Source organism: Myotis myotis, unplaced genomic scaffold (assembly GCF_014108235.1).
Source record: "Myotis myotis isolate mMyoMyo1 unplaced genomic scaffold, mMyoMyo1.p scaffold_m19_p_12, whole genome shotgun sequence".
Lineage (NCBI taxonomy): Eukaryota > Metazoa > Chordata > Mammalia > Chiroptera > Vespertilionidae > Myotis > Myotis myotis.
In genome coordinates this window covers 71,012,380-71,300,737 of record NW_023416316.1, presented here as the reverse complement: position 1 = coordinate 71,300,737, position 288,358 = coordinate 71,012,380, and the positions used below count along the sequence as shown (strand labels likewise).

Below are 288,358 nucleotides of genomic sequence, written 5' to 3'. Positions count from 1 at the left end.
CAAAATTCCAATGATATTTTTCACAAAAATAGAGGGGGGGAAATCTTAACATTTGTGTGACACAATAAAAATCTCAGAATAGCCAAAGCAATCCAGAAAAAGAACAAAGTTTGAGGCATCACAATCTCTGATTTTAAACTTTAGTACAAAACTATAGTAATCAAAACAGTATGCAACTGGCATAAATAGACATATTTATCAATGGAACAGAATTGAAGGCTCCAAAATAAACCCATACATATACACTCAACTCATATCTGACAGCAGAGCCAAGAAGACTCAACGGGGAAAGGAGTGTCTCCTCCGTAAGTGGTGATGGGTAAAGTGGGTACCACTGGCACAAGAATGAAATTGGAACCCTGTCTTGCACCACTCGCCAAAATTAACTTGAAATGGATAAAAGACCACATGTAAGATTCAAAATTATAAAACAACTAGAAAAATATACAGGGAAAATGCTCCTTGACATTGGTCTTTGCAAATATTTTTTTTTTTTTACATAACACTAAAAGTGGAAGCAACAAAAGCAAAAATAAACAAGTAGTGCTACATCAAGCTAAAAATCTTCTGCACCACAAACAATCATCCAAACCAAAAAGCAACCTACAGAATTGGAGGAAATATCTGAAAACCATCCATCTGGTAAGGGGTTAATATTCAAAATATATAAGAAACTCATATAACTTAATAGCAAAAAAACAACAACACCAATCTAATTTTTAAAAATGGACAAAGACATGTTCCTAAAGAAGACATAAAAATGACCAACCTGGTACATGAAAAGGTGTTCAACATCACTAATAATCAGGAAAATGCAAATGAAAACCACAATGAGAAATCACCTCACACTTGTTAGAAAGGCAAGACAAGAGAAAAGTGTTTATAAAAAAGACAAGAGAAAAGTGTTGGTGAGGTTATGGAGAAAATTAATGTTGATGGGAATGTAAACTGGTACAGCCACCATGGAAAACAGTATGGAGTTTCCTCAAAATTTTTAAAAATAGAACTACCATATGATCTAGGGTAGTGGTTCTCAACCTTCCTAATGCTGCGACCCTTTAATACAGTTCCTCATGCTGTAGTGACCCCCAATTTCATTGTTACAAATTGAACATAATTAAAGTATAGTGATTAATCACAAAAACAATATGTAATTATATATGTGTTTTCCGATGGTCTTAGGCGACCCCTGTGAAAGGGTCATTCGACCCCCAAAGGGGTCTCAGCCCACAGGTTGAGAACCACTGATCTAGGGAAAAAATCAGAAAGTTTTTGGTTTTGATTTTTCTCTATTGTTTCCCTTTTTTCAATGTTATTGGCTTCTGCACTAATATTTATTATTCTTTTCTTCTGATGACTTTGGATTTAGTTTGCTCTTCTTTTTCTAGTTTCTGAATGGTTGTAATTGAGCATTTTATATAATTCCATTTTTTCCCCATTTTTAGTATTTAATTATACTTCTTTTGAAATAAATTTGGCAGTTTCCCTAGAGTTTGCAATATACATTTTCAATTAAATTAAGTTCACTTTCAAATAACACTATACTCTTTCATGGGTAGTGCAGGTACCTTATAAAATTGCTGTCATTCATTTCATTTTTTCATAGGGTATACTCAGTTGTTGCTATTATATTTTAAACAAACTGTCATGTGTTACATCAATTAAGAATAAGGAAAAAAAGATTTCATTTTAACTTCATTTGTTTCTTTTCTAACAGTGTTCCTTTCTTTATGGAGATCCAGGTTTCTGAACTACATCAGTTTTCTTCTCCCTGAAGAACTTTATAAATATTTCTTGTAAAGCAGAACTACTGACAACTAATTTCCTCAATTTTTGTTTGTCTGAGAAAGTTTTTATTTTTTACTTTTGAATAATATTAGTTTGGTGTTTTTTCTTTTAATACTTTATATAGTTCACTTCACCCTCTTCTTGCTTGTACGGCTTTTGGAAAAAAAAACAACCCAGTCTAATTCTTATCCTTGTTCCTCTACAGATAATTTGTGTTCCTCCCTTTCTCCATGACTTCCTTCAGTATTTTCTTTTTGTCTTTGATTTTTTGAAGTTTGAATATAATATGCCCAGCTGTAGATTTTTTGGTATTCGCCCTCTTTGGTTTTCTCTAGCTTTCTGAATCTGTATCATGGCGTCTGTCATTAATTTTGGAGTAGTCTCAGTTAACTATTGCTTTAAATATCTCTTCTGTTCCTTTTCCTTTCTTCCCCTTCTGGTATTCTTATTAGGCATATGTTACAGTTTTTGTAATTGTTCCACAGTTTGTGGATAATCTGTTCTATTTCTTTCATTCTTCTTTCTCATTGATTTTCAGTCTTGGATACTTTTATTTACATACTAGAGGCCCAGTGCGTGAATGCATGCACCAGTGTGGTCCAGCCGGCCCACCCCCCATTGGGGTGGGGGGGGGGCAATTGGGGGCGGGGCCGGCTGGGAGGAGTTATTAGTGTCAAAGATCTTTGTAGGGTGTATACACTTTTGCTGTTGGCTTTTGGATGAGTTGAAGCTTCAAAGGCGCTTCAGTGTCAGGGACACTTACAGCCTCCGTTTCTGAGCCTCTCCCTAGACAGGTGATTCGGGTTAGTTCCCTGCTGACAAGCCCTCTAAAGAGAGGCCGTGGTGTGATGTGCTGCCCTCTTTGGTAGGAAGCAGTGGAGAGAGAACGCAGGAAGATGGTGGTTGTGCTGGGCACCTCTCCTGGACACCAGACTGACGGTCCGGGCTGTGAGCAGTTTTCCTCCTGATCACTCATCATTCAGGTTCCTGGTCTATGCAGGCTGGAGCGTGTTTACTTACTTAGAATCACTGAAAGTCACACTTCAGTGATGGAGGTGAGGGGTCTGCACGCTGGAGGGGCTGCGGGCAGTTAGCTGTTTGGCCCCACCCCCAATCTGGCCAGTTGGCTGCCGCATTGTGCATCATAGCCACCGGTCATTCTGGTCATTCTGGTCAGTCTGCCATTCCATCGCTTGGCTTTTATATATCTATATATACTGGAGGCCCAGTGCACAAAATTCGTGCACGGGTAGGGGCCCTAGGCCTGGCTGGCTATCAGGGCTGATCTGTGGGACAATCAGGGGGCCCCCACTGGCACCCACCTATGGCTGGGGGCAGTTCCTGCATTGAATGTCTGCCTCCTGGTGGTCAGTGCACATCATAGCGACTGGTTGATTTGCATATTAGGTTTTTGTTATGTAGGATCTAGATTTTTCACACTCAGTAATATTTTTAGTCAGCCATGTTCAGTCTAATGAATCCATCAAAGGCATTCTTCATTTTTGTTACAGAGTATTTGACTTCTAGATTTTTCTTTTGATTTTTTCTTCAAGTTTTTTAATCTCTCTGCTTATATGACACATCTGTTCTTACATGTTATTCACTTTTTCCATTAAATCCCTTAACCCAGTGGTAGGCAAACTGCAGCTCGTGAGCCACATGCGGCTCTTTGGTCCCTTGAGTGTGGCTCTTCCACAAAATACCATGTGCAGGCGCGCACGGACAATGAGATTGAAACTTCGTGGCCCATGCGCAGAAGTCGGTTTTTGGCCTGGGCGAGTCTATTTTGAAGAAGTGGCGTTAGAAGAAGTGGGGGGTGTCAGTCAGTCGGTCAGTCTGGGGTGTCAGGAGACACGGTGCAGGCGGGCCATGGGATATGCAGTGCGGGGGGAGGCACGCACAATTCATCCACGAGTTGAGTGAGCCAGTCAGTCAGCAGTCTCATTGTGCAGTGATTAGTGCTAGACGCGTCTGCAAATCTCGCGCGGGTGACAAAAGTACCCACTCGAAGCATAAAGTTACCTGTATTTTTCCAACCAGCTGCAAATCCTACAGGTATTTTTGTCATCAATTTAAGCATTGTAATCCTTTTGTGTTGGTGGTTTTATTATTATAAAATGAAACATTTTTTAGGTGCCCTGTTTGAGATGGCTACAAAGAAGAAGCAGAGAAAAACAAGACGAAAACCGTGAATTTAAAGTTGAATATACCTACCTATATAGTTTAAGTTTAAAAAATTTGGTTCTCAAAAGAAATTTCAATCGTTGTACTGTTGATATTTGGCTCTGTTGACTAATGAGTTTGCCGACCACTGCCTTAACCAATTAATCATATTTACTTAAAATTCCTAATCTATAATTCCAAAATCTCTGCCATATCAAAGCCTGGTTATTATGCGTCTTCCTTTCTCTTCAGACTGTATTTTTTTGTTTTTAGTATGCTTTGTAGTTTATTATTGAAAATTGAATATTATGTTCAGGGGAAAGGAACTGAGATAAGTAAGTCCTTAGTGTGAGGTTTTAGATTTATCTGTCTAACTCTTGGGCTGTGTTTACTGTTTATTCTGGCCATACGTGTCAGAGGCTCAAATTTTCACTAATGTCCTTGTTTTTGACTCCCCCATTGTTGTTGTTCTTTGTAGTTTTCTTAGAGACTTACTTCTTAAGTAGATCTGAGTCTTGCAGTTTTTTCAGCTGTAATCCCATGTTACTATACAGGAACCCTATTGATTAGTGATAAGGTGTGTGGGTAGGGGAAGCATCCTTTAGTCCTTTGATAGATATCAGTTGTTTAGCAAGTCCATGACCCCAGGCTGTGACCTTCACCAGGGCTTCTCGGCTTCACCTCATTACATGAAACAGGAAGCCTAAAATGGGCTGCAATTGGGTATTTCCATTCCCTCAAGTTTGTGAGTCTTGAAGAAAAATCAAGTTGGCTAAACTCTGGTAAGTAGTTAGTTTCCTTTGAGGGAAATCCTTTGTTAAGGAAGAAAAAGAATGCCCTGGGTTGCATTTACCCTTTCCCTGCTAAAATTATGAGGGTATTTTCATCCTAAGAACCTGGTAGGGCTCCTACAGACAGAATTCATGAAAGAGAGGCTCCCCCTACATCTGGATCTCCAGGATTTTTTGTTGCTGTTGTTGTTTGTTTTGTTTTGTTTGTTTGTTTGTTTGTTTAATATATGTTTATAGATTTCAGAGAGGAAGGGAGTAGGAGAGAGAGACAGAAACATCAATGATGAGAGAGAACCACCGATTGGCTGTCTCCCGCATGCCCCACACTGGGGATTGAGTCCACAACCTGGGCACATGCCCCGACCCGGAATCGAACCATAACCTCCTGGTTCCGAGGTTGACGCTCAACCACTGAACCACACTGGCTGGGCACCTCCAGGAGTTTTTAATCTCTCAAGCTAGTGCATGCCCAGTCTCTACTAATTAACCACTTAGCCCAAGTGTTCCTACCAGCTGCTGACTCCAGCTCACAGTAAGCTGTGAGTTGTATATCTGCCTCACTTTCCAGTTCTCAGGGCTTCTTTCTCTTAGAGCAGTGGTTCTCAACCTGTGGGTCACGACCCCTTTGAGGGTCGAATGACCCTTTCACAGGGGTCGCCTAAGACCATCAGAAAACACATATATAATTACATATTGTTTTTGTGATTAATCACTATGCTTTAATTATGTTCAATTTGTAACAATGAAAATACATCCTGCATATCAGCTATTTACATTACTATTCATAACAGTAGCAAAATTACAGTTATGAGGTAGCAACAAAAATAATTTTATGGTTGGGGGTCACCACAACATGAGGAACTGTATTAAAGGGTTGAGGCATTAGGAAGGTTGAGAACCACTGTCTTAGAGTTTGCATTTAAGTTTCCTCAATGTCTTTTTTGGGCTTGATGGATCATTTTTTTTCCTCTTTAGAACTGATTCATATCCATTTTGTGAATGTACCACAGTTTGTTTATCCGTTTACTTATTGAATGGCATCTTGGTTGCTTCTAGTTTGGGGCAGTTATAAATAAAACTGCTATACACATTGGTGTGCAGGATTTGGTGTAAACATAAGTTTTACATTTGAGTAAGTACCTAGGGAAGTAATTGCTAGACCATATGATAAGAGTATGTTTAATTTTGTAATAAACTGACATCAAAAGTGGCTGTAACATTTTGCATCCCCACCAGCAGAGAGTTCTTATTGCTTCCTATCCTTGCCCTCATTTGATGTTGTCTTTACCTTTATTTTCAACAATATTTCCTGGGTATAGAATTCTAGGTTAAGAATTTTTTCTTTCAGTTCTTTAAGATGCTTCTCCATTACTTTCTGGCTTGCATAGACTCTGACAAGAAATCTGCTGTTTTTCTTAGCTAGATTCTGCATGCAATGTTTCTTTTACTCTTATGGTTTTCCTTTTACAGTCATTTTTTAAAAATAAGGTTATGATATGTGAAGACATGTTTTGAAGTTAGAGCTATCAGGTTATTGGTGATGGATTAGATATGGGGAGTCAGGAGAGAAAGCATCAAAGATGTTGCCAAGAGTTGATCAACTGGAAGGATGACAATTGTTGAGAAGGGGAAGATAGCTGGTGCAGGACATAAAAAAATCACAGTTTGGCTGACTCAGAGATAAAGAAACCATTCCCGTTTGGCTGTCTCAGAAGTAGAGCCATGAACAAGGAACGGTGCAAGTAACTTATTTGAGAGGTGATCCTAGACAGCACCAAAAGGGGAGAGGGACATGAGACAGGGAAGGAAGCAAGACAAACAGAGGGCATGATTTCAAGAAAGTTACCAGTATAGGCACCTGACTCTTACTCCCACTGGAAAATTCTGGGAGCCAGTGTACAACAGTTCCTTCCTCAGAGGTAGCCAACCCAAGGGAGAGAGGAGATGGTGTGTTGATTCCCTAGCTCCCATCATTCATTGGTTGAGGGCTGGTCCTGACGGTTAGTAGTCCTCAGACACTTCTGGCATGCCTCACACAGATGGAGCAAGGCTCTCAGGGCAGACAGCTTCAGGTGAACACTCAGATGCAGGCAGTGGGTGCGAGCTGTGGAGGTCTAAGAGGGTAGGGCCAAAGATGAGTGGTTAACCAGAGGACAGTCCCCTATCAGCCACTCATGAGCCAGGTTTTCCTAAATTTGGCAGTGAAAGAGATTACACATGATACCTTCTGATGGTGTGGCTGTTTGCCTCAAAGCTCCTCTGCCATCTCACTTAACCCTTAGTAGGTACTGCGACTCTTTGCAGAGAACAACAGCAGCCAGCATGGCAAGGCTCTCAGCCCCCAGCCCCACTGCATCTGAGAGATATGCATGCAGAGAGCTCTGCACTCACCATGACGTTTCATCTTCACCATCCGCTTGGGAGTTGGTGGCATGCCCATCTACATTTCGTAAACTGTTTTCTGAGGATCAGAGTGGTACAGTGACTTATGCAAGACCATATAGCAAGGACGCTAGAATCAGTACTGACATTGACTTGCCTTTCCCCTACCTGGGTCACTACTCCTCAGGAACCCAACCCCGGCTTACACTGTCCAGAAATGAGTGTTAGACACAGCGGTGGCTCCTATTCATCACCACATCTTATGAATTAAAAACAATGTTCATGAGGTCATTTCCATGGGCTTTGGGGTTGGCTTTGTAAATATTTGGCCTTTAGGGCTCTTCACAGCCAAGCTCCTCAAGGTGCTGATGTTAAACACACTCCTTCAGGAAAAATGCAATTGGTCTCAGGAAGCCCCTGGGGTCCGGCTCTCAGAGGGTGTCTGCTCAGGCTAATGTTTGACAACACAAAGCCCATTTTTCCTATGACTTTTTCTCATTTAAGACAAGAAAGATTGCCCTCTGCTCGCCAACACACGTACTCACCAGTCATTAATACGCAGGCATTTAAAAACATTTGTGATCAGAAGGGTCTGTGTTTTCTCATTTCTTTACAGAGTCGGGGGGGTTGAAAACGAGAGTGGGGAGGGGTGGGGGAGACAGAAAAAAAGAGAGAGAAAGAGACAGAGAGACAGAGACACAGAGAGAAAGGGGGAGGGAGAGAGAGAAAGAGAGAGGAAGAGACAGAGTCACAGAGAGACAAAGATGCACAGAAAGACAAGGGGTGGGGGGAGAAAGAAAGAGGGAGGACAGAGAGAAGTAGAGAAAGCAATCCTAGCATCGACCAACAGGAGTTTTGTTAAGTGTGTTCTATCAATGCCTGGGATGCTAAAGACATTTAAGATGATGCTGTAGGCCCATGTTTTAATGTCCACATTCTGTCCTCGAGTGTCAAAGCCGGTCTCCAAGGAGTCTAGGAAGCCGTACATCAGTGCCCAACAGTGTGCACGGAAACTGCTAGAAGAGGTAGTCATCAGAAGCTTGGCTGCAATTTCTTCTGGCTTTCAGGTGGATTTACCTTTATTCTGTGATGATACCCCATGTGTTTATTTCCTACAGCTGCAATACCCAGGCACCAAGACAACAGGCCAGAAGTCCAAGGTCAATGTGTCAGGAGGCTGTGTCCCCTCTGGAAGCAAGTGGAGGGACTTGTCCTTGCCTCCCCAGCTTCCATGGCACCATCAATCCTGGTGTTTCTGGGCTAGCAGCTGCAGCACTCCAATCTCTGCCTCCATCGTCACTTGCCCTCTCCCTCTGCCTTTGCGGCTGTGTCTCCTCTTTGTATAGAAACACCCATCATGTCGGATTAGGGCCACCCTACTCCAGTATGACCTCATCTTTACTAACTGCATCTCTAATGACTCTATCTCTAAACATGTCACATTCTGAGCTCCTGCGGGTCAGGACTTAAACATAAATTGGGGGAGGGCACAGTGATGAGGAATGGCCATCAGAAGATTGTGACCCATCACTGGGGACAGACCCTCCATGATTCTGGGGAGTCACAGCTTCCCCCAGTGCTGCGAGAAGCTCCCTAGATAGACTGTCCCAACTGCAGAGCTACCCCACAGGGAAGATTAGGCCTGGACCCTGGGAAGAGAAGTTGTCTGTGTCCTGGGATAAAGGCTGGGCCCCTGGCAAGACACCCAAGGACACCAGGGCGGGATCTGAAGGCTACAGCAGCTTGGCCTCCTCGTTAACCTTGAGCCCCTGGGAGTTTTCTTAACAGATGCACTGTGGTGTATGGGGAGGGTTCCAGGTGCATGCCAAAGGGAAAGGTGCAGGGAGGGTTGGGACATCCATGATGAAGGATTTGGCAGGGGTGACACACTGGAAATAAGAAACCAGACATTTTATCATGAACCCTTCGTTTCCTCTGAGAATAGATCTAGGATATCCAATCATAGTCTTGCTGTGATGGCATGGGGAAGACTCAGCTAGTGAAAGGACAGCAGAGAAGGAGAGAGACTGGGAAGTGGGTGCCTGGTGTGCATGTGGCTCTGGGTGGAAGCAGGAGGGAGTAGAATCCCTGAAGTGTGGAGAGCTTTCCATATATATCTTCAAAAACTCCTTTTTAATAACACTGAGTTCATAGAAGTGATTATTTATAACTCATGTGTGAGGCAGAGGCAGACCCAGAAATGAGTACTGTATTTCCTGTAGGGCCTCCCAGTCCCACCTCCTGTCCTCTTGCCCAGACATGACCATCCCACACCCCAAATTCTGTGAGACCTTCCCCTTGTTTGTTCATACATAATTGTGCAGCCTTTATATAAATACAACCATGCGATCTATATTCTTTTGTGACTCACCTCTTTGCATTAAGTATGTAGCTACAGTTAATTCTTCTTCTATGCTTCATTGTTTTTATTGTACAAATTAGAGGCCCAGTGCACGAATTTGTGCACCAGTGGGGTCCCTCAGCCTGGCCTGCAGGGATCGGGCCGAAACCAGCTCTCCAACATCCCCCGAGGAGCCCTGGATTGCAAGAGGGTGCAGGCCAGGCCAAGGAACCCACCGACGCACAAATACGTGCACAGGGCCTCTAGTCTATATATATATAAAGGCCTAAGTGACCGGCTGCTTGGCTGACCAGCCAGTAACTATGAAACACACTGACCACCAGGGGGCAGACACTCAATGCATGAGCGGAAACCACAGGCATGGAAACATGGAACAGACTGATGAATCTCAGAGGGAAGGGGTAGGGGGAAGGGTGAGAAGAGATTAATCAAAGTTCTTATATGCATACTAGAGGCCCAGTACATGGATTCATGCACCAGTGAAGACCCTTGGCCTGGCCTACGGGGATCGGGCCAAAACCGGCAGTCTGACATACCCCGAGGGGTCCCAGAGTGCAAGAGGTCACTCTGCAAAGTGGCTGTCACTTGGCAGCTCCTGCATTGAACATCTGCCCCCTGGTGGTCAGTGTGCATCATTGCTATCAGTCGGCTAGTCGCTTAGGCTTTTATATCTATAGATATGCATCATTGGGCCACTCTCTTGCCAGGGGACAACTTTGCTGCTATGAGGAGTTTTCTGGGGATACTCCTGTGCCTATCTCCTGGTGCCTGTGAGTGGGCACTTGCCCAAGAATGAATTTGCAGGATCTCAGGGTGGGCATCTGTCGGCCTGGCCAGCTGATGCCAAATTGGTTTTCCAAGCACTGAGTAGCTCCACATGCCTGGTTTCGGGACGGGGAACAATGCTGTCCACACCCTTGCCCACCCTGTCAGACTCCGTTCTATTTCTCATACTTTTCAGAATTGTTAGAATGTTGTTTACAAATGCTACAAAAAAAAAAAGACACAGGAAAAAAGACAATAACGCAATTTATAATTCAAGACAAATTAAAACAGGTTGAAAAACAGGAGAAGTATTTGTTTCAAGGCAAGAAAACTGAGACACACCCCCCTCTTCCCCCCATGCCTAAAGCAGCAGATGTTCTAGATCAGTGGTTCTCAACCTTCCTAATGCTGCGACCCCTTAATACAGTTCCTCATGTTGTGGTGACCCCCAACCATAAAATTATTTTCGTTGCTACTTCCTAACTGTAATTTTGCTACTGTTATGAATTGTAATGTAAATATCTGATATGCAGGATGTATTTTCATTGTTACAAATTGAACATAATTAAAGCATAGTGATTAATCACAAAAACAATATGTAATTATATATGTATTTTCAGATGGTCAAAGGGGTCGCCACCCACAGGTTGAAAACCGCTGTTCTAGATGGACCGCCTCAGGGATGGCCCTGCTGGCTAATCCAGTCAAGGGCTCCAAGGTGAGGAAACCAGATTATATTTTTGATGCTTGTTCTTTCCATAACATCCGTGGCCACGGCCTTTCTCTGGTACCACAACTTCATTCTCAGACTCTGGGAGTGGACTCCCACCGGGGGCCAGCTCCTGGCCTGGCTGCCCATTGTCACTGGTGCCAACGCTGCGAGGAGCTCAGCCCTCCCTAAAGGCTCATCTTGCAGGTGAGGAAGCTGCGGACCAGGGGCTACAGGCTGGAACCTGAGCAACCCGCTGCCTCATGCAGGGCTGGGGATCCCGGCTGGCCGGCTGGATTGGGGGTTCTCTCTTTGTCCCTTGGAAGAGGCAGTGACTGTGTTGCTCTCAGATTTGGGGGAGCACTGGTACAGAATAGGGGCTCAGTCAATATGGAGGAATGAGTTCAGCAGATCCCCATAGTTCTTGCTTGGCAACAAGGAGCTGAAATTGTCATTGTCTGCGTCTGTCTGTGGGGAGCCCTTTGCTCTCTGTGCCCTCAGATGCTCCTCTGTGAGCCTAAGGGTCACGCTGAGCCGGGAGGCGAAGTCCATGGGCCTCCAGGCATGAGCACAGGCACTAAGAGTGGGACTTGACCCCACAGCTTGGCTCAGCCTGGCTGGCTGGCCTCAGCACCCTCATCTGCTGGTAGAAGCTCAGTGACCCCATAGGACACAGGTCCCTCCGAAGCACACAGGCCTGATCCACACATAGACTGAAAGCAAGAAATCAATCTGTGAATCAAGGGAAGAGGCCCAGGAGGTGGACACAGGAATGGAAGTCAACCCTGGGCCTGGGCAGCAGAGGCTGCAGAGGGGCCTGGAGGCTGGAGAGAGGGGATGAGTAGGGCAGCTGGAAGGCCACATGGGCATGGGGGGGGGGGGCATGAAGGAGAACTTAGGGCCACACCTGTGAAAGCTAAGGGGAGGGAGCAGAGGCCCCACAGGTCTGTCAAGGTAGCAACCAAATGGTCAGGGCACTCTGGGTCTGCACCCTGCCCAGGCCAGGAGAGCCCAGGATGGGCGAGGAGGAGAGGCCCCTGACAAGAGTGGGCAGCTGTCCGCACTCTGCCAGGAGGCCCCGGGACCAGGGTCACTAATATCCCGGGGATGGAAGCCTGCGGCCTCTGGAGCTGCGTCTCCTCAGAGCAGAAAGCCGGAGTTTACCCAACCTCAGAGCAGTGCCCGGGACTCCAGCTGCTGCTGAATCAGCCTGTGTGCCCAGGGACAATGGAGCACCAGGTAGTCAGGTGGCACAAAGGAAAAGGCTGAGAAGAAAGCAAAGGAGAGGAGGTAGTCTGGCGGGCAGGTTCCCTGCACTCGGAGGCAGCAAAGGGGATGCTGACACCGATGGCTGATATGCCCACAGGCTCTAGAGACTTCTAGAGACTTCTGCCTGCTCAGCACCATGGCCTGACGAGGCCGGGGCAGCCGGGCTCAGAGAGTTCTTGAGGCTGGGAGGGAGCCTGAGCAAAGGTGCCTGCAGACTCCAGGTGAGCCCAGCCGCCTTACTCCTGTGTGGCCTTTGCTGTCACCACCTGCTGTCAGCCTTGGTTCTCTCGGGGGAGACAGGCTACAGAGCTCACCTACCTGGTGCCGGTGGCGATGCCTGCCAGTCCCTCCACGGCCCTGTGGGGCATCCAGGAGATTTCCGTGGGCTGCCCGGCCCCTCGGCCCTAACCTGCCTCTAACCCCGGCCTCTCGCTGTTTCTCCTCAAGGGCGTGAAGAAGTCATAAACTGTGGAGCCTGCCCAGGTATTTATTTTAGTTAGTAAAAATGCCTTGGACTTTGCCAAGAGCCATTTGACTTTAATTGGAAACTTTTGAGGCATTAAGAATGTGCCGAGGTTTAAGACGGCCGGTCGGAAGGCTCTGCAATCATCGATCATGTGAGCGCTGCTTTGGACCAGGTGGAAAGAAGACAGCCTTTTAGCAAATTCACCTCCTTAATGGACTCATTTGTAACTTTCGGCAACACTGGGCAGCGTCTCTCCCCAGCACTCCATGAACACGGGCCAGTGCGTTTAAAAGCAGCGAACATCTGGTGACTGTAAATGAGGAACCCAGAGAAAACAAAACGCGACATAAACAAAAGGCAGCTGGGGGAGAGCCAACAGGACACCCCATTCTGTGGTCAGAGCAGCCGTCCCGTCCCCCGTGGTGTGCAGGACGCCCGGAGAGGCAGCGTCTGCAGTTCCTGGAGAAATGTTACCGCAGCAGCTTTGTTTACAGAGCATTTACTGGGAGCCAGGCCTGGTCCGGAGGCCACGACCCAGGGCCCAGGCCCCGCTCAGGCCCTCCTCCCCCTGGCCTGTCTCTGCCCCACCCTCCCCAACGCAAGACCTTTGCGCAAGCTTTACCGTGTGCTGGAGCACTGCCCTCCCTCTCCTCGTCTGCCTAGCTAGCTATGGCTGTGTAACAAGTTACCCCCAAACGTAACCACTTAGAACCACAAACACTTACTCCTGCACAGTGTCTGAGAGTGAGGAAAACGAGGAGCACCTTAGCTGGGTGGCTCTGATTTAGGGTCACTTGTGAGGGTGCAGTCAGGCTGACTCAGTCTCATATGAAGGCTGAACTGAGGAACTGCAGGATCCATTTCTAAGCTCAACCGTGGCTGTGGGCAGAGGCTCAGCTCCCCACCACACGACCTGCCCCAGGGCTGCGTGAGTGTCTTCAGAATGTGGTGACCGGGTCTCCCAGAGCAAGTGACTCAGGAGAGAGTCAGTACCCAAGGCCCAGTCTTTTAGGACCTGATTTTGGAAGCAATCGGATATCACCTCTGCCACATTCTGTTGTACACTGGATAGAATTATGTCCTCAAAATTCATGTGTACCCAGAACCTCAGAATGTGAATTTATTTAGAAACTGGGTCTTTGCAGATGTAATTAGTTAAGATAAAGTCATTCTGAGTATGGTGGGCCCTCGATCCAACGACATGTCCTTATAAGGCCATGAAAAGGCCATGAGCAGACACTGAGACACAGAGGAGACACAGGGAGGAAAGCCATGTGACAACTCAGGCAGAGATTAGAGTGATGTGTCTATACACCAGGGGGCGAGCCATGGCACCGATTCTCCTGCAGGCCCTGCCAACAACTTGATTCCAGACTCCCAGCCTCCAGAACTGTTGCTTTAAACCCCCTGGTTTGTGGCACTTTGTTACTGTAGCCCTAGGAGACAAATACATGTTGGTCACACATATTCCTGGTCCATGTAGGAGGAACCATGAGGCCGTGAGTAATAAGAGGTGGGGACTCAAGGGCTGCCTAACACATTGCCTAAGCTACTCCATTTATTCTTCGGGCCTCAGCAACCATGGCTTTTCTAGGACACGTGCCCTAACCCCATGTGCCCAGGGCAGGTTCCTGGAGAATCCGGATAGCCTTGGTAACGCATTCCCACTTGGATTATTTCCAGTCTTTCTCTCCTACTGGATTGTAAGGTCCAAGTTGAGGGCGGTTCTATCTTGATTGCTCCTGCTCACTCCTATCCCTGGTTATAGGCCATGTCCAGCATGCAGTAAGTAGTAAGTGTTCAATGAGTACTTGAGTGACTGTTAGATGTGCTGTATATCTGTTACTTCTATGACACCCCCCCCCCATCATCAGTGACCCTCCCCTGAGGCTCAAAATGATAGAACTCACCCAGACCACTCAGCACATCAGTGCAGAGCTGGGATTCAAACTAGGTCTGCCTGTCCAAGTCCTGGCTTTTTCCCACTGAACTGACACCACCTCACACCACTGCCAGTGATGGGTGGGGCTTCAGAATTGAGTAGAGCCCTGAGGAAAGGTGCCTGTCTCAGGGCAACGCTGGAGAAACACTCGCCTACCATAGGGTGGCCAGCTGTGGCCTTTCCCTGGGCATCACTCACTGACCATCACTGCCAGCAGCCGCTGACCACAAGGGCCTGCTCCCACTGACAGGCATTCAGACTCTGCTAGGCTCAGTAGCAGGCCCAGAGCTGTTTCTGAAAAGGAGAGTAGTTGTCAGGGTAGGATGGCAGGGCCTTGTTCCAGAATCCCAAGGGCCCGCACTGCAGGGCACCTACAGGGACTGCCAAAGGCTCTAAACAACACCTTTAACTGCCATGGCCGCTCCGAGCACATTGATCTGTGGGTCCTACGGGCCAGCAGCAGGGCAGCTCGCTCAGCAGTCTGGGCCTGTTGCAGAGCTCTCTCCTACTCTGGAACCCACTCAAAACTAGCAACTTTTGGGGTCACCCAATAAATGGGACAGAGGAATGCACCCACGTGAGGAATATTCTGTCTCCAAGAGCCATGGAAGCCCACTAGGCTTCGTACCTTTTTTGAGTTGTAGGAGAGGTCAGATGCGATGACTTATGTTTTGCCTTAGAAGGGATATCTCCACATGCCTCCGCCCAACGGGACCCCTAGAAATATCACTGAGGTAGAAGATCCCTAAATCTTTGTCGATTTATTTCCCATCCTCTGACACACAAATATCTTACCAATAATTCTAGAGTGGCTGCTATTTTTTTTTTTTTTTTTTTACATTTTATTGATTTTTTACAGAGAGGAAGGGAGAGAGATAGAGAGTTAGAAACATCGATGAGAGAGAAACATTGATCAGCTGCCTCCTGCACATCTCCTACTGGGGATGTGCCCGCAACCAAGGTACATGCCCTTGACCGGAATCGAACCTGGGACCTGTCAGTCCACAGGCCGACGCTCTATCCACTGAGCCAAACCGGTTTCGGCGGCTGCTACTTCTTGCTCACTAGATCCAATCTGCATAATCTCACTAATGCAATGGGCCAATGCGCTATTTGTGGAAGGCAAAAGTGATCCAGATTCCTGAAAACTATTGTGCCTGGGGCTGGAGAGTGGATGTGCCCTGAGACAGGGTAGTGCAGCTGTATCACTGGCCTTCCCAGCCAAAAGCAAACTGCTCTGGTCTTGTCGAAAGGAATAAAAAAAGAGGCATTTGCCACACCAATAGCTACGTACCGGGCAGCAGGCGAAGTGCCCATTTGCTCAAGCAGTGAAACTACACCGGGCCCAGCAATTGCAATTAGAATTAAGCTCATGAAAGTCCACTGTTATTCTCCAAGACCCACCTGCCTTCTCCCAGGCCAAATAGGAGATTTGAATGGGGATGTTGCGAGAGCCACCACCCGTGCACCTTTCAAGATCGTGATGGTGGCATTACTCTCGGCAATGTCTCAAAGAATTGCTTTTGCTTTACTGTTTTATGGGTAAGGACAGTTTTAGTGGCTTCCACTTGGCCTTTTCCACCATAATGGCCCCTACTTTATAGGTCATGGAACTAATACGGGGATTCTGTCAGCTGCTAAGTATATCTATTCCAAGTAAGCACTCGACATGGAGAAGCAGGCACAGGAGAAGCTAGCCCCACTGTTAGACGGAACTAAGCTAAAGCTCCACTGACTGCCTGACCTCCATAGTAAGTCCCTATGTGACTGATATTTGGGGACTCATGGAATTAGTGTCAGTCCAGAACTAGTGTCCAGAATTCCCCAAAAAGTCTGATTATTCCCTTTTCCCCAATGCATAGTCACCCAGGTGAATGGCCATAGGTTTCTTTCAAGGAGGCTGATTAAAAGATTAACAGTATAAGCGTTCGCGCTGTGTGCTGGGTCCTTCCTGAAAGGGACTGTCTGGACAGAGAGAATTTTTATAGGAGTTTATTTGAGCCAAACTGACAATAATTGCTGGGAAGCAAGATCTGAAATGCTTCGGGAGAATAACAGTTTTGCCATTTCTCTTCTGCATTTGAAATTAAGGCAGGAATGGAAGGAAGATTACATGAGGGTGTGAGACAGCAAGGCAGGGGTTGCATTACAGCATAGCTAACAAATTATGTGCTTTCCTCTGGCTGGTTACACTTGCTGCAAAGGTGTATGAGCCTATGCACAAAAAAATACATGGTGACGGAAGATTTGCCTTTGGGTGGTGGGCACACAATGCAGCCCACAGATGATGTACCATAGAATTGTACACTTGAAACCTATATGACCTTATTAACCAATGTCACCCCAATAAACATAATTAAAAATAAAATTATAAAAGATGAAAAGAAACAATGAAGAGGGCTTGCTTAAGGCAAAGATAAACTTTTACTAAAGAGTTATGTATATACCCGGGACATGACTATCCACCATGACCTGCCCAGTTAGGGAGCTAGGATCAGATTGCCCTGTGAGGTTACCTTCTGTAGAACCCTTTTTTGTCCACAGGACCTGAGCCAGCACAAGTGAAATAGGGAAACAGTGACAGTTAAATGGCCAAGCAGTTTACAGTCTCTAGTAAATGGCAAATTCCTATCTTCCCTAACCAACGACACTTAAGAGTAAATGGTTTGCACTTCTCCCCTACCAGAGGGTAAATAGCTTAAATCACCCTACACAGGCAGACAGAGAGCAGAAATCCAGTTAGTGCCATTTGCCAGCCACACCCAAGGACAGGTGAAGTAAAGGGAATAAATCTCATTTTGACACATCGGCATAAAACTGATGAATATTCTACGGAGGTCCTCCTCTAAGACCTTCCTAAACTCCCAGCCTTTAAAACCCCTCAAGCCCTGGCAGGTGTTGCACATTGCTTAGAGCATCAGCCCATGGGCCGAAGGGTCACGGGTTCGATTCAATTCCCGGTCAAGGGCATGTACCTCGGTTGGAGTTTGATTCCGTCCCCGCACCCCCCCCCCCACCCGGCACCCCCCCCCCCCCACGGTCTCGGTGCATGCAGGAGGCAACCAGTTGGTGTGTCTCTCTCACATCAATGTTTCTCTCTCTCCACTCCCTCCCTCTTTTCCACTCTCTCTAAAATTCAATGGAAAAAAATATCCTCAGAGGAAGGTTAATTTTTAAAAAAACAAAATACCAGCCTCAAAACAAAGGACTCAACGTGCACTGTCCCTCCCAGGACCATGCCTGTGCCTTTCCCTTTCCCTCCTTCTCCCCCACAGTGTGTGTCTCCTAAACTCTTAGGGACCCCATGAGACTTGCCACCGGGGAGCAAGGGGGCAGTGGCAGCTCCTCCCAGGCTAACTCCCTGACCCTACCCCCAAAGCACCCTTTTCTCTGACTACTTAGTGAGCCAAAGCAGCCCAGCCTGGGCTCATTTCCCAGCCGAGTCCCTCTCCTGTTGCTTTTCTTCTATCCTAGGCCCTTCCTGTTTCCCTGGCCTCAGCTTTAATAAATGTCCTCTAAATATCACCTGGACTTGTCCTCACGAAGTCAAGAACCCACACACTACCGGTCAGCCCTAGGCAGACCCGCTCAAGGCCAGGTCCGTTTCCCGGTAACTGACCCAACCTCTCTTTATTCAAGGGGTCTCAGTCTACAAACTGAGTCAAATCTGGGAATTGAAGGGTGTAACTCTCTGCTGTTTTGATCCAGGTCAGACTTTCATTCACTTCACTTAGAACTTTTTGGCTCATACAGATCAAGTATTTAGTAAACTACTCATCTGCTTCACTTCTTGGAACACCATGATCAATTAGTCAACAGGCAGGTCTCTGCAAGTCAGACTATTCTGCTCACTGCTTTGACTCTGAGGTCTTTTATGGTAACAACACCCACCTTGCCTTTGGCAATTAAGAGCTGTCACTTGGCCTTTGTCACCCCAGGACTCATTATCCCCATTGCATTTAGGTTCACCAATTTAGTTACAGCAATTTCCACTGTAATTTCTGACCTACAGAGAAGTGAGATCATAGAACTCTTTAAGGATGTTGCAACTCCCTTCACAAATTTATTTCTCTCAGTCATGATAAAAGGAATATCCTTCCAGGGTGGTGAGATCTTAAATGACACATCCACTCTAACACGCTAATCTCCCTAAGCCTCTGGATTCCTTCCTTTACAGTAAACCAAGGCAGTTCTGGCACCGATACCTCATTTACTGTGGGCCACCTATGGTCCACGTTATAGCTAAGCAGCAAAAAGTACTGTCAGAGCCCCCTTTCCCCAGCCAACCCCCCAACTTGCAACATTAAATCCAGAATCTCTGCTTAGTGGGCCCATACGCTCCTGATTCAACTTGATGTTCCTTCCACCATTAATCACCTTTATATCCATTCCCACACATGTTCCTTGGATTTCTGTTTGTATAAATTAGGAAAAAAATATGTAATTATGGGAGGTACATTGGACCTTCTCATGGGTCACAGTTTGTACCTCACCTCTTGGGGCCTTTGGGACTTGAGTCTAGTCAACAATCTGGAAGTAAAGAGGGGTGGTGTCATCACAGGTTCTTCAGGTAACGGAGAGCTAACGTCTCAGGCAGGGATAGGAGGGCTCTTCTGGCAAAGTTGGCCGAGCAGAACAGAGGTTCCATGTTCCCAGTTTCATTGGGATATTCCCATGCGTGCTCCTTCCAACGTTCAGGCTCCCATTCCTTCCCAATCAGTTCTTCACTTAATAGTGAGCACCATACAAGGTTGAGATTTCAGTTTGCTTTGTTATTCAGCCACTCACAGGATGAGATTCTGTGTTTGGTTTACAAAAATCTCAATCTGGAAATACACAGCAGGTAACTGCTCACTAGTGTTTAAGCCACTGAGAGGTAAGTGAAGCAGGAGGACTTCTTGAAACTGCTTTTGCAATGAGGCTACACCATCTCTTTCCTATGGTTCAAAATTCAACTGGCACAGAAGGTTCTGCAAGAATATCCTGCCTTCCCACTCTGGGCCATTTCCTGCATGTCCCTTTAGAATGTCTTTATGCACAGACAACATTTTATTTGTATATTATTTCATTTTTACCAAATACTGTCTATTGTGCCTTTGTTTTTCCCTTTACTGGTACCTTGTAAAGAGAAATCTCATGAACATGAGGTATGCCCTTGTTCTTAGAAAACTTGCCCTCACCTTCTCCCTTTGCCCCTCCCCATTCTTGGCTCAGAGTTCTTGGAAGACAGGGCCAAGGGCAAAGCCCCAGCAGTTCTATCACCCACCTGAGACCCTGAAAGCTCTTGGGGAGCCCAGAGTCCTCCTAAGATGCTGGCCTCCTTCCCCTTCCAGAATGGAACTAGACACAGCAGGGGGAGATGAGGGAAGGAAATGGGTCCAGCCTGGCTCCGGGCAGGAATGACGACTTCCGTCTTGCCCATAGCAGCCCCACAGTGATGCTGAGTCCATCCAAAGGTGCCTGGGCAAGATTTCCTGTGACCTCCCCCAGGAGGAAGGGAAGCTCCTGCACCTAGCAGATAAAGGGACAGGTGCAGGGAGGGACAAAACCTGGCCTCCATGCTCAAGCTGGCAAGTGGCCCGATCCCCCACAAGAATGATGGAAAACACTTCTCTGCTTTCATTGCTTTTGGAAGGACATAAGCTTCCAATGCCCCTGCCGGCCCCCGGCTTTGGGATTTGACAGCTCTCACCTGTGTCCTAACCCCTTGCCCTCCCTGGGCTGCAGTGTGCCACCTGGGACATGATTGTGCAGGCTGGGGATTTGAAGGCTCCTGGACAGTGCCCGGCAGGCCCTGCACTAAGAAGAGGTTGCTAGTCCAGGTGTGACTCTGCAGCACCATGTTGGTATTTCATGCTGCCCTGTTGGCGGACTTGTCTCTTTGCTGTTTGCTTTGACTGTGTCGTTTCCCTTTTGCCTCACTGACTTTCGATCAATATTTAGAGCTTTATAACCACCCCAGAGGTGTATTACTGGGCCCTCTTCTCTGTTTGAGCCCTGGCTGATACAGATGGCCGCACTGTGAATGGTTCCAGAGAAACAGGCTTTTAAGGATGACTTCTCTGCATTGGCTCTGTCCCTGAAGTTGCTAGATTCGAAGGCACTAATGACCCTGCTTTTAGTGGTGAAGAAAATAAGGGAAGTCCATGTCAAGATGTGGCAACGACGTAGATGATTGCTATTGGACATTGGTAACCAAATACCTACAGATGGCAAGTGTCTCAGTAGCCACATATTTGCTGCTTTAGAACATTTTAGTCAAAATAAAGAGTATAATGTCATTGAGTGGTTGCTCCTATATAAGCTGAAGAAAGTGGAGAAATTAGAGGATGTTCTCAGGGCTTCAAACCCCAGCTCAAACTCTGCATTAATGACCTGAAATCTTCTGCATACGCCTTGTAACACAGCAGAGCTCCACAGCCGGGGTCACTTGGTTCAAACTGTGGCTCCACCACCTACCAGCAGAATGGCCTCCAGCAAATCACTTGGCCTCCCTGAGCTTCAGCTGTTGCCTGTGCAAATGAGAATACTTGTAATGTCTGCCTCAAATGGTCACCAATGAGTACAAAATGCATGTTCCACATAAGTAACAAAAGAAAAATATAGGTAAACTGGATCACAAGTATAAACTCTTTTGTACCAAAAGACACCATCAAGAAAGTGAAGAGAAAACCCATAAAATGGGAGAAAACATTTGCAAATCATATCTCTGATAAGGGTCTACCGTAATATCTTTTATAACTCAACAACAAAAAAGCAAACAACCCCATTTAAAAATGGACAAAAAATGAATAGATGTGTCTCTGAGGAAGATATTCAAATAGCCAACAAGCACATGAGAAGATGATCAGCATCATTACTCACAAGGGATAAATGCAAATCAAAACCACAATGAAACACTACTGCACACCCACAAGTCTGGTTAGAATTTGAAACAACAACAACAACAGAAAATATAAGTGTTGGCAAGGAAGTAGGTAAATTACAACCCTTGTACATTGCTGGTGGAATATAAAATTATGTAGTCAATGTGGAAAACAGTTTGGTGTTTCCTCAATAAATTAAACATATGACCCAACAATTCCACTCCTGGATATGTACCCAAAAGGATTGGGAAAAGGTGTTAACTAAAACTTGTAGACAAATATTTATAGCATCATTTTTCTTGAAAGCCAAAAAATGGGAACAGCCCTAACCGGTTTGGCTCAGTGGATAGAGCGTCAGCCTGCGGACTGAAGGGTCCCATGTTCGATTCCGGTCAAGGGCATGTACCTTGGTTGCAAGCACATCCCCAGTAGGGGGTGTGCAGGAGGCAGCTGATCGATGTTTCTTTCTCATTGATGTTTCTAACTCTCTATCCCTCTCCCTTCCTCTCTGTAAAAAATCAATAAAATATATTTTTTAAAAAATGAGAACAATCCAAATGTACATCAGAGATGAATGGCTCAGCTAAGTTGGTCTCTCCATACATGGCAATACTATTCAGTCACGGAAAAGGACTGACGCACGGAAATACGCTACAATGTAGATGAGCCTCAAAAACACTATGCTGGGTAAAAGAAGCCAGACAGAATGCCACATACTGTAGGATCCCGTTCATGTAAAATGTCCAGAAAAGGCATAGCCATAGAGACAGAAGGCTGACTAGTAGTTGCCAGAACTGAGGCGAGGGGGATTGTGGGGGCCACAATTTAATGGGTACTGGGTTTCCTTTGGGGATGATGAAAATGTTCTAGAACTTGGTAGTTGTGATAGTTGCACAACATTGTGAATGTACTCAATGTCACCAATGGTAAACTTTATGTTATGTGTACTTTACCACAATGAAAAAATAAAATATAAAAATTTAAAGCTTTTCCTCAGCCACCCTCTCACCCAAAATACTGCAGCCAAAGATGAAGGAAAGTGAACCCCCCACTCTGCAATTTCAGTTGGGCTGATCAATAAGTTGATCTTTTGATCTTCCATTGCCCATATAAGTGGAAGCAGGAAGCGGTGATTCCATCCTCCTACCAGGCTGGTTTGGGCAGGATTGAGTGGGTTGCTTATCTCCCATCCCTTGCCCAGCAGAAGCAGGTGGTACTCCGATTCTCCTTCCAGGGTAGTGTTACTGAGGTCCAGCAGCAAGCTGAGCCTCTGTCACCCCCAAGAGACTGAGCAAAGTGATACAAGTCAGAACTAATAAACACTTCACTTCATGCTCCCTGGAATCAGAGGGCCCAGCAGGGAGTTGATGAAGTAGCCAAAAACATGCACACCCACCTGGCCCTTGTGCTACACATGAATAGGGAGGCTCCCTTATTAGGAGAAGAAGAGAGAAAAAGAGGAGGAGCAAGAGGATAAAAAGAAAAAATAAAATCCAGAGTTTTAGAATATAATATCAAAATGTCCACAATACAATAAAAACTAACTTGTCACATGAATGAGAATAGGCAATCAACATACATCAACATTGAGATAAATCAGATGTTGAAATGACCTGACAAGGTGAATAGTGAGGCTGCATCACCCAGATAATAAAACCAGACAAAGACACCAAAAAAAAAGAAAAGAAATTACAAACCAATATCTCTCATAAATTCAGGTGCAAAAATCCCCAACAAAATATGAGCAAAATGAATCCAATAGTATAAAAAACCAAGTAGGATTTATTCCAGAAATGCAAGGCTACTTCAATGTTTTGAGATTAATCAATGTAATCTATCATACCAACAAGTTAAAGGAGAAAAAAAATCATATAGTCATATCAATCGATGCAACAAAACATTTGACAAAGATGCAAAACCCATTCAAGATGAAAACTTCAGCAAACTAAGTCAGATCAGAGAAACCCCCTCCCCTTTATAGTGTCTACTACATTCCTGCAGCTAACAGCACAATTGCTGGGAAAGGACTTGATGCTGTCCCTCTGGGTGTCCACTCTCACCATTCTTATTCCACGTAGGAATGATGTTCTAGCCACTGCAACAAGGCCCGCGGGGAGAGCACATTTTAAAGGAAGAAATTAAACTGCTGCTATTTACAGATGAAATGATTGTCTACGTAGAAAATCCAAAGGAATCTACAAAAGAAAAGAACTCCTAGAGTTCGCAAGGTTGCAAACATACAATTGATCACATGTCTATATATTAATAATGAACATATTTAGGATCTGAAATGCTGACAACTACAAACCCATTGTATGAAAAAAATCAACAAAAACCTAAATAAATACCATGTTCACGAATTGCACAACTCAACAACATGGTAAAGAAGTCAGTTCTCCCCAAATTGATCTATAGGTTCAATGCAAGGCCTTCCCCCATCCAAGAGGGGTTTTGTTACACTTAGATAAGCTCATTCTAAAAATCTATGTGGGAAAGCACAGGCCAGGGTAGCTAAAGAACTCTGACAAAAAATAGATAAAGAGGGAGGAGTGACTCTCCTGATATTAAGGCTTCCTCTGTAGCCACAGCAAAAAAGAAGTGTGGTGCTGGTGGGAAAGAGACACTGAGATCAATGGGACAGGCCAGAGGACCCAGAACAGCTACCAAGTACAGCCATTGGTTGTACAAAGGTGCAGAAGCATTTCAAGGGAGAACAGATAGCCTTTTAACAAATGGTGGTGGAGCGATTGGACATCCATAGACAAAATGATGGACCTCGATCTAAACCTCACAACTTACACAAAAGTTAATTCCAGTGGATCACTGACTTAAATATAAAATGTAAAAGACACAAAAACACTTTTAAAAGATAGGAGTAAATCATTAGGATCTAGTACTAGGCAAAGAATACTTAGATTGACACCAGAAATGACCCAGGAAAGCTACATTGATAAATTGGATCCATCATATTAAAATCTTTTGCTTTGTGTAAGACTCATTTAAGAGAATGAAAAGACGAAAGAAAGACTGGAAGAAAATATTTACAAACTACATATCCAAAAAAGGACTACTATCTAGAATACATAAAGAGCTCTCAAAACTCAATAAAAAATTCCCAACAAACCAATTATAAAATGGGCAAAATATATGAACAGACGTTTCGCTGAAGATACTAGTTAGCAAATGAGCACATGCAAAGCTGTTTGACATTCTTAGCTATTAGAATAATGCAAACTAAATAACAATTGGCCATATCAGCACCAAATGCCCTGAGGCTGTGGAGAAACTGGATCCCTTATACATTCCTGGTGGGTATGTGAAATGGTACAGCCATTCTGCAAAATTCTAAGCTAAAAATGGAATTACCAGAAGATTCAGCCATTGCATTCTTATGCATTTATCTCAGAGAAATGAAGATGACATCCACACAAAACCTGGCACATGGAATGTTCACATTGGCTTTATTTGTAAGAGCTAAAAACTGGAAATGGCCCAGATATTCTTAGATGAGTGTATGGATAAACTGTGGCACACTCCTACCATTGAATATTACTCATTAGCAAAAAGAAATGAACTACTGATGTGCACAAAACCATGATGAATCTCCAGGGAATTATGCTGAGTGGGGAGAACAACTGATCACAAAAGGTTCCATTTAAAAGACATGAAATGAGAGACATATTGAAAAGGAGACCAGTTGCTGCAAGGCTCGGGGTGAAGGAGGTGGGTGAGGCTGTTTAACATCCTGTGATGATGGATGTTCTGTGGACCATATTCACATCGTTATCCTGGCTGTGAAACTGTGCTACAGTTTTGCAAGCTATAAGCACTGGGGGAAACTGGGTAAAGGACACACAGGCTCTCTCTGTGTTGTCTCTCACAATTGCTTGTGAACCTACAATTATCTCAAAATAAAAATGTATGCTGGTCTGCACTGCTCCAGTGTTTTAGCTCCAGTGGAATGAGCCGCAGGGCTTCCAGAGCCGAGGGGAGCTGACTTATATAACAGCAGTCCTCGCCCCTGGTCCCTGATTGGTCCATCCTCATCCAAATGAGGACTCCAAGTCCTCACAGTTTGATTGGTCCAAAAAGCACTGACTAATAGGTCAGCAAAGAGCCACTCTGATAGGTTGATGAAAAAGATGATGGGGGATATAGTTGTGCAGCTTGATTGGATGGGGAAAGCCTCAGTCCTATTGGTTGAAATAGGATCCCAGGAACTTCTCCATAAGGTCTGGCTCAGTTGGCAGTTAGTTCAGTGCAGGCTTTTTCCTGAAGTGCAATTTGCATGAAAGGCCCCTGTGTAGAAATGGCTGCTACATTCTGTTTTTCTGGTTTTGTTTTTTAAATTTTAGCCCTGTCAGTGCAGGAGCCCTTCTTAGTAGGTGTCTTCTTTCTTAGAATCCACAGACAGACAGCTAGATAACTGTGCACCATGAGGAGAGGGAGCAGGGGAGATCATAAACAGTGACACCATATACCACAATGCACAAAGCAAGCCCCTGACAAGTCCAGCTCCCTGTCCCAGAGCAGGGTTTCCACCTTTGCTGGCAGCCTCCTCCTTGTTCCCCATCCTGTGCCCTGGGGCCCAGAGACAACAGCAGGCACAGACACTTCTGGGCCTGTCCTGTTGGAGCCTAAGCCATCTTCCTGGATGCCGCTTGATTTTCCATTGAAAAGAGCATGTGAGGCTGTGGCTGAGAGTTGGGCCTGGGCCGGGGTGAGAGTGACAATCAGGCGGTGTTCTGGCCTCTGTCCGGTTCCGGTCTGTTGGGTGCAGTCAGGAGGTTCCTGGCTATGATTGTATCCAGTTTCAGGGCTGCTGCCACTACAGCCTGGCTGGATTCTATCCTTAGACTTCCCAGTAAGCCTTGTAGGGAGGGACACAGAGAGAAACTCCAACGTGACCACCCAGCACTGTCCCAGAAGCTGGCAGAGGCACTGGGGGCGGCAGGGGTGGAGGGAATAGGGGCAGTCTCTGGTTTATGACTGGAAGGCACATGGAAACCACCCATTTCCAGGTTCACAGAGCAGAGGCAGGATTGACACCCCTCCCAGCAGTCCCCCAGGATCCAGAGGCAACTTGGCCATAGGCAGCCGGAGTTGGCCGGGCCACTTGACGACCAACAGCAAGGAAACTGAGGACCCAGAGAGGAGCCAGAGAAAGCCGGAGCTGGTCATCGCAGCAGCTGGCCCATTGGTCCCTGAGAGTTGATGCAGTGGCCTTAATGTGGTCATAAGCAGTGGTGTGGTGAGAACATGGCCCTCCCCCAAACTTCTGGGGCCACAACCTTTGTTTTCTGTCTTTAAACGACATTTACAGGGAAAAGCAATTCACAAAGTCTTCCTTGGGAAACATGAAAAAAGAATGGTAATACCACTAATAATGAGCACTTATGTATCCCAGACTCTGTCCTGCTCCTGTTATATGTCCCATGATGCCCCGCTCCCCAGAATTGCTATAATGTGTTTGGTACAAAGTAGGTGCTTAATAACTAAGAGTTCCAGCTCCTTCTTTCCTTATGATTTCTCAGAAGAACTTCAGAACCCCTGGCTCAGAGTCACCAGTTCTCTCAGGAGGGTGTTGCCAGCACAGGGCAGGCAGAACAGTGTCCCTGAGGGGGGCCACTGCACACTTTCCTGTCTTGCAGCTGGGTAGCCCCATCCGGAAGCTGGAACCAGTGCAAAGAATGCCACTCCTGTTTTAAAATATGGCTGCATCCGCTCTGGCACTCCTACATCAAGAGGTGGATCTGTGTCCCCTCTGAATCTGGGCGGTCTGTGGCTGCTTTGGCCAAGGAGAGGGGGAAGTGACACTGTGTGACTTCTGAGGTTGAGCCACAGGAAGCAGTGCCGTTTCCTCTTAATTGTTGGAACACTCATCCTTGGAGCCCTAGCCTGACATGTGGGAAGTCTCATTGCTTTGAGGCCACCATGCTGGGAGGAAGCCCAAGCCATGCAAATAGCCATGAATGAGCGCCCCAGTTGACAGTCGCCACTGGGCCTGTCCGCCAGGCACCCTAGCACTTCTGACAGAGCGGAAATGCCCTGTCCTTATTAGTGACCCTCAGGCCCCAGCTATTATAGCTCTTAGCCGTTTGATTCACATAAAACCCTTTGAGTCTTCACAGCTGAAGCACTAGACACTTGATGCATTGGTTGATTAGTAGTGTTTATTTTTCACATATTTGTGAATTTTCTAGGTTTTTTTTGTTATTGATTTCTAGTTTCATTTCTTGTGTCAGAAAAGAAACTTTGTATGATGCCCGTCAAACCTCAGAGGGAAGGCAGGGGAGGGTGTGGGGGAGGGGGAGAGATCAACCAAAGGACGTGTATGTGTGCATATAAGCATAACCAATGGACACAGAACTAGGGGGTGGTGAAGGCATGAGCAGGGGCGAGGGGAGAAATAGGGGAATAAGGACACATATGTAATGCCTTAATCAATAAAGAAAATAATTTCTTTTATTGCTTAAAGTATTACAAAGGGTATTACATATGTCTCCTTTTTCCCCCGCCCTTGACAATCCCCTGGCCTCCCCTACACCCCAGTGTCTTATGTCCCATTGGTTATGCTTATATGCATGCATATAAGTCCTTCGGTTGATCTCTTACCACCCCCCCCCCTTGTGCCCCCCTACCCTCCCTGGCCTTCCTGCTGTAGTTTGACAGTCTGTTTGAGGCAGCTCTGCCTCTGTATCTATTTTTGTTCATAAGTTTATAATAGTCTTTATTATCCACGAGTGAGTGAGATCATGTGGTGTTTTTCCTTCATTGACTGGCTTATTTCACTTAGCATAATGCTCTCCAGTTCCATCCATGATGTTGCAAATGGTAAGAGTTCCTTCCTTTTTAGAGCAGCATAGTATTCCATCGTGTAGATGTACCACTGTTTTCTAATCCATTCATCTACTGATGGGCACTTAGGCTGTTTCCAGATCTTAGCTATGGTGAATTGTGCTGCTATGAACATACGGGTGCATATATCCTTTCTGATTGGTGTTTCTGGTTTCTTGGGATATAGTCCTAGAAATGGGATCACTGGGTCAAATGGGAGTTCCATTTTTAAGTTTTTTGAGGAAGCTCCATACTGTCTTCCATAGTGGCTGCACCAGTCTGCATTCCCCCCAGCAGTGCAGGAGTGTTCCTTTTTCTCCACATCCTCTCCAGCACTTGTTGTTTGTTGATTTGTTGATGATAGCCAGTCTGACAGGTGTGAGATGGTACCTCATTGTTGTTTTGATTTGCATCTCTCGGATGATTAGTGACTTTGAGCATGTTTTCATGTCTCTTGGCTTTCTGAATGTCGTCTTTTGAAAGGTGTCTATTTAGGTCCTTTGCCCATTTTTTGATTGGATTGTTTATCTTCCTTTTGTTAAGTTGTATGAGTTCTCTATAAATGTTGGAGATTAGGCCCTTATCAGATATGACATTGGCAAATATGTTTTCCCACGCAGTGGGCTTTCTTGTTGTTTTGTTGATGGTTTCTTTTGCTGTGCAGAAGCTTTTTATTTTGATGTAGTCCCATTTGTTCATTTACTCTTTAGTTTCAAGTGCCTTAGGAGCTGTATCAGTGAAGAAATTGCTTCGGCATATGTCTGAGATTTTGTTGCCTTTGGATTCTTCTAGAATTTTTATGGTTTCTCATCGTACATTTAAGTCCTTTAACCATTTTGAGTTTATTTTTGTGTATGATGTAAGTTGTGGTCTAGTTTCATTTTCTTGCATGTATCTGTCCAATAAGAAAATAAATTTTTAAAAAGGAAAAAAAAATAACTAGGAAATTGAGCAAACATCTTGAGATAAACAAAAACAATAATACAGCATACCAAAACTTATAGGACACCGAGAAAGCAGTCCTAAAGGAAATTGTATAGCAATACATACATTTAAAAAATCTCAAATTAGTAACCTAAGTGTATATATTAGGAACTAGAAAATAAGCACAAATTAAACCCAAATGAGAACAATAGCTATAGAAAAACAATAGAGAAATTTAACTCAAAATATATAAAAAATTAAGCATAAGAGCTTAAAACTATAAAACTCTCATAGAGGATAATCTTCATGACATAGAGGATAATCTTCATGACATTGGATTTAGCAATGATTTGGGGGGCAGGGGTATGACACCAAAAGCACAGCTAATAAATTGTACTCATCAAATTAAGTCAGCTCTCAGAGCTTCTTCTAGCCTTGCAACTTCCCTTTGGTCTGATTCTCGGACTTTCCTCACAGCATGGCCCCCAAACACCAGTCTTCACTCCCACTTCAAACGGAGAAACCAAAACTGCCTCCTGCCCCCAAGCAGGAGAAGAAGTCAGCCCCTCAGGACTTGCCAAAGGAAGAAAAAGAACAACAAAAAGCAGTTGAACATATTGATAAAGTACAAAACGAAATAGACCGACTTAATGAACAAGCCGGTGAGATTTTGAAGGCAGAACAGAAATATAACACATTCCACCAATCACCTTTTCAGAAGATGTCAGAATTGATCCCCCAAATCCAAAATTTTGGGGTAACAACATTTGTCAACCATCTACAGGTATCTGCACTGCTTGGGGAAGAGACACTGCCTTATTTAACAAGAGTTGAAGTGACAGAATTTGAAGATATTAAATCAGGTCATAGAAGAGATTTTTATTTTGATGAAAATCCTTACTTCAAAAATAAAGTTCTAAAGAATTTTATCTGGATTGGAGTGCTGATGCATCTTCAAAGTCCACTGAAATCAAATGGAAATCTGAAAAGGATTTGGCGGAAACATTCAAGTCAAACACAGAATAAAGCCAGCAGGAAGGGACAGCACGAGAAACCAGAGAGCCTTTTTACATGGTTACTGACCATTCTTAGGCAGGTGCAGATGAGTTGGGAGGAGTCATCAAAGAAGATATTTGGTCAAATCCATTACAGTAGTACTTGCTTCCTGGCATGGATGATGAAGAAGGGGAAGGAGAAGGAGATGGTGATGATGATGAAGAGGAAGGGTTGGAAGATATTGATGAAGAAGGGGATGAGGATGAAGATGATGACGAGGGGGAGGAAGGAGAGGAAGATGAAGGAGAAGATGACTAGTGGAACACTGATGGGTCCTTTTCAAATTTTCTCTAGTCCCTAAGAACAAGTTGCAGTCTCTATTTTTTCCTCTTGTGCTCAGTTGCCCTGTATCTGAAGTCTCTTTTCTCTCCTTTACACCATGGTTCTCACCTTTGGGAGCAGGTGGGGGTGGAGGGTGGAGGGAGGGATGTATGTTGGGCAGAATACAATGGGGAAAGAACACCTGCCCCTTTCTGTTCCAAATTCATTGTTACCCCTCCCTGTCTCAACCAAAGCTTTATGGAGTCAACACCACTGTGCTCTGCAGGGAAAAGAAAGAAAAAAGAAAACCCTTCTGCTCCCTTAGGTTGCTGGGAGCTGGAGGGTGCTGGCCCCTGGGTAGGAGCGCACAGAATTCTAGCTTTTTCCTCCTTCCTCTGTGTACTGGGCTCAGAGGTTATACTGTGTCTCTGTGAATATGGACAGTTAGCATTTACTAACATGTATCTGTCTACTTTCTCTTGTTGAAAAAAAAGAAAAAAACACTTTTATAAAGATGGGTATAGAAGGTCCACAAAGGGCGGGGTTGAGAAGTTTGGGTGGGTTAAGTGGGCATTTTGGCAACAAGGCTTCTCCTTTGGCATGTGTAATTGTGATGCTTAATGGGCATTCTTGCAGTTTAAGATGACACTTCTAAAATAAAATTCTCTCCTAATGATGAAAAAAATTAAAAACTTTTACGCATCAGAGGATACACTCAGGAGAGTGAAAATACAACCCACAGAATGGGAGAAAATATTTGCAAATAATATATTTGGTTAGGAATTAATTAATAACAAAATAAATAAATAACTCCTACCACTCCATAGTGAAAATCTTCAATAAAAAAATGACAAAGAATTTAATGACTTTTTTTCAAAGAAGATATTCAAATGGCCAACAAGCACATAGAAAGATGCTCGATATTATCAGTCATTAGATAGAAAAATTCAAGTCAAAACCACAACCAGATACCACCTCACACCTACTAGGATGGCTGTTTTGTTTTTGTTTTTTAATGAAAAAATAACAAGTGTTGCCCTAACTCAGTGGTCGGCAAACCATGGCTTGCGAGCCACATGCGGCTCTTTGGCCCCTTGAGTGTGGCTTTTCCACAAAATACCACGTGCGGGCGCACACGTACAGTGCGATTGAAACTTCGTGGCCCATGCGCAGAAGTCGGTTTTTGGCCTGGGCGAGTCTATTTTGAAGAAGTGGCGTTAGAAGAAGTGGGCGGGGCGGGGGGGGGGTGTCGGTAGGGCGATGGGAGACGCAGTGCAGGCGGGCCGCGGGATATGCAGCGCGAGGGGAGGTACATTGTTTTGAGGTATGTTCGCTGAGGTCGACCCCTCCCAACTCTCCCATCCACACTCATATATCTGAAACAAGTATACAAGACGAGTGTGGAAGGGAGAGTTGGAAGGGGTCGACCTCAGCGATTGTACCTCAATCAGAGTGAGGACGTTTTTATCAAAGGCCAGCTTAGGAAGAGCCACACTCAAGGGGCCAAAGAGCTGCCTGTGGCTCGAGAGCCGCAGTTTGCCAACCATGGCCCTAGCTGGTTTGGCTCAATGGATAGAATGTTGGCCTATGGACTGAAGTGTCCTGGGTTCGATTCCAGTTAAGGGCACATGCCCAGATTGCGGATTTGGTCCCTGGTAGGAGGTGTGCAGGAGGTAGTTAGTCAATGATTCTCTCTCATCATTGATGTTCATATCTCTATCTCCCTCTCCCTTCCTCTCTGAAATCAATAAAAATATATATTTTTAAAAGTGCTGTTGAGGATGTGGAGAAATTGGAACTATCACACATTGCTGATGGGAAAGTAAAATGATTCTGTTACTATAAAAAAAGATTATAATTGCTCCTGAAAACGTTAAACATAGAATTACCATGTGACTCAGTAATCCCACTCCTAAGTATATACCTCAAAGAACTGAAAGCAGGGATTCAAACAGATGCTTGTCCACTGTGCATAGCAGCATTATTTATAATCAAAAGGTAGAAACAACCTAAGTATCCATCAACATATACTAGTAAATGGATAAACAAAGCATGATATATACATACAATAGAATATTATTCATCCATAAAAAAGAAGTGAAATTCTGACACATGCTACCACATGGCTGAAACTTGAAGACATGATACGTAAAATAAGCCAGACACAAAAGGACACACATATTGCATGATTCTACTTAGATGAAGTTCCTAGAATAGGAAAATTCAGAGAGTAGAACAATGGTTACCACGGGCTGATGGAGGGGGGATGGAGAGTTATTGCTTAAAGGTTATGAAGTTTCTTTTTGGGATGATAAAAAAATCCATTCTTGAGATACCTCATGGTGACAGTTATACAATATTGCGAATATACTTAATGCCATCACTCACTTGTACACTTAAAATGATTAAATGGTAAATTTTATGGTATGTATATTTTGCCACAATAAAAAAATCAGAAAAAGGAAGGGAGGGAAGAAGGAAGAAAAGAAGAGAGGAAAGGGGGGGAGGGAGGGAGAGAGGGAGGCAGGGAGGGAGGGAGGGAGGGAGGAAGAGAGGGAGAGAGGGAGGGAGGGAGGGAGGAAAGGAAGGAAGCTCAGCACCCTGGCCAACCTGGCTGCTTACGGGCCTGACTTGACTTTCACCTTTCCCAATGCATCCTCCATACAAATATTTCTCTTTCGCTGGGGTATGCTCACTTCCAAAATAAACAGGTGGATATTTTAATCCCCCAAAGAAGGAAGTTGAAGGAAGAAAAAGTTTCCCCAATTTTTGCCATCTTAATTCTTCAGATGAAGGAAAAAGGCTCATTCTAGTTCCAGAGGGGAACCCTAGCATTTCACAACTGGACTCGACCTCCTGAGTCCAGCAGCTCTAGAAATAACCTGGGTGTGAGTTAGTCGTCATAACTAACCATCGCCTGAGCCTCATCCCTTCATAACTAATCCCCCCACATATGGAATGGGGTGTGCTTGCCCCATGTTACACACGAAGAACCCTTGGCTCAGGGAGGCGCTGGGCTTGGCTCCAGGTCTCATGGAAGAGGCTGTAATGGAAGCCAGGTCTGCGTGAATATCCCTCCCAATTTCTAGGAGTAGAAAGGAGGCTTCCTCAGGCCGGAGGCAGAGGACATGCTGCCATTGGAAGTAGGTTTAGTTCCAGTGTTTGCCCCCGGATGACTGTCTATCCGGGTGCAGTCATCCCACCTCTTGGAGCCTTGTTTTCCTCACCAGGAACATGAGGGTGAGCATCCCTGCCTCCAGGGCTTGAGATCTGCCCGAGCAGTGCTTGAGTTGCTGTGATGGAGAGCCTAGGTGACCATCCGGGGAGAGTTTAGGTGGCTGGCCCGATTTCTTCTGTGTGTTTGAGGTCGATACCCTGAAAAAGGTGTGTTCTCTTGGCCTGATTCTTTTTCAGAAATGTTAGGATGGAAGTGTAATGAAGGAGGCTCCCCGAAGCGGAGTGAGCACCCATGAAAGAGTGGGGCATGTGCCACCGGTATAGTGTACGAAGGCGATGCTCTTCTGGACAGGAGCAAGACTCACTACCTTTGAAGACCCTAGGGAGCCTGGTGGCCTTGGAGGAACATAGTCGAGAAGCAAGAGAGCTTGATTTCTCTCTGAGAAGCCACAGGAGAAAATCCTGTGAGCTAATGTGGGTACTGGCTTTGGGCCAGCACATCCTCCCTTCACGAGCTGTGTGACTTTGATTAGGTTACCTCCCCTCTCTGAGCTTCACTAGCTTCTTTCTCCAGGCCCCTACCACCGTCTTCTGAGCCCTTAGATTACAGTGGTCGGCAAACTGTGGCTCGCGAGCCACATGTGGCTCTTTGGCCCCTTGAGTGTGGCTCTTCCTAAGCCTTAGGAGTACCCTAATTAAGTTAATAACAATGTACCTACCTATATAGTTTAAGTTTAAAAAATTTGGCTCTCAAAAGAAATTTCAATCGTTGTACTGTTGATATTTGGCTCTGTTGACTAATGAGTTTGCCAACCACTGCCTTAGAATAAAAATCTTTCCAGCCTGGCAGACAGAAATGGAGTAGAGTAGGTGGCCCTGAGAGTGGGCAGACTTCCATGTGGGGGCAGCTCCCACCCGCTGACAATGTCATTCCTGAGTGTAGGGGTTTGTTAGTCAGCAAATGCATTCTGAACACCTACCACTCCTAAGCTTCGTGCCCCGTATTAGATACAAAGGTCCCTGGCGGGCAGCAGTGTCTCACACACCAGGTGGCCGAGTCTCAGAAACTCTCCTTGGGGTAGGAGTTCATGGCAGTGGTGAGACTCAGAGACAGAGGCCCTAGACGCCCCTGGGGGCGGCAAATACCAATGCCAGAGTGGCCGCATGAGTGAGTGAACGCAAAGGGCAAATGGGCAAAGTGGAGAGGCCCTGCCCCAAATAAAGCCGCTCAGCCCATCCACTAGCTGCCATGTGGAAGCTTGAGCCTCATGTGGCCAGAGCCCCTGATTTTTTCTAGAAAACCAGAGGCCCAGATTCTCATGTGCAATGTCTCTAGCCATCAGGACCGTTTGGTTCTGCTACAGCAAAAGCAGACCCAGACCACGGTGGCTGAGAACAGCAAAGATCACTTCTCGCTCATTCATGCTCTGAGCCCCACGTCATCTGCAGGGGCCCCTCATCACCGGCGTCATTCACTGTGATTTATGTCCGATGTGACACATGGGGAGGACTCATAGGGGCCGGCCTGATTCAACACCAGCTGGAGGACTGCCCAATCCCAGAGGCCTCCATGCCAAGGAAAGAGATCTGGACGGCCTCCCCGTCGCAGTGGAATGCTCAGGACTAAAGGGACATGGCGCCTCTGTTCATCCCAGTGGTCAGCGCTGTCCACAGGCCCAGGCGGCCCCTTGCAGTCCTAGGTGTGAGCTAGCCATGGCCTTGGGAAGGAAGACGCCCACGTGGCCAGCCGCCCCATCTCCTGATTAGTCAGTGTTGGGAACTGACGTTAAGCCATTGTAATCAGTGTGCAGGCCACACAAAACCTTTCTGCAGGACGGATGCAGCCCAGGTGCCAGGGTGGTGTCCTAGGACTGTGAGCCAGATAATGAGATGTGACGGGGACCACATGGGACAGAAACAAGCTGGCTCTGCTTGCGGGCAGGGACTGGCAACGCCGCCACCCACACTGCCCACCCTGTCCTGGAGGCGGTGCCTCTGCGGAAGCCTCTGCCCCCTGGTCGGCCCCTGTGTGCTCTCTGCCACCTCATTTCTGCCCCTTGACCTCTCTGTCTGCCATGTCTCAGTGCCACTGCTCCCCCAGCCAGCCTGCAACCCCCAGGAAAGTCTGGTCCCATCCCAGGTCTGGGCCTACAAGACAGGTACTCAGTAGATTATTTTATTTTATTTTATTTTATTTTATTTTATTTTATTTTATTTTATTTTATTTTAGCTATCTTTATTGTTGAAAGTATTACAGATGTCCTCTTTGTTTGTTTGTGGATCTTTTCCCCTTGACCCCCTCCACCCAGTACCTGCCCCTCCCAGGCCTTCACCACTCTATCGTCTGTGTCCCTGGGTTATGCATATAAGTTCCCCGGTTAACCAATTCCCTCCCAACTTCCCCTCTGCCCCCCTCGCCTTCCCTCTGAAATTTGTCAGTCTGCTCCATGCTTCCATTTCTCTGGTTTGATTTTATTCATCAGTTTATTTTGTTCATTAGATTCCACAAATGAGTGAGAACGTGTGATACTTGTCTTTCTATGACTGGCTTATTTCACTTTTCATAATACTCTCCAGGTCCCTCCATGCTTGTTGCAAATGGTGAAAGTTCGTTCTTTTTTACAGCTACATAGTATTCCATTGTGTAGATGTACCACAGCTTTTTTATCCACTTGTCTGATGATGGGCACTTGGGCTGTTTCCAGATCTTAGCTATTGTAAATTGCACTGCTGTGAACATAGGGATGCATATATTCTTCCTTGGTTTTTGTTTTTAACTCTTTATTTTATTTTATTTCATTTTATTTTATTTTATTTTATTTTACAATATACAAAATAAATCTATAACCAGATTGTAGATAAAAAATAATTAGCCATTTACATGCTAATTAAAAATTAACATCAAACATTAACATTCCAAAAAAAGAATTTAAATATGTATAATGTTACATGCAATAAACAATATTTCAAGAAAAAATGATTTTAAATATAATAATATTCTTTCTGACTGCTGTTTTGGGTTCTAAGGATATACTCCTAGAAGTGGGACTACTGGGTCAAATGGGAGTTCCATTTTAATTTTTGTGAGGAAACTCCATACTGTTTTCCACAGTGGCTGCACCAGTCTGCATTCCCACCAGCAGTGTAGGAGGGTTCCCTTTTTTCCACATCTTCTCCAGCACTTGTTGTTTGTTGATTTGTTTATGATAGCCAGTCTGACAGGTGTGAGGTGATATCTCATTATGGTTTTGATTAGCATCTCTTGGATGATTAGTGACTTTGAGCATTTTTTTATATGTCTCTGGGCCTTCTGCATGTCCTCTTTGGAGAAGTGTTTATTTAGGTCTTTTGCCCATTTTTTAATTGGATTGTTTGTCTTCCTTTTGTTGAGTTTATGAGTTCCCTGTATATTTTGGAAATTAACCCCTTATCGGATTCAGTTGATTATTCTAGAAGAAGCAAACAAATAAAGACACGGGACCCCGTTTTTCAGGTAAGAATGACCCCAGCCCTCACGGCTGCCCAGTGACTGTGTCAGGCGCCGCAGCAAGTACCGGCCTAATGAACAGCGGCCAGGTGCCAGCAGCTTCCTGTGCGGTGGCGACTGCTTGCACTCTGTTCTCACGGCACCTCTGATGTTGCACTTACGTATCGTTGCCCTGTCTATGGATGGGGAAACTGAGGCATGGAAGAGTTTGAAGCTTGCCCTTTACTGTGTCCACCCCAGGGGGCTGTGTCCCTTCCACCTCCAGGCTCAGAGTTCCACCTGGGGTCAGACTCCTTCATCCCCACGGAAGCTCCCAGGCCCTGGGTGCCTACAGGGAGGACCTGGCTCCTGGAAGCCAGACAGGTCCAGAGAGGGCGTCGACCCCGCTCGGCCCCTCACTGTCCCTGTCAATGTCCCCAGTGGCCACCATGCCCTGGATATCAGTTGGGGGGCACATTTGCCTCATCCTGGGAGAGCCATGTCCCCTTCTGGAGATGAGAAAACCAAGGCCCCTGGACGGAAAGGCGAGCCACACTGCAGCCAGGTCTGTCTGGGTCCCAGCCCCAGGGGAGACCTTTGCATAGGGCCAGTGCCCCAAAGAAGACAATTGGTTTGACAAGACGGGGCACGTAGCTCAGATTTTTAAAATTGTGATAAAATATACAAAACATAAAATTCATCATTATAACTATTTTTTTAAAGGGGAGAATGATGATTTTAATTTTTTTAATATATTTTATTGATTTTTTACAGAGAGGAAGGGAGAGGGATAGAGAGTTAGAAAGAGAGAAGCATCGATCAGCTGCCTCCTGCACACCCCCCACTGGGGATGTGCCTGCAACCAAGGTACATGCCCTTGACCGGAATTGAACCTGGGACCCTTGAGTCCACAGGCTGACGCTCTATCCACTGAGCCAAACCGGTTAGGGCTATTATAACTATTTTTAAGTGGCATTAAGTACATTCACATTATTAACCCCTCTCCCCCCCGCCCCCCCGCCAATCCATCTCCAGAACTCTTTTCATCTCACAAAACTGAAACTGCACCCATTAGACGCTAACTCCCCAGCCCCTCCCCAGCCCCTGGTTTCCACCGTTCCCCCCTCCGTCTCTCAGTGTGACCACTTCAGGGATCTCAGGTCAGTGGAACCACACGTCTGTCCTCTGGTGGCTGGCTTATTTCTCTCAGCATAGTGTCCTCAAGGCTCACCGTGTGCTCGCCTGGGTCAGAATCCCCTCTGTAAAGGCTGAGTAACAGTCCACGGTATGAATATGCCGCATTTTGCTTCCTCATTCATCCGTCGGTGGACACCTGGGCTGCGCTCCTGTGTTAGCTGTTGTGGATGCTGCTGCTGTGAACATGGTGCGCAAGTATCTCTTCAAGTTCCCGCCTCCAATTCTTCGGGGTGTGTACCCAGAAACGGAATTTTAGATCACGTGGTAATTCTACTTTGAATTTTTTGAGGAAGAGAGAAAGATACACATTTTAAAATGGCCTTTTCAGTCACTTATATTGATTATAGGAAAGTGGAGAAAGGACAGTGAAGAAAAAAGAAAACCAAAATGACTCTCCCCACTGCAGGAGAACCCTGCATGGGTTCCATCCCCAGGTGAGACCACCTCACCCACTCAGCTTCCCGTCCCCGTCCACGCCCTGTTCCCGAGCTCTGCACCAGACTCAGCTGGACCCTGGGATGGATCTGCGCCCTGGTTGGGCATTGGGAAGAGCTCTCTCCGGCTGCAGGAGCCAAAACAGGCCTCCCCTAGGCAGAGACCAGAGCCCCACAGGCATGCCCAAGGCCCAGTGCCCACACCAGCTTCCTCCGCCCCTTCACCACCCCCACACCCCGCTCGGGGAGGCGCCAGGCCCGGTGCCTCACAGGTGCTGGGGCCCAGCCCCTCGGCCTCCCCGTGGCTCCAGAGTCATCTAGAGAATGTATTTGAGCTTCGTGTGGAGTTGAGTTTCTTTTGGCAAACGCTGGAGACTGACAAAAATACTCACGTCAAAACATTTCTGGGGCAAAATTTATGAAAGCATTTGAATTCGGCCTGGGCATTTTTTTTCCCTTTTTCCCTCTCCCCCTCCCCCTTGTCCCGAGTGGGAGGCAGGGGGAAGAGATAGAGTCCAGATGTTGGTGGGAATTACTTTCTCGCTCCCTCCCCCAAGCCCCTCTGGCCAGAGGGATGTCGGAATCAATGGCCGCTGTGTGTCCACCGAGCACAGAGGCCGTTCGCCCGGCCCAGGGCTCTCCCGTGTGAGCACCGAGGAAGTACCCCGGCCTGGAGTTTGCCCCCTAACCCCAGGGTCTGGGGTAATTGTCTGCAGAGGCAGCCTGGGGCTGGGCGGGCCATAATGATTTAGGCAGGATCTATTTCACTTCAAGCCTTTTCTACTCCGAAGAGGCCTAATCGAAAGTAATCTGAAAATTAGAGAAAATAAAAACCATGCCCACCGTTACATAAATACCCATTTCCTTGCATCGGCTGCTCGAAATCACCTCATTCCAGAGCAATGTGATGTTTCCCTGATGGGGCCGAGCCCTGGGGGCCTTTTGATCCACACCGCGGGCCGCTGCTCCCTGGCAGCAGCACCAGAAGGTGGGGGACAGAGCAAAGAGCGGGAGCAGGAGGGGGAGCCCTGCCGCGGGCCTGGCCTCGCACTAACTGGCCAGGCCTTGCACACCTTGAATGTGGCCTGGGGGTCGGGAGGGACAGTTGGGTTGGAGGTGGCCTTATGGGACTTTCGTTCACCCCTCGGTTCCATTTCCTACTCCTGACTCAAAAGGCCATCGCGGCCAAACCGGTTTGGCTCAGTGGATAGAGCGTCTGCCTGCGGACTGAAAGGTCCCAGGTTCGATTCCGGTCAAGGGCACGTACCTCGGTTGCGGGCACATCCCCAGTAGGAGGTGTGCAGGAGGCGACTGGTCGATGTTTCTCTCTCATCGATGTTTCTAACTCTCTATCTCTCTCCCTTCCTCTCTGTAAAAAATCAATAAAATATATTTAAAAAAAAAAAAAGAAGGCCATCGCGACAACTCCAGGTGGCCTCTCCCTCACCCTTTCCCTCTGCTCCCCAGGCCCTCCTTCCGGCGCCCAGACACCAGCTCAGTCCCAGCCCTGGCTGCACAGCTGCTCCGGCTGCCAACGTGCAGGCTGCACTCATCGTGGGTCTTCTTAGCCCTGCCATGCAGAGAGGCCTTCGCGGTCTCCCAGTCACAGGACCCCTCCTGGCTGCCCCTTCACTTCACTCACCCGGTTGGGCAGGCCCTTACTAAGGTCTTGTCTCCCTGGAAACAGGGTTACATCCAGCTTGGTCACCATGACTCAATAAGCATTTGTTGACAGATGAGGTTTTTCATGCAACAAGGAAGTTGCATGGTTTACAGAAGAGGAGGGAGCCGTGGAGCCAGGGAGAAAACCTGCACCCCTTCCCGGCTGCCTCCACATGAGCCAGGGCGGCAGCGTCTGAGAAGGCAGGGGGGGGCAAGTAATGGGAGGAGGCGGCCGAGTAATCTGCAGGCCGCTGTGTGGCGCAGTAAGGGGGGTGCTCAGCATGGCTGCAAACCCTCAGAAGCGCCATCAGAAGGTGGGAGTCCACCTGGGTGCTGGCCTGTGAGGAACAAAGCTTCTGGATGCCTCTGGAAGTCCCCAGCCATTTAAGCCTCCAAGTCAGGCTCCACTTAGGACGTATGCACACCCTCTCCAGCCACGCCAAATGCCAGGAGTAGACACGTGCCAGGTTTGTGTGCCCTTGAAAGACAGACTCTCCCTGTGTCCCCCTGGCCTGGGACCCTTTGTTGAGCATCTGCCTTTATCTGGAAAGTGGGCCTTGCCAGGCTGAAGTGCCCTTGGCAGAGTCCTTACCCAACTGCTGGCAGGAGTGGTGGGTAGAGGCCTCGGCTCACACAGACAGGGAAGCCGAGGTTTAAGTCCTACATGGGAGCTCCCATGGGTGACTGGCAGGTAACACTCACCTTGCTTAGCTCCTTCCTCCTGTGCTTCATTTCCTGCCCCCACCCCCCAGCAAGTCCCAGGGCTCCTCCCCAACACACCGCTGCACTTGAGCTCTTGTGTTGGGTCTGCTTATGGGGGAGCCAGTCTCTCTGGGCCCCTCATTGGAGCAGGGACAGCTGTGATGGCAACAGACAAGGAGACCTTCACTGGCCAAGGTGAAGAACAGGGATGCCACAGCACCCTCCTCCGTGTGGCCGGGCGGCCAGCTGTTTGCCTCCAGCACAGCAGTCTAGCTGGCTTGCATGTTCTCTCAGCAACGCTTATAAAAGAGTGGGGTGATTGAGACTCCCCGTGGTGGAGTCATGGCTGCTCCCCTTAACCTATCACCCCAGGCTGTAGAGGCCCCAGGACACTAGAGGGCCAGGGCCTCCAATCACCCATGGGCTCCAGGCAGGCCAGTCTCAGTGCAGAGTGGGGTGAGGTCACAAACCTCAGACTGGGTGCCACCCGGAACAATGCCCACAGCTGTGGGTCCATGGCTTTCCAGCTGTGCCCACGGCTGACCTGGGGGCAGGGCCCTGTCTAACAAGTACAGAGGGTGTTCTCGACCTACAACTGTCAGTCACTCACTCCCAACAGAGGAATTCCGAGTTGCCCAGACATCCCTATACTTGACATCAGGTCTAGACCAGCCCCCATCTCTACAGACGAGGAGACTGAAGCTTAAAGAGGTCGAGTGGCTGTCCAGAGCCCACACCTGGCCGAGTGTGGGAGCACCATGCTCAGTGCTGGCAACTCCTTTTCTGCCCCTTGAGGACTGGTCTCTGCATCGCCGTCCCCTGCTGCCTGCCCCATCCAAACCCCTGGGCACATGGTGAGAGGCCTGTCCTCACGGTGGGTGCTCAGCCAGATGGAAGGATATGTGGGGAGGAGGGAGGCCCCATCGCAGGCATGTGCGCCAGGGGAGGCAGAAGCTTCCAGTCTTGGGTGGAGGCTAGACCTGGGGAGGATGGAACTGGTCAGAGGCCCCCGCCTGGGCCACTCACCCTAATCACTGTCATACCTAGGCTTTTGTGCCGGACCCACCCGGAGTACATTGTCACCCATCCTACTGCCTCCCCCTGGCCTTGCCAGGCTGGGCCAAGGCCTCCTCTCCTGACAGCCTGTGTGGTCCCATGGGCCTCCCTGTTAGTCTCCCCACCAGCCTGAGGCCTCACCATTGGGTCAGAGTGATGCTCGGCATTGGGCCTGGCACCAGAAGAGGCTGGGAGAGTGACAAGTGAATGAATGAATGAGTGATGTGAAGACGTACATGACACAGGCTGAACACCCCCTTCTCTGGGTCTTGGCCTCCAACTCTTCACGTCACATATGGGGGTGTGAGCACACGGCTCCGGGGAGGCCACTCAACCAGCACACGCTTGCCCCTCTCTGCCATGTTCATGTGCTCAGCGGTCCCTGTGCCTGCGGTGATGGGCACGGCTCCTCCATGCTCCCCACATCCATCCTAGTCACTCCTGCCTTTTCTCGGGAAACTGATCTGCACTCAGCTCCACATGCGGCTCAGCGGCAGGCGGCATGGGCTCCGGGAAGCTGAGTGGGGACCTGTGCCAGTAAATGTCCTGGGCCTGGAGGTGAATGAGGCTCTGTCCAGAGGTCCCTGCTGATGGCCCCTCTGCTCCTCCAGGCAGGGGCATCCCAGCAGCAGAAACTAGCCCCTGGGGGTACTATAGAAGCCCCAACCCCTTTTCCTGGGCCTCACCGGGCTGGTTTGCATGAGTTCAGAATCCATCTTCGGAGCGTCCTGTCTACTGCACCTGAGGGTGTGGGCTGAAGTGTCCATGTCAACGTCCTGCCTCAAGCCAGGGCTTTCCAGGCTGGCGCAGACTCCAGCCCGGAGCCCAGACACAGTCCGGTCTGCTGAGGGCAAGGGGTGTCCACACCCACCTCTGAGGACCCAGAAGGTTGTGCAGCCAGAGAACGTGGTCCTGCTGGGAGCTTTGGGGAGGCTGCTGTGAGGTGTCCAGGGGCACCCAATAGGAATGCAAATGGAAGGCCCAGGTAATGGCCCCCCAGGAGAGGGGACAGGTGTGCCGAGCAGGCTGAGGGGGGGTGGTTTGTAGGAAAGGTTGGCCCATGTGGCAGGATCCATCCAACTGGGTGGATCAGCGAGAGTGGGGCTGGAGGGTGGACACCACGGGGGAGCCAGGAGGGACTGGAGCTGCTCAGACCTGAGCAGAGTCAGGGAAGGCTCCCAGAACAAGGCTCAGGGATCAGAGCTACCAGGATTGACATGACCCCAAAGGCCAGAAGCCCCAGGAAGCTGGGAGCTCCCTTTCCCCATAGAGAAAACCCTGCCAGAAGCCCCACCTCTCTCCCTGGAATGAGGGCCCACCTAGCATGTCTTAGACCCTGAGGCTTTGGGGAGTGGGTGCTGTGGGCGGACAGGGCTCCCAGGGCAATGTGTGTTTACCTGCAGTAGTCGGGGAGGGAAGGCCACGTGAGGGCTCGCCGAGCAGGGCTGGCGTTCTGTTGCAATTACTCCTAAGCCTGGTGTTTACACGGGGGTTTTACAGAGAATTCAAAGCATATCTTCCTGTTGCTTTGGCAGTGAAGGCATATCAAGTGAGTGTTCAAAAGGGCCGAGCCACGTTTGCAAAAATAAAAACCAAATGGCTGAGTAATTTCCACCAGAGAAGAACTTACTCTTGCAATTGCACGGTCTATTTAGCATGTTTTCATAAAACCTTTAACGAATCAGCCCTGAACCCTGAGCCAGGCCCACCCCACCTGTCAGGTTTGCATTTCCTGATGTGCCAGGTACGGCTGCTGGGGAGATTGGACGCAGTGTTCTGTCCCACCCTGAGCAGAAGTCCCCAGCGCCCACCTGGACAGCCCTGGGGAGGGGAGAGGCCCCTGTGCACAGCAGCCATGATGCTGTGCTACCCTCCGAAGGAGGTCTCCCCAGAAGAAATCCCAGGGGAGCAAGGAACAAAGCAACATTTCAGCTCTGGGACACTCTGGCAATAGCAACGGACCCACAGGAGACCTAACTCAGTCTGGGAATCAGGGAACGCTTCCTGGAGAAGAAAGTGCCTAGACCAAAAACGGGAAGGAAAAGGTAGGAGTGAAGGACCAGGGTGAAGGAAGTCGTGCGGGGAGCGTGCCCTGCGAGAAGCCTACGTAGTCCCAGGAGGCTGCATGTAGTTGCCCAAAGGAGACTAGAGGAACAAGTCTTTCACATGGAGGATTCCAGTCCGGAAGCAAACGGTGAGCCATTCAGCCAAGCAGGGCTGTTTTGGGGTGGGGTTGGGGGGAGGCAGGGGTATTAAAGGGGCAGGTCTTCTGCCTCAGATGATGGAAAGACATGGAAGATGTTTTAATGTCAACCTTATTGATTTCCATACTGTAACACTCACCCGTTGTTCCTGTAGAGCTGGATGCATGGCGACCCGCACCTGGGCAGAGCACTTCCATCACCCTGTAAAGTTCCCTTCGGCCCCTTGGTCCCTGCCCCGCCCGCCCCACACTGGCCTCGGGCAGCCAAGCCTCTGGTCACTGCTAGGCTAGCTTTGCCTGCTGGAGAACCTCACACCCCACATACTGTATGTGCTGGGTTTCCATTCAGCAGAATGGCTTTGAGATCCGTGCCTGGGATTGCGTGTGTCTGGGCTTCAGTCCACTTGCTGCTGGAGAGGGATTCCATGTCGTGGGTGCACTAGAGTTCGTGGGCTCATTTGCCTGTTTTGAGGTATTTGAGCTGTTTCCAGTTTAAGAAAATCATACCTAAAGCTACTGTGGCCAGGTATGTCTGTGGCCATAAGCTTTCATTTCTTCTGGGTAAGTGCTAAGAACTAGGAACCTTGGTTGGGTCTTATGGTAACTGTGTTGATCACAGTAGAAGCAACCCAAGTGTCCATCAGTAGCTGAGTGGATGAAAAAGTGGTGGTACATATATATGATGGAATATTACTCAGCCACAGAAAGGAATGAACATGTAAGTACCAAAATGTGTAACCCTGTGGGGTCCAGTTTATTTTATTTTTTATTTTCCAATTACAGTTTACATTCAATATTATTTTGTATTAGTTTCAGTTGTACAGCACAGTGGGTACATAATCATATGCTTTGCAAAGTGGTCCCCTGATATTTCAAGTACCCACCTGGCACCATACATAGTTATTACAATACTAGAGGCCTGGTGCAAGAAATTTGTGCACTCGAGGCGGGGGGTGGGTGGGTACCTCAGCCCGGCCTGCACCCTCTCGCAGTCCGGGAGCCCTTGGAGGATGTCTGACTATTTCGGAGGAGGGAGAAGCTCCCACCACCACAACTGCACTTGCCAGCCGTGAGCCCGGCTTCTGGCTGAGCAGCACTCCCCCTGTGGGAGCGCACTTACCACCAGGGGGCAGCTCCTGTGTTGAGCGTCTGCCCCCTGGTGGTCAGTGTGCATTATAGTGACCAGTCATTCTACTGTTTGGTTTATTTGCATATTAGCCTTTTATTATATAGGATTATTGACTATATTACCTATGTTGTATCTATGTCCCCTATGGCTATTTTGTAACTATCAATTCGTACTTCTTAATCCCTTCACCTTTTCCACCCGGCCCCCCAACTCCCTTCCCCTGTGGCAACTATCAATCTGATCTATGTATTGATGAGTCTTTTCCTGTTTTGTTTGCTCATTTATTTTGTTCTTTAGATTCCACATATAAGTGAAATCATATGGTATTTCTCTTTCTCTGACATATTTTGCTTAGCATAATATCCTCTAGCTGCATCCATGCTCTTGTAAATGATATGTGTTTATTCCTTTTTATGGCTGAGAAATATTCCATCATATGTATGTACCACCACTTTTCATCCACTCATCTACTGATGGACACGTGGGTTGCTTCCACCTTTTGGTGATTGTAAATAATGCTGTAATGAACATAGGAGTGCATATACTCTTTCAAATTACTGTTTCGGGTTTCGTTGGATATACACCCAGAAGTAGAATTGCTGGGTCATAAGGCAGTTTAATTTTTAATTTTTTAAGGAACCTCCATACTGTTTTTCATAGTGGCTACACCAATCTGCATTCCCACTAACAGTGCATAAGGGTTCCCTTTTTCCACATCCTGACCAACACTTCCTGTTGCTGATTTATTGATGATAGCCATTCTGACAGGTGTGACTGATATCTCGTTGTGGTTTTAATTTACATTTCTCTGATGAGTAATGATGTTGAGCATCTTTTCATATGTCGATTAGCCATCTGTATGCCCTCTTTGGAGAAGTGTCTATCCAGGAACTCTGCCTATTTTTTTTTTAATTGAATTGTTTGTTTGTTTTTTGGTGTTGAGTATGATGAATTCTTTACAAATTTTGGATATTAACCCCATATCGGATGTATCATTGGCAAATATGTTCTTCTATCTATTGTGTTGTCTTTTCGTTTTTTAATAGTTTCCTTTACTATGCAAAAAACTTTTTAGTTTGATGTAGTCCCATTTGTTTGTTTGTTTTTTCCTTGCCTAAGGAGATAAGTCAGAAAAAAAATATTGCTAAGAGAAATGTCTGAGATTGTACTGCCTATATTTTCTTCTAGGAATTTTATGGTTTCAAGTCTTACATTAAAGTATTGAATACAATACATTTTGAGTTTACTTTTGTATGTGGTGTAAGAAGGTGATCTAGTTTCTTTTTTTTCATATATCTGTCCAGTTTTTCCAACTACATTTATTGAATAGACTGTCTTTACCTTTTTGTACATTCTTGCCTCCTTTATCATATATTAATTGACCATATTGTGGGTTTATTTCTGGACTCTCCATTGTGTTCTATTGATCTATGTGTCTGTTTTTATGCTAGTACAATGCTGTTTTCATTACTTTGACCTTGTAGCATAGTTTATTAGGTAGCATAATACCCCCGATTTGTTCTTCTTTCACAAGATTGCTATGGTTCTCAGGGTTTTTATTGTGATTCAATATAAATTTTAGGATTATTTGTTCTAGTTTTGTGAAATACGCTATTGGTATTTTGATAGGAATTGCATTGAATCTATAGATTGCTATGGCTAGTATGGACATGTTAATGATGTTAATTATTACCATCCCTGAGCATGGCATATGTGTCCCTTTATTTGTGTCTTCTTCCATTTATTTCTTCAGTGTTTTGTAATTTTTCAAATATAGATCTTATACCTTCTTGGTTAAATTTACTTCTAGATATTTTTTGATATAATTATAAATGAGATCAAATCACTAAGTCAATCCTCTGCATCATCAAGCCTGCTTTTAATTCCTTCCAGTGTATTCCTGATGTCAGCTATAGTACTCGTCATTTCTGACTGGTTCTTAGTCATGGTTTCTATGTTCTTTTTGTTGCTGATACAGTTCCCACTAAGATTCTTATAGCTCCCATTAATTCCTTGGAATTCTCACTAAGTTCCTAGAGCATCCTTATAACCATTACTCTGAACTCTGTCTAATAAATTGCTTCCTCTATCTCATTTAGGTCTTTTCTGGAGCTTCTTCCTTTTCTTTCATTTGGGGGTTATTTCTTTGTCTCCCCATTTTAGTTGTCTCTTTGTGTTTGGTTCTATGACTTCCAGGCTTCATGGAGTGGCCTTTTGTAGCAAATGTCTATGGGACCCAATGGTGCAGTCTCCTTGAACTCCTGAACTGGATGCTCTAGGAGTGACTTTTGTGGTTTACTTCGTCTCTCCTGTTGTAAATGGGATTTGATTGTTGTTGTCCCATTAATGGGTGTGATTTCCACTCAGGCTGGCTAACTGTGAGGCTTTACTCCCACAACTGTGAGCTGTTGTACAGGTACAAGTGAAATTCATCTCAGCAGATTTTAGTGTCTGCTAGAATTTCCCTTTGGATCCTGTTCTTATGATGTCTGAGGCTGTTTCGTATGCTGATTTTGAGCCTCCTAGGAAGTACTTTTGTGCTAGTCAGTGTTGGAAGCTGTCCATGTTTGGCTCTCGGTGCCCTGTTCAAAGCTTCAGGTGATCCACAGTTTGTGGCTGCCTCCACTAGGCTTGGCTGCCTGTAGGAGCTCCTGGGCTGATTTATTTATTTGTTTGTTTGTTTGTTTGTTTATTTATTTATTTATTTATTTATTTATTTATTTATTTATTTTTAGCAGCACCAAGACCTAAGACAGATCAGCAAACATTCACACTTCAGGGGAGATGGGGGCTGTCTTCCTGGATTACTTCCCTGTCCTTTGCCGGGTGGCATCCTCTTAGGCAGGCTGGTGGGGGTCTCCCGGAAGCCAGGAGTTTCTATCAGCTCTCCCCTGACAAGGAAGCACCAGCCAGGATTTGGGAATGCGGGGGGAGTATCCCCACCCCAAAGCTAGCCACTGATGCTGCCTGAGGCTGATGCCCCCTTAGACTGCTGCCTCCTCCTTATTACATTGTAAATGGCAGTAGAATCTCTTATGATACCTCCTGTTTCATTCTTGATATTGGTAATTTGGTTTTTCCCTATTTACCTCAGTCTTAATAGAAGATTATCAACTTTGCTGATTTGTTCATTTTCTCTATTATTTTCCTCCTTTCAATGTCATAGATTTCTGCTCTTTATTATTTTCTTTCTTCAGATTATTTTGGTTTTTATTTTGTTCCTTTTCATAATTTCTTGAAATATGGATGTAAATTATTATTTTGAGGCTTTTTTCATTTCTAATATAATCATTTAATGCTAGAAATTTCCCTCTCAGAATGGCTTTTGCTGTATCCCACACATTTTGATATGCCATGTTTTTTGTTTGTTTTTTGTTTCCTGGTGGGTTTTTTGTTGTTGTTGTTGTTATTAATACTCACCCAAGAATTTTTTTTTCTATTGATTTTTGGAGAGAGTAGAAAAGAGGAAGGGTGGAGAGAGAAAGAGAGAAACATAAATGTGAATGAGACACATCAATTGGTTGCCTCCTAAACAATATACCCCAATCAGGGCCAGAAATCGAACCTGCAACCCAGGTATGTGCCTTTGACCAAGAATCGAACCTTCCACCATTTGGTGCATGGGCTGATGATGCTCTAACCATTGAGCACACCAGCCAGGGCTTGATATGGCATGTTTTGATATTTACCTAGTTCTATTTTTTTCTTTCATTTTTAAAATATTTTTAATGATTTCAGCAAGGAGGAGAGAGCGGGAAAGAGAAACATCTATGATGAGAGAATCATTGACCAGCTACCTCCTGCAAAGCCCCCACTGGGGATCAAGCCCACAACCCAGGCATGTGCCCTGACCAGGAATCAAACTGTAACCTCCTGGTTCATAAGTCGATACTCAACCACTGAACCACACTGGCTAGGCCCTCATTCTATTTATTATTGTATTTTCTTGAAGACATCTTTTCTATCTCATGGATTATTTAGAAATGTGTTAATTATTTACCAAGTGTTTGAAGATGTTTCTTTTGTCTTTACCTTATTGATTTCTAAGGTAAATCAATTATGGTCAGACACATTCTATGTATGATTTCAATTCTTTTAAGTTTGTTAAGGTTTGTTTTATGGCCCAGAATATAGCCTATCTTAGTAAATGCCCCATGAAAAGGATATTTATTCTGCTGTTATCTAGTGAAGCTTTCTGTGTTCTTCAGTTGCTAAAAGTGAGGTATTGAAGTCCCACGCATAATGGCGTCTTTGTCTGTTTCTCCTTTCAGCTCTATCAGTTTTTGCTTCATGGACTTGGACGAGTTGTTGTTTAGTACATAAACATTTGGGATTAGAATTGCTATATCTTCATAGTGAACTGATGCTTCTATCATTATGTAATCTCCCTCTTTTTCTCGAGTAATTTTCTTTGCACTAAAGTCTACTTTGTGTGATATTAACATAAGCACTTCTTTTAAATATTAATGCTTGAAATGTATATAACTTTTTCCATTCTTTCACTTTCAAGCTGATGATGTCATTATGTTTGCAGTGGGTTTTAAAATATTCCAATTTTTATTGGATGACAGCCTTTATTTGTCATCCAATAAAAATTGGAATATTTTTAAACCCACTCCACCAATCTCTGTCTTTTTATTGATGTATTGATATCATTTACATTTAAAACAATTATTGAGATTTTAGGGCTTAAGTCTGCTATTTTACTATTATTTTCTGTTTGTTCCTTTGGTGTCTATTCCTTCATCTCTTTTTTCTTGCTTTTCTGTATCACTTGAACACTTTTAAGGTCCCATTTAAATGTATTTGTTATAATTTTATAGATAGATATAATAATTTTAAAATAAATAAAGTCTATCACTTGGAGTGGTTGCTCTATGTGTTACCATATATTGACATTACTTTTTACAGCCTAGTGTATAGTTGTTTTCCCAGTTTGTGTGATGGGTAGTGTCAGCTGATGGTCGATGGCACCAATTCAACACCAACAGGAATCCCCAACTTAGGGTGCGGTCAAAAATAAATTTTATTCAGTGCAAAACAGCTCAATTGTGACATAGCACAGCTGTGAAGACAGTATAGCTGTGGAAGAGTCCAATTTGGATACAGCACAGCTGTGAAAACAGCACAGCCATGTGGCAGCCAGGGCCAGATAGCTCTGCTCTGCTTAATGGTTTACTCTCCTCTAGGCCAGTCTGCTTTGTACTGCACTGGTCTGCTCTGCTCTGGCGAGACAACTTCAGTGTTTCAGCTCAGCCAGGCAGGGACTGTGCTCCCCAAGCCAGAGGGGAGCTGGCTTATATGGACAGGAGTCTCCGCCCCCTGGTCCCTGATTGGTCTATCCTCATGCAAATGAAGACTCCAAATCCTTGCAGTTTGATTGGTCCAAAAGGCACTGCCTTGATAGGTCAGCATGGAGCCACTCTGATTGGTCAATGAAGAAGATGATGGAGGGCTTTGCAGATGCTGCCACCACGGAGCTACCCGTGACCACCACAGTGAACCCCACCATGTTGTTAGACATTGCTGTTGATGCTGAGCCCTTGGGCCACATCTCCTTCAAACAGTTTGCAGACAAAGTTCCAAATGTAGCAGAAACATTGCCTGCTCTGAGCACTGGGGAGAGAGGACTTGGTTATGAAGGTTTCTGCTTTCACAGGGTTATGTGCCAGGGGGTGACTTCACACACCATAATGGCACAGACGACAAATCCATCAATGGAGAAATATTTGAGGATGAAAATTTCATCCTGAAGCATACAGGTCCTGGCATCTTGTCCATGGCAAATGCTGGACCTAACACAAATGGTTCCCAGTTTCTCATCTTCACTGCCAAGGCTGAGTGGTTGGATGGCAAGCATGTGGCCGTAGGTCAGGTGACAGAAAGCACGGATATTGTGACAGCCATGGAGCACTTTGGGTCTAGGAACGGCAAGACCAGCAAGAAGATCACCATTGCTGACTATGGTCAGCTCTAATAAATGTAACGTGTTTATCTTAACTACCAGACCATTCCTTCTGTAGCTCAGGGGAGTGCCCTTCACCCCAATCTGTTTGGAATGTTCTATAATCTTTGTGCTCTCGCAGCAGTTCATTGGATTCCATATTTTCCCTTCCAAGTCTAGCTAGATTGCAGAGTTAAGTTTATGATTATGAAATAAAAACTAAGCAACAACAAAAAAGAACATGATGGAGATGTAGTTGAACAGCTTGATTGGATAGGGAAAGCCTCTGTCCAATTGATTGATTGATTGGACCGATTCCAGGAACTCCTTCATAAGGGTTGGCTCAGATGGCAGAGCTCAGTGCCAGCAGGTAGTCCAGTGCTTTTAAAAATTTGAGCCCAGTTAACCACCAGGAGCCTTTCTGGTTGTTGTCTTTTTATTCCCCTCAGGGTTCACAATAGAAACCTTACTGCCCTCTACATATATTGTTTTACTCTCCCAAATTTTAAAGTACAATTTTCCTAATTATTTCATCTACATATGTTGAGCACCAAATCCAAGGGTACTACTACTTTTGTTTCAACCACAAAATAGAATTAGCCCAGCCAGAGTGGCTCAGTGGTTGTGCATCAACCTATGAACCAGGGGGTCACAGTTCAATTCCCAGTCAGGGCACATGCCCGGAATGCGTGTTCATTCCCCAGTGTGGGGCATGTAGGAGGCAGCCTATCAATGATTCTCTCTCATCATTGGTGTTTCTATCTCTCTCCCTTTCCTTTCATGTTTGAAATCTATAAAAATATATTTTTAAAATATGATTAAAGAAACTCTTGAGATAAATAGATTACTTCTAAATGTATCTATCTCATTTACTTTTATTTTAATCTATTCTTTTTTGTGTGTGTGCCTATTCTGCTGTTCTTGCCTTTTTGAAGATCCCAGTATTCTACTATTATCATTTTACTTATGTTGGAGAGCTTCTTTTAGCTATTTTAAGAATAGATGTGCTAGCAACAAATTCTTTTAGTGCTCAATTGTCTGAAAGTATGGTTATTTCCCCTTTAGTCATGAATGATAGTTTTGCTAAATATAGGCTGTGAGATTGACAGTTTTTGTCTTTCCTCACTTGAAAGTCATTCTGCTACTTCCTTCTACATGCCATGGTTTGAGATGAAGAATCTGCTGTCACTTCAATTGGTGCTTTATTTGTAGATGATGTGCCATTTCTCTTTGAATTTTTAAAATGATTTTTTTCTTTGTCTTTATTTTTTCAAGTTTTACTTTGGTGTGTCACGGTTGGTGTGGATTTCTTTGGGTTTATCTTACTTGGAAGTTGCTTAGCTTCTTGAATGGGTAGGTTTATGTATTTCATGTATCAGAAACTCACAAAAAACAAGGCATTTTTATTTGATGAATTTCAATATGTCAATTTTTAATTTTGTTTTGTTCTTTTTTGCCAATCTGTGTAGTCTTACCACTTTTTTCTCCTTCTCCTCTTCGCTAGTCACTACACATAAAACTCATATATGCTCTGGATCTTTGCTCAAATCAGTTCCAGTATTCTGCTGTAAAATCCTTAGAAAGTGCTATGTGCACAATAATGCCATTTGTGAATGTCTATCTAATTTATAGGCCTTTTGTTTCTCTTTCTTTCCTTATTGCACTGGCTAAGTATACTATTGAATAGAAGTGATAAGAGTTCTGTTCTTGGGGTAAAGTACCCAGTTTTATCACTATAAATAGGTACTTTTTATGAGATATCAGATTGAAAATATTCCCTTTGATATCCAGTTTCTTGAAAGTTTTTGTTTTGAATATGTGCTCAATTTTATCAAGTGGTTGGTTTTATATTAATTTTTTAGACTATTAAAATTATCATATGGCTTTCTTCTTTACTTAATATGGTGCGTTACATTGATTGATTGATTTGAGAATGTTAAACTAACCTTGCCTTTCTGAGCTAACCTCCACTTAAACATGATCTTTCCTTATATTGCTGGATTTGATTGTCAATATTTTATACAGAATCTTACGTTTTTATGCATAAGAGATATTCATAGTTTTACCTGTAATTCCTTTGTAATATCTCTAGTTTTTATATCAGGGTAATGCTGGTGTCATAAAATAAGAAGCATTGTCTTGTCCTGTATTTTCTGAAAGAGCTTATATATTATTTCTTTATAAAATGCTGGCTAGAATTCACCAGTAAAGCCATCTGGTCCTGGAATTTTCTTGTGTGTGGAAAGGCTTTTCCATTATGAATTTTTCTTTAAAAGTGTTTTTTTATACATGCAGAAAGTTAATCAGATTTTCTATTTTTTCTTGCATCAGTTTGGTTATTTGTGTCTTTCAAAGAATTTGTCCATGTTATCAAAGTGGCAATACCTAGCTGCTTAAAATTGATTGTAATATTTTTTGTTATTCTTTTAATGTCAACAGGATCTGTAGTAATGACCACTCTTCCATTTGTGATATTGGGAATTTGTATCTTCTCCATTTTTTCTTAGTTTGTCTAGCCAGAGATTTGTCAATGTTATTTATCTTTTCAAAGGACCACATTTTGTTTTCATTGATTTTCCTCTATTGTTTTTCTACTTCATTGATTTTTATATGACTTTTAAAAATTTAAATTTAAATTATATATAATCAATAATTCAGAACTCAGTCACATTAGCCACATTATAAATGTTAATTTCACTGTGTAAACATTTCCATCTTAGCAAGCAGTTTCATTCGATGTTTTTGTTCTTGGGATGGAGATCTTTTCTCAATTGGCCCCTTCTCTCGTAGGTAGGCATTTTCTCTAAGCTTCATAGAAGGGCCAAGGGGCCTCAAATCCATCCTGTCCTCTTGAAGACCCTGACCTTGGACCCAGCTCAGAAATTATGGCTGCCTCCTTCTTCTGGTCCCTCTGCTTCCTCCCAGTCTGGACTGCTCGTTCTCCATCTCTGCTTCCAGAGGGGGGATTCCACCACAACTGTCTGCCCCTGCACCACCTGCTCAAAGAGCAATGCTCCCGTTACCTGGAGTTCCATGGGACGTCCCAGCAGGGCATGACTTATCTCCCCCACAGGCCTGAGCCATGGTTTTAGTTATTGTTTTCCTTTTTTTGTTGAATTTATTGAGGTTACATTGCTCAATAAAATTATATAGATTTCAAGAGTACAATTCTGCAGTGCATCATCTGCATATTGCATTGTGTGCTCACCATCCAAAGTCGAGTCTCCTTCCATCAACCATTTATCCCGATTACTCTTTTCTACCTGCCCCCCTCCTTCCCTCTGATAATCACCATGCTATTGTCTGTGCCCATGAAGATGTTTTTTTCCTTAATCCCTTCAACTGTTTCACCCAGCCCTCCAAGCCCCCATTCCCTCTGACAGCTGTTAGGCTGTTCTCTGTATCCATGAATCTGCTTCCATTTCATTTGTTTATTTTGTACATTAGATTCCACATATAAATGAAATCATATGGTATTTGTATTTCTCTGACTGGCTTATTTCACTTAGCATAACATCATCTAGGTCCATCCATGCTGTCGCAAATGCTAAGATTTTCTGCTTTTTTTACAGATGGGTAATCTTCCATTGTATAAATGGACCACGGCTTTTCTATCCATTCATCTACTGATGGGCACCTCTACTTACAAATCTTGGCTTTTGTAAATAGCACGGCAACAAACATGGGGGTGAATATATTCTTTCAAGTCAGTGTTTCAGGTTTCCTGGGATATATTCCCAAAAGTGCAATGCTGGGTCATAAGGCAGTTCCATTCTTAATCTTTGAGGAAACGACATACTGTTTTCCATAGTGGCTGCCTCGATCTGCATTCCTGCAAGGGTGCACAGGGCTTCCTTTACTCCACATCCTCGCCAACACTCGTCATTTGTGGATTTATTAATGACAGCCATTCTGACAGGTATGCGGTGACGTCTCATTGTGGTTTTAATTTGCATTTCTTTGATGATTAGTAATGTTGTTCATGTCTAATAGCCATCTATATGTCCTATTTGAAGAAGTGTCTATTCAGGTCCCTTGCTCATTTTTTAATTGGAGTGTGTGTGTGTGTGTGTGTGTGTGTGTGTGTGTGTGTGTGTGTGTTTGGTTGTATAAGTTCTTTTTAGATTTTGGATATTAACCCCTTATCAGATGTATCATTGGTGAATATCTTCTATTCAGTGGGTTGTCTTTTTTTTTTTTTTTTGATAGTTTGCTTTGCTGTGAAAAAACTTTTAGTTTGATATAGTCCCATTTATTTATTATTTCATTTGTTTCCCTTGCCTGAGGAGATATATCAAAAAAAAAAAAAAAAGATTTATCTGAGAAATCCCTGAGATTTTATGGCCTATGATTTCTCCTAGGGTTTTTATGGTTTCAAGTTTTACATTTAAGTCTTTAATCCATTTTGAGTTTATTCTTGTTAATAGTCTAAGGATGTGGTCTAGTTTTATATTTTTGCTTGTATCTGTCCAATTTTCCCAACACCATTTTTAAAAAATATGTTTTTATTGATTTTAGAGAGAGAAAGGGAGAGGGAGAGAGATAGAAACATTGATGAGAGAGAAACATCGATGGGCTGCCTCCTACATGCCCCCCACTGGGGATCAAGCCTGCAGCCTGGCCATGTGCTGTGCCCGGGAATCAAACTAGTGACCTCTTCTTGGTTCATGGGATGACACTTAGTCCAGTGAGCCACACTGGCCAGGCCCAACACCATTTATTAGACTGCCTTTACTCCATTGTATGTTCTTGCCTCCTTTGTCAAATATTATTGCCCATAAAATCGTGGATTTATTTCTGAGTTCTCTTCTGTTTCATTGATCTATGTGTCTGTTTTTATGCCAATACCATGCTGTTTTGATTACTATGGCATTGTAATATGGTTTGATATCAGGTACCATGATATTCCTCCAGCTTTATTTTGCTTTCTCAAGATTGTTTTTGCTATTCGAGGCCTTTTGACGTTCCATATAAATTTTTGGCATATTTGTTATACAGTTCTGTGAAATATGCCATTGGTATTTTATAGGAATTGTGTTGAATCTATAGATTGCTTTGGGTACTATGGACATTTAATGATGTTAATTTTTCTAATTCATGAACACAGTATATGCCTATACTTTTTTGTATCTTCCTCAATTTCTTCTTCAGTAGCCTATAATTTTCCCAGTACAGGTCTTTTACCTCCTTGGTTAAATTTAGTACTAAGTGCCTTATTTATTTTTTTATACAATTGTGAATGGGATTGTTTCATTGGTTTCTCTTTCTAAGAGCTCATTATTGGCACATAAAAATGCCACCAGTTTCTGGTTGTTGTGGCTCAGTTGGTTGAGTGTAGTGCCATGCACCGAAAGGTAGCTGGCTCACTTCTGAGTCAGGGCACAGGCCCAGTTTATAGGTTAATCACTAGTCAGGGTGCATATGGGAGGGAACCCACTGATATTTCTCTCTCACATCATTGCTTCTCTCTCTCTCTCTCTCTCTCTCTCTCTCTCTCTCTCTCTCTCTCCCCTCTTTTCTCTCTAAAATCAACAGAAACATATTTTTAAATGCCACTGATTTCTAAATATTAATTTTGTATCCTGCTACTTCACTGAATTTATTATCAGTTTTAGTAGTTTTACGGTGGAATCCTTAACATTTCTGATATAGAGTATCATGTCATCTGAAAATAATGAGTTTTACTTCTTCCTTTCCAATTTGGATGCCTTTTATTTCTTTTTTTTGTCTTATTGCTGTGGCTAGAATTTCCAGTGCTATATTGAATAAGAGTGGTGAAAGCAAACATCCCTGTCTTGTTCCTGATCTTAAGGGAAACACTTTCAGTTTTTTCCCATTGAGTATGATGTTGGCTGTGAGTTTGTCATATATGGCCTTTATTATATTGAGGTATGATCTCTCTATTCCCACTTTGCTGAGAATTTCATTAATGGGTCCTGGATTTTATCAGATGTCTTTTCTGCATCTATTGATATGGTCATGTGATTTTTATCCTTCATTTTGTTTATGTGGTGCATTATGTTTATTGATTTGTGAATATTGTACCTGCCTTGGCATCCCTGGAATAAATCCCACTTGATCATGATATATGATATTCTCAATGTATTGTTGGATCTGGTATTGCTAATATTTTGTGGAGGATTTTTGCATCTATATTCATCAAGGATATTGGCTTATAATTTTCTTTCTATGTAATGTCTTTATCTGGTTTTGGAATTAGGATAATGCTGACCTTGTAAAATGAGCTTGGGAGTCTTCCATTCTCTTGAATTTTTTGGAGTAGTTTGAGAAGGATAGGTGTTCATTCTTCTTTGAATGTTTGGTAAAATTCACCAGTGAAGTCATTCGGTCCAGGACTTTTGTTTGCTGGGAGTTTCTTTTCTTTTTTCTTTCTTTAGATATATTTTTATTGATTTCAGAGAGGAAGGGAGAGGGAGAGAGAGCATCAATGATGAGAGAGAATCATCAATTGGCTGCCTCTTGCACACCCCTACTGGGGATCGAGCCCACAATCCAGGCATGTGCCCTTGACCGGAATCGAACCTGGTGTCAGTTGTGACTTCTCCTCTTTCATTTCTGATTTTATTTCTTTAAGTCCTCTCTCTCTTTTTCTTGAGAGTCTGGTTAAATATTTGTCAATCTTGTTTATCTTTTCAAAGAACCAGTTTTTTATTTCATTGATATTTTGTATTGTTTGATGTGTTTTTAGTCTCTCTGGCATTTATTTCCACTCTAATCTTTACTATTTCCTTCCTTCTAGGTACTTTGGACTTTGTTTGTTCTTCTTCTAGTTCTTTTAGGTGTGAGGTTAGATTGTTTATTTGAGATATTACTTGTTTCTTGAGGCAGGCCTGTATTGCCATGCGTTTCCCTTTTAGAACTGCTTTGACTGTGTCCCCTAGACATTTGGTTGTTGAGTGTTCTTTTTCACTTGTCTGAAGGTAACTCTTTGTTTTTTCCTTGGTCTCATTGTAACCCATTCATTGTTTGGTAGCATATTATTTAACCTTTATGTGTTTGTGCTTCTTTCAGTTTTTTTGTTTTCTTGTAATTGATTTTGTTTCATACCATTGTGGTCAGAGAAAATGCTTGATATAATTTAAATCTTGAATTTAAGACTTGTTTCCTAATATGTAGTCTATCCTAGAGAATGTTCCATGTGCACTTGAAAAGAATGTATATTCTGCTGCTTTGGGTGAAATGCTCTGTAAATATCAATTAAATCCATCTGATCTAATGTTAAGGCTGCTGTTTCCTTTTTGATTTTTTGTCTGGAAGATTATTCCATTGATATCAATGTGGGGGGCATTAAAATCTCCTACTATGGGAGAAACTAAGATGGCGGCATAGATAAACACCGGGAAATTGCCGCTCCCATAACAATTGAAAAATACCGCAAAGGAGAGAGTGGACATCACCCAGAACAACAGGAAAGCTGGCTGAGTGTAAATTCTACAACTAGAAGGAAAGAAAAGCACGCTGAGAGGAGCTGCGGAGGTGAAGTGCAGAGGGGGTGGCACCTGAGGACGCGGCTGTTTTTTTTGAATCACCACCTCCCGACTGCTCTGAACTCCGGTTCCGGGAAGTCTCTGGGGACCCAGGACTCATACGGGGACTGTCGGGCAGCGAGTGAACTTGAGTGCGGCTTTCCCTCAGAGGTGCTTGCAGCCGTTACCGGGACACTGAGACGCGCGACTCCGGGCGGAGAATCGGCCATAGCTGCTTTCTCCGCCCTTTGACTCCCTGAGACCCCGCCCCACCCAGGCTGCGGCAGAGGCTTTTGCATGTGAATGTACTTAACTGCAGCCGAACCAGGCAAACCCGGAACTTCCAAGAGAAGGCCCAAGGCCCCGCAGCAGCTTGCATTGCTTCACAGCTGAGCCTCTTTGTGGCTCCTGCTGTGTGGCCTCAGGCAGAGGCTGAATTAGCACCTCCTTAGATCCAGGAGCCGCTGTACCCAGTGGTCAGAGGGGGACCATCCAGATTGCAATTCCTCAGATCCATAAGGGACACACTCAGGCAGCAGACTCAGTGAGCACCAAAGCCCCACTGAAGCAAGTCTTGCCCCAGAAGGGTGTCTTCAGCACAGAAGCTCTCCCACTTCAGACACAGCTGATTCTCACAGCCAATTGGCCTGGAGGTCAATTCCTCCCAGTGATCCTACAACAACCAAGGCACCAAGAGTGCACCAAGAGTGTCCACCCCAGGTAACTGGGGAGGCTGAGCCACTGGGCCCTACAGGACACCTGGCGCGCAGGGCCACTCTATCAACACAGGGAAGCAGCCAAAATGCGGAGACAAAGAAACAGGTCACAAATGGCAGAAATGGAGGAAAGCAAACGACTGGATATAGAGTTCAAGGCCACGTTTATAAGGTTTTTCAAGAATTTTATGGAAACCGCCGATAAATTTAATGAATCCCTCAATAAGTATAGTGAGACCATGGAGGACATGAAAAAGGACCAACTAGAAATTAAGCATACACTGACTGAAATAAAGAATCATTTACAGAGATCCAACAGCAGACAAGAGGATCCCAAGAATCAAGTCAAAGATTTGAAATACAAAGAAACAAAAAATACCCAACCGAAAAAGAAAAAAGAAAAGAGATTCCAAAAATATGAAGATAGTGTAAGGAACCTCTGGGACAACTTCAAGCGTACCAACATCAGAATTATAGGGGTACCAGAAGGAGAGAGAGGGCAAGATATTGAAAACCTTTTTGAAGAAATAATGACAGAAAACTTCCCCTACCTGGTGAAAGAAATGGACTTACAAGTCCAGGAAGCGCAGAGAACCCCAAACAAAAGGAATCCAAAGAGGACCACACCAAGACACATCATAATTAAAATGCCAAGAGCAAAAGATAAAGAGAGAATCTTAAAAGCAGCAAGAGAAAGACAGTCAGTTACCTACAAGGGAGTACCCATACGACTGTCAGCTGATTTCTCAACAGAAACCATGCAGGCCAGAGGGAGTGGCAAGAAATATTCAAAGTGATGAATAGCAAGAACCTGCAACCAAGATTACTTTATCCAGCAAAGCTATCATTCAGAATAGAAGGTCAGATAAAGAGCTTCACGGATAAGAAAAAGCTAAAGGAGTTCATCACCACCAAACCAGCATTATATGAAATGCTGAAAGGTATTCTTTAAGAAGAGGAAGAAGAAAAAGGAACTCTTACCATTTGCCACAGCATGAATGGAACTGGAGAGCGGATAAATACCACAGGATCTCACTCATTTGTGGAATATAATGAACAACATAAACTGATGAACAAGGACTGATCCAGAGACGGAGAGGCATTGATTGGACTGTCGGGCCTTGGAGGGAAGGTAGGGGAGGGTAGGGGTAAGGGGGAAAGATCAACCAAAGGACTTATATGCAAGCATATAGGCCTAACCAATGGACACGGACAACGGGGGGGGGGGGGTGAGGGCATGAGCGGGGGGGGGGGGGGGAGAGGGTAACGTGGGGACAAGGACACATATGTAATATCTTAATCAATAAAAAATATATTATAAAAAAAAATCTCCTACTATGACTATATCACTGTCAATCTCTCCCTTTAGGTCCACTAAGATTTTCTTTATATATTTAAATGTTTCTATACATGTTGGGTGTTGGGTGCATGTATGTTTGCAAGGGTTATATGCTCTTGTTGGAATGATTCCATTAATATTATGTAGGGTTTTTCTCTGTCTCTTGTTATAGCCCTTGTTTTGAAATCTATTTTATCTGATATAAGTATTGCTACTCCAGCTTTATTTTTGTGTCCATTTGCATGGAATATCTTCTTCCATCCTATTACTTTCAGTCTGAGTATATATTTTGCCCTGAGGTGGGTGTCTTGTAGACAGTATATATATATGGGTTTTGTTTCCTTATTCATTCATCAACCCTACGTCTTTTTTAAAATAACTCTTTATGGTTGGAAGTATTACATATGACCCTCTTTTTCCCCCATTGACCCTCTCCAGCCTACACCACCCCCGCCCCAGGCCCTCACAGTCCCATTGTCTGTGTCCATGGGGCATGTATACATGCATACAAGGTCCTTGGTTGATTACCTCCCACCCACCTACCCTCCCACGCCTTCCCTCCCAGATTCTGTACTCTGTCTCATGCTTCCATGTCTCTGGATCCACTCCATTCATCAGTTTATTTTGTTATTTAGATTCCACATCTGAGTGAGATGATGTGATTCTTGTATTTCTCTGACTGACTTATTTCACTTAGAATGATACTCTCCAGGTCCCCCCATGCTGTCTCAAAGGTTAAGAGATTCTTCTTTTTTTACTGCTGCCTAGTATTCCATGGTGTAAATGTACCACAGCTTTTTTATCCACTCATCTCCTGATGGGCACTTGAGCTGTTTCCAGATCTTGGTTATTATAAATTGTGCTGCTATGAACATAGGGGTGCATACATTCTTTCTGATTGGTGTTTCGAGTTTCTTGGGATATATTTCTAGAAGAGGGATCACTGGATCAAATGGCAGCTCCATATTTAATTTTTTGAGGAAAATCCATACTGTTCTCCACAGTGGCTGCACCAGTCTGCATTCCCACCAGCAGTGTGCTAGGGATTCCTTTTCTCCACATCCTCGCCAGCACTTGCTACCCTATGTCATGTTTTTGTTAGTTTTCAGAGAGGAAGGGAGAGGGAGAGAGAGATAGAAACATCAATGATGAGAGAATCCTTGATTGGCTGCCTCCTGCACACCCCCTACTGGGGATTAAGCCCACAACCCAGGCATGTGCCCTTGACCAGGATCAAACCCAGGATCCTTCATCCCACAGGCCGAAGCTCTCTCCACTGAGCCAAATCAGCTAGGGCTACCCTATGCCTTTTGACTGTTGCATTTAATCTGTTTACATGTTAAGTAATTATTAAGTAATTATTAATAGGTACTTGTTTGTTGCCATTTTACTCTTTATACCTATATTCCTCTTTCTCTCTTTTCTTTCTTTTTGTTAAATAATACCCTCTAACATTTATTGTAATACTGGTTTGGTGGTAATTAACTCCTTTAACTAATTCTTTTGGTATGGGAAGCTCTTTAATTTTAAATAATAGCCTTGCTGATAGAATAGTGTTGGTTGCAGGTCCTTGCTTTTCATCACTTAGAATATTTCATGCCAATCCCTTCTGGCCTGAAGTGTTTCTGGTGAGAAATCATCTGACAGCCTATGGGAGCTCCCTTGTCGGTAATTGTCTTTCTCTTGCTGCTCTTAATCTTTAACCTTTGCCATTTTAATTATGATGTGTATTGGTGTGGGCCTCTTTGGGTTCATCTTGTTTGGGATTCTCTGTGTTTCCTAGACTTGTATGTCTTTTTTGTTCACCAGATTAGGAAATTTTCAGCCATTATTTCTTTAACAAGTCTTCCCCTTCTGATACCCCTATGATATAGATGTTGTTATACTTTATGTTGACCCAGAGGCCCCTTAGACGTTCCTTATTTTTAAAAATTTGTTTTTCTTTCTGCTGCTCTGCTTGGGTGTTTTCTGTTATCTCATCTTCTAAACCACTGATTGATCCTCTGCTTCATCTAACCTGGTGTTGATTCCTTCTAGTGTATTATTTTTGTGGTTGTTAATCCTCATCTGAGAATATTTTTTGATTGATTTTTAGAAAGAGTAGAGGGAGGGGAAAAGGGAAAAAAGATAGAGAAACATCAATGTGAGAACAATATATTGGTTGGTTGCCTCCCGCACACACCCCAACCGGGGCTGGGATTTGAACCAGCAGCCCAGGTATGTGCCCTTGACTGGAAATAGAACCTGCAACCCTCTGGTGCATGGGCCGATGTTCTGACCACTTGGCCATGCAGGCCAGGGCATTCCTTCTAATGTATTCTTCATTTCAGATATTGTGTTCTTCATTTCTGACTGGCTCTTTCTCGTGGTTCTTATGTCCCCTTTATGCTTACCATTTCTTTATTTAAGTTCTCCCTGAGATCATCCATCCTTCCAACTGTTGGTTTGAACTTTGCATCTGATATCTTGGTTACTTCCATTTCATTTAGCTCTTTTTCTGGGGAATTCTCTTGTTCTCTCATTTGGGGCATGTTTCTTTGTCTCCCCATTTTGTCTATAGTTTTGCATTTGTCTTTGTATATTAGGAAAATCTGCTATGACTCCTGAACTTGTTATGTGGTTTTATGTGGTAAGAGTCTTGTGCGGCTCAGTGGCACTGTCTTCCAGGTGCTTAAGCTAGGTGCTCCAGGAATGTCTCTGGTGTGGGTTATGTGTATCTTCCTGTTGTAATTGGGGCTCGAATGCTCTTGGCCTGTTCATGAGTGGGTTTACCCTCAGGCTAGCTGACTGTAAGGATAGACCTTGATCACAGAGCATTTGCCTCCTGAGGCATCTCCCTTTGGGTATAGCACCTGTGTGGTTAGTTGGGTCAAGTTTGGTGTAGTTTGAAGTCTTCCACTGGTTGCTGGTTCTGGGTCCACTTGGGCAGGATTCTGGTGCAGGTTGTTGTCAGATGCTGCCTGTAACCAGCCCTGGGTTACCTGTCTGGAGCTACCATGCAATTTTCTGTTTGTGGTTGCCTATCCTGGGCCTGGTGTGCATGGGAGGGGCCATGCTGTGTACAAGGGTGGCTTCCTCCAGCTCTGAGTTGGGGGCAGATTAGTAAAAGCTCCAAGGCACCCTGAAGTCTACCTCCTCCTGTTGCTCTGCCATACTCTGAGGTTGCCTGGTCTTTCTCCAAACCCTTCTATAGAAAAACTGTGGAGTGGGCTCAGGCAGGCCGCAACCCAGACCCTTCCACATGGCTCGAGCTCAATAGGGTGGGGTGACTGGTGTCAGGAGGACGGGACTAGTGGGTCTCCGTTTGGGGGCAGCATGACAGGCACTCAATGCAGGAGAAGTGTCCCCAGCTCCAGAGCTATACCATTCAGTCTCTGTCTGAATTTCTAACCCTCGCTCCCCCAGAAGGAGCGCACCACAAGTTCAGTTGGGGTGCAGCCAGCCGGCCCCTCTGCAGGAGAGCAGGGCAGGGCCTCCGGGCATTGGAGGAACACCTCAAACAAGTGTCCTATTGGGGCGTGGTGCGACTGAGCTCACAGCAGGGATAAGAATGCTGAACCGTGGTTTTAGATGGGCCACTGAGGACACCCCATCACTCGTGTCTCTTGGTCTCAGTCACCCACTGGTCTGCATACCCATTTCTCTTGGGCCTGGTTTATGGCCTAAGCCCCAGAGCCAAGGTGCAGAGAAACCACCTCCTCGTCAGACCCCACAGAGCTTAGTAGGTTCCAGCTCTCTGAGGCCAGCTGAGGCCTGGGAGGGCATGAGCTCCCTTTCAGGGGGTTTATGGGATTGAGGTCTGACAGCACTTACCTGGAATGGCTTAGGGCTATGTCAAGAGTCTTATACCCTTTCATCTGGGCTTCCAGATGCCCCAGGCCTGCAGGCATGGGTCAGCCCAGCCCACCACAGCGGGAGTGGCCAGCCCCCATCCCTGCTGGCCTAGCCATGCCCCTGACCCCTTGCCCATCAGCCCTCGCCATGAATCATCAGCAGCCTCAGGAGAGGAAGCAGAGATAACCTCAGGCCCCAGAAGGACCCCTCAGATGCTAGTCTATCCTAATCCACCCTGCAGGGCCAGGGTCACCACAGCCTCCCCCACTCCTTACCCCACCTGCGCAGCCCAGGGCGTCCAGGCCCTGCCCCCCACATGCCATGTATCCTCTGCGTGGAGCCCCTTCCCCTCCCTGCTTTGGCGGCACCACCTCTTCTCAAGGTCCCACTTGTACTTTTCCTCTCCTTTACGTTTCCTCCCCCATCATGGGTCCCTCGTCCTTGCTCTCCCACCATCCACCATCCACTTGTGCCCTTGCCTGCCCAGAGCTGGGGGCTCCCCATGGCCCCAGCGCCCAGTGTCGGGTCGTGCAGAAACTATCCTGAGGAGTGAGATGGGCCGGGATGGGCCCGTTTGACCCCTCCTGCTGGGGTTGCAGGAGTTGAAGCACAAGAGATTGTATGGTCTGGAATATGGGGATCTCAGAGGCAGTTAGAGGGGAGTCACAAAAGATGGCCGAGCTTCAGAATGACCGGAGGAGGTCGTGTTTGGGCTAAATTGAGGGCCACGAGGAAGAAAATCAGAGTGACAGAGAGAGGGCAGGGCTGGTATAGGGGGTCCCCGGGAGGAGCGGCTGGGGTCCAGGGTTCCAGGGAGGGAGGGCTGGGCAGTGCCGGCAGCTCCCTGAGATCTGACAAAGCCAGACCAACCCGGTCTAGGGTTGTGGGAGCAAGAGCAGGAGAGAAGGATCCCCAAGGCTCAAATAACCGAGGAGTGAAGGTTTGGAGCAGTAGAGTGGATGTGGCGAGGTGGGGGGGACCCCAGGGGAGGATCTAGAGTTCTGGGGGTCCCGGAAACTGTGTGGTAAGGATGAGGGAGAGCTAAGCCCATGGAATGTCTGCATCTGTGGAGGGAGGCGAGCAGGTGAGGAGGAAGCCCTCCTCTCTGAGCAGAGATGGAGCACAAGGCCCATCGCCTGCCGGTGGAATTCTTCACAGGGTGCGGCCCCTCGGCTCCTGGAGGGTTTCATAGATGGTAGCCACATCCTAAAGCCACAACGTGCAGGATAGGACTGAGTCTACAGCAGAAAGAAAAGGTTCCTCAGAAAGTGTCCTTATTCCCACCTGCCACGAGCCCAAGATGCCTCCTTCTCAAGGAGCGCCCCCCCTTGGCCCCCTCACCCCACCCCCCACCAGGCAGCTCCTGGAAACCCAGAGGAGCAGAGAGAAGCTGCTGACAAGCTTTCCCAGAGCCGACATCACCGCCACCAGGAGGAACGCACCACCCACTGTCGGTACGACACAGGCCACAGACACCTGGAGGGAGGAAAACCCGGGTCCCAGCTCTCAGCTATGAATGACAACACATTGTGGGGAGTTAGAGTTAGGGTGTTTTAAAAAGTAAAGAACAAGGTAACAGGACTGTTTTACCCCAGATTTCCAGGTGAAATAAGTGACTTTTTGAGCAAAGATACTGATCCCAATGCACAATGTGGGACCCATCCGTGAGCAGGCACTGGCTTGGCCCTGTGGCCCTGTGGGCACCCTGAGGTAAGAGACTGCCCCGTGTTCCAGAGCACAGGGGCGGCTTCCCCACCAGCCGGGGTGCAGAGCAGCGAGACCCCTGATGGCCACCAAAGGCAAGGTCCTGCAGTTTCCTTAATTCTATAAAAGCAGGAACCCCAAGAAGAAGGAAGGAAATATAAATGTGGGGGGTAGCAGACTAAAACGTACTGTACGAAATACGTGGGGAATTGTTGCCCGTTGATAAAAGATTCTCTTTGACAAGAGGAAGAGGTATTATTGGTATACATGCACACACAAGGTACCACTGATTCTAGACAACATTTTAGAACAGGCTTCTAGAACAAATCCTCCCTCTTCAGGGTAAAAAGACACATGTAACTATGTCGAGGCAGCCTTACACCCTTATTAAATCCACCAAACTGCACTGACCCACCCCCTGGACAGCGAGGCTGCACGCCAGCAGGTGGGTGCTCAGGCTTGTGGGCCTTATTCTCGAGGCCACCGGGAGGCCAGGGTGATGACTCCATTTTACCAGGAAAAAAGTTGACGCCCACGGAGTCAGGAACCCTCTCCGTCCTTCCTACAAGCGCCGGCACATCCGCTGTTTGGTAAGTGCTGTTTGTGGGAGGCAAGGAGAAATTGCAATCTTGAAATAACACTGGCTGGAGTGTGGGCCCCGGCTGCTGGGCCAGCAGGCGGACAATTAATTACGAGGATCCCTCTTTGAGCCAGCGAGGGCCTGGCCAGGCCCGGTGTTTACATACACACTCGTCTGTTTAGGGCCTGCAAATCCGTGTCAGATGTTAATGGAACAGCATCATTTTTCTGCCGAGGTGGCATCCCCAGGGATGTTTGGATGAGGCGGTCGGCAGGACTCAGCCTGGGAAAGGCAGGCCGGCGGCTAAGGAGGAGGCCATTTGTCAGGCCGCCCGACAGCCTGGCCTGGACTCCCCCCTGCCATTACTCCTCTTCGGACTGGCTGTCCCACCCAGCGCCCCTCTGTCCACTGGGTTCTGGGGACACAAAACTGAGTTGCGAAAAGTAAGCCTCAATGCAACCAAACACGTCAAGAGGAGCAGCCTCACACCCCAGCCCTCGGGTACAGCACACCATGGAAGACCCTCAGGCCGGCCCGGCTGCCTGAGGCCCAGCTGTGCCCTGCTGGACCCACCTCTGCCGGCCATGGTGGGGAGGCTGTGGGCCCGGTTGCATGGGACAAGCTGCCTCTTTCAGCTCCAGTTGCCCCCCCACCCCACCCCATCCCTACCCTTATCACCAAGAAGGCAGACAGGAGAAGAGGCCCAGAGAGGAGAAGTGACCTGCCAGAGATCACACAGTGCATAGGCCCAAGGGTGGGCTGGGGAAGCGGGGCGGGGGGGGGGGGGGGGCGGGGTGCCCCAGCGGAGGACCAGATGGCGTGCAGGGAAGAGTCAGCCCAACAGCACCTCTGTGTAGGGTTGCGGCCACCACCCACCAGCTCTGCAGATGAGGAAGCAGGTCACACAGCCAACCTGGGCAGGAGCCAGCCAAGAAGTCTTTGGGCCAACAATGCAGCCACTCACCGCAGGGGTGGCAGCCTAAGCACCCTGCCCAGCACACAGTATGCACTCAGGAAATGTGGCCACACCGGCAGCACGGTCACCAGACAAACCTGTGGAATTCAGCACTGCTGCCTAATGCCTTTGACATGACTCGCAGGCACCATTATCACTGGGAGTTACTGTGGAGGAGACTTGCTCATAGGGCTGGGAACACAGCCTAGATTTTTACATGAGCAGCATCTTTTTTAAACTCTTGATGGGGAGCCCTCTTGACTCTCCAACACCCTGTCCAGACCCTCAGTGCTGTGGACAGAGAGGGCAGGCCCCCTGCAGCTATGTCCACATCTGCTCCTTGCTGTGCACCGAGGTGGGGGCGCAGGGCCTGGAGGGGGACGGGTGGTGAGAGATGGCAGGCTCAGGGGTCTCTGTGCAGCCTGGAAAGAGGGCAAGCTCTGTGATGGAGGGGAGAGCCTGGTGAAGGGATGCTGCCCTTTAGAAAACCTCCAAGCACCACAGCGTGGCCTGGCCTGCTGCCCTGCTGCACCTCACTACCCCTGCCCTGCGCGCAGCTCCTCACTCCAGCTATCGCCTCAGGCAGGCACTTCACCTGGTCCCTGCCTCAGGGCCTTTGCACAGCAGCTCCCTTTTCTCTGCGCTGGCACAGCTCCTCCTCTTGGGGGCTTGGGGAACTGCCCATCAGGCCACTTTCCACAGGAAGATCTCCCTGGGTGTCCGTCTCATCAGCCCACAGGCCCTGGAGCTGGCCTACCTGGACTTGAACCCCAGCTCCACCAGCTATGAGGCTCTGTGCCTCGGTTTCCCTATTGGTAAGATAAAGACTGTCGTAGGCCTTCCCTCAGAAGGTGCTGAGATGTGCTACCACAGATCCTGGCACATCTAACACATAAACCTTTCAGGACAAAGCTGATCTGATTGTTACCGTCTCCTTGCCAGCACTCGCAGCCGCCGACACTTCACTTCTCAGCTCCCTCCAGCCTGCCCAGCACCAGGCACTGACGGAGCTCCTGCTGCTGCCTTCCTAGGACTGTTTGTTTCTGGCCCTCCCCTGCCCTCTACTGGTCACTCTCAGAATTGCCCCAGGGGCCCAGCAGGATCCTTTCCTGCAGATTCTGGGACTGGCTCCCTCCAAACAGCAGGGCCATGCAAAACAGGCAGAGCTTCCTGCAGTGCTGAGCGCTCCACCCATGCAGCGACCCTGGGAATGTGCTGATGGGCAAAGGGCAAGGGAAGAGGGGACCCCTGGGGGCCTTGTTCTCAACCCTTCCCCAATAGGCTGCTCCCCAAGAGAAGCACTGCACCTGCTCACTAGCCTGCAGGGCCTTCCCAGGGCCTGCCAGGTCCCCATGTGGATGCCCGTGGTCCTCACTGAACCGGCACCGCCTCAACTCGCACCGTCTTAGCACCCTGAGCCTGCCTCAGGGCCTTTGCTCACATTGGCTGAGGACACTTTCCTCTCCCATGGATGGCTCCTAGGACATCTCAGACTGCCCTTCTACCCGGGGTTGTAGAGGACACCATGTGTCCCACTGTTCCAGGGAGCAGGCGATGGTTAGGGTCCCAGAGCTGGCAAGGCGCGGGGCAGCGGGCCCTTTGCTTCGCTTGGTGTCCTTGGCAAAGTGGGCTCGTCGGCTTTGATGAAGGCTCTGGGAGATTCTCAACAGCCCAGCACACAGTAGGTGCTCAGAAAATGACTCTGGAGTTCAACTGAACTTTGGGAATCTGAGTTACAGGCTGTTTATTTCAGCGCTGTTCCGTGCACAGGCTGCGGCTGCACTGCATCCCGGGAGGACAGAGCCTGCGTCTCCGAGGCCTCGCATGCAAGTTCCCGTTTTCTCTGCAAAGTCCTCTGCTGGCCAGGTGGCTCTTCTCGCAGTGGGAGCTCCAGGACCCCAACCACTGGCATCCTGCAGCCCCTGGGGCAGCAACAGGATGGTGGTGCTCCCCTCTCTCGCCAGCCACCCGCCGCCAAGGGCTGCAAAATGGCGATGGGCACAGGGCCTTGCAGCACCCCTGCGGCACTGGCATTGTGTCAGGACACCTGTGAGCCAGGCTGGTGAGGAGAGCCTGGGAGGGAGGAGGTCTTGGTTCTGAGTCCTCAGGGCCTGTGGCCCTGTGTCTCCGTGTGCCACGGACCTGCCTCACCGGGGACACAGCTCTGGGTTTGGTCCTGAGACCCTGAGAGGGGACTGCACACAGGGTGGGCCCAAGGTGCCCCAAAAGGCTTCTCCTGGCAGCTCACGAAAGCCGTGGTGAAGGCCCAGATGCCGAAATGGCCTGGGGGGCTTAGTGGAGGAGCTTGCCAGGCCGAGTCTTCCCTTCCAGTGGGACCACTATCAGGGAGGAAGAGGTTGGAGCTGGGCCCGTGGGCCACGCTGGGAGCACATTCAGCCCCTCCTCCCAGTTCATTGTCATGGGGCTCTCGGCCCTGAATAGAGAGAAGACCTGGGCCCCTTGCTGCCCCTGCCACAAGCTCACCCAGACACCAGTCTCAGGTGCTTGCAGACACACCCAAACACGCTGCACAGGGGCCACAGTGAGGTCCCATGGCAGGGCTGGGCCACATGGCACCAGGATTGCGTGGGTGCAGACCAGGATGGGGCCTGGAACTGGGGGGCTCTGGGGGGCCTTTGGGAGCCCTGCCTGACAGCCCTCTGGAGGTCCAGTACCAACACCAAGGGACCCATGGAGCACAGCTTAGCCTCCAGGGCCCGGGCTCGGGGCCAGCAAGCCTGGGAAGGTGGGGAGGAGGCAGAACTGGGCCTGGAGGGGCTGCAGAGGGCAGCCGAGGGCCAGGCATGGTCTCCTGGTTCTATGAGGTGAGGGTGTGGGGAGCCACAAGGCCAAGTCTGGATGGATCTGGGTAGAACACTGTCCAGCAGGTGCAGTGCCGAGCCTGGGATGTGGAGGGGCCATGACTCCTGGGGGCCCAGCGGAATGGACTCAAGCTGTGGGTGCCTGGGGAGAGGGTCCCGTCCCAGGGCCCAGTGATGCCCGAGATGCCCGGCAGCCAGGCAGCCCCACGCTCCTCCACAGCGGCCCCTCCAGCAGCTGGTCTTTCTTTTCCCTCCAATCCTTGACCTTCACTGTGCCCACACTTGTCTGGTAGGGGTGGGGGGTGGGAGGTGAGTTCTGCTTTTGCCCATTTGCTGTGAATAATGTCCGATGGAGACAAAACCCTGTGTTTCTTCCTGACTGTCTTGTGGTTGGCCCTGTGCTCACTGGACTCAGCCAAATTGCCCATCTGTGAACCATAAGGTTTTAGAGGGTGCTTGGGGCTGGGGCTAGGAAGGTTAGGGTCTCGAAGGCTGCCTGCCCCACAGGTGTCTTCTGCCCATTCCTGCAGGCTGCTTGGGGTGCAGGCAGTGTATGTGCCCATAGACCATCGGGAGTTTCTGAGGGGAACACTGGTGGCTCTGATGTGGGCAGGGGGCCTGGTCTGACTGCCCACCCTCACACCCAACCCTCAGGGTGCACAAGACCTCCCCTTCTCCCTCCCCAACCACAGTGCCTCCCGCCCAGTTGAGGACCCCTGCCACCCTCACTGCAGGATGGACGGCGGTGAATGAGGCAGAAATGACACAGACATGGTTCTGTACAAAACCTGAAATATCTTTACTCTTTTAAAACTTTGATTTAAGTTGCCTTAGACCTCATGGACTCAATACAAGAGTAATATGAATTGGGAAATAAAACACTTTAATAGCCACGATAAACTTTGTTAGAAATGTACATGTTGCCAAAATAATAATAAAATTAAAAAAAAAGAGAGTGAGAGAGAACAGTTTGATGGCCGGGTTAGATTATATAAATGTTCAACAGTAACAGGCAAGGAAACCTTCAAAACGCTGGGCTGGAGTCGTCGGGTCCATGAGCGTGGCCTTGCCCATCCCCAGGCTCGGCGGCCAGGTCTCCGACAGGCGAGCCAGGGGCCAAGGCCGGCACGAAGCTGCCTCTCCGTGCGGACAGAACACCCAGGGATGGGCATATAAACAAAGCTCATAAGAAATATACAAATATAAAAAGCTACAAACATTAATAAATTACAGCATCACAAAACACAGAACACTTCACAAGGTGCTAGTAAAATAACTGTCCCCCACCCCTTCATCAACAAGAAGGAAAGAAAGCTGGTATTCGAGTTGAAGACTCATCTTCAAACATATCTGAAACAGATCTTTTGTGTACTGTTCGCTTCTGTAAAGACAGATATAAGGCTGCACAGACATCACTTGTTTTTCAGGCAATACCTTAGTCCCTAAAATAAAATAAAAAAATAACCATAGCAATAAAAAAAAAAAAAAGGAAGGAAAAGAAAAAGCATCGGAAACCCAACTGTTCGTCAGACTCAGCAAAAAACTCGTATAAATGTTAATGAAGGACTCTACAAAGAAATTCCTAAAGATACTTTTACTCTTATAAAAAAGAAGTTATTTAAAAAGCTATTTACATGCTACATTCTATGAAAAATATGCTTCAGGAAATACATCTAAAATTAAAATACAGGATTGCCTGAGAAACAAATCCAGCCCCTCCATGTCCATGGGTGGGCTCGCGGTCCAGGAGCCACCCATGCACTCGACACCAAGTGACAGGTGACAAGACAGAAGTGCCAGGCCCCCGGCAACCTTGGGCCGCTCGGCCGGCCGCCATCCGCCCTGCCAGGCCCGGGGCAGGGTGCCTTGGCTGGCAAGTGCTTTTGGGAGTGTGGACAGTGGGACTGGACAGGACCCACCATGTGGCTTTGCCTGGGCCCCCTGGGCCTGCATCAGGGCTGGGGATCCCACGGTGGCTCCCTACCTATGAACACACTGACCCTGCTGCCGGCCCGTCATTCCTGGAAATGCCCTGGGCATTCAGGGGCGACCCCCACCATCTGGTCTGCCACGTGCCGGAGGGAGCCTGGAGGCCCCCCTCTCCTGGCCAGAATGGACGCTCGCTGGACATGTCGGAGAATCACTTGGGAAGAGATGGGGGCACATTAACACCCTGCTTTCTCCTCCTCTTCCTCTCTAGTGTTCTTTGCCTTTTTTTAAGCCTCTGGAGGCTACCAGCCTGTGGCTGGCTCAGGCTCTGGGCCTGGTGAATGTTGGCTCACTCCTCCTTCCTCGAAGGACTCATGCTCCCGCAGAGCCGCAGAGGCCCTGCCACCACCCCCGCGCTCGGGGCGCCTAGAGGCCGCCCTGAAACCGGAAGGTCCTCACACGGGCGGGGCTGAGGGGCGCCTAGAGGCCGCCCTGAAACCGGAAGGTCCTCACACGGGCGGGGCCGAGTTTCGGGAACTGGTCACTCTGAGCAGCGTGAGAAGGGGCGGCTGTCCGGACTGGCGAGCTCCGCCTGCCGAAGCCGCAGGCGCTGGCTCAGGTGTGGGGCGTGGAGCTGGGAGGAAGCCAGGCCTCCGGGGCGCGGCGGCGCGGCCACCCTCCTGGGGCTGACGATGTAGCGGGGCTCCGGGGTCCTGAGCGGAGCAGAAGGATCCTGGCTCTCCAAACTTTAAAGGAGCAGTTTTCCATTCCGATGAATTTTCAAAATTTTCCCAAGCCTCTGCTTGGCGGTGGCCATGCCCTTTTTTGTACGTTTTCCTGGGGGTAGAAGAGGGGACACAAAAAGGCAGATAGCTGTGTGAGAGGGCAGAGGAGCAGCGTGTGGGATGGGAGTCTGCAAACCCCCCTTCACGCGCCCATCGGGCTGTGAGTGGGCCTGTGGCCCCGAGCCTGGGGTCCTGCACCCTCCAAAAGCACAATTCTTCCCCCGAGCCCCCAGCTCAGAGGCCGCATCGACGGGGGGCAGGGATGCAGGAGTGGGGCTGAGGCCGGGGTGGGGACGGGCCAGGCAATGGCACTGGGGTGGAGTGAGACCCCTGCCTACCTCCTGGCTACAGGGTCACCTGGAGCTACATGAGCTGTGTCCGCCACCGGCTGGGCCTCATGGCCAGCGGGAAGGACTCTGCTGGGAGCGCGAGTCCTTCGAGGCAGGAGGAGTGAGCCAACCACTAACCAGGCCAGGGGGCCAGGGGCCGGGCAGGGGAGATGCCAGGCAGTCATGCCACCCCCAACTCACACCGGGTCCTGGGTCAGTCACCCTGGACCCCTCCCAGAGAACCCTTGGCAAACCGTTCACCACGCCCTGACTCCAAGCTAAGCCCAAAGCCAAAGCACTTGGGGTCTGGGGACCTGGGCCAAACTCAGGTAACCAGACCCCTCCGTGTGTGACTCTGGCCCTCAACCTTGAAAGAGGCCATTTCTTTCACACACTGACCGTGTGGCCACACACACAGGACTGCGGGGGACAGAGGAAGCCTGTGGTCATCTACGGAGACAGTCTGCAAGTCTAGGCTGCGTAGGGCCGGCAGGTACGGTACCTTTGGCAGCGGTATTGTTGGGGGACGACGCGGAGGGCCGCCTCTGTGTGAGGAAGACCCCGGGGGCCATGGGCTGAGAGGCACGGCTTGCCTGGGCCCCGCTGAAGGTGCCGGCCACCGTGTACTCGTGGTCGGCCAGGCTGCTGCTGTGCGCCTCAGGTGGGATCTCGGGCGAGCTGCCCTCCTGCGAGGCCTGGCTGCTGGCGGTGCTGGTGGAGGCCGTGCTGGTGGAGGCAGGGGTGGCGGAGGCCGGGGTGGTGGAGGCCGAGGTGGTGGAGGCCGAGGTGGTGCTGGCCGAGGTGGTGGAGGCAGAGGTGGAGGTGGAGGTGGTATTGGGCGTCAGCTTCCTCTTGGAGTTCTTTTTCTTCCTGCTTTTCTGCTCCTCCTTTGAACAAAGCAGTTGGGCAAGTTGGCCGGCAGGGCGGGCCGGGCCTCAGGTGCTGGGCAGGCAGGCAGGGAGCAGCCCTCACCAACCTGGACCCAGGGGAGGCAGGTCCCTGTGCATGAGGCCTCTCCAGGGAGCTGAGTGCCTGCGCCCCTCAGGGCAGGGCAGGGCGGGGCCTGAGGAGGGCACCACGCTCCCTCCTGCGGGGGTGCCCTGCACAGGGGACCATGTGGGATGGCACTAAGCTCAGCGCCCTCCTCCGTCACCCTGCTCTGAGCCGCCTCGGGGATCTTGGCTCTAGAGTGTTCACTGTGGTCTTTTAAGCTCCTCAGGTGCCCAGATGGGGCTGGGGCTGGTCTGGGTGACACCCGAGAGTCCGAGACCCTCTCTTCTGGGGGAGCTGGGACCAGGAGGAGCTGAGGTGGCAAAGGAGACAGATGGAGATGGCGCAGCCCCCTCAGCTCCGTGAGGACAAGAGGAAGACGCCGGGTCTCCAGCGACGGGGGAGGCCCCGAGGAGCTGTGTCCCCCGCACCTGGGACAACGGTCCTCACCAAGACAGTGTGAGGGGCCCAGGCACTGGTTCCCGCCATCGCCCCCCACTGTGGGGACTTGGGGGCCTGAATAAAGCAACACTCAAATCCCCTCAGCTGTGCCAGCCCTCAGCACGGGTGGCTTCTGCACCGGGTGGGGCCCTCCTCACCTGCTGGGACAGCTTGGCTGCAGCGGCCGCCAGCCCGGTCTCGATGGAGGCCACTCTGGTCCCCTCTCGAACAGGCCTGTCCTGCCTCGGCACCGAGGGGCCGACCCTCGCTTTGGGAAAGAAGGGCAGCGTGCCTCAATGGGCGGCTCGCACCGTGGGCACCCTGGGCCCACCCAGCCCAGCCTGCTCCTGAGCCCAGGGACACCTCACAAGTTGGGGAGGGTCAGTGAGAGGCCCAGTCGGGTAGGGGATCCCACCCAGCAAGGCAGGAGCGGGCAGGAGGGGGCCATGTGTAAAGTGGACAAGCCCCCCACAGCGCCCCCCCACTGGCTGCCATCTGGGGGCCAGAAGCAAAGGCGGCTCTCCCAGGGCTGCTCACTGAGAAGAAACTAGGCAGGGGCTGGCCCACCCGGGGCACCACCCCAGCCCACCCAGGAGCTCCGGGCACCAGGCCCAGGAGAGCAGCAGGCAGGGACACCCCTCTCGCCTGCACAGAGCCCACGTGCCGTGGCTCTCCTGCAGGTGTGGACGGAGCCCCTCCCGTCCCAGCACTACCTGTTGGGCTGTAGGGAGCATCGTCTGAGGCTTTCCTCTTCTTGGACCGGGACTTGAAGACGGGGCTGTCCTCGTCAGACTCCAGGGAGGGATAGACTGCAGAGGCAAGGGGAGGGAGGGCTGAGCCCGGCCACCCGGGCGTGGGACTGCAGGCCAGGGGCCTGACGTCCTGGGAGCCATCCTCAGGGTGCAGAGCCTTGGGCACGGGGTGCCCCAGAAACTACCCAGCCCAGGGCCCCTTTAGGCTCAGAGAGGGGCAGCCCCTGGGCAGCCGAGAGGCCCATCCGGCCCCCAGGGGCACCTCAACAGCTTCGCCCACCCCAGCCTGACTGCAGCACCCCTGTTCACCCGTTCTTCTGAGAACGTCTCGCTCTCTGCTGTTACCAGAAAACAAACATCCTATGTCCACAGAGCTGATGGCTCTGAGCACCCCCAGACCCGCCTCAGGGAGTCTCTGGAGGAGACAGCCTCACGCGGTCGCTCCAGGTGACTTGCAGGTGCCACCCCCACCTCCCGCACTGTAAGTTGTGACCTTCAACCACCAGGACTTGTGGCACCTGAAACCCCAGCACCCACCCTGTGCCCAGAAAATGGCGTTCACTCCACTTCCGTCAGCCCAGGGCAGGCCCCGCGAGGCACGGACGTGCCCAGCAGATGGGGCAGGGCAGGCCCCCCTGGAGGGCTGTGGGGACAGGGGCATGGGCACTGGGCCCCTGGCCCATCAGGGCAGCGCTGCAGGCAGGCCTTACAGCATGGAGGCAGTGCACTCCTCACCCTGGGGAGCGGGGGCCTGTGTTAGCATGCTGTGCCCGTGGGGACGGATGCGTCTCTAGGCAGCTCCTTGATTCCAAATCCCCTTCTAGAGCCTGGACCCCAGAGACTGGAGGGGCTGTGCCCCCGGAAGAAGACTGCACCCATGGCCCAGCCCCTAACTCACTGCCACCTCAGACGCAGGCCACAGAGCCACTCAGCCTGTGCCTCACCTACACGCAGACGGTAGACGCAGCCTCAGTGCATCCACTAGTGTGGAACGGTAGCTGCATGGAGGCCGGCCGGCCAGGACCTCAGAAGGTGAAATGAGCTAAAACCTTCCACCCAGCGATGCCCCTCCCACGTATGTAGCTGGGCACACGAGCACGGGCCACACAAACCCTGCACACCAGTGTCCACGCAGCACTGGTCACAACCAGCCCTCTGGTGTGCAGGGGGAGGAAGGGGCGCACGATGCGGCGGGCACACTGTGTGTTCAGCCACCACACTGTGTGACGGTGCTCAGCCATCACGTGAGGGGCTGCCACATGCTGCCACGTGTGAGCCCGGAGGAGAAGGCCGACGAGAGAAGCCAGACACCAGGGCGATGCACTATTGGATTCAGTGAACAAGACACCCAGGCTGACCAGGAGACAAGGTTACCAGGGGCAGCGACAGGCGGGGGAGCGGCTTCCTCTAGGGGGGGTGACGGGCTCCGATTGGCTGTCGTGATGGTGGCACACCCTCTAAATACAGTAAACACCACTGAGCTGCACACCTTGTGTGTGTGTGTGTGTGTGTGTGTGTGTGTGCTCGCGTGCGCGCGTGCTGTCCCCACAGCAATGGTGACACGTAGGTCCTGCTCCAACGGAGCCAGGAGCCGGCAGGAAGTGTCCTTTAACGTTCCTCTTTATTTTCCGAGCCCCTTCCCCATACTTTATTGGAGCGGAGTGGGAGCCGAGGCTGCCGCGGGGGCATCCTCACCTGGTGAGAGGGGAGGGCACTTGTCGCACGCCGGCCCAGGCCAGAGCACAGCCCCAGCTGCGCAGCGGAAGCAGCGCTATTATACCTCTGGGCCGCCAAGGTCTCAGGACGGACACGGTCATTTATTTTCTTACCGGATGTTTGTCTTAAACCTGGACAAATACACTGCCTTAGGGGTAGTACCGTTTACCTGGCCCGCAGAGCGCCTTTGCTCCAAGAGGTGTTTGAGGCTAACAACCTGTGCGTATTGCGCTGCGCACCCTAACAGGGGACGTATGGTCTCTGAATTCTCTCTCCTAAGAAAGGCCAGCTCCACGGTCAGGCTCTGCGCGCGGCGCTCACCATAGTCCGAGTCCTTGAAGCAGGCGTCCAGGTGGTCCTGCTCCTCATAGTCGTCCAGGTCCACGCTGTGCTTGGCCGCCCTCTTCAGCAGCCGCTTGCCTGCGCTCTTGCCGCCCGCCCCGTTCTTCCGGGCGCCGTGGGCCGCCAGCGAGCTGCCCTTGGCCTGGCCCGCGCCCCACGCGGTCTGTAGGCAGGAGTCCGAGGCCTGCAGGTTGGCCATGGATAGCATTCCCTGAATGGCTTCCTGTGTGCTGGGGGAGGCCGGGGGCTGGCTGGAGGCATAGAGAGACAGGCATCAGACCCAGCCACACCACAGCCCGCACATCCTCCCTCCAGTGATCAGTGGAGATGTGGGGAGGGTGATGGTGGTTGAAGACTTCCCGTGGAAATGGCCCCTCTGCCCTCCTCCCGATAGACAGAGGGGTGTAGAGAGGGAACACAGGGAAGGAAAGCAGAGGGAGGGGAGAAAGAGGGACAGAAGGGAGGTCATTGGCAGACTGAGGCCCCAAACTGTCAGCCCCCCTCCACTGCAGCTGGCTGGTCTGACATCCCCCCCATGCTGCTTTCCCACCATGGATCCTGCCCTCAGTCACAGCCCACGTGCTCCTCCCACAGTGCCTTCGAGGGCACCCTTCACGGGGGTACCACACTCTCGCTCCCATGATATGATCTGCCCAGGTGATACTCATGTTCTCTCTGTGACTGTGCCATCACCTGCAACTACATCTACACTCAAATCTACACCTGATCCTGTACACACATCTAACCTACACCCACACCTGCAACTGTATCTACACCTGGACCCACACCTACACCCACACCTCTACACCACCCCCACCTATAGCCACACCCCCACCTACACCTGCACCTACACCCCACCTGTATCTGCATCTATACTCACACCCACACGTGCAGCTGCACCTCTACTTAAACCCACATCTGCACCTCCACCTGCTCTGACCTCCACCTGTACGTCACCTGGCAGACAGCCCCACCTCAGCTCCGTCAGACCTTAGTCCCTCTCAGCCCCCAGGATGTACAGGCTGAAATGAGGCAGCTTCTCAATGCCACGTTCCCCCCCGACCTCGCCCTGCTGCCCTCCAGCTCGGGCAGCGCTGTCCCCCAGCACCAGCATATGCTTTTCTGACCACGTCCTTGTCACCTGCCCCATGCTTGAGCCCTTGCCGCCTCCCCTGGGTGCTCTGGCTCCCTCCCTCCAGAAGGACCTGCTCTGGCTTCTGAAACACCCAGTGCTGCCGGCACCACTACCCAACACCTGGTTATGTGTTGCCCTGGTTCTGGGAGGGTGGATGGGTGGCCCCTTCCCACAGAGCCAGGTCCAGAGAGCTCTGAACAGTCCAACACCCCAGGTTGAGTCCAGGCTTCCTCCAGCGGCCTCCCTCCCCTCCTCGACTGCAGACCCTCTCAGAGGGACCTGCCCAGCCTCCGAGAGTGTGGGGGGCACTTCCCTGCTCCATGCCCTTCCCCTGTCTCAGAGCCCACCCATGCCCCAGCCTACACTTCTCACAGCCAGTACCCCTAAGGATACCAGAAAGTCCTGGTAGATTATACATGTCAATACCAATAAATGCCAGAGATTCTAGACTGGCCTGGGCTCCAGGTACCCCTGCAACTAGGACAGAGGGCCCTGCCCTGCTCACCCCCCACATCCCCACAAGGCATAGTGCCCCGCCAGGCAGCTCCCAGAGGGCCTAGTCCAGTGGGGTATCAACCTTTAGGGCCATTTCTGGCCGTCACCCGGAAGAGAATGGAAAGCCAGCCTGTGGGTCCCACCCACACCTCTCCCTGCATCAGGGCCAGTGGGGGAGGGTGGCCCTCCCTCTGCTCCCTGGAGTCCTGGGGGGCAGGTCCGGGAGCCGGGTGTGGGGTTGGGGAACTGCAGCCCCGCTTATCCTCCTCCTGTCACAGACCCCAGAGTCCCAGGAGAAGGCAGCAGGAGCCCCATCCTGTCTGCCCCTCTGACCGGCCTCCCAGGGGAGCACCTGCCCACAGGGTTGCCGTGACCCCGAGGCAGCACCAAAAAGCACTGGTCCACGCGGGAGGGCTCTGCATCCTCCTCTCTCACACTGTCTCCTCCTTGCTCCCACCTCCACTTCCAAAAAGTGTTTGAAGCATCTATAATAATAAAAGTGTAATATGCTAATTAGACTGGACGACCTTCCAGACGAAGCTGGGGCTGCGGGGGAAGCCGGTGCTGGCAGCCAGGGGAAGGAAGGCCTGCTCTAGCACGAATTTCGTGCATCGGGCCTCTGGTATTTATTAAGACCATTAGAGCGAGAAGAGGTCAAGAGTACCTGCTCAGAAACAAGAGCCTCCCAAGGCTGAAGCGGGAGGGGGCGGAGAGATGGAGCTGACACAGAGGGCACAGGCACGCAGGACAGTCCCTGAGTCAGGGGCCCCTCGGCAAGTGTGGACAGCAGCCATCCTGAGAGAAGCACCGCTGGGCTCCAGGCCACGCGGAGGGGGGAGGTGATGGGCAGCCCCCTCCAACACCACCTCCCCCTCCCACCCAAGATGCACTGGCCCAGAGTGTTCTGGGGTTTCACTGGAACTGAACAGAATTATGTTCCTAAGCCACAAACAATAGGAAAATCAGGTAGAGTCAGACCACCCTGGTTCTTCAAGAACCCCCAGCTGGGCCTCTGTCTGCCCCAGTGCCCAGGACTGGCCCCCCAGCACCATGGCCTGCTCTGCCCACGAAGCACGAGCAAAGGGCTGCCCAGACATTGCTGGGGGCATGGCACATTGGGCAGCGTCACTGCCACACCATCTTCACGGATGCTCTCGGAAGCATGGGAGCTAGCAAGCCCACAGCTGGCCCTCCACCCTCTGCACCAGGCCCTGTGGAGGGAGGGCAGGATACGGCCGGCCCTAAGGTCTAGGTCCTTTACCCAGCCTCGGACCAGACAGATGCCAGGCTTCCGAAGAGGATGGGAAGGTGGGGGCCAGAGCCCTCCACCTGGAGGGTTCCCTAGGAGCCAGCCTCCCGCTCATACCAGCTGAACCCCGAGGCCCAGCTCAGCTGCAACCACGAGGGCCACCGCCGGGGCGGCATCTGTCCACAGCAGGCGCAGATCAAGGAGCGAAGGCTGAGCAGTGCACATGGAAAGTACCACCTTAATCCTCCAATTATCCTGCCCAAACCCTCTCCTTCCCCCAGAGGTAAACACTAAGCAAACCATCCACCAGAAATTAACATAGTTTCCTCCATTTTCTTCAGCTGATTTTTTCCAAACAGCGAATACTTAAAACAGAGCAAATGGACCATCAAACACTGACCTACGCTCCAAATGGGAGACTGGAGAGGGCCTGCTTGTGGCAGGCTGGCGCAGGGGGGGGAGGGGGGGCGGGGGCAGCCCTGCAGGCACGTGTGCAGTGTGGGCAGCACATCCGCAGACCCACGGTCCTCCTGGAGCTGGGCCTGCCAGGCTGGTCGGGAGCCCAAGCCAAGGCACCTGTGTTCCCAGCTCCAAGCGAGTCCTGGGCACCAGCCCGTCTTCCTCAACCCGAGGTATCTCCCTGGACCTTGCAGGAGCCCAGGGTGTCTAGGGCTTCTCTCCAGGTCAGAGTGCCACCCAGGTACTGAGGTGTTGGCTCGCCACAGTTCTACTCAGAAAAAGGCACCCAAAAGGGGCATGGGGCCTCCAGGAAAGCGGCTCACAGCCAGCCTTCTCCTGGCAAAGGTCCAGGGCATCCCTGCAGTGAGGGGCTTAGGTTTCACAGAAACCCCTTAAAGCTGACAGGGAACCTGTACCCACCCCCGTAAGAGGGCGTGACACTGCACAAAAAATAGTAACTTATGAATGAAAATACGTCCATTTGATTAGCAGGAGCCCTTTTCAATTAAGCCCCAATCACCTCCGAGAGCCCCTCTATCTAAGGTGGGCTTGGCGTGTGGCCTCCACAGCAGACTCACAGCCGTGGGACCTCAATTCTGGGAACATGGACTCAGAGGAGAGGGGGATGTGTGGAGGGCAGATCTGGGGGACAGAGAGGGCATCACGCAGGCCACACGGGCCCCAGCTTCCTCAGGCCAAGTCACTCTGGCCTGGATGACACCACCCCACAAGATCAACCTTCCTGGTGCCCCATGTGCGGTTCTGTTTCCAGGCAGACGGAGGTTCTGGTCCTCCCTCTGCTGCCTCCTAGCAGAGTTGCCTTGAGCCAGAATGGCCTTTTCCCATCTATGCTGCAGGAATCTGCTGCTGTCTTGAGTACAAGAAGGGGAGACCTCCCCACAGTGGCTAAGGTCCTCGAGTGGGAGGCTACAGGGGGCATAGGCCTCAGCTCTGCAGTACTTGTAGAAATTCCATGTTGGGGGGTCGGGGGGAGGAGAACTGCCCGAAATGCCTAAAAACAAAACTTAACTGGGAGTGAGAGAGAAACAAGCCCCAGCCCTTCATTGAATGCAAAGCCCAGATTAATCCATTTTTCTTGAATCAGAGAATCGAACTCGTCAGGCCTGGGCGGGAAGGGCCACCTGGTCTGAGATGATGGATACACACCCTGGACGACCTGCCCCTCAGCTCGGAATCTCAGGGCTCCAGGACAGGACAGCATCCCCACCCCCGTGAGAGGGCTCGACCCAGCTAACAGGCCGCACATCTAGACTCAAGGACAGTCTGCCCCCGTTGGTGCCAATTCAGCCCCTCAGGGGGCAGGTGCTCACTTCTGTGCTCTGAGCCACTGTCTCCCGGGCCTCAGGGTGAGGCCTCTGCAGGGAAGGCAGCCTTGGGTCTCAGAGAGGCTCATCACATGCCCTTGACTCGGACGTCGGGTGCGCACCATGGAAATTTTCTGACGTTATGTTTATGGCATTCAGAAAGTGATAAGACAGAGATGGCTGTACGTCCCAGCCGGGAGCAGCCCTGACACCTGGCAGGTGCCTGCCCGGGCACTGCTTCCCCAAAGGGTCCCCCAGGTACAGCAGCCCCTCCACTGCCCCTCAACTCCTCCTGCCACAGTCCCCACCCGCCATCACTTCTCAGCCGCCTCCCTGCCTGGCACCTGGAACTATGGTGGGGAGGACCCTCTGTCCTTGGAGCTCTGTGTCCTCCATCAAGACCCCGCAGACATGCAGGACCTGCATGGCCAGCAAACCTGCACCTCCCTGACTGCCCGGCACCCCCTCTGCCAGGCAGGGGTCCTCCTCTGCCTACCCAGTCCCTGGGGCGTGGGCTCCTGCGACGTGAGACCCCTGCGTGCAAACTGCCACAGCCAACAGAGCCCTACCTCAGACCCCGCACGGCCCATGCAGAGGCACCCACGCCCCTTGCCACTGCTGGCCCAGGCCTACCTGTTGGGATTGTAGTCCAGCGCGCCCACCTCCTCACTGGCCTGCAGCAGGTCCAGGATGCCCGCGGCCGAGCCCCCGCCGTCCTTCTTCACTTTGGCGTTGCGGGTGGGCTTGGTGTCCGTGTCAATGCGCAGGGAGCCCTCATCCGAGGAGTCGTCGCTCGGCTGTGGGGATGGGGAGCCGGTCAGAACAGAGCTGGGGGGAGCGACAGGAATACCGTTCCCCTTGACAAAAAAAAAGAAGTTTTTAAAAATTAAAAAATAAAATAAGGAAAAATTAAAAATGTGAGATCCCAACCTGTGATGAGCATGTGGGGCTGGCTGGCCGGACGCCCAGGTGGTTACTGGGGTTTTCCATCGGGATTGTGGAGCCTGCCCGCAAAGGACCTGGCGCCATCCTGCCCAGCACTGTTTCCCAGAGGAACCCTGGGCCCAAGACCATATGCAGGAGCCCCGGTATTGAGCACAGGTACAAAGGAGCCAGCGCCGTCAGGTGAGGAGCAGACAGGAGGACTCCCCGCACCCAAGGCTCCAGTTAACAGTCCTGGCAGGAGGCTCTGAGGGGAAACGCCGGGCTCCCCGGGCAGCAGGGGAGACCCCCATGCAGACCCCAGGCTCACTGGAGACAGCTGCCACATCGTGGTTGGATGAGGCCTTACCAGTCCTCTAACTTAGTCCCCCAGCAGGTCCAGCCCTGCTCTGCACCCGATCCTCAGGGTCAGTGGGGCACGTCTTCATGGCATCTGGCTGGGCGCTCCTGAGGCCCACCCCTCGCACAGACCTGCAGACCCTCCACACCCACACCTGCTCTCCCCGCTTCTGTGCAAGGCCTTGGGCTCACGTCCCCACAGCTGGCACCCAGCCAGCCTCCCCACAAAAACTCCAAGAAGAGGGCGGCACATGAAGACACTCAGCTGCACCCCAAGCAGAACGCGCACGGCCCCCGGCCACGGGGTCTCCGAAGGAGCTCACCTTGTAGAGCGCCGAGTCCAGCTTTGGCTTCGTCACAGGTGTGGGCAGCGGCTCCTTCCTGTCCAGTAAGACTGAGGCCAAAGCAGACGGGAGTTGATGGTGGCTTTGAGAGGATCGCCCTGGCCAGCCACGCCTGACACCCACCCTCTGCAGGATGGCCCTACAGGGCTGGGTCTGCCCCTCCACATCCCCCCAACTTACAGGACAGGTCTCTCTTCGGGGCATTTTTCTTCCTCCTGATGGGAAACTCATCAATCTTGAGCTCCCCGTCATCCGACACGTACTCATACTCATCCCGAACGGGCTGGGGCTTGTCCTCCTTGAAGTTCTGCAAGGCCCCAAACACCCCTGGGCTCGGCTGTGGCTTGAGGGCCTTGGAGCTGGGACAGAAGTGGACTGGTCAGTGGGGGGTCCACATGGCCCAGCCAGTGCCCCACCACTCTGCCACGGCGCAGAGGGTCAGCAGTCATGCCGAACACTGACCGATCCCACAGCTCCCTCCCAGATGCCAGGGGCCGGCGAGGACAGCGCACAGCTCACAAGGTATGGCCTGGCCCTCCCCGCCCACACAAGGCCTCTCCTTGAGCTGTCTCAGGGTGTGCCCTGCACTGCCCCACCCTGGCCACTGGACCAGCACAGCCTTCCTTCTGCCCGCCCCGCAAGCTCTGGCCGCAGCCTCCCCCTGGCTCGGGCCTAGGGAGACAGAGGCTGGGCTACAGCTCTAATCCCCAGCTGTAGAAACACAGAGGCTGACCACCGGCGAGCCTGCTGGGTGTGGGTATGAGCCGGTAACACCACACACACACACAGGTGTGATGTGGCTACAGAGTCATGTCCACCTTCCTCTCCCGCACTTCTAAACTCTCTGTAGCATGGTGGGTCCCAGAGTGAATGCGTTCAAAAGCTCTCCAGGACGAGCTCAGAGCCATGAGGTCAGGGCAACAGGGCCACAGACCAGACCCTTCCCACCTGCTCGCCGAGCGTCCTCGGCATGTGGCCACGCGTTCTTGGGAATAATGGGCCTGCCTACCCGGCTCTGCCTGGCCACCAGATGCCGGCCCCACCCCACTGCTCCGCCACCTGGAGCGGCTCTCCCCTCCCATCTCGCAGGTGAGGAAACACGCCCACCACAGAAAAGGGGCCCGTTCTGCTGCGATGTATCTGCTTCCTGGCTTCGGGGCACCCAACCTGGACTTGACTCAGCAAGCAACCTGTGGGCCCACAGTCGGTGAGACTTCTCAGGGGCATGAAGACCGTCCCGTACACCTGGCACTGGGCTGGGCTGGCATGCTGTCAGCAGACATGGGCCTGTTCCACCAGCTGGAAACCACACACCCACTCCCAGGCTGGCACCCCAATGTCTCAGCTCAGGTCACCTCCTCTTGGAAGCCCTCTCAACTCCCTTGGCACACAAGGACCCACAGTCCCTGTCACAGGCATAATTTTAGGTGGATTTGAGAGTACTGGGCTCACGCTGCCCCCCACACTGGCCTCTGGCATCCAAGGACAGGGTCCTGACCTCCACTACGTCCTCTGCCCCAAACAGCACTCAGCTAATATCTACCCAATCACGCTCTCCCCCTCCCTCCCTCCCTGCCAACACACGCTGCTGTCCCTCCCCATCCACACAAGCTACTGGCTTAGGAGGCAGAGGAGGGGCCTGCCCGGCGTGGCCCTCACAAGAGGTATTCCCAGTGACGTCAGCCAGTTCAGGAAGGGGCTGCTCCTGAGACCTCCAGGTAAGTGTGTGTGTGCAGGGTGTGTATGGAGGGGTTTGCAGGATATGTGTGATGTGTGTGGAGGGGTGTGCTGTGCATGGAGGGATGTGCAAGGTGTGAGTGCATGTGCATGATGTGTGTGATGTGTGTGGAGGGGGCATGTGTGTGTGTGTGTGTGTGTGTGTGTGTGTGTGTGTAGATGGGTGTGCAGGGCGTGAGTGCATGTGCATGATGTGTGTGATGTGTGTGAGGGGTGTGCTGTGCATGGAGGGGTGTGCAAGGTGTGAGTGCATGTGCATGATGTGTGTGATGTGTGTGCAGGGGGCATGTGTGTGTGTGTGTGTGTGTGTGTGTGTGTGTGTAGATGGGTGTGCAGGGCGTGAGTACATGTGCATGATGTGTGTGATGTGTGTGAAGGGGTGTGCAGGGTGTGTGATGTAGGGGGTCTGGGAGTGTGTGTGTGACTGTGAGCCCTCCTGCCAGGAGCATCACGTACCCCAGAAGTTTCTTGTTGGAGAAGGAAAATAAGAATTTGGTGTCCTTGTTCCCTGATGTAGGAGGCTTTTCCAACTTCTGCTCTTCCTCCATCTTCAGCAGAGAGTCGGGTTTGCTGTTCTGAAAAGCAAACCCGGGACCATTGTTAAGTCCCACACAGGATTCCAGTGGGCAGAGGCAGTGGGACCAACCAGCCTCCTCCCTCTGAACACGTCATCCAGGGACCCATGGACCTGGAGGACCTGTCTTGGGAGTGTGAGCTCAGCCCAGCGTGGGGTGAGGGAGGGCAATGCCATCAGTCAGCTCAAAGGGCAACAAGCTCAGCCTCAGGCCCGAATGCTCCCATAACAATCCCATGGGGAGTGGCCCCTCCAAGGTCACACACACCCAGACCTGACCTGGGGACAGGTGACACAAAGCTGTACATGCCCTATAAGAACAGGTATGTACCTCTGCTCACAACATGGCTGTACATGCCATGTACCTCTGCTCACAACACCAAGCCCACAAACGCCCCGCACACCACCTCTCATAAACGCAGCGCTCCCTGACGCACAGGTGCACGCACACACACACATGCATGTCCACATATGTGCACACACAAACACATGTGTGTGCACATGCCATGCGAACACACTCGTGCATACACATGCTCGCCCACAGGCATACATCTCACCTTGTACTTCCACTTGGCCTCTGACTTGCTCTTGGTTTGCTCTCGGATTTCCAGCCTCTCCACATCGTTCTGTGTGCTGATTACCTCCTTGTTGGGCACACTCAGGACGCTCTTTGTGGCCTAGAAAACAGCAGCCATGACTCAGTGGTGGACATGGGAGGGCAGGGAGCTACCTTAGGCTACAGGACAAAATAAGAATCACAGAGTCCCTCTCTCCTCCTGGCCCATATGCAGCAGCTCATCCATCCATCCATCCACTATCAATCCACCCACCCTTCTATTCATCTATCCATCCACCCATCCACCCCCTATGCACTCACCCATCCATCGATCCATCCATCCATCACTCACCCATCCGCCCACCTTCCATTCACCTTCCATTCACCATGCACCTATCTATCCACCCATCCATCCATCCACCCATCCATTCACTATGCACCCTCCCACCCATCCATCCATCCATCCATCCATCCATCCATCCACGCACTCTTCCATCCACCAACTATCCATCCATCTACTCTTCTTTCCTCCTCCCTCCCTTCTTCCTTCCATCTGTTCATTCATTCATTTATCTACTCTCTTTGCGATAAGGAAGGGAAACCAGGTGTCCCACTGCAGCCCTGCAACACTGGTCCTGGTGGTCGCAGACCTCTTGGAAGGTTAACAGCCTTCCGCCAGCAGCAAATCACTCAATGAGACCTGGCCTCAGAAACTCATGGTCCCTGAAGCCCATACTTAAGACCTTCTGATTAAACTGGTTGGTCCTCAGGGCCAGGCCTGCCTCTCTTGCTGTCACAGGGTCTCGGGCCCCCACTGCCAGTCTCCTTCCTGCTCCCCACTGCCCTCCATTTGGTGCCTCACTCACCTTCAGATCTCAGCCAATGTCTGGGTCTCGGGAAGACTCAGCCAGCTCACTCCCCGGGTGACCCTCCATGCTGCCACCCTGTCCCAGCACAGACACTGCTGCCTTTGTCGTGATGGTCTCTCCCCAGCTGCCCACCACATTAAGCTTGGGCAGAGCCCATCTGCCCTGGGTCCCAGGCACAAGAACAGGCAGCTGCAGCTCCATCCGACAGGCCTGGCCCCAGAGGTGTCTGCGGGCTAACTGACCACAGGTGGGGAGGCAGCCACTCACCTTGCCCTTCTTAGGTGGCTCGATCTTGGTCAGTGCCTCCTTGGTGTGGGCCTCCAACAGGTCCAGGTTGGGGATGGTGGGCGAGGCTGACCCCCTACACTTCTTCCCTTTCTTCTTGCCCCCATCCTTGAGCTTCAGTGATTTGGGGGGCTTCGGGGGCTTGGGAGATTTGGGGGGCTTGGGGACTTTAGATGGCTTGGGTATCTTCATGGTTTTGGAAGTCTTTTTTTTGGACACTTTCTCCAGGAAGGAGCGAGGAGGGCTGGCTTCAATGGGGGATGGAGGTTCCTCCTTCTCTCGGTCCCCAAAACAGACCTCATTCGAGATTGCAGAAGTCACTTCTGGTCTGGCAGCCTTGGAGGCATTCTGAGGAAAGGAAAGAGGTAACCAACCATCTCCTGTCAGAAGGGGATCATGGCCCAGGCCATGGGAGACATTCAAGCAGAGGAGCATGCATTTACACCACTGTGTGGACACTCACATCTATCTATACCATCCACATGACACAGCACATCCATCTACACCATTGTGTGACATGCCTACATCCATCTATACCATCATCCGTGTGATACACTCACATCCAACTCTACCATCCACATGACACAGCACATCCATCTACACCATTGTGTGACATGCCTACATCCATCTATACCATCATCCATGTGATACACTCACATCCAACTCTACCATCCACATGACACAGCACATCCATCTACATCATCATCTGTGTGATACACTCACATCTATCTATACCATCCACATGACACAGCACATCCATCTACACCATTGTGTGACATGCCTACATCCATCTACACCAGTGGTTGGCAAACTGCGACTCGCGAACCACATGAAGCTCTTTGGCCCCTTGAGTGTGGCTCTTCCACAAAATACCAACTGCTGCACATGGGCCACGAAGTTTCAATCGCACTGTACATGTGCGTCCGCATGTGGTATTTTGTGGAAGAGCCACACTCAAGGGGCCACAGAGCCGCATGTGGCTTGCCAGCTGCAGTTTGCCGACCACGGATCTACACCATCATTTGTGTGATACACTCACATCCATCTCTACCATCCACATGACACAGCACATCCATCTACACCATCATCTGTGTGATACACACACATCTATCTATACCATCGACATGACACAGCACATCCATCTACATCATCATCTGTGTGATACACACACATCTATCTATACCATCCACATGACACAGCACATCCATCTACACCATCATGTGACATGCTTGCCTCTGTCTATACCATCTGTGTGACACATCTGTACTATGCATGTGCCATGGCCACATTCATCTATACCATCAGCTACCTGATTCCTCTACCTCCTTGGTGGGTACCCCTGGCAGGGCTGGAATCATCCTCCCTCACGCCCACCGGGAGCTGCAGAGGAGCCCCCTTTCCACCTCTCACTCCCTAAACTCCCACCAGGAGACGCAGCAGGGGCCAAGGAGTCTGATCCCACATCTTGCAGGTGACCACATGGCCATTCCTGACAGGCAGCCCTAAAGAGGGCCAGAGAAGAGAGGCTCCCATGACCAGGGCCAGTGAGCCCGAGTCAGCCCTACCTCACTGAGCCGGATCTCTTTGGCAAGGTCTTTGATGAGCTGCGAGGGTTTGAAGTGCTCTGGGAGTTCATCTTCATGCTCTGCCAAAGCCTGCAGGACAGCCATGCACAGGGTCAATGGGTCAGCCACTGAGTCTGGACGTGGATGCTCACCCTCTGTGCCACGCCCACCTCCCCTCCACCTCCCACCCACAGGGGCCCAAGCATGCTCAGCCTGATTCCTGACTAACCCTCTCTGTCCCACCAGGCCCTGCCCTGCCCTGCCCTGCCCTGCCCTGCCTACTGGGCCAGGACCCTCCACTACCCCAACAGGCATGGGGCAGGGGCTGCCTGCATGGGGTGCTGGAGAAATCAGGCCACTCCAGCCAGACACTGCCCTGACAAGAAAGCTCTGCCATGACCCCACTCTATAGATGGAGAACCTGAGTCCCGAGAGGACAAGGTACCCAAAGCCACCACCAGCTACGGAGTGAATGTGGGCTGTCTTCTTCCTGACACAAGGCCGCTCTCCTGGCCACCTGCTGCGGTGAGGCAGGAGGGATGCCATGCACTGCTCACTCTAAGCCTTAAGGCCAGAGAAGATGTGGCCACAGGACAGCGTGGGGGGGGCACTGGCCACCCACCCTCCAGGCCCACCCATGAGAGAAGCAAGAAGCACACAGGTGTTCCCCTCCTGGCCCCACCCCCTCCTGAGGGCCTGCTCAGACAGTGCTGGCTCCCCTCTGGGGGAAGGGACGCTGCCACAGAGAGTGCCCAGGCTGATGGGGCCCTGCCCTCGCTCTGTCCCCACAACCCAGGCAACATCCCAAGGGAAGTCTGAAGCTGCTTCTCTGGGGCCCCCATTGTCGGAAAACAGCTACTGCATAGGAGCTAGTGAAGGTGTTAATATTCAATGTAGGGTCCACCGGACAGTGGGGGGCACAGAACAGTGGGGGGGGGCACAGGACAGTAGGGGGGCATAGGACAGTGGGGGCCACAGGACAGTGGGGGCCACAGAACAGTGCTACTGTGAGGGATATGGGGGCACAGGACAGTGGGGGTCATAAGACAGTGGGGGACACAGGACAGGGCTACTGCGGGGGACATGGGGCACAGGACAGTGGGGGCAGAAAACAGTGGGGGCCATAGGACAGTGGGGGGCACAGGACAGTGATCCTGCAGGTGGCCTTGGGCAGTCCAGGAGGAAGAGCAAAGCTGGAGAGAGCTGAGCCTGGGCCGGGAAGGGCTGAGAGGGAGTCCCTCTCTCCTGCCCACAGTGTAACACTCGGCCAGCCAGTCAGAGGCTGCTCAGAGTCCTCCCACTCCCTGGCCTCTCTCCCTGGGTTCACTCAGTGCTGTCTCTACCACCAGCCTGGCCCCCTCAATCTCCAGGCCCCCCCGCCCCACCTTAGACCAGGCTCCAGGAGGAAGCGCGCTCCCGTTTCCACACCCCGCACCCAGCTGTCTGACTTGGGGTGCTGGCACCTCCTACTCTTCAGATACTCGTTCCCCGGAAAGGCAGATGAGCCCTGGGATGGCTTCCGGCCTGCCATCCTCCCGCACCCCGGGCCACGCCGGCACAGGGCCTACCTGCTTTTTTGTCCATGATCTGAAAGCACCATTGAGAATTTTAGCTCCTTGAACTAAATGAGGGGGCAGCTGCTTCCCGGATTTGTGAGAACCTGGGGAGAGATGGAGATGCGAGCTCAGGGGGGTGCGGCCGGTCCTTACCTGCTGCCCACAGGCAACTTCACACCCAGGGTGGGGTGGAGGGTGGGAGACCTTCCAGAGGCCTCCGCCCACTGCCACCTGCCCAACTGCCAACGGTTCCTCTTGGAACCTGGGGGACATGCATCCAGGACGCCCTCAGGGCAGAACTGCCCCCCGGTCCCACTCGGGCCTCTCACACAGGTGGCCGGGCTCTCCCTCGGCCTGGTCCCCGGTCCACCTCAGCCAGGGGTCAGAGTTGTGCGCACCAAGCATCCCTCGTGCTTTCTGATCCCCACCCTCACATCGCCCCCTGCACGGCTGAGACACCAGGGAGGGGGTCAGTTCCCACTGGGGCCCATCAAGAAGATGCCCTTGGGGGCCGGGGCCAGCCCATGGAAAAGGGACAGAGCAGCTGCCAGAGAGCTGACACCACCCGTGATTGTTTCCCTGGCAGGAGGCAGCTCCCTCCGTCCTCCTGGCCCTGGAGAGCTATGCTCTGAGCCTTCACAGAGGACTTGAGGCAGAGCGGCTGGGGACCCCAGCATGGCTTGGCTGGCCAGAGTCCTCCTGGGCTGTCAGTCAGTGCCAGCTGTGACTCCACCCACACTCCCCACCCAGCCTCCCACCACATCCCCCTGGGCAGGGTGCTCCCTCTGCCACGATATAGCTCAGAGCTCAGAATTTGGGGCTCAATGGACAAATTTCAATGAAACCTGGCCGGCTCAGATTAAGAAACATTTTCAGCTTCCTCTCCTGAGAAACTAAAGCCCAAACCAGAGTCCCAATAGGTGGGCTCAACTCTGCTCAACAGAGCAGCTTCCAGAGGCTCCGCTGAGAAAGGAGCGCACGGCAGCACAGGTCCTCCGTGCCCCACGAGGCTGCGGAAAGTCTGCGGGCCTGGGGGTCGGCGCAGCCCCGGCACCCACGGTCTGGCCTGCAAGGGCCTGGGACTGAGGGCGCCATGTCCTCGGAGGTCAGGGACCCGCTGGAGCCCGCCCCTCCCCGGGGACCCCCACAGGACCAGGACACGCACACACAGGGGGGAGGCTCAGGAGTCCCTCAGCTGGTGGCCCAGGCCAGCCAGACCCCCAGGCCTCGGATGTCCCGACTGAGCCCTGTCAGTATCCACATGAGGCCACGGCCACCAAGCAGAAGGCACGCCAGGCTGGGACCACGTGGCAGCTCTCTTTCTGAAACGCCTGATGGCCCTACAGGCCAGAGTCCAGTCCAGCCCCACAGGCCCAGCCAGGGGGACCGAGCCGGCTCTGAGGAGCGTGGGCAGCCTCCTGCAGGCAGCGCTCCATCTGCCCCAGGGTCTGGCTGCTCGGCTGTGTGAGGGCAGCCCTGTTCCCCTCCTGGTGTCCCTGAGCCGCCCCCCGCCCCCCCCCCCTACACACACACACACACACACACAAATGGCCCGAAGCTATAGGCCAAGGTGCCGGGACGTACCTTTGAAAGCCTCCAGCAGGTGCTTTCCCATGTACCAGCAGGCAGTTTCAAAGTTGGGAAACTGAGTCAGGCTGCCCAGTTTCAATCTTCTTTCCACCTCGTATGCTCTGGAAGCCACAGCAAAGAACTATTCAATGCTCTGAGCCCTGAGCAGGCGACACTAAACACTGGTGGGCCCGTGCCACACCCACGGCCAGACAAGGCCACACCGAGGCCATGCCTGGCCAGGCCTCCCTGCTGGCCCTGGGTGGTGAGATGAACCAGGGGATCACTTTGGGGCGAGTGCCCAGTGCCCAGTGCCCATTGGCCGTGGCTTCTAGACCTCTGGGTCAGTGCCTATGGAGAAGGCAGCTTGGCCTTTCCATTCATTTCAAACCCGCCATGGGCCATGGAGGCTGTCCAGACACGAGGCACCTCAAGGGCCCATCTTTTCCTTCCTCCCACGATCATGGAGGCCCAGCCACTCAGGGGAGGTGGCATCACACTGATGGTGGGGACCCTGCCTGGTGGAGCCCCGAGGCAGGTATGGCCCTACCTCATCTGCATCTCCACACTCAGGCTGTGGAGGAAATGTCCCGCGAAGGCCAGGCAGTCCACGGGCGTGAGTGTGGCATAAATCCAGCCTGGGGGAGACAGATGTGGCTAGCCCTTCACGGCGTTCTCACGCCAGGCTCTCGGTGGCTGCCTGGCCTGTCTGGCCAGCATGGGCTCAGTGCCCCTGCCCACCTGATACCCATGGAAGGACCTCTGGCCTGGCCTCGTGTACTGAGTGGGTGGGCCCTCCAGGAAGGAGACTGTGTCCGAGCTGGCCCAGTCTGCTCAATCCAGCCCTGAACAGTACAGATGGGGAAACTCAGGCCTGGGAGCGGAGGGGACGTGCTCAGACCACCCAGGGTCAGGCTACCCATCATTCCCGATCCCTACACGCAGGGACAGAAGGAGATGATGCAGGGCTGCCACCTCTCCTTGGAGAACTGGGGTTCTCCCTACATCATCCTCAGAGATGCAGCCTGGGCCAGACTGGGAAACTGATTGTGGGGAACCAGGTGTGTGTGTGTGGGGGGGGGGGAGCGGGTACCTAGATCAAGAAAGGCACAGGGGCAGATAAGTCAATGGAAACATGAGGTCTCATCAGAAAATCTGAGCATCAGCCGGCTATTTGGTGACACTAAGGACTTGTTAACCATTCATTTGTAAGGTGCAACGACAGGACTGTAATCATGTCCTTTTAAAAGGAAGCCTTTCAGAGATGGGGACATATTTACAAGTGAAGCACTATGACACCTGTAAAGGGCACTTATTTGCTCACGTCCTGCTTCCTCCTACGATGTTTGAAATGTCAAGATCAGCAAACACCTCAAACAGCATGGCCCAGCTCTTGGGGGCCCTGGCCCGGCTTCTGTGAGCATAGCCAGGCTGGGGGCTGCTAGGGCTCTTGGCCTGAGGTGACCCCAGAGGTGACTGCACAACGGGCTTGCCCCAGGACAAGGCAGCAGACACCCACACGGGCCCTCCCGGGGCAGACCCCAGTGGTGGGTATGTGGTACACGGACAGAGCACTCACCAGAGGGGATGAAGAGCGTCTGGCCCTGCTTGAGGGTGCACTTGTAGCATTTGTCTACCTGGTCGGCAAAGAACATCTCACTGTGGTTCGAGGCCGACTGCCAGCGCTCATACAGGGAGATGTTGGCCGAAGCCGGCTTGATGAGATAGAAGATCTTCTCCCCCTGCCAACGAGAGGCCATTGACAGCTCGCCATGTGCTGTGAGCTCCGTGATGACAGAGCCTGCCGCAACCCGGGATGCTGGGGCCTGGGCAGGGCCCTCCATGTCCTGGTGCTGGGTCCTGGCTCAGCCTACCCAGGCCACCGTCTGGCAAACGCTGGAGCCACACGTGTTTTAAGTTCGGAAGTCGGTGTGTTTGGAAGGTTCTAGGCATAGGAGTCCCCAACACGTTTGGGCACCCTCGCCACCCCACATACCATAACTCTGCAGCAATAGAGGCACCATGTGTGCCAAGGGGACACAGAGCTGTGACCCCCTTGGTTTCGTGAATTACAGGAAAGCTGTACTTAGAGAGGCTGTGTCTCAGCTGGAGATGGAAGGCGGCCCCTGGGGTTGCCAGGCCTGGCCAGCCCCACCAGGAGACACAGAGCCCCTCCCTCTCGGGGCAGACAGACTGAGGGCCACACAGGAAGGGACCTGCTCAGTCTGCAGGGACGCTCAGATGCATCTGAAGCCCCACTCCTTTAGGGCAAGCGCCCTTGTCCCCTCCTTCAGGAATTCTTTCCAGCACTGCTCTCCCTTCCCTGGATAAGAGTGGCCACTGAACACTCAGTCACCACTCCCCAGGGTGGGCCTCTGATTGCCTCACGAGTCCCAGTTTTTAGAAAAGGCAACGCAGGCCTGTTGCTTTGGTCTTGAGGTGCCCCTGTCCCCCACACCTCCAGTGGTAGAAACATCTTGTCCCTGGTCCTGCCCAGGGATTCGTGCTCGTGAAGACTGCAGACAGTCCTGCAGACCCACAGTGACCTGGTCACGGGCGGGGCAAGCCCCCAGGGCTCACCTTGAGCACGTGGTACCAAGCAGAGGCGCCCCCAGAGTCGATGTGGAAGTCGGTGTAGCTGTCCTTCACACAGATCAGGCAGTACTTAGTCACCTTGGGCTTGGCCAGTAACGCATCATCAGGCCAGTAGTTTTCTACCCAGGACAGTTTCTTCACAATATCAGGCGGCTCCACGAAGCTGGACATTCTGGGGGCAGGGACAGGAAGAGGAGTCAGCAAGGTGGGAAGTGTCACCACGTTTGTTATGCCCTGGACAGGGAGGGAAAGGTGCTCTGAGACTCATGTCCCACACACATTTCTCACGTCTGGCTACACGGCCTCGTTCCCATCTTACAGATGCGCAGACTGAGGCTCACAGAAGGCAGAACAAGCCCAGCCCCCAGGTGCGGCTGCGACAAATGTCTAACACTCGTCTCCCGACCCACAGATGGGTGTGGAGAAGGCCTGAGGACCATCCACCCTGAAGACAGGCTCGTCCTGAAGACCCAGAAAGGGAGGTTTCCTGGGTTGGTCCACACTGTGCTGGCACGATGGGCAGAGAGCAAGTATCCTTCATGCACAGCCCAGGCGCCTCCTGGCCTCACCTGGATAAAAGCCACCGATCTCCAGTGCTGGCAACAGGAGCCTGGGACCCTCTGTCACATCAGCCACTACCAGACCAGCCAGCTTACTTCCAGGGAATGTGCAGAACGGGGAAGGCAGCCTTTGGTATCAAGGAAACGTCCCTGCTTTGGGTAAAATGCACAATGATGCATGAAGAATGCCCAGCTCAGCGGCACCTGTGCAGTGACACCTCAGTTGCCTTGAGGGCCGTCTCCTCGCTCTTGCTGCCTCGGGCAGGATGGAATCCGCACATCTCTGCATGGAAGGCCATGCCGCCATACAAACTATCACAGGTCAGAGGTCAGGCCACCCTGAGCTCAGTGGCCTCAGTCACCGGCCCTCCTCTTTAAATTAAATCTCTGGCTTCTTCCAAACTAGACTCCCTCCCCATGTCCCATGAGAGCCCTCTTCGCCCATCTCTGCCCGTGCCCACCTCCCGGTCCATCCACAGTCCAGGCGCAGCACTGCCACAAGAGAGGGGCCCTGCCCCACCAGCCTGGGGTGCTCATAACCCTCCATACACCCCATACAATAGTGGGGCCACTGCCACCTCCCCACATGGCCCCAAATGTCCTTTTCTTGCTGTTGGCTCCTCAGGTACAAAACCTGCCACCAATGCCAGTGGCTCTTCAAAGCCCTTCAGAAACCCATGGAGAGAAGGGAAGGTGACGTAAGGATGCCTTGAATGCAGCCCCAGACACCCCATGGGTTTGCCCCCATTTTTCAGCCCCAGAAGCCATCTTTGAGGACAGATTGCACTGATGAAACAGAGGCCGTACCTCTTCCCTCTTGAATGGTGTGGAACCTAGTCCCAGGGCATTCAATAGGTCTGGCGCCATGACCATGAACAACCTGGTTTGAAGTGTACATGTCCCCCACCCTCACCCACTGTCCTTGGACAGGACCAGAGGACACCAGAAGCACCATATATTTTTCTGCCAGCAAAGCAGTGGCCATGAAAGGCCCAAGGAGAAAGCCTAGGCCTAGCTCCATCACCCAAATCATCCCAGTGCCACTCTGTGAAGATCTCTCGGCCAGAGAGGCCAATCAAGTTGATGACAACATGAGTGTGAGCTTTGATACCAAAGCAATCCACTCCTCAGAACTCAGTCTTGGAGAACATCCTTCTTGTACACACACAGATAAGAGACCATTTTCTCCAGATACAGTAACCCATCTTATTTCCCTTTTTGCCTTTGCTGTCAGGAAGCTCAAATTAAGCCCACTGCCCAATTACATTATTTCACTATGGCTCCTGGTAGTTCTGTATTTTACTTCTCAATGTGATTCTTGATAACTCTTATTTTTTCCTACCTGACTTTTTGCACCTGGGCTATTTTGTTATTTTGTGGGCTTTCTATAATTAGCAAGGTGGACATAATTCAAAAATAAAACTGTTCTTAAATTAAACCATCATTGACTCACACCTTGTGGGGAGAGAGTGTACTGGGTCTTTCCCAAGGGCCAGCTGGAGAGCAGTGGGCACCTGACAAAGGGGCAAGAGGTGCACAGCGTGGGTGGGCACAGCTAAGCAGGTGGTCCTGAGAGAACAGGGTCATAAAGACACAGGGCTGCACCAGAATCCGACCCACCTCTGAAAACAGGACCCCGGAACCAGGTGGGCCCAGACAGCCAGACACCTTGTGTAGGGACCTCGTCCCTGAGAACACAGCAGGCAGGACAGGGCCCCAACACGGGGTGGGGGGGGCAGGCAGGAGCAGAGCAGCTGCTCAGGTGTGATCCCACTGTGCTAAAGGTGCTAATTAAAGTGTGTGCAGCCCTAACCGGTTTGGCTCAGTGGACAGAGGCACATCCTTGGTTGCAGGCACATCCCTGGGGGGGGGGGGGGGGGGCGTTGCAGGAGGCAGCTGATCGATGATTCTCTCTCATCGATGTTTCTAACTCTTTATCCCCCTCCCTTCCTCTCTGTAAAAAAAAAATCAATAAAATATATTTTTTAAAAAAGTGTGTGCAGGCATGTGAGCAAGTGTGTAATAAGCATGTGTGCATATGTCAGTGTGGCTTAGAGGCGGATGGGATAATACACACCTGGGTGTGGGTGTGAGCGACTGCATAAGTGTGTGTGTGTGTGTGTGTGTATGTGTGTGTCTCTGTGTGTGTGTGTGTGCACGTGCGCCAGGAGTGTGTTGTGATGTGCACATGCGTCCTGGAGGGAAGCACTGTTTCCAATGGTTCTCTCTGGGGAGCAGGGTGGGCAGATCAGAGGAGGAGCTGGCATCTCATTCGTTATTTCCTATTTGAATTGTTCACAATGAATACCTTTCATACTTCAGAAGAGAAACACCAAATAATGCTATGTGTGGAATTCTACACACCCTGAGATGGGCCACAGGTGTCCCGCCCCAGGCCCACCCACCCGCTCACCTGGTGTCTGAGAACTCGAGGCTGGTGAGGCTGAGGACCCGTCTGCGGCTGGTGCTGTAATAATAGTCCACAAACTCCTTCAGTTTCATCTTGCAGTCCTTCTGCTTGGTGACATCTGTCACGTCCACGCTCCGCTCTGGGCCTGGGGAGGCAGTGGAGGAGGGTGGGTGCCCCAGGGGTAAATGGCCTGGCCACCCACGAGGTCGGGGCAGGACAGAGGGGGAGGCCCCTAAGGGGAGGGCTGCATGCGGAGGTTCTGATCTCTACTGCCCAACCCCTCTGCCCTGCCCTGCCCCTGCCCAGGCTGTTAGGAGGACCCATGGTGCTGTAGGGTGGCAGAGTCACCACCCTCAGCTAAGGTGGGGCCAGATCAGCAATTAAAAATATAGGACTCCAGGTAAATTTGAACTTGAGATAAGTAATAAAGACACTTTTAGTATATATCCCAGATAAAGCATGGCACGCGCTTATGTTTTAAACATTAAAAAATATCAAAAAAACTTCTGTGTTTCTAGGGTACCAACTAATTATTCTCAAAATTGATAGAAATAGAAGGAAAACATTTACCCACGTTTCCTACGGTTGATGAGGAAAAGTGCAGGTAAAAATCATTTATGATGAAAAGAAAGTTCGGCACAACCGAGTCACCATTGAGGGAAATCCTTTGTACAAGACTCACAATGAACAGAGGGAGGAAGGACAGGATTAGCCAATCCCGACTGTCCTCCACAGCTGCTCAGACCTCGAGCTGAGAGGCTGACGGAAGTGTCTGTGGACAGATGTGGCTGGACTGCCTGGCTCACTGCCTAGAAGTGGGTGGCCCTCGGCTGAAGGAAGCACCCTGCTGGGAAGGCGCTGCCCACAACCTGAACGCAGACCTGAGCAAGCTTCTCACCAAGTGGGGCAGGGACCCCTGGGGACAGAGGAACGTGCTGCCTGACGCCACAGGGAGGCCATCGGCCAAATCCCCACGGTAGGGTTTTCCTCAATTCCCACGTGGGACATTTTCCAGGACCAACACCCCCATCCTTCCAACAAGGAGAATGGGAGGGGAGGGGCTGTTCTAAAAGTAAATAGACTTGAAGGGACATAAAAACCCAGGGCAGTGTGTGGTCTTGTTTGGATTCTCACTCAAAGAGCCAAACGTAAAAGGCTGCTCTTGAGGCAACAGGAGAGAACTGCCGTGGGCCTGCAGTGATAAGGAGTTGTCATTTGTGTTCCAGAGTGCCAGAATAGAATGTGATGACTTTTTTTAAAATACAGTCTGTTAGAACTGTGCGCTGGAGCTGTCATGGGTGACATAGCTGATGTACCAGTTTGGCTTCAAAATACTTGGGGGGAAGTAGAAGAGACAGAAAAACAGTTGAAAGTCGGTGGTTTTTGTGGTCAGTACTGGGCACATGGGGACTCACTGTTGACTCCTCTCATTTTTTTGTGGGTAAAAAGTTCCATAATAAAACAAGAAGGGAAAGAAAGACACTTACAGTAAAAGCCTAAGACCATCTCCCCATGCAGCACAGTGGTGGTGCAGGGGGCGGGGCCTGGAGGACAGAGAGTGTAGCACATACGTGGGAAGAGCCTAGAAAACAACGTGTGCTTGGGAGGCATCCACCACATGCTGGCTGCTCTTCCAGGTGCTCTTCCAGGCCCAGAGCTGGTCATCGCCAGGCTGGAAGAGTGAGCCCCTCCCTCCCTGCCTCAAGCTGGCCAGCCCTGGGGACCCCAGCTCCAGAGAGGGGTGTGGTCTCTGGTTTGAATACAGGCTACCTCATTTAGTCTCCATGCCAACCCCCACTGCAGGCTTTGCAGATGCAGAGGGTCAAGCTCTGGGCAATGGAGCAACCCCTCTGCAGCCCCAGTGCCTACGCCCTCACCTGTCCAGCATGTGGCCAGCGCCGGCCTGGGTATTTGCCATTTCAGGGAATCTTTGCTTCCCGCCCCCCCCCCCCCTCCCCACTGGCCACGCAGGCAGCCCTGTGAACATGCCAAGCCCTGGCAACCACAAGAGCCTCAGAGCCAGGGCTGTGCTGCAGTCAATGCCAGGTGTGTGCTGGCCTCTCCATGCCAGCTGCCTCACGGATGATGCCTCCGCACACACGGGCACTTCCCTGGACCCAGAGGTGTCCTGCCTGAGGGTGTCTATGTGCTGGGAACTGCCGGGGGACATGAAACTGAATTGCAGACGGCATCAGCTGGATCCCAGAGGGACCCAGGAAAGAGGTGGCCCTGGGTCATGGGAAGGTTCGTCCTGGGGCAAATGAGTGAGGCAGCCACCAGGAGAAGGTGAGAACAAAGCACAGCCGCAGGAGAAGGTCCTGTCCCGGCTGAGCCCTCCTGGTATGACTGCCCTTAGGACCCAGCAGCAGCAGAACTGGCCGCTGGTAGAATCAAGGAGTCTCCAGGCCAGACCCCACTTTACAGCTGGAGTAACTGAGCAGGGAAGGGGCCAGGGTCACATGCCACTCAGGTGGGACATGTGGTCTAATCCTAAAAGCTCCCAGAACAGAGAACAGAGACCCTGAGTCACACTCACTCAGATGGCACAGGGACACAACCAGGGCTCCAGGCCAGCAGGCCCGGGTGCCCACAGCCACATGAATGGCGGGGGGGGGAGGGCGGGGGGGTACTTACCCACGTAGTTCTCGACATCGCTGACATAGAAGGTGGGGGCCGGGACTACCAGGCCCAGCCCGTCTTTCTTGGGGACGAGAATGGGCTCCGTGAAGCCGTGCTCCTCCATGTAGCCCAGGGTGAGCTGGCTGCCTGGCACGCGGGCCACGACATCTTCCGCACTGTGGGGAAGTGCAGGTCAGAGGTCACATCAGACCAGGTCCCAGCCTCTCTGCACCCTGACAGGCCCGGACAGGGCCTTAGGGCTGGAGACATAGGCCCGAGCTCCTGCCACCCGTCTCCCATAGCCCCAAGTAGAGAACGCCCCACAGCACCATGCCCAGGGTCACAGGGCAGCCACAGAGGGTCCTACATACTCCTCACAGATGGAAACCTCAAGGTCTGGGAGGCCTGGCCAGGGGTGAGATGAGTGGTGAGTGGGGGGTGGGGACACATCGCACCCATCCCTCCTACCAAGGCCGAGATCCTCCCCTACCTCCCTTGTTCTCCTAGCTCCCTGCCCCAAGCCCCTTCATGGGTGAGCAGACCTTGCACAGGGTGAGTCTGGGACTGAGGATACAGCAGATGGAGACAAAGTCCTCCTCAATGATAAACTGACATACAGACCCCACATGTTCCCTATCAAAATCCCAGCTGACATCTTTGTAGAAATTGACAAGATAAACTTGGAATGTTGGATGGAAATGCAAGGTACCCAGATGACCAAAATAGTCTTAAAAATTAACAACAAAATTGGAAGACACTTCTCAACTTCAAAATTCACTAAAAAGCTATAGTATTCAAGACTGTGCGGTACAGTCATAGAAAGAATCCAGAAATAAACCCAAATATCTATGGTCAACTGCTTTTCATTAAGGTGCCAAGACAATTCAATAGAGAAAAAATACAGTAATTTCAATAAGCTGTGCATGGGAGAACTGGATATCCACATGCAAAAGAATGAAGTTGGACTCCTACCCCATAGCATATACAGAAGTTAACTCAAAATGAGTCAAAGACTCATATATAAAAGCTAAAACCATAAAACTTTTAGAAGAAAACATAGGCATAAATCTTCATGACCTTGAATTTAGCACTGATTTCTTAGATGAGACACCAAAAGCACAAACAACAAAAGAAAATATAGATAAGTTAGACTTCATCAAAATTATAAATTTTTGTGCTTTCAAGGAGCACTATCAAGAAAGTGGAAAGACAACCCATAGAATGAGAGAAAGTATTTGGTAAGTGATGAGTATCTAGAATATGTAAAGGACTCTTACAACTCAACAATAAAGACAATACAATGAATGGGAAGGGGTTAAAATAACATGGAACCAGACTTCTGGTTTCAAATCTCACATGTAAAGAGCCTGGAAGTTGTCACTCCTGTTCTCAAAGAAAAAAGTTGAACAAAGTGAAAACCAAAGACTTTTCTTAGATTCATCAGATAATTGAGGTTACAGGGAAAACAGTCACCCCAAAATCTGGAGAGACAGGCAAATACAGAAAATCACAGCCAAGATAACCTTATCTGAAGCAGAAGCTGAAGCAGTAACTGGCAGGGGAAAGTACTTAAATGGTAATTTTTGACAGAGTGTGGAACTTGAGGGTGGACTAGCTTAATAGTTAAAAACTCTGGGGGCCCAGTCTCAGAGAAGACCCACACTGTCATGGATTTTACCTCCAGAAATTCTACCAGGTTCTCACAATAAAGAACTGCCCCTGTTTCAGGCAGAGGGAGGGGAGAAGTAACTATGTTTAAATACATTCTGAGTATTCTCCATAATAAAGTTTACCTCCAGGAGAACTTACTTTACCAGATCCTTACCTGACAGGGAGGGCAAGCGGCCAACTGTCGCCTCACAGCTCCCTGCCTCCAGTAAGTAGAGAAAAAGAAAAGGCCAAGACATACTTCTGAAGGTGACAGCCTAGAGCCTCAGGCCCACTAAAACACTGAACTTTATCATTAAATTACAGAACACGCCCCCTTTCCCAATCCTTTCCACCATACAACCGTATAATAACAGTTAAGTATAGCTGAGAGAGCTGCAAGATACAGGTTATTTAAGAAGGCGTTCTTAAGGAAACCCAAGGAAAACAAAACAGGAAATAAAGGCACAAGGAAACTAGAAGAAAGTGATGCCTCTGACACCCACAACTACAGCAAACACTAACACTGACCCAGCTCCCAGTCAGGTCTCTATAAAACCTCACACGAAATGCCTAATTACCTCAGTTCTTATCACTCAGCTTTCAACAAAATATTACAGGGCATAATAAAAGGCAAGAAAACCCATAGTCTGAAGAGATAAATCAAGAATCAGAACAAGACTCAGATTAAAGCACAGTATTTGGAATTATCAGATAGGAAATTTAAAATAATTATGATTAATGTGTTAGGAGCACCAACAGAAAAAGTGGAGAACATGCAAGAACAGATGGTAATGTAAACAGAGAGATGGAAACTCTAAAAATCAAAAGGAAATGCTAAGAAGTAAAGAAAACAACCAGCAGAAGTGAGGGAAGCATGCATCAGTAGACTGGACACAGCTGCGGAAAGAATCCGTAAGCTTGAAGTACGCCAACAAAAATTGCTCAACCTGAAAGGCAAAGAGATAAAAAATGGGGATACAGAATATCCAAGAAATGTTGAATAATTACAAATAGAGTAATATATGCATGATGGGAATACCTAGAAAGAAAAGAAAGAACTAAAGTAATAATGGCTGAGGATTTTCCAAAATTAATAACAGACACATAACCACAGATCTAGAAAGCTCAGACAGCACCACCAAGCAGCATAAACACTCTCTCCCCGCCCCCCCAGAATAAATAAATAAATAAATAAATAAATAAATAAATAAATAAATAATAAAAATGAATAAAACTTCACTTAGGCATGGAATATTCAAACTACAGAAATAAAAGATAAAGAAAATATCTTGAAGAAAGCCAGATGAGAGAGATCAACTCCTGCATGAAAGACTGAAGAGCTCAGCTGACCTGCACCCCAGTGAAATAGTGAAAACTGTTTTAAAAACTATTCAAAGCCTCTGGAATTGGTCCTAAGAGCAAACAGCAAAAGAAGAAACATCTATGTAAGAAAAATCTATGAAAGCTTGGTACAAGAATGGTAAGATTATGTGATCTTTGGCCCAAAACATGCCTTCCCTACACTTGCCCAGCTCAGTGAGGAGCAGGCTCCACTCCAGGCTGCAGCCAGGGACCAGGGATGCTGAATGGACACTCTCACGGGCCCAGGCTCTCTCGAGGAGCAGGATGTGCACCTTTCTTATCCCTCCCGCTGTCTGGTGCTGAGGCTAAGTCCTGGGCAAAGGCTGCCAAAAGGTGGGGGCTCCCTTCTTCCACCTGGCCCACACTCGTGGAACTGAAGCTCTGCCTGGAGTGGGGCACCCTGAGAATACTGGGGTCCTGATCACCCTTGCCCGGCCATTTCTACTCGGCATTCTACTGGAGGTCCTGGCCAAAGAAAATAGGCAAGAAAAAAAATAAAAGTAACCCAGACTGAAAAAGGAAGAAGTAAAACTTTCTATTCAAAGATGATATGATCTTGTGTATAAAACAAAAACAACAACAACAAAAAACAAAAAAACCACAACACAAGGATCTACTAAAAAAATTAGAATGAATAAACTAGTTCATTAAGGTTGCAGGATATAAGATCAATATATAAAAATCAATTGTATTTCAGTATAGTAACAATGCACAATCTGAAAATAAAATTAAGAAAACACACGTATAAGAGTATTAAAAAGAACAAATTATTTAGGAATAAATTTAACAAAGGAAGTGCAAAATTATACTCTGAAAACTATAAAATATTGTTGAAAGTAATTTAAAAGATCTCAATAGATGGAAACATATCTCATATTCATGGGGTAAGAAGACCTAAAAGTATTAAGATGGCAATACTCTGATTCTACTGGTCTATGGATTCAACCCAATCCACATCAGAGTCTCAGATGACCTCTTTCTAGAAACTGACAAGCTGATCCTAAAATTCATATGGAACTGCAAGAGACTCAAAATGACCACAACAATCTTGAAAAAGAAAAACAAAATTGGAGGACTCACACTTCTCAGTTTCAAAACTTACTGCAAAGCTACAGAGCTACAGCAATCAAGACAGTGGAAAACTGGACTAAGGATAAACAGAGATCGGTGGGATAGAATGAAGTCTCCAGGAATAAGTGCATACATCCATGGCTGAGAGACTTTCTATAAGTGTGCCAAGACCACTGAATAGTGAAAGAATTGTCTTTTTCCATAAATAGTGCAGGGAAAAATAGGCAGCTGCAAGCAAACACGAAAAATGAAGTTAGATCCTTACCTCACACTATATGCAAAAATTAACTGAAAATCAAAGACCAAACTGTAAGACCTAAAACTATGAAACGCTTAAAAGAAAACATGGGGATAAATCCTCATGACCTGGGATCTGGCAAAGGATTTTTAGACATGACAATAAAAGCACAAACAACAAAGGAAAAGGTAGAAAAATTAGACTTCACCAAAATGACAAAAGTTTGTGCTTCAAAGGACACCATCAAGAAAAATGAAAAGTCAACCATTCGGAAATCACATGTCTGATAAGAAACTTGTATATAAACTATATAAGAACTCTTAGAGCTCAATCATAAAGACAAAAATAGTTTAAATGGGCAAAGGATCTGAACTAACATTTCTCCAAGGAAGATATACAAATGACCAAAATGCACATGAAAAGATGCTCAACATCAGTAGTGATTAGGGAAATGAAAATCAAAACCACAGCAAGAGAAAATCTTACCTACAAGTATGATTAGAATCAAAAGTCAGATAATAAAAAGTGCATCGTCTTGTATACCAGAAGGTGGGGGGTTCGATTCCCAGTCAGGGCACATGCCCAGATTGCAGGTTCGGTCCCCAGTGGTTGGGGTGCATATGGGAGGCAATGATCAAAGTTTCTCTCTCACATCAATGTTGCTCTCTCTCTTTCCTTTCCTTTGCTTCTCTTCTCTCTCCCTGAAATCAATAAAGAACATGTTCTCGGGTGAAAATTAAAAAACATTTCATGAAAAGTGCTGGTGAGGACATGGAGAAACTGGAGCCCTCATACGCTGCTGATAGGAATGGAAAGTGGTGCAAACATTATGGAAAACAGACTGGAAGTTCCTCAAATAATTAAATATAGACTTACTCCTAAAATATGAAAACATATGTCCACACAAAAACTTGTACAAGAATGACTATAACAAAAAAAAGATTGTTATAACAGAATTATTCACAGTACCCCCAAATCAGAAATAACCCAGATGTCTGTCAACTGCTGAGTGAATAAACAAAATGTGGCCTGTCCATACACGGGAATATTGTTCTGCCATGAAAAAGGAATGAAGTGCTGGTACACGCTATGACATGGGTGAACCGTGAGGCTATTACGCTGAGTGAAAGAAGCCAGACACAGACGGCCACATACTGTATGATTCCACTCAGATGAAATGTCACAACAGGCAAACCCACAGCGGCAGAAGGCAGACTCGTGGTTGCTTAGGGCCGTGTGGGGGGGGCAGGGATGGGAGTGATCAAGTTACAGGTTTCTTCTGGGTGATGAAATGTTCTAAAATTGATTGACAGTGGTGCACATGTCTGTGAATGTACCCAAGACAACTGAATTGTACCCTTTAAATGGGTGATCTGTATGGTATATGAATTATATCTCAATAAATGGGCAAACAACCAGAAAAGAAAGAAAGAAGCCAGAGGAAGAAAACTGCCTTGTCCATAGAGAACCAAGGATAAGAACTGCACTGGATTCTCATTAGAAACCACACATGAAAAAGAGAATGGGGTGACAGAGAAGCGGAATTGTCTAACAACACTGTCGCCCAGGGTGGAGGCTGAGAAATGGCTCCTAGCAGGTCCTACGTCACCAAGCCCCTTTCCCACAGAAGCCGTTCCCACAGCCCTGCCCCTGCCCGCTGCCCTCACACAGGACGGGGGTGGAGGACAGGGAGGCTAGAAGAGCACCTACTGACCGGGACCAGGACCTGCCACATCTGAGAATGATCTTAGCTGGACACTGGCCCACTCCTCTCCCCTCAGAATGCCCCCTGGGAGCACACGCCTCGTGGGGACATGGGTCTCTTCCCTCCCACACTGTGCCCGGAGGTTCTGAGAGAGAGGTCAGCCTCTGCCGGGGGCCTGGAGTTTCAGGGACTATCCTCTGCCCAAGGGGTAGGCCCTCTGCTCCTGGGCCCCTGTAGGGGTGCGTGTTGGGCCTGGAAGTGAGCAGGGGCAGGGCGATCTGACGGCCCACCTGGGAAAGGTCCGACTCCGTAACTCCTTGATGAAGAGCTGGCTGCCATTCTGCACGGGTTTCACGTCAGGCGTCTGGCCCAGGCTGTGTTTGTGCCAGGTCCGCTTCTTCTTCACTGCAGGGGACACGGCGGGTCAGCACCCTGCACAGGCCCCTGCCTGCATCCCCCTCGCCACGCCTCCAGAGACCAGCCATGAGGGCAGCCAGGGAATCTCGAATGCAGCCAGACTCAACCCTCCTCAGGCCAAGTCCTCAGGGTCCCTGGGCCCAGCCCACCAGCCTCCCACACCCTCATTACCCTGTGTCATCACATGGTCACGAGCCCTCACCATCCCCAGCCTCTGGTTCTACACCCACCTCCACTCCATTTCATACCTCCCAACCCTGTAGCTCAGTTGATGGCACCCAGAAGCTGGGGTCTCCCAGGACCCCTCCCTACTCAGCACCCAGTCATGAGAGGCATCTCCTGAGAAGGTCCCACCAAGGTCAGCCTTCAGGACAGCCCCCCCTCCCCGAACTTGTCTTCAAATAGCACAGACCCTGTCACCACCCTGCTGGGACCTTCCTGTCTCTGCAGCCCACAGCTCACACACAAGAGAAGGCCGGCCACCACCTGCTGTGCTGTCTGCCCTCTCTAGCCCCGGGCTGTGCCCACCTCACACACTTCTGCACAGCCACCCCTGCCCACGTCACCCTACCCACTCCCTCAGGCAGCTCTGTCCTCATGCATGCTCCCAGGGCACTGATGCACACACCTTGGACTTTTTACACATGAGCGTGTGCACACACCCTTGCTGGACTGTGATACACTTGCACCATACATGTGCACTCACACATGCATACATGCACATGCATGCACACACACCGTACTGGACTGTGAGCGCCTAGGGAGGGAAGTGACTTCCTTGTGGCCCCCGCCCCTGGTTCAGGGCAGTCACAGGTAACTCAGTGAGTGACGAGGACCTGCTCCTTAGAACTGCTGGGGGGTCTGAGAGAGGTTGACCCTCAGGAGAAATGAGACTGGGTATGAGGAACTGACGGGAGGGTCCTCAGGGTGCCTGTCCTTCCCAGATGAGGATGGGAGGGAGCTTCAGGGATGAGCCCTGGGACTCCTGTGTCCCAGAGTTTGTGGGCATAAAGGCAGCTGAGGACAGCCCAGTGACAATGACTGCCCCTGAGAAGGACTTACCTGAAGCAGAAAGGGGAAGGTGCTGGGAGGCTGAGCTGGCCTCCGTTCCAAATCACCAACCCTTCCCCATCTCCATCAAGTCAAGTTGGAGACTATCTCCAACATCGGGTGATATTATGGCATGCCTGCCCCATGGCCAAAATGTGAGTGGATGTTATGGAAACCTGGCAGAATCTAAGCTGTGACTTCCAGAGGCAGGACCAGGAATAGACAGGAGGTCCAAAGGGCTCAGAGTCACCCGCCCAAATCTTTCTTGCCCCGCCATCTTATTGCTGTGTGACCTTGGGCAAGTTACTGGGCATCTCTGTGTCTTATCTTTAATAGAGAGATACCAGTCCCGGCCTTCTGGGATCCTTGTGACATGTAATAAGGGAGTGATACTCGGCACCATGCGTACTCTGGGGAGCTCTACAGAGCACACCCTTAGGCCCCTCTCAGCTGCTTGGTCCACAGGCAAATTCAGCACCTGTTCCAGACCCACAGGCTCTTCCTCATGCGCCCCAGTGTGCCCCTCTGTCCAGAGCCTCTGGGATGGGGGATGAACTTCAGACAGGAAGGGCTCAGCACACTCCTGCCCCTCGATGCCCACCAGAGCTGGGCAATGCCTGGGCCACGGAAAACTCCCCACTGCCCTTTGGCTACCCCATCTCAGATCTGTTCTCCCCAGAAGTTTGCAAGCACACGCTGAGCAGCTCGGCTCTGCACAGGGGTCACCAAAGTGACAGATGGCCTTGGGTCATACCAGCTTCCTAAAGAGCCCAGGGGCCTGGGACAGGGCACCATGGCAAAAGAAGGCCCTGGGACACCGCCCCAGTCACAGTCCAGGTAACTCTGACTTTGAAAACAGACTGAGCATTATTGTCCTTTCTGCTGAGCCTGTAGCTGCACCAGGAAGTGACCTGGGACATCCAGTGTGTGCAGGCTTTAGAGTTTACAAGGTGCTCCCCCCCAAACGGCCCGAGGAAAGGAAGGAGCAGCGTGGAACTCAGTGTGCCCAGCCTCCTGGACCTGGACTGTCCAACCGGAGGGGGTGGGGGATGCCTGCTGTGGGAGGTGAGCCTAGATCTAAGGGGTCCCCACCCATGAGGGGTCCAGTACATTCAGGGATCTGAGGTGGGATGAGAAGGGAAGCCCAGGGCATATACTGGCAGCCATGACAGTGCAGAGAGCAGAGGCAGGCTGACGAGACAGTGATCCTAGTGCTGTGTGGGGCCAGTGGGAGGGGGCAGGAGGGGAAGGACGATGCTGAGGAGGGGACCCCATATGAGCCCCTCCAGGAGTGTTCCCCATGTTCCCAGCCACTGTCCTCCCAGCAGGGCCTGAGGATGCTGAGTTAGCACTGCCTCTGTGAGGCAGTGTGGCCCCCGGGCAGCCCCACCTCAGAGAAGAGCTTGAGGCTGGAGCCATGCCAAGATCTCCCCTAGGAGGGTATGCAGAGCACAGGGATCCACACTGCCTGGCATCGAGTGCCTCATCCCAGGAGGCCACATGGGAAACCTGAGTCTTGGGGGTGGGAGGGGGCATGGGGCAAAGTGACAGAGGTGCAGTGGACAGAAGGAGGAAGAAGCAGCATCTCCATGTGTCCCCAGAAGCTGGGTCTGAAAAGCAGGTGCTGACCGGCCAGTCCCTCACTCAGGACCAGCAGCTCACCACCTCACGGAGAGACTGCCCGCTGAGGCTGTGGCTGGACCAGGTGGGCAGGGACAACAGCCAGGGACAGAGCTGCGAGACACGACCGAGTTCTGCCAGGCTCCCCGAGACTGAGAGTCCTCCGACCTGTGGCACCCCAGCACCCCTCTCTGGCAATGCACACCCTGGAGACAGCTGCTGAGTGGGGCACCTGGAGTGTGGGGGCCGCAGAGAGGATCCGCAGAGAGGATCAAAGTGAGAAGACAGTGAGTGAAGTAACCTCTTAAGCATCACAGAGCTAAAGAGAGACAAAACGGGGTCAGAGCCTCTTTGAGGATATGCCACCTGCTTTGCATGAGCCTTCGTGTCAACTGTCAGTTGGGACTCCTTGCTGGGTTCCCATGGGGACCACTGAGCCCTGCACCACATCTACCTGTGGGCTCTCCCTCCTCACCTTGTCACGCCTGCTGCAAAGCCCACTCAGGGAAGGGAAGGAGGCAGGCCTGGGCCTAAGAGGGCCTGAAGCGCAGCCCACAGGTTTGGGGGCTCCCCTGGAAACACAGTGACATGAAGGAGCATCTTGTCCCCAAGGGGCCTCGCTGTGGAGGGGTGTGACTGAGTTGATGTGGCAAACACCAACCTGTGCGTCACTGACAGGCTCCAGAGAGAGCACGGACTCAGTTCAAATGAAGAGTGATCGCCAATCTGGAGTGCATGCTAGTGGAGGGTGCTAGAATAGGGGTGGGCAAACTTTTTGACTCGAGGGCCACAATGGGTTCTTAAACTGGACCGGAGGGCCGGAACAAAAGCATGGATGGTGTGTTTGTGTGAACTAATATAAATTCAAAGTAAACATCATTACATAAAAGGGTGCAGTCTTTTTTTTCAATAGTTTTATTCATTTCAAACGGGCCGGATCCGGCCCGTGGGCCGTAGTTTGCCCACGGCTGTGCTAGAACCTTTGTCCCTGATAGCATATGGCCACCAATAACAGCAGACAGGGACAGCATATATGCATATTTGCATAAACATGCAAATACTCATGCACACACATTTACTCATACACATGCACACACATACATATACCCTCCAGACACATATGCACATATGCACAAGCAGGGAGGGGCTGCTGGGTCCCACCAGGCTGCTGTCCCAGCATGCCCTGGGGGTGCCTGGCTGTAAGTGCCAGGAAAGGGTGCCTGCCCTTGACTTCCAGCGGCAATAACAGGCAGCTGGGGACCACCCGGCCTCTGCCCAGACCCAGGAGCACAGGAACAGGGGCTGGTGAGGCAGGCACATAGAGCTCCGGCAGCAGGCAAGCTGACCCTCAGGGAAGGGTGCTTCTGGGACATGCAGGGGCATTGGAGAAATTGCACTGCTGTGCACACCAACACCCACCTCCAACCCTGCAATAGCCCAATCCCAGCGCCCCCAATTCATGCAACAGCTCACGAACCACACAGATGTGGCCCCACCCTCCCTGAGCCCCCTAACACTGGGCCTCCCCAGGACACGGCTCTGCCAGGGGGTGAGCAGGGGTTTCTGATCCAGCCCTTCTTTGTCCCTGGCTCCATTCCCATGATCACATGGTACACCCCCTCCTGCCCCGTGTCCCCACCCTATTCATCTTTCCTAGGCCCTGAGCCTGCCCAATGGCTCAAGAGGTGCCAGAAATGCCACCAGCTGGCCCATGGAATGGTAGTCACCTCCTGTATCTGCTGAAAAGGATGAGGTAATGAGAGCAGACACCAGTGCTGCCAAGTCCTCAGGGTGCAAGGGGAGGTTAGAAACCGCAAACTTTCCTGCTTCGGGACAGCAGGGCTGTGATCTGCCACCAGCCAAGGCCGGTGTCCAGCCTGTACCTTCTGTGAGCAGCCCGGCCCAGGATGGAAACCAGAGGCCACGTTCACACCCCGTGCCATCTGCCTCATTTCCAGGCCGGCCCTCCAGTGGTCCCTGTAGACCATAGCATCTCATTCCCCAGAGAGGTTAGCCTCAGAATTTGCCTTTCAGCCAGGACATGGGCACCCTGGAGTCACTCGGACGAGCCTGCACCCTGGGGAGCTCCCAAAGGAACTGCCACACCCCGAAGGGACCAGAGGAAGGCAGGGATCAAACAGCTGGGATAGGCAAACAGCAGGCAGTCTGGGAAAGGAAATCACCTAAGATTCCCTGCAGGGGTGGAGAAGGGAAGTAGAGCAGATTCCCATGATGCAACTTTCAAGACCCCATCAAGGTGGAGGTCAGCTGGGCAGGGCTGGGCTGCACAACCCCTTGGACAGACCTGCAACATGTCCCTGTCTCAGACGAGCTTGGCCTCTGCAGGTGCTGGAGTCTGTACCCCCTCCTGAGGCCTTTGAGAGCAGATGGAGTCTCTGCACAGTGGCTGTGAGTGTAGGAGCCGATCAGGAGGGGCTGTACAGGTTGGAAAAGGAGGCCAGAGGTGTCCCCAAGCACCAGGGTGTGGCCACCCAGAGAGTGTTACCCCAGCAAGCCAGGTCAGGAGTCCATCAGATCCAAGGTGAGGCGCATGGCGCTGTACTTACAAGTAGACTTCCCATGGGTTTTCTCGCAGTTCGGGCAATGGTATATGTCGATGTCTGGGGCCTCCTCCTCTTCTACGCCAACACAGCTGAAATGCAGGAAACAGATGTCACTGGCGGTCAACAATTCCATGAGCGCTTCCCTGCAAAGCATCCAGGCAACTCTTGCTCACCTCTTGGGAGGGTCCAGGGCAGTGTGTGCACAGATGGGGCAGAGTGTTGTAGGGACAAGTCAGGAGTCAAGGAGGAAGGAAGGAGGTGCAAGGAAGGCCTCACCAATGCATGACCAGGATAGGGGAGGGACCAGGTGGGCCAGCAGGCCTCCCTCCATGAAAGCTGTCACTGCCCTGTCACCACAGAGCTCAGGGAGGCTAAGGGAGGCACTTCACTGGGGCAGCTCAGAGCCATCAGCAAGGTCCCTCTGGACACCATGGGGGACCGCCATCAATCTCCCAGGGGCAGCACTGGGACAGCAGGCTAGCAAAAGAATGAAGCTGAACTCCTATCTTACTCCATATAAAGACGTTAACTGAAAATGGATTAATCACCTAAATATAAAAGCTAAAACTGTAATACTCTCAGAAGAAAACATGGAGGTAAATCTCCATAGCCTTGGATTCCTAGATATGATGCCAAAAGCACAAGCAACAACAACAAAAATAAGCTGGATGCCATCAGAATTAAAAACGTGTGTGCATTAAAGGACACTATCAAGAAAGTGAAAAGACAACATACAGAATGGGAGAGAATCTTTTCAAAGCGTACATTTGATAAGGGTCTACATTCAGAACATATAAAGAATTTATAACTCAACCACAAAACAACTAAAAGGAAGCAAAGGACTTGAACAGACATTTCCCTCAAAATGAAATACAAATGGCCAACAAGGTCACGAATAATGCTCAACATCCTTAGTCATCTGCATGCCTCTGACATGCAAATCAAAACCATGACAGACCACCACATGCCCACTAGGACAGTTACAATTTTAAAAAGAAAGAAAAAAAATGGGAAACTAACAAGTGTGGCAAGGATATGGAGAAGTTATAACCCTCTTACAAATGTAAAATGGTGTGGTTTCTATGGAAACAGTACGGTGGTTCCTCAAAAAAGTTAAAGATAGGATTGCCATATGACCCAGCAATTCCACTTCTAGGTATATACCCAAAAGAACTGAGACCGGTATCAAATCCTTTCACACAAGCGTTCACAGTAGCATTAGTCACAATAACCAAAAGATGGGAGCAACCCAAGTCCATTGACTGGTAAATGGGTAAACAAATTGTGGTGTATCTATACCATGGAGTATTATTCAACCTTAAAAAGGAGTAGAGGGCTGACACGTGCTACAACATGAAGAACCTCAAAAAAATTATGTTGAGTGAAAAAAGCCAGACATAAAAGGCCACATATTATAGGATCCCAATTATATTAGACTGAAGACTGGCTGGTGGCACTGGGGGAAGGGGGTACAGGGGAAACAGAAGTGACTGTTTAGTGGGATGAAATGTTTTGGAACCAGCTAGAGAAGATGGTTGCACAACACTCTGAAATGTGCTGAAATGTTCACTTTAAATGGCTGATTGTCTGCTGTGTGAATTTTATGTCAATAAAAAATAAAAAGAACCTGGCCTTGTGAGAGGGACACCGTCCTATCACCACCACAAACCCGTCATTGCTAATGCTGGCTGACGGCTCACTCTGCAGTGGGGGTGATTCCTGCAACAACGGGGGTGGGAGGGGGCGTGTTCTACTAGCCCTATTGTACAATGGGGAAACCGAGGCACGAGAGGTTAGACGTCTGCCTAGACCCAAAGGTCTCCTCACTGTTCAGTGGGACAGTCCCTTGCCCCAGGCACTGGGCCAGCACCCAGCAGACATGGCCCACGCAGGGGACCAAGGCCACAGTCCCACAGCTCTGGGAACAGACCCTGCAGCCCAGAAATCTTGGCACCTGTTTTTGAAAACATTAAGTCTACTCTTCGTCTCAGAGCATAAACTGAAATAAAGCGCAAGCGGTCTGAAGAGCCGACTGGGAAGCAGGCCGTGAGGACGTGTTTGCTCTCACCATACAGGTAACTTTCTAAACAAACATACAAAAATGGGAAAGGAAATCAAAGAGAATACTGATGGATTGAAAGTGCCCCACATCATGAAAACAAACTTTCAAGGGCAAAATATAAACATTAACAACAAACACGGCCAAGTGTTTCTACCCTTCCTCCAGGAACGAAGGGTCTCTCCCACAGAAGACAGGGCAGAGCCAGAACAGAATAGGCACCCGGCTACCGTGTAGACAGGCGCCCTCACCAACCCGCAGAAGGTGCACCGCAATCACACCACATGATGTTCACCTCACAAACTGCCACAACCAAATACATCACACTGGTGACACTCCATGTTGGCGAAGGCACAGTGAGGAGGGCAACCACAGCCAGGCCACTGCAGTGCTGGTCTGTCTCCACAGCACCGACCTGGGCCGGCCGGCCTCTGCTCATTCATCGGGTGGCCTCTTGATACAAGTGATCACAGGGATGGAGATGGCTGCACATGCCGTCAGCTCCCACAGCCCACATCCACCAAGGCCCACGGGCCAGAGCCAGGGGCAGAGCAGAGTCCTGTACCTGGTTGGGATCAGCCAGGTCCAGAGACTGGACACAGAATCCACACCCCACGCCCACATCCAACTAAACCCCACGCCCTTGTACACGCCCCAGGTCCACACCTTGAGTTCACATCCCACATCCACATCCTGTATCCAATCCTGAGTCTACATTTCAGGTCCATATCCTGAGTCCATAACCCAGACCATCCCTAAATCCACACCCGCTGTCCACACCCAACCTCCACATCTCAGGTCCACACCCCAAGTCTACACGCCGCATCCACACCTGGGTCCCTATCTCGAGTTCATACCTGACAGTGGCTCCAGGCTTCTTCTCACTGGCAGTTCCTAAAGCAGACACTTAGGACAGCCCACCTCCCTGATGCGTCTGCTCCAACCCAGCAGGGACCACACACACCCATGACTATCATGTACCCTTGTCTGTCCCAGCCACAGGAGCCCTGGGGGCCTATAAGGAGAGCACAGGCTCTGCCACCAGACCTCTATGCACCACCCTCACCCGAAGGCGGCATGAGGGTTGAGTTTCAGGTCAGTCAAAAGGAAGGCTATCAACACCTTAAAGTACAACCCCCCAGGGGGTGGTCATCAGCCCTGGTCACCAGGGCAGGCTCCCCACGCATTGCTGCTGGTCCCAACATGTCCCTGAAGCCCCATTGTACTCTGGAAGGTGGAGGGGGGCATCCCATGTGACAGGTAGGACGCTGAGGCCCAGGTGTCATGACCATGTGCATGTCGCCACCCCTTCCCCTGGGGCTCCTTCTTCAACTACCAACCAATGAGGGTGCAGGTCTCACCTCAGTGGGATGGCAGCCTGGGACTGAAGAGAAAAGTAAGAGGTGGGGATGGTCGGTCCCCTGTTCTGCCCCAAACGCCTTGGAGCCGCCCCTCACCTGAAAGAGACACTCAGGGGCTGGGCCATAGGCAGGGGCCGAGGCTGCAGCCAGGGCTGCCCACCACGGGACGGCCACAGGCGGGCTGGCCCCGCCTCTAATGGGAATCCAGCAACGCCCCCAGGACTCACCTCGCAGCCCTAACTGCCTGTGCCTGCACCGTGACAAGGATCACCTGGCGTGCTAACTAAGGCCCTGGAACTCGCTTACTGTCTGTGCTGTGTGCAGAGGGGACAGCCCTAGCTCCTGCCCGGGGGTCTCAAGGGTCCAGGGACCCCACTGTTCAGTGTGAGCTCCTGAACAGGTCAAGCGCGGTGAGGGCTTGACCTCATCATGGTCAGTCAGCTCTATTCTCGCCGGGCAGGCCATTCACGGAAACTGCTCGTTTATTTTATTATCCCAAAGTGAAGGCTTTCTGAGTGACCCTTAAGAAATTATCTAGAAAAGATACCCAAAACCATGAGAGGAGAACAAGAGTTACAGGAAAGTCCGAAGCATTTCCCCTGCACTGGAGCCAGGAGCAGACGCTGCACTCAGGAGCCTGTCCCTCCAGCCCACACCCTCAGGGTCTGACCACGGCTGTCCTCGCTCACTAAGCACAGCGGTCAAGTGCTGAAAGAGCATCAGTGAGAAGAAAATCCCCAACACGCACATGCCTGTGGGTGGACGTCCACACCATGCCTCTGTAGGAACCTGGCCAGGGCCGCCTATGCCAGTGATGGTGAACCTATGACACTCATTTTTTCTTTGTTAAATGGCATTTAAATATATAAAATAATATCAAAAATATAAGTCTTTGTTTTACTATGGTTGCAAATATCAAAAAATATCTATATGTGACACGGCACCAGAGTTAAGTTAGGGTTTTTCAAAATGCTGACACACTGAGCTCAAAAGGTTCGCCATCACTGGGCTATGCCCAAGCAGCTGGCTCGCACTGGTCTGGAGGTCTCCTCCCTGGACAGGAGGTCTCCACACTGCCTGGCCTGCTCGAACTCCCGTGTCTGCAGCAAGGTGGCCAGGCCTCCCTGCCCAGGGGGTGTGCGTCCCTAGGGACTGCGTGGGCAAAGGCTCGGTGAGGACCTGGATGTGCCAAGGAGGGAAAAGGACGCCCTCGCAGCACCGGCCCGAGACTCCGGGGATCCTGGAAGGAAGGTGGGCACCACCTCCTGGGAAGCAGGCGCTAGAGCCCACTTCACGCTCCTGTTACCTCCTGACGGTCCAGCTACATATGGAGGTCGAGGGACCAGCTGGCTAAGAGCCAGGCCCTGGACACGGCCAGGCCCTGCTGCTTGTGTCCCCGAAATCGCCACATCTGCATCAGGCAGTCCAGACCCAGGATGGGCCCACCGAGACTGAGGCCTAGGTGGCTCCGAGAGCTGAGGCTAGGAGCCAGGTGAGCACAACTGTGGAGACGGAGGGGACAGGAAGAGGATGTGGAGGAAGAGGGGAGGAAGGCGATCAGAGAGAGACGGAGGGAAAGAGAAGGCACTGAGCCCAGGCAGTTAGCTCAGTGCCAAGGGGAGGAGACCAGGAGTGGGAGGGGTGTGGCAGGGCTACAGAGAGGATGGGAGAGGACAAAGCCACCAAGATATCACTTTCAAAACAGAACAACTGCAACGCCAATGGCTCTGACACCTCAGCAAAGAGACACAGCCAGGTCACTGAGCGGCCCCTGGGCTGCAGCCTCCTGAGTACAGGCGCTTCGGGAGCCGGCCCAGGCCGCCCAGCCCCAGCGCCCCTGGTGGGAGGCCCTGGCCACTCTGGGTGGTGGGCAGCAGCTGAGGGCACAGGTCACAGGGTTCACCTAAGTCAGCTCCCTGGGACTCTGCTGACCCTGCCCTCCCTTCCCACTGCTGAGAACCCAGGCCACCAGCGCCCAGGGCCCCAGGGTCCCAGGAGACAGACTCAAATGAACAGGTGATGTTCCCATCAGCATGGGAACCTACCAGGGGCCTGGGGATGGCGCTGCCTGTGTGACAACTGAGGGAGAGGCTGGGACAGGAACCAAGGATGGACTCAGGCTTCATGCAGTAAAGAAGTGGAGACCTCCAGTTAGTCCGATGGCATGCGTGGGGAGCAGTGCACTGCAGTCCAAGTAGGGGCGAGGCACTCAAAGTGCATCTGGGGCACAGGGGACGAGGCCCCACACACCACAGACTGTGGACCAGGAGGTGACAGCTGGGACCCGAGGCTCTGAGTGTGCAGCCACGAAACGGCTGAGATGCTGGGGGAAGCTGCCGTGTCCTGTCACCACGTACATGCCACAGGAGACACGATACAAAGTGCTCTGTGTGGCCAGGATTCTGCTAAACTAATTGTAAAATAAGAAGACAGCAGATCTTAACATACTGACCTGGAAAGAAATTCACAATATGTGGTGAGGTGAAAGCACCCAGGTTATAGGAGAATGTGAGTAGTACAATTCCTTTATTTTTTTTAATATATTTTATTGATTTTTCACAGAGAGGAAGAGAGAGGGATAGAGAATTAGAAACATCGATGAGAGAGAAACATTGATCAGCTGCCTCCTACACACTCCCCACTGGGGATGTGCCGCAACCAAGGTACATGTCCTTGACTGGAATCGAACCTGGGACCCTTGAGTCCGCAGGCTGACGCTCTATCTGCTGAGCCAAACCGGTCAGGGCTACAATTCCTTTAGATGGGAAACCCAAAACAAAGATGTGGGTGTGCCATGTGTGCATACGTGTGTACTCACGTGTGTGTATGTGCCTGTGTATTCCTGTCTCTGAGCTCTCCCAGGGGACCCTGCTGAGGAGGCCAGGAGGCAAGAACTGGGGAGGGAGGAGACTGCATTTTTGGGGCACACAATCCTATGAGGCCTGAGATGGCCCAGGGCACAGGCTCTCAGCCACCAACGGCCCTGGAACCCGGCACTGAGTCAACCTCAAACAAGGTTAAAACTAACTTAGTGCCCAGAGCCCAGGAGGTAGAAAGATAACAGAATTCCCAAAGGTGGAGGGGGTGGAGGAGGGAAATGAGCCACCAACAAAAACGGCGAAGAAAAAGAAACTGAAGGGGCGGCGGGGCAGAACGCAGGCTGGCAAGGCCACAGCAGCGCAGGGCGTGCCCAGCATCAGCACCAGGGAAGGCGCTCCTCCCGCCCAGCCCTGCACAGCCCCATCTGCCCTGCGGAGCTGTGGGGTGGGCCGTCCTGCACCAAGGACAGCGGCAGGGGAGGAAGGCTTCCGCGGCTGTCCCTGCTCTGCCCCGGCAGGAAGACAGGAAGGGATTTGAGGACAGGAGCTCCTCTGGGCACAGGCTCCCAGGGTCCGGCCTGGTCGCCCCACACCCCACTACACAGCCTGTGCAAGTCAAGGGTGGAATTATGTCCTGACTCCACAACTAGATTATATCATGGTTTTTCCTAATGTTGTCCAGGGTGTTGACTTAATGTAAACCAAAACTTACGTAATCTTGTGCTGACATTTATTTTTTTAAAGTCATAGGCAGAGCCTCAAAAAAAGGAAGTGGCCCCTTTCAATCCCTGAGTGGACAGGCAGAGCCTCCCTTCACATGGCTGGCCCTGCAGCGTCGGTGGGAGGCACCCGGGAGCTCAGTGGGGCACAGGTGATTGGTCAGTGATGCTCATGATACGGACGGGGCTGCATGGACCAGGCGCTCATCCTGCTCATGGAGGGACCAATGTGGGGAGAAGCCATGTATGCCAAGAGCTTTGAAAAGGTTTTTATCCTACATCAGCCATTCCACATCTACAAACCTATTCTAAGGCCAAAAGCAGAAATGCATACAAGGTTCATGCACAAGGTGGGTCATTCCAAGATTACCTAAAAAGCAGACATTAGGAGCAGCAAACCCCTCCCACCAGGAGGTCCGATCCCTAGGGCATGCTGCGCTCACATGGTGGAACATTAAAACTCAGGTTGCACACATTTTTTAAGTTAGACTTTTAAGATCTATGGACACTAAAGCTACAGCCCTGACATAGAGTGACACCCAGAAGGGCTCGATGCTGGTGCCAGACGAAGACATGCTCATTTTCTCTTTATACTTTTCTGTACTTTGCTAAGTCACTGGAAAGGGTGTGAATTCCCTTTGTAACAGGCAGCAAAAGTCGTGCTTTGGCTTAAAGGTTGAATGGCCCCCGAGTGGCCCTTCCCAGTTCACTTCCTCTGTCTTTCCTGGGTCCTGGCGCTCTGTGAAGAAGCCTCCTGAGCTGGACTCTGATGCAGCCAGGCCCTCTGAGGACAAGCCACAAAAATGAGCAGGAAAAGGAAAAGAGGAAACAGCCAGCAGAGCCTGGCTGACCTGGGGCACACGTGCAGGGGGTGACAGGGCGCCTGCCACACAGCCAGGGAAAGCAGGTGACACTGTCCACAGAGGGGGGCTCCCTCTCTCCTGGAGGGTTACCAGCCTGGGGACTCGGTGCAGCAGGGTCACAGACCAGTTGGCTTCCACCTGGCCCGCCTGGGGACCCAGCCACAGTGTGATGACAGGGATTCGGGGGCCCAGATGAGGTCTATCTGTTGAGTTCAAGATGCAGACTCATGGGAAAACAGTGTGATTATTGTCAGAAGCCACTAAGCTTTGGGTAACCATTACACAACCATAGATAACCAGGACTATGGGGAGGGACTAGATGCTCAGAAGAGATGAACACAGACTCTGAAATGCGAAGGACAACTGTACTCCTGATCCCTGCTGGTGGGACAGGTAAGCTCAAGAGGGGTTGTAATAATGCCCAGAACCATATCTGGCACACAGAAGAGGCCTTCAAAGAGAGTTTATTGCTTGTCATATTCATCACCACCATCACCATCACATCCTCATCATCATCATCACCTTCATCAACACCATCATCATCACCATCACATCATATCACCCCCACTATCATCATCACCACCACTATCATCATCACTATCAACCCCATCATCATCATCACCACCACTTCATCAACACCATCACCATCACCTTCATCAGCACCATCGCCATCATCACCATTACATCATTATCACCCCCACTATCATCATCACCACATCATCATCATCATCATCATCATCATCATCATCTCTTTCCTCTGCTGGGCTGATGAACCACACAACACATGTTATCATTCCTGGCAGCAAGTGGCTGAGAAAGAACAAAACCCCAGGTGGACTTACAGAATCTGCATGGGAAGAATGTCAAGATCCATTCACCCTGACTCCTCTAGGCCTATGAGGGGAGTGGACCCAAGCCCAGGCCCTTCCCATCTCCAAGAAGATGATGGAAGGGCTGGCAACCCCTAATCGGCTGAGTCCTGCCCCTACCTCACCCAGAGTTTTTTCCTCCCTGGCATAACACCTTTTCTGTGCCTCTCTACACTTCCCTTCAGCAAGATAAAGCATCCAGGAGAAATGAAAGCCATAGGAAGACAGAAGTGTGTGTGTGGGGGCGGGGGGGCGGGGAGGGTGGAAGCTACGAGCAGGCTGGCTGGGGAGGAGCCTGCACCATCCTCAAGGGAGAATGCTGCTCATGAGAATATGGAGAAAGCCCAGTTGTAGGGTGAAGATAGTGAGGCCCAGGGAGCCTGTGCTTCAACTTCTCAATGTATCACAATTCACAAGAGAAACACGCGCATCCACACCTACAATGGAAGCACACGCTCATGCATGTACCTGTACGGGGTGCGTGGAGTTTGCTCCTCCCTCCTAGTTCAATAGTTTAACAAGGCAGGTCATGACTCTATAAACTGGCGTCGCTCGCTCTAGTGGAAGAAGGTAGAGTAGAGGTCAAGGTCCCTGACATCCAAGTGCCCCTCCTGCCGGCGGCCTTGGGGCGGGTGACTCACATCCCTGGTCCCTCATCCAGAAAGGGGCACCAAAGGTGACGTGAGGATTAACTGAATGAGAGAGGGGCAGGGGCACCAGCACGGGCCCGAGGGAAGAGTCCGGAGTCAGGCACAGTGCAGCCCGAGACATCTACAAGTGGGTGTCACTCGGGCATAGACAGGACCTAGGCCCTCCCCTGGCACAGATGAGGGACGCAAGCAGAGGTAGGCAGGTGGCAGTTCTCTGCCCGCTTAACTCTGTCACCTGAGAGGGCTCTCCCCACCCAATTCCTATTTAAAAATTTTTAAACTTAAGAAATGTTGACAGATTAATACAATGGATACCTGTGCTCCCTTCACTCACGTTCTCCAATGGTTGGCAATTTGCCTCATTTGCTTTATATCTCTACCTTCCTAATTCATCAGCGTGAAGTCTCCGCAAAACAGGGCCTTGTGTACTGTAACCATAGCATCCAAGTTAACCCCCAAGATGTATCCTAACATAGGTGTCTACGCGTTCACATTTCCCCAGTCGTCCCAACAGCATTCTTTGCAGCTGTTACGAACCCAGGATCCTGCGGGGCACCGATGCACGGCACCGATGCGGGGCCTCTGGGCTCCTTAAATGGGACGGGCTTTTTGCCTTTGGCACTGTCACCTTTAGCGGGCTCCTGGCCAGCAGTCCCTAAGAGACACATTCTGGACTGTCTGGCATCTCCGCACAACCTCACTCGGGCTGTGTTTCTGATGTGGATGCCCCACGAGTGGTGCTGGTATGGACCAAAGACACGTCAGCCTGTCCCCCGCAGGCACGAAGGCTGAAGTCTCGGGGCCAAGGCAAGTCCACTATCAGGTGATGAACAAGGGAGCCTGAGGGGTCACTCTGCTCCCCCACAACTTTGACCAATGGCCTCAGCATCCAGAGATGACCCAGTAGGAATCAGCGATTGCCTGGGAGCTTTCAATTTCGCAATATGTCCTGGCAACTCTACCGCCTTAGCAATCGGTCCAGACCACAACTGAGAGCTCTGGGGAAGGTTCTGAGTCGGGCCCGTTTCTAGACACAGCCAGGACCAGGAGCTGCTGCAGCAGGGCCTGCTTTAGGGCCCTCGGGGAGCTGGGTGGAGCTGGGGCTGTACCCGGCAACCCTCGAAACCTGGGCTAAAACTTCCTTCTTAGGGGGACAGAGAACCCCTCCCAGAAAAGTGGCCAATACGTGGAGCCCAAGTCCCAGGCTTCCTTCTCATCAGCATCCCCTGCCGTCAGCCACAGCCTTTGCCTCGTTATCTAGGAATTCATACTCAGCTGCCTTTCTGGACTGTTATTTGCTACAAGAAAACCCAAGTGTGACTGGTAGCAACCACGGACGAAGCCGAGCCCCCTGCCGTGGGACGTAAGTCACTTATCTTTGGAGCCCGTTACGCAGCAATAAGGGAACTGCTCTTCCTGGGTCGTCTCCAAAGTCACCGAGGCTCTGAGGCTCTGCAACCGAGAAACCTAAGGGCCACCGGTCCCAGAGGAGTCAGGGAAGTGCTTGATTTCCCATCGGCACCCTCACTCCAGGGGAGAATGCAATAGAGCAGACACCCCCGTTGTGAGCAAACAAGAACAGAGGACCAGAGTGGGGACAGCACCCCAGGGGGCCAGAGCTGTGCATGTGGACTTTGCTCAGACAATGCATTCCAAAGGGCTGCCCGCATAAAATGTTACTCCCAGAGCATTTAAAAGTACAAAACCCCGTTTGCAGGTTTAGCTTAGATGAGTGTTTGTTGGAAAGAAGTAAGAAGGTGCACAGTCTCGTGGCTCTAATTAACCAAGGCCACGTCAGGGCTGGCTGTGGACCCTGAGGGAGACCGGGCAAGTCCTTCCCGCACCACAGACACAGCCCAGGGGGACTCCTTGCCAGTCTCACAGACACAATAATCCAAACAATGAGCAGCAGCATCAGAAGTAAAAAACACCGATTGCCCAAATCAATGACTGCTTTTTGTGGAGTCTTACATGCTCCCGGGAGACGCTGTCTCCCTGTGAAAGGTACAATAAACGGTAGGAAAACTCCATTTCATAGGAGAAAACAATGAAACTGCCTGGCCGCGATCTAAATCGTGACTAAGTAAACAGCTTACAGAAAAGGACATCAATGGCTTTTCAACATATGGAAAGAGGGGCAGCACCACGTGTCAGACGTCCTGCTCACCTACCAGCTGGCACAGAACGAGGCGTCTGGAGAGCACTCGGAGCGCTGACTCTGCACACACAGCGCTCCCACATCCTCTAAACTGGGGAGCTGATGCTGGGAATGCGCGACCTCGTCCGTGGCCCTCTTCCCAGAATGCACCGGCACACTGGCACAGGTGTGCACAGGGCGTTCACTGAACCAGCGACCGGGGGTCCATCGATGGGAGATGTGGGTAAATGTATGGAATGCCAAGAAGTACAAACCCCACACTTACTGATCTGGAACGACCTCAGGATGTACTGTTTAGCAACGAGCATGCGATGGAGAAATAAGGTGCAAGCCCATTTTTTTTGTGGGGACTGGAGGAAATGCATACACAGGCTCTTCTTTGATCAGAATGTTCTGGAAAGATTCAGAAACCTGATCCTACTGGTCACCTCTGGAGAAGTCTGGTGGTCAGAGGGGAGGGAACAGACTTGTCTCTGAAGACAAATTTTTGACTGTTGAATTTTTCTCCTACATGTACATATTGCTATCCATCTTCAAAAATTTTAAAGGGGGACGAGAAGAGATTAACCAAAGAACTTACATGCATACATATATGCATAACCCATGGACACAGACAACAGTGCAGTGAAGGCTGGGGATGGATGAGTGGGGAGGAGAGGGCAAAGGGGGGAACATCTGTAATACTTTCAACAATAAAGTTTAAAAAAATTTTAAGAACAATCATAATCCTAATAAACTGGTTTGATTCAAATCAGAAGAGCTCTTTGCATTTTTTAAAGTATACACAAATAGAGTTTTAAGAAAATATTCTTCTGATTCTCAAAAATAAATCTGTATAGTCAAAATCAAGCATTTATGGTAAGTGCTCAGAACTTTCTGAGAGTGTCTTAAGTGGGCAAGAATTTAAGGCTCTCGCAGCATCAGAAATGAAAGGACTCTCAGCAAAACTCCATCCTGCCCAGCCCTGCCACTTGTGAGATGAGGATACTAAGGCCAAGAGCCTTAGGACAGGAAGGCCTGCCCAGCACACTTTCACCCCTTCAGTAAGTCATGCTCCACGCCGTTCTGGGACACAGCGGGAAGCCGGAGTCCGATGCTTTCCCTGACGACACGCTAAGAAAACGCGGGAATGGAAACAATAGAAGCCCCAGTGATCACGGGTCTCCACACAGCCAGGCCCTCAGAGGCTCACCGGGTTTCCACGTGGCGGAGACCTGGGGGTCATCTAGACAAGCCACCAAGGGGCCTCTCTGTTCACCGGGGTGCAGTGTTTGGCCTGTAGGGAGGGGGTGGACAGGTGTGAGGGGACGGAGGTGCGGCCGCTGTCAGCATGGCAAGGGATGGGAGACAGGAGATGGCAGCGAGGTCTGAAGCGGCCCATGGGGGCGCACTGTGGATGTGCACTGAGCACTGTCAGGTCTCCTCATTTTTCAAGAAAACCTCAAAATGCACATGTTTAGGTAAAATCTCCTGATTTTAATATACTGCAGCTAATGGAACAGGTTTTGAAAACCCTGTTGGACCAACATCACAGGCCCAGCAGATACCGGTGTGCCCAGCAAGTGGGCAGTTTGCAACCTCTGCCCCTCCCCAGTCAGCATGTCCCCCTTGCTCTGGGAAGCCGAGCCTCCCAAAGACGTCCTCCATGGCCAGACATTAGGGGCGTGAGAGATCCCACCAGCCTCTGGGCCTTCCAGTGTTCCCTCCGTGACCAGGCCTCAGTGGTGATGTCCAGGCAGCAGCCCTTCCTCCCTTGCCAACACAGGGTCTGCACACCCCCTGACGGAGAGGCAGTCCAATGGCCCAGCGGCCACACCTTTGCTAAGAGACTCCAAGACTGGGGACCCCCCTGAGACAGCGACCTGCAGACCCAGTAGCACAGCTGGCACACCTCACAGGATGCTGACGCCAGGCTCCCTTGGACAGAGTCCTCCTGGTCACGCCCAGACCTGCAGCAGCATCAGAATGACTGCGAAGGAGGAGGCCAGCCTGGGCACGGCACCTCTGGACCTTCCTCAGTCTCCTTGTCCATAAACTACAGCAAGAAAACCTGCCCTGTAGCCTTCCTGGGCGCGGGAGACTAAAAAACTCACAAACCAAAGCACCCAGCATTGGGGAAGCTAGTAGATCAGTATCTACCTCGTAGATCATCATGCAGCCAAGAGCTGTGCTGACAGGGACCCCGTCGTGCCCGCTGCGGGAAGCAGCACACTGAGTCATCCCAACATCCACACAGAAAAGAGGCAAACATGTGCAGAGGTTCCAGGTGAGCCTCTCTGGGTGGTGGCATATAAGGGGGACAGTTGTCTTGCCTTTAAAATAGTTTTCTTGCAACAACAAAAAAATAGGCCTATGAAAAGACCAAAAAAAACAGTCTGATGAGACAGAGAAAGCATGAGATATGCTCTCTCAGATATGGCAGGGATGATGGACGTATACCAGGAATTAAAATAACTACGATTAGGGGACAGCAAGATGGCAGCAGAGTAGGTAGAAGTTACACTGGCTCCTCCCAGAACCACGTCAGAGTAGTGACTCAAGTACAGAACAGTCAACCTGAATAACTGTCTGAAGACCAGCTGGACAGAAGGCTTATGCTAAGGATTCATGGGGGAGCCCACACCGAGACGCACAGAAAGGGCAGAGATGAGAATAGGGCTGGCCCACCCTCATGAGCAGTACGTGAGAATCCAGAGGGACATCTCAGCTGGGAAGGTTTCCCCCAGAGGAGTGAGGGGCCTCAGCCCCAGGGCAGGCTCCCCAGCCCAGAGTGCTAGAGCTTGGAAGCGGAGCCCACACAATATCTGGCTGTGAAAATTAGCAGGGATTCCGCCAGCCCTGGTGAGAAGGAGAACAACTCTGTTGAAGGGCCAGTTCAAAGAACCTCAGTCGCAGCACCTACCATGGGCTTGAACAGAGGACAGCAGCTCGGAGTGGACAGGAGCCCAAAAGGGAAAAACTGAGTGGTGTGGCTCCTGGGAAAGGACTGGAGTCATAGCAGCAAGTGTCCCTGTGACCGGCCCCCCACTGCCCACTGACACCATCTCGCCTGAAGCGAGCATCCCCCTCCATACATCAGCCTGGGGAATGGCAACAGCTCTTCCCTGCTGACTCCTGGAGGCCCTGCCTGGCCAGGATACGTCCCAGTGGAGAGGTCTTTGGCAGACTCCAGCTTGTGCCCACGGTGCACAGCTTACGGAGGAGCTCTTGAAGAGGTCCAGGCAGGCTTGCACAGCCAGAATCACACAGGAAGACTGCACTGTGAGGCTGGAGAGGAGGGCCATACCCCTTACTCCCAGGCTCCTGAGCAGTGCCTGTTATGGTATGGAGCCCTCCCTCTACATGGCCAAATCTTGGACTGCTTTAACCTGGTGAGCTTTGCTGGCCTCATCCTGGCTACTCACCTAGATTCCGCCGCCATCACAAAGGTCCACAGGTGCCCGGGGGGTGGTTGCTGGCCTTGGTGTGCCCTGAGACTTGTGCCGAGTGGCCTCAGACCCAGCACCGGCATAGAGTTTGAATCTGTACCAACCTGGTGAACAGCACTCGCCCCTACCTGGTGCCTCACTGAAACCTAACCCATGCAACTGGCCGCACTGCCAGAGGCGTCTAACAGGCAGCTGGCAGGTGGAGGTGGATCTTGTGACGTGGAGGCCTTTTGCCGACCTGCCCCCAGGCTTGAAGCTGGGACACAGCTTGGCCCCTCCCACCCACACCCAGGCCCAGCAGAGGAAGCCACAAACTGCAGGTCACATGGTAGCTCCAGACGTGTAGCCCGAGGCCAGGTACAGGCAGCGTCTGACACTGACCTGTTCCGGAGTCCCTCGAAAGAGTCCCCAGAACCAACACCAAAGCATGACCCAATTAGCTCCAGGCAACACCAAAGCATGACCCAATTAGCTCCAAAAGTGGCCCATCCAAAGGATATCCCAACAGGCAACAGACCCTGCTGGGCAAATTCCGCTTCCACACAGCACCTTAGACAATGTGATCAGGGTCAATCCCAATAGCCTGAAAGTCAGCAAGTGAATGACAGTTACCTACAAGGAAACTCCCATAAGACTGTCAGCTTATTTCTCAAACAGAAACATTTCAGGTTAGAAGGGATTGGCACGAAAGATTCAGTGAAAAAAAGCAAGGACCTACAACCAGGACACCTCTACCCAGCAAGGCTATCGCGTAAAACTGAATGAGAAATAAAGAGCTTCACAGATAAGAAGCTGAAGGAGTTACCAACAATGAACCAGTATTACAAGAAATGTTAAAGGGACTTTTATAAGAAAGAGGGGGGTAAAAAGAACATAATTATAAAGAATAAAACTAAAGCACGGCCGGCGTGGCTCCATGGTTGAGCGTCGACCTGCGAACCAGGAGGTCACAGTTCGATTCTCGGTCAGGGCACATGCCCAGATTGCAGGCTCAATGCCCAGTGTGGGGCATGCAGGAGGCAGCCAATCAATGAGTCTCATCATTGATGTTTCTATCTCTTCTCCCTCTCCCTTCCTCTCTGAAATCAATTAAAAAAATATTTTTTAAAAAGTATAAAACTCAAAGTGTTTCCCTTAAGATCAGGAACAAGACAGGGATGTCCACTCTCACCATTTTTATTCAACATAGTACTGGAAGTCCTTGCCCTGCAGGTGTGGCTCAGTGGTTGAGCTTCAACCCATGAACATCCCAGGTGACAGCTGGATTCCTGGTCAGGGCACATGCATGGGTTGCAGGCTTGATCGCCAGTAGGGGGCTTGCAAGAGTCAACGGATCAATGATTCCTTCTCATCACTGATGTTTCTATCTCTCTCCCCTTCTCCCTTCCTCTCTGTGAAATAAATTTTTAAAAAAAAAATAGTTAAAAAAAAAAGAAGCAAAAAAACATAGTACTGGAAGGCCTAGAATAGATACAGTAATCAAAAAAGAAGAAGAAATAAAAAGTATTCAAATTGAAAAGGAAAAGTTAAAATTGTCATTATTTGCAGATGACATAATACTGCATATAGAGAACTCTAAAGATTCCACCATAAAGCTACTAGAATTAATAAATGAATTCAGTAAAATAGCAGGATACAAAATAAATATTCAGAAATCTGTGGTTTTTTAATACACCAATAATAAACTACCAGAAAGAGAAACTAAGAAAACTATAACATTTACAGTTACATCAAAAAGATACCTAGGAATACATTTAATCAAGGGGATAAAACACCTGATCTCAGAAAATTATAAGACAGTCAAGAAAGAAACCAAAGAAGATACTAATAAATGGAAGACAAGCCGTGCTCATGGGTAGAAAGAATTAACATCATTTACATGTCCACACCACCCAAAGCAATCCCTAGATTCAACACATTTCCTTTCACAATACCAATGTAGTTTTTCATAGAACAAATAATCCAAAAAATGTGTATTGAACATAAAAGACCCTGACAGCAATTAAAAAAAATAATAACAAGGTGGGAGGTGTCATACTACCTGATATCAAACTATAGTGCAAGGCTATACTAATAAAACCAGCATGGTACTGCCATAAAAACTGACATACAGATCAATAAAACATAAGAGAGAGCCCAGAAATAAACCCACACATACATAGTCAATTAATCTATGACAAAGAAGCAAGAGCATACAATGGAGTAACAACAGTCTTCAATAAACGGTGTTGAGAAAGTTGGACAGATACACGCCAAAAAAAAAAAAAAAAATGAAACTAGATCAAGTTCTTACACCATATACAAAAATAAACTCAAAATGGATTAAAGACTTAAATGTAAGATCTGAAACCATCAAACTCCTAGAAGAAAAAACAGACAGTAAAATCTCTTAGCAATATTTGTTTCTGACCTATCTCCTTGGACAAAGAATAGACAAAGGGGACTACATCAAACTAAAAAGGTTTTGCGCAGCAAGGGAAACCATTAACAAAACAAAAGGTAACCTACTGAATGGGAGAACATACTCACCAACTGTACATCTTATTAAGTGTTAATGCCCAAAATTTATAAAGAACGCATACAACTCAACACCAAAAAAATAAGCAATCCAATTAAAAAGTGGGCAGAGGACTGGAAGAGACACTTCTCCAAAGAGGACATATAGAAGGCCAATAGCTATATGAAAAGTTGCTCAACATCACTAATCATCAGAGGTATTAACGTTAAAACCACAGTGAGATACCACCTCACACCTGCCAGAAAAGCTATACTCAATAAATCAACAAACAAGTGTTGGCAAGGATGTGGAGAAAAGGGAACCTTAATGCACTGTTGTTGGGAATGCATATTGGTGCAAGCACTATGGAAAAGTGGGGAGGTTGCTCAAAAAATTAAAAATGGAACTGCCTTATGACCCAGCAGCTCCACTTCTGGTATATATCTGAAGAAACCCAAAACATTAATTTGAAGAAATATATATTTGAGATAGCACGGAGTGACCTGGAGAGTATTATGCTAAGGGAAATAGGTCAGTCAGAGAAAGACAAGAATCACATCATCACGCTCATATGTGGACTCTAAATAAACTGATGAACGGAGTGGATCCAGAGACATGGAAGCATGGAACAGAGTGTGGAATCCTGGAGGGAAGGCAGGGGATAGTGGTTGGGTGGGAGGTAATCCACCAAAGAACTTGTATGCATATATGCATAACCCATGGACACAGACAATAGGCTGGTGAAGGTCTGTGGCGGGAGGTGGAGGGTGGACTAGAGGGGGCCAATGGGGGGGGGGGAAGGGGGACATATGTAATACTTTCAACAATAAAGAATTATAACCTCCTGCAGGAGTAAAGATACTTGCCTTGCAAAAAGAAAAAAAGAATTAATTAAAAAAGAAAGAATATATGCACCCCTATGTACATTGCAACATTATTTACAATAGCCAAGATATGGAAGCACTCCAACTGTTCATCAACAGACAAGTGGATTAAAAAATGGTGGTACATATACTTATACAATTGAATATTACTCAGCTATTTTAAAAAAATGAAATCCTACCATTTGCAATAGCATGGGTGGACCTAGAGGGTATTATGCTAAAAGAAATAAACCAGAGAAAGAAAGACAAATCCAGCCCTGGCCGGTTTGGCTCACTGAGTAGAGCGTCGGCCTGGGGACTGAAGAGTCCCAGGTTCGATTCCGGTCAAGGGCATGTACCTTGGTTGCAGGCACATCCCCAGTAGGGGGTGTGCAGGAGGCAGCTGATCGATGATTCTCTCTCATCAATGTTTCTAACTCTCTATCCCTCTCCCTTCCTCTCTGTAAAAAATCAATAAAATATATTTTTTAAAAAAAGAAAGACAAATCCTATATAATAAAAGACTAATATGCAAATAGACTGAACTGTGGAACAACCGAACAACCGGTCACTATGACGTGCGCTGACCACCAGGGTAAGTGTGCGGAACATGGTGGGCATTGGTCGCGGCAGGATGGTGGAGCGGTGAGCAGGGACACCAGACCAAGGTGGGGTGCTGGTCGCTGTCATCGGGGCGAGCCTCTGGTGGTTACTGAAAATTCTTTGCTCCTGTGCGCCGCAGTCCCACCCGACACTCATACCTGCTGCCGGCGCCAGCCCCACACACCCACAGCCGGTATTGGAGCCACTGCTAACACCTGCTACTGTGCCCGGTGCCAGTCCCTGATCACTCAGCACCATCAGCGGGTGCGAGCAGCAGCTGCCAGCTCTGATAGCCCCTGAGGGCTTCTCCACCTCCCCTTCTTCTGAGGGGCAATTGGGGCAGCAGAGCCACTCGCATCCACTGACAGCGTGGGCCCCAATCACTCAACATGGGGCTAGCAGCACGTGGGAGGGGAAGAGGCAGCAGGAGTGGGGCTGCCAGCAGATGGGACTGGGCGGGGGCATGGAGGATGGGCCAAGACCCGCTCCTGTGCCTACTGCAGCCTCACAGCCCACAGTTCCTTTCAAGGTGCATGAACTCATGCACTGGGCCCCTAGTATCATATAAAATAATATCAATGAAAACCAGAGAAAGCAGAAAAAGAGTGAAAGACAAAAAACAAAACAAATAACAAAGGCAACAAATAGAAAACAAAAACGAATACTGTAGCTATTAATCTAACATTATCAATAGTTTTTTAATGTCAATGGTTGAAATATACAAATTAAAAGACAAAGACTGTAAGAGTGGGGGAAAGAAGAACCAACTATACATTGTCTATAGAAATCCATTTTAAATATGAAAATACATATTGATTAAAATCAAAGGGATGGTGTATGGTGTAGAGGGGATATAAAAACTGTCTCTGATTTCTGCTCAATTTTGCTGTGAACCTAAAACTACTCTAAAAATAAAGTCTGTTAAAAAAAATTTAATGGAGAAAAAAAGTAAAGCTATAAAGAGAACAACATACCATGCTATACTATTCAGAAGAAAGCCAAAGTAGTTATATTAATTGTAGACAAAGTAAACTTTAGAGCAAGAAAAATCATCAGGATAAAGAAAGGCATTACATAATGATAAGAGGGTTAGTTTTCCAAGAAGATATAACAATCCTTAATGCGTCTGTGCCTAAAGCAGAGCATCAAAATACAGGAGGTAATAACTCAGAGACTGCAAGGAGAAACAGATGAATCCACTGTCATACTGAAGATTTCCACATCCTCTATCACTAACCGACAGACAAAGAAGACAAAAAATCAGTAAGAACACAGCTGCACTGAACAACATCATCAATCAACCCGATCTAATTGGCATAATAGAGTAAGTACTTCAACCAACAAAAGCAGAATAAACATTCTTCTCAAGTTCACACAGAACATTCACCAAGATTATCACATTCTGGGCAGTAAATCACACCATAACAAATTTAAAATATATAAATCATACAAAGGATGTTCTCACATCACAATGGAATTATACTAGAAATCATAACAGAAAGATCTCAGGAAAACAACAAAATACTTAAGAGATTAAACAACTGAATTCTAAATAACACATAGACAAAGTTTGAGGAGAAAATTTTAAATATTTCTAACTTAAGAAAATGTCTGGGATGCAGCCAAAGCAATGCTTAGAGGGAAATTTATAGCAGTGAATACATACATTAGAAAAGAAGACCTAAAATCAATAATCTCAACTTTTACCAGAGGAAACTAGAAAAATAAAAAAAAAATTAAATCCAAAGTAAGCAGGAGAAAAGAAATAATAAAAATTAGAATAGAAAGAAATAAAAGTGAAAACAGCAAATAGAGAAAAGTCAATGAAAGCAAATGATGGTTCTTTAAAAAGATCAACCAATTGATAAGCCTCTTGCTAGGTTAATAAGAAAAAAGAGAGTAGACACAAATTACTAATATCAGAAGTTAAAAAAGGGTCATCACTACAGATCCCATGGACATTAAAGGGACAATAAAGGGATATTATTAACAATTCTATGCCCACAAATTTGATAACCTGGATTAAATGAACCAATTCCTTGAAAGATTCAACCTATCAAAACTCACACAAGGGAGAACCAAGATGGCGGCATAGGTTAACGCCGGAGCTTGCTGCCTTGAACAACTACTTCAAAAGTGAAACTAAAAAATGGAACGGACATCACCCAGAACCACAGGAACGCTGGCTGAGTGGAAGTCCTACAACTAGGAGGAAAGAGAAACGCATACGGACACTCAGAGGAGGCGCAGTGCTGAAGTCAAATTCTGAGGTGCGGAGTGCGCAGAGCGGGCTGGTGGCGGAGGGCGCGGTTGGCGTTTTCAATCGGGAGGGAGTCGCAGACTCTGAGCTCCAGATACAGGCGAGTCTTTAGGGACCCAGACTCAAATGGGAGAAGCGGGACTGTCTGGCTTCGGTCAGAGCGAGTGCAGCTTTCTCTCCGAGGTTTGTAGCGGGTGCTGAGACTCGGAGAGGCAGAGCCCCTGGGGACAGGACTGAGAGCCGCCATAACTGCTCTCTCCAGCCCACCCCGTTGATCCTGTGTGACCCGCCCCCCCAAGCCCTGCACAGAGGCATTTGCCGGATAGCCTCAGGCAAACGCCAGATTAGCACCTCCCTAGAGGACAGAAGTTCTCTCACTGCAGACACAGCTGATTCTCATAGCCACTTGGCCTGGAGGTCAAACCCTCCCTGGTATTAGCTACAACAATCAAGGTTTAACTATAAGACTGCGCACAAAGACCACTAGGGGGTGCACCAAGGAAGCATAACAAAATGCGGAGACAAAGAAACAGGACAAAATTGTCAATGGAAGATATAGAGTTCAGAACCACACTTTTAAGGTCTCTCAAGAACTGTTTAGAAGCCGCCGATAAACTTAATGAGATCTACAAGAAAACTAATGAGACCCTCGATGTTATATTGGGGAACCAACTAGAAATTAAGCATACACGGACTGAAATAACGAATATTATACAGACTCCCGACAGCAGACCAGAGGAGCACAAGAATCAAGTCAATGATTTGAAATGCAAGGAAGCAAAAAACACCCAACTGGAGGGGCGGAATGAAAAAAGAACCCAAAAATGCGGGGACAGTGTAAGGAGCCTCTGGGACAGCTTCAAGCGCACCAACATCAGAATTATAGGGGTGCCAGAAGATGAGAGAGAGCAAGATATTGAAAACCTATTTGAAGAAATAATGACAGAAAACTTCCCCCACCTGGTGAAAGAAATGGACTTACAAGTCCAGGAAGCGCAGAGAACCCCAAACAAAAGGAATCCAAAGAGGACCACACCAAGACACATCATAATTAAAATGCCAAGAGCAAAAGACAAAGAGAGAATCTTAAAAACAGCAAGAGAAAGAAACTCAGTTACCTACAAGGGAATACCCGTACGACTGTCAGCTGATTTCTCAACAGAAACTTTGCAGGCCAGAAGGGAGTGGCAAGAAATATTCAAAGTGATGAATGCCAAGAACCTACAACCAAGATTACTTTATCCAGCAAAGCTATCATTCAGAATTGAAGGTCAGATAAAGAGCTTCACAGATAAGGAAAAGCTAAAGGAGTTCATCACCACCAAACCAGGATTATATGAAATGCTGAAAGGTATCCTTTAAGAAGAGGAAGAGGAAGAAAAAGGTAAAGATACAAATTATGAACAACAAATATGCATCTATCAACAAGTGAATCTAAGAATCAAGTGAATAAATAATCTGATGAACAGAATGAACTGGTGATTATAATAGAATCAGGGACATAGAAAGGGAATGGACTGACCATTCTTGGTGGGGAAAGGGGTGTGGGAGATGCGGGAAGAGACTGGACAAAAATCGTGCACCTATTGATGAGGACAGTGGGTGGGGAGTGAGGGCAGAGGGTGGGGCGGGAACTGGGAGGAGGGGAGTTATGGGGGGGGGGAGAGGAACAAATGTAATAATCTGAATAAAGATTTAATTAAAAAAAAAAAAAGAGAGAAACATGGTAATTGGCGTACAACCGCTACTCTTCCCATTGGCTAATCAGCGAGATATGCAAATTAACTGCCAGCCAAGATGACGGCCGGCAGCCAGGCAGCTTAAAGCGAACATGAATGAGGCTTGCTTCCTTCAGTGACGGCGGACTCCAACGTTCCCCGCCTGCCTTGCCGGCCTCTGAGCCTGCAGTTTGAAACATTGTAACAAATATAGAAGCTAAACAAAACCCCAGAAACCTGCTTTCAGCGAGCCAGGATCTCAGAGCTGGAGTTGATACAGAGTTTCGATTATAGAACGCAAACAAACCAGATACCTGCTTTCAGCAGCAGAGGCCTCAGAGCTGATTCCAGAGCTAAAGCTGGCCCAGAATAAAAAAAAAAAAAAGAAAAAAAGGAGCGGTTGGGAGCTTCACTCACCTGCCAGCCTGAAAAGAGCCCTCAGCCCCTCACCCAGGCTAGCCAGGCACCCCAGTGGGGACCCCCACTCTGATCCAGGACACCCTTCAGGGCAAACCAGCCGGCCCCCACCCGTGCACCAGGCCTCTATGCTATATAGTAAAAGGGTAATATGCCTCCCAGCACAGGGATCAGCGGAGCCGCGAGGCCTCCCGGCACTGGGATCAGCGTGACAGGGGGTAGCGCCCAAAACCCCTGATCGGCCCTGTTCTGTGTGTGACAGGGTGCGGCGCCCCAACCCCCCCTCCCCCCACGGGCCCTGCTCTGTGTGTGACAGTGTAGAGCCATAACCTCCCCATCAGCCCTGCCCTGAGTGTGACAGTGGCGGCGCCCCAACCCCCTGATTGGCCCTGCTCTGTGGGTGATAGAGGGCGGCGCCCCAACCCCCTGATCGGCCTTGCTCTGTGTGTGACAGGGGGCAGTGCCCCAACTCCCCTATTGGCCCTACTCTGTGAGTGACAGGGGGGAGCTCCTCAACCCCCTGATGGGCCCTGCTCTGTGCATGACAGGGGGGAGCTCCCCAACCCCCTGATGGGCCCTGCTCTGTGCATGACAGGGGGAGCTCCCAACCCCCTGATGGACCCTGCTCTGTGCGTGACAGGCAGAGCTCCCCAACCCCCCTGATGGGCCCTGCTCTGTGCATGACAGGGGGCAGCGCCCCAACCCCCTGATTGGCCCTGCTCTGTGCGTGACAGGGGGTGGCACCGCAACCTCCCCATCGACCCTGCCTTGAGTGTGACAGGGGGCAGTGCCCCAACCCCCCAATTGGCCCTACCCTGAGCGTGACTGAGGGTGGCATCGCAACCTCCCGATCCGCCCTGCTCTGTGCATGACAGGGGGCAGCGCCGCAACTCCCCAATCAGCCCTGCTCTGAGCCCAACCAGGGGCTGCACCTAGGGACTGGGCCTGCCCTCTGCCACCAGGAGCAGGCCTAAGCCAACAGGGCGTTATCTCCCGAGGGGTCCCAGACTGAGAGAGGGCACAGGCTGGGCTGAGGGACACCCCCTTCCCGCCCCCCGAGTGCACAAATTTTTGTGCACCGGGCCTCTAGTTCAATATGATACAGGAAGTCCTAGCTCATGAAATAAGACAAGAAAAGGAAATAAGCCCTAACCAGTTTTGCTCAGTGGATAGAGCGTCGGCCTGCAGACTGGAGGGTCCCATGTTCGATTCTGGGTCAAGGGCATGTACCTTGGTTGCGGGCACATCCCCAGTAAGGGGTGTACAGTAGGCAGCTGATCGATGTTTCTCTCTCATCAATGTTTCTATCTCTCTATCCCACTCCCTTCCTCTCTGTAAAAAATCAATAAAATATATTTCTTTTAAAAAGAAAAGGAAATAAAAGATATGCAAATTGGGGAGGAAGAAATAACACTGTCTTTGTTTGCAGATGACATAATCGTCTATGTAGAAAATCCCAAGCAATCAGCCAAGTACCTCCTGGAGTTATAGGTGATTATAACAAGGTTATGGGATACAGGTTGATATACAAAAGCAAACTGCTATTCTATATACCAGCAATTAACAATCAGAATTTGAAATTAAAAACACAATAACTTTTACATTAGTATCCCCCCAAATGAAATACTTAGGTACAAATCTAACAAAATATATACAAGATCTATAAGAGGCAAACTACAAAATACTGATGAACAAAATCAGAGAACTAAATAAATGGAGAAATAGTTTATATTCATAGATAGAGTCAATATTGTCAAGATGTCAGTTCTTCCCAATTTGATTTCTACATTCAATGAAATTCCAATAAAAGTCCCATTAAGTTATTTTGTGGATACTGACAAACTGATTCTAAAGTTTACATTGAAATGCAAAAAGGCCCAGAACAGCCAATTTGATATTGAAGGAGAAGAACAAAACTGGAGGATTCACATCACCTGACTTGAAGACTTACTACAAAACCACAGTAATCAAGACATACAGTGGTATTGGCAAAAGAACACGCATATAGATCAATGGAACAGAACAGAGGGCCCAGAAATAAAGCCACATAAATATGATCAACTGATCTTTGATGAAGAAGCAAAGGCATTACAATAGAGAGAGACAATCATTTCAACAAAAGGTGCTGGAACACCTGGACATCTACATGCAAAAAAAAAAAGGATCATAAACCTAAATGTAAAATGCAAAACTATAAATCTGCAAGAGGATAACACACAAGAAACCCTAGATGACTTTGGTTTGGTTGTGACTTTTTAGGTACAATATGAAAAGCAAGATTCTTTAAAAAAATGATAAAACTGGACTTCATTAAAATTAAAAACTTCTCTTTGAAAGACATTTTTAAGAGAATAGAAGATAAGCCACATAGGAAACCTTTGCAAAACATATATTTGATAAATAATTAGTATCCAAATATATACAAAGAACTCTTAAAAACTCAACAATAAGAAAACTAACAATCCAATTATAATATGGGCCAAAGAACTAACAGATACTTCACCAAAGAAGATATGCAGATGTCAAATAAACATGTGAAAAGATATTCCACATCTTATGTAATCAAGGAAATGCAAATTTAAACAGTGAGGTGCCACATGCATCTATTAGAATGGCAAAAAATCTGGAACACTGACAACACCAAATGCTGGTGAGCACGTGGAACAATAGGAATTCTCACACACTGCTGGTGGGAATGCAAAACGGTACAGTCACTCTGGAAGACAACTGGCAATATCTTACAAAACTGAATGTACTCTTAAGATGTGATCCAGAAATTGCACTTCTTGGTATTTGCTCAAATGAGTTGAAAACTATGACTGACTACACAAAAACCTGATGTCTACAGCAGCTTTAGGCATAACAAGTGCCCCGGTGCACGGATTTGTGCACATTAAAAGGAAATTAATTAGAAGGTGGCTGGCGGGACAGGACTGGGTGAGACGGGCTGGACACGTCCTATTGCCAACCTCCCGCAGTCCCTCACCGGCTGGCCACACCAGGGGTGGCGCCGCGGCCGAGTGAGTGGGGTCCCTCTGGCAGGTGGGGTCCCTTGGCTTGGCCAGCAGGGACCGGCCGAAACCAGCTCTCCGACATCCCCCGAGGAGCCCCGGAGTGCGAGAGGGCACTCTGCAAAGTTGCTGTCGTACAGGATGTGGAACACAAAGGCAAGTGTGCAGTAAACCAGATTCGGGCCGACAGTGACCCGGCAACAACATAGCCCACGGCCGAAGGTGGAATCACGTGGCCCTGCATGGAATCGGGCTCTCTCCTCTCTGGTTTTGGGGTGCGTCACCCGAGAACTGCCACTGCCAAGTCACTGTAGCTCGGCAGCTCCTGCGTCGAGCGTCTGCCCCCTGGTGGTCAGTGTGCATCATAGTGATTGGTCAGACGTTGGGAGGGATACTTAGCATATTAGCCTTTATATATATCGCCAAACATGGAAGCCACCAAGATGTCCTTCAGTGGGTGAATGGATCATTTGTGGTACATCCAGATAATGGAATATTATTCAGTGCTGTAAAGAAATGAGCTATTCAAAGATGCCTGACATGCATACTCCTAAGTGAAAAAAGTCAGCTTGGATATGCTATGTGCTATACGATTTTAACTCTATGACATTCTGAAAAAGCCAAAACTATGGAGACAGAAAAGATCAGTGGTTGCTAGGGGTTGTAGGGAGGGATCACCTAGGATACAGGCAGTGAAACTATTCTGTATGATATAATGATGGAAGGAAGCATGTCATTATACATTTGTCCAAACTCAAGGAGTGCACACACCAAGAGTGATCCTAATATAAACTATGGACTTTAGTTAATAATAATGTATCAATATTAGCTCATGAATTGTAACAAATGTACTACACTAATACAATCTATATAATAAAGAGTTAATATGCTAATGGTGTGACGGCCTCACGTGTAACAACCCATCAGCAGGAGGCTGCATGCACAGCAAGTGCAGGGGTTTGGGGACTTGCAGCATTGGGGACTTGCGTGAGGCTCGCATCCCCACCCCCAGCGCCAGCCCCAGGAACGTGAGGCTGAAGGGTTCCTGGGTTCAATTCCAGTTAAGGGCACATGCCTGGGTTGCGGGCTCGCTCTCTCTCATCACTGATGTTTCAATCTCTCTCTCCCTCTTCCTTCCTCTCTGAAATCAATAAAAATATATTGGAATGAATGAATGAAGGAAGGAAGGAAGGAAGGAAGGAAGGAAGGAAGGAAGGAAGGAAGGAAGGAAGGAAGGAAGGAAAGGGAAGGGAAGGGAAGGAGGGAGGGAGGGAGGGAGGGAGGGAGGAAGGGAGGGAGGGAGGGAGGGGAAGGGGAAGAGGAAGGGGAGGAGGAAGGAGGAAGGAAGGAAGGAAGGAAGGAAGGAAGGAAGGAAGGAAGGAAGGAAGGAAGGAAGGAAGGAAGGAAGGGAGATTGAATCTGCTTTCAACCTCCAGCAGCCCACCTCCTTGAACCATCTCCACCATCGCCCATTTGGAATTTGTTTAAAACCCCTCCTTGGTCCACTGGGTCCCACTTCTTGAGTTGCCAGAGTGGAGGGGCTGACCAGGGTCATGGGGGGCTGGTGCATCACAGTGTGGTGGTGCCAGCATGCTCTGGTGGGTACACATCCATTCTCAGGCCAGGCCAGTGCTACCTGACCCCTGCCTGCCCTACCACTGGCAGGTGAACATGCTGGACTAACCCTGAGCACAGCCCCAGCCTCTCGAGTGCCCCTGGAAGCACCCTCAGGAGCCTCCGCAGGGCGTCTGAGCTGCCCCCCATCCCCACAGAGGGATAGCCGGCAGACCCCACCCCACCTCACGACAACAAGGTGCGTAAAGGGTGGGCTCACTGAGGCCTGTTAAAGGGAAGAAACAGGCTGCAGAACAACTGGTTCAAATGAAATCACTTATGAAGAACATGCACAACAAAAACCATTTCCAAGGGCAAACACATGGGAGAGGTGGGGTCTAGAGCCAACAGGACAAAGAGGATCCAGCTTCTCAGGGAAATGCCCTCCTGCGTCCCCCTGGAGAGGGGTTCAAGTTCCCTGCGTGAGGACTGCTGCGCCGGACTCTCTCCTGGGGCCCTGGTAGCAGGTCCCCCCAAAGGTGCTCCCACGCACACACCCTCGGGGGAACCCTCTCAGGAAGGATTGTACCATGTATACCACACACATGAACACACATGCACCACACACCACAGGATTGCACTTCCTGAGGCCTGGGGCCAGTCCTGGGCAGAGAGACCCAGCCGCCTGGCCAGCACCAGGGGTGCTGTTTTCAGGGACAGGAATGACCTGAGCACTGAGAACAACCACTTGGAAAGCCAAGACCCTTGCCCACTGTGGAGCCACCCATCCTGGAAGGCCCTCCCCACCCCATTTCCCCAACCAGGAGGACCCTCTCCCAACCTCCTGGACCAGGCTCCTGGGCCTTCTCACAGTCCGCAGGGCAGTGCCCCCACCCCAGGAGGTGCCAGGACACCAGGACCCTCATCCAGCAGGCGAGGTGACAGCTGGGACAGGTGACCCTGCTGCTTCTAGCTTTCCTGCTCAGCACTGCCCCCCATGGAAACTCAGGCCAGCCCCTGCACACCCTGCTGACTGCCCGTCCCCCAAACACCGGGCCCCGCCCCAGAGCCTTTCCAGTGGGACAGGGATCAAGTCTCAAGGTCTGGAGACAAGGAACTTGACAGCCCCGCCAAACACAGGGCCACATTCAGGGGAGTCATGTAACCAGGGCACAACTTATTTCATCTACTGGGATCAACAGGAGGAGGTGAGTCAGGCTTTCCTGTCTCCTTATGGCATCTGGACTTCTCCTGGGCCCCCAGGTTGATGGTCACCAGAGGCAACAGACCTCCCACCCAAGTGGATGAGCAGCTAAGGGCCGCAGTGGGTGGAAGCGCAGCACCCAGTGACCCGAACTACAGGAGGTGCCAAAACGGGGACAAGTTTCCAGCAAGTACTAACTGCAACTGATCCACTCTGTTCAGGGCACGGGGTCCTGATAGAAACAAGGAAACCTCCGTGACACCGTTGTCCGGAGTTGCCCACCAGGACAGCCATCCACTTGACTGTAGGCTTCAAGGACCCTATAGCAACCTCAGGGATGACCCCAGACCCAGAAAACAGAAGAGGAGGAGCCCTGCTAAACAGAAGGCTCAGGAACACAGAGCCAGGGGGCAGCTCGCCCAAGAGGTTGGATGGTTGGTAAATGAGCAACCGGGAAAACGTGCAGTCCTGCGGGCCGCCCTGCACACGACCACTCAAACAGGTGAGCTACCAGCTCTCAGAGACTCACAGGACCAGTCCTGTGGGGTGGAAATAAAACCAAGTCAGGACAATGGTCGGTGAAGTGGAGAAACTGGGTCAGCTTCAGGACATTGATCTTTTGTTTGATGGAATACCTTGTAGGAGCCCCAGGTCCACCAAGAACAAGGCATCTTTGTAGGGAAGGGTAATGTGGGGAGGCACAAACTTTCAGCTACAAGACAAGTAAGGTCTGAGGATCTGATGGGCAGCATGAGGACTAGAGTTCATAACCTTATACTATATACAGGGCACTTACACTATATACAGAGAACCACCACTTGGAAAGCCAAAGCCCTTGCCCACTGTGGAGCCACCCCATTTCCCCAACCAGGAGGACCAAGACAGTGTGAGCTCAGCGTCCCCACCAAAGAAAAGGGTGAGCTGATGAATGGGACGGTGGGCATCCTTCCACGATGTACAAAGGCATCAAATGATCACGATGCACACTTCACACACATTACAATTTCATTTGTCAATTATACTTCAATAAAGCTGAAAAAATAAAACTAAATCTTGTCAACCGTGTAAAAAAAAGAACAGAACAGGGCCTCTTTGGACTCGCCCCTATATGGTGCAGCCAGCCACGTGGACACGCAGTGTAAAGCATGTGTGTCCGGTGCTGTATCTGCAGCCACATACATCCTCGTGCAGCACAAGGGGCACTGGCATGCTCAGACAGGGCATGTGCACATGCAGACACGGCGTTCCCAGGGCATCCCAGGGTGGGCACTGTCACACCACGAATGTGCTCAGAAAATACTTTCTGTGACACGAAACCCTAAATTTCTCAAGGGTCACCTTACTAGTATATTTCCAGAATTCTTTCCTGTTGTTCCCAAAGTAGATCCAATTGGAAGTGGCTCCCCATATATGTTGAACTTAGGTTGCCCTACTCTCTCCCTTCAGGTGGCGCATCTGTAAATAATAATTTAGTATCTGTAAGTATCTGAATGTCTAAGAGTAGCCATTCAGTATCTAAAGCAATGGTTTGAAGGCCCCTGCAGGAGGACTCCCTTCTACAGTGTTTGACATCTCAGACTGGAACTGGTCCGTGCCTCAGCCTGTCTGGGAAGGCTGGTGTCTGCTCAGCTCTCTCCAAGGACCCCCACTGGGGTCAGATCCCCCTCGGCTTGCAAACCACACATTCTGTGGCAAGAGGCCCCACATGTTCTCCCATGTTCTCCCCTCGTGTGGAGTTCAGCTGCCAGTCTACAGCAGGGAAACGCCAGGACACACTGGATGAATGTGACGTGGCTCATAAGCCCGTGGTGCCCTCCAAAGCTGGCTGTGCACCTGGGTCCCCACGTAGGGTGCGACACTTGAGCATGAGCGTGCCTGGTGGCAAGACGGTTCTGCTGCTCTGGGAAACGGTCATGGGGCTTCGGCTGCTCCCCTTAGTGCAGTGGTGGCTCCATCCCAACCCATCAGCCTGAGGCGCCCACCCCTGGGGTGGCCCCAAAGGAGGGGAGGGGCTCTGACGGGGCAGGGCCATAGGGGCCTAAAACGATACCTGCACAGGGACCTCAGGGTAGCTCTGGCCATGGGTGCGGAGGGGCCCCTTCCCAGCAGACAGACTGCTGGCTAACGTGCATTACTGGGGGTCACATCAGAAGGGGGGTGCCAGAAGGGCAAAGACACCCAGCCCAGCCTTTAGAGCAAGGGGTCCTAAAGTGGACATCCCCTTCCCGTCCCTGGTGATTGTGAGTGGGAGAAGCTCGGCCACAGTGTCTATAAAACCAGAGTCCACAAAGCCTGTGCCATGGGAGGCTGGGCTGGGTGACCTCTGAACTCTGACAATATTACTTTTTATTATAAAAGTAATTTTATGCTCCTGAAAAACAAGATGGAAAGTAAAGGAAGTACAAAAGCAGTAGGAAAAGCAACACTCTTAGCCCTTTTAGCACACTGGCCTCTTTCCTTCCAGGGCGTTTCTGTCTCAACTAGTTAGTACCAACTCTCATGCTATATAAATAATGCTGTATCTTGCCTTTTCCCCATTCAATTTTATAACAAACATTTTCATTTACCACTAAAACCTGACTGTAAACATCACTGCTGGTCACTGCATAATTCTCTATTGTGTGAGTAATCATAATTTACTTAATCGTTCCCTCAACTCTATCATCTAAGAGTCCAGAATCCTTGATATAGTAAGTAAGTGGGTAAATGTCTCTATGTTTTTAAACCTGTTCCACTGGTTTTTTTAACAGACATTCCAGATAGAGAAATAGTTGCTTTAAATCAGAAGCAGGTTTCGGAGCATCTATCCCAGCAGCTGTGTACAGATGTACAGCTGTGTGGAAGCTCTGGGAATTACAGCCTTCCCCCTGGAATAAAAATCCCAAGAGACTCACAAAATCACTGGGAAGACAAATTTGACCCAAGAGCAAATGCAGTCCAAGGTCATATAAACAGAAGTACTGACTCTAGGCCAATGGAGGTGAGGCTTCTGTCCACAGGCTCCACCACACCCCTGAGGACATCAACCTGGGGGCAGCCCCAGAGAAAAAGGCAGGTGGCTCTCCACAGAGGGTGCACCAGGAGAAGGAGGGACGCTGCTCTCCAAGGTCCTGTCCCACTGGAGCATCCTATGATCTGTTCTTTGCCTCCCCTGCCCAGAAGGACAAGAAAAGCAAAGATTAGGATATGGAAACCGGGACGGGCTCTGGCTGAGCCCTGCCCTAGACCCCCAGCTGCAGGGGGTGGACCTGGAGCAGGAGCAGCACTGTGGCCCCCTGGGGCGAGCGCCTTCTGATGGGCCCCCAACTCCAAGGGCTCCCGGGGCCATGAGGCTAGGAAGGCACAAGCTGGGCCTCTGGGACACTTCAACAGCCGTCAGCACCAGCCGAGGGGGTGCGGGCGAAAGGACATGAGCTGTGCCAGACCACCTCCAGCCCAGCAGCCCGTGCCTGCAGCTCCCGAGCTGCCCTGAGCACCAGTGTCCCATCCCCACATCGGGACCCCACTGGCTCAGAGCCAACTGAGGACAAGATGAGGCGCACACAGACCTCATGCACAGGGAGCACCAGGGCCCTCCATCCACTGAGCGTACTCACCGACAGATACCGGAGAGCACAGCATTATGCCTCACCCATAAGCCCCACCCTGAAGATGGGACACTTCCAGAAGGGCCTGGAAGGATTCTCTAGCCAAGCAGTGAGTAAGAAGGGCAGACTGCCAAGTGTCGCTGGGTGACTTCACCAGGAGCCTTCTCCTTCACTACCTAGCGGTGCATGCCCGTCACACCGACAGGCCAGTCCAGGAGTGACTGCGCCCCCCGAGGAGCGGACACGCAGGTGCATCCTCCTGCATCCACTGGGACAGAGGCCCCAGCACAGGGGCTGTGGCTCAGGGATCCCCGGGAGTTTAAGACCTTCCTGGAGTCCTGGAGTGTCAGGAGTGACGTGTGAGCCTGGAGACAACCTGGCCAGCTCTGCGGCCCCTCAGGTCTCCAGTGACCAGCTCAGACGGAGGCTGGTGGGCTGGCTCCGGACTCATAGTTTCAATGGGGGAGCATGCCTTGGGACCTCTGAGAGCTGGCCAGGCCCCCGCATGACACAGGGGCCCCACGGAAAACACAAGCAGGCCAGCCGGGAAGGGCCCCAGCAGGGTGACGTGCAGGCCTGTACTCGGACAGGCCTCAGGCCTCCTCCTCCTTTCCCCAGAACCACAGTCCAGCTGGCCACAGCCCTCCCTGCAGGTGGGCAGTCAGGCCACACACTGAGGGTCCAGTCCTTCTGCAAGGACACCTCAGGGTCTGCAAAGAGCACCAGGCCAGGCTGAGAGAGGATACTGGTGTGGAGCCTCCCTCCATTTCCTGTTTGTGAAAGAGGGGCTTGGATCAAGTGCTCCCCGAGACGTCCCCCTTGCACATCCTGCTCCCACAGTGCACCTGGAGGGCAGGGGCCAGAGTGGACAGCATAACAGGTGCTCCTGGATCAGTGGGCGGAGTTTCCACCCTAGCCAGCAGAAGCCCCAGCCTCAGTGTCCACAGAGCCCCCAGCCTCAGTGTCCACAGAGCCGGCTCGAGAAACCCTGATCTAAATGCATATTAGTTCCCCTGATGTGCCTGGTTTGGGGCCAGTTTCCGTTATTAAAGTTATTTCTGAAACTGAACCAAAACTTGCCTGCCTCCTCCCAGCTTTAACCCAGCACCAGGTTCCTTCCCACCTGAGGCAGGGGCAGCTGCCGAGGACCAGCAGGGGGAGAACCTCACGTGCTCTCTGGTCCCACCCCTGCCCACTTCTATTCCCGAGGAACACGGCCTCCACAGAGGGGAGAGGAAACCACGGTGCGGAGAGCTGGAGAAGAACGGGAGGTGTGGGACTGGCTCAGAGTCGGGCCCGGGAGGCGGCTTCACAGCTGCCTGCTCCAGGGTCTCCCCCCCCAACCCCCCAGATGGCCGGAGAGACTTCCGGCCTGAACCCCCTTGGTCACTGCCAGCACTACCTGCAGGGCTCCACGGAGATCTCAGGGGGCTGTGGGAGTCATGGGGGGGGGGGGGGCAGTGGAGTACACACTGGGCAGATCTGGGCTGAGGACAGAGGCACTTCTCACTGTCCTTTGAGGCAGGAAGCCAAGTAAAAGGTTCTCAGAGCCCTAGACCTGCACCCAGTTGCAGCTCAGAGGAGGGGGGAGATGTGGCTGAGCCCCTAGATGTGTGATCACACACTGCCTCTCACACTCACCTCCATGTCTGGGGCCAGGACCGAAACACAAATGCCTGATCCCTGCACAGTAGGTAGGTGGCAGGGATCTTGGCAGGCAGGGGCCCAGGTGCACCAGGACCAGAGCAGGGCCGGCTATACAAACCGGGATCAGGGAGTCACCATGACGACATGGGCCCTGGGAACCTCGAGGCCAAACAGCAGGTGATACTGCCACCCTCCAGCAGCGCGGTGGAGCTCAGGGCAAGAGCAACATAAGGCTGACTCTGACCTTCCCAGGGGGCAGGCAAGGTGGAGTGCCAGACATGCTGTTGGTCTCTAGGCCCCGCCCCCCAGGGCCTCTAGCTGGTCTCTGGGCCCCTAGCTGGCCTCTGGTCTCTCTCCATCCTGCCCCCTCATACAGGGCACACAGCACTCCGAGAGAACCTGGTAAACTACAGATGCCGCACCCCTGTCTGGATGCAGCACTGAGGATAAAACGGGAGCTCCCACTCCTGGCCTACAGCCCAGGCTCCCACCGCATCTGCGCTGTACTCTGAGTCACCTGTGGCCACCGCCCTGCTGCCCCAGCCATGAGGGTGCCCGGCACTGTCTCCGGGCCGGCCGCTGGCATGTGCTGCCCAGTGGTGCAGGGACCCACTGTCTTCCTCGGAGCCCTGAACCCCAAGATGCTAAGCTGGACAGACTCCCTCACGTGGCAGGCGAGATGCCAACCCCATGACTCCCACCGCAGCCTACGTGCAACGCCCCGGCCTTCCTGAGACTGGGGTTCCCAGCCACGTCGGACTCGAATGTGAACACAGTCTGCGACCACAACAGGAACCTCACAAAACCGTCATGGCTGCTCACTATGGCTGTGGCGGGCAGGGAGGTTCCCCAGGTCTGAGCAAAGCCCCACAGACCACTTGTCAGCGGGTGACCCAGGCCGGCTGCTGGCCCTCCCCCAGAGAGGGCCTCCTCAGAAGAGGCAGGTCCGGTGCCCCTGGGAGCTGATGAGAAAAGAGGAGGCGGTGACCGTGAGCAAGTGCCTACACTGGGTGCGAACGAGCGGCAGGAAACGCCCCTCCTCTTTTTATGAGCTGCAACTCCAAAGCAGAGCGGCAGAGGTGAGCTGGAGTGGTTCTACATGCCAGGAAAGAGACTCCACAGCACTCATGGCAACTAATCCTCCAAGTTCCAGAAACGTAAGCAGAAGGTTTAGGGAGAACCCACGTGACGTCCTAACATGCACCCCTGTGTGGCTTCATGTGGTACCACGGGGTCCTCTCCCCAAGGTGTCTGGGGAGCTCTCAGGAAGTCTTACCCGCCCCTGCCCAGCCTTGCTCACTTGGGAGGCAGACTGAATCCGCCGGTAGTTTCTAGAATTTGTCAGGATGCCACACATCATGCTGCACCAGAACCCCAGGCCTCATCTCTCCCGCAGGAACATGGGGCCTGAATCCCCAAATCGGTGTCATCTCTCCAGCAAAGGCAGGTCAGCCAGGAGATGTATCCCATGTCCTGCTGGGACACACTCAGGTTCCACTTTCTCGCTGCCCTTCCGGCCCAGCCCCGTTTGTTGGAGATTTGCACCCACACGCGGCCTTAATAGGGCTTCTAAGGGTAAAGCAAAATAAGGGGCAAATGCGCAAAGTTACAAGATCTTCAAGTACCAGAGTTCACACAGCCAGGCTATGGGCTACTCATCTGCTGCTCTGGGACTGCCAGCTGCAGGGGTGGAGGAGTGTCAGGGACCCAAGCTGAGTCTGGCTACCCCAGGGATCAGCACTGATGGGGCTCAGACCTCTCCAAGGCCCATCCAGACATTCACATTGTCCCACTCTCTGGCACTGTGGGACATGTGCCCAGTCCACGGTGTGTCGGGTGTAAGGTTCACTCTGCACCTCTGTTTGAAGCAGAAAATGGCACCCCAATTGGGGAATCCAGGCTGGGGTGCAGGCACAAGGCCAGAGGCTGCCCAAAGAGAACAGCTGACCATCCTGCAGTTAGGGTCCCCCGGGACCAGCCTGCCCTCTGGGGTCCCTGGCGCCCCCCATCACTCTCATCAATGCAGAGGCACTGGGGGCGGGGAGGGCGGCGCTGGGAAGACACGCCACAGCCGTCCCAGCCTCTCACATTGTCCTGTAAACCTCCATGTGCTGGTCTCTCCGGCCTCAGTTTGCCGGTCCTCCCAATCAGAACAGGGCAATGGGAAGGCCAAGGTCATGTCAGCACACCCAGCAGCGGTCCCTGATCGACCCCGGTCAGGGTGAAGGAGACGGGGACCCACATATAATACAAGGAGTCCCCACATGTGGAGGGAAAATGCCTAGCAGGGAAGTGACAGAGGCAAAGCTCAGCAAACACTTACGGTTAGAAAGGAGAGCAGCACCCCTCCCCAGGCATGCAGACACGCTCTGGTCACAGGGCACCCACAGGAGAGCAGCTGCGCATGTGCCCACCCCAGCAGGTGCATGGACACCTGCGCCCCGCACGTGTCTGGTTCTGGAAATTCCTCTGCCACACGTTAAAAGGTGATGCGCTTTAAAAGGGTTAAAGTGCCAGCAATAAACAATCCTCAAAGGAAATTACAAAAATGATCCCACTTGCAATTGCATCCAAAGGAATAAAATACCTAGGGATAAATTTAACCAAGGAATGAAAGACTCATATAATAAAAACCATAAAACATTGCTGAAAAAAGTCAAAGACCTAAATCTAAATACATGGGAAGACATCTGTGCTCGTGGATCAGAAGACAACATTGTTAACATGTCAGTACTACCCTAAATGGCCTACGCTGCAATCTTCAATGCAATCCCTGTCAAAATTCAACAATCCTTCCCGCGGAAATGGAGAAGCCAATCCTCAACGTCACAGGGAATTGCAAGAAGCCCTGAAAAGCCAAAACAATATTTTTTTAAAAGCTCAAAGTTGGAGGTCTCCCGATTCCTGATTTCGGAACTTACAAAGCTACAGTAATGAAAACAGCATGGTACTGGCATAAGTGGAGACATACAGACCAATGAAATGGAACAGAGTCCAGAGACCATGCGTATGGTCAAACGATATTCAACAAGGCCACCATAGTTTTTATAGTTTTTATTGAATGGGTCTTTCATAGGGAAAGATAATTCTTTTCAACAAATGGTGCTGGGGCAACTGGATATCCACATGCAAATAAATGACGTTGAATCCCTACCTCAAATCACATACAAAAATGAACTGAAAATAAATTTCAAAAAAAAAACTGAATATAAGAGCTAAAACTATAAAACTCTTAGAAAAAGGCAAAGGGGTAAATCTTCATGACCTTGGGTTTGGCAATGGATTCTTAGATATTACATCAAAAGGATAAGCAACAGAAGAAAAACTAAAAACTTTTTATACATCAATGGACATTATCACAAAAGTGAAAAAACAGTCCACAAATGGGAAAATATTTACAAATCATGTATCTGATAAGAGTCTAGTGTCCAAAATATATAAAGGATATTTTCAATTCAAAAATAAAAAGACAACCCAATTTACAAATGGGCAAAGTGTTTCAATAGACACTTCTCCAGAGAAGATACACAGATGGACAAGCCCATGAATGCATGCTCCACATCATTAACCACTAGGGAAATGCAAACCAAAACCACCCTGAGGCGCCCCCTCACCTCCACTAGGATGGCTATAATTTTAACAATGGAAAACAGCCAGTGTTGGTGAGGATGAGGAGAAATCAGACCACTCCTCCACTGGTGGTGAGATTGTAAAATGGTGCGGCTGCCGTGGAAAGCAGTTTGTTGGTTTCTCAAAAAGGTAAACATAGAATAACCATATAACCCAACCATTCCTAAAAGAATTAAAAACAGGTCTTCAAACAAATATTGGCATAGCCATAAGTGGAAAACGCCCAAATGTCCATCAACAGGTGAATGGATACACAAGCTGTGGCGTACCCAGACAATACAGCATTATTCCACCATTAAAAAAAATCAATGAAGTTCTGATACATGCTACAACATGGACGAACCGAAAAACACACCATTATGCTAAGTAAAAGAAGCCAGACACAAGAGGTTTTGTACTGTATGATTCCATTTATATGAAATGTCCAGAATAGATAGATCCATAGACACAAAACGGCGGTTGCCCAGGTTTGCGGGAAGAGGAGGGAGAGTTGTTGTTTAATGGGTTTGGGGTGATAAAAATGTTTGGGAACTAGATGGAGGAGATAGTTCCACAACATTTTGAATGCACTAAATGCCATAAACTGTGCACTTAAAATGGATAATTGCATGGTATGTGAATTTCATCCCCCAATTTTTTTTAAAAAAAGATACAAGGCTGGATTCTCCATTTGCCTGGACAAACACCACAGGGACCTTCAATTTTTATGCTCTGAGGTCAAAGCCAGCCATTGATTGGAATTCTATGCTTTTTCATGGATGACCCATCGCTTTGAGGGGAAGTGAACAGGCACTAAATTCTTATTTTTTTCCTCATCCAAGGATATGTTTTTCATTTGTTTGTTTGTGGTTGACTTTAGAGAGAAAAACATCAATGTGAGAGAGAAATATAACATCCATTGGCTGCCTCCCATACGAGCCCTGATTGGGAATCGAACCCACAACCTAGGTATGTTCCCTGACTGGGAATCAAACCTGCTACTTCCTCAACCTTTGGTGTATGAGACAACAGCTGAACCACCCGGCGAGGGCCAGACACTAAACTCTTAACACACAGGGCCAAGCGCCATTCTGGAGTGCACGGTTAGGGCCACACACCAAGCCAACAAGCTGAGAGCCACGGCACGCAGCACTATGGGAATGATGGGGGGGCAAGAGGAGGAGAGGTGCGAAGATGGAGACGCAAATCTAAGCACGAGGCTGGTGGGACATGGGGGCCACCAGAGACACAGAGGCCCTGTCCTCACCTGGAGGCCACCTTCCTGCTGTGAAGTTGTTTCCAACCATGTTGCATGTGTGAAACCATGGACACGAAGGGGGAGGTCAGTACCTGGTATTTGTTCAGGTCCTTGATCCAGAACAACTTAAGCCGGTGCAATCCCTGCCCCTGTCCCCTGGGCGGAGCGTCTACCTCCAGAGGGTGAGGAGGCAGGGCGCCCCCTCCCTGCTGGAAGTGGGAGGGCAAAGGAGGTCACTGCGGGAACCAATAGAGAATGACCTGGGACAAGCCGTGAGACCATGAAGGCCAGCCCCAGGGTGAGCCCTGCAGCACTGTTATCACACTGGTCATTTAGAAGCCAAGTGACCACTCCGCTTTCCCCACACCCGGAATTTAGACGTTAGATTCCTCTAGTTACTAGAGTCTAGTACATTCGATGTGGCACATTATTTCCTGGCTGACACTCACTCCCAACAGCAAATCTGCACATTCTTTGGGAATGAGGCAAGACCTCCAAACCTTTTCCCAAACTCAGGCCATCGGCAGCATACCTGGACCCCACAGGACCCACACAAACGTGGGTTGCAGTGAAAAGGCTCACACCAGCACATTCCCTGCCCAGTATTTTCAATGAAAGCAAACACCCTGGCAATTCCGATAAGCCTAACTCCAAGTGACTCCCTAGGAGACTCACCTCACCTGGGGAGGGTCGGCGGACAGGGCACCTCTGCTCTCCCTCTGGGAGCTAGCCCTCCCCCCTTTGCCCTCCCTCCCCCCCCCCCCAACCTCCTCCAGAACTTCTTAAATTCACAGGAAGAATTTCTCCTTTCAAAATGATTGTTATCTCTAAACATGTCAGGCCACACTCCATCTTCCTGTGGACGGCCCTTCCCTGGTATTTCAGAATCTCAGGTTCTAGGATTTAACTGTCAGATCTAATCACCCAGACTGCACCACTGAAGCTTGACCCCTGGCGGGCCCTCCTTCCCCTGCGAGTGCACACATGCTCCGCTGGCCAACAGAGCTGGCCATGAGCCCCACTGTGTCGCCAGGCACCCATGAGAGCCAAGGACCTCTAGCTGTGGCTCTGCCCCAAGAATCTTAAGGCTGGGTGGGGTGAGAGCTCACAAAGGCAACGAGTCCTGGAGGCGATGGGCACGGAGAAAGGGCCCTGGCAAGGAGGGCAGGCAGAGCCCAGACAGATGAAGAGCACACAGGGATTGGAGGGGATCCACGCCAGAACCTGACCCCTTCTCACCACCCGGGTACCCCCTCCCGCTTCCTACCCGGCACCTCTCACCTGAACAGTGGCTCCTGCCCTGCCCCTGTCACCAACTGTCCCCATGGCAGCCAAAGGGACCTGCCAAATCCTCAGTCCCCTCCCACCACTCCTTTGCTCAGAGCCTCCAACATGGCTGCTGCCTCCTGGCCACACTGCAGGCGGCCCCTGCACTGCCTCCTTGCCCCCGCCCGGCTCCTGCCCCCACGATGCTGCCCCACAACTCTGACAGGCTGGCCAGGCTGGCCTGGGCCTCCCGGTCTATGTTTGACTCCCATAGAAGAAACCCCATAGAGGCACGGAATCTACCGTGTTATTCCAGGAACCCCACAGCCAGTACGGCACCCCACAGAGAACATGCGCCCACAAGTGTTCACTGAGGAATAAATGAAGCTGTGTCACTGCAGGGCTTACACAGCAACTTCAGCTCTCAAACTTTTTAACGTCCACTTTACTGATTGGCCTCCAAGAACCCTTCAGATTCCACAGAACAGGTGACCGAAAGAGGGCCAGGAAGCTGTAGGATGTTTGCTGCTTTAACAGAATCATGCCTGTGTCCCAGAGACAGACAGATACTCTTCACATCAGGGTGGTGACAAGATGAGCCACCAGGGTCATTTCGTAGAGCGAATGGTCCCCAGGCACTGGACACCTCCCACGGGCAAGGCAGAGGGACACGTGGGGTCTGGCTAAGACACAGAAGCTGTCTAGTGCTTGGCCCAAGTGGCTCTGTGGCACCCTAATTGGGGAGGAAGGTCCCCAAGGCCGACGTGGGTCCACACTTCCTACCAAACACACAGAGAAGACACTTGCTCACGAGGTGACTGGCTGCAAACTCCATCTCTTCCTCGTCACAGCCAATTCCCAGGCGAGGCCCAGGCAGTGCCAGTGATGGCTGGGTGGGCTGACAAGGTGCCCCGACTCAAGAGTGACCAGCCACGGCCAAGACGAGCTGGAACATGGACTCCTGGCTTCCTGGCTGACCGTACTGTAGCCCACCCCAGCAGAGAGGCCTCCCCAGGGAACACGGGGAGGGTGCTCGGGGATCACACCCTGGGAACAGGCTCTGCCCCTACAAAAGAGCTGCCCCGACTATGTTCTCGGCTGGCACGCTCCGCTGGCATGAATGTGGGTAGCCTCAGAATCCCCCTTCCAATCCCCTCAAAATGCGGCAGGCTGGAGAGATGTGATCGATCACAGGGGGTGGGGGGCAAGACAGGGCCTATTACTTTAACAGTGATGCTTATTTTCACAGGGACTACCTCTGGCAAATGACACTCAAGTTCTGGAGAGAGAGTAAGGAGACATGAGTGTGAACGGCACTGAGTCCTGGAACAAGAAGTGGGCAGCAGGGAGAAACCTGTCAAATAACCTGCTGACGCCGGCAGTCTGGATGACATGCTGCCCAGTGTTTCTGCCTCAGTTTCCATGCCGGCAGCGTGATCGAGCGAGATGTGAACTTCAGTGGAGGTGAAGGATGGGGAAAGGGCAACTGTACCCTTTTGGTAACTAACTCTTCTCTAAGTCTAAAATTCTCTCAAAATAAAAAGTTACAAAGTATTCAAACTTTTAAAAAGTGAGATGAGCTGTGGAATACTAAGTAAACAGCAGTACCGATGGTAAGAGGATCTAGAAAGAGCAGCGGGCCATCCAGGAATTTCTAGAGATTGGGAAACACGCATCATGTCACACACCTCTCTGTGCCGACGAGGCGGCCTGGCCCAGAGCTGCCAGGGCCCTTCTGTGGGTGGAGGGGGAGGGAACTCCCGGAGGGTTCGCCCTCAGGGCTCCCTTCTGCAAGTGAGTCTTAATAGATGTGGAGAAGACACACCCCCTCTGCAGGGGGAAGGCCCTCTCTGACCCCAGGGCCATCCACATAGGTGGACACAAATCTGTACTGATCAAAGGATCTCTGCCTGTGGGATCAAAGGAAAGACCTCAGACGAGAAATGAGAAATAAGGAGACAAGGCCTCCCAAAAACAGCCCTTTAAGGTGTCAGGATGCACCTCCTCCCGTCCTCTGCCCAGGCCAACCCAGCAAATGCCACCAGCCCCTCAGGCCAGCCGCCAGCTCCAATCCCCTACCTAGCTCAGACCTGGCCTTCCCTTCCCCGTAAGGTGGACAGGGCCCTGGCCAGACAGACAGAGGTCCTCCCAGGCCCTCACACCTCCCCCAACCTGGGCACCCCGGGGGGAGAAACCCCTCACTCGCAGGGCACTGAGGGCCACCTTCTCAGCACCTCTGGACCTGAGGGGACCTGCGGGATCCGATGGCAGCCCTCCCCCTTGGTCCAGCTATGAACTTTGAGGGGATGCCAGTTGGTGGGTGTGCACAGCCCAGTGTTCACACCCCAGGCTCTGCTGCTGGGGGCGTGGGGTGGGGAGGGTCCTCTGCAGCCCCAGGCACCGGAAGGAAGGCAGCCCGGGAGGCCCAGGAGGTCTTGGCAGATGTGCTTGCTTCACGGAGTCCCACCCCCTCCTCGCCGGGTCCCTGTCACAGGGACTCCGGCCTGGCGCTGACCAGTCTGGACAGGTCCTGTCACATCTGGCTGCCAGGCTCCCCCCCTGTGAACTGGCAGGACTCGACCCCACAGCCATGGGGATCAGGGACCACCCACTGGCACATGCCCTCTCTGGCCCCCTGACCTGATCTTGGTGGCCTCGGAGGGCACAGGGCCCTGGCCAGCCTCCGGCCGGTGCTGCAGAGGCCCAAACCCATGCAAACCTGTTGGAGCAGTTCGGGCAGCAGTGCCACCTCCTCTCCCTCCCCCTCCACTTACTTCTGGGTGGGAAGGGACCTCGGCTTTTGGAAACTAGGCGCAGGGCCAGGTCATGGCCACGGGCAAGAGATAAGCTTCAGGTCCCCAACCCCATCTTCCTCGGAGGAGAGCGTGAGGTCCCCGTCACACCGGGGTGTCCCCGCCGGGAGCAGAGGAGAGGGGCGGGGGGCCGTGCCGGCCAGCGAGGAGGCGGCCAAGCCGCAGCACCCACCCGCAGACACCCTTCTGTCACCCACTCCCCCGGGGCGAGCAGGCCGCCGGGACCGGGGCCGCGGGGCCGGGAAGGGGTCCCGCCCGCCAGGACGAGGCCGGGCGCTCTGGCCGCGGCGCTGGGTGGGCGCGCCGGCCGCCCCCTCCCCGGGCCCGCGTCCGCCCAGCCCCGCCGCGTCCGAGCCGCCGCTCGCGCCTCCCCGGGCCGCGCGGGGAAAGTTCCTGCAACTTCGCGGGGGAGGCGGCGGCCGGCCTGGGCCTCGGAGCCGGCCTGCGCCCCGCGGTCAGGCGCCAGGCCGCCGGCGCCCCAACTCCCCGCCCGGCCCGCCGGCCCCCGACCCGCTTTGTGCGCGGCGACGAGGGGCGCCCGCAGGCCTGGCCCCCGCCCCGGGCACAAAAGGGCGCGCGGCCGGCGGGCGGCGGGGCCGGGCCTGCGAGGCGCACGGGCCGGGCCGGGCCGAGCCGGGGCCGGGGCGGCGACCCGGGCCGGCCACCTCACCTGCCGTGGAACCAGTCCTTGCAGGCGTCGCACTCGATCATGAAGCGGGTAACGTCGTAGGGCAGCCGGCAGACGCAGTACACCGGCACCGTCGCCATGTTCGCGCCGCCCGCCCGCCCGCCGCCCGCGCTGCGCTCCGGGTCGGGCCGGGCGGGCCGGGCCGGGCGGGGGCCGGGCGGGCCGGGGCCGGGGCCGGGGACGGGCCGGGGGAGCACGACAGCCCGCGCGTACCCGCGGCGCGTCCACACAAAGCGGGGCGCGCGCAGGCCCGGGAGCCGCCCGCCGGCCCGGGGCGCAGGGCGCGAGTGTGCGCGGGGCCGGCGTGCGGGACACAAAAGGGAATGGACGCGCGGGGGCGGCGAGCGGCGGGCGGGGAGCCGCGGCCCCACCGAAGGGACCCCCGGCCGCCGAGCGGCCTCTACGTCAGCGCCCCGGGTGGCGCCGCCTCCGCCTGCGGCCTGGCCGCCGCTCCTGCCGCGGAAGGCGGGCCGGGGACCTGCCCGGGAGAAGGTGGGCCGGGGACCCCGCTGGGGGACAGGGGGACCGGGGACCCCTCCGAGGGAGAAGGCGGCCTCGGGGTCCGTCCTGGGCGAAGGCGGGTCCGGACCCCGGTTAGGGAGAGAAGGTGGGTCGGGGGCCCATGGGGAGAAGGTGGGCTTGGAGACGGGCCTGGGCAGCTCTCTGGGGGAGAAGGTAACGGGGGACCCTCCGAGGGAGAAAGTGGGCCCGGGGACCCGCGGGGAGCGGGGAGAAGGGAGACCCCCTGCAGGAGAAGACGAACGCGTGCCCTGCCAGGAGAGGGTGGCCAGGGTGTTATGGGGGGAACATGGGGAGGGACCTGCAGGGAAGGGGGCCGGGGGCACTGGGCGGGGGTGAGAGGTGGGCTGGGGGTACAGGAAACCCCGAGTGAGGGGTGAGGCCCCAGCGGATGTCCTTTCCCATGAAAAGGTAGAGGAGACACTGCTTGGCTCTAACTTTGTTCTGACTCGGCAGCGGGCAGAGGGCTCCTCCAGTCCCTTCCTCACTGCTCCCTTTCCTCCTGCCTCCCCCCTCATTCCTGGCTGAGGACACCCCGTCCTCCCTTCTACTGCCCCCGGACTTCCCTGATGCTCAGCTCCAGGGGGCAGGAGCACTGGCACAGGTCAGCTCTGTAAAAAGGGAGCGAGTATCCAAAGCTGAGCTGCCCAGGAACGCTGGTCAGGGCCCCCAGGCCTGGGTGACCTGAGGGTGGGGAGGGCAGCAGGTGCTCTGTCCGTGTTTGTGTCCCAGATGACAGCCCCATTGGTGGCTTAGGAGGAGGGGGTGTAGAGGTGCTGTGGACCCCAGCCTTTGCCCTGAAGTACTCCTCCCCCTCACCTGGCTGGTCAGGGTCTTTGGCATGTATGGGCGGCCGCTCCGCTGGCCGGGACCTTTTCTCAGGTGTCCTTCCGCAGACCCTGCCTGGCCCTCCCAGCTGCTGTGTCCTCCGTGCCCTTCGCAGGGGCCGGAGCAGAGTGGGCCCCTAAATTGGAGTAAGGAACCTGTGTGCGCTCCCTCACCCTGTCCCATCTTGGCCACTGCAAACTCAGAATTACAGACCCAGAGCAGGAAGTCTGGTCCAGACCATCCCACAGCAGCATCCTTGATGGGCCCTCGGCCTGCGACCAGCAGCCTCTCAGGGCCACTTGCAGGCAGATCAGTTGAAGTCTTCACTCCAAATTGAGTCAAAATCTGCCCTCACATAGTCAGCCATCCTCCCCCAATAGGGCCCCGCAGCAGTGCCTTAGCTGGGAGGTACAAGCATGAGGAAGATGAGACTGGAGGAAGGGGAGGCAGGAGAGGGATAAGCCTCCTCCTCCACCCTTTCACACCTTGGTGAGCTGCTGAGGGTCTGGAGCTAAGGCCTTCCAACCTGAATTCCAGCTGTCACCCTCCCTCCTTCCTCCTTCCTCCTGGGGACAGCCTGTATGGCTCTGAAAGGGAGTAACTCTTGGACCACTGACTCCCTGAAGTGAGCTAGGGCAGATAAACAGTGCTCAGCCTGCAGGTCAGAGTCTGTAAGGAGGCCGAGAGACCCTGCCTGGGCACTTCCATCACCTTCCCCTCCAGCGGTGTGGTCCACGGAAGCTGGAAACTTCTGGAGGCTACTGTGTACAGAGGAAGCCATCCTGACTGGGCATCCTCGTCTCTGACACTTCCATTTCTTTGTTTACAAATAGTGATCGTCACCCAGCATTTATCGGGTGCACTGTGCTCAGTTCTTCCCAGACCGGACCACTCTCACCAGCTGCTTCCAAAGCACTTAGAACCTCCCCTGGGTGGTGAGTACACAGTCAGCACTCACATAACACCGTGGGTGTTACTGCTGCCACTTTGGAGATCAGTATCTAGATGGGTGTCATGGCTGGGTAGGATTGGTGCCATTTCCAGAAGTGAAAACTGAGGCTCAAAAGAGTTAAAATGCTTCATGAAGGAGGTCAGCTGGCTGGTGAGGTGGGGGAGCAAGACAGGAACCCAGGCCAAACCCAAAGCCTATGCTGCACCCCCTGGCCACCCTCAGGGAGCCCTAAACACACACAACAGCTGGGAGCCTGTAATCCCACCCGTGGTTCACTGCTGACACTGGAGAACGGACCTGCATCTGGAAGTGTCAGTGAGACTCTGCTGTTATTCAGAGCTCTTCCACGGCTGTCTGCTGACCACAGACTGAAATAAGCCCAGACATGGGTCCCAAGCTCTCCCTCTATTGGGCTTCTTCTCTCTATAACTTTCCTGTTCTCTCCCATCAGAGAGTTTTCCTCTTCTCCAGGTTCACCCTCATTTCTTCAGCAGGTCTGGAGCACCTGCGTGTGCCCAGCAGTGCTGTAGCTGCGTGGTGGCCCCTGTGGAGCTTGTACTGCAGTAAAGGGAGACCCACACATATGCAAGTACTAGTGGACTGGGTGCCACCATGTCCTTAGGACACCAGCCCAGGGTGGGCAGTGGACAGAGGTGACCTGGGAGCAGAGGCCTGGACCAGGCAAAGCCACACAGAAGGGAGAGACGGCAAAGGGAACTTCCTCATAGGGATCCAGAAAGGAAGGGGCTGGTGGCTTCAGAGACCCAGGTGTCCTCTCTGGCCATAGGCATACCTGGAATTCTGCTGCCCTGAGCGTGGTGGCCGCTCCACATGATCTGCCATTGCCTCAATACCCACCCACCAAGTCTGCTCCATCCCCCAGGGCGCAGCACCCGGGATTCTTTGAGCATCTAGACCAGCCGTGGACAAACTACTGCCCGCGGGCTGGATCCTGCCCGTTTGAAATGAATAAAACTAAAAAAAAAAAGACCGTACCCTTTTATGTAATGATGTTTACTTTGAATTTATATTAGTTCACACAAACACTCCATCCATGCTTTTGTTCCGGCCCTCCAGTCCAGTTTAAGAACCCATTGTGGCCCTCGAGTCAAAAAGTTTGCCCACCCCTGGGCTAGACCTCACCACCCACCCCAAGTGGCCTGCCTTGCTTCAGGGTAAGGGGGTGGGCTCTCAAGCATGTGGTCCCTCTGCTGCCCTTCACCCTGGTGCTCCAAGAAAGCACAGCTGTGGCACTGCATCCAGTTGTGAGCATCTGAGACCAAGACCTGTTATTCACCTTGTTGCCCAAAGGAAAACAGCATTTTCTATTACATGTTCATTCAGTCAGTCACTCAACAAATTGTACTGAATGCTAGTGCAGAGATTTTTAAAATTGTGGTAACATACACCATAAAATTTACCATTTTAACTGTTTTTAAGTGTGCTGCTCTGTGGCATTGAGTACATTCACATTGTTGTGCAATCATCACTGTCACCCAGCTCCAGACATCTTCCCAAACTGAAACTCGTCCTAGTAAACACTAACTCCCCATTACCTCCTCTCCCTGGCCCCTGGATACCACCATTCTACTCTCTATCTGTATGAATTTGACAGTGCTGGCTACCTCATATAAGTGCCATCATACAGTGTTTGTCCTTTTATGACCGGCTTATTTCATGTAGCCTAATGTCCTCAAGTTCATCCATGTCAGAGCATACAATCGATTTTGTATGTATATACTAGTACTAGAGGTCTGATGCATGAAATTCATGCAAGAGCCTTGGCCCCAGTCCCCCACCCGCTGCCCAGGCCGGGGGCCTCTGCCGCCTCTGCCTCGGCCCGCTGCGGCTTTGTCCAGGAAGGAAGGACAGCCAGTCTAAGTAGCATATTACCCTTCTATTATTATAGATCATTTGGTTTATCCATTCTCTGTTGATGGATACTTTGATTATTTCCATGTTTTGGCTCTAGTGAATTATTCTGCTATGAACATGGGTGTACAAATATCTGTTCAAGTCCCTGCTTTCACTTCTTTTGTGTGTACATACACCCAGAAGTGGAATTGCTGAACCATATGGTAGTTCTATTTTTAACTGTCTGAGGAACCACATACTGTTTCCCACAGCAGCTGCACCTTTTCACATTCCCACCAGCAGTGCACAAGGGTTTTCATTTCTCCACATCCTCATCAACACTTATTTTCTCTCTCTTTTTTTTTTTTTGTTGTGTTTGTGTGTGCGTGTTTGTTATTATAACCATCCTAATGTGTGTGAAGTGGTATCTCATTGTGGTGTTTTTGCTTTGTTTTGTTTTTTGGTTCCACTGAAACTCCATAATCATTGTGATTTTGATTCACATTTCTCTAATGATTAGTGACATTGAGCATCTTTCATGTGCTTATTGGCCATCTACATATCTTCTTTTCTTCTTCCCCCTCATGTTTCCTTCTAAGAGTTTTATCATTTCAGCTCTGAAATTTAGGTCTTCGATCCATTTTGAATTTTGTATATGGTGTGAGGTAAGGGTCCAGCTTCATTCTCTTGCATGTGGATAGCTGGTTTTCCCAGCATTATTTGTTGAAAACACTGCCCATTCCCCATGGAATGATCATGAGAGCCTTGTCAAAAATCATTTGACCATATGGGGAAGGGTTTATTTCTGGGCTCTTTATTGTATTTTATTCATTTGTATGTCTATTTTTATGGTAGTACCACACTTTGAAATCAGGAAATATGAGTCCTCCAGCTTTATTCTTCTTTTTCAAGATTGTTTGACTTACATTTTTGTATGAATTTGAGGATTGGCTTCTCTATTTCTGCAAAGGGCTATTGGAATTTTGACAGGGATTACATAGAACCCAGTAGATGGCTATGGGTAGTCTTGGCATCTTAAATATTATTTTATGATTCATGAAAATGGGTTGTTTTTCCATTTGATGTGTCTTCTTTAATTGCTTTCAGCAATAATTTGTAGTTTTCAGTGTATAAGTCTTTCATCTCCTTGGTTAAGTTTATTCCTAGATATTTTATTTTTTTGATGATACTGTAAATGGAATTGTGTTCCTAATTTCCCTTTGGGTTTATTCTTAGTGTGTGGAAACAAAACAGATTTTTGTGTGTTGATCCTACAACTTTGCTGAATTTGTTTATTCTGTTTTTTTTGTGGAATCTTTAAGTTCCTAAATCTTGATGATTTCCCATAAGATCATATCATCTATGAACAGAAATAATTTTGCTTCTTATGTTCTAATTTTAATAACTTTTCTTTCTTTTTCTTGCTCAATTGCTCTGAACTTTCAATACTATGTTAATAAAGTGGGGCATCTTTCTCTTGTTCCTGATTTTAAAGGAAAAGCTTTTTTCTTAGTTTTCACTGTTATGACGTTTGCTTAGGCTTTTCCACATATATCTTTTACTATTTTGAAAAGTGTTTTCTATTTTTTTTTTAATCCTCACCCGAGGATATTTTCCCATTGATTTTTAGGGAGAGTGGAAGAGAGAGGGAAAGACAGAAAGAAACACCGATGTGACAGAAGCACATCGATTGGTTGCCTTCTGCACACGCCCTGACCAGGGCCAGGGCCAGGGAGGAGCCTGCAACCGAGGTACATGCCCTTGACCAGAATTGAATCCAGGACTCTTCAGTCAATGCTCTTATCCACTGAGCCAAACCGACTAGGGCAATTTTTTTATATTTTTATTGAGTATTTTTATCATGAGAGGGTATTGAATTTTGTCAAATGCCTTTTCATCTAGTAAGATGATCATGTTTCTATTAATGTAGTGTATTATTACATAGATTGATTTTTATTGATTTAAAGGATGTTGGGCCATCCCTGCATTCCAGGAACAAATTCTGTTTGGTCATGATGTATGATCCTTTCAATGTGCTGTTGAATTTGGTTTCCTGGCATTTTGTTGAGGATTTTGCATCAGTGTTCATAAGGGATATTTTTTGCAGTATTTTCTTATAGAGTCTTTGTCTGGCTTTTCTATCAGGGTAATATGAGCTTCATAGAGAGGATTAGGATTCCCTCCTCTTCAGTTTTTTGGGGAGAGTTTAAGAAGGATTGGTGCTAACTTTTCTTTAAGTGTGTAGTAGAAGTCACCAGTAAAGCCACCTAGTCCTGGGCTTTTCTTTGTTGTTGTTGTTTTTTAAATTGTTTATTCATTTTTAGAGAGAAAAACATTGTTTGCCTCCTATATACACCTCAACTGGGGACCAAACGTGTAACCTAGGTATGTGCTCTGACTAGAAATCAAGCCATGGCCTTGCGGTGTATGGGACGAGGCTCCAACGAACTGAGCCACACAGGCCAGAGCAGCTTTTTATATTGCTTCAATCTCCTTAACAGTCACAGGTCTATTGAGATGTTCTACTTCTTCATGATTCAGTTTTGGTAGATTGTTTCTAGGAATTTGTCCATTTCATCTAGCTTATCCAATGTGTTGGTATACAAGTAGTGCAGGTTTTATAGCAGTGAACAAGGCAGACACATTTTCTACCTCCAAGGAGCTCATACGCCAAAACGGAAGACAGACAGCCAATAACTGTCTGGGTGGTAGTGGGAGATACCAGAAAAGAGATACTACTAGGTCAATGCTGCATGTGTGCTTTTGTAATCGATGAATCCATGTAGCGAATACAAAGAGAGTTCTAAGACTGGGCCCTTCCTGAGGTACCAGGACCAAGCTGGTCTAATCCAGAACTGATTGAAATAAGCAGTGACCCATGGGAAGTGTGCCCTTTCTTTCTTCTTTCCTCCCTCCCTCCCTCCCTTCCTTCCTTCCTTCCTTCCTTCCTTCCCTTCCTCCTTTCCTTTTTCCTTTCACCTTTCCTTTCCTCCCTTTCTTTCTGTAATTCTCACCTGAGGATATTTCCCCATTGATTTTTAGAGACTGTGGAAGAGACAGAGAGAGAAACATTGATGTGAGAGAGACACATCGATTGGTTGCCTCCAGCACATGCCCCAACCAGGGCTGGGGATCAAGCTTGCACTTGATGTATGGGCCCTTGACCGGAATCAAACCTGGGACCCTTCAGTCTACAGGCTAACACTTTATCCACTAAGCCAAACTGGTTAGGGCAAAAGTGTGCCCTTTCTTGTTGACCATCTCTAGGATGGCCCCGTGGTGTTTGGAAGCACTGAGTTTATAGACAAAATCCCCTCAGCTGGGTGACCATATAATTTACTCTCCAAAAGAGGACTGTTAACAAAATACCAGAACAGGGGCAAACAGGCTTTTCCAGGCAAACTGAGACCAGAATGGCCCTCCCACAGTCATGTCTGCAGGGATGGGCATGCACCAATCACAGGCGTGAGCACAATGTGTTGTCTGGGTAGGTCTGCCAAGGGTGCCTCCAGCTGTTTGCTTCATGAGCTGCCAAGGCTGAGGCCAAGGCCGTCCTAGGCACCTGCCTTTAGGTGGCTGGAACTCTGCCTGGGCAATTCCCACCTGACCTCCAGGTCGTTACTCAGACTCCCTGACACCTCCCTCACCCATAGGAAGTTCCTTCTTTTCTCTGCATTTTCCTTCATAGGACTTATTACCATTGCTGTTGCTTTTTCATGTATATTTATTTTCTCTTACGCGCATTTCCATGTGACTGTTCTTTTCCTGCTCGGATGAAATGCCACAGCACAGGGAGGTAGGTCTCTGTTGTGCTCACGGCTGTCTCTTCAACAGCCAGCACACTGCCAGCCCTAGCAGATCCTCCGTGAAGTGGGTTTGAGCGCGCTTGGTTAAATACCAGGTGAGGATGAGGCCCTCAGCCTGACAGCAGCTCTCCTGCTGTAGAAAAAGGAGCACAGTTCCTTCTTACTACGCAGGCAGTTTTATCCCACTTGGAACTGTCCCCACGTGGGTCCGCGCAGGCCACTTCCAGTTACCCTTCTGTGCCTCAAGAAAAAAGAAATGTGCAACCAGAGCTAAGACACACCCAGCTGAGGTGTGGCCCACGGGTTCAGAGACAACTGGGCAGAGCATGATCTGCACTTACCAGGATGGCTGCACGCAGGGGGCATCAGCTGCCTGGGGCTGCCATAACAAAGGTACCACAGACTGGGTGCTTTAGAACAACAGAAGTCTGCGGTCAAGGCGCCAGCAGAGCCACGCTCCCTCTGGAGGCGCTGGGAAGGGTCTGTTCCAGGCTTTTCTCCAGCTTCCATCAGTTTCTTGGCTTGTGGCAGCATCTCTCCAATCTTCTTCACAAGGCCGTTTTGTGTTTATGTGTGTCCAAATTCCCCCTTCTTATAGGAACACAAGTCCTGTGGATTAGGGCCCACCCCATGTCAACATGACTTCAGCCTAACTAATTACACCTACGACACCCTATTTAAGGGTCTGAGGGACTGGAGTCAGGACTCTGACATGAATTTGAGGAGACATAGTCCAGCCCCCTGCACAGGTGAGGTGTCTAGTGCAAAGCCAGCTTTGGCCCTGTCTGCAGGTCTGCGGCCCAGGTCTGTGCGAGGGACGCTAACAGGACAAGCAGGGAAGCCCTGCATCCCACAGCCTGGGCCCGTATGGGGAGAATGAAGGTGGCTTCAGGCAAAGCGGCGGCCTCCGCAAGGTTCATTCTACCAAGCGGGGAGGAAAGGGGCCAATAAGTTAGACATTCTCAGAACTGAAGGTGAAAGCACTGGAATCCTTACCCACGTCAGGAAAGGACCGGCACTCCCCCTTTGTCCTTCAGGGGGTGACATGGATAAGGGGGCAGAGGGTGAATAACTTCTTAAAATTCGTGTCTTGGCCTGGGTTTTTAGCATCATAACAGAGCCAGGGCATTGGAAGTTCTCTGTCAACTGGAAAATGGAGAAACTGAAGACACAGTAAAGCATCAGAAGGGAAATGCCACCTTCACTGGCAATGGGAGCACATGAGAACCAGAAATCATTTCCCATCTTCCTGGCAAAGAGGTGGGAGGGGGTGCAGTCAGTGCTGAGGACCCAAAGGCCCTTCCCAGCACCCCCACCCTCTGCATGCATACCTCCTGGCAAAATGCTGACCGTCTGTGGGGTGTGCATGCATCCTCTTCCTTGACCTGGAGTCCACTCACAGCCTCCCAAGGGCCCCCGCACGTCCCCAACCCTGCAGTGGTGACTCACCCCTCACTGGCGGGTTCTCTCCATCCACCGCCCCGCACCTGGGCCCGAGTCCACCCCCCCCTCCCCCCCCCGCAGACCACTGTCCTTGGGCAGCTGGTCCACAGGTCCTCCCTGCCAAATGCCCGGTCACCTCGTCTGATTTCCCTCATCTTGTCCGAAAGTCTTATTTGTACACAGCACGCGGATACTGCTCCCCTCCACGAATGTAAAGGCCATGCAGGCGGGGCCCTGGGCGCCTAGCAGTGCACCCTGCGCGGCCGCCCGGGGCTGTGGGACAGGGAGAGGCAATGATGCCAGGTGGGGAAAACGTCGCAAAACATGTATGACAACCTGATTATTTTCTGCAACGAAAATAAAAAACTATATACTGCATAGGAAAAGGAAAGATAAAGAGCAAATGTAAACAGGTGTCTCAGGATAGAAGAATTACTGGGGACTTTTGCCTTTCTGTTTACTTACATTTTTAAAAGTTACTACAATAAACGTTACTTTTGAAATGAGGAAAAGAATATTTATTAAGACAACAAAAGGGTCAACGCCGGGTCAGAAATCGCCCGGTTTCAGGACGCGGCCCTGGTGTCTGGGCAGAAGGGCCGGTGTTCCCAGCGCCCCGCCGGCCCCTCACGGTTCACGCGTGGACCTGCCCGGGGCACAGGCCGTGCCGGGTCGCGGCAGCGGCGGCCCTGGGAGCTCGGCCACCGCGGAGCGGCCAGCGGGGACCCCGGCCGGAAGGAGTGCCGCACGGCGGGGCCCCGCACTCCCAGGGGGGCTGCGGACAGGGCGCGGGGTGAGCCGCGGCGGGACCAGCCCCGCGGGTCGGACGGGTCCGCGAGGAGCGGCGTGAGCTCCGCCTCCGCCACCCTGGACCGCGGCGGCGCCAGACTGCACTTCCGGTCCGCGCGCGGCGCCGCAGGCCGGGCCTGGCCTCCCGCCGGGCGGGGAACTCCGGCTGGGACCCGCTGCCCAGACCGGGGCGTGCCGGGCCGGCGGCGCCCGGGGCACCGACCGTGCAGGAGAAGCCCGGCCGCCCCCAGCGTCCCCGAAAACCCGTCGGCGCCCCGCAAGCGGAACTCCGCTCTGGGCGCCGGCAGTGAGGACGACGCCACGGCAGCAGCGGGCCAGGCCCGGGCGGCAGCGCTGGAGGCGCGGAGGGTGCGCGCGCCCCCTGCGCTGGGGGAGGAGCCAAGCAGAGCGCCCTGCTCCCCCCGCCCCCCCGGCCCGCGCGGAGCCGGCCCGCCCCGCCCCACGCCAGGCCCCGCCCCACGCCAGGCCCCGCCCCGCCTCACGCAGCCCCGCCCCACCCGACGCGAGACTCCCTCCGCCCACGGGCCGGAGCGCGCAGCCCCGCCCGCCGGCGTCCTCCTCCGACTGCGTAGCGGGCGGGGCCGAGGCGAGTCTCCCTGCCGCCAGGTCCCGCCGGCTTCCCCTTCCGCCCCGGGTTCCGCGCGGAAGGCGCCGATCTCGCGCCCGCAGCCGCGGTGCCCGCAGGGGCAGCTCAGGGCACGCAGAGGGCCAGCCCTGAGCGGAGGCCGGCCGCAGGCTCGGGGCGCCTCGCCGCTTTCCAGCCGTGTCGCCTGCAGTGGGTGAAAGCTGCTCTGCGGGTGGTGATAGTGTCGTCCTGATAGGATGGCTGGAACACCCAGAACAGTGCTGCTGAAGTAGCATTTCCTAGTTCGGCACCATCATTGAGGGGGTCAGAGCACGAGAGATTGACAGTGGATCCTCAGAAAACGGGCACCAGTAAAAACGAATTCCGTCGCCCCGTCTTGTGCTCAGCACTCAGAACTCACTGACGTAAAAACACGGTGGGCGGGAAAGACACGGCTGCCCGGCACAGTAACGCCAAACACCTTCGGGAAATTCATACCCCACCTCCCAGCGCGGGCGGTGCATGACCCCCCCAGGAGCGGATAGGACGGGGTGGGGCGATGTTACAGGTCGGAAACCTGACCAACAGCCAGGTAAGGTCAGTCCTCTGGTGCCGTGTGAACTGCGTGTGCCCCAGAGGAGGGACATTCCACAAAATGCCCTGCAGCACTCTCCAAACTGCCAGGACAACCAGTGCAATGTAGGGGACCCCGGGACAAAGAGGGACATTGAGTAAAAAGCCGAGTAAAGTATGGATTTGGCTAATGTTTAAAAAGTGGTTTAATCAAGACCAAATTTATTTCTTCCTTGGGCTTTTTAAGAAACAATAACTTTATTTCTAAGCCTACTCTATCATAGGGACTGTCTTCTTTGTAACAAACTCAGACACCAGCCTCATTTCCACATTAACGATGTATGTAAATTCCTTTAGAGCTGGAAACCTGGAATTACTTGCAAAGGACAAAATATTTCTCAATCTTGTTTATTTGACCAAGCTCTTCAGTAGCTGTTTCAATTTGAATTAAACTTCAGTAAAATACAAGGAATTTAAAAGTCACACCATACTTTATACTAAAAGAATAAAGATTTTTATTAAGCATTGTAAGTTGCATTCAATAGCCTTCAATACACCACACCACAACCCATCTACAATCAGTCAAACCCAACAGCAGTTCATTCTTGCACAATCCATGAGTTAGGGCAAAACTCCCTTCAACTTACAGTAAGATCCTACTCAGGTCTTGCGGGCAGGGATTGGGGAATTACATCTCGTTTCTGATCACTAATGTGTGATGAAGAGCATCAGGAGAATTATATGAAAACGAATAAGAAGTGATTCTGATTTCAAAGTACATTGTTTGGAAACATTAACAAAAACATCAAAATGATATAAGTATACCTGCTTCTACTAAATTCTTGATGGGAAAGTTCTCAAGAACAAGCAATTTGTTTCCTGCTACAGAAGGGGGCGGGGGGGTTAAAGATCAAAGGGATTTTTTTTTGTTTTTCACAGAATTTCATATTTTGCTAATATGAAGGAATAAAACAGCAACAAAGAACAGTAATGCATACAGCAGTGAATACACCAGGGTAATGTTGATACTCGAAACAGCTAGATAATTTTGGGGTGTTTTAGAATAAATGCAACAGAGGTCAATAATCACAAAATTTTAAGGTTAGAGCAAGATCAGTCAATGACTAAACAGAGTTAACATCTTTTATAGAACTATTACTGATTATTAGCATTTTTGTTTTGCAAATGGGCACATACTGGTAAGAATGGAAGAAAGGACAATAACATGCATAATATTAACTACACACTTTAAAAATTATGAACCATGCAGAAGTTTAGCTCAAGTAGTAGCACTAATGGTCTACATTCGATTCAAAACCACATAGTTCATTGATCACAGATGCATGGTATTTAAGTCACAAAAAGTTTCAGAACACATTGTATTGATTTTGAAAGGTCATTTGTATCTTCTATGATTTCAACTTTATCTCCATTTAACTTGCTTGTAAAGTATGTATGATGTACTGTATATTTAAAATCAGCAGAACGGCAATATTACTCTATAATTTTTTGTTTTGATAGTTGCACTTTTTCTTTTAACACAAAAGAACCACATCAACAGTGATGAAATTTAAGTAAGAAAGAAAAACTGTGGTTGTGCCTTATTTCTTTCATAATCATAAAATCAAAGCCTTAAACAAAGCTTTCTTGTGAACAGTAATGCAAAATCAAAGATAATGGCATACATATGGTGCCAAATGCTAAAAATGATATTTTAAGCTATATATACTTAAAGACTGCCAAAATTTGTTTTCTTTATAGTTCAAGAAACACAACTATAGGCTTTTGTCATAACCAGTTTAAACTTTGTGTGTACTTCATTTTAAGAGTGGGAGTCAAATGCTCTTCATTTTCTTTCTCTCTTTTTGTTTATTGTAGCATTTTGACTACAACTGGTTAAAACTAAAAATGTGTTTTTTAAATCTCTGATATCAAAGAGGGATCCGAATTTCCAAAGTCCTCATTTTTCTCTTACGGAAAGGAAAAAATGTACATAACTGTAGGCTCTCTTTCTCTCCAGATATTCCTAAATCCTTACCCTTCCAGCATCCTTCACCCTCTATAAAAAATAAGTTTATTCTTCTTGCTTTAAGACAGCTGCCTCCAGAGCATCAGCTCCACGGCAAGCACTGTCTGTGCTTAGTGCATTTAAGTGAGGATTTGTATTGCACGTCTTAGAGTCATTGTTCAAGGCACTTTCCGAGTGGCTGGGGGCCCTGGTGTCGCCTGCACTCCCATTCATCTGGGAAGCTGGCTTCTCAGCCACCACTCCATTTTCAGCCAGGGACCCGTCTGAAGATATGGCGGAGGACTTGGATTCCCCGGATCGCGACTTCAGTTCTTTGGCCACTTCTTCTGCTGAAGCAGCATAAGGGGGCTTGCCCTGTTTAAAATGAATCACACAGCGATTAGCAACTCTTGGTAAACAGTGGGAACCGGGATGCTAACAAGGCCTGATGATACTCACTGCAGATTCAAGAATAGAATACGGTGTATGTACTTTATTTTTTAAAATAGACTTTTATTTTTTATAACATTTTAATGTTTTTCTTGATTTTAGAGAGAGAGGAAGGGAGAGAGAAACATCAGTCAGTTGCCTCCTGCACGCATCCCAACTGGGAATTAAATCCACAACCTGGACATGTGCCCTGACCGGGAATCAAACCCACCACCTTTTGATGTTTGGGACAACGCTCCAACCAATGCGCCACACTGGCCAGGGCAGTGTATGTACTTTCCTCTACATTCTGTTATATACTCCATACACTCTGTAAGTCTGTATACACTCTCTGTACATTGTTATATACTCTACATACATCCTCTACACTGTAACATACTCTGTCTTCGCTTCTGATTGACCTGCATCTGGCAGAAGCTTCTCCATCTCAGCAATTCCTCCTGTGTCCCCATCCCTCAACTTCCCTGTAGTTAATGTGCTGACGATGAGGGAGATCCCCACTTGAAGAGCACTGAGTCATTTAAAGTAAAAAAAGGTCCCTCAATAAGTCTACTCTGAAGTTTCAAACTACGCCTGTCCTGCACATGACCTCCAATGGGATATCTGCACGTAACAGGCAGCGGGGACGTCCATTTCTATTGGGAAATGAAGAAATGACACAATCATTGCCGGGCAACCTCGGCAAGAAGGAAGTCTGCACTGATAATCGCTATATGTGTTTGTGGCTTATCTCTTCTGAAGGGGTCTCCCCCTCTTCCTAACAGATTTAAAAACAATTCTCTGGAAAAAAATGAACATTGGGACTGACTCAGCACATTTCCTCTCTGTACGGAACCATGAAGACAGACTGAGCTCTTCCAGTTGCTTACTTCCTAGAGCATGGGTTTCTCAACCTGACATCACGGCATTTTGGACCTCATCATTCTGTCAGGGGCTGTCTGTGCACTGTAGGGAGGTTAGAAGCATGACTGGCCTCTGCCCACACAAGTCCACAGCACTTGCAGCCAAGCTGTGACAATTAACCCTGTCTCTAAACAAAGCCAGTGTCCCCTAGGGCTGACATGGACAGGGCTGAGACCCACTATCAGAGACTGACAGTTGCTGAAGAAAACATTAATGGTCTTTACCTTCAAAAGGTCATTGTTCAGATAAGAAAACAGAGGCTCAGAAAAGGTAAGCTGCTTAGAGGTCTTCCAGCTCCACATCCCATCCATCCCCTTTCAACACAAGATGGTGATGCATCTAGTGCCTTCTAGTCCTTTCTACTCTGAGAATCAGGGTGTTTGGTTGAAAATAAAGACCACCTGCTCAGCCCAAATGGAGTTGAAGATGCCCATCACCCTTGTATTAGGGACGATTCTTCTATACCCTCTGGGCTCCATATGTCCCACACTGTCTTCTCATTTTAGTTTTCAATCCTAGAATTCAGGAACATTGATATAAACTTTTCCAGAGGTCTATACTATAGTGATTTTCTTGGAACCTTGAGATAAATATAAAAATATAGGACAAATAAAATATAGGAGGGCTAAGTAGGGACAAAAAATGATACGGAAGATCTCCAGTACATGCTTTCAAACCTCAAAGCCTTCACTCAGTCTCTCAGGAAAAAGTCCACTTGCTGGACCAAGCACACACCTGTGATGGTACTAGCAGAGGTGGTGGGCAGCCCCTCACACCCTCACAGGCGCCTGCTGCAGGAACTGGGTCAGGGGCCCGTTTGGTGGTGGTGGTGGTGTGTGCATGCACAGAGGATGCAACAGGAATGAGAAGGAAAGCCAGCTTGTACTGCTCTCTACAGTCCATTCTTCCTGCAAACTGTGGACACTGTGAGGCGTGCCCCCACCAAGTGACCACAAGCACAGGGTGGCACTACCTGCTCTGCACACATCCTCTTAGAGCTGGCCCCACCAGGATGGCAACAACAGAGACAGGAGGACAGCTCAGAAACTCTCAGGAGACAAGCTGCCCTTCATTTTCTGTCCTTCTCAAGATACAAGAACACTAATGTCACCTAAAATGAGCAACCAAAAGTACCAAGGTGGAACCACACGTACCGCCATTATAGAAAAACTAGAGGCCTGGTGCACGAAGAGATTCGTGCAATAGGCCTTCCCTTCCTCTAGCTGCCGGCACCGGTTTTCCTCCAGCACCCGGGACCCAGGCCTTCACTCCGGCCAGAGCCTTTAGTCTCCACTGCTCCAGCCAGAGCCTTCAGTCTCCACTCCGCTGCTTCGTGCCTACATATGCAAATTAACTGCCATCTTTGTTGGGTTAATTTGCATACTCTCCTGATTGTCTGATAAGCATAGCAGAGGGACGGTCAATTTACATGTTTGTCCATTATTAGGTAAGACTTAGAGGCCTGGTGCACGGATTCGTGTACCAGTGGGGGGGGGAGGGGGGGCCCTTCGGCCTGGCATGCGGACATCCCCCGAGGAGTCCTGGGTTGCAAGAGGGCGCAGGCCAGGCTGAGGGACCACACCGGGGCCGGGGAGGGACTGCGTGAGGGCTCCAGAGCGTGTCTAGCCCATCTCACCCAGTCCTGATTGGTCGGACCCCAGCAGCAAGCTAACCAACTGGTCAGAGCGTCTTCCCCCTGGTGGTCAGTGGACGTCATAGCGACTGGTTGAAAGGCAGGGAACAGCCTATTAGGCTTTTATTATATAGGATAAGGAAGGGACCAACATTCCTTTAGACCAGCGGTTCTCAACCTGTGGGTCGCAACCCCTTTGGGGGTCAAATGACCCTTTCACAGGGGTCACCTAAGACCATCAGAAAACACATATATCATTACATACTGTTTTTGTGATTAATCACTATGCTTTAATTATGTTCAATTTGTAACAATGAAATTGGGGGTCACCACAACATGAGGAACTGTATTAAAAGGTCGCGGCATTAGGAAGGTTGAGTACCACTGCTTTAGACAATGAAATATGGCAGAAAGGCATGTCCATAAACGGCCAAGACTGCTTCCTCTGATTTCAAAATGGGTTGTGACAGGACAGGACATACACCGATCAAACCAAGAAAAGCTAGGAAGTGAGGTGAAAATTTTAGGGAAGAATTCAAAATAAGAAAAGATTATTCAAAAAAAAATGAAGACTAAACTAGAAGAAACACACCACATAACATTATAAAATACCCAAAGAGAGTGAAAAGGAAGAAAAGTTTTAAAATCAGAAACAAAGACAGAGAAATGTAAATCAAAACTACATTTGATACTACTTCATACCATCTGGGATGGCTAAACTCAAAGAAATAACAAAAAATGTTGGTGAGAATGTGGAGGAACCAGAACCCTTAGACATTTCTGATAGGAGTAGAAAAAATGTGCAGCCACTTTGGAAAAACAGTTTGGTGGTTCCTCAATTAGTTAAATTTACCTACCACCTGAGAATTCACTTTTACCTATATACCCAAGAGAACTGAAAATGTGTACACACAAAAATGTGTCCATAATGACTTTAGTTAACTATACTCTATTGTACAGGTTGGGGCAAAAATGGGTTTATAGTTGTGAGTTGCCGGGAGCCGGTCCATGCTTGCTGTTTCAAGGGACCTGGCATATATGGCATACTGTTCTTAATATGTTTGCTCACCTTCTTGGCACTATGTGTTTTAACCAAGGTCTCTGAGAAAGGTTTCCCCAGGTAGGGATTTTCCCCTGAAGTTAGGGAGGGAATAAAATCCCTCAACTAAGTGCCAGGTGGGTAATTAATCACTTTAACTATGAACAATCATGCTTAAGCTACATAATCTTTACTCCCTGGAATGGAGATAAGAAACGCCCTAACCTTTGTAATAGAGATTGATAGGATTGAATCAACTGGTATAAATACAGTTGTAACAAGACAGCAAGACTCAGAACTTAGAACACAGAACTTAGAAGACAGAACCAGGAGGCACAGAACCTACATAGAACGTTCTCTAGAGACAGAAGAACTTCACTGGAGAGAACATGGCAAAAGATCCTGGACAGAAACTGGCCTCAGAACCTAGAGACAGAACCTAGCGAGAGAACTTGGCAAAAGATCCTGGACTGAACCTGACTACAGAAATTGGCAAGAGAACCTGACTAGAACCTGGTGACTGAACCTGGCTGGAGAACCTGGACAGAACCTGGCTAGAGAACCTAGCGAGGGAACATGGCTACAGAACCTGGCTGGAGAACCTGGAGAACCTAGCAAGAGAACATGGACACAGAACCTGGCTGGAGAACCAAATCAGAACCTCTCTGGAGATCCAGACCAGAACTTGGCTGGAGATCCTGGCTAGGCTGCTGATCAACTGAACACTGTCACCGTGTCATTCCTTCTTTGCCGACGCCGTCCACACCTTTGGGGACCCCTGGACCCGCTGGGGTTGGACCCCAGCAGTGAGTATACAAAACACAGAGTTTATTCTTATTTGTTGTTTATATTACTTTTCATATGAACTATAAATCTACTTTTGCTCCACCCTGTATATTTGAAGGCTGCTAAGAGAGTAGATCTTAAAAGTTATTACAAAAAGAAAAACTTCTTTAATTATTTAAGATTATGGATTTTAACTAGAACTTAATGTGGTTATCAATTTGTAATACATATAAACTAGTGGCCCGGTGCACAGATTAATGCACATTGAAAGGGAATTTGGTGCAAGTGAACCAGATTCAGGGATGACAGGGTCCCAGCAACAACCTAACCTACCAGTTGGAGCATCCTCCCCCTGGTGGTCATTGTGCATCATCGCTACCGGTCGAACGGCTGCTTAGGCTTTTGTATATGTAGATATTGAATCATTATGTTGTATACCTGAAACTATTCACAATAGCCTCAAAATAAAAACAACCTGAATGTCCACACACCGATAAATGGATAAACAGTGTGGTCCATGCACACAATAGAACAGTGATGGCGAACATTTTGAGCTCGGCATGTCAGCGTTTTGAAAAACCCTAACTCAACTCTGGTGCCATGTCACATATAGAAATTTTTTTTTTTTTTAAATATTTTATTGATTTTTCACAGAGAAGAAGGGAGAGGGACAGAGAGTTAGAAACATCAATGAGAGAGATCGATCAGCTGCCTCCTGCATACCCCCCACTGGGGATGTGCCCGCAACCAAGGTACATGCCCTTGACCGGAATCGAACCTGGGACCCTTCAGTCCGCAGGCTGACGCTTTATCCACTGAGCCAAACCGGTTCGGCAATAGAAATTTTTTGATATTTGCAACCACAGTAAAACAAAGATGTATATTTTTGATATTTTATATATTTAAATGCTATTTAACAATGAAAAATCAACCAAAAAAATGAGTTCGTGTGTCACCTCTGACACGCGTGTCATAGGTTCGCCATCACCGCAGTAGAACATAATAATGAAAGGGAATGAAGTGCTGGTGCATGCCCCTTATGCATTTACATGAAAGGTACAGACAGCAGATACATGGTTGTCAGGGGCAGAGAGAGTTTGGGGTGGGAGTAGTGACTGCTTATGACAGTGGTTCTCAACCTGTGGGTCGCGACCCCTTTGGCGGTCGAACGACCCTTTCACAGAGGTTGCCTAAGACCATCCTGCATATCAGATATTTACATTATGATTCATCACAGTAGCAACATTACAGTTATGAAGTAGCAATGAAAATAATCTTATGGTTGGGTTACAACATGAGGAACTGTATTTAAAGGACCAGAAGGTTGAGAACCACTGGCTTATGAATATGTGTTTCTTCCTAGAATGATAAACTACTTCCTGACATTGAGAATTGTACACTTTAAACAGGTGAATTGTATGTTTTGTGAGATATATATATATATATATATAAAGGAAAAGATAAAAAATCCAGAGTGTGACAAACACTAAAGATGGACCCTGAGAACCAGGGTAACAGGAGCACCAGAGATTTTAAAAAGCAAAGAAAAAGCACAGAAATGAAAAACTAGTCATTCAAGAAAACTTCCTGATGCAAATCAAGATTTAAAGTTGTGTTTGAAAGAGCTTGTCCTGTACTGAGCACATGGACCCAGAGCAACCAGCAGCAGGACACATCACTAAACTTTGACAGAAAAAACAACATTTGGACATTTAAGCCAAAACAGCAAATGGCTTTAAAGGGAAAGACAATTAGATTACTATCAGTCTTTGACAGCAAAGCTTTATAACAGGAGAAAATGACACCACAGATGCTTTAAGATACTTGGGGAGCAAGATGTGAGTCAATGTTTTCAAGAACAGAATACCCTGCTTTAAGCTCTTCACTTTATGTTTCATTTTTACAAACTGAAGGCAAGACCCGCCCCCCCCCAACCTCCCCCCCGCCCCCAGCAAAAAGATGACAAATCTCTTTGTTGCGGTACTCACTTTATTGTAGCGGTCTAGAAAAAACCCCACAATATCTCCAAGGTATCACTATGTTAGGAAAACAATGACTAGTATTTTCAAACTGAGTATTTGTTCCCTAAGTCCTCACTGAGGACTATACTAGAGAAAAAGCATCAGAGGGACAAAATGGACCTGCAGACATAGGCTGTGGGTCCTGGATGCACAGATGTATGGAACCTGGACAGATGAGGCTAAAGGAAGATTGAAGCAGGTCACTGCTATAAGCTGAACAATGCAGGCAATAACCACAACTATTTTTTTTTTTAATGCAAGAATTATAGGACATATGCCAACATTTTAGTTGTCCTCAGTGATGGTGTCGGTGATGGCAGTATTAATGTATTGAGCTGCCAGTGTGTACAATATGGAATCTACACTAACAAAAGACAAACATGCAAATTGACTGTACCTTTGCTACGCCTTAAGCCACACCCACCAGCCAATCAGAGCGACTATATGCAAATTAACTCAACCAAGATGGTGGCCGGCAGCCACAGAGCTGGAGCAAGCAGGAGGCTTGGTTGCCCCAATGATGGAGGAAGCGAAGATTCCCAGCTGCCATGGCAGCTCTGAGCTCCACTCTAAGCAACAAAGTTTCAATTATCGAAGGTAAATAAACCCCATATACCTGCTTTCAGCCGGCCGTGGCCATGGAGCTGGAGTGAGCAGGAGGCTTCCCTCCCACCCGCCCTGGCTGGCTCTGAGCTCCTCTCAAGGCTACAAAGTTTCAATTACAGAAAGGTAAATAAATCCCATAATGATAATAATAATAATAAAAAAAAGATTAAAAGGAGAGGCTGGGAGCTTCCATCGCCAGGGAGCTTGGCCAGACTGAAAATGGCCCTCAGCCCCTCACCCAGAATGGCCAGGCACCCCCACCCTGAAGGGGGTGTGACCAGCTGCAAACAGCCATCATCCCCTCACCCAGGCTGGCCAGGCACCCCAGTGGGGACCCGCACCCTGATCCAGGACACCCTTCAGGGCAAACCAGCCAGCCCCACCCATGCACCAGGCCTCTATCCTATATAGTAAAAGGGTAATATGCCTCCCAGCACCGGGATCAGCGGAGCCATGAGGCCTCCCGGCACCGGGATCAGCATGACAGGGGGGAGCGCCCGAACCCCCTGATCGCCCTGCGGCTCTGTGTGTGATAGGGGGCGGGACCACAACCTCCCTATCCGCCCTGCTCTGTTCGTGACAGGGGAAGGTGCCCCAACCTTCTGATCAGCCCTGCTCTGTGCCTGATACGGGGGAGCTCCCCAACCTCCTGATCGCCCTGCGGCTCTGTGTGTGACAGGGTACGGCGCTCCAACCCCCTGATCGGCCCTGCTCTGTGGGTGATAGAGGGCGGCGCCCCAACCCCCACTCCCCCCACGGGCCCTGCTCTGTGTGTGATGGGATAGAGCCATAACCTCCCCATCGGCCCTGCCCTGAGTGTGAGTGACAGTGGCAGCGACCCAACCCCCTGATCGGCCCTGCTCTGTGTGTGACAGGGGGCGGTGCCCCAACTCCCCTATTGGCCCTACTCTGTGAGTGACAGGGGGGAGCTCCTCAACCCCCTGATCGACCCTGCTCTGTGCATGACAGGGTACGGAGCCCCAACCCCCCTGATGGGCCCTGCTCTGTGCGTGACAGGGGGCAGCGCCTCAACCCCCTGATTGGCCCTGCTCTGTGCGTGACAGGGGGTGGCGCCGCAACTTCCCCATTGACCCTGCCTTGAGTGTGACAGGGGGCAGTGCCCCAACCCCCCAATCGGCCCTACCTTGAGCGTGACTGAGGGTGGCATCGAAACCTCCCGATCCGCCCTGTTCTGTGCATGACAGGGGGCGGCGCCCCAACTCCCCAATCGGCCCTGCTCTGAGCCCGACCAGGGGCTGCACCTAGGGATTGGGCCTGCCCTCTGCCACCTGGGAGCAGGCCTAAGTCAGCAGGGCGTTATCTCCCGAGGGGTCCCAGACTGCGAGAGGGCACAGGCCGGGCTGAGGGAGCCCTCCTTCCCCCACAAGTGCACAAATTTTTGTGCACCGGGCCTCTAGTAAATAAATAAAAAGAAATGATGGGTTGAGCACATCTTCGTTCTGCAATCCCTAGTGAATGAATGGTCTAGTTCAGTGGTTGGCAAACTGTGGCTCGTGAGCCACATGCATCTCTTTGGCCCCTTGAGTGTGGCCACGAAGTTTCAATCGCACTGTACGTGTGCACCCACACGTGGTATTTTGTGCAAGAGCCACACTCAAGGGGCCACAGTTTGCTGACCACTGGTCTAGTCATTGAGGTACCAAGAAGGTCCAATACATAAAAATAGACAAGCAGACACGAAAGCAGGCATCTGTGGGATAAACCCGAGAACGAGGCAGCACTCAGACCCAGCTCCTGGCGTATGAGAAAGAGTAAGCAGAGCTGCACGGAGTGTACGTGTACACTCAGCCAAATCCAGTCTGTCATGGAATGCCTGGGCTGTGCTTCCAAGAGTAAGTGAAGGACAAGAAAGGGAGAGACTGAAACAGCAACCAAAGAAAATGAACAAAACTCTACTGTGCCTAGAGACAACACACAAGAGTAAAACCACAGAGAACAGGTCTGGGTCGTGATTATTTTGGGTGGAGGGAGGAAGGAGGATTTGGGATAAGGTGTGAGGGGCTCTCAGTATGGCTGGTGATGCGACTCATCACATAGTGATGGCACATGAGTATTTGCCTTATAACTAATTAAGCTACACATCTGTTTTGTGCAGTTTTTGAGAATTTATTGGACTGTTAAACTAGAATTCCCTTATGCTGGGTCACAAGTTCACTGTATGCACTAACTTCTATTAACTAACTGGTAGCCTGCATTTTCTAATGTTTTCTGACTTACCTAAGAAAGTTCTCAAGGTATGTTTTATATTAGTGTATAAGCATCGTGTGGACAGCCCCTACTACCAGCTCGGGAAAGGCCCTGTCATCCACTAAGGAGGACAAGAGCACCACAAGGGCCATTTTCACAGAAGAGCTCTGGGCTGGAGCCACAGGAAGGCTGTGGCCCCTCTCCTAGACCGGCTGAGAGGCTGAGGGTGCTTTTGGCTCAAAATGCACCTGTGTGAAGGCAGAGGCCGACGGAACCAAGCCCCACCCCTTGCTAGATGCTGTGCTGCAAAGGGGCTGCCTGCGTCCCACCCTCAGGAAAGAGACTGGCTCTGTACTTGATTTGTTTGATGTATTTCATTGAAACAAGTGGCCAAGGTGCTAAGATCACCTGGTAAAGACAGTTTTATCTTCTGTTGGCCAATTAAGTTTCTAAATATGGGTTATTAATATATTAGTCACAAGAGTGCACGCCTTTTTTTTTAATCCTCGAATCCTCACCGGAGGGTATTTTTCCATTGATTTTTAGAGAGTAGAAAGGAGGGGGAAAGACAGAGAGAAACATCGATGTGAGACAGACACATTGATTAGTTGCCTCCCTCATGTGCCCCGATCAGGACCAGGGAATAAGATCGCAACCGAGGTACATGCCCTTGACCATAATCGAACCCAGGACCCTTGAGTCCGAAGGACGACATTCTATCCAGTGAGCCAGGGCAAGTGTGCACTCCTCTTAATGTTTACACGAATGGCATCAGAATAAACTGTACACTGTGATTAAATATCATAATTCAAGAAGTGAGACGACATACTACGGTGTTAAAGCTGACTGGTATCATTCTCAAGAGGAAATTCACCAGGATCCAGATCCTATCATCCAAAGCGGAAGCATGTTCCAGTCTTTCCTGAAGACAAACACGTGACCTGTTTCCTCTTGGGATTATCCTTTAAGCAGCACAGCATCCAGCAAGGGGTGGGATGAGAAGTTAGTCAAGATGGTCCAGGAGAAGGAGAAAAAGAGACCTCCTGTCCAGCACCGACAGTAAGGATTTCCTTTTTAAATCCTAAATGCTATTTACCTAATAATGTTTCCTAATATAAACACCATTAAGGGCCCTGGATTATTCGCCGTAAATCCCTATAAGCAGCTGTTCACCTGAGTACAAACCTAATGGAAATGATTTGAGGGACGTACAGGGGTGAGCACCACATGCCACCATCACGATAGATGTTCCATAGAAGGAGCCCAACAACACCCGGCCCCTCTGGATACCGGCACTAAAACATTAGCCTGGAAGACAGACATTAGGGAGTAACCACCACCAGCATTATGTCGTGTTATTACCTGAATCGCACCCTGGTTTTTGTAACCTCTGCCATAGTACCTCCCACCTCTTCCAAATGTTCTGATCACGGGGGTGGAAATAACTCCTCTTGGACGCCTGAAGAATAAGTAGGACAAAAGCAGAAAGCCTTGAATCTGTTACAAAAAACACTTAAACCATTTAAAATAATATCAGATGAATTTAAAGGTGTCTAATCTTATGCTATAGGAAGCACTGAGTTTATTAAATCATGGGCATGCCAAAGATTGATTCCAAGGAATAAATCTTATTTTTCTTGGTTCATATCCAATGCATGCAATTTGAAAAAATAATACGTTTCAAACATACTACTGTTTTAAACATTTATAAATGGCTAATTGAATAATGTATGGATAATCATTTGACAAATAGTTACATAAAGGTATATATAATGCAATCCTATATAATCACTATGAATAATAAAGAGTGTATTTAGTGATATAAAAATGTTTCTAGTAAACTGAAAAACAAATAAGAGGCTGTTTTTTAATTTCTATAAATACATGTTCATTGATCAGCACTTACCCTCTTGCTGGTCCTCCAACAGAAACGACCTGTAGGGGGAAAGGCCCCCGGCCCCCGCGGCCCCGTCTGCTCCCAGCCCAGTGGCCGACCACGGTGCCAGCTATTTCTAGCTTCCCTCCCTGAGAAGGTATAGGTTGGATTCCTACACAAAAAATAGACAAAAAACAAAAACCCTTTAAAAATCCCAGGATTAAGAATGGCAAAGAAAAAAGAAAAACAGGGAAGCATTTTCCTTTCAGTTGTGGTTTATGTTTTGCACGAAGCCCTTCCACTTGCTTTGTGAAGGCTTCTTGTGGACTATCTAAGTCACATCACATCGTTTGATCTTAATGGTGTAGCTGTTATTACAAATACACCTGACAGTAAGACAAATGTGTTGGCTCCTCAAAGGACCCATGATAACGAAATAGGTTACCACTGAGGAGTGCAAGACCAAACTGCATTCCATCAAGTGCTGCCCTGGCTGCAGATGGCACGGCTTCTACCTATTATCTTCTTTTTGGATAATTACTTCAAAGTTTACTACTTTAACCAAACATTATGGAAATTAATCAGTAAACAGAGCCTGTTATTTTTTTTATTGGATTGTTAAATTAGAATTCCCTTATTCTGGGTCACAAATTCACTGTATGCACTAACTTCTATTAATTATTGGTAGCCTGCATATTCTAAGGTTTTCTGACTTACCTAAGAACATTCTTAAATAATTAATTAACCGTTAGCAAAATTTCTGATAAAAACAAAATAAACCAGGACCTCAAGCATCTTATTTTCTGGAAGATGGAATGGACTGTAATAAACTCTCATCATCTAGGTGTTGGCCATGTGATTTAGCAGCCAGGCAGTGCTGTCCAGCAAAATATATGATAAGCCTTACATTTTCTACTAGCCACATTACAAAAATACAAAGAAATATATGAAATCAGTATTAATAATATCTATTGTATCTCAATATATCTAAAGTAATATTTCAACATGTAATCAATATAAAAAACTATTAATGAGATAATTTGCTTTGTTTTTTCCATATTAAATCTTTAAAGTACATTTTTCACTTAGAACATAGCTCAAGTGCTTGAGAGCCACAGGTGGCCAGTGACTCTACACTGGACAGTGCAGATCTGAGTTCCAGACACAATTTGGAGAAGTGAGGAGGCAGGCTCTTCTTGTCATTTCACCCTAAGGTTCCCCTGACCCCCATGATCCCCCGACTGCAGGCTAGCAAGAGATTCCAGTCCAGGGCCATGAGGAGCAGAAGCCAACTGTGAACCAGAGCACACCTCACTGTGTGCTGCATGGCACAGGGACAGGAAGGAAAAAAGCACCGACAGCCGGGAGAACCCAGGGGAGGCAGGAAAAGGGGCATGCAGGTCCAGTGCGGAGGGACAAATGCTCCTGTGGCCACACAGGGGGCTGCATTCATCTGTGAGAGTCTCACTGCTACACCAGAATTCTCTCACAAACTGCTGTAAGCACCCAAGTAATTGAGCTGGAAAACATTCCTGGTTAAATGAGAGAGGCCTGCCTATCCTCAAAGTTACTTAAAAATGTATGTGAATAACCCTCTAGTGTCGACTTGATGGCCAGGTTTAAATTTGCAGTCTCGAAAAGCAGGATTTGTGACAAAGCCCCCAGTCTCAGGCTTCATATTACAGCAAAATCACAAGACATGATTTCAAAACTAAATGTTAAGACTTTTTTCTCCCTTGTAAGCCTAATACAAATAAGAGAAGCAATGGGAATTTAAAACAAACAAACTCATTTACCAGTATATATCTAATATCAGATGCTTCTTTTAAAATGTTTCAAACTGTGTTAAATTTTTATGCCAGGAATTCTATTGTGGCCTTAGAATCTTCTATACATGCATAATCCTCTTTACCGAGATGGGCTGTTGGGGAATAAGGTAGGAAAGACACATCCCTGGGTATTATTGGGCAGCCGGTTCTATCACAAGAAGTGATGGTTAGAGGACTGGGTGCACACTAAGTCTGTGTATAGACACATGATAGCCCAGAAGGAAGACAGGGATGGGCCACAGCAAAGCTGCTGCAGGGACCTGGGGGCAAACAGGAGCTGGGAGAGGAGCAGAAACAAATGCAGGGGGAGGGACTCGTGGAAAGAATGTGCTGCTAGAGTCAGGACAGAAGAGGAGCCAGAGGAGCAGGGAAGCTGCTGGCGGGCAGAAGCTCTAGAAGGCATGGCATAATTACCGCCCTGCGACTTGCTAGTCCTGCTGCCGTCACTGCCTGAGAAGGCTCCACAGTGTCCTGCTGCCGTCGCCACGCGGAAGGCACGGTAGGCGCCTGTTGCTACAGTTTCCCCATAGGGGCCTCCAAAGCCACAGACTCCTATGGGACCCGGGTGGAGAGAGACGGGAGAAGCTGTGAGGAACCAGGTTCAGGGGAGAGCCCCCGGTGGGTTTTCAGGCAAAGCGACCCCCATTTCCTAGGTTTTGTTCTTACACCCTCAACAGCCAACCCTCTTGTCAACACCAGAACACTGACATGTCACTCCCTCCGATACTGAAGGAGCCTCCTGCACCCAGGCGCTATCTGGTGGCCCAGTCAGTATCCAGGAGGAGGCCTTAGTAGAGACCTCACAGGAGAAAAAATCTTTAAAATCTCATCACTGCAACAGCTTTCGTAGCTCCCTTTTTCCCCTTCCCAGAAACTCTTCTGGGATCCACTTGTTCCTTTCATAACTAAGCCTGCCAGCTAATTACAGTGTCTCAACATGGCAAGATATGGCCCACGAAGGCCTGCAAGCTGTGTGTGCCTCTGTCTTCCCACACCAGCACAGTCCTACCTGCAGAGGGGGACCTACTCACCTGCAAAGCCACGCCCTCGGCCCTGAGCTTGGGGGACAGGCCCGAAGTGCCTCGGGTACACAGAGGTGGGGTAGAAAGGCAGCGCCGAGGGCGGTGGGAAGGGGAGCGGGAGGCTCTGCCGGGAGAAGTTCAGCCCTTCCAGGATGCTCTGCCGCATCTTTTCTACCTTGGCAGCTTGCTCAGCCTGCAAGTCAAGCGCAGCATGTGAAAATGTGACTTACAAGGTTCCAGCTGAATTAGAATGGACAGGGAGGAAGTGACATAGAGGCTGCTATACCATGTCTAGTTATTTATCTGTAAACAGTGAGTCTGCTCAGTAGTACTTGTTTGCAGAATGAAAACATGACCGCAAGAGCAAAATTGCAAAAAATAAATAAATAAAAAATAAAATACCTCTTAATCTCAAAAATAAAAATGAATTTCTACTATCTGAGCAGATCCTCAGGTGAGAACCACTGACCCCAATAGCTATTAATGAAACTGTAAATTTGGGTCTCAAAATCAATGGCTAAGTCAAGACATCTCACCCAGTTTTCCTCTTTCCACCCATGCACCGCAGGGTAGATGATGCCTAGTTCACATCTTTACAGTTGACTCTCCTCTCTGTAGTATTAGGTCAGGTATTCACTGCATATCACAGAGAGTCAACTGTGGTACAGAGTGACAGATGCCTCCTCAGAGAAGCCTGGAGCTCTCTCTTCAGGACGGAACCTGACCTGTCTGCAAGACTGCCCGTGGAATGACTGTTGTATCATTTCATGTTCATTACATCATGGAAGACAACATAACCTACACAGATGTGGAATATACAACTTGTGTGTGTCAAATTCCATTGACTTCAGTGCTATAACTCAGCCCAAACAAAGCTCATTCAACGGCCAACAAATTCAACTGGAGTGTCTTGTGAACAACCAATCTTTAACCAGAATTTGAAAATGTGCTTACTGCATAGTAAACCAGACCTTAGAGATTGCATCTTTTATAGTCTAAGGTTTAAAGGCTTGAACGGAGTATGAGCCTCTTTTAGGCAATGGGACCAAATAACCTGATAACCTACTTCACTTTATTTTTAAACCAGAATTAAAAAAAAAAACCCACAAAAAAACCCCCAGTCAATCCTTACTATTCATGAGCTCCACACATCTGTGAATTCACCTACTTACTAAAATGTACTTGCAATCCCAGATCAACACAGAGCATTCCCATGGTCATTCACAGATGTGCAGAGTAGGGGACACTTTGGGTTTCAAGTTGAGGTTGAAGAAGATGACACTCTGCCGTTTTGTTTCAGCTTTTATACTGTGAACAATGTCCTGTTCACCATCTACTCAGTGGTGTTTAAAATTATTGTGGGTGATTCTGCTGTCTGACTTGGCCCCAAGCGCAGTGCTGAGTGCTACCGGTGTTCCTAAGTACCAGGCTGTGATATGCCTCATGGAGAAAATACATGTGTTAGATGAGCTTTGTTCATTTCAGGCTGAGTTATAGCACTACTGGCCCTGAGTTCAATGTGAGTGAATTAACTATATATTCATTGAGATGTTTTTAAATAGAAACACACATAAACAAGGTTATATGCTTATCAGTTGACAAAGATGTTGTCACTGGAGGAATAGAGGAACCTCGCCGTGCATTTCCCATATGAGGTGAGATTCACTATCTTCTAATTCAATGTTTGAGGCAAATTCATAGAACATAATTATGGTGATTAATGAGAGTCTAATGTAAATGTGTATCCAGAGCTCAGCACTGAACTGACATTAACTCACACATGGCTGGACACAATCTAAAACAGAATGCTGTCACCTGGGGTCATAAATTTGGTATGAAAGACGACTGATTAGACAGTGAGTGGTATTTCCCTCTGTTTGAAGGTAGACAGCTGTTCCTCCCCACCTCCACCAGACTGCGTTCCTGCAACTGACCTGACCATCACAGAGGTCGATGAGTGGGGTCTTTTCCCGGCTTGCTTTAAGGAGTTTGGACTGGAAGAGCTTCCCATCAAAATACATCCAAGGACAGCAGTGTTCCCAGGGCACGGGCTGGCCACATGCGTCGTTTGCAAACAGGGCCATGTCCACGCCACTCATGAAGAGAGCTGACAGCTGAATGCCTCGAGGGTCGAGGTTCTCAATCTTTAAATGGAAAAGAGTGATTTCTATGGAGTAAGAGTACTGCATTACCAAGTTGTCACAATGTCTGACTACAACTCTCACGGTTAACCAGGACACCCCTCAAAGAGACACCCTAAGCAAACCTGTTAATCAACACCATACAGTGACCTACCACTGGCCTGTTTCAACACAAAGACTTTTTATGTTAGTTAACATTTAAATTTAAGAGACTATTTTATAAACATACTGAAACATTTCAATTTGGACATGTGAAGCATTATACAAGTGTAAAATAATACTATGTTTAAGGTTGACACATGATAAAGTAACACATTATTAATAGTCTCCTTAGCAGTTAAGAAGCCCACAATTCATTTATGAAATCAAACTTTTACACTTCAGATTCTATATACTGGTAGTGAATTAGCAGAAAGATTGTAAAAGGGAACATTCTAACAAGATTATGCATTTTTCAAATAGTTGTATTAAAATATTACTTGGTATAATGTCATTCTAAAACTTGTACGTTGTTTACATTATTTTATATGTTAATGTTTTAGATAGCAACTTATTAATGAGACTGTCAAAATGTTTTAGGAGAAATGGATAGCTTATAAATGAAAGAACACAACAAAACACTGTATCTGAACCATGCAGACTATCAGCATCTAGAGGCTGTCTCCCCTTCTTCTCACTGGGTCATTAGCGCTGGGAGCCCTCCTGTGCGCACACAGCTCTCTCTCCTAGCAGCTGCTGTGAGGGTGAGAAACACTGACAAATACAGTCAACTCTTGATTATCTGCCTGTGAAGGACCTAGTTTGTGGATTATCCGGGACTGAGTTTTAGCTGTCCTGGTTTCTGTCTTCCCACATGGAGGAGTCTCAAGAATGTCATCTTTACGGGTTTCAACCTAAACAATACCTAAATGTGGCAGGTAAACTGGCTTTTCATTAAAGAGAAAAAAGATCATTCTAGTGCCAAATATTGATGAATTTATGAATATTTGCTATTTTGTGCTATCAGTCCCCATTATTAGTTAACATTATGTTTTCCAACCATTTTTTAATTGAAATATATTTTTTATTATTTTTTTTTTAAATTTTAAGTCAATGCAGTTCAGAACTTCCTGAACCTGGAGAAGTCTCTCCACTCTGCTGACCCCTGCTTCTCCCATGCAATGCTGGAAAGGGGAACTAAACATGTTCAGTTGAGGACAGGTGGGGTTAGGGTGATGGAATTAGATGCATTTTTATGTTTATGAGTAGAAAGTAGGGACAGAGAGGGCGGATAGGAAGTGGAAACTCTGAGTCTCAAGGCAGTAACAGCGGGTTTCTCCTCCCTAAAAGCTGACATTGTGGGAATGTGCCAAGGCAGCAGCCTGGCCTCCTCTTTCCTGCTGGCCATGGCCTCTGGGCCAGGTCAAAGAGGAGGGAAAGGCAACAATGTGCTGGTGCTGCTCGAAAGTCTGCTGGCTACAACAGCTAAGGCAGGTGCCAGCAGCAGCCTTCTGCGGAAGCACGATGCTGCTCCCATGTCTTTGTCATTGGTGGTGTTGGTCACACTGACAACAAACCCTTATTTGACTAATAAAGCTCAAAACCACTCTGGGCAGATGTTTATCTGAGTGTTGAGGCTAAGAAAGATGTGTGGAGCACAGAGGCACCCTAGTTAGAGAGAGTAATCTCCTTGTGAGCTGATGAGAGGAATGGAGAAGCCTACATTATCCACACACATTTCTTATCTTAAATAGCCTCACCATTAGTTGAGAAACTGTTTTTCTGGATTTAAAAAATCATTTTCAAGTCACTTAGTTTCAGTAATAACAACTACCAGTAATTTATCAGAGAAAAATTCTTAGAATAAAAGTTGTCTAAATAATGGGAATAAAATCTCAGTTGCTGTGTATATCTTGCCTATGGCAATTTTTAAATTACTTTACATAGCAGTTTATACTTCTGTCCTTAAGTGCTAATTATACAAAGAATACTATCTACTATTTATGGGGAGCTTAATAAATTTGTATCAGACACTGCTCTAAGTATTTCTGCATGTATTGCCTCATTTACATCTCAACAATCATATGATGCAGGTGCTGCTCTTAGTACTCCATTTAATAGATGAAGAAACTGAACCACAGGAGCTCAAGGTCACAATACTGGTAACTAACAGCACCAGAATCTGAACTCTTGACCACACGCTCCAATCTCAATTTCTTATACCAACCAGGATAAAATATTGAACATTATCCAAAGTTCCTCAACTTGAGAAATGTTGACAACATTTTCTGACTTTATATAGGAAATACAGTATGGAATTTAATCTCTGCCCAATTAGGTCAAGAACCAAATTCCAGTAAAGTAACTTTGTCTGATTTCTAATTACTGGGCAGCAGACTCTGACTATGACTGGTCCTGTTTACCTACATGTACAATAACTCATACACGCACCACAGACATGCTGCAGCCCATACGCTGTATTTACAGCTCTTCATTCTCTATCTTTATATTTTGCACTTGGCATGTGAAACTGTTAGAATGTAAGACAATTATAGGGATGTCAAGAGCAAGGAGAAACTTGTCAAAAACTGAAACTGTGCAAAGGTCCTTCTCCTCACCTTTTCCCCGCCCCTCCTCCAAACAGTGCTGACTCTGCCTTAGTGGTTTCACCCACACTGGAAACCTAGGAGAAGCACCTAATATACCAAAGACAAGTGAGGGGGTCATCATGGCCCCAGGGCCTCAATGAGCCACACAGAACACTCAAATGTTTAGGATGCAGGGGGCGGACAGAGCACAGACCAGGTGAAACTCTTATAAAGTCATTTTAACTAATAGTTTCAACATATTTCCCGACTCAACCTCCCACCAGAAAAGCCAACCAGAGGCCAAATTGTCAAAATTAGGTCTTTTCTTTCTCTTTTCCTATTTATTCTCAAAGCACATAGATAGAAGTGGAAGAGAAACGGTCTGGCAATCCACAAACTGGATACTGGCCCTTAAAACACCACCAAATATCAAGAGTTGACTATATCCTACACAGTGAAATGGCTTTTTATAGGAAAGCACTGTCACTGACTTTGATATATCAAAACAACTTTTAATGATTAACCAAAAAAGAAGTTTTAAAATTTACTGTTCTATCACTGAATTTTAGGACCCTCTCTCAGCTCTACATTGGAATTTTTGTAGCATTTAAATAATCATTATTCCTATCAGTTCTCAATCTGATAGCTGAGGGTATCTTCAATCTTAAAAAACCAATTACCTCTACCCCCAAGGACAGCTATTGTTTTTCCTTCTGGTTCTTTCAAAATCTATGCTACTCATGAACGGAGTGCCAACGTTCAGGCTGCCCTTGGTGAAGGGAACACAGACCTCTAGACCAGAAGAGTCAAAGGGACAGGGGTGGGCGTGAAGTACCTGCACTTTCTAACACAGCTCTAGAAACCTAGCTTTAGATGAAGAATCAGGAGAAAACCATGAAAGCACTAAGACTTCAAAAGAACCAAAATGAAAGTTTAGAGTGTGACTGTCTTTCGAAAGTTATATCCTATGTGTTGATCCAAAAATGAAAAGGATATGGAAGAAAAGATGAACTTTGAGTAAAAGCAACTTGATGGTGAATAAGGCTTGGTGGGCATACCTGATACCTGGCGGTCTGATTTTCAGAACTGGGATGTCAATACTGATGTAATAATCTAAATAAGAGAAACAGGAAGTAGAGGTAGAGGGATGGCACCACACTCTAGTAAAAGTATTTACAACACCCCTGAGCAGTCTGGTGATGAAGATGGTGGTGGGGGCACCACACTCTAGGACACAGGAGGTAGAGCCTGTGCTTAATACCAGCCTCTCAGGGGACACCCGGCCAAATATTCTAGAACAAAAACTTAAATTCAAAACCATTAGAAATAATTTCTAACAAACAGAACAGCTTAATCTACAAAGTAAAGAATACAATTTGAGGTAGATTCTCCTAAGTTTGTTATCTTATTTAGCTTGTTTCAAAGTCATCAGAAGCCTACGGTGACCACAATGACATGGGATCCCCACAGTCAAGGGTCACTCAACACCAAATTACTGAATTTAACTCAATAATTTAGGGAAACCAGAAATTTATTGAGCCCCAACTGTAGAACACTAAAAATCTATAAAGTGAGCCTAAAACTCCTCTGTAGGGAAAGAACGCCTTCATAAAGAATGGCTACAAGATCTAAAAGTGAAGGCGATTTCATAAAAAGAGATTACTTGATTACAAATCAAATTTTGTAAAACAAACAAACAAATAAATAAATAACCAACAGCAAAGAAAAAAACAAAACCCTATGAATTAAAAAGAAAAGGCAGATTCACTAATTTAGCTAACTCTGAAAAGTCTTGAACTTTCTAAAATTTAATGTAGAAATTAGAAAGCAAGTATAGCCATGCGAACACAGCAACTAATAAAAGTGCACTAAAAAGATAAGCACACTGAAAAATCAGGTGACAACGTGGAGAAAACTAATATTATTAAAACAAAGAATAAAAGGAATTACTAGAAGGGAAAATTAAAAGGAATATGATGTTAAATGCTGACTAAAAGGGCACAGGAATGATGATATAACGTTGTTCTTCAAGTGTTTTTTTAAAAGGGATTTACAATACTAGGAGGACAAAGACTATGGTTTTTGTTTTTGTTTTTAGAGAAAACGAATGTTGTAATTAGGAACAACAGAACGAAATAAGAAAAAGATCCTGGCCAGATGTTAGGAAATTCTTAGGACCAAGCCCTCCCTCCCAGGGTTTGGGATCCCCACCTGAAATAAAAGGCAAGTTCATTTCATGATATGAAAACAAGAATAAAACACCCATTGGTATACAAGGGAAAAAATCGGACAAAAGCAGACGTGACCATTTCAATAGCTGGGAAGGAAATTCCCTTTGCCCTGAAGGCTCTCGAGTTCTCTTCCTGAGCATTACTAGTTTGATGTACTCAGCTGCCAGGTGAGGTGAGCTGTCCCTTGACTCCAGAGCAAGGCTCCAGGATGAGGAAGGAAGTATCAGTTACCTTGAGCTCCTGCAGCTGATCAGGCTCGTAGAGTTTGGGGGACAATGCCTGAGCCAGGAAGGCATCCAGCTCCTGACGACGCAGTATCCGTGCTCCAGGCCACTGCACCATATACCTGCAGGATGGACAGACAGAGAGGGCCCGCAATTAGGATGCAGCGGTCCCCAGTCACATGCATGACCTGGTGTTCGGGGGACATAAGCAAAGGAGGCTTCTACAGCTTTCTTACCCAGCTTTCCTATTTTCAGTGATGATGCCATTTACAAAACCCAATCATCACCTAGCCAATCAGCATTCTAGAGTAATTGAAAATGACACTAAATTTATACATACTGCAAACTAGCTGGTTGGTAATTTTTGATATACTTCACTTTTGTTAAGTATTTAAATCCTGAAAACACATAATATGTACCAAATTTATATTATGATTTATCTATTTAATCAGAGATACCCAGGAGGCAAACCTAGGTCTAAATAAGACAGATGAATCCCTTGATGAAGTGTCTCATGAACCATCTGCACAAGGGGATCCAGCAGTGGCCGGTGAATGGACAGGGACGAAGTGAAAAGGAAGACGAGGACGAGAATTAAAACTGCAGTCTTCAGAATGCACGCCTACAGTCCCCGAGCACAGATTTACTGGGGGCTACCCTGATGTGAGCAGCTGATGGGAAAGCAATTTCTAAATCGACAACTCCCATTTGCCTAAGAACCACCAGGTGTCCACATTACCTTTTTTCCAACCAATCCTCTTCCCCTTATTCACCTTGCAGTGCAGATGCCCGTTTGTGTTGAGAGCCTGAGGGCTAACCCAGGGATGGGCAAACTTTTTGACTCGAGGGCCACAATGGGTTCTTAAACTGGACCGGAGGGCCGGAACAAAAGCATGGATGGAGTGTTTGTGTGAACTAATATAAATTCAAAGTAAACATCATTACATAAAAGGGTACGGTCTTTTTTTTCAGTAGTTTTATTCATTTCAAACTGGCCGAGGGCCGTAGTTTGCCCGGGGCTGGGCTAACCACTAAGAACTTGGTCATAAGTCCTGTTCAAGTCCAACAGTTTCTAATTCTCTGCATCCAGCAAACTTAAAGGATGACCTAATCAAGTTGCCAGCTGATCACTAAAAATAACTTCTGGTGATAGATCCCTATGTCATCTCTGCATGACATGCCTCACAAAGCTCTTTTTAGTCCCATCTGCTGGGGAAGTTTTCTTGGGCTTAACATCTAAGTCAACAAAAACTAGAATCACAGTTGGTACAAAGCCCTATCTCTTTTTTATAACAATTAATATTCACCACAGGACCATGAACTAACGGGAGAAGGAAGAGGTTCCATCCAGTTCATTAAGAGAAATATTTTCAATAAAAATCCCAACACTGCTCACTAGGTGCCAGGCGTTGGTCTAATCATTTATATGCACTGGCTCCTCACATGGTCACAGAAACTCAGAGGAGGAACCATGACTGTCCCATCTGAGAGATGGAGAAATAGAAGCACAGAGCTTAGATACTTCATGGTAAAATCACATAGCCTTAGTAGGAAGTAAATGAACTTCAAAGTAAAAGATAGTAGATGTTAAATCTCTGTGGTATTTATATCTGATCAGATACATTTTTAAAAATATATATATATTATTGATTTTTTTACAGAGAGGAAGGGAGAGGGATAGAAAGTTAGAAACATCGATGAGAGAGAAACATCGATCAGCTGCCTCCTGCACACTCCCTACTGGGTATGTGCCTGCAACCAAGGTACATGCCCTTGACCAGAATCGAACCAGGGACCCTTGAGTCCACAGGCCGACGCTCTATCCACTGAGCCAAACCGGTCAGGGCTGATCAGATATACTTTAAAGAACAATGTAAAAGTTTTATTTCATTAAACTGTCAACATTTGCAATGACAAAAATAACATCCTTTGCAATTGTTTGAGTGACACAAATATTAAATACAATGGTCTTATGAGCTTTAGTGAGGGAAATGTACAGAAAGTGGAAAGGAAGCCCAGAATGAGAATTAAAACCACAGTCTTCAGGATGAGTGCCTACAGTCCCCAGGAACACAGAAAAAGAAACAGCAAATATGGAGACAGTCCCTCCACTTTTCTCTGAAAAAACTACTGTGGAAAAGACTGTGTGCCAATGCCCAATGTTCTTTGCCTAAGTATCCATGTTATACATCCCTTTTATTTTTTTAAACTTGTGGTAAAATACACAACATAAAATTTAACATTTTAACCATTTTTAAGTGGACAGTGCAGTGGTATTAAGTACATTTAGTGTTGTGGGACCATCCCCACCACCCACCCCCACAACTCCTTTCATCTGCAAACCTATGAAACATGAACTCCCCCACTCCCTAGCCCTTGGCTTGATGTTACTTTAAAAATTATTAATCAGGAAAAAAATATCTTGGGGGCAGGTTGGTTTTCTCAAGATCTTTCCTGGTTTTCCTGGCTGCAAAGACTCCCAGAATTCAGGTTAGCTGCAGCAACAAATAGTCTTTTTGGTTAGAATATCTGCTATTTCCTCCATCTGGCTTCCTCTTACATTTTGACAGAGTTACCATTTACTTCTTTCTCGCTGGGAGTCCTGGGAAAGCCTTTCTGGATGCAGAAGAGTATAAAATGGACATAAAGATGTGCAGCATAATAAACAAATAGCTTACCACCCCCCAGGATGGCACAAATGGCAACCCTGGCAGCAGCCAGCACCTGCACCCTCCATCATCTCCTATGTCCACACTTCTCCGAGCTGCACACTGACAGTGTGCTCAGCCCCTTTACGTCGCTCAGTTTTCTCTGGACATTCTTTTTCCACACCTTCTCCTAGGGTCTCAAGTTTCCTACCTTGGAGTTATGAGGGTATCTGCGGCTCCCTTTTCTCACCCTCCTCTCACTGCCCTTTAGAAGTGTGAGTGCCAGGGCAGAAAGGGGGAGCTGGACCCTGCCTGTGCTCCTCAAGTGTTGGAACAGGCTCCACTGGTTCTGTTTGGGGTTCAAGACCTCCATATCTTATTTTGGTTATTGATTTAGATTCTTTTAAGACATAACCCAGTCTGTCCGCTCAGGAGAACGTGAGCTCTCTTGGGTCAGGACCTCATCTATTTTTCTGGGCTGCACCCCAGGAAAGGCCATCTGTTCTGTTCTGAACACTTGCTTCACCCTCATGCTGAACTTCTGCTCAAACACTGGCCCCTCCTGGTCTCTGTTACAAGGATTCTAGGGATTTGCCTGCTGTTCTCCCCCCATCCCCCAGAGTGCTGTCCTAACATCACATTGGACATATGTAAGATGTGGATGCTGACACTAGTGAAAGTATCAAGGAGATCACCACCGCCCTGATAGGGTGTGCCTGCCCCAGATGCAGAAATGGATTCTACCCTAAAGGAACATGGACAAACCTAGACTGAGAAGCAGCCTCCCCAGAGGTTGACAAAGTGCAGCTGGGGGCTGCCACCTGCGTGTCAACACTGTTTCCACTTGTTCATGTGCGTCTGAGGTGACTGACTGTCCGCAGACCCCGGGTGTGCAGAAAACCAGGGCTCACTCTTCAGAAACGTCTCTGCATCAACCCAGAGGAAGACAAGAAGCAGTCGTGACTGGAGGAGACATGACAACTGAATGCAAGCATGAGCCAAGATTTTCTGCTGCTAATAGATGCTATTAGAACAAATGGCAAAATCTGAGTGAGATCGGTACGGAAGATGTACCAGTACTATTTTTCTAATTTTGATAATGTCCTCGTTTTTAGGAAACACAGACTGAAGAGCTTAAGATAAAGGGACATCATGCCCACAACTTACATTCAAGGGACTGAGGACAAACACAGAGAGGAGCAAAAAGCAACTGCAGTAGAACATTAGTGTGTGGGGAACCTGGTAAAGGACAGCGACGAGCTCTTTGTATTCATCTCACAATTTCTTCTAGTTAGAAATTATGGGGGAAAAAAGATCAAAGAAAGGAAAGAAGTCTTTGTGGATGACAGCCTGGCCTTGGGATCAATGACCTTTGTCCCACCCCAGCTATCAAGGCCAAGGGTCACGCCACAGGGACTCACCTTGTCCAGGATGCAGGCTTTGCCCTCTCCCTGCCCGCAGCTGCAATGCCCCCAGAGAAGGACCACTGGGCTGCCAGCCTGAGCCCACAGCCAGTTCTCAAGCGGCTCTTACTCCTCGTCCTGTTACCAACCCTATTACTTGTCTTTGTCCAGCACCCCCTTCCGACCCTCCCTTCCACTCTTTACCCCAAGGCTTCAGACCTACTACTCAGCCCATCCCCATGTTATTCGCAGGTTATATCCACTGACCAAATAGAGGCCATGCAGGGTAGCCTCCTTCAGCTACTGTCCTGGGGCCTCAAATGCAGAAGGTAGAATGGATTCTCTTAGTGGAGTGGACCAACCCATTTATGGTGTCCTAGGCCCTGGGACTTGTCCCGAGAGACACTATCCCTCATCTAACACGCTGCTCCTCCTCAGGATCTGTAACAGTCTTCCCAAACGAGAAACTCCCTGGTCCCAGGCACCCACTCCACACGCAACAGTCTCTTCACCCCAAGCATGTCAGCTGGCTTCTGCCGGAGTACGGCGTCTGCACTGCACTCATTGTAGCTTCTGGATGCCACACACGAACAGACACAGAGGTTCGTTCAGACCCAAGATTATAAACCTCTTCAAGGTCTAAAATAAGTATTTTTTTAATAAACAACCACATACACACAAAAACTACAATAAACACTGTCTTAAAAGCAGGGACCAGGACAGTCCTGAAACCTAGGAAGACTCTATGAAGGCCTTTTCTGGAGTAATGGCAGATGAAGGTCCACGAGGACCAATCACATGAAGAGAAGAGAGGTCCGAGAATCCAGTGACCCACGTGGCTGAATGCATAACAGACAAGACACAAAGCACCACCACATTAACGACATGAATGCTGCACTCCCAGCACCAGCAGCTAACCCTACGCTAATGCATGGCCACTGTGTTCAAGGGCAGCCCCATGAGCCTGGCCCAGCAGGCTTTTCAGGTCAAGTATATGGTGGGAAGTAGGTTGCCCCACTAGACTAAAGGCCATACATCATTTTAAACTTCAAAGAGAGGAATACAAAGTAACCAAGCTCATTATTGCTAATTTGATTTTAGGCCACTCTTAATCTTAAATTTTTGGCTAATTCATATAAGGTGGTTTTTACTGATAAAAACCAGTCTATAAATAAATTTTCCATCGGAGGAAACCAGGGATTCAAAAACCAAATAAAGAAATGGTCTTTCTCACTAGTTCATTCTCATTGGAGATAAAGATAAGAAACTGCTCATTTTAATCAACCTCAATTTAATTAGGGAAAGGCTTCTAAGTAAGTTACTGGCCTTAAAGTCTGAATATAAGAAACTTTAGGAAATAAACACCTGACTAAAGCTCTGTCCCCTGTCAGCAGTCAAGCAGGTGCGACCCAGTAGGGGATCAGGAGCTGGACGAGGAGGAGCCAGCTCAGGGGCAGGACACATGGGGCTAAGACAGGTTAGGGCTTGGAAGGAAGCTGTGCCCCAGGCTTTTACTGTCTGTCTCTCTCAGCGTCAGAGGCCACACACCTAGGGAGAGAAAACTGAAGTGGGCAGGTTGGAGGTGCCAAACAGAAGTCCACAAGCCTGTGGATGTCTGTGTGTCTGTAAACAGACCAGGAGGACAAGAGATCCAATACCGTCCCCACCAACAACAACCAGGGCACCTCTGCAGAGAAGTCAGGAAGGGCTCATAAAATGACAAAGACAACTGTGGAGGGCAGCCTGACAAGGCCCCTACGGCCCAGTAGGTGACAACAAAGCACCAAATTAAAAGATGGTGGCAGTGGACTAGAAGCTACTGAAGACAGAAACCAAGAGTCACTGAATGATTAGTTTCAAAGTGCCTCCCGTGAAAAACGTATCAGTTACAAATGGAATAGAACCTCTCTGGAAATGTCCCGCAGGCACCCCTTCGTCACGTCCAGAGTGCACACGCACAGCCTGCATGGAACCAGGAGTAGCAGAGGGAGAGCTGCTCCGCCCTCTGGAAACCAACGGGCTTCACAAAGAGAGGGTCTGAAATGAAGATAGAAATAAAGCGCAGATGCTGACTGAGTACAATGGCTATATTGTGACTATACAGGAAAGTGTCCTAGTTTGTTAGAAAATCACACTCAGGTAGTATCTGGGTTAAAAAGAAAAAAATGCTCTTGGAACTTTCCCTGAGTTTTAAATTGGTTAAAAGAAAAACATACTAAAAAACTAACAAACCTGACTCAGGTATGCATGCCAACTCAGATTAATGCCAAACAGTGTCTACACAGGCATTTGTGGCCCGTCAACCGAGAGGACCTAGAACAGCCGTGGGCAAACTACGGCCCGCGGGCCGGATCTGGTCCGTTTGAAATGAATAAAACTACTGAAAAAAAAGACCGTACCCTTTTATGTAATGATGTTTACTTTGAATTTATATTAGTTCACACAAACACTCCATCCATGCTTTTGTTCCGGCCCTCCGGTCCAGTTTAAGAACCCATTGTGGCCCTCGAGTCAAAAAGTTTGCCCACCCCTGACCTAGAACCACACAGTGCCCACGTCTGGGTTTTCAACTGCTCTCTCCAAGGAGGAGCTGGCCCCTTAGAGGCAGGTTCCAGGGCAGGGAAGATGCGCATGAGCCTAGGCATCATGTGGTACCACAAAAAACAAGAACATGCCAGGGTTACAAAGGACACTGTAGCTCACTGAATGAGCTCCCAAGGCCCGAGTAATCAAATAAACAAGGACACTACATCAGTTATAATGCTAGGAATAAACTGGATAACCCCAAGTCCATACTGATACATATGGTTAAACAAAGCAGAAAGAAGAGACACATTTTCCTTATAGAACAATCCCAAATAATCTCCTATATAATAAAAGCCTAATATGCAAATCAACCAAATTGAGGAGCAACCAGTCGCTATAATGTGCACTGACCACCAGGGGGCAGATGCTCAACTCATGAGCTGCCCCAGACTGCAGGCCCCAGGCCAGCCAAGGCAGGTGCCAGCAGGGGCCCCCTGATCGCCCCGCCAGTCGTCCCGCCAAGGGAGGCGACCAGCAGTGGTAGTGGGGGGCAGGGTCAGTGAGCAGGCGGCGCCAGGCTGCCCAAGACGGGTGCCCCCCGATCTCCCTGCCAGTCGCCCCACAGATCGGCCCTGATCACTGGCCAGGCCTATGGACCCTACCCATACACAAATTTCATGCACCGGGCCTCTAGTATAATACAATCTTCCCTGATTGCTTTCAAAATCTTTAATATTTAAAAACTAAATTGTTTAAAATCATTATATTTACACTAGAGGCCCGCTGCACGAATTTGTGCACATTGAAAGGAAATTAATTAGAAGGTGGCCAGTGGGGCGGGACTGGGCAAGACAGGCTGGACACACCCTAGAGCCAACCTCTCACCATTCCTCCCTGGCCAGCAGCACCTGGGACAGTGCCGGGGCTCGAAAGGCATCTGTGGAGTTAGCAGGGTCCCTCTGGCAGGTGGGGGTCCCTCTGCCTGGCCTGCAGGGATTGGGCCGAAACTATAAGTCCGACATCCCCCAAGGGATCTCAGAGTGCGAGAGGGCACTCTGCAAAGTTGCTGTCACAAACAGCTCCTGCATTGAGCATCTGCCCTCTGGTGGTCAGTGCACGTCATAGCTACCGGCCGTCAGCCAGTTGGCTGGTCCCTTAGGCCTTTATATATAGAGACTAGAGGCCCAGTGCACAAAAATTTGTGCACTCGGGGGGGTGGGGGGGGGGGTCCCTCAGCCCTGCCTGTGCCTTCTCGCAGTCTGGGACCCCTCGGGGGATGTCCACCTGCTGGCTTAGGCCCACTCCCCGGGGGGGGGGGGGGGGGGGATTGGGCCTAAGCAGGCAGTCAGACATCCCTCTGGCAGCCCAGGAGCCCTCAGGGGATGTCCAATTGCCAGCAGGGAGCAGGCCAAAGCTGCAGTCGGACATCCTTAGCGCTGCTGAGGAGGTGGGAGAGGCTCCCACCACCACCACTGTGCTGGCAGCCATCAGCCTGGCTTGTGGCTGAGCAGAGCTCCCCCTGTGGGAGCACACTGACCACAAGGGGGCATCTCCTGAACTGAGCCCCCTGCTGGTCAGTGTATGTCATTGTGACCAGTCATTCCCAGTTGTTCTGCTGTTAGGGTCAATTTGCATATCACCCTTTTAAAAAATATATATATTTTATTGATTTTTTACAGAGAAGAAGGGTGAGGGATAGAGAGTTAGAAACATCAATGAGAGAGAGAGACATCAATCAGCTGCCTCCTGCACACTCCCTACTAGGTATGTGCCCGCAACCAAGGTACATACCCTTGACCGGAATCGAACCTGGGACCCTTGAGTCTGCAGGCCGACACTCTATCCACTGAGCCACACCAGTCAAGGCATGCATATTACCCTTTTATTACATTGGATAGAGGCCTGGTGAATGGGTGGGGGCTGGCTGGTTTGCCCTGAAGGGTGTCCCGGATGAGGGTGGGGGTGGGGGTCCCGCTGGGGTGCCTGGCCAGCCTGGGTGAGGGGCTGAGAGCTGTTTTCAGGCTGGCCACACCCCCTTCAGGGTGGGGGTCCCTACTGGGGTGCCTGGCCAGCCTGGGTGAGGGGCTGATGGCTGTTTGCAGGCTGATCAAGCCCCACAGTGGGGACCCTCAGCCCATGGGAGTGGCCAGTCTGGGTGAGGGGCTGAGGGCCATTTTCAGGCTAGCCATGGCCACTGGCTGGAAGCAGGTATCTGGGATTTATTTAACTTCTATAATTGAAACTTTCTTGCCTTGGTCCCACTCGAAGCCTGGGTTGCCCCTGGAAACCCATGTTCCCAGCCCCTCCTTGAGCGGAGGCCAGGCCAGCTGGAAGCAGGTATCTGGCATTTATTTATCTTCTATAATTCAAACTTTGTAGCCTTGAGCGGAGCTCAGGGCCGGCCAGGGCAGGCGGGAAGCTTGGCTTCCTCCATCGCCGGGGGCAACCAAGCCTCCTGCTCACTCCAGCTCCGTGGCCGCCGCCATCTTTGTGATGGACTGATGGAATGTGGAGCAAGAGTGTGACGGTTAATTTGCATATTACTCTTTTATTAGATAGGATAAAGCACGTGTTCACCAAATATAACTATTCTGTAAACATATTATACAGTGGGACCTTGACTTACGTGTCTCATATAACGAGTTTTTCAAGATACGAGCCGTCTCTCAGCCGATTTTTTGCTTTGAGTTGCGAGCTAAAATTCGGGTTATGAGCCAGCTTCAGATACCCCAACACTAGGTGGTGCAGCAAACGTCACAGTGAACACCGCAACATCAGCCCAGCATCACGTGTCTCACTCGTTCACTTTTTGATTTGACATACGAGTAATTTGAGTTATGAGCTCCGTCACAGAATGAATTAAACTCATAAGTCAAGGCCCCACTGTACAACATAAATTCAAATCCACATTGCATTTACATGGCCTATATTTCTGTAGTTATATGTAAATATGAGATATGGATGAATTTCAACAGATAACCCAGTTCACCTAGAATAAAATCCACGCCTCCCCCCCTCTATTTCATACACAGGTCTCTGAGAGGCATTGTACAATCATCTGCTGGAGGACATGCAGCTGCCAGAGCAGCCGTGCCACACCTACCGTAGGACACAGCACAGCACCGTGAGATGAGTGGGCACGCTGGCTGGGTTGAGCATGGCTGGAGTGTCTGACCTCATGCAGGCCAGGAAGGCCCTCATCCTGCGGTTCTTGTCCTCCACTGCCTTCCCCAGCCAGAGCCTCTTTAGGTTGGGGCAGGTCCACTCCCTGAAGGCAAGAGCTTCCACCAGTTCTGGAGTTTGCGGAGATTTCCCTTTGTAAGCTGCCCACTCCTTAATGATCACTGGTGAAACCGCTAGAAGGAAATCAGAGGAGAAGCATTTATGCCCCGTCTCAGCTCTTTTAAGCCTAACAAAAGTAAACTGCTCTAGTAGTGACAGCCTGAAGATGTTACCTCTCATGTAACAATACATCCTCTAGTTAGCAAGCCACTAGTCATCAGTTCTCATGTCTAAGACATTTGTTGTTACTCTATGTACTTTAATCCTTCATTTACATTTTCAGTGAAGCCACCAATAAACTTCTTCTCAATCAAATCATGACTTGATTTCCCCATATAACTATAATATATATAAATTAAAAATGTTAGTCGAAATTTGTTTTAATATAAAAGTCCATTAATAGTTTTATTAATAACAACTGGCATAATTCACAGAAGTATGTAATTATCATGGAAATCCACGGAAAATCCAAGTTAGATAGCTAATCTTTTTCTACATAGATAAATACTTCTACTAATTAGATTTGAGAAAGAATTTACATTTGGTAGCCACTTTACTTAAGGACCTCTTACTTTAACAAAGATAACAAAATGTTAAAGGATTAGCAAGAGCAAACTACCATGCAGTGAGACCCTGAAAGCCCAGTAAGGCTGCAAGCAGAAGCAATAGTTCATGTTAAGAAATCCAAGGTGACACCAGTATGCAGTAATTCTATTCAGCAAGACTAAAGACAAAGTGTAAAATGCTCCATTTTCACTCCAAAAAAAGCAAGACGTTCCAAGTTGATATAACACAAAACAATGACTTTTATCCGCAGTTGTTTTACCACTATTAATGTCGTTAATTCTTAAAACACACAAATATGTACATTCTTCCACATAATTTCCAAGTAAAGGAAAGGAAAGCTATGGCGGGAATACAATGAAGACAAGGCCTACTGCAGAGCAATGTGTTATGACTTAACAATCAATGGTAAAGTTTGGGTGTGCATTTTGTAAGGAACATTAAGTATCAGAACTAAAGCAGAGCCCAGTGAGCTGCCAGCGGCCAACATGGAAGCCAGGATGGCACTATGATTCTATCTAATGAGATCTTTCACACCTCAATTCTTTCCAAGTAACAGTACCCCACCTTGGCTCATTTTCCCTAAAGTAATGCTTGCAGCAGCTGAGAGACCAAGAAATCCAAATCCTGATAAAGTTAAATAATTAACGGTCATCTCTAGCTCCATCCCAAGTCTAAACAGAGTAAGGCGAGAAAGAATCTTGTCAGCGGTCAGGAAGAGCACCAGGAGTCTGGTACTTGGACACACGCACTGAGTGAGCACCGGGAAAGCAAGCTGAGCACATTCGCCCCAGGCAGCCGTGTGGAGGCCATGCTGCAGAGAAGTGCTGGGCCACACCCTGAACAGAGGTGCAAGTCAAGGTAGTTCCAGAACATTTTCCTCTTACAAAAGAGTTACTGTTTTGTCCCATTCATTTACATTTTAATATATTCATGTTTAAATTTTAAAAGAAAACTTAAAATGCTTATTTTAAAGTCTATCAAGTCAAAACAGGGATACACATGTATTAAAGTATATGCATTTTTGTGTTCATCAATATTTTTAGGTTCCAGACACAGACCCAGTAAGCTCCCAGCATCCAACAGACCCTGTCCTCGGACTCACAATCTAGCCACCCCTTCCCCGCAGTCCTGCAATATCCCACAAGCAGAATGTGGTCCTACAAAATAAGCCATTCGCCAGTTTCTATTAGGTTACACCACAAAATTCATTTTCATGCCAAAAAAGAATAAAATGCACAAATCTATTTTTTTTCTAAGTAATACCTTCATTTTGGTGGCAAAAATTTATTTAAAGGAATTGATTAGATTGTATCTATGGTTGTACAACTAGTTACTTTGGCTCTCTCACTCCTCCCCCAAAACACATACGCACGCAAAGCATGAATTTCCTAAATCTTAAGAACCTCGGAATATAGTGCCAGAAGTCTCCTTTGAGTTTCTCAAGAGGCATCCATATTAAACCTATCTTCATTCCATCACTTCCTTCCCTTTCGTCAGCTTTGCTCTTGTCTCTATTAATTTTTTAGCATCATTTTATTATTTTATGTCGTTTTCATTCTAGAAGTGAATTTTTGGTGGAGGATTTTCATTCTTACATTCAGAATGCTTACACCTCTACCTACTTTATGTTCCAAGTCCCACATCAAAGGTAAGTGGAGGTTGGAGATGCCTCTTACAAGTGGCTGTTCCCCTTGAGGCTTCTCTGAAGTTGCCCTGGACCAGCTGTCCACACTAGCTCTGAGGGACCGAAGTTTGCCTGCGTTTCCCTGACATGAAGCTGTGTGCTCAGATCCCACACCCCTCGCAGTGGCTAAAGGTGAGCCTCTCTACACACTAGCACCCAGGACCGTGGCTGATGCTTGTGAAAGGCCTGACCAATCCTCGCGGGGACATGCAGTCAGTGCCCGCCAGGAGCACAGGATGGGGCGGGGGAGACTGCAGCTGTGAAGAAGGTATCAGATGAATTAATGTCCTCTCATCCTTCTATGCATTTTTGTTGTCTAGCTGCACTATTCATGACAAGAGTGGCTCAAATCTAATTTCGGAAATACATGTCTTTATCAGACAAAATAAATGTGCAATAACACAAAGCTTTGTTCCAAAGCAAAGCTGTTCCTGGCTTGCTTTATTTTTAACACGTGTGTATATGTTTTTAAACAACTCAACATTTAGAGATCTTTTGTGTATACCACCACTTAATAGCTGGGGAACCTTTGGCCAATTACCGGACAGGGCCAAAACGTGGGTGAGGCAGGTGAGGCACCCAGGGTTGGGGCACCAACTTCCCTGCCACCCCACCCTCAAACCTGGAACCAGGAATGACAAAAGGGCCAATGAGTCACTCTGCAACAAGACCCCAAAGAAGAAACACAAGGGCACCTTATACCCTTATGTGGTAATAACTGGCTCAGTACATTAGATTAACTAACTGAAGATTGGTATTTTATAGATTAATGAATTCCAAGGAACATCCATTTTGGGGTTGACATGTGGCGGCCCCTGCTTTCTAAGATGCCAACACAGGGTGGCTGGCACACACAGCACCTCCTCCCCTCCGGCTCCTGGCCTCTTCCTGAGGCACTGCTGTTCAGGAGGGAGGGCAGCTCACAGAAACAAGCAGATGCAAAGGGGCCAGCTAACAAGTCATCTGGGCTCTTATCATTTCTACAAAACCACTGGGTATGCAGGGATTCTCTGGATGGAACTGGGCAATGGATTTCAAGAACACCCTGAGCACATTCTGGGCCTTAGCCAAGAGCACTGTGGTGTGATGGCGACACTTTAGAAAGACAGGTTCATGCTGCCTTGTTAAAGCAGAACAGTCGGCTGATCCAGCTGCTGGCCATGAAAAATCTTATGTCATCGTAAACAAAACTTCATCTTGTCTTCACTACTGACAGAAAAGCTGACAATTGCAAGGTAAAAAACAATGTTAGATCATCTTCCTTACCTTACACTAAATCGAATTTTTACATTCGAAACAACTCGTCTTCTTGCCACCAGAAGCTAAATTTATAATGTACTTTCATTATGGAAAGTACCTCCTGCAAATAAAATTTCAGTAGATAACACACTGTTATACTTCACCTCTTAGTAAATGTTTACCTCCAGACATTAGTCATCCTCTACCTTGGAAAATCTGTTATGATGCTGATTTTGAAATCCGTTCCAGACCAGAAATAACGAACATGTTCCATTTTGTAAGCCAATTCCAGCTGACTTGTAGGAGCTGCCTATAGGGCAACATAATGAAGTACGTCTCTAAACTCAGTGCCAGGACAGTGACCAACACCAGTGCCGGCTGGGGGCTAAGGAGTGACAGTTTGGCCTGTACACAAAGTGGTTACAGGAGAGAGAAAAAGGAGGGGACAGAGGACTTCCAAGACTGCGACCACCTGGATCTTTGGTCTGTGTCTGTGTGTGCATGTGTGCACACATGGGTGTGTCTGTGCATGCTTTGTGTATTTGGGGTGGAGTCTGTAACTTGCTGAGCTTTCCTGGGGTTATGGTAAAAAAAGCCACACAAAGAAATAAAAAACAAACTCCAGTTTCTTCATATCAGGGCAGAAACAAAAACATCGGTTCAATGACAGCTCAGCTCCTTTCCTCCTACTGGGAAAAGTGCCGGTTAACTTCCGCAGTCGGTACACAGGTGGAGGCCCAGATGGCTCTACATCTCCTTATGCTGACAACACCTCTGTGCACACACCTCCATGACTCTCAGGGGTAAAAGACTGATTTTTTCCCTTCAAGTTTTCTATGTCTGAAGCTAAGGGCTGCCCTCGGTCCATAAAAATATACATGTACAGTAGACCACCGGGTACAGGGACAAACATGGTGTTTGAGACACATAGTAAATGCTATTCTAGTCTTTCCTTTCCCCAGTAATATCATTCCTAGTATATTAACTCAAGTTCAAGGGCCTCTGACGTAAATATTAATCCGAGAGTGGCTTCCCATATCTCTGGAGCGCGGCTGTTCAAAGTTCTGAGAGGAAGAGGCAGTTCGCTAATGCTAATTCTAGAAAGCTTTGTGGAATAAAGAAATTCAGATGAACAGATATAAGCAATCTTCATATATATTTTAAAAAGTACACTAATAGTGGTCATTTGAAGTACTGTTTGTAATACAATCCACAGTGGACAAATTTAATTATTTTTAACAGCAGTCTCAATTATTTGACACAAAATTTCCAAAGCAAAAAAAGGGAAAAACCAATGTTCTCTTTGGCTTTTCTTGACAGTTTAAAAAGTAAAGAATATGGATAAATCCTTTATAAGAATAGTACTCATATTTTAACTTGCTTCCTATTAATATAAATTCACCTCATGTTTATAATTTATGTCCATCTACTGTCTACAAGTCTGTTTCTTTTACTTACTTAATTTTGAGGTACTGGGGAGACTTATTACAAACAAAAAGGTCAGTTTTGTAAAGAGGACAATAATTTTAAAACGTGCAACTCCCTGAGCTTTATTTCCTGATTTTTAATTCTTCTACGATAGCTGAGGCAACTCATTGTCCTGCTGTCTTTTTATTTATTTAATGTTTTAATTGATTTTTTAGAGAGAGCGGAAGGGAGAGGGAATAGAAAATCAGCGATGAGAGAGAATCATCCACTGGCTGCCTCCTGCACACCCCCTATACTGGGAATTAAGCCAGCAACCCGGGTATGTGCCCTGACGGGAATCAAACCAGTGACCTCGTTTCATGAGTGGATGCTCAACCACTGAGCAACACCTGCCGAGCTGTCCTACCATCTTTTTAGCGCCTGAGCCCTTTCTTCTGGTCCCTTCCATTCACCCTTGGGGAGCATGCTGGGAACCCGAGCCCAGAGGCTGAGTAGTGCCCCTAGGAAAAAGAGCCACAGGGCAGCAAAGGCCAGAGCTGCCTCCAGGGCAGGAGCATGTCTTAGAACCAGCTCCCTCACCTGATTTCACATACAAAAGGCCTGTAGGCCAGGGCTGGCTGAGACCATACCTGTCTCCAGACAGCCTTTATTCTAGCAGCTCTAGAAGCAGCTTCCTGGTCCCAAATCCTCCACTGCCACCATACAGCTGCCACCTCCAGCTGTCACTGCCACCACCCAGCACATGTGGGCAAATCTGCTTGTGTGGGGTCAGGAGTCTTTTGCTGGCCCCATTAGTGGGACATGGAATTCCACAAAAGTGACTTCGGTAGCATACTGCCATTACAAACACATATTCTGAAGTATTCCTTGAAATCAATATTAAAGAACCTAGGGATGGACAGAGAGCAATATAAAATAATCTGCCAGCATGTAATACAATACGATTTTCAAAGGCTATAATTTTCTAAGGATCTGATTGTACATAAACTACGTTAGCCATATAATGACTTTAAAGTGAAACATTGATAAATCACACAAAAATTCATTATAGATTATGATCAATTAATCATAAGGACATATGTCTTAAATTTAGTAAGAGTTAAATATTTTTAAACAACCCTTCAGACTCAATACGCCCTTTAACGAATTCTTTCTGACGACAACCCTCCATGCAAACGCCTGTCACAGTGGCCACACAGCAACATGCACCTGCATGAACAGCGTTCTGAGCTGTATTAGATCAAAGCCCTCATTTTCAAAAATGGTGCATCCCCCACGTGAGTAGGCAGATTCACTGGAACCCACATAGCATGGTTTTGGCTATCAGACACCAAAGTGGACGGCAAAGCCAGCAGGTATTTGAGGAGCATATCTGTCCCAAGACCCCATGGTGCACTTTTACATGGTTTATGAATCTTCTGCAAAGTCCCACTGACTTCATTTCACCTAAGAATGATTGCAGGTAAAACAAGACTTTAACAGACTCATCTTTGAAATCTTGTCAACCAAGAACTCCCCAGAAACTGTTCAAGGTCAACCTCTTTCAGCATGACCAGACACTGTCATTTTCCCCTCTCATCCAGAGTGCCAAGAAACGTACAGCATTTTCTCCTTAAGAACATAAAATGTGCAGTCACTTAGCTGTTCCAGGCATGGACACCTAAAGCTGTGGCATCATCAGAATCAGTGTTTAGAGCCAGCGGGAACCTAATGAAGAGTCCTAGGAGGCAATCTTAACACTGCTAAAGAGGACAGAGAGTTGCAGAGTGCACAGAAGATTCCACGGACAAAATTCAACCACGTGGAGACGTGACGTTCTAGTTATGAGATTGGTGGATGTGTATTACTATATATAAGCCTTTTCTGCAGGCTGTTTTCCCCTTATTAACATAACGAATGCATGAAAGAAGTTCAATGTTATCAGCTCCACCAAAAGACCACGATTCTAAAGCCACTTGTGAATGTTTCACTCACCAAACTTATAAGCTAAAAGGTCTCTCAACTTGCAAATTCACAGGTCAAATTTACACATCTTTCCAGAGGTAAATTTTTATTTGTAAAAGCACTTTAGTAATACATTTCTCTAGATAACATTCAATTTCCAGAGGCTAATTCAGCTTTGTCTAGAGAGGGGGCATCAAAACCAGCCTTTCTTTCTCATTTCAAGGTTTTCTCTCTGCCACAGTCCCTATCCAACCCATCTTTCTAAAAAGAAATATCACTCTTTCCCAAACTTCAGTGGCTCCTCCTTGCCCACAGAAAAGTCAAAACCCACGTTCCTAAGTCACCTGAGCAGAAAAAACTGCACTGTGTTCAGCTGACCTTTGCCAGACCCTTAGTGACTATGCACCGTCCACACGAGCATCGCTCTCAATACCCTACACTCTGGGTCTCCATTCCAACAAGCCCTGTATTTGCATCAGTTACTCATTCACTTTTTTACTGCTGCTGGGCACTCCCCAAGGAGAGGGACACACAGCATTAACAAACACATATCCAACGCGCCATTTAAGAAGTATTAAATTTGAACTACACTTGGCCATTTGGTGCCTTGGCCCTTCTGTGACAGAGGAACACCCCATTCCAGTGTCACCCCGAAGTCCAGGCCCTTTTCCTTGTAACAGCTGGCTCCCTTTCCCAAACCAAACCAGACATATTTCAGTCCAGTTCTTGCCTTCAAGAAAGGTAGCCCGAGTACCCCACTCCCCCTTCCCAACTAACCCTAACATCACTCCTCCTTCTATTCTCTTTGCTAAATTCATCTTCTTTCCCCACTCAGTACTTCCCATTGGCCAAAAGTAACACAACAATAACAAACGACTCTATATCCTGCACTTAAAAACAAATCAGAGGAGTGGGGTGGGGAGTGGTACCGAGAAGGAAAGGAAAGAGAGATGCCTACTGAGTTGTCTCTGAAGCTAAGGCGTCTTCCACTCATCTCAGCCATGTCTGAAGAGGAATGCTGGCGTGCCTGCCTCTTCCTTTCCTTTGCATCCCCCGGTGCCTCTCCCCCTCGATCTAGAGTCTCACAGAGCCCATCTGAGTCTTCCCAAGTGTATCACCCATCTCCCTTCTTCTCTGATCACTCCATTCCAAGGCCCTCCTGCCCCAGCTAGAGAGCTGGCCTGCTGCCGGCAAGCTGACCCTGGCATTTCTCTGTGAGATAGTGCTGGGCCCTGCGGTGTGGTCTACACACTCAGCCCTTCACTACAAACTGCCTCTCTCTTGCTTATGCTCAGAGGATGCCAGTCCATTAGTGAATACCTAGCCCTGCTCTCTGCTTCCCCTACTGTCTGCTAACAGGACAGCCTCTCCCAGGCCAGCAGGACACCTGCAACACCAGGTACAAAAGAACTGACGAGGAGGGAGGGAGCATGCTGCATGTAGCTAGCTGTGCATTCCAGTATTTTTAAACTGCAGACCTGCAGCACGGCAGAAGAGATTAAGACTCATTTCCTGAGAGTACCTGCAGCTCACTGCAACACAGAACTTCCTGAACTAGAGGGCAAGGACAAAGCAGATGCGAAGGACTCACACTGCCCACTGCTGAGGGTGAGCACACCACCCACATTCAGGCTGCTGTGAACACTGCAAAGGGGAGCTGCCCTGGAATTCACCTGAGGGACCCCAGGTTGAGATCACTGAAAACGGCTGAGAATTCTGTTGTATAAAGAACTATGTTCCTGGAACACACAAACAAAAATAAGAATAGCCTTTCCCCATGAAAACCAAAATGGTGATACAGTGCTGAGGACATGGCAGGAAGTCCTGCATGGTTCTGTGTAGCACATGCATTCTAGGCCCAGCAAAGAACCAAAGGGGGAGGGAAGGGTTTCACAGCAGAGCCAGGTGGCCTGGGTAGGCCAGCATGGAAAACTGAACAACCCTGTGCAAAGTAAGAAAGGTCCTTCTTTTCTGAGCATATGAATCATGATGCAAGGAAAAGGTGAGAGTATGTACAAGGTGAGAAAACGTACATCAGGAGCATACTGGGCCTCTACAAAGAGTGCCCGCTGACAAACTGGCCCTGACCGAGGCAGCTAGAGGCGGCCCTTTGGGGTCTGCACCACCTTTTCCAGCTACAGTCGCACAAACAGCCCAGCACCACTCTCAGCACAGCTGTCCTCAAGCAGGGGTAGTGACAGCCAGATGCTTCATTTTAAAGGCTTACAGAAATCATAACTTTGTCATAGTAACAAGGACAAGTTAAGAATCTATGGACCTGAGTTTTCAGCATTGCTAGAATCTCTGTGGTTAAATTCCAAAGGTAAGCCCCACTCGTACACCCGTCCCTGAGGGGGTCAGCTACACCCATCCCCCAGGTCTGCACTGACCTGGCCCCATGCAGGTGATCTGTCACTACTTCTCCTTAGTAGGTGGACAAGACTGTAGTCTACAACTTCACAGTTCATAATATTCTTATTTCAGACTATAAATTTTGGAAAACTTTTCTATATTGCCTACTAAATATACAATGACCTTTATATTTGCTATTAGTAGATAATATTACCTAGAACAAAAAGGCACTTTTACTAGAAGATAGAAACCGCTTTGACCTCAATGTTTGCCAATGTTTGAAATAATACTTTTTGTCTTTGTACTTCTCCCTCCACCCCAGAGTGGATCAGCTGGGATCTGAGGGAAACCATCACACACATGTGCCCTTTGGCATCGGGGCTACGTGCAGCAACACACCAACCACACAAAGTGGTGAGCGCACAGCTGGTGGGACCTCTCAGGAACACTGACCTCTGCAGAGCAGACACTGCCGTCACCACGCTTGAGACATGCTAACCACAGCAGGACAGTGATTGTCAGGGCCATTTGCACATCAGTTTAAGGCATAACCTACAGTTTTAGCATTTTACCAAATAACCACTATTACTGAGATGTTACTGAGAGAAAAAGCTCGTGGTTGTCCTCCTTTCCTAAGAGCCCAAATGAAGCCCACCTTTGCTGCGTGGGGGCACTCAGGGTGATCTCAGTCATGATCCTTCTAAGGCTTTAGAAAATGCACATGAGATTATGAGGAACCGAGGAAAACAAACAATGGATTTTACAGTACATACATTCTGGTGGAAGTCTGTTCTTTCTAAAAGCAAGTCTCTCAGTTTTCTTTCTGCTTTCTGCCAAGCTAAACAGGACTCCGTAAACATACTGACGAACTGGCCTATAGAGCAGGGCGGCGGGAGGCAGGTCTTTGCTGGCTTCATCTTCAATAGAAACAGCAATTTTGATTTCACCCTTTGCATGGAAGAAAGCAGAATAATATTGCACATTTTTCATGTTGAATTTACAATAAACTCAAAGAAATATACTGTATTATCTCCAGTTAATGACATTGCAATTCTATTCCAAATCAGTTATTTCACAACTTGTCTACATCAAGATTTTTAGGGAGAGTTCATTTAGTAGGTTGTAGCCAAAACATATGCTCAAAGAGTCAAAATAAAATCTACACGGTTTTATTTTCAATCTGGAACCAACAACAAAAGAAAACCACATGACTGATCCCAAAGTCTTTGAAACAATCTAGACAGAAAACATCAGATGGCAAATAGGATAGAAAATGCTGAGAACTTGCAAATTTTATGAGAGTCAGGATGGTCATATGTAATGGAATTCATAATTTTTAATGACCTACATGAAATCCAAGAAACTAGTATCCTGAATATAAAATGGTCAATTTTTCTTTACCAATTTCTTCCATAAAAAATTACCACACAGAACTCTCTGTACTGCTGTTTATTTGTAAAGTTTTCGGCATGTAGCAGGCCTCCACCCTAGTGCAGCCAGTACTTGAAAGACATATCTCACTGGGTGAGTGGGCATGACAGCTGCTGGGACAGAACATGAAGGGCGCCCATTCTGTTCACAGTCCCAGGCCAGCGGGGCAGGGCTTTCACCGTGGTGCAGGACCATGCCTCCAGGAGACAAATGACTACTATGATCATAAGCAAAAACTCTGTGGTCCAGCCTGGATATTTTATGGCACTGAGGTACATCAAGAGATTTTGCAAGGAATTTTATTTACATATATTTATAACAGAAAAATATGTTTATGACCTTCAATGTCTACTAAATTTATTCATATATCTCTTTTAATAATTTCATAACAGTTGCTGTTTCTTTCACACACATTTTAACTTCAGAATTGGTCTTTCTCCTGGCCCTCAGAACCTTTATATGCTAGCATGGCGAGCACTCTCACCTAGGGAGTACCAATTCCCTCAGTACAATGAGGTTTTGAAACTCTACATTCCTACAGAGCTTCATCGCAGTGAGACTGCCTCCGCGTAGACAACTTGGTAACAGAGGTGTGAGCTCACGGAAAGCAGCAGGCCTTCCAGCCTAAACTTTTCCCTAATACACTGAAAAATTTTAGGTGACATTTTAAAATCAGAAAAGACAGTCAAGTTTACTTTTCTTAACCACAATCATTTTTATCAAAATTTGCCCTTGAAATCAGTGAGTAATGAAGATGAGCAGCTTGCAGCACTCATACTGATCTAACAGATCGCCCAGCCATACCCACCAGCGTGGCAGGGCACACACAGCAGGGCCCAGGGACTTTATATCCCAAACAACACCAGGGGAAAGGGCACAATCTTCTGAAAACCTTGGTCCCTTTAACTTAGCAAAATGCTTATCCATCAACAGTAACTTTTCACTTACCCTTACAATTTATGTTGAACCTGAAAAATAAAATGTTTACTTTACAATCACAATTTCAAAAGTGATACTTAATACACGGATACCCATATCAAATAATAGCTGAGATTTGGAGGCAATTACAATTTAAAAATAAATTAAAAGAGTTGAGTAAATAGTACTGGTCTAAATAGTCTTCGGTTTATAAACATAAGCAATGTTGAATTAGTTAACAATCGAAGCCCAGCTGGGGGTGCTGGAAACAGGAGTAACTTTTGCATTTGCTGCCTCCCTTTTACAAACCACAGATGGATTGCAGAAAATAGAAAGAAAAAAGTCTGATTATACACGGTGGTATAGATGCTGATGAAAACATTAAAAACACATATAGTAATAAACAAATTCTACATGAGAAGTCTGCTCACCAAGATAACTTGTTAAACTATGAGTCTGTGATAATAAGTACCAAGATAAAGACTACAAATCACTGAAGAAATTTAAATACACATAGATCCATTCAAGACACCAAGAATCAAAACCAATTAATGCCACACTGAATAACTATTTAAGCATGCATTTAATAAGACTAACAACATGAAATTATTACACTATGTAAAAAGATAAATTGCATTTTCTTACTACGATTATGTTACAACCCCTGTATTCCATTTTTTGCTAGAAGTGCTTTAAAAATCATACTCAATGAGATGGAAGAACAAGTCAAAATACACAAAGTCTTCTCAGCCACCCACACAAGGGGGCATTTCTGGGGCTGATAACCATATTCGACAATGGAATTAAACCTGACATTATGGCACAAATGCAGTGTAAGAAATTTTGAAATTAGAAATAGAGAATAAAATTACAAGTCAGAAAATAATGTGATGTGTCATTAATTAGAAGTTTAAGAAATATTTTATACTACATTGAAGGAGAAAATGAGACTTTTCCTAAGTTTTTTTATTGTATTTATAAGTATACATTTTTGTTATTTTTACTCAAAAGTTTAGAAAGGGGAAAATGAATTCTGTTTCAAAAAATTTGTAAGATAGAAAAACAGTTCCTAAGCAAGCAGCCATACCCCAGGAGTGACCACTGCACATACCTTTGTCAGGACGTGGAAGATGTACGGGTACATCAGCCCCTTCTTGTGACGGTGCTCGGCTACTCTCAGCACCTCGGGTGCAACAGGGGGCAGAGGCGGGGTGGTGATGTCCATGTGGTTCCTGGTGGGCATGGAGAGGAGGCATGGAATTGGCTGGACAGTGCCAATCTGGCTTCCCTTTCCTTCAGCAAGCTGGCTGCCTGAAGAGGCAGTGGACGAACCTTCTACCTACAGAGCAATGGGTGAAAGAGGAAAACAGGGTCATGCCATGCTGTCTGTCCACCTGTGACACAGAGTCCTGTCTAGAGACACAATTAACACCTTCACCACCGGAAGACGAGGGAGCACTGACCCACCCCTGTGTGGACAGAGGGAGAGGTGAGTGGATGCCCACCTGCCTGTGTTTGGGGGTGGCGGGGGGCACCATAGCTTTTCCCTTGAGTGCCCTGTGGGGAGACAGTAGCTTTCTGGGCTTGCTAACCCATGTGGCGAATTTCCGTTTACACTTTCCTTGCAGACTCTGCCTAACACCAAGTAGGCATGGTCGGTCCTCTCTACAGATGAGGAAACTAATGCTCAGAGAGAGCATGTCATTTATCCATGGCTATGTGACCAGTAACTTGTGGAACTAGGACTCAAATCTAGGCCTGACTCAGCTGTGTTCTTCACCACCACAGCTGGTATCTAAAGAATAATCAAAAGCCCAAATGGTTTGATCATTATAAAGCCCCAAATTAATTACACACAGGAAGGTGTTTATGAAAAATTAAAGCAAAAAACAAGCTAATTTCACTAAAATGGGTGAGTCTATCTATATATACTGACACAGAAATCTGTGCCTGGTATATTATTAGTTGAAAACTCCCCAGACTGTAAAAATCACCTGCCAAAATAATGAATGTGTATAAATAAATAGGAATGAGAGTAGAGCATCCCAAGGCAGTGGGACCAAGGGAAGGGAAGGCAGAGGGGGCTCTTAGTTTTCTTTATAAACTTTGGCAAAGTCTGAATTATTTATCAAGAGCAATTATTATTTGTACAATAAATTATTTTTTTCTTTCTCACAATAAATGTTGGAAATAATCTGCTTATTGTTTGATTCTATGTCACCCTAGATACATATTTTTCTGTTATGAAAAAAAAATAATGCATTCTTTACAATGGTATGTAATTAAGTGCTGAATTTTACCCCTTAAAACACAAAGCGCCACGCTTAGTCGTAAGAAGAGCAATGCCTGGAAACCTCCGAGTGTTTCCCACAGGCCCCGCTTCACAGGATGCAGACACACTGGAAGGTGCTTGTAAACAAGAAGCATCCATGAAGCTTATTTATAGGACAATCATTCCACGGTGACAGTATTTCTGAGTTTTAAGTGGATTTCTGATATTTTGTCACCTTGTATGTAAATAAGCCTTTTCCAGCCAGAGACCTTGTCATCTAAGTGATTGCCTATAGGAACAGATGTGGCTTTGCAGTTAAAAAGATACTTCTATATATCACCATTAATAGCTAGAAGCAGGAAAAGGGGAGAGGAGAAATGTAGTTTATTTTCATTTTTACTATAGACATCACAATGCTTTCTCACCTAATCCCCACAAAGACCCTATAAGATTGCCTTCGCCAACCGGTGGTCCATGAGGTCCGAAAGGTTGGTGACCGCGGCTATAAGAGACGGGCTCTGGACAGCTCTAGTGCTTGGCCAGACTAGGCAGCCAGCAGACAGGGTCAGATTTCTACCAGCCTCCTTCCCCTGCCCCATATGACTGTGATTGCCCTTCCCCCTGCCAATGTCTGTATTACTCACAATATACTTAAAAAGAGAAAGAGTGTTTTACTTTCAAACAATTCCTAATACCACATGCTGAAAGAGCCAGGACTCGAGAGAATGAGAGGCGTGAACCTACTACCTTTGTTTGGTCTCCTGGGTCTTCCCGCGCTGGAGGCTCCGAGTGGCTTCCTGTCTTCTCCCAGCCAATTTTGTTCCCACTGACATGGCTGAACATAAAATGCACATGATTACTGTTAGTGTCAACTACTTCCCACACATACTCACGATGATAAGAAGGGCCTGTGTGACAGACTCAAGAATAACCCTTGTGCTGTACTAATCTCGCCACCCCCAACAATCCATCTCTAAGGAGAACCCTACACAGGAGCACCTTCTGCCTATTTCCAACAGGTAGGTGATAACCACTCACTGTGGAAGAGAAAGCAAGTGCCTAGCCCATGTCGACCACTCAGCTTCAAGATGGTCTAGGATGTGCTGGCGCCACGAGATACAAAAGACACAAATGCAACATTCCCTTTTATCTTGGAGAAACAAGATAAAAAAAACCCACATTTAATTGACAATTGTCAGGCAGTAGAATGTTAAGTGTTATCTGAATCACGTTACTCATAACTTATAAATAAATGTAAGGTATTCTGTGCCAAGTGGCAACACCCAGGGAGGCCAGCCTCCTCATGGGAAGGCTCGTGGGAGGGAGCTAAGACTTGGGTGACACACAAGGCCAAGTCAGAAGTAGACGGTACCTCCCAGGCCCCAGAGAGGAAACAGGTTTGTGAGCTCAGAGAACAGGGAGTTAACTGAAATTTATTTGGGGAATAACTTTACTTGGCAAAGTAGTAAAAAATAGGGTGAGGACAAGAGATGGGGAAGATTATGGAGTATCTGAAATGCCAGCATGAGGAGATATTTCAAACAGCATTTTTTTTTAAACTGTGGGTTGTGACCCACTAGGAAAACAATCTAGTGGGTTTAAGCAGCATTTTTTAAACACTAAAGTGGAACAGAACAGAATGCAGTGAATGTGGTATGAATGGTATTATTTCACAAACTCTTTGCTCATTTGGTCACTACAGGGCACAATGTAAGAGAAGTTTATGAGATGTAAGAGGTTTGTGAGAAGCATCCTCCTGGAGCAGCCAGAGCTACAGCCTTTGGCAGATAAGACAATGCCCCCATGGGGACAACGCCCCTTCACTCGCCCTCCCCTGCAAAGCTCTGGGCTAAGAGTACCTTCTAAAATCAGTGCTGGACACAGGCATGCTAGCAGAGCATTTCACTGGCTTGCCTTTCTTACTGACCCATGTGACAGATGGAGAGGTTTTAAGACCCACTAATCCTCCTATCTTCCATAGATACACATCCTGTCACAGGAGAACCCACCCTGCAGGAGACCCCAGGCCCCCTCCTTGACATACTTGGTACACTCAGTCACTCTGTTAGCCTCTGAAAGGTAAGAGAGTGAACCTCGGCAGGTCTGGCGTGCACTCTCTGATAACGATGAAGATAAGCACCTCTCCACGGGTGACATCTTTTGTGGCATGCCTTGTCAAATCATCTGAACATTTTCTACATGATACTTCTTACGGACTTATAGGAAGTCAGTACATGTTCCAGATGCAAGCTCTTGGTCAGGTATAAGGATTACAAGTATCTTCCATACCCTGTTGGATCGCCGCCCCTCCTTCTCCATGGTAGACTGGTGTTTATATGTGACGCCTCATCCTGAAGGTCTTGGCTGCAATACTATCCTAATGCAGCCTTTCCCAACCATCCCCTCACCCCACCATTCTCACTGCTGTTTCCTTCATGGCATGTATCACTTCCTCATGATCTGTAATTATTGTCTGTTTTAATAACTAATTATAAATTGTGAGAATAGGACCTAGTAGCCATCATCGAGCAGGTACCCAACTATTAAAGATACATGGCAAAGAAGGCATCACTTTTATGTGACACTAGAGGCCTGGTGCACGAAATTTGTGCACAGGTAGGGACCCTAGGCCTGGCTGGCGATCAGGGCCAATCTGCGGGGCGACCAGCTGGGCAATTGGGGACCCCACGCACACAGCCTCGGCTGGCCTGGCACTGCCTGTTCGCCGGCCCCACCCTCAGCCGCCACCAGTTGGAGCCTGCGGGCTGGGGGCAGCTCCTGCTTTGAGTGTCTGCCCTCTAGTGGTCAGTGCGTGTCATAGTGAACAGTCCTTCCACTGCTCCTTCTGCCATTTGGTCGATTTGCATATTAGGGTTTTATGTCTATAACTAGAGGCCTGGTGCACAAAAATTTGTGCACTCGGGGGAGGGGGGCCCTCAGCCTGGCCTGTGCCCTCTCGCAGTCTGGGACCCCTCGGAAGATAATGACCTGCTGGCTTAGGCCTGCTCCTGGGTGGCAGAGGGCAGGCCCAATCCCTAGGTGCAGCCCGTGGTCGGGCTCAGAGCAGGGCCGATTGGGGAGTTGGGGCGCCGCCCCCTGTCATGCACAGAGCAGGGCGGATCGGGAGGTTGCGATGCCACCCTCAGTCATGCTCAGGGTAGGGCCGATTGGGGGGTTGGGGCACTGCCCCGTCACATTCAAGGCAGGGTCGATGGGGAGGTTGCGGAGCCACCCCCTGTCACGCACAGAGCAGGGCCAATCAGGGGGTTGGGGTGCTGCCCCCTGTCACTCACAGAGCAGGGCCAATCAGGGGGTTGGGGCGCTGCCCCCTGTCACACACAGAGCAGGGCCAATCAGGGGGTTGGGGCGCTGCCCCCTGTCACGCGCAGAGCAGGGCCCATCAGGGGGGTTGGGGCTCCATACCCTGTCACGCACATAGCAGGGCCGATCAGGGGGCTGAGGAGCTCCCCTCGTCACTCACAGAGTAGGGCCGATAGGGGAGTTGGGGCACCGCCCCCTGTCACACACAGAGCAGGGCGGATCAGGGGGTTGGGGCGCCACCCTCTATCAACCACAGAGCAGGGCCGATCAGGGGGTTGGGGCGCCGCCACTGTCACACTCAGGGCAGGGCCGATGGGGTGGTTATGGCTCTACCCCATCACACACAGAGCAGGGCCGATCAGGGGGTTGGGGCACCGTCCCCTGTCACACACAGAGCAGGGCCAATCAGGGGGTTGGGGCGCCGCACCCTGTCACACACAGAGCCGCAGGGCGATCATGGGGTTGGGGAGCTCCCCCTATCAGGCACAGAGCAGGGCTGATCAGGGGGTTGGGGCGCCTTCCCCTGTCACGAACAGAGCAGGGCCGATAGGGAGGTTGTGGCCCCGCCCCCTGTCACACACAGAGCCGCAGGGCGATCAGGGGGTTTGGGCGCTGCCACCTGTCACGCTGATCCCGGTGCTAGGAGGCCTCACGGCTCCGCTGATCCCGGTGCTGGGAGGCATATTACCCTTTTACTATATAGGATAGAGGCCTGGTGCACGGGTGGGGGCCGGCTGGTTTGCCCTGAAGGGTGTCCTGGATCAGGGTGCGGGTCCCCACTGGGGTGCCTGGCCAGCCTGGGTGAGGGGATGATGGCTGTTTGTAGCTGGTCACACACCTTTCAGGGTGGGGGTCCCCACTGGAGTGCCTGGCCAGTCTGGGTGAGGGGCTGAGGGCTGTTTTCAGGCTGGCGGGTGACGGAAGCTCCCAAGCACTCCTTTTTTTCTTTTTTTTTTTATTCTGGGCCAGCTTTAGCTCTGAGGCTTGGCTCCAGCTCTTAGGCCTCCGCTGCTGAAAGCAGGTTTCTCGCCTTTGTTTACCTTCTGTATTTGAAACAATGTTGTGATCCTGCTGGCTAAAGTCTGGCGACTAACGCAGGTTTCTGGGGTTTTGTTTAGCTTCTATATTTGTAACATAGTTGCTTAGAGTGCAGCTCAGAGGCTGGCAGCGGCAGGCGAAGAACGTTGGAGTCCTCCATCACTGAAGCAAGCAAGCCTCATGTTCGCTTCCAGCTGCCTGGCTGCCGGCCGCCATCTTGGCTGGCAGTTAATTTGCATATCGCCCTGATTAGCAAATGGGAAGGGTAGCGGTCGTACGCTAATTACCATGTTTCTCTTTTATTAGATAGGATAATAGATATAAAACAGCAGAACAAGCATCCGAATGACCTTCCGAACAAAGCCGGGGCTGCAAGGGCCGAGGCAGCCGGGGCTGTGAAGGCCTACTCTTGCATGAATTTCATGCATCGAGCCTCTAGTAGATAGGTAAAGCACAACAAAGGAATGTTCATTAAAACTGCAGCCCCCAATGTGACAGCCCTAATGACTGGCCCCAGGGTCAATCAGCAAGCACACAGAACAGTGTGAGGAGGGGGGAAGGGGTGTGGCAGGGGGCATGGCTTGTTATAAAGCTTAGTTTTGTTCTATATAGATTATCACAAGCTAAAAATAAAATGTCATAATCAAAATGCTCATGTGACCTTCTAATAATCATTCTATAATATATAAAATCTGCCTGAAAAGCATCTGGACACTAGCCAATTTTTTAAAGTTCAGAATATTTCAATAGGAAAACTATATTACTTCATAACATAAGAAAACAAAATTTTGAATACAACAAATGCCTTGGCTTGAAGAACAAATGAATTAGAGATTTCAGAATATTTCTACATGCAATTCATTCTACACAACTACTCACACCTCACAATCAGACCAGAAACTGCTCACATAGACACAAAGTTTCATTGACCATGCCCTGGGCAGCCTGCTGAGACCTGGGTCCAGGTGGGTGGCCCAAGAAGGAAGCCACCATGAACTCTCTGTTGAATTGTCCTGTACACCCCATACCCCAAAGGCATAACACAGCTATCACTTAGTGCAGTTACTCATCAGCTGATTTAACTCACGAACAACCCAGTGATCTCCCATCCACGCTGGGCCCAGGTCACATAGCAAGTGGCAATGGGACTCGACAAGACCAGACGAGGGACGTTAGAAGAATTGGGCCCTGGCAGCAGTGGGTCTCCACGCTGGTCAGCAGTCCTCCGGGCACTGACAGTGACAGTCCACAGCCTAAACACGGCCCCAAAGGAGTTTTGCGGGGCCAGCAGTTTTTACCACAGATGCCACCTTGAAACAATACCTCGAAACCAACGTGCACCAGTATGTCACTGTACAAGGAAGGAACTCCATACAAACTAAACCAACAAAATGGAGAAAACTTTATCTTCTCTCCTAACAGGACTTTTAAAATATCCATTTAGAAATGTCAGCAATGACGGGCAAAAACACTGAAGTGATATTCAGTGTGCATATGCAGTTACATTTATACACAGATCAGAAAGCACGCTTACAGAGTGGAGTACGAAAAAGGAAGAAGAGGAAAAAGGTAAGCTGCTGTTTCTAAGAAAATATTCCATGACTGTAAAAACCATGTTAGTTATTCAGTAAAAATAAGATATTTGAATATTCACCTATCTTTTGAAAAGTTATATCTCTATATGTGGAAACATGGGTGATTTCTTATATTCTATTTTTTAATGTTTCAATTCTATCACTTTGTATTGAGATGTTAATTACAAAAAAAAAATCAAACAAAGAACTAAAATCTTCAAATTGGCAACCTCAGATCAGATTCAAATTCTAAAAGCCAATGAATCTAAAAGCCAATAAAATAAACATCCCCACAAGGATTCAATTGTAACTCTTAACCAAAACAGGATTACAAAGACTTGACAAAGGCCAGGAAGAGAAGAAAAACAAAAAACACTGACAAGAACAGAGTAAGAAATATATGTTGATTATACTCTAGAAAAAAGAACAGGAGAAAAATATTATTTAGTTAGAAAGCAGCATTTCTTTCTTATTTGCTTCAATATAACAGCCATGGGTCTGGGATAACTGCCCAGGCACTCGCCTAGCCCTCGGACAGACACAGAGCCCCTGCAACAGCAGGAGGCTGCAATTTTGCACATGAGAATGGACACTCAGGATAGTTCCAATGGCACCAATGCAGCTCATCTCAGCCCTGGTGAGGGTACCCAGTTTGCGCCCCAGTATACAAGGCACCTCTCAGTCCAGCACAGACCTATAAACTGCCCAGGGACACAAGCCCACTTCAAGACAGTAAGAACCCGCGATGCCCATTCCAGCAGGGTGATGGAAAAGACATCTGAAGAGGCTAAAATCCTGAGTTAGGTATTTAAAAAAAAAGGGGGGGGGGGCGTAGGAGATACAGGGTCCACCCAGCACATACATATACATGTGTATATACATACACACCCATAGTGAAAGGGCCACTGTCTGAACCCAAAGACAAGCCAGGAGGCACTTTCACACCCAGCGAGTCCACAGGACACCTCAGCATGCACTTCCTTTCACATAAGAACATGCTTTAGAGTTGGGGCATGTTTCTGCCTTGGCCAACGTGGTTGCGATGCACCCTCAGACCCATCTCTGAGCTCAGACAGTGCAAACCTTCTGGGGAGTGCCCTCGGCTCTCAGACATCACAAATGCCGAGGACCTGCCAAGAGAGCCAAGACCTCATGTCACACAAACTCTACCCATTTCCCTCACTGACCTTATTTCTTTTAATAAATGTTTGCAAATGTCATAGGTTAAAAAAAGTATCATGTTTGAAGTTGCATTCCTTTGATTTTCCTAGTGAGCAAGATCATCCATTCATATTTTATTGACCATCTGTGTTTCCTCTGACCTGCATGTTTATATCCTTTGCCATTCAAAACACTCGTCTTTTTAATTTGTAGGAAGCTTTTTTTCTGGTGGTGAGGGTAACAATTCTCTTTTATTCTATAACTAGAGGTCCAATGCACAAAATTCATGTAAGGGGCTCGGCCCTCATAGCCACGGTGGCTTGCCTCAGCCCTCGCAGCCTCGGCTTCATCCGGAAGGTCTAATTAGCATATTATGCTTTTATTATTATAGATAGTCCTATGACCCATCAGCACCATGCTTTAAAAAAATCATTGATGTCTGTTAGAGAAACAGTATCACTTACTAGTATTTTATGGACCCACCTGTGGAAAATACAGTGAAGGGAGTATAAATGCCAGAGGGAATCGAACAGGGAAAAGTGATAAGGGGCCCTGGCTACTTTAGCTCAGGGTTTAGAGCAGTGATGGCGAACCTATGACACGTGTGTCAGAGGTGACACGCAAACTCATTTTTTTGGTTGATTTTTCTTTGTTAAATGGCATTTAAATATATGAAATAAGTATCAAAAATATAAGTCTTTGTTTTACTATGGTTGCAAATATCAAAAAATTTCTATATGTAACACGGCACCAGATTAAGTTAGGGTTTTTCCAAATGCTGACACGCCGAGCTCAAAAGGTTCACCATCACTGGTTTAGAGTGGAGGCCTGCAGTCCAAGGGTCACAGGTTCGACTCCCAGCCCCTGTCAGGGTTCATGTGGAAGGCAAGCAATCAATGTGTCTCTCTCACATTGATGTTCTCTCTCTTTCTCTACCCCTGCCCCCCCTAAAAATTAATCAGAAAAAATATCCTTGGGTAAGAATTTTTTTAAAAAAAGTGATGAGGGATGATGAAGTGACAGAGAGGGACACACCCAGCTGGGTGGTGGCAGACTCGCACCTCTGCTATTGCACAAGTCAAATTCGTAAGTATAGCAACTACAAACATTTACAGTCAACCTGCAGAAGCTGTTACAAGAGGTGCTGAAGTCGGGTCCTGGAGTGATTTCCAGCTAAATGGCCTAGGCTCCCAAATACTTGTCCATCCCAAGGATAACGACACCAGATCAGAGCAAACTCATTTCCAGAGAATCATGGGATCTCTCCTGCCACAGGGCCATTCTAAGCAAGCATTGTAGATAGTTCACGTCACACCGAGCATAGAGGTCAGACTCTTCACCATCCAGCCTCCACCTTGATAGACCTCCTGCTGGTCAAGCCACCTCTCCTTCCACCCTACATCTGTCCAGCTCTGTCCCCACTGCCACAGCTCAAATCTCACCTCTCGGGGACGTGCTCCCAACTCCAGTCCCTCTTGTCCGGGGTGTTCTTCATACACTCATCACTTGGGCTGTTCACTTCTTTGCAGACTGCCTGCACCACACCTTGTCTGTACTGCCTGCCACCATGCTCACTGGTAGACACAGTGCTCAAGTGCTGCTTGGCTGAATGGATGATTTCTTTCCCTCAAGACCATCTGAAAATTGTAGATTCAGGGGTCTTCATTCATATCCAAACCAAAGGTAACCAACCATATGTCCTGACTTTATGCTCTCACCGGATTTTGAGCTAGGAAAGCAACCCTCTATCCTATGCATGGCCTCAAGTGCACACACACGACACATTCAACGGGCTAGAACAGTGATGGCGAACCTTTTGAGCTCAGCGTGTCAGCATTTGGAAAAACCCTAACTTCACTCTGGTGCCGTGTCACATATAGAAATTTTTTGATATCTGCAACCATAGTAAAACAAAGATGTATATTTTTGATATTTATTTTATATATTTAAATGCAATTTAACAAAGAAAAATCAACCAAAAAAATGAGTTTGCGTGTCACCTCTGACACGCATGTCATAGGTTCGCCATCACTGGGCTAGAATCTTCACCCTGAAATCAAGAACACTGACCTTCCTTTAGCATTCTGCCACAAGCAAGGACACCTATGACCAGGGCTCATCCCGGGTCCTACGATGCCTGGCACATAATCCTGAAGCCTCAGGCACACGTACCCCATGTCCTCTTAATTTTAACTCTTCTGTCTCTCGTTGTTAAAATAAATGGGGAAGTAGATTCAAGGAAATTAAGACATTGCTAAGCCACACTTGATCCACTCTTGCCCTTGCTAGCTGCTAATGTACTCCACCACACTTTACATCACAAGGACAGCAGATGTTCCTGCTGACCCTACACTGAGTCCACTTTCCAGAAGCTTCTCCACAAAAGGCAGTGAAAACACCAAGTTGGGGTGTGGACAAGTGAGTTACAGCTCAAAGTGGGAGAGGTGACTGAAATCGAGGACAGTTTCAGGGAATGCGATGCTGGCCAGGACCTTTGGGTACAGGGTGGAACTGAATCTGTACCTAAGAAGGGAGGAGAAACTTTACTCACTCCAAGTTCAACTCACGTCTAACTGGGCAGTGTGCCAAATTAAGCTGCAGCTTGCATAATCTCAGAATCCTGACCTGAAAATACAAGGCTGCCACCACACCTCCCCATGCCAGGCCTCTGCTGGCTCCCACATTCGCCACCCCACAAAGCACATCTGCCTCACGTCTACCTGTGTTTCAGTCTGGAAAGAATGTTTCTTATTAACACGACCATGTACTATACAGATGCCTTGACTTTGCTGACATGAGTCAACTTTTAAAACAAAACTCATAGAATTCCAGAGTGGAAGGGGTTCAAGACATCTATCAGCCATTTTTAGACTTCCATGAGCTATAGAGACACTGGGTGCTCATTTACACACACTGATTTCTGAGCCCCTGCCCAGAAATTCTCACTCAGTAGATCTTAAATATATTTCCTTTCCAAAAGGTTACCTCAAAAGTTTGAATGTTATGACTTTTCACTTCATTTTAGGATTGCACATGCAGTAAGAGTTTAAGCATTGTATGCTTCTCTGCTCTGCTTCAGACACCGCACAATCTCTGGATGACAGCAAACCCTTTGGTTACTGCCGCTTGAGGTCAGCAGACATTACTGCCATTTTACAGATGGAGAAAAAGAGGACAAGAGAGGAAACATCTACAGCATCAGTAACTTGCAGGAAGAATGGAAACTTGCACATTTCTTACAGCAGAAATCAATGTAATACTAACTAGCCCATGGCATCTACCTGTTAACTAGAGTTCCAACCCAGGAAAAGGGGATAAGGCTATAAGAAAAGACCCTTTTTCTTTTCCTTTCTTCTTTCTTCTATTTGAACCAGGATTCTTAGACACATAAGGTGAAAAAGGAGGGGAGGAAGACTGTCCATTTAAGACTTCCTCAATCAGATTATAACAAATTATGTACTTGAAAATTCATTTACTTAGGGGCACACGTTTAAAATACTCCTCTCTGGGAGAACTCCAGCCTGGGTCTGGCAGCTTTCTAGGGTTTTGGTTGGGTGAATAGTGTTATTTCAAGAAGAGTCCTATGAGTTGTTAAACTCAGCAAAAGAAATTCAAAGTTCCCACTGGTCCAGGAGCTGAGACTGAAAGCCACAGGCGTCTAACTTAAAATGCTTCCTGGGATGGGGGTAGGGCAAGAACAGCAAGGAAAACCATAGAGGAAGGATCAGCAGACAACTTCACCACGTCTGGTGGTCACATAGACCAATTTTCCTAAAATTCCACCCCAGCAGAGGAACAACGGGCTAAGCCAAGGCTGGCAGCAGACGTTCAGCGGGAATCCCTGTGAAAATGTCTAACCACCTCTCTCCTCCATGTCTGAGGAGCTCCAATCCCGGCACAGAGACCCTCACCTACCTGCAGCAAACTGCCTCTCTGAGCACAACACTCGGTGCCATGGGCTGTGGCTTCCCCAGGGATGAGCTACATAAGAAACCCACCACTCACTTTGCAGCTCCTCCACTGCCTTCATCATTGTCTGAAGATGACGACGTAGAAGAACCAGGAAAGTACGCTGAGTCCACATGATTGGGGCTGCCGCTCGGAGCTGGGTTGATCGGGGAAGATCTTTCATACAGTGGAGTATGTTTTCCTTCATGAGGAATGTTACTGTAGTTGTTCTGCTCAGTCAGATTCTTTCCGCTTGTTTCTAAAGGGAGGGCCGGCTCAGCGAGGCTGTAATGGTGTGGACCCTGACCCGGAGCACCTGGGTTGGGCCCCTGTGGAGCCTGAAACAGAGGGCAGAGGGCACAGGTCACACACCCACAAGCTGCCTACGGGACCTGGCTCCATTTTTAACTCAACAAACACTGACACCTGTTTCACATATCAATTCAGTAGCATAAGATGTTATTTCAATGTTCATTAAGATTTGATGCATATGCAGCTAGCAAGGCCAGCTGTCCCCAAGGCAGGCAAACCAGCTGCAGAAGGAAAGGAAAGGCCTTACCATGGGCTTGGCTTGCAGAGAGGTCTGTGGAATGTTGAGCATCTGGGGGGGGACATACGGTGGCACTATCCCAGGCATTCCAAACGGATTTGGTCTGGCTGTTTCATCAACACATAGAGAAAACAATAAAACAACTGTGAGCAGAAGACATCTCCCCAGGACATTGTGGTGGCCAGCATGTGTCCCATCTGTCTTGTATGTCTCAGATGCCAACACACCACTGGTCCCACTTCTCAGAAACCTCTAGGAAATCATGTTTAACAGTAAAAAATATCTTATGACGATCAATTTTATATACTGAGACTAGATTTTTAACTTTCAAGAATCTTCAGTTAACTTTTGATAGTGTTTTTGCTTTTGTTTCCTTGATTGCCTAGTTAACCCATCGTTAACTGGCCAGGCATTCTCATTCACCTGTCTCTGTTCACTGCTGGCAAACCCCGATCCCTGATACTGTAGCTCTAACGAACAAAACGGGCAGAACACTTCCCCCTCCATCTGTGGACCAACAGAACTTCTCTGTTTAAACTCAAACGAGGTTCTTAGCTATTAGCAAGCTTTTAAATACAAAAAGTGAAATGTGGTCATTGCTGCCTGTACTTTATTTTTCATTGTTAGCAAAACCATGATCAGGTGACACATTTTAACATGCATTACAGAATCAGTAATGTCGGATGCTGTGTTCTCGAAGAACATGATTTTATAAACCTGTTCTGGTGTATGCTGGCATTTGTTCATTATCCTCATGCGTCACAGTGACACACAAAACAGAAGCCACATGGAGAAGCAGTTGCACACACAACATCAGGACTGGGTCCTGTGTCAGCTTTAAGATGTAACAACAGATCAGTCAACCTGACCAGCAGCCCTGATACTTCCACGTCCATAACCCTCAATGTCTCCCTACAGGTCTGAGGAGAAGTGGCCAGGTGGGTGCAGTCAGCCACACAAGCAAAGTCAGCAGAGTGATCTGCACCAAGACATTCAGTGACAAGGAGCATGGCCTTGTCAAAACCACTTTGTCACTTCTTCCCACCCACGAGAACTCATGAGCCTCGGAAGCCGCAATCCCTTGGAAGATCCTATCTCAAAGTGATTCGCACTCAAGCTCATAGATGTCCTAGTCCTGTGACCTGGCTCACAGGAAGTAAGAGCTCAACCCACCTTTCACTTCCCGCCAAACAAGACAACTGTGGGACAATAGCTGGGGACGATTATGTTGCCATGTCTACATATGGGGCTGACGGCACATGTACACACACACGCATACATGTTTACCACATACACACTGGCATCACAAACACACACATACCACAGACATTCCTGATCCAACATTAAGTCTATAAACATTCAAACCTCCAAGTGGAAGACACTGTAACTGTTAAAGTTCCTTCTCAGGTAAGAATATCATTAAATCCATTCAAGCTCTAATAATGTAATTTGAATCACTGTAAAAAGCCTAGTTTGCAATCTCTTGTAGCTGACCTACCATACTTAAATTCCTGAGCATACAAATGAAATGCTGAACGCAGCCATCAGCATTCCAATGAAGATGAACATTTTTGTTTCACTCTATTTTTGGCCATTATATACTATAAACTTTCTGAAAAGCAAACTTTCCTTAAAACCAAAAACCCCAAACTATATTAAAACTTAAAAGCAACAATTTCCAAGGAAAGAACATTGTCTAAAATCATACTGACCTCAAATAAACCTTTGAGAATCCACAAAGCTATTTACTATTCTATCATAACCTAGTCCAACTAGTGAATTAATGGCTCTCAAAGCTGCAGAAATGCCCAATAAGCCAGGGCCTGTCTGTGGGAACTTCACGTCTCCTGGTGTAAGCAGTTCTCATTCTCAAAGCCCTCGTGCAGCTCAGTGGAGCCACAGACTGTCTTCTATGTGACAAGGGCATCTTTCTCAGAACTGGCACTGACTCATGGGTGGAGGGTTAACACCACCAGTTTCTCGTTCTCCTCCTTTCACAAACACTAGAGAGGCAGGCTTTGTTAGAAAAGTACATGGACTGAAGACAGAAGACAGGAGAAAAATGTTTAACATGAAAAATATTTTCATAATCCAAAAATTATCTCTTAAATATTAAAGACCTCTTTGAGAATCAACAGCACCCACTGCAACCCTTCAGCTGTGCTTGGTTAGCTGTGCACTCAGGACGAGAAGACATATCATTCCATACCACTGCCTCCAATTACTTACTCTGCCTGTATGAAGCTGTCCAGTTTTTCTCTAACTCAAAAGAGATTTTTTTAAAAGAAGGGTATTAACCCTGAACAAAAGCTCTACTGAGAGCTAGTTAGCCCTGCCTCAACCTAACAAATATTCATCTGCTACTGGACGTATTACTGCACATATTACTACAGAGATGCTACATTAAATAAAACAAACGGTAACAAAGTAATATTTTTAAAAAATTCTATTTGCAGATGGGCGCTGATATGTGATTTTCAAGTGCTACTAAAAAAATAAAGCTTTGAAAATTCAGATTCAAGGATTAAATAAATCAATATATTTTCTACCAACTAACTCTAGTTTTCCATGCTTGCAAACAACAAGGCAGAATTTTCCAACTACATTAACCATGCTGAAATGGATTTACAGTTGATCGCTGAACAGCACGAGCCTGAACTGCATGGGTCCACTTATATGGGGATTTTTTTCAATAAATACAGTCAGTCCTCTGTATCCTCCGGGGTATCACATCCAACCAACCTCAAAGGAAAACAGTGCTTTCAATCTGCAGTTGAGAGCCCACAGACGTGTTCTAGGCCAGTGATGGCGAACCTTTTGAGCTCGGCGTGTCAGCATTTTGAAAAACCCTAACTTCACTCTGCTGCCGTGTCACATATAGAAATTTTTTGATATTTGCAACCATAGTAAAATGAAGATGTTTATTTTTGATACTTATTTTATATATTTAAATACCATTTAACAAAGAAAAATCAACCAAAAAAATGAGTTCGAGTGTCACCTTTGACACGCGTGTCATAGGTTCACCATCACTGTTCTAGGCCATTTAATACAAGCGACTTAAGCATCTTGGGATTTTGGTATCGGGGTGAGGGTTCTAGAAACAATTAATCCTCTGTAGATACCGAGGGATGACTACAATTGGGTTTTGGAGGAGTCAAGTTATATGGGGATTTTCAACAGCACAGGGGGTTGGCACCCCTAACCCCATTGTTCAAGGGTCAAATAAATGTATTTACTCAGCATCAATATTCTATAGACGTTAAGGCACACGTAAAGTTATATTGCTACTGGCATTACAGTTCTTGGGTTCCCCAAGCCGCAGAAAAATGTCCAGAGTTTATTAAGCTTATGCTCGAGCACAAGGGAGGCAGCACAGAGGAGAGGAAGGTCCTCAGAACTGGCTTCATGGCTGGCTCTGCTTGGCTCTCTCATAAGCCGGTGGCAAAGTGGGCTGCGGGAAAAGGCAGACGTTCTGAAAAGGTGGCTTGTGGAATTTTTCATTTTAGGGTTCAGGTGAATTCCTTTTCCAGCTGCTTTGCCTGGTAATGACTTTGCACCTACGCTGAGGGGGTAGGATGGCAGAGTTCTCATTACTGCCACCCTAGGAAGGGCAAACAGCGGTCAAACCTTGGTCAACTGCACATTCGAATGGGTAGTTTAAGCAGGTAGCTAAAGGGGAGATAAAATCAGCTGCCTATGTTTCTGAGTAGGGAGTGAAAAGGCACTTTTGTGGTCCAGCATTCCTTCTGGCCATCTGGTATCCTTGGGGTCCTGGGCCTGGGTCACTGTGCTATCTCAATATGAAGGAGAATTTCATGTAATTCTTTCCATCATCTCATAGATGAATAGCTTCTGAAGGCAGGCTGGGTTGGGGGCAGAGGGGGAATGGACAGGAAACCAGAGTGGCCTACGAAGTTCGGTCTGACAGGCCGAGCCAGACTGAAGGCCAGGTAGGAAGGCAGAGGAGGCCAGGAGGGAGGGGACTTTGGGGCAAGAGGACACAGGAGGCATCCTCAGCTTTTAAAGGACTGACGCATGTAAGTTCCCAGTGAGCACCAACTCTCAGAAGCCCAGAGCTGGGTAGCTGATGGCTGCCCAAAGCTACAGTGCCAGCCAGGCCCCACAGGGAGACCCTAGGCCACTGTCCAGGAGAAAGCCCTCACAATAGAAGCCAATACTACAGGGCTGAGAAAATTCAGATCATGATAAAGCAAGCAGGCATATTCTGAGTGGCACCTGAAAGAATTACCAAATCAACCCAGGGAAGCACATTCCAGGTCAATGTAAACAAGAACTTTCTGAGAATTAGGGTGGATCGACGAAAAGGGCTGCTCTGGCTGCTTGACTGTGGGTACAGGAATGGTCCACACCAAGAGGGGGCCTGGAGCTAGTACAAGCACCCCTGGCTTTTTATGACCGAGTTTGGATAGCGCACATGTGGACCTCACAGGGTACCGTATTAAGTCCACTTGGTGCCTGAATCTTGAATAGCATGAGCCTGGGTAGTGACAGATTCATCCCAAATTGTACCCAAATCTATTCAATCCCAGGGCTCACTGAATCAGAGTTCGAATCATAGGTGTTTAATAGCAAAAGGTTCTTGTGCTTCCACTGACTGAATAAAGATCCAGAAAGTAGAAAAGACACTCCCCTTTAGCTACCTGCAGTAGAAAAGACACTCCCCTTTATCTCCCCTTTAGCTACCTGCTTAAAGACACAATTCTCACTTAACCACTTACGTGGTTTCACAAGTCTATGATAAGACAGGACAAATCTGTTTCTGTCTATCTGTGTATTTTAGAAAAGCAAACCTAAAACCACACCTAATGGCCTTTATTTGGAAGACACTGGTGGGTTGAACTGGAATTCCTGCTCGCGGGAACACACACCTTGCAGTCGAACCAGACAGCAGCCAAAAGGAAGCTGTATTTTCACATCTTCCAAAATGACCAAACTTTCAATAAACCATAAGACTAGACAGTGGGTATCATTTCATACCACATCAACTAAAATAAACTCACTAAAAACGGAATGAAAGGTCACGGGAACAGATTGAGAGAATTCGATGAGCCCAAAATGATCTGCTTGCAGATCTAAGAGAAAGAATATCTTTGCTTTCCTCTGGCAAGTCTACCCTGTCAGACCCTGAGGGCTGGCATCAGAGCCATTTGCATTAGCTTTAAAACGATAAAAATCGAAAAAGATGAACATGGACACATCTTGAAAAAAACAAGTGTAGACGACATGAAGAACACAGCATTTCTTTAAAAATCAAAGCACTACTATTTATTCTATATTATGAGGTTAGAAAATATAAAAGTCTGTTTGAGGGAAGACACATGACTTAGAAAAGCCTAATGTATTTCTTTAAAGAAAGAGAAATGTGAAGCAAATATTATTTGTTAAACCTGTCCAGTGGGTACAATACTGCTATGACCCTATCTTTTGTTACAAAGCTTCCTATATAATAAAAGGGTAATATGCAAATCGACTGAACAGAAGGACTGGCTGCTATGACATGCACTGATTACCAGAGGGGCAGACACTTAACACGAGCTGCCCCCTGGTGGTCAGTGCGCTCCCACAGCAGGAGCTCAGCTCAGCCAGAAGTCCAGATGCTAGGCTCACAAGGGCTGGCTGGCTGGCTGGCTGGCGAGCGAAGCCGCAGTGCCAGGAGCCTCTCGTGCCTTTGTGTATGATTGACGGCTTAGTCCTGCTCCCCGCTAGGCCTGCTTGCGGGGAGTGGGCCTAAGCCGTCAGTCAGACACCCTCTGAGGGCTCCCAACTGCAAGAGAGCGCAGACTGGGCTGAGGGACACGGGACACCGCCCCCCGCCCCCCCCATCACCCCCGCCACACACACACACACCAGTGCACGAATCTCAAGCACTGGGCTTCTAGTTTCTTAATAAAAAAATTAAGTAAAAATCTTGGAAAGGGTGAATTTAATAAAAGCAAAGCTATAAAACTGAGTATCACATAAATTTTAAAAGAAATTTCAGAAACTTATTAGTAAAGTGTATCATTAGTATAATACTGAACGCCTGGTGACAAAACTTTTTTAAACGTGCAATAGCAAAAAACCTAAAAATATCCTAGGTAATGACCACAGGATATGGTTACGTAGATTTGGACTATCAGACACACTGTTGTGGGAACAGGAGAAGTTACGGTGCAGAGTCATTCACGTGCCTTCCCTGCATGGTGAGCCTGGCTGTGTGGACAAGGGGCAGGTGAATGAGCTCCTGAGGGTCAGTTCTAGTGGCGGGAGCAGTGTGGGCAGTTATGTTCTCTCTTACCCCAGCTTGTCCATACCCTGCCCCTCTCTGGTACATGTGTGCAAGCCATTGCCCTCTGTTCCAAGCAAGTCACTCTAGATTCTGCACAGGTCCCACTGTGCTCTCAACTGGGTAACCTAGTTTCCTGAAGAGGAAGCCCTGCAGGAGCTGTGCAATTCTTCACACTGTCTTCATGTTCACGGGTGACATCTGATCATCACCCCCCATTATGGCAGGGTATGTTGTTGGCCAGTAAGCTGTATTTTCAAGAAGACTGTTACAGGACCTAGAATGCTCAGTGACAGTTGATGGACAGTCTGGTGAACAACAGACATGCAAATTGTGTGGTTACATGAATCCACCTTCCCAGTTACCAGAAAGCAACACCCTCCAGCAAAGCAAGGGCCCAGATCAGAGCCCACTGACTAGCACTGGTCTCTGCCTCCCGTTCATACAGGTGCCTTCCTGAGCCCTGGCCCTGAGAGCTGTGTCCCATCACTGCAGTTAGGATGGCAGTCATTTCTGTTCTTATACATCCATGGGTCACCAGTGTTTGGCATTCTGTGAATTGGTATCCTCTGATTCAGTCTGGTAAACTATGGCCAGCCTTGGGGGTCTGTCAGGATATGGGGCACCCCTGCCAGAATACTGGCAGTCACAAGACCCAGAGGTCCTTTCTTTGCAGTCCCTGTGTAGTCTGTTCTTTGTCCAGTGGCAACAGTTCCTATTTCAATATGGTTATCTTTGCACAACTCTTTCTCTATTTGCCATGCAGTCCTGCTATCTAGCAACCTCCCTTGGTCTCCAATGGACCAGGGGCATTGTCCCATCCCTCAGCTTTTTTCATAATAGGTTAAGCCTATTCAATCCTCTCTCCTGTGTCAAGCCCACGGAAGGGATCACAGGTGGGCTTGCCCACTTATCCTGCCCTCTTCCATGGCTATCAGCACAGAGGAAGCTGCAAAGCTAACACCTATTTTTGGAGCTATTAGTGCCGCAGAAGCTCCTCTTCACCTCACCTCACAGTCTGGTGAGCAACAGACGTGCAAATTCTTGCCAGGACTCCTCTTCTGACTGCACTGCTCTGCATTTCTGGCTCCACCGCTTCTCCCTGGTCCGAGGCATTGGCTCAGGACCTCCCTACAGAATGTGCCTCCACAGAAAACTCCCCAGGGAAGCCTGCCTACTTCCATAGCTCCAATTATTTCTCAGGGTCCAAACACAATAAAGAAAACAGAATTCAGGGTACTGGAAGATGGGGAAATGTGACAGGGAGAGATGAGGAGAAGGCTCTGATATTAGTAATGTTCATCTGATTTTTATTTTCTTTCCTGTAGAAATAGATTGTGTTTATGATAGTTTCAAAATAATTTAAGATTTTATCATGAAAAATCCCTTGATGAGATTTCGTGGTCCTAAGATTAAGTCTCAAGTTTCAGGCTGTGCATGGCCAATGCACCCAGACTAACATGCATCACCTGACCACTCTTTCCCTTCTTCTTGTGCTCCAAGCACATTCTTTTGTTTCTTTTACACCGTCCTCTCACCTCAACACCTTTGCCCATGCTGTCTCCTCTGCATATACTTATTCCCTATTGTCACCTTGCAAAATTCCTGCCCTAGCTCCAACCCTCACCCCAAACTATAATCAGAAACAAAACTGATGGAATCAAGCATTAGTTTAATAAGGTTGGTCTTCCCTGACCTTCCTGTTCACATTCCTGTAGCATTCTCCCTCTCATGCGTCTACAAAGGCAAAGATAACATCTGTCTAGCCTACCATACTGTCCAACAGTCAGCACAGTGCCTGCCGTGAAGTGAACATGTTAAAGGAGCTCATTTACTTTTTTTTTAATTAATAGACTTTATTTTTTTAGCAGTTTTAGTTTACAGAAAACTTAGTAGGAAGTATACACCTTGCATTACTGTAGTACATTTGCTGTAACTGACTACCCAATATCAGTATATTATCTATACTAATAATAGAGGAATATGCAAATTGTCCAGGACGTCATCACAGTATCAGTAACGACTGAACAGCAGGATGCATGGGGCAACAAGGCCAGCAGGGGGGTTAGTGAGGGACGACCAAACAACTGAATAGCAGTCTGCATGGGGTGACAAGGCCGGCAGAGGGGTTAGTGAGGGTCAACCAAACAACTGAACAGCAAGCTGCGTGGGGTGACCAGGCTGGCAGGGAGGGCAGTAAGGGGTGACCAGGCTGGCGGGGGGTGGGGGGAGGGGACAGTTAGGGGCAACCAGGCCAGCAGAGGGGGACAGTTGGGGATGACCAGGCCGACAGGGCAGGGCAGTTGGGGGTGACCAGGTCGGGAGGGAGGGCAGTTAGGGGCGATCAGGCTGGCAGGCAGAGGCGATTAGGGGTGACCAGGCTGGCAGGGGGAGCAGTTAGGGGCAATCAGGCGGCAGGCAGGTGAGCAGTTAGCAGTACACGGTCCCGGATTGTGAGAGGGATGTCTGACTGCCGATACTGAGAATCGGGCCTAAACCGGCAGTCGGACATCCCCCGAGGGGTCCCGGATTGGAGAGGGTGCAGGCTGGGCTGAGAGGATCCCCGCCCCCCCCCCCCCCCGCCACGCACGAATTTCGTGCACTGGGCCTCTAGTTATTAACTAAAGTCCATAGTTTAAGGTTCACTCTTGGTGTGATGCATTCTATGGATTTGGACAAATTACATGAACATGTATCTACTTTATAGTATTATAAAACACAGCTTCATTGCCCTAAAAATCCTGTGCTCCTATTCTTGCCTCCATCTCCTCCCTCTCCACTTAACCCCTGGCAATAATTGGTCTTTTTAAAAAATATATATATTTTATTGATTTTTTTACAGAGAGGAAGAGAGAGGGATACAGAGCTAGAAACATCAATGAGAGAGAAACATCAATCAGCTGCTTCCTGCACACCTCCTAATGGGGATGTGCCCGCAAACAAGGTACATGCCCTTGACCAGAATCAAACCTGGGACCTTTCAGTCCGCAGGCTGACGCTCTATCTATCCACTGAGCTAAACCAGTTAGGGCACCACTGGTCTTTTTACTGTCTCCATAGTTTTGCTTTTTCCAGAATGTCATATGGTTGAAATCATATAGCAGCCTTTCAGTTTGGCTTCTTTCACTTAGTGATATGCATTAAGATTCCCAATGTCTTTTCATTGCTTGACAGCTCATTTCCTTTTAGTGCTGAATAATATTCCACTATCTGGATAAACCACAGTTTATGAATCCATACTGAAGGATATCTATGTTGCTTTCAAGTTTGGGCAGTTATGAATAAACCCGTTTTAAGTATCCGTGTGCAGGTTTTTGTGTGGTCCTATGTTTTCAACCCCCTTTGGATAAATGCCAAGGAACATAATTACTGGATCCTATGGTAAAAGTATGTTTAGTTTTATAGAAACTGTCCAATTGTGTCATTCTGCATTCCCACCATCAGTGAATGGGAATTCCTGTGCTCCACTTCCTTTTCAGCATTTGACAGTGTCACGGTTCCAGATTAGGTGTGTGCGGGAGTTCACCTACTTTTCACTGAGGAAGGCCAGGAGGACACCAAGAGTGCTTTTTCAGACCCACTGGACCTTGTTTTCACAAATATACCAGGATGAGCTTGTGCCTACGAGTCTATATTCACAGACCTAAGGTAGCCTCTAGCATCTGTGGGTATGTTTTTAATTCTTCCAATGACTTTGAAGCATAGCTAGAATTTGAGAACTACTGATTCAACCAGGAAACCAAATGCTGCTGACAAGTCAATGTTGATGTATCTTACTTGTCCTTTCACCTAGACAGGGGATTCTCTGGCGAGATAAGATGGACATTAAGAGCTGTGATGGAAAGGACAAAATTATAATAACCTCTAGATCTCAGTTCCCAATACAATTTCTGACAAAGTATGGGTTGGGCCATATTCTTGTTTTTCACCCTGAAAGGACCACACGCTGTGCAGATTGGGCCTCCTCATAGCAATGTGACAGGGGTATGTGTGTTTCCTCTATACAGTCCAACTCCCCCGACTGCGGTGGATCCGAGGTTTTCTCAGTGCTGCAGAGGACCACAGCCTCAGAGGGAAACCACGAAGACAAAGCAGTCAAGCCCCAAAGGCAATCCACATGGGCTGAGCTTTTCTTTTGAAAATATAAAATTCTGAGGCAAATAAAGATCTTGATATAGCAGTTCTGGGTTAGAACTTAAATCCAGGCAGGTTTAGAAAACTCTGGTTATAATCAGCTCTCCCCATTTTTATTCCCAATGGATACACTCTAAGCTTGTAGTATTACTCTTTAAAATATCTTCACAACACTACACCTATTCCAATTTCTCAAGTGATTAATACAAATGGGTTCTAATGAATAAGAAAGTTATGTTCCAACTACAGGCCCGGTGCACGAAATTCATACACACTATGTGTATGTGTATGTGTATGTGTATGTGTATGTGTGTATGTGTGTGTGTGTGTGTGTGTGTGTGTGTGTGTGTGTGTGTGTGTGTATGTGTGTGCACCCCTCAGCCCAGCCTGCGCCCTCTCCAATCGGGGACCCCTCAAGGGATGTCCAACTGCCTGTTTAGGCCCGATACCGGTGGGATTGGGCCTAAATAGGCAGTTGGACATCCCTCTCAGAATCCAGGACTGCTGGCTCCCAACCGCTTGCCTGCCTGCCTGCCTGCCTGCCTCTAACCACTTCTGCCTGCCAGCCTGATCACCCCCTAACCACTCCCCTGCCAGCCTGATCGACGCGTAACTGCTCCCCTGCCGGCCCGACTGCCCCTAAATGCCTTCCCCTGCTGGCCTGGTCCCTCCCAACTGCCCTCCCCTGCCGGCCTGGCCGCCCCTAACTGTCCTCCCCTGCAGGCCTGGTCACCCCCAACTGCCCTCCCCTGCAGGCCTGATTGCCCCCAACTGTCCTCCCCTGCCAGCCTGGTCACCCCTAACTGCCCTCCCCTGCAGGCCTGGTCCCTCCCAACTGACCTCCCTGCTGGCCTGATCGCCCACAACTGCCCTCCCCTGCCGGCCATCTTGTGTCCACATGGGGGCAGCAATCTTTGACCATATGGGGGCGGCCATCTTGTGTGTTGGAGTAATAGTCAATTTGCATATTACCTCTTTATTAGATAGGATACTATTTGTTCAAAATTCTGAATGTATATTCCTATAGGATAATATAATGCACTCTAGTTGGCAAAAGCCACTTATGACCTTATATGAATACTAGAGTCTGGATGCACGAAGATTCATGCAAGAATGGGCCTTCCCTCCCCTGGCTGCCGGCACCACCTTTGCTCTAGCCAGAGCCGCCTTTCGGCCTTCCCACGCTGCCCAGAGGCCCAGGGCGGCTAGAGTAGTGCGTAAAGCCTGTGTCGTCACCATGGCGATGACCCAAGCGTCCTGTCCAGCCCCCTGGCGCCTGTGTATGCAAATTAACCTGTCATTTTTGTTGGGTTAATTTGCATGCTCACTCCTGATTGGCTGGTGGGCGATGAGAAGGTACGATCAATTTGCATCTTTTTCTTTTATTAGAGTAGATCTTTATGGAAAAATAGGTCTTGGGTTCTAACTTAGGATGCCAAGAAAGCATTTGCTCCAAGTCCATGTTGTTTCTAGACTCTTGATTTCCATCTCAGTCCTCATTGTCTGCTTAGCTCCACAGTGGGACCCTATTAGCACAGGAAAAACCAAGGAGCACTAGATCTCCAGATTACTTTTGTTTCTATCTATACTTATCAGAAGAAAAACAACAAAGGTGATTTTTACATGAATCCATTTCTGCTGACTTCAAATTGTGTGTACATGACTTGAATATTGCCCTTTCCTCCGAATATTGTCCCAACCTCTCTCCAATCTCATCCTGACACTCCAGAACATACACAAGCCACCCTTAATTCCACCCTACCCCACGCCCTGCCCTCTGTGGTTCTGTGCTGGAGCTTTGTGAATCCCTCAGTACAATTCAGATTTCTGCAGCAGTGAGAAGCCTCAGGAAATGCTTTATAGAAGGGTTTACAGACACTTACCGCCTACATTAACCTGCCTACAAATGTCACTCTAAACACCCAGATTCTTTATCACTTATACCTCTGTTCTCCAAAAAAACACTAAATAGTGAAAGTGTATTTAGGAGTGTCAACTTCATCTATAAAATACTCACACTGAAATGTCATTTGATGATTTAATAAAAATATGAAAGCACTTTACAGAACATTACATATTTTTTAAGAAGCTCAAATTTAAAACTAATCTAAACTCATCTATCAACTCATATCAATGCCAAATGTTAAGTGTCTCTACCCCCTTTCTCCTAATTTCCTCCTCTTGCATAAGTGTTCTAGTCCCAAGTACACAATAATGATTGCTTAATCCACAACTGCCACAGGAGGACCAGACATCACCTAGATACAGGAAATACTAAATAAGTCCTATGAGCTGCTCCCTTCAGACTTTCTGATTATTCATTCAACATTAATCATTCACTACCTTTTCTAGCCATTCTTCCTACAAGAATAACACTGACAGTAACAAGCATTCATTAAGTATCTACTTTACATATACATTCTTTTTCATAGTCACATAAGTATCTCACTTTAAAACAGGACACCTGTAGCTGAGAGGGGAGGAATCAAGATGCCCACAGCCTTGGAACTCAGCCTCTCACCTGTCTCACCAGCATCTACTGGACATCCCTGTGCCTGGAGTAAAACAAGGACACCACAATCTGTCTCCATCATGTCTTCCTTAACTAAAGTAAACTAATACATGGTATCAAGTGTACCTCCTTCCAACACCCCAAAACCCCCTCTCCAAGAGTAACCCTAAATTACATCCAATCATTTCACTATCCAGACTCAACAACTTTTCATGAATTAAGTCATTCAGTCAAATACTTGCCCACTGCAGGTACAAGAGTGAAGGTGACAGGTGAGATCCTGGCTCCCCCAAAGTTGAAATAATTAGGGGTGGAAGTGGTGTGAGAATTAAAGTTAGGTGGCATGATGTTGGCCTGGTGGACTGATATAGATGAAAGGCCGGAGAAGTGACAGTGAAACCTAGATCTCAGACACTGGAATAGCTCAAGGATAGCCAGTCAGGGAGACAGGGCTCTAGGTCCACAGCCAGTGCAACACATTCCAGGCAGGAATGAAGCCAGGGCCTGGAGAGTGAGGGGCAGAGGGCAATGGGAGTCAGACTATAAGGAAGCAGGTGGGCAATAGATGAGATGGGAAAGCATGGACCAATACATTTTTAAACATTACTCTGGCCTCAGGGAAGAAAAGGAATAATGGCGGTGGCTAAGGGAAAGCAACAGGAGAGTGAGCCCTGTTCCATAAGGAGGCCTCTGTGACAAACACAGTCCCAACAGGAAAATGAGCCAGCAGAGGATATGGCCAGCGGGGACGCCCGCTGCCCCCACCCTCCTTGGTCCCGCAGCATCAGGAGCATCCATACTCACTTGTCCATCACCCACCCGCAGAAACAGCCATCAGCAGCTAGCACTTGCCTTTTATCTCTGTGCCCAAATTACATAGCACACAGTACTAACGCTGCGCTTGAAGGAGCAAATGAACATAAAGGACAAGTATTAGGGACATTTTCAACCCTGGGATCAATCTTGTGAAACCAGTAAAAAGTCTTATTCCTCTGACAGTGTCAGGAACATGCCAGCTCTTGTGTATGCAGTGAGCACACTGGAGCAACAATTGGCAGCATAATTTCCCAAAGCTTTACTGCTCTGCACCCCAAGAAAGGCAATCTGACTCTGGGAGGAGACTATTACTTTACAACGTCTCAGGAGATAGTCACGCCAAGCAGGCTTCAGGCAAACAGCTTATAACTGTGTTTATCCCCCAATTTTAAATCGTTGAGTTAAATTTCGTCTTTTCGAAAAAAAAAAGAAGAAAAGAAATGAAAAGAAAAAGGACAACAAAAGAGGAGACACACATCCATGTACTCGTGAAAGCATCAGGTCTTCTATGTCCTCAATGCACTCTGCAAGGGGACACTTAGGGGACAGAGACTTTAGCATTACCACCATCTACAACCTTGGTCCTCATGGCCCTACTTTTCTCCTCCACTTCCATATGTCTCTGGGTTTCCTCTTGCTCCTCAGTACTTTCAGGGATTACTACTGAGTCTGCCCAGGAAGCTCGGCTACATTTATTTATATAACTGCAGAGATCTCCTCTCAAAAGAAGCCTATAAGGTTATCAGGTAAATATTTAAATCTCCTTGGTTATTGCATGGTCAGCATCCATCATAAAGGCCTTGATTTACTTACCTAAGTAGTGTGGTGGGTGAAATGCCACAGGCTTACTAGTCGCTGAATAATATCCAATTGCTCTCTTGAATCGAAAAACTTTGTCATCTGTTCTAGACTAAAATAAACATAGGAAACCTGTGTAAATTAGCATGCCATGGGTCATATGTTTCAACATATTTTTATAATTCAGTACATGTATAAAATATCTGTAGCCTTTCAAGCTAGATAAGAGTTTAGAATGACATTAAAATCTTCAAGGAAAATCCAGAGAGCAAGGCAGTTAACACAGAACCTGAAGTGGCAACCAGAGCCCTGGGTTCTGCAATATAGCCTTTAACTTCTTGGTCAAGTCCCTGGTGCTGCCAGAAGTTTTACTTTCCATGTCCAGCAAGTGGGCAGCTGTTTTAGATCTTCAGGGAGCAGACAGAAGTCACACAAACGTCAACTCTTTTACTAACCCCGATGCCTCAAATTCTTTACTTCCCACAAAAGGAAGACAAAACCCCTGACCATCACCTGAAGGGAAGGACAAATCAGAGATTCACAATTCCACTTGACCCACTTGATATGTCTGTCTTCTTAGTAGAAATCCTATCAAGTTATGATGAAGATGCTAGAAGCAACAGAGACCTCAACACTCATCTCCCTCCATCCCTCTCCAGTACAGGCTGGGAGGGCTGGCATGGAGGCTTGACAGCCGGGCAAGTGCTCCTGGACACACCAGTGTGTGCTTCTCAAGCCCCCTCCAAACCTGGCACACACCACTGTGCAAAGCACTGCCCCAGAGCCTGCATTTCTACCTGAGAATGCTGGAAAACATCTTTAGCTATGGCATCCAAGTCCGAGGTGTCCTGGATGTTGCGGACGTAGTCAGCCACAGCCTTGATCACCACGTCACATGGCGGCAAGACCAGCTGGTGGGCCCGGACCTGAGAAAACAAGCACAAATGTCAACGGTCTAATTCCAAACACAGGGTCCAGAAACCCCACGTGTTGTTTCCTGCCAAGGACCGAATTGTTCCCAATCTGTGAGCACTTGGCCCCAGGACTCTGGTACTCTGAGGTTCAAGCCCTGGATCTCCCTTACAATTATTGAAATACAGCCCAGTTAGGTTAACCAGCATCTGACAGCCTTTCATTACTTCTGAGACCAGGTCTGCGACCTGCTTATGATCAGTTCCAGGCTTGAGACCCTGGGCCCCGTAACAGCCAGCACACAGCCATGAGAACCCCTGGGCCACAGATGCTTCCTTTCTTTCAATGCCAGCCAGCAGGAGGCTGTGCCAGGCAACAGTCCCAACCGCCCAAGTCCACTGCAGAAAGACGAGGGAGGAAGCCAGTCCTGCTGAGGGACTGGCTGCTGAGGGACATGTCTGATAAAAGACTTTTGGAATAAAGTATAGGAGTATTTTACTGTCTCAGAATAGTTGATACCAGGAAAAGGCAAGTAAACAGATATATAATTATAGCTATGCCCTTGTGTTATTCTCAGGAACAAAGACGAATCAGGTACTAACTTTATTTCCAGAAATTAAAAAAAAAATTGAATGACAGCAGGAAATGATGTCTTTGTTTTCCATTTCATCATGAAGAGCATAAAGATAAAGAAGGGGCAAAGGATCTAAAGGCTTTGGGCCTAACCCAAGAGGAAGGAACATTTGAAAACTCTTTTGATGAGGCCAGAATTATCCTAATTGCAAAACCAGATAAGACACTACAAAGAAAGAGAATTACAAGCCAATATCCTTGATGATAAAATCCTCAACAAAATATTAGCAAATCACATCCAGCAATATATTAAAAAATTATACACCATGACCAAGTGGGATATATTCCTGGGATGCAAGGCTGGTACAATATTCACAAATCAATAAATGTGATACATCACATAAACAAACTGAAAGACAAAAATCACATGGTCATATTAATAGTTACAGAAAAGGCATTTGACAAAATCCAACACACATTTTTGATAAAAATTCTCAGCAAAGTGGGAATAGAGGAAGCATATCTCAACATGATAAAGGCCATATATGACAAACCTACAGTGAACATCCTACTCAATGGGCAAAAACTAAAACCATTTCCCCCAAGAATAGGAACAAGACAGGGATGTCCACTTTCACCAAACTTACTCAACATAGTACTGGAAGTCCTAGCCACAGCGATCAGACCAGAAGAAAAAACTACTAGATTTAATAAATGAATTTGGCAATGTAGCAGGACAAAATCAACACCCAAAAATTGATGGCTTTTTTATACACCAATTAGAGGTCTGGTGCTCAGCTTAGTGCACCGGTGGAGTCCCTCAGCCTGGCCTGCAGGGATCGGCCCAAACCGGCTCTCCAACATCCCCGGAAGGGTCCTGGATTGCGAGAGGGCAATTCTCATGTGACGCGCCCCAGAATCGGGCTCCCTCCTCTGTGGTTCCAGGTGCGTCACCCGAGAACCGCAGCTGCCAAGTCACCACAGCAAAAAGAGAGACCTCTGTATTGGAGAACATATTTGGAAATGATACATCTGATAAAGGGTTAATATCCAAAAAATATAAGGAACTCATACAACTTAACAAAAGGAAGACAAACAATCCAACTAAAAAATGGGCAAAGGACCTAACTAGACACATCTCCAAAGAGGACATACAGAAGGACAAGAGACATATGAAAAAATGCTCAAAGTCACTAATCTTCCAAGAGACGCAAATCAAAATGACAATGAGGTACCATCTCACACCTGTCAGAATGGCTACCATCAACAAATCAACAAATGACAAGTGCTGGTGAGGATGTGGAAAAAAGGGAACCCTAGGACACGGTTGGTAGGAAAGCAGACTGTTGCAACCATTATGGAAAAACAGTATGGAGTTTCCTCAAAAAATTAAATATGGATCTGCCATTTGACCCAGTGATCCCACTTCTAGGAATATATCCTAAGAAACCCAAAGCACCAATCAGAAAGAATGTATGCAGCCCTATGTTCATAGCAGGGCAATTTACAATAGCTAAGATCTGGAAACAGCCCAAGTGCCCATCAGTAGATGAGTGGATAAAAAAAGCTGTGGTACATTTATGCCGCAGTAAAAAAGAAGAATCTCTTACCCTTTGAGACAGCATGGAGGGACCCGGATAGTATCACGCTAAGTGAAATAAGTGAGTCAGAGAAAGACAAGTATCACATGATCGCACTTATATGTGGAATCTAAGTAACAAAATAAACTGATGAACAGAGTGGATCCAGAGACATGGAAGCATGGAACAGAGTGGAGAATCTCAGAGGAAAGGTGGGAGGTAATTACCAAAGACCTTGAATACATACGTGCATAACCCATGGACACAGACAGTAGGGTGCTGACGGCCTGGGGTGGGGGAAGGGGAACAGGGGTGGGCGGGAGAGGATCAAGGAGAGGAAAAAGGGAGACATATGTAATAATTTCAACAATAAAGAATTATTTTTAAAAAATTATAGGACATATCATAACAAAGAAATAAATACATAAAATAAAGGCTTTGCATCTCTAGAGCTGTGCACTCCTGCCACTCCCGTGTGAATGTGGTGTGTTCCATGACAGCCAGCTAACCTCACGCCCAGCCTGTTACCCTGAATTGCTCAGATGGGCTCAACGGCATCACAGAGTCCTGAGGACTCCACCCATGCTGCTTGTTTTGACAGTGGAAGAAGGGCCACAGTGTGCGGTGGCCTCTGGAAGCCAGAAAAAGCAGGAAACACTCTCCCTGAGCCTCCAAGGGAATGTGGCCACCGACACCTTGATTTTAGCTCAGTGAGACCCGTTTTGGACTTGTGACTTGTATGGTAGAACTGTGACCTATGGCAATTTGGGTTGTTTTAAGACACTAAAAGGAAAAGGGAGGGGGGGAAAAATTAGAAAAACTCAGCCTAATCAAATGGAATAGAAGAAACCTCTAGGAAAATACACATTTACACTTTTAAGTTATTATTATGCAAATTTTCAGATGCACAGAGTACATTCAATTTCCTTTTCTTAAAAAGCAGTAATTCCAAATGGAAACAATGTTTCACATGTTGGAGCAGCTGCTCTACTCTCTCAGGAAGGCAAACCCCACAGAATGGACTGCAGAGGACCACTGTCATGCCTGTAGGCCAGAAGCCTTCCCAGAAACCCAAGTCCTCCCATGTCAAGGAGAAAAACCTCTGGCACAGACCTGCCCCACGGTGAGGATGTCCCTGGAACAGCGCATTCCAGCCAGTCTGGAAGGCATGAAGTTCTAACTGCTCCCACCTTCAGAGTATTTAACAATTCAGCAGCAGGGCAGGTAGGAGAGCCTGGTGGCAGCCCCAGGAGTGGGGAGTCAGGACGGAAACCCTGAGTGGCCTACACTCTGCAGAACTCGGCATTTTCCCCTCAGTGAGTGCACACCATGGGGACAGAGACAGGGACAGGGATGCCTGACCTCTCTGACTGCACGGGGGCTAAGTGTCCTTGCATGCCTGGTGGCTCTGAAAGCCTAGGATCACCTAATCATGCTGTAGATGATACTGGAATGGCTGGTCATTCTAGAAGGGTTTTATATACAGAACAAAAACATGACAATTAACATGGTAACAACAGAATCTGCTAGATATAAAAAGGCCAAAATATGAAAAGGCCTTCCTCTGGTGGGGGAGCTATTGAGGTGACGCAAGCTGACTCTCCTAGGGGTGTTCTGACACCAGGACACCATGGACTCATGGGCAGCCCCTCGCTGTCCCACCGACCTCAAATGAAAATGACAGGGTTGCTTTTGTTCCTGCAGATATCCTTGTCTTCGCTATCCACATCCCATAACACTGTGGCTAAAAGATCCTTGAGGTGAACAGATCCTATAATTAAAGAGCCCCCAAATCCTCCTGAGTGTTTAAGACCACCGTAAACCTGCGTCCTTTACAATGTCCCCATGGCCCAGACTCTTCCCTCATGCCCACTTACCCCTCACCCTTCCTGCTTCATCCTAACATAGCCTTCCAAATCTGACTCAGGGTGAGCTCCAGTATTCCCTGTACTCAGGGCAGACCCTGATGGTGATAACATAGTACCCCCCCCGCCCCCCACCTCAATCGGCCCCAGGAAAGCGGAAGTGACAGCATGCAGTACCAAGGCAGGCCTGGAAGGCTTCACTGCACACGAGACGCTTTAGCTTAGAAGAAAGAGCACATGAGATGACTTCTAAAATTCAGATGGGACTAAGCTTTACCACGACTGACCATAGAATTCCATTTAGTAGTAAGATTCCTGGTACATTTTAATATGGATATGTTTACAAACACCCAATTTATTAAAATTTTGACACTCCTGCGAACTTTTAATTTGTATTTTCTTTAAACACCATGCGATGGTGTGTGTGAGGGAAATCACGAATTCCTGTTAGAAAACCGAGTGTCATCAGAACCAACTCAGTGGAGAAAGAAAAAACCCTTAAAATCCTGACCACCTTAAACATGTCTCTCTATATCCATCTACACACACACACACACACACACACACACACACACCCTATACGTCAGGGTAGTCATCTACACACTTTTGACTGGAAATAACCACATTGAGACATGTTGACCCACAAAAAGGGCTATCACCTTAAGTTGCTAAATCTTCCCAGACACTGGAGAATAGCATCGCCTTATCCCGTTATAGCAGTAACTGCACATGAGAGTTACTGTAATCTGTCCTTGTCTATTCATAAAAACAAAATTAACACACCAAATAAATGAAGTGCTGGCTGCTTCGAGACAGGCTTCAAAATATTTTAATGGGAGTCCCATTTCTTCTCCCTTTTTCTTTTTTTTTTTTGAGCAGTATTGAGGTTTTTTATTTTAGCTCAGAAGTTTATATTGCTACATACCTAAATTAAAGTTGAAGACATGTACTTTCTATCTCCAAGGATACACAGTAAATTCTGTTTAATTAAGAAGCAAATGTTTATGATCTAATGGTCTTTTATGATACTTTGTAGCAATTTCAGTAATTGTTAGTCACTTGTTTTACAAGTAAAGAAATAACATTTTGGAGCTGGAAAAAAATCTCCCAGACACTTGTATAAATTAACCCCTTAGCTTCCAGGCAGGATAATTAAATAATAAATAGATAACATCTGTGTGGAAATTTATGATAACTGCCTCCACACAAAATATCCTCTCATGTGACACATTTTCACTTTTGGTATCACCTTTCCCCCAATATCCTATTTCCTGCTGAAAAAGGTGTACTGCTGTCTCCCATGGAACAGGTGGGAAAGATGTGGAAGGCACTTAATGAGGGCAGGCCCACCTGGGGCGTGGCCTCCGCCGGCCTTACCTCTGTCAGAATCCCTGAGCCAGCAGGCCACACTGTGCCATCCACGACAATCCCGTTCCTTCTGCCGATCTTGACAGCCTCTACTTTGTATTTAGTTCTGAACCCCCCAGGAGACCCAAGACTGGGTTAGAGCAGAGGCCCAGGGCATGTGTGCCTGCAATCACCTGGCCAGCCACCCTCCCAAGCCTGCCCAGAGACCTGCCACACTTCTGCCCTAGCCAAACAATGTGGGCCTCGCATGTCTCCCAGCAGCGGGACACCAGGGATAACCCCTGAACAAGTGGCTGGCACGGCCACATGTCCACAGTGCCAGTGCTGGTGGAAATAACCCCGAGCTGTATGCGCACAGGCTGGCCCACACTGCAGGAACGCCACGAGAATCCTTAGAAGTCCCACCAACATGCCATGGCAGTCTTCCCTGCAGCCAGTGCCAGCCACCACAGACAGAGATAACCTCTGCTTCTTTAGAGTCCCTCCCTGATTTCCACCCATTACTTTAGCAATTCAAGGGGTGAACACGGGAGCTAATAAACATCTACATTATAGGAATGTCTGAAACTGAATTAATTTAAATAGTACAAAGAAGTTACCATATTATATTTCAATCAAATTACACCCACCATGTCACAGTGGCAAAGGATTCAATTAAAACCCCAGGTTCTCTTTCAGGTGATATGTTGATTAAAAACTCTCCTAAGCTGTTAAAAATGTATCACTAGAAAGGATAATTTGACAGGTTCATAACTTTTGTACAATGGAGATGAAATGTCTCTGATAAAATGGCAGGTCCCCATCAGCGGTGAGAGGCTCACTTCCCCAGTAAATGCCAGGTCTGCACATCTATAGCAAGAGCTGGCTCACAGAAAGAAAAACAGTCAACAGACTTGGTGTATTATAGACTTTGGGGAAAATCCAGCGACTCCATTTCTGTTATATCGTGCATATTGTATACAGACAGGATGACCTGTGAAATTTTGTTTTAATTAGTCATTTCTTTGATGAGGTTATTTTATAGAGCCTGTTCCAATTCTAAGAGGTTTCAAAACCCCAGAACATTTTTCTGTTGTTGTTTTAAGACCAAAAAAAAAGGAGTATTTTTGCCCTGACCTGCTGAGCTTCATTCCATGCACGAGAGGTCCCAGGTTTGATTCCTGGCCAGGGCACATACCAGCAGGGAGCGTGCAGGAAGCAATTGATCTATATTTCTCTCTCATCCATGTTTCTCTTTCTCTCTGTCCCTCTCCCTTTCTCTCTCTAAAATCAATAAAAATGATTTTTTTAAAAGGCGTATTTTAAAAATCTATATGTGCTATAATTTTGTGTTGGAAAATAGTTTTCCTCTCGTTTAAAGAATACATTCTTGTTCCAAAATTTGTTTTAACTTGTTCTTTTGTCCTTTAACCCTTACACCTGTGTGCTGACAGGAGTCTGAGCCTGTCTGCACCGTCCCACGCCTGTCACTCTGTGAACAGAGGCCAGAAAGCACATCTGGTATTGCATCTTTAGGAAAAGAAGGTCAGCCATCAGCTTTGCCACATGATTTCAATGAACACCAGTTTCTTAATACAAAAGTTAGCTATCGCTCCACATACACCCAGGAAACAATTTAATAAGACCCAGTTTAAACTCTGTTGTAGATGTGTGCACACATATAATTCAATGGCAGGATAAACAGTGCTTGTAGCCTGGGAAAAGGTATAAAGTTTTACTTATTTCTCAAATAATCCTCAACCTATGAATTTTATCTCTACAGAATATAAAATTTTCGGCAACTAAGATATTTTTCCCCCTTTATATTGGCCGAAATATAAAATCCTTGAAAATTCAGGAAACTAAAGGCCTGAAAAAAGCTGCCCCGCTGCTCACCAGATGTGTGCAAGAGCTGATGTAGGGAGGAGGTAACTTCAGAGATGATGAAGCATTTCCCCCCAATCTGCATAAGTGAATAAGCGATCCGACTTTAGTAAAAGTATTTATAAAGTACATTTTAAAAGTTGTCCAGAACTCATGCTGGAGTAGGAAACATGGGTGCATTTGAATGGACTATATTTTACTTTATGTCATATTAGTATATAGTGGACACTATAGTTTGTGACTTAAAATATTTACTTTATGAAGAATTTTGGAAAATGTAACAATGTTAGAAACCCAAAGAACTGAAAGAATGAAGCAAACTTAAACATGCAAAGTGTAAAGAAAGATTTGTTTTGTTTTGTTTGACTAGTATATATCAATTATCTTACTGATAATTACGTCCTCATATTTATGTCAAAGTTCATTGGTATTTTAGTTTGCCTTTAAAAATCCTATAATGTGTTGTTAGGGATTAGATAATTGTTTCTAGATTTTCAAAAAGTTTTATATGAAGTATTTATATACTATAAGAAAATGCAGTACTGCTATTTTGATTAGTCTGAAATAAATTTTAACTAAGTGGAAAAAAAAAAACCTTGATGATCTCTCCCAGTTGCATCCCAACTTCATATTCATATAAATGTGATGTGTAAATCATGTGCATTTCTGCAAGCACCATAGTGGTTTAATTTCTTACCATGTTATGACTACTCATTATGAAGTTACGGGACAATAAGGACAGCACAGAATGCCAAAGCATGAATGACAGTCACTCTCAGTCTTCCCCATGCTGATTCTGTGCAGGACCTGTGGCTTATCTCTAAAATCCACGTGGTCACTCAGTCCCTGTGGGAGTTCGTGTGCTAACTGAAAATGCCAGGCAAAACCGTGATTCTGAGACTACTGGTGCGGCTGCTCCCAAACTCTCTCCGCCGCTCATTACATGCGAGGGAATACAACACAAGCTTCACGTAACGTCACTACTAAAGCAGAAGATCCTGACCCACTTCACTTTCACTCGGGAAATAGCTAAGTGTGATGATTACAAATACTCTGTGTTTGGGCAATTTCAGGGAAGGAAAGGGACACCTGATTTGGTCACTATTCACTCGTGGGTAAGGCACATATGTTGACACAGCAGCATCGCTGCTCCAAACCTGGTCTCCCACGCTGGCGTACAGACCAACCCAAGGAGCTGTGCAAAGGGTTCCTCCAATTCCCAATTCACTGACCATACCCCAAGGCCCAGTGTTCTCTATAAAGAGTCAAAAGTAAGGAAAACATTTAAACACCATAGCTGTTAGGTAACCACAAACAGCCATGCTTTTGAGATTCTTGAAAAGTTATGACCGGTATCACTATCTTACATATATTTGCCTAAATAAAGCTATGAAAAGGCTGCTAAAGTGCAGCTAATCACAAATAATGCCAAATGTGACAACCACTCTATAGATGGAAACTGCCATGCAGATATACTGAAGTATTTCACATAAAATTTAACATATTTAATGTATTAAAACTGAGCAAAAATAGGTTTTCATCACACTATCCAGGCAAGGAGCACCAGCAGGCCTGATGGAAAGGCAGGTGGGTCTGGGCCCCCTCCTGCAGGGATGTCCACTTACAACTGGGCCTGTAGTGTCCTGTGGTTCATTCCTCTCCTGGGGGAATGTTCTAATATTTCCGAGTGCTGTGTCAGACACTGATCTCGGCATGTATCACTTCATTTAATCCTCACAAAAACCCCCATGGGGTGCACTCTGAATGTCCCCATTTGACAGAGGACCAGCTAAGTAGTCGGGCCACCATCCAAACCTGCAGACAGACTATACACTTGGCAACTACACTCTGGTGTTATCTTCTAAACTGCGTCTTTTAGGACTGAAGTGTCCTACAAAATGGTGGTAAATAGTTCCTTTTTACTTCTAATATTCATATTTAGAGCAATTAAAAGTTGGCAACACTACAGTAGTCCTCTCAACCTATGTTTTAAAAACAAATCCATGAACCTCAAATCCCTGTTTGTATGAAGGGAAGCTCAAGGAGACTATCAACAAGGGAGACATGAGGTCAAGCTGAGTGTTAGACACGGGGAAGGTGGGCACAAGGGCAGAGAACCAAAACAGGGGGACCATGCACAGCTCCTGGGACAACATAGGTGGTTGGGAAAGAGAAGAAGGTCAGACTAGCTGCAGGGAGAGGAAGAATCCAAGATCATTCCCAATTTCTACCCTGAATGACTGGAAAGACAGTGGTAGCAGTAGCTGAGGAACAAAATATAGGAAGATAAGCCCATTTAGAGATGATGACCCTTCTAAATTAGAAATGTTAAATTTGGTGTACAGGTGGGATACACCCGTAGTCCAGGTAAGGAGTCTAGTTGGGAGAAGTACACTGGGGAGTCGGCAACAGAGGTAGTAAATGAAACCTTAAGAGCAGATGAGATGTGCCAGAAAGAAAGCATGAGGACCACAGGAAGTGCAGATGGACCCTGGTGCTGCACACACAACCACTGGAAGCCAGCTAGCATGGAAGTCAAGGAAAGGATGAGGCAAAGATGAACAGAAAAACGCTGGGCTCTGGGGAGCAAGGCAGAGTGAAGAGAGCAGGACAGGTGACAGTGTCAAGGACCCCAGGGAGGCGGAAAGGCATTCTTCAAACCTGTTAACCGAGTCATCAGCAGCCTTGGACAATTGAGTGCAGGAGTTAAAAACTGTTGGGGACATTAGGAGAGGCTGCCCTGGGTAGATTCCCAGGTAAAAAGGGTGCTAGGAAAATGAGGGAAGGACAGGACCACATTTATAAGCTAAAGACCAAGAGGCGAAAGAGGTAGCCACACAGAAGCAAAGGGGCCAATAGGGTGAGGTACGCAGAGGCTCTCTGAGTGCACTCGGTGCCAATAGCTCCAGAATATCAGGATAGGATAGTCACAGGCTGAAAAAATGGGCATGATGAAGAAGAGCACAAATAGGGCTGGGGTGGAGGGAGGTGAGAGCTAAGGGAGGCTCACTATCCTAGGTGCAACTGAAGAGAGGTCTGAAGAGACTGATGACTTTAAATATTTTTTTATTTTTTTAAATATTTTTTTATTTTTAATATATATTTTTAAAATATATTTTTTATTGATTTCAGAGAAGAAGGGAAAGGGAGAGAAATAGAAGCACCAATGATGAGAGAGAATCACTGATCGGCTGCCTCTAACACGCCCCAAAATGGGATCAAACCTGCAACCTGGGCATGTGCCCTTAACCAGAATCAAACATGGGACCCTTCAGTCTGCAGGCTGAGCCAAAACAGCGAGGGCGAGACTGATGACTTTTAAGGCAGACATTAAGGAGAATAAAAGGATTAACTGCTGACACTGATAGCCTGGTTCAAGTCAGATAACATAGTTTTGTGAATCGGTATAATTGATCTTATTTTATATGATCAATTTTAGGCACACAATTCACAAGTTCTGAAAAATGCATACATTTGTGTGGCCACCACCACAATCATGAATATAACGTTTCTATCACCCCAAATAGTTCACCTGTGCCCTTTCCCATCCCAACCCCAGGCAACCATTAATCTGCCTATTACTACAGTTCTGCCTTTTCCAGGGTTTTACATTAAGGCAATCCTAGGTACTTCCTTTGTGTTTAACTCTTCATTTAAGATAATGCTTTTGATAATGTTTATTGCATGTAACATTATTATATTTAAAATCATTTTTCTTGGAAAAAAAAGAAAATGCTTTTGAGATTCATACAGACTGCAAGATGAGTCGTTTGTTCCTTTCATTGCAATCAGCACTTCACTGTAAGCCTGTCCCGCACCAGCTTACAGACTTATGGCTTGTTTTTTTGTTGTTGTTGTTTTGTTTTGTTTATATTTTATTGATTTTTTACAGAAGGGAAGGGAGAGAGAGAGAGAGAGAGTTAGAAACATCAATAAGATAGAAACATCGATCAGCTGCCTCTTGCACAACCCCTACTGGGGATGTGCCCACAACCAAGGTACATGCCCTTGACTGGAATCGAACCTGGGATCCTTCAGTCTGCAGGTCGACGCTCTATCCACTAAGCCAAACCGGTTAGGGCTGGCTTATTTTTTTGAGGCTACAATGGATAAAGCTACTCGGACACTCAGGTTCAAGTCTTGTTTGAACATATGACTTTGTTTCTCATGAGTAGGCCTGCTGCTGGGTTATATGGTGAGTATATATTGAACTTTGCAAGAACTGCCAGACTATTTTCAAAGAGACCATCTACTTCCCATCAGCCATGTCTGAGAGTGGCGGGTACTGACACCTCCAGACACTGAGCATCAGTCAGTCTTCTTATTTGGCCCCAGCACATCTCGTGTGGTTTTACCTTGCATTCCCTAATAGCGAGGAGCATCTCTTTATGTGCTTGTTGAACACTCTTCAAAATGTCTGTTCAAAACTCTTCTCCACCTATTTGTGTTGGGCTGTATCTTCTTATTGTGCTGTCCTTTACACATTCTGGATAGAAGTCCCCAACCACTGATATATTCTGCAAACAGGTCCTCTCACTCCATTGCTTGCTTTTCATTCTTACTAAAAAATCACTGCCTAACTCAAGGGCATAAAGATCTCTTTTATATTTTCATATTCTTAGTTTTGCATTGGAATACAGTTATTGTAGAAACTATCCTTTCCCCATTTAGTTACCTTGAGACTCCTGGCAAAAACAACTGACCACACATGTATAGGTCTATTTCTGGACCCTATTCTGCTCCACTGATCTACATGACTACCCTTATGTCAACACCACAGAGTTGATTATTATAGTTTAAAGTGAGTCTTTAAATTAGGTAACATTTAAGTCCTTCTATTCTGTTCTTCCTTTGCAGCATTTCTGTTGCTATTCTAGGTCTTTTGCAATTCCATGTCAATTTTTAAATCAGTTTTTCAATTTCTACCAAAAAAAAAAGTTTGCTGGGATTTTTATTAAGATGTAGTGAAACTATATAACAACAGTCTTTTGATCCATGAATACATTACCTCTCTCCATTTATTAGGTCCTTCTTTAACTTAGACCATAAATTTGTAGTGGCATCCATCTGTTCAGCCATGTGATTCTCAAGATGAGTGGATGCTGACTATAGCACCTACCTAGGGTAGAGGCCTTTGCTGAACAGATGAGATGGAAGAAGGAGCAAGATTAAAAGTGATGCTGGTACAATCAGTTCAAGGTAACCTGCTAGGAGATCCCAGGCTGGCTAGGGAAAGAGAATCTGTGAGAAAATGGGCAGAGGGCCCCAGGAGGGCCAAAGAGCAAAGTCTTAGCTTGTGAGACTACTAAAGGTAGAAGGCAGTGGTGACAGAGAAAAGAAGGGATATTAAAGCTTCAGATAGAAAAGCCAATGTATGACTCTGGGCCTAAAAGGCTACAATACAGTAGAGGGTAGACCACTGAAGTTAAGGGACACAAAGGACATGTTGTCTGTGGGCAATCTCCAGTACACTGAGCTCCCAGAGGATTCTGGAAGGCAATGGGAAAGACTGATAAGATCCCCAAAGCTGTAACAAATGACAAAAGTGACTTGAGTGGAGTGATTATGAGCAGTAAAAAGTGGTACATTTAGGTGGCCTGAGTCTCAAAAGAGTTATCAAAAGGACCCAATCAAGGAATGTGGAGACAACCACAGAAAGTACCTGCAAATTAGTATCTGATTAGAGATATAGATCCAGAATATATTAAAAAGAACTTTTACAACTCAATAATCCAATTTAAAAATAGATAAAGGATCTGAATAGATATTTATTCAAAGAAGACATACAACTGGCCAGTGAGCACAGGGAAAGATGCTCAGTATCACCAGTCCTCAGCGAGGCAAACCAAACAACATTATACCCCTCGGACAGCTAAAGATAAAACAGCAGACAATGACAAGTGGTGAGGATGTGGGGAAAACACAGCCCTCACACAACTGCTGGAAGGAAAGTAAACAGTGTAGCCGTTGTTTTCCTCAAATATTAAGCACAGAGTTACCACCTGACCAGCAATTCCAGTCCCAGGTATATACCTGAGAGAAATGAAAATATAGCTAGCTCCACACATGGATTTGTCCATGAATATTCACAATAGCCAAAAGGTAGAAACAACCTGAATGTCCATCACCTGATGAATAAATAAACTGTGGTAGTTATATCTATACAGTGGAATATTATTTGGCCATAAAAGCAATGAAGTGCTAACACATGCTACAACATAAATGAAACATGCTTATTAGAAAAGCTAGACACAAGAAGTCACATAATTCCACTTATAAAAAATATCCAGAGGAGGCAAATCCACAGATTAGTGGCTGCTAGGAGGTGGGGAGAGTGAGAAGTGGGGAGTGACTGCCCACTGGCACAGGGTTTCTTTCTGGGGTGATAAAAATATTCTAAAATTATGTAGTGATGATGGTTGCATAGCTCTGTGAACACCACTGGTTTTTAGTGTTAAAGGGGTAGATTTTTATGATAAGTGAACTGTCTCAAGAAAGCTATCATAAAAACAGAGATGCTTTCTAACTAAGAATGGCAGTTTTAGAAGTAACTGGCTGGCAAGTTCCAACTCTGTCACATGTCCTCTGGTCCCAGATTTGTCTCGTCTCAAGCAAGGCCCTATCTCAGGGTGAGCTGCCTCAGTGTTCGGTGTGCAGGGTCCACTGGGGAGGCGCAGGGTGTGTGTGAGGACAAGGTTGGAAAACCACCAGGAGAGCCTTATTCCAATACAAATGATCTCTTCCAATCATGACAAAGAAGGCCTGCTTATGGACAGTGCCGGGGTTCCCGATCCATGGGGGCGGAAATAAGCTGGAAATGTTCTGCACACTTATTTAAAGACTGAAAATATACTGCTAAATTTAACATAAAACTAGAAGCTTCCAGGTCATGAGAAGACAAAGAGAGAGCAGAAAGGCCACTAGTTGAGCTTCCCTCTGTTTCCTGACACCCACAGCCTCAGAAGCCAGGCACGGTAAACATGGTGAGTCTCCCCTCTCATGCCTCAGCTCTGCTGCTTCTGGATGGAACATGCATTCCAGCTTGCTCGGGAAGAATCTGCTGGCAGACCCAGTCCCTCCCGGGACAAGGCGAGCTGAAAGCAATCTGTAACAACTGGGGAGCACAAATCCTGCCCAAGACTCTGACCCTTTCCCAGAGATGTGATGTGGGAACCCCTCCCCCATCTGTAAAACAGACAAAAAAGCTATACTTGAGTTGCACCCATTCCAGCAGATTCCTTGGAACTTCAAACTTTCCACCTTCACTTGAGAACCAATGGGGAACAGGGAAGGAAGCTCTAATGGAAAGGCATAAACAAGTAAAACTCTGGTGAGTTTGGTTTTATATTTTCTTTTTAGGGATTCCATATATAAATTTAAAATAAAACTTCTTAACTAAAAACAGGTTTTCACAATCTAAAAGCTGAGAGCCTGGTACAGTGCACTAAAGTCCCACTGGGATCGTTAAGAATGTACAGCTAATGTGCATAATGATAGTGACATTATAATCACAAATTAATAGAATGTACATTTTTTAAAAATTCTGGAGGATCAAGTATCAATCTATTAAAAGTGGTTATCTTCCAAGAGTGAGATTCTAAGTAGCTCTCACCTCCACATTACATAATGGTTTATTTTTCTCAACCTTCCAGGCCCCTAACATTATTTCCTCTAGAGCAATGGTTCTCAACTTTCCTAATGCCGCAACCCTTTAATACAGTTCCTCATGTTGTGGTGACTCCCAATTTCATTGTTACAAATTGAACATAATTAAAGCATAGTGATTAATCACAAAAACAATATGTAATTATATATGTGTTTTCCGATGGTCTTAGGCGACCCCTGTGAAAGGGTCGTTCGACCCCCAAAGGGCTCGCGACCCACAGGTTGAGAACCATTGCTCTAGAGCCCAAAATGTCCTTGGATTTTAGAAGTGCTGCTTGGCTCTTACAAAACTATATGATGCCTTCTTGAGAAGGGAATATATTGAGTTAACTTCAATTAACACAAATACAGGGGGAAGAATTCCTCAGTTGAAAGGTCTGCAGTGCCCAAACCGCTACCTCCTAATGCCTTAAAAGGTAGAACTCAGAATAAATGAAGCCCATTTTTCTATTTATGTACAATTTATACCCAACTTACGTTTTTGTTTGTTTGTTTTAATATATATTTTTTTTATTGATTTCAGAGAGGAAGGAAGAGAGATAAAGAGATAGAAACATCAACGATAAGAGAGAATCATTGACTAGCTGCCTCCCGCAAACCTCCCCAGCCGGAATCAAACCTGGGACCTTCCAGGCCACAGGCCAACACTCTATCCACTAAGTCAAACCGTCTAGGGCTACCCAACTTACTCTCAAATAGGATTCCAAAAAGGATCTAATGTCCTACCTCGCTCAGATAAAGTTGCATACGATGTAAGATAAACCATAGACCTTCAAAGTGCCTCAAATTATGCTGCTTTTCACTCTGGAAGCTGGCTCCATGTATGACATGAAACCCAAACAGGGCCCAGGCCCAGTGGGTATGGATTGTGAGATGGCTAGACACTGGGCAGCCAGTGCAGCTGATGCCCACAGCTCCTCATCAAGTAAGCTGGAGAGGGAAGAGAACTTCTGAGCCAACACTTCACCCCGATATCTGCCGAGAGCCCTGCCATATGTCCCCACCTCACACTTCTGTACAATCCATGTTTCTGGGACCCTAGCATGTTACTCTCTGGGAACCAGCCTAGATTCCTCCTCCCTGGGGTTGAACACACACTTCCTAACGACACCTGTAAAAAAACACTGCTCAGTGACTTTTGATGGCAGACAGTAAGACATAAAAAAACATAAAGTTAGGGATAGCATTAGAAAAAAATCCAGGTAAATTAAAACGAATTGTTCCTGATGTGACCTGATAGGATGCCCTGGTTTCCAGCTGCCTAAGGGAAAGGTAATGCTATTAAAGGAAGGTGAGTGACTAAAAATCAGTGAATTGGAAGGTAGGGTTGTAAACACTACAGAATATTAAATCAGAAAGGGAGAAGTGCAAAGGCTGAGTCTTGGATGGAGCTCTGAGAAGAGGCAGAGGCAAGGGGGCTCTGGAAGAAGCATGTCAATTGGCTACACATAGGTACAGGCTAACACATTGATCTAAGGTAGAGGTGACTCTACCACCTATTGAAAAACTCATATTTGTAAATAAGAAAATTAATATATAAAATCTTTAGCTGAAAGAATTCCACCTTCTGGGTGTAGGGCATGAAGAATTCCTCTAAGGAAATTTTAAGGACATTTATAATTTCTCTAAAATATATGTGTTGGGGATAAGCCAAGGCAGATTACTTTTTAAGGCAGGCAGATCCTGAAGTTAGGGGAAAGCACAACACTGCTAACTTTGTGGCATGGTTCCTTCTACAATAAACGAACATTATGTATATTAAAATAACAACAAAATCAACAGTTGAATATTACAAATGTTGGAAATGAAATGAATCTGTACCTTAAGTGAGGCAAGTGGGTGTTCCGGACCAAGTAAACTCCAGTGAAAGGAAGCCAGGTCTTCATCAGGTAGAATGTGATTTCCTGGAAGGCAAACATGGAACCTAAAAAAGCCATCACCATAGTGACACAGGGAAATGATCACTGCAGTTAGAATCCTAAGATTACCTCATTTGACAAACCACATAAAACTTCCACACAGAAATTGGGAATACTTCTTTATCTTTTAATATAAAGCAGCACAGAGCAGGCCCACGTCTTGCAGTTGCCTTAACTACAACGTGAATTTGCAGTACGCTTCCGGCAGCACCCACACTGAGCACACTGTGTAACAACCTAAGCACAGCCCGATAATGCCAACTTGATGCAAGTTTTCATTGGCTCAAATGAAGATTGCATTCTGTAAACCAGTTCAACAGCAAAGGTAAAAATCTACAGTTATAAAATTTAGGTGACAATGACTACTGCTCGTGGCATGGATCAACACCCTCCTCCCATAATTCCTACCACCACCCACAAATAGATGTGACAAAGAACAGATCTTAACACCACCAAGCAGTGTCATTCAGCTGTGCACCCTATCGCCAGGCTATGTCACAAATGAGCACTGTATACAGTTTAAAAAGCTACATTTTGGGGAAACATTCTCCCTTCATTTAGTGCTTGCTGCCTAATATATAAACATCTTCAATCTGTTAGTTATCTCAGTACAATTTAAAAGCAGTAATTTCCTAAATAATTCTGTGATTTATATATCATAATTTAGTCACCACCACGTGGACAGCAGACTCATTAATTGGCTAACAGAAAGCAAAACAGGGTGAGATTATTTGCAGCATTCCCGATCATAATATTCTTTTTTTAAAAATATATTTTGTTGATTTTTTACAGAGAGGAAGGGAGAGAGACAGAGAGTTAGAAACATCGATGAGAGAGAAACATCGATCAGCCGCCTTCCGCACACCTCCCACTGGAGATGTACCCGCAACCAAGGTACATGCCCTCGACGGGAATCAAACCTGGGACCTTTCAGTCCACAGGCCGACACTCTATTCACTGAGCCAAACCGGTCAGGGCCTGATCATAATATTCTAAACACACCAAACAAGACACAGAAGTGCTGAACTGCCATCATGCCCAGGAGCTTAGCTATGTCCTGTCTAGTAACTGCTCTGCACTGTGTTCCTCTTTTCACAGATTGCACAGAACTTTACTGTGACGTATGAAGTGTCTGAGATTTTTTTAAAGCTTTTATATAAAAAAATATTCACCCAATTACATCAGTAATAGTCTGTTAAAACATGAGTCAAATACATGTTACATGAATATTGCACCCAACTGTTCTAAAGCAAAACTACTTATATAACTATACTTTCTACTACAAAAATGAAAAAAAAATATAATCTTTCTCATTTGAGGACTTTGAAACTTTTAGACAAAATCTAAAATAAAAATGCCCACCCAATTAAGAGTTTGCCTATAACTTGCTTAAGTTTTTTCAAGAAATTCCAAGTCCTAAATTAATTCATTACTAAATTATTCAATATGTAACTACTGATTGTCTTTCATTTATTTTAAAATTTCACAAAATAACGTAGTTAGGAGAGAATGAGTTGGCATTATCTCCCATGAAATATAGTCAATGTTTCTTAAATAAAATAAACTATCCTTCTACATCTCAAACTAGCAAAGGCATTCCTATTCTAAAAGGATACACTTTTCCAGTTTATTAAAAATCAGTTAATATACCCAAGTCATTTTACATAATGTTTAAGTACATATAAAACTTTTTGTAATGTGACCATCTACATAATCAATTTTAACATCAGAGAAATACACGTTTATATTTTAACTAGAGGCCTGGTGCACAAATTTGTGCACGGGTGGGGTTTCTTGGCATAGCCTGTGGGGACTGGGCCTTAAACCAGCAGTCCAACGCCGTCTGCCGCTCCTGCTCATCCCAGCCTTACTGCGCCTGCCGCAGGCTTGCGCCCAGTGAGTCCTGATCAGGAGAGGCTTGCACCACTGTAGCGGCGCTAGCCAGCTGTGAGCCCTGTGTCTAGCGCTGGTCCCGAGGGGAGTGAGGGGTGGGGGCCAGGACACAATCAGCCCTCTGGGATGCCCTTGCCAGGCTGGCATCTGGATTCGTCCCACTGACTTTCGTGCCAGTTGTCGGGAGCCACCTGGCAGCCGCTTTTATATCGTTTCAGCGTCTAGGGAAGGGAAGTGACCATGGTGCCCGAGGCTGACTTCCAGGAGGACAGCGGTGCTGTCGGGATCATGCTGGCAGCAATGGTCCACTGGTGCCTGGGCCCTTCTCCGGAGATTGGACCTGCAGGACTACTGAGGGAGTGAGTGGCTGTTGCCAGGCTGGTGGGCCACAGAGACCTGTCAGTCTGCTGAGTGGCACTCCCGCTGTGGGAGCACACTGACCACCACGGGGCAGCTCCTGCACTGAGCGTCTGCTCCCTGGTGGTCAGTGTGCATCATAGCGACCGGTCGACTGGTCGTTTGATTGACTGGTCGTTTGGTTGTTCGGTTGTTCAGTCACTTAGGCTTTTATATATATAGATATTTAAAAATATGAAAGCAGATTTAGAAAATTAATTTTAATCCTCCAATCTCAAGTCACATAAGTTGCCTAAGAAGACAGTGAGAAAACAGAGATGTGCAAACTTAAAGACACATATACGAGATTAGATCCAAACAATTTATGAAATCAGAATTTTGTTGACCGATTATGGTAGTTACACAATTTGCTAACACCAAATAAAGTGAAAATGTGTGGCTTGTAAAATGTGAAAATTTGTTTACAATAATTTCTAATTGTGTATAACTTTTTTAGAATGTTCATAAAAATCTGATAACTAGAAATTTCTAAAAATGCTCCACAATATAATTCCCATACAACCAGATTGGGCCACTAACCTCTACAGATACAAACTGAGAGTACAATGTGATCTCACTCTCTTGAGGCCACAAATCTTTCACAAAGGGTTTATGTGCTACAAATAGCCCTCAATCCCATCACTGCAGCTCATGGATTTTAATCACAGGAGGGCTTTGCTCAAAACATATTTATACTGCTCAAAACATGCTTACTTATATTGCGGACACAATTCTTACACACTGGCAGCAACCTAGAAGTGGATATTCAAGTAGTTACAGGCATACAGAGAAACCGACAAAAGAGAAAAGAAAGAAAATAACTATAATATCCAGGCATAAAGTGAGTTATTTTTAAGCAAATATATATATGTATATATAAAATCTTAATTAAAATAAGATTTCTTCCTTTCCTTTCTATGTATTCAACATAAGGAATTTCTCCAAGGGAGTTTTTATAGACATGTATATATTTACTTAAAATGTAGGCATTGTAAACAAGGTAAGATAGTTTACTTTTGTTGCTTTTCTTTTAAAGTAGTGAGCGTCCCCAAAGTGAAGGGGGGGCGGGAACCATAGCAGATTTTCTTCTATAAGAAACACAACTTATGCCAAAGGTTTAAATGTCTAATTTTCAGAGTCGGACTGTGTTAACATTTGTGATTTTTTTAAACTGTTATTTTGCCCAAACTTTAAGTGAATTTATTAACAAAATTAGTTGTTCAGCTTGGACAGTATAATACATAAATGAACACATTAGAACAAAAGAAGCACATTATGAGCAATGCCAAAAATAATATTAAGAAATGCGTTTGAGGCCTGATCGGTTTGGCTCAGTGGATAGAGTGTCAGCCGGCAGACTGGAGGGTCCCGGGTTCGATTCCCGTCAAGGGCATGATGGATGCGGGTGCATCCCCAGTTGGGAGTGTGCAGGAGGCAGCTGAATCGATGTTTCTCTCTCATCAATGTTTCTACCTCTCTATCCCTCACTTTCTCCCTTCCTCTCTGTAAAAAATCAATAAAATATATATATTTTTTAAAAAAGCTCAGTTTAAAAAAAAAAAAAAGAAATGCTTTTGAGGAGGAACCCATTCCCTGGTTCTTTTGAAGTTAAGATTGAATCCAAAACACTCCAGCTTTAGAAATTAAAATATCAGTATGTTCTTGGTACAGAATTCCTTTATGACTTGAGGTAGCTTTCACACTGCCCACCTACCTAACAGAGCGGCAAAGATAGGGAAGCGGTTTGGGTTCAGGTCCAGCTGCTTGGCCACTTCATGCATCAGGTATTGGCTTGTGGTGAGACTTTTCCCATTCCGGCTCAGTTTTAGGGCATGGGCACTGAAATAGTAGGGGATGTTGCACAGCGCGTAATCAGAGTCGTACGCAACCAAACCATGAAAGCCGTTTTCTCTGCAGAAACCAATGACTTCTTGATGATGGTCCTCGATGCTCTGTGCAACCTGTGCGAGCAAGAAGGACACTTGATCAGAGGCCAGGCACCACAGCAGCACATGCTCAATGTGCAGACATGTCTATACAGAATCCAAAAATTTCAGATATGGGAAATATCCAAGACAGCCAGAAGGTCCAGAGTGCCATAATAAAGTGTGCAGCACATTGCTCAAATGGGAAATCATCTCCTTGTCAATAACATATGATCCCATCCATCCACACTGCAAATTAGTTTTTTATTTCTTGTCAAGGTCAAAGATCATCTTGCTTACAAATATACAATGATAAGCCCCCTGACCCCCGCCCCAAACCCAGTATTTTGAAGTAAAAGAGAGTGATGGAAAAAAGAGAACAGGAAAATAAAGAAGTGGGAAGGAAGATGACAGAGAAGCCAGCTACCCTCAGTGAAACCAAAATAATTTCTTCAAAGTAGATCAAATGTGTCAAATAGGAAAATAATCAGACAGGGTTTTAAAAAAATAAAAGTCAAGTATTTCCATCTCCTATAGTTAAATACTCTGAAGCATTCAGCATATGGGGATAATAACAAGAATGAACACATTTACCCCCAAATAATTGTCACATGCTTATTCTGTGCAAAGACCAGTCCTAGTCATGTGGCACCAGGTTCAGAACCACCATGGGGGCTAAGTCTAAATTTACTGCCTTTTTAGTGATGAAAACTATAGCCAAAGCCTCCTTACGTCTGTCTACTGGCTCGCCCACTGCAAAAAGTCACCCGCCTATCTCTAGTGTCTGTGACATACCAAGGAGGGGCTGAGAAGCAAGTCCCAGGGAAAAGTAAAAGGCATCTGTTCCTAAACACACACCAAAGGCACTGAAAAACATTTTCCTAAAATATTTAAAGTTAAAAACAGTCAATTCCTCTCTTGCTGTTTCCCAAACTCATTCACTCAACTAAAATCTGCAGTTTTTGTTCCTATAATAAAGTATTTTAGAAAACATAATTTTAAACTAAATCAGGTGATTCAGCTAAAGGTGAAAATCATGTAGGTGTAAATTTCTACAACCCCACTGTCCAATATGAAGCTACATAGAATTAAATTACATTAGGAATTAAGTTCAAGTGTTCAATGGTCACCTACTGGATGTCACTGTGGAGTCACTCTCATTTTTCATTGATTTCTGTAACAGAAGCAGTCACCAAATTTTATTGGAAAGTTAGTTATAATGAAATCTCATTTAGAGGCAAACTTCTTAAAGATGCATATTTAAAGGAAAAATACTTTTCTGTATTCCTGAGATAAAGTTTTTGATAAAGATATTTCAGTTTGTAAGAAAAAATAAAATATACAATTAGTCAGCTAATGTTCTATTTCTTAGAATAGGAAAATCTTGTCTTGTTATATCCCTTAATCTAAAAATATTGTACATTCGCTAAAATAGAAAAGTATAAACAAGAAAAACTAAATTAGGCCAGCTTCATCTCCTCACATTCTGAAAAGGATAACTTTCAAGTCTAAGCTCTCTACCTCAACTCACTTATTATATACTAGTAGAACTTTATATATGTACAGTGATGTTTCAAAGCATTTCTAAATCACTAGGTCCTGGATATTTTGCCAACATCTTCAGTCTCCATGTAAGAGAAGACTTACTGTTAAAGTCTCTTAAGAGGCCCTGAAATGAAAGGGTATGAGTTACCACACCCTTGCTCCCCACCTCTGCAAGGAGTTCTAGAAAAGACAGTGTGACTGCTTGCTCCATAGACATCTTTCAGAGGAAATAAGGCAGAATTAATGTGTAAGTTGAATATTACATACTCAATATTTATATTTTATAACAGAGTTTATTAACCCATTCTTCTGGGAAACCGAGGCTGGGAGCAGTTCAGAGACGGGCCCTGCCCCTCTCCAGGAGAGTAGTCCAGAGATGACGTGGCTTGCCCACTTGCTGCCAGCTACTGGGCAGCGTGTCTCACTGCATTCTTACCACATCATCCTCACCACCACTGGAGGCGAGAGAAGGGGCTGCCCTTCGGGCACTGCCTAGATGGGAGTTCCATCAGAAGAGCCAGGTGCACGGCCGAAGGTGTGTGTGCAGCCCCACCCTACCGAGCCTGGGGAAAGTGGTAATAGGTGATGGCGGCAGAGTAGGCAGTTTATCAGTCTAATCTGACATGATTTCAAGGAAGGCTGTTGGGTTATAAAACAATAGGCAACGTATTTCCAGAGTTGTAAGATGGTCATGCTCTCTGACCTAGTAATTTTACTCCAGGAAATAGAGCCTAGGAAACCAGTGTGCCCAATAAAAAACACTGGGAACATGAAAAGTATCGGGGTGGACTCCTGTGAAAAAAACAAGTTAACAATAAGGAGCTGGGTAAATACACACGCTACATGGTGCTGTGAAGAAACTTGGAAAAAGTTTATGACAAAATACTAAACAAAAACCATTTCAGAATATACTATCCTGTACATACAACCATGTAAAACTATGGGAAAAGACTGGAAGGAAAAAGACAAAAACCACCATAGCTGTGTTAGAGTGGTACAGTTATGCTTCTAAGAGACTTTTAAAAGAAAAAAATCAATAAAAAGCTGAAACAGCATTAGTATGAGCCATGCCCATACTGGCCACATCTGTGCCACCAACTGGGGACAAATGCTCCTTCTTTCACACGCTCCTTCTTTTAAATGCTCCTTTTTTCAAATCCTCTCTTGACAGATGACAAGGTACAAAGCTTACTCAACTGTATGTCAAGGGTCCAGCGTGGTGCCTGGCAAGCACCACAAGAATGAAAATGGAGAGTCTCATTTCAGGGGCCCCCAAAGAGCCTTTAAACTACCTATAAAGATTAACAAGATATACTCTGTTCAGTGAAAGCCAACATCCGTGGAGACTTCTAGAGAACTTTCATCTGCCTCCAGAGAGTGGAATGTGGAGCACTCCACAGTCACCTCTTTCCAAAATACAATTCCTTGTTCACTCAGACATTTGGTTTCAGACTAGCATTAAAAAGCAAAGTGGCCCTAGCCGGTTTGGCTTAGTGGATAGAGCGCTGGCCTGTGGATTGAAGGGTCCCAGGTTCGATTCTGGTTAAGGGCACATGCCCAGATTGCAGGCTCGATCCCCAGTAGGGGGCGTGCAGATGGCAGCCAATCAATGATTCCCTCTCATTATTGCTATTACTATTTCTCTCCCTTCCTCTCTGAAATCAATAAAAATACATTTTTTTAAAAAAGCAAGGTGAACGAACTGTTAATAATTCACAATACTAATTAGCAAATGATTAACAACACCTTCAATTATTCCCCCAAAGCTCACCCAATATTAAACAAATACTTGTCTGCTAGGATTAAGCTCCTAAAACAAAAAAATAAAAAAATCACGCCTATAAGCATAGACTTGAGGCCTAAATTAAAGCAAAGTGAGGCAATCTGTGCCTGTCTTGCTCACCTTGCCCATCTCAGAGATGGGGAGGGGAGCAGAACCAAAATGTCTAGGTTCCAATTCTGGCTTGATGCCCAACTTGCCTAGTAAGAACGTAAAATTAGTGGATCTTTTAAGGTTCCTTCGATTTCTAAAATTCTAATGTTCCTCCCCAAGATTAAAACCCACTATGTCTTTATGCGAGGAAAGGCAACATGGCATTAAACACTGCAAGGTTCCAATGGGTGCTAACTGTCTGGGTGGGGGACACATGACTATGTATCTGTCCAAAGTCAAATGACTGTACATCTCCTATAGGGAATGAACTTCAATGCACACACATTTTCAAAATATCCGCCAGGATGGCAGGGGTACCAGGGCAGAATGCAGATTGACAAATGTATCGAACTGTATTGTAAAATATCTGAAATAATCCCACTGAGTTGGGAGGGGGAGCCCCCCAAAGTCACTTTGGAAAACGAGGTTCTGAGTGGAAGCTGTGAGGCCTGAGGACGGAGACACACAGACACTGAACATGTCTCTGTAATCTGTCTGGGGGCAGGCGGGGGTGAACAGCACAGAAACCACTCACGTGTGTAAGGTGGCAGTAAATAGATGCTGGGTTGGCTGGTGTCTCCCCGTTATTGAATGGGAGTAGAAATATGCAAAGGGAGGAGGAGGAGGCCAGCATGACCCTGTGATGCTAGGTTAGCCATGGGGACATCTGTAAGAACTGGTGTCTAGGTGACAACACAGACAAGCAGGCACAGAAATCATTACAAGTCAGTCAGTATGTGCATCTCTCAAATGTGAGCTGAGGGCTGAGAAGCAGCAACACCCCTGAAGTGAGAACACCTGAACCCAGATCTGGTTTCTAAATACTGTTCTCCATTAAAAAGAACCACAACCATGGAGGAAAATGGGTGATGCTGGGACAAGGAAACCCAAGGTAAGTCCGGAGCATCTACCTCCTGGTACCAGAAAGGAAGGCAGTGTTCCTAACGAAGGATGGGGTGTGTCAGAGGGACACAGAAGCCTACCTGAAAGATACCCACTGGTCAAAGCTGGAACAATTTGTGCAATACGATAGCATGTGTTAGGTTATAACCCAATAACCCAAAGTACAAATGAATGCATGAGTCCATACTGATACATATAAGTGATGAAATAAATACAGGGAGAAGAATTCAATTAATGTAAAATCCCTCTGCTGCCTCTGAATGTGAGCTGGACTGAATAATGGCTTCCAAGAACCAAACCAACAAGAGAGACAACTGTCACATCACAGATCAGAGGCCCAGCAAATACCACCTTCACCGAATAACCAGGGTCACAACCGACCAAGTCCTGCTCACATCATGCAGCCCACGGTCCAGTGTGATGAGACGGGCACTGCACCTCTGAGTATTTCCCCCAAATCACAAGAAAACATCCAACAGCCAAAATCAGAGGCCAGCCTACAAAATACCTCATCAGTCCTCCACAGTGTCAAAAGCAGCAGAGGCTCAGCTGTTCCAGACCAGAGGGGACCAACGAAACAAGACAGCTTTAGGCAACAGGGAGGGTAACCAGGATTGGGTCCATGAGCCGAAAAGGACACGGGTGGAAAACGGATGAAATATGAATCAAGTGCATGATGCATGCAGTTCAGGGTCCTGCACCTATGCTAATTTCTCAGTTTCGATAATATCAGCTCCTGGGATGTTAACATGCACGGAAGTTGAGTGCAGGTTATTCGAGAACTCTCTGAACCATCTCTGCAACTTTTCTATAAACTTAAAATTAATCCAAAAAAGTTTATTTTAAAAAGAAAAGTGGCAATGACTGCTTTCAGCAACTTCATCAAGTGAGCAGGCAATGTTTCCAAGAACCTATAAGAGAAAACAACTCTCCTGGGACATTCCAACTAAGGGAGGCAGAAGGCCTTCCACAGACGGAACTGGGTTATCTACAAACCTGTGAGTGAATGAATGAATGAAGTCCAACAACCAAGAGTCACAGAGCCTGATAGAGACAGGTGCATTAGACTAGACAGGGTAAAAAGACGACTTGATGCAATTTGGGTGGGGACAGAAAAAAGGGCTGAATTGTGTCAAAATAGACCTTCAGAAGCAGTTAATTAAAAATTAAATTCAGAGCTCAACCTTTGGTAGGCAGGTCTGATAGGAAATCAGCTGTTCTTTTACCTCGAGTGTGTCTTTTCTTGTCTGAATGGCTTTACTCCCGTTTCCCATCTCCTGCCTAATCTACAATCTTGCCTGTGTTCTATTGCTCCAGTTTCCTGGCCTTCCAAATCCTGACTTGAACTAGACACAGTACAATGAAATTGGTTTGTCTAGTTCTTAATTCTAATTTTAGAAGTGAGCAAAATTTATTAAATACAATGTTGGGAAGAATATTTCAATTTGAATTCTCAAAAACTAAAAATTGAGCTAAAAAAAAAAAAAATCAAGCCTGAAACTTACTTCATTACAGGTGGTAACAGAAGGGAATATAGCCTCCCACCCACAAAGTGAGCCATACTTGGAATCAGCGTGGCCTCCTTAAGAACTACCACCATGCTGGAAACCAGAGACCGCCTGCCACCTTACAGGTAGGAGGCCATGATGTATTTTTTTGTTTTTTGTTTGTTTGGTTGGTTGGTTAATCCTCACCCGAGGATATTTTTCTATTGATTTTTAGGAAGAGTGGAAGAGAGAAACATCAATGTGAGAGAAACGCATCAACTGGTTGCCTTCCACAAAAGCCCCAACCAGGGCCCAGAAGAGGGAGGAGCCTGCAACCAAAGTACATGCCCTGGACAGGAATCGAACCCAGGACCCTTTGGTCCATAGGCTGATGCTCTAACCACTGTGCCAAACCAGTTAGGACGCATGATTTATTTCTGCTGTGGCCACCATCACACCGCATCAAAATGCAGCTTCGATCAAGGAGGTGAAATCCTGGAGCTTCTGCGTGCAGAGCACGGAGCGCACTGTTCTTGCCATGTGCTGTGGGAGCCACAAGACCAGGAACCACCAAACTCCTTGCCTCCCCTCTCCACCCAGCGGTCCACGAGAAATATGGTGGGTGCAGTCAGCACGGAAGAGTTTCAGTAGCTGGCAAAATACCCTATTTTTGGTCCCAATGAAGTATTTTGTACTTAGCTAGGGAAAATTTTTCGCTACTATATATTTACCAAAATGTCCTAGGTAAGTTTTTTATCTTAATAGTTTTAAGTTTCATCATTAAAAAGGCAGAAAAATCAAAACCTGTATTTTTACAAGGAATAATGACTAAAAAATTCCCAAGCTTACTTTGTGAGTGTAATTTTTATTAATGCTGAAAGCAGCCATGGGACAGTCCTGTAAGAATGAAAAGGTAACAACACAGTTACTTACTCCTATCTCCAGTGAAGAAGCACTTGTACAGTGAGGTTTTGTCTCTGGCACCAGGTGAGTGAACTCCACTGCCTATTTTAATACTTTCTGTACTTCCATTTCTTCATCTGCAAAGATAATAGTACTCCCCAACCTCATAGGGTAGCTGTGGTAATTAAATGAGTTACTATATATGTAAACAGCTCAGAGTCATTCATAAATAAAAAGCACTTGATAAATGTCAGCTACTATTTATTTTTAAGTAAACTATGTGAAAAAGGATCTGCTTCTTCATACATTTCACACAGGACCTGAAATACTATGAATTGTCATATATAGATTTTCTGACACAAAGAAAAAAATACTGTATGTGGTTTTTCTTTAGAATGATTTTATACCAGCTCAAGGAATAATGTGACATCCTCCAGCCAGCTACAAGATTTAAAAGATGTAAGTCAACCTAAGCACAAGAGGATATGAGCTGACCTAAATTCTTTTGTTTTTAAGGAAAAAAATAAAAAAGAACAGCTTTCAAGTTTATCCAGCTGAACTATAGTCACTAGGTATTAGGTGGGTAAAACTTGGGCTATTTTCTCCCTACTTGACTCAGAAGAAGAATAAAACCACTAAAGTGAACTCTAATTTGGTGGAAGATTTTTATTTTTGTTGCTTACTTTAAAAAAGCAATTTAAACGTTATAACCTACATTAGCTATGTCTCTAAAAGAGAATCTCTCCTTCTTAAGAGATCTAAAATCAAACTGAATAAGCTTCCTAACTTACATATTTCTTGCCTACTGATTGCAGTGGTCTTAAAAGGAAAAATAATTTCTTTTAAAACAAAACAAAGTAAGTAAATAAATGAAGTAATATAGGAAAAGATCCTCAGCTTCATTCATCATAAGGGAAATGTAAGTCAAAACTGCAATGAGATATCTTTTCATACCTAGTAGGATGGCTACTATTTTAAAAAAAAAGCCAAAAAAACAGAAATAAGTGTTAATGAGGATGTGAAGTGGGAACCACCATATGCTGCTGGTGGGAATGTAAAATAGCATAGCTGCTATGTAAAATAGTACGATGCTTCCTCAAAAAAATTAAACATAGAATTAGGACATGACCCAGCAATTCCATTTCTGGGTATATACCCAAAAGAACTGAAAGCAGGAACTTAGACAGACATTTGCACACCCATTTTCATAGCAATATTTTTCATAATAGCCAAAAGATGAAAGAGCCCGAGCCGGTTTGGATCAGTGAATACAGCCTGCAGACTGAAGGGTCCTGGATTTAATTCCAGTCAAGGGCACATACCTCAGTTGCAGGCTCCTCCCAGTTGCAGGGCCCTGGTCAGGGCTTGTGCAGGAGGCAACCAATCAATGTGTTTCTCTCACATCTATATTTCTCTCTGTCTTTCCCTCTCTCTTCCACTCTCTCTAAAAATCAATGGAAAAATATCCTGGAATGAGGATTACAAAAAAAAAAAAAAAAAAAGTGAAAGCAATTCATAAGCAAAATGTAGTATATAACATTCAAGAGAATATTATCCAGCCTTCAAGACGAATTCTGACACATTCGACCACATGCGTAAGCCTTGAATACATTATGCTAAATGAAGTAAGTGAGTCACAAAAGGACAAATACTGTGTGATTCCACTCATGAGGAACCTAGAGTCATCCGATTCTCAGAGACAGGCAGTAGAATGGTGGGTGCTAGGATCTGGGGGAGGAGGAACAGAGAATTAGTGTTTAACGGACACAGAGTCTCAGTTTGGAAAGGTAAGTTCTGGAGATGGGTGGTGGCGATAGTTGCACAGCAGTGTTCATGTACTTAATTTCCACTGAACTGTACACTTAACAATGGTTAAAATGGGAAAAATTATGTTATGTATAGTTTACCAATTTTTAAAAATGTTTTCATTGATTATTTTAGAGAAGGAGGGAGGGAGGAAGGGAGAGAGAGAGAGAGAGAGAGAGAGAGAGAGAGAGAGAGAGAGAGAGAGAGAGAGAAGTATTAATGTAAAGAGAAACATCTATCAGAACTGTACCCACTCTGACCAGGGATCAAACCCACAACCTAGGTATGTACCCTGACCGGGCATCAAACCAGGTACCTTCCAGTGCATGGGACAACGGTCAACCAACTGAGCCACATCGGCCAGAGCAATTTACCACAATTTTAAAAATAAAAATTTATAATAATGAAGTGTGACACCCCTTCTTCCCATCTTCTCAGGAATCTCAGGCACTGGACTCTATGATGTAACATCCAACTTGACAAAAGATAGAAGTTTTATTTTTCCCTTGATAAATGATATTGGCATGCATGTAATGGACCGTATCTGCCAGGCTATATAAAAGGGTGATTATTTCTTTTTTTCATTGCAATCTTTTTGGCAGATTGTCTGTGATGTGATTGTAGCACGGGTTCAATAATAAAACTGTTTTCTTTCTCTGCTAATAAATAAATAAATAAATAAATAAATAAATAAGACAGTGGCTGTCATAAAAGAAATGCAAATTAAGCTTTATAAACTTTAAAGGTAAAATATAAAAATGATAAAAAGGAGAGTAGAAGAAAACACAAACATTTTATTCAGTGTCTATTTAGCCTACTATATTAATTTCATAATAACTCAGCTAGCTCCTAGCAATTATATTATTGTTAAAAATCTAATTCTAAAATACAATACATTAAGATTTAAGTTCCAGAATTCAGGGAAGAACCTCAGATGGATACAATTTATTTCAAGGAGGTGACACTTGCAAATTCTTCACTGAAATATTTTATGACTAACATAGGTGCGGGCTAATAAAAAGCCACAGTGCTTGTGCTTATCCAAGCTGTGGAGTGAGGCAGTCCCCCAGTCTGGACTAGTTGGCACTCCTGCTCCTGAGATGAAGGTACTGCAGTCCTATGAAAAGTTAACCCGCCAGCAACACACCCGCCAGTATACTTTTCTACACTAACTGGCAAAACACCAATAACATGGTAGGTTCAGTCTTTCTAAAGCAGCAATTTATTCCAGAGACAAGTAGGAAATGCCAAATGACTAGGGCACAAAGGATAAAGTTTCTAGATCACAGATCCTTAACTACTGCAGACTTACCATCACCTTTGCATATAATTCGGTGTGTCAGGTTCAACTCTATACTGGCCCTAAGATGCCTAGAAAACTGTTCCATAGGACCAGGTAAAAGAAGGAAGACGGCGTGATTCAGCCAACTTCCCTAAGCAGTTGATTTTTATGTCTTCAATACAGCTCCTAAGAAGCATAAAGGGCTTATTCAAAGATAAAGCCTTTGTGCCAGGTGGCAGACTGAGACTACTTATCTGTGGAACTGACTCCACTGAATTTGAACACAAACTTTGTACCACCCTCCTGCCATAATACTGCCTTGCACAAGGAGACTGAGTAGCTGGTAAGTCTGGAATTAGTTTACTTATCTACTTATCACATGTATTACAAAGACCTACTACTGCACACCGGGTAATGCTCTAAGAGCTAGATAACAGGCAATGTCATCAAAGGACTTTCTACAGAAAACATAAGAATGGTAAAAAATAAAACAGCCTGACCAGTATGGCTCAGAGGTTGAACGTCAACCCATGAACCAGGAGGTTAGGGCTCGATTCTGGTCAGGGCACATGCCGGGGGCTGCAGGCTTGAGCCCCTATAGGGGCAGCCGATGGATGATTCTCTCTCATCATTGATGTTTCTCTCTCTCCCTCCGCCTTCCTCTCCCTTCAATCAGTTAAAAAAAAAACACATTTTTAAAAAAAGAAAATAAAACTAAAGATGCCAGCTATATAGAGACATTTGAAGAATTTTAGAATATTTTTATCTAAACTGATTCATTTATGTCTAATTGTTCTATTTAAACATTTTTGTCTATACAGCCAATGGAAAATAAATCTAATTTTCCAAATTCTAAAGTTATCTCTTCAGGGTGAAGGGTGGGCAAAATGGGTGACGGTGTTCAAAGTGTACAAATTTCCGATATAAAATAAATGTCTTGGGGATATAAAGTACAGCATGGCAACTATAGTTAATAATACTGTAACTATATTTGAAAGTTAAAAGAGATCTTAAAAGTTCCCATCATAAGCCCTGGCTGGGTGGCTCTGTTGGTTACACGCTGTCTGGTATACAAAAGGGTTGCAGATTTGATTCCGTGTCAGGGGACATACCCAGGTTGCAAGTTCAATCCTCAGCTGGGGCTTTTACGAGAGGCAACCAATGGATGTTTATCTTTCTCGCTCCCTCTCCTTTCCACTCTCGCTAACAAAAACCAAACAAACCAAACAAAAGTTCTCATCAAAAGAAAATTTTATTTTATAACTATGTGAGGTGTTAACTAGACTTATTGTACCGATCATGTCACAATATACACAAATAGAGAATCATTATGAAAGTAATGTAATGTCAATTATATCTCAAAAAAATTTTTTAAATAAAGTACCTCCTTCTTCATATTACATGGTATGTGGCATTTATCCTATGGTTGATTGCTTACTAAGATGGATTTTGTAGTATGTGCTAATCAGTTTCTTTTCCTTATATAAATTCCCATTGTACAAAACAAAATGAAGAGCACTGTGGGTCTAGAAACATTTTAGAAATGGGGTGTGTAGATGTGCGTATTTTAATTTAGAAAACTAAGTTGTATTTTTTATTACTTCTCTTCCTGGTATACTTAGAAATCTCTATTTCAAACATTTATATGGCTTTACTAAAGGCCCAAACTTTGGAATTCTTTGATTTGTTCACACCAGGATTTCCTAGCCTATGCACAACTGGTATTTGGGGACAGATACTTCTTTGCTGTGGGATTGTCCCTGTGCATTATAGTTCAGCAGCATCCTGGGCCTCTGTCCACTAGATGCCTTCAAGTTGTGAACACTAAAAATGTTTCTAGACAATGTCAAAACCACTCCCAATCCCTGTGACAACACTCACTGGTCTTCAATGACTAAATAAATTGTCCTATGGCAGTGATGGCGAACCTATGGCACGCGTGTCAGAGGTGGCAGGCAAACTCATTTTTTTGGTTGATTTTTCTTTGTTAAATGGCATTTAAATATATAAAATAAATATCAAAAATATAAATTTTTGTTTTACTATGGTTGCAAATATCAAAAAATGTCTATATGTGACACGGCACCAGAGTTAAGTTAGGGTTTTTCAAAATGCTGACACGCAGAGCTCAAAAGGTTCGCCATCACTATGGCATCAAAGAAAACTCCCAATGTTGACATGGGAAAATGATATAAAGGAGTCCCCTGCCCCCACTAGACTAAGGTCCTTGAAGAAAAGAGTCCTTTTTCCCTATTAAAGTCACTCCTCATGCCTGGCCGAGAGCAGACCTTCAATGTTTGCTAAAGGTAGGATAAATCATCACTGGGAACCAGTCAGAAAATAGAGCATAAGAAATTTAAGAAATAATCTTATATGATGGCCATTAGCCCAGGCATTGAAAGAAAATAATTTGCCTGGCTATATAAACAGAACAAAGCAAATATTTGATTTAAAAGCTGAGTGCCTACACTAAACATATAGGAGATAACAAGGAGTAAAATTAGTCCCTGGCCTCAAGTAGCATATAGTTAGTGGGGGAGACATTTATGCAGGCAGCTATAAGAAAGCAGACTGCAGGAACTTCCACTGCAAATACAGATGACACTGCGTGTGTCCCTGGTCCATGCAGGGACATCAGATGAGATTCCATGAAGGAAGCTGGCATTTGAGATGGGCTTTCAAGTACGAGTAAAATTCTGACAAGCAAAAATGGGGTAGTCAGACAAAGGGGAGCACCATAAGCAGAAGCTGGATATTTCTTAGAGAAACAGGGAGCAGTTTGGGAGCATTTAAAAAGGACAGTAGAGGACTGTGCATCATGGAGGAAAATGGAATGGGCTCAGGTTGTAGTGGGTCAAACACCCTGACTAAGGACTTTAGGTTAATGGTTTGTTCAAGTCACTGGCAGAAGAGTGGCCCACCAGAGACAAGGTTCACAGGTAAGATATCGGGTGTCGGAGCCCAGCCAGACCCAGAGGCAATCCTGACTCCTCCTCACAGTAAGACACGGTTCAGTGAAGTGGCATTTACCCTGAGTACTCTACTTTTTGTTCTGTTTTATTCTTTATCATTTTTTCCTAAGTGCTGGTAAACAGCCAATAATTTGATGTCACAACCCACCACTGGGTTTGCAAAGCACCTGTTAGACCTTCTGGGTAAACTTGGTAAGTTCACATGTTGGGGGTATTAGAAATGAGGAAGAGGGTAAGGGAGAGACTGCTGGGCTAGAACTGACATGGCACATTGTAGGGACTGGCAGGATGGGATGATGAAATGCCTTTCATTTGTAGGGCTTGGATAAATTATGGAATACTACAAAGGCATTAAAATGAATCAGAACTGTAAGTATAGACATGAAAAGACTTTTTTACATACTTACAAAAACCCAAATTCCTGAATAATATATTGTATGATCACATTAACCTTAAAAAAATTAAAACTGTACTGTGATAATATATTAAATAATGTATATATGTGTGTGCATATATAATGTATGTTATAGGCAGCTTCTGTGGAAATCGATATGGTGATTCCTTGAGAAATTAAACATAAAATTACCAACTGACCCAGCAATTCCACTTCTGGTTATACACCCAAAAGAATTGAAAGCAGGCACCTGAACAGATTTAGTACACCCAGTTTCACAGTAGCATTATTCATAATTCACAACAGCCAAAAGGGAATACAACTCAAGCACCTATGGAAGGCTGGATGGATAAACCAAATGTGATCCATCCACACAATGGAGTATTATTAAGCCTAAAAAAGGAAGGAAATTATAACACAATTTTACAATATGGATGAACCATGAATACATTAGGCTAGCTGAAATAAGTCAGGCACAAAATCAGTACACTGGAAAAAAAATAAGTATTGTAAATGGATGGCCGGTTTGAGTTATAATATTGTCAATTTTGAGCCCTAAATGTTCCCTGGTCAATTCAAGGTGTTAAGAATAAAGCATAGTGCTAGTTTTCAGAGTCTCCTGGATAGGAACTGTGCCATTCCCCTTCTAACTGAAAAAAGCAGTAGAGGCGTTTTGCTATCAAATCTAACCTGAAAGTGAACTGCAGGTGGCCACACCCCCAAAGCATTCTTACACAATGAAACTGAACTTTGACTTCAGCAGGGCACTTCCCTCTTGAAGAGGTTACTGGTTACCTGTCCTCAGGTGTCAATAAGCAAGCCCACTTTTTCCCATATAAAATGGGGTAACAAAATGCTGAGGGTTAAATGAGATGCTCTGAGGGAGAACTTAGCAAGGTCTGGCACCCCACAAGTTAGTCCTCCTGCCCCCACCAACTACACAAAGAGAAATCATTCCGAAATCTCAAGCCACAGTCGAATCTCACATTCCTCAGCTGACTTAAAACATGAGCACTGCTTTATGTAAGATCTGAGTAAATCCACCAGAGCACCGATTCAGGACAAGATCTGAAGAACTTCATCATAAACCCACACACCAACACCACAAGTCTTGTGACAGGAACATTTAGGAAACCTCGGAGATTTATGCCACTAAAATTTTTAAATAAACATCAGTTCCTCCCTAAGTGTCAAAGGTTATGATGACTCAAGGCACACAAGAGGAAATGCTCTGAGTAACTAGCAGAAGCCAAATCCAGGCCAAGGAGTTTTGTGACCTGAACAAAATTAGTTGATATAAATGCCAACTTCTAATGGTTAAAGTAATAATTGTATTCCTTTTAAGTACTTTATCAAAAACATACTCTTCTGAGTCAAAAAAGATTTCTCTAAGCAAAACTGACAAGAAATTAAAACCTTTCTGCCAGTTTTCAGAAGCATAAAGACCAATAAGATGATAGATTTTTATAAGAGAAATGCCTCATATGCCCAACATTACACATAGGTGTTATGTCAATTCTTTGTCAATTTTTATATAACCTTTAAAAAAATTATCACACAGTAAAACTAACTTTTATTTACTTTTGATGTATAGCTCTATGATTTTTTAAAATATATTACCATCACCACCATCAGAATACAGAACAGTTTCATTACCCGAAAAGCTCCCTCCTGCTGTCCCTTTATATTCACACCTCTCCTGCCCTTCTCCTCTGGCAAACACTGATCTGTCGCCATCAGTACAGTCTTATCCTTAGGAGAATGTCATAAAAATAGAATACTTTTTGTTCACTCAACATAAAACCTAGAAGATTCACTCAAGTTATTGCATGTATCAATAATTCCTCCATTAAAAAAATTTTTTTTATTGATTTCACAGATGAAGGGAGAGGGGGGAGGAACATCAATGATGAGAGAGAATCATTGATCGGCTGCCTCCTGAGGATGGAGCTCGAAACCCAGGCATGTGCCCTGACCAGGAATCCAACGGGGACCTTCTGGTTCACAGGTTGACACTCAACCACCGAGCCAGGCCAGCACGGCAATTCGTCCCTTTTTATTGCTAAGTAGTAATGCATAGTACAGATGTACCACAATTTAACTACTTGTCTATTAAAGGATATTTTGGTTGTTTCAAGTTTGGGCTATTATGATGAAAACTACTATGAACATCCGTGTATGGTTTTTGTGTGAACAAAAATTCCACTAGGTAAAGACCCAGAGGAGGATTGCTATGGTAAATGTACGTTCAATTCTATAAGCAACCACTGAGCTGTTCTCCAGAATGGCGGTGCCCTCTTGAATTCCCACCAGCCACGTGGGGCAATTCCAACTGCTCAGCGTTCTTGTAAGCACTTGGTATTATGGGTGTTGTTTATTTTAACCCTTCTAACAGGTATGCAGTGGCATGTCATCATGGCTTTAATTTACTTAACTATTTTAATGGACATCTTTGAAAAATAGTACATACTGCTTCACTTCCATAGAGAATGCTGAACATAAATCCTTCTGACTCAAAATCCTTATAAACACTATACTAACCCCTCAGGGGCTAATAAAGTACATAGGGTTATTTTTCTCAAGTAGCCCCCAAATTATGTCTTTTTTAATAGGTTTATTTTTAATCTTCTCCTTTGCGAAGTGTCACTTCTTGCTATTAATGGTGCTCCAGCTTCTGGCAGGCTTTCCTCTGAACCCTTTCTCAAGCTGAGCTTAGAAATACATAACTAAGCTTATCAGAATTATATCGGAAAAGGAGAGGGGAGTCTATAAGGAAGAGAACTTGATTCTTTGATGAGGAAAGAGAAAGCTTTTTTTTCCCCCTTTTTGGGTCACAGTATCCAAACTTCTTAACCTTTCCTTTGGCTGCTGAGAAATTTCTAGTAGCTAAATTTCTTAGGCATTTTCCAAAAAGGTGAAGCTGGCAGAAAGGTGGCTACCAGGTAATAGAGTCATTACTATATTAATCTGTGCAATTAACACTATACTATGATTCTATATTAAAAGTTAAAGGTTTATCTAAAGCAAAATAATTATACACAAACTTATCATTTGTCCATAAACTTAAGTCATCTTAAATCTAGTTTAAATTTTGTTTCCAAACACATATTCACACACTGGTCAAAATTCTGAATGAATTATGTATTAAGTGAGGCATTCACAGGGGTGCCAAGATAAATATGAAGAAATTTTATAATTAAAAAAGAACTGAGCAGTTATTTTAAGAGATACAGTGACTGTACACACACTGATGTAAATCCTCATATTCACAGTTCCTTTGGGAGCCGCTTGGTTAGAAAGCTCCTCCCGTCTTCCTAGCAGTCGTTTGCATCCCTGAACGGATAAACTGCTGCCATTCTATGGCATCTTCAGCGGCATCACCTCTGGGAACCCTGCCTGCCTGCTCAGAGCAGCAGCCCCTTCTGTCACCCCAACTTTCCCGGAGGGGGCCGCTTCCTCCAGGCCCGGTTCACAGACCAATCGCCGCCCTGCCAGCCGCCCGGACCCGCAGACTCGGGAGCCGTCACCAATCGCACAGGGTCGGGGTGGGCGGGACTTCCGCTATCTCTTGGCTCCACCACCCCCAGCTCACGCAGTGCGGGGCAGGCAGGAAGAGTCTGGATTTCACAAACTTGGGGCTTCTAGCAGTTTCAAAAAGGAGGAAAGGAAACTGGAAGACAGAGGGGCAAAGTCCAGGAAACCCAACACAACCCACAAAACAAGTTCTAAAGGAAAACAGTGGAAAAGGAAGCAAAACTGCAGTCAAGGGTTACAGTGATTTGCATGTTATCTCTGCCCTGGGTGCTGGCCGGGAAGCTCTCCAGGGCCCAGGCTCAGCGAGGCGCCCTCTGCCAAAGGGACGGCCGAGCAGCCGCGGCCGAAGCTCCAATTACCGGGGTGCCCAGCCCGGCCCGGCGGCGGAATCCCCGCTGTGCAGACACGCAAATCCTGGAACCCGACTCTCTGCCCTTCCCCGACTCGGGACCACCGTCCACAGCAGAGCCCCAGGCTGTGCGCACGGACGCGAAATCACAAGACCGAGAACATTTCACCGAGTCCACCGGTTGCAATCCGGCACCACGATCACACAGTTTCCCCACTGTCACCCTCGGGGAACCCGCACCCAGCCCTGCGTCCTCCGGGGGGCCGGCTCCGCGGGCCTGTCCGGGTCGCCGCCGGGCAGTTTCTACCCGCCCCGCTGCCCCGCTGGCTGGGGACCCCCGCCCGCCGCCGCCCAACCCGCCCGCCGCCACGGAAACCTGTTGCTGTGCTGGCGCTGCTATTCGCAAACGGGCACCTCGTCCAAGTTCAGGCCAGTCACCGGCCCGCCCCCGCGAACGGGGGAGCACTCGGGGGTTCAGAGAGAGGGGCGCTGCACCCTGCAAGCCCGGTCTGCACCGGCCCGCGGTCCGGAGGGTCTCGAGCCGCCAGGCAGCGGGACCCCCGGGCACTCGCGGCCGCCAGTCGGGCTCCAGGCCGAGCGTTCATCTTGCGGCCCGGCGGACGGGACGGGAGAGCGGCGCCTGCGGCCGGGCCCCCGGCCCATCCCGACCCCGGCCCCCCTGACCCCCAAAGCCCCGTCGACCCCGGCCCCAGCACTCGCTACCCTGGCGTCCCGTGACCCCGGAATCCCGCAGACCCCCGGCCCCCCATCCCGCCCCCGGGGCCCCGAGACCGCGGCCGGCCCCGCCCCCGACCTCCCAGAACCCAGTCCCCCCCGCGGTCCGGGCCCAAACCCACGCCCAACCGAGCCCAGGCCGCCCGCCCGGCCGCCCAGCCCCGGGCCCGGGGCCCCCGCCGCGCGCCGCCGGCCGGCCGCACCTTGACGTGGAAGCGGATGAGCGCCAGGCGGATGCAGTGCGCCATGCAGACGGGCGGCAGGAACCAGACCTTGGGCGGCGGGGTGCCCTTGTTCTGGACATGGCTGACGATCTGCTGCGCCGTCTGGCGCTCGTTGCCCTGCCGCTTGACCCACTCGTGCAGCCGCGCCTTCTCGAGCGCGCCGTTGAAGAAGACGAAGAGCTCGATGTTGCCGCCGAAGCAGGCCTTGGCCAGCGCGGCCAGGTAGCCGAGCATGTGGTTCCACTGGCCGCCGCTCACCCAGTCGGTGTAGAAGCCGCCGTAGAGGCGGTGCAGGCAGTTGTCGGCGTCCACCAGCAGGCGCAGCGGCGTGTGCGGGGGCCGCTGCCGCCCGCCGCCCACCAGGCTGCCCCGGGCCAGCTTCTGCAGCTCCACCGGCACCACGGCGCTCGGGCAGTGCTTCTCGATGTAGTCCTGGAAGCCCTGCACGCCCATGGCGGCGGCGGCGGCGGGCGCGGGGCGGCGGGGCGGCGGGGCGGCGGGCGGCGGGGCCGGGGGCGGCGGGGCCGTGGCGCGGCCGGGCGGCGGCGGGCTCTAGGGGGGGCCGGGGCGAGCCGCGGGCGTGCTCATGGCCGCTGCGGCCGCCATGTGCTGCCGCCTCCCAGGGCCATGGCGGGGAGGGACTGCGCCGTGCGCCGCTCCAGGCCCAGGCCAGGCGGAGGCGGCCTCTCGCGGGCGGCGGGGCGGGGCGGGGCGCTGCGAGCTGACGTACGCGCCGGCGGAAGAGGCGGTGCCGCGGCCTGCGGGCCGGACGGAGCCCTCGGGGCGCAGCGCGCCCGGCCCCGGGGTGCCGCGCGGCGCCCGGGAGCTCTCTCGGGGGGCGGCCGCGCCCCCGTCCCCGAGACCCGGGGCCCTCTCCAAGGAAGCCCTTTCGCGCCGTCGGCTCCAGGCCCCCAGCAGGCCCGGGCGGGCCCAGATCCGGTCGCCCTGAGGAAACCCTGTCCTGCCCCGGATCCAGTCTCCGGAGGAGGCCGCGTCCTGGCTCCGGGTCCGGTCGCACAGGGGCCCGTCCCCGGGAGCTGGCCTCCCCGAGGAAGCCCTTTGCGCTCTGGGTCCGGTCACCCCAGGAGGCCCATCTGGTCCCCGGGGCCCAGCACCCCAGGAGGCCGTGCCCCGCCCCCGCGGTCTGGTCACGGAGGGAATCCGGCCCCTCCCTAGGCGGGGTCCGAGCCCGGCCAGCTGGCTGCCGAAGGACCGGTGGGCAGGCTGGGCAGGGGTTTGGAAGTCGGGGTTCCCTGGGGAGGGAGAAGGGGCACCGCCACTGCCCCGGTGGAGGAGGAGTCGGCGACGCGCTTTGTCGGGGTGCGGGTGCTGTTAGGAACCCGCACCTGCTCCCGCGCTTAGTCCTGACAGTGCCTGTAGCTTAGGAGACACTTCAGCACCCGGTGTTCGCAAGGCTTCCCGTCCTTATTCTGGGGGCGCTGAGCGGTGTCGGGTGGGCCCCAACACGCTGGGGTTGTGGCTCTCCTGGCAGAACTGGGGGGCTGTGGGGAGCAGCAGGGACCCCGGCAGCTGCCTGGTGGAGCAGGGCTCCCTGTGGGAGTTCTGACTCTGGTTTTACCGCCTGAAGGGGCCGAGGCTCGCCTTCCTCTGTTTTCACACCAGAGACGTTCCCGGCCCAGACCTTGCAACAGGCCCTTTATAATGTCCGGCTGTACAAGTAACCTGGGGCCAGCCAGTCACCGAGACCTAAGCACACCTAAACACCGGAAATGCCTCCTTTCTAACTCCCTGTCCCCAGGCTGTCAGCCCCTCCCAAGGAGACATTTAAATCTTTGTTGCTCTGGTCACATTGTCTGGACGGAGATCCTTTCATGATTTATGTCCTGGAGCACTGTAGTAATTGCTTTCGGTAAATATATATATATATGTTGTAATGTATCCTGCGAATCACAGAAGGACGCCTCAAGAAGTCGAATTAAAGAGTCACATTTATTGCAATCCGGGACTATGAGGGGTCATCCCCAAATCTCATAGTAAGAAGATGGTGGCAAAACCAGACTTATATAGGCAAAAATCACAAAGGTATTGATTACATCTCAGGGTTTGGAATGAGGCACCTGGCTCGCAAAAAAGCAGATTACAGAAGCAGAATTAAGCATGTTAATTACAGTTTCGGGTCTTGAGGTCACTGAATTGACAGAAATACATTATCTAGAGCCCTTGGGTAACCTGGGTTAAACTTAGGCATGTTATCTAAATTACAGTTTTGGGTCTCCGGATCACTGAGTCAGCTGGAACGCACCACCTGTGGCCACTAAAACAATTTAGGGTAATTGTGCTGTCCTGTTTCCAGGCACAGTAGAATGTGCTCTCTAAGACCAGTATGATAACAATCAATGGAATAGTCATTCAATCGATAAGGCATTCAATCGAATGGGATGACTTATACAATTTAGAAAATCAAAGTAACCTGTCCATTGTTAAACAAAGCAAATAGGTACCATACTTCATATATATGTATATGTATATATAAATATATATACATATATATATAGTATGGATTTCAGAAAGGAACGAGGGAGGGGGAGAGAGAAAAGAGGAACATCAATGATGAGAATCATCCATCGGCTGCCTCCTGCAGGCACTCGGACTGGGAACCGGAACCATGACCTCCTGATTCATAGGTCAATGATCAACCACTGAGCCACCACAGCCAGGCTGTAGTAATTGCTTTTAAAGTGAGGTTAACACTGTAAATACAGGTCTCCAAAAATGTATACACACTTTGAATAATTATAAAGATGGTTTCAAAATGTAAGAGCTGTAAAGTGTGTCCCATTTTTTGGAGGGACACCATGTATATTATGCTTCAATAAAATGTTGATAAGACGGAGAAATGTCTGGTAGAATGAAGCATTTAGAAATTTGGAACTTGCCATTTTTAAGAGTTTGGAAATGGCATTTTTACTTACCTCCAGCCCTCTGTTCTTTTTCTGGAGAAACCTCACTAGAGGATTGGGCTCAAACAGTAGGTGCAGAGCAGATGGGGCCTGAGCAGGTGTAGGCCACAGGAAGTCCCCACACTCTTTTTCACTGAAAAGGCAAACTCAATTTTTAGTTTCTTATAATGTCACTTCAAATACAAGCCAGTGTTATCTATATATATAAAAGGCTAATATGCAAAGTGTCCCCTCGGGAGTTCCATGGGGAAACCAGGAGTTTGGTTGCTCACTGTGACATGTGCTGACCACCAGGGGGCAGCACGAAAGAAAGGAAGGCCCCAGCGGGCAGCTGGAAGGCCCCTATGGGCCCTGATCACCAGCACAAATTTCGTGCACTGGGCCCCTATAGTATATAAATAAAATGTTATTGGTATTTTGATAAGTATTTTTACTTAAAGAAAAAAACTGCTGCATGCACAAAGTTAGTGCTGAAGCTCTGCTGATGTGGCTCAGTGGTTTAGCATGGACCCATGCCCCAGGAGGTCACAGTTCCATTCCTGGTCAGCGCACATGCCAGGGTTTCAGGCTCGATCCCCAGTAGGGTCCATGCAGGAGGCAGTAGTCAATGGATGATTCTCATCATTGATGTCTCTCTCTTTCTCTCTCTTTCTCTCTCTCTCCCTCTCTGTCTATGAAATCAATAAAAAACATATATATTAAAAACATTTTTAATTAGTGTTAAAGTCAAGATTACATATTATGTAGAAATGCAATTACTCATTTAAAGCCACATTAATATTGATGCCCCAAAGTATCCAAACTTCTTCTATTACCCACGGCAGGTTCACAAGATTGAGTAGTAGTTTTAATCATTGTAATTAAATTTTTAGCATTCACCCCATATATTTACCTTCACTATGTACTATTTTTGCCTCTTTTAAAACGCACTTGCTTTTAATTTGTTAAATGCTTTAGTGCCAGTATCTGGAATTCTGTAAATAAATTTATTTTCACCTTAAGACAATGTAGACTACTAAGGTTTCTAGCCTGACTACCAAATCTGTGTCATCCTAATTCTGTGCCCTTGTGAAAATTGCTTAACATTTTTAAACCTTGGTTTTCATAATCTGTACAGTGAGGATAGTAATAGTACTTACCTCCCAGGTTGTTTTAAATATTAAATGAGATAATTTGTATGCTTACCACACAGCAAATGCTCCATAAATATTGGGTTTTGTAATTACTACTTCCATATACTATAATTGTATAGACTTGAGAACATGGACTAGTTACTTACTTTTTGAAACTTTAAGATTCATTTTGTAAGTATAAACCATAAAATTCCTTTATGTTTAATTTTCCCTATTTAACTATATGTTCACCTTTTAAAGAAAAACTAATTCTTTTCATTTTTGAGCAACACTATTATTGGCTGGCAAATGTTTGGCTGAGAAATCCTATATAATAAAAGGCTAATATGCAAATAGACTGAACAGTGGAACAACCAAACAACCAGTCGTGCACGGACCACCAAAGGGCGTGCACGGACCATGGCAGGCGTCGGCCATGGCAGGATGGTGGAACAGGTGAGCATGGGTGCCAGACCAAGGCGAGGCACCCGTCGCTGTCGTCGGGGTGAGCCTCTGGTGTTACTGAAAATTCTTTGCTCTCACACACCACGGTCCCACCTGACGCACCTGCTGCCCACGCCAGCCCTGCTTGCACCCGCTGCCAACACCAGAGCTGCCGCTCACACCCATTGCCGGCGCCTGGTACCAACCCCGATAGTTTGGCACTGTCAGCAGGTGTGAGTGGCAGCTGCCAGCCCCAATCATCCTTTAGGGCAGTGATTCTCAACCTTCCTAATGCCGCGACCCTTTAATACAGTTCCTCATGTTGTGGTGACCCCCAACCATAAAATTATTTTTGTTGCTAGTTCATAACTGTAATTTTGCTACTGTTATGAATCGTAATGTAAATATCTGATATGCAGGATGTATTTTCATTGTTACAAATTGACCATAATTAAAGCATAGTGATTAATCACAAAAACAATATGTAATTATATATGTGTTTTCCGATGGTCTTAGGCGACCCCTGTGAAAGGGTTGTTCGACCCCCAAAGGGGTCGCGACCCACAGGTTGAGAACCGCTGCCTTAGGGCTTCTCCATCTCCACCTGCTCCTGAGGGAAGATCAGAGCTGGCAGCCTCTTCTCGCACCCACTGCCAGCACCGGCCCCACTCACACCTGTAGTCGGCACTGGAGCTGCTGCTCACAACCGCTGCCGGTGCCTGGTGCCAATCTGGATCGCTTAGCACCATAAGTGGGTTTGAGCAGTTAAAGGCGCACCGCCCGCCTCTCCGGGCGGTGCGGGAGGAGGAGTCTGGCCGCTGGGCTCTGGGATCCCTCCCCGGAGCGGGTCCGAGTGTCCTGACCGCCGGCGGGCCGAGGGGTGGGGCCAGGTGGCGACCGACCACGGGGGAGGTCGTGGGAGCGGAAGGCCTCACCGCCTGGCTCTTTCCTCCCTTCCCCCATGGTCGGCTCCCCGCTTGCCCGCGCTGGGGCCGGGGGTCCATCCGGCCCTCGGGGCCCGGTCAGGGGGGGCCGGGGCCTGCGTGGGCCGGCCGCCTGGCCCCATGAAGCACGGCCTGGCTGTGCTGCTGGCGGCCTCGGGCATCGGATCCCCGGCCCACAGCAGGAGCCCAGCACAGGCTGCCACCTGCCCGCTGCCCCCCAGGCCGGGCGTCCACGCAGGCCGCGTGGACCCCCAGCCCCAGTGCGGCAGTGGCGACAGCAGAGTGGGGCGCGTGCCCTAGCCCGGGGAGGCCGCCGTGCTGCAGTGCGCCAGCCTCGTGGGCCAGGCCTGCTCCGAGCGGATGCTGCTCTTCTGGAGCTGGGCCGCTCCGCCGGCCGCACCCCGTGTGCTGGGCCTGTGCCGCCCAGACGCGCCACTGTGGGAGTCCCGGTCCGCCCGCAGGCCGGCTGCAGGTGCTGTGCGGGAGGGCCATCCTGCCTTGCGGCGTGTTCGAGCGGCAGCAGCAGGAGCCGGGCGAGGACTGCGCCCTCCATCTTGCCTTGGCCACTCCATCTTGGGACAGAGCCATGTGCTTCTTCACTGGAAGACGCCGCTGCTAGCCACACCCAGGATTTCTCTGGACTAACCAATAATAATCAAGGGAAGTGCACGCCATCACTATGACCACATCCTGTACTGACTCACGCCTGGCCAATCGGCGGGGCCCACAGTCCCCTCTCCTGCCCTCACTCCACCGCCCTATAAAACCCCCTGTCCCATCAGGCCTCTCTCTCTTGGCCACTGGACTTTCCGTTGTGTCGGTGGGTCTGGTGAATGGGGAGCGCAAGCTGGCTTGCATTAAAGGACTCTTTGCTTTTGCATCGGACTGACTGGCTCCCTGGGGGTCTTGGGAACCTTGAAATCTGGGCACAACAAGCAGCAGCTGCTGGCCCTGATTGCCCCTGAGAAGGCTTCTCCACCTTCTCTTATCCACCCGCTGTTGGCACCGACCCCAATCACGCCGTGCCTTCAGCAGGTGCAAGCAGGGCCAGCGCCATCAGTGTGTGGAAGCCGTAACAGCGGGAGCAGGGCTGCAGACAGAGAGGGGATCCGGGTCTGTGGTGGGCGGG

At 48.0% G+C, this 288,358-nt stretch overlaps 3 protein-coding genes and 2 pseudogenes across 17 annotated transcripts; 3 read left to right on the top strand and 2 right to left on the bottom strand.

The window, feature by feature from the left end:
* The first annotated feature begins 29,718 nt into the window (after nucleotides 1-29,718).
* On the top strand, nucleotides 29,719-30,578 carry LOC118666821 (annotated as a pseudogene).
* Nucleotides 30,579-51,042: 20,464 nt separating this feature from the next.
* LOC118666860 lies at nucleotides 51,043-51,584 on the top strand (annotated as a pseudogene).
* Nucleotides 51,585-71,763: 20,179 nt separating this feature from the next.
* Nucleotides 71,764-157,158, bottom strand: PHF2 (PHD finger protein 2). 6 transcript variants are annotated; one of them, XM_036331377.1, is made up of 23 exons: nucleotides 113,306-115,749; nucleotides 113,136-113,221; nucleotides 112,752-112,873; nucleotides 107,772-107,886; nucleotides 101,471-101,631; nucleotides 98,840-98,981; nucleotides 95,852-96,038; nucleotides 94,851-95,013; nucleotides 93,822-93,909; nucleotides 93,287-93,393; nucleotides 91,715-91,806; nucleotides 90,147-90,236; nucleotides 88,564-88,929; nucleotides 87,429-87,548; nucleotides 86,754-86,872; nucleotides 84,741-84,919; nucleotides 84,540-84,610; nucleotides 83,569-83,792; nucleotides 78,252-78,523; nucleotides 76,176-76,271; nucleotides 75,621-75,730; nucleotides 74,534-74,918; nucleotides 71,764-73,754 (listed from the first exon to the last, which is right to left on the bottom strand). In XM_036331377.1, exons 5-23 carry the CDS (start codon nucleotides 101,577-101,579, stop codon nucleotides 73,666-73,668), a joined length of 3,009 nt encoding a protein of 1,002 aa, XP_036187270.1. In that variant the 5' UTR covers nucleotides 101,580-101,631; nucleotides 107,772-107,886; nucleotides 112,752-112,873; nucleotides 113,136-113,221; nucleotides 113,306-115,749; the 3' UTR covers nucleotides 71,764-73,665. The 6 variants fall into 6 exon arrangements, with proteins under 6 accessions (XP_036187270.1, XP_036187267.1, XP_036187269.1 ...); XM_036331374.1 differs by lacking the exons at nucleotides 112,752-112,873; nucleotides 113,306-115,749 and adding an exon at nucleotides 157,036-157,158; XM_036331376.1 differs by lacking the exons at nucleotides 112,752-112,873; nucleotides 113,306-115,749 and adding an exon at nucleotides 157,036-157,158 and having other exon boundaries at nucleotides 83,569-83,732.
* LOC118667630 (translation initiation factor IF-2-like) lies at nucleotides 157,109-160,337 on the top strand. Of its 2 annotated transcripts, XM_036331381.1 has the most exons (3): nucleotides 157,215-157,545; nucleotides 159,234-159,335; nucleotides 159,847-160,337. In XM_036331381.1, the coding sequence occupies exons 1-3, from the start codon at nucleotides 157,377-157,379 to the stop codon at nucleotides 159,972-159,974; spliced, it is 399 nt and encodes a 132-aa protein (XP_036187274.1). In that variant the 5' UTR covers nucleotides 157,215-157,376; the 3' UTR covers nucleotides 159,975-160,337. The 2 variants fall into 2 exon arrangements, with proteins under 2 accessions (XP_036187273.1, XP_036187274.1); XM_036331380.1 differs by having other exon boundaries at nucleotides 157,109-157,545; nucleotides 159,234-160,337.
* An 8,460-nt stretch (nucleotides 160,338-168,797) lies between these two features.
* FAM120A (family with sequence similarity 120A) lies at nucleotides 168,798-282,293 on the bottom strand. Of its 9 annotated transcripts, none has more exons than XM_036331365.1 (19): nucleotides 281,788-282,291; nucleotides 263,531-263,777; nucleotides 259,430-259,532; nucleotides 245,095-245,134; nucleotides 242,580-242,708; nucleotides 241,798-241,894; nucleotides 227,243-227,349; nucleotides 226,741-227,021; nucleotides 216,389-216,476; nucleotides 214,481-214,708; nucleotides 211,794-211,968; nucleotides 201,628-201,880; nucleotides 191,955-192,069; nucleotides 186,719-186,928; nucleotides 184,794-184,977; nucleotides 184,177-184,314; nucleotides 181,964-182,105; nucleotides 181,420-181,516; nucleotides 168,798-170,786 (listed from the first exon to the last, which is right to left on the bottom strand). In XM_036331365.1, exons 1-19 carry the CDS (start codon nucleotides 282,259-282,261, stop codon nucleotides 170,478-170,480), a joined length of 3,417 nt encoding a protein of 1,138 aa, XP_036187258.1. In that variant the 5' UTR covers nucleotides 282,262-282,291; the 3' UTR covers nucleotides 168,798-170,477. The 9 variants fall into 9 exon arrangements, 8 of the variants coding, with proteins under 8 accessions (XP_036187258.1, XP_036187263.1, XP_036187259.1 ...); XM_036331366.1 differs by having other exon boundaries at nucleotides 170,478-170,786; nucleotides 227,243-227,340; XM_036331371.1 differs by lacking the exon at nucleotides 281,788-282,291 and adding an exon at nucleotides 270,543-270,693 and having other exon boundaries at nucleotides 170,478-170,786.
* Between the last annotated feature and the right edge of the window lie 6,065 nt (nucleotides 282,294-288,358).

Bases quoted from the DNA above. Each gene is read 5' to 3' on its own strand.
- LOC118667630 (XM_036331380.1), top strand. From the start codon at position 157,132: ATGTTCGCGCCGCCCGCCCGCCCGCCGCCCGCGCTGCGCTCCGGGTCG.
- PHF2 (XM_036331374.1), bottom strand. From the start codon at position 157,133: ATGGCGACGGTGCCGGTGTACTGCGTCTGCCGGCTGCCCTACGACGTT. The intron at 101,632-107,771 runs GTGGGCCGTCAG...ACTTCCCCACAG, and splicing joins CGGAGTCGGACCTTTCCCAG to TGCGGAAGATGTCGTGGCCC. The intron at 86,873-87,428 runs GTGAGATGTATG...TTTGCTTTTCAG, and splicing joins AGGCCAAGTGGAAGTACAAG to AACAGCAAACCCGACTCTCT.
- FAM120A (XM_036331365.1), bottom strand. From the start codon at position 282,261: ATGGGCGTGCAGGGCTTCCAGGACTACATCGAGAAGCACTGCCCGAGC. The intron at 227,022-227,242 runs GTAAGGCCTTTC...CCTCTGTTTCAG, and splicing joins CTCTGCAAGCCAAGCCCATG to GCTCCACAGGGGCCCAACCC. The intron at 170,787-181,419 runs GTAATAACACGA...CATTTTAAACAG, and splicing joins AAAACCAGGGTGCGATTCAG to GGCAAGCCCCCTTATGCTGC.